The 288358-nt window shown below is 43.7% G+C and overlaps 3 protein-coding genes and 1 pseudogene across 4 annotated transcripts; all 4 read left to right on the top strand.

Moving 5' to 3' along the window:
- Positions 1–9474: 9474 nt before the first annotated feature.
- On the top strand, positions 9475–197584 carry LOC141148395 (interferon-induced very large GTPase 1-like). 2 transcript variants are annotated; one of them, XM_073635858.1, is made up of 4 exons: positions 9475–9566; positions 9881–9929; positions 120778–121065; positions 190477–197584. In XM_073635858.1, exons 1-4 carry the CDS (start codon positions 9504–9506, stop codon positions 195183–195185), a joined length of 5109 nt encoding a protein of 1702 aa, XP_073491959.1. In that variant the 5' UTR covers positions 9475–9503; the 3' UTR covers positions 195186–197584. The 2 variants fall into 2 exon arrangements, 1 of the variants encoding a protein (XP_073491959.1); XR_012245200.1 differs by lacking the exons at positions 120778–121065; positions 190477–197584 and adding exons at positions 27362–27491; positions 27582–28275 and having other exon boundaries at positions 9493–9566.
- A 17425-nt stretch (positions 197585–215009) lies between these two features.
- On the top strand, positions 215010–222924 carry LOC141148396 (up-regulator of cell proliferation-like). The gene has a single exon (XM_073635859.1). The coding sequence runs from the start codon at positions 215864–215866 to the stop codon at positions 220517–220519; it is 4656 nt and encodes a 1551-aa protein (XP_073491960.1). The 5' UTR covers positions 215010–215863; the 3' UTR covers positions 220520–222924.
- Positions 222925–239505: 16581 nt separating this feature from the next.
- On the top strand, positions 239506–246578 carry LOC141148397 (up-regulator of cell proliferation-like). Its single transcript, XM_073635861.1, has one exon. It carries the CDS (start codon positions 239506–239508, stop codon positions 244159–244161), a length of 4656 nt encoding a protein of 1551 aa, XP_073491962.1. The 3' UTR covers positions 244162–246578.
- A 37862-nt stretch (positions 246579–284440) lies between these two features.
- LOC141147559 (inner nuclear membrane protein Man1 pseudogene) lies at positions 284441–286616 on the top strand (annotated as a pseudogene).
- The last annotated feature ends 1742 nt before the right edge of the window (positions 286617–288358 follow it).

Below are 288358 nucleotides of genomic sequence, written 5' to 3' on the forward strand. Positions count from 1 at the left end.
CTGCAGTTATGTGTGTTTAGTATTTTGTAAGTGACAGTGATCGATCGATACTGCACTTGGGTGGGCTGGACTGGGCTGGGCGGAGGGGCAAAACACAGGTGCTAGCAGGTATCTGGGCTGATCCCGCTAACACTGCATTTTTGGGAACCCTAAACTGCTGGGGACGCTAGTATAGATCTGATCAGATATTGATCTGTTCAGATACTATACCTCTAAGGGAGGTGTATGCTGCGTGTGTGGGTGTTAGCGGTACTGGCACTAACCTGACGCTGCCTGGGGCGACGCAGACCCTATCTGGCCCTAAAACCTTACTTATATCACCGCTGGGCGATCAGGGGGTTAAACCTTTATTAGGTAATAAACGGTGGGTGCCCTGACACTATAAAAAACAAACTAACTAACCAGCGTGACCCGTAACAGTTATACGGTGATCACTGGTGAAAGGGTTAACTAGGGGGGCAAACCTTTATTAGGTATTATATGGGGGTACCTGACGCTATAAAAAGTTGACGGCGAACCTAAATACTTACCTGCCTAACTAGCGTCACCTGTAATACAGCAATCAGAAAAACGATTGCTTAGTGACACTGGCGATGGGGGGTTATCACGGGGTTAAACCTTTATTATGGGGGGTTAGGGGGGTACCCTAGACCTAAAAGGGAGCTAACACTAACTGCCCTAACAGTTATTGCATTCACAAATGACACCAATGCAATAATCAATAAAATAATAAAAAAAAAAAAAAATGCTATTGGTGTCACTGTGACAGGGGAGTGCAGGGGGGTGATCGGGGAGTGAAAAGTGTGCCTGCGTGTTCTACTGTATGTGTAGTGTTGGTGCAACTCATATAGGTCTTCTCTCTTCGGCACCGGAACGCAAAGGACCAACACGAGGAGAGATTACATCACTTCCGCTGCTCCTGTTTACATTACAGGAGCAGAGGAAGCTTTCTATTCGTCGGGAGCGATCGCGAGAGGGTGGCCATGAATCAATGGCCTCCCCCTCATCACCAATCACTCCTGAAGATATTCCAACCTCCGCAGGCACGGGGGGGGGGGGGGGCCCTGCCCACGGGCAGGTAGAGACATACAGGTAAGCTAATATGCCTGCCCGTGCCATTCTGCCGATGTACATCGTCATTCGTCGGTCGGCAACTGGTTAAGGAACCTTCGATCCACATGTAGTGGGATTGTTGGGAACTGCAGAACACCAGCTATGGAGATCTGCCACTTTGGACTCTGCTGTGTATGGACTCTTGCCTGTGCAGGTACGCTAGGACAGCCACAAGCCTGAGTTAGGGATTAGTTTAGGGAAAAGGCTGTGCACTTTGTTTTTGGAACTGTCATGCTGAGAGTTTCCAGCAGTGGGGGTGCGGGCGCCACCCCCTTATCAATTCCAATTCCAATATTCCAATGGGGTGTGTTTTTTTTTATTAGAGCCTGAGGCTCTAATAGGCTTCATAAAAGGGTGGGCACAGAGCACTGCCCACTCAGTTGTGTTCCAATAGCGAATGAATATTCACTATTGCTCCCGGAGCAAACAGGAAGCGGGTCTTGAAACCTGTCACCCAATTGGCTGAAAGGACAGGCAATCCTATTGGACGCCTAGGAGGAGACACATTGCGGAAGCTGCCATGATGCAGAAGAGGAGAAAATGACACAGGAGCCGCTGCCTGCCCGCAACCTATGGGTAAGTGCTGACCAACTGACCTAGAGCGGATAAGGGGTTCCGCCGGCCAACCGGGGGATTGGTTGTCCCCCCCCCCACCGGACGCCACTGGTTTCCAGTAAAGCTTTTGAAACTTTGTCCTAGCCTGGTCTGGAGTTACTTAAAGGGGTGCATGGTGGCAATGGCATATGGAAGAACAGGGCCTGTAATGCACACACACGAGGTGAAGTGGTGACATGTTGTTGCTAAGAGGAGGGTGATATGACAGCCAGACTGCAGGAGAGCTGTAGTGGCAGGGGTCTCATGTATAGTGAGGGGAATGGTTCATAGCCTATCTCCCGAGTGGTTGGTGCCCCAGCAACTGGGTCCAGATCTGTGTGGTGGAAATCCTAGGGACTTAGCTGTATGGTATAGAAGAAAAAAGAGTTAATTATGAGGGCGCAAATGTGCTAGTGCCTGACAGGACCTCATTCTGTCACTGAAAAGACACAAACCAGTACAGCGCACTACAAGGTCCAGCCCAACAGACAGCAGTTTATGGTATCACCATGAAGAGGACAAAGGTTCATCCCAACACACTGCAGCTTGCCAGGTAAAGATCTGGGAAGATCCAGGGACCTCAAGCAACAAACAAATGGCAGAGCGAGATCCTCATTAGAATGATAAAGTAATCTATTCCATAAAAACAAATACATTTTTTTCTTCAAATCGTCGTAATCAGCATAGATGGCAGATGAAGAACACCACAGGGTTGTACGCAGTGTGATGGATGAAGAAACTGCAAGGCTGTCAAAGTATGAGCCTGTCCTTATTCCTCTAGCCGGCATCAGGAAAATAAGATCATGACAGCTGTTGGAAAGCCCGGCATTCCTCAGCGTTCTCCACAAGCACAGTCTATCTTGTGGCAACCCCTTTGTGTTAGTGAGAAGTGGGGAATTGGGGAATGATGCCAGACCCGCCAGAGCTCTCCATCCCCACTCTGAGCACTGCAGAGGGAGGGACCGAGATTCCCTGCTGACCTCAGCCAGGAGAGAGGCGGAGAGCTCCGGTGGGTCACGTGATTGCCCAGCATCACAGCAAATAAGGTATTCATCAAAATCCTTTTACACAAAGACACACACTGGATTTTACATTGTCATGTAACAAAGCGGATGACATGATTTTAGTAATGTTATGCACTCCCCAGCTGACAGGGAAGGAGGGGGAGAGAGGAACATAAACTGACCACAGTGGTCAGGGCTCAGCAGCCATGATTATTGTGGTCAGTACACAGAGGGGGGACACAGGAACTGGCAGGATCAGCCAGGTTTTTAGAACATAGAGAGGGGTTACAAACACTTGGGGTTATTCATAAAAGATATCCAGGGAAACCATATGTCCTGGAAATGAGAGTATCGGCCACGTAGCTGCACTGATAGCTCTTCCATTCCAATAAGGTTATTTCATTCAATTATCCATTCTGTTATTGAGGGTATACACTGGGATTTTCAATGTCTCGGAATTACTGCCCTGGCAGCCACTAAAAAGAAATATTCTCCTTCTTAATCTTTGAAACATGTTCTGGGAACATGGATAATAGTGCTTTTTGGGGGCTTAGGGGCCCTGTGTCTGAGGCACAGGCATTATATTATTTAAAAACATTATCCCCGAATAACCGCAAATCAGGGCAATTCAACTATATGTGTTGTATGGTGCCCACAAGGGATAAACATCACCAGCATTGGTCTGATATATTTGGGAATATTTTATGTAATATCAAAGGACATATCCAAGGACAGCGATGCCATCTCGTATTAACTTGGACATTTTTGATGTTTCACTTTACATATTTGAAAAAATAAAAATAAAAACCACTGCTCTTAGCCAAATGGAATAAAAAAAAATCATTTTTACATTGGTACATACTCCCCAGGGCCGTTCCCACATCATGCTATTTTTTGACACCTCCTTGCCTGTTTATCTTGAAGTATGCAAGTAAAGGCGCAGAGAACTGGAAATGACAATAATAACAACAAAAACAAAGGCAGGGAAATGGGGAAAAAAACTGAAATCTTCCCAGTCTCACAATAAATTCAATAAATAATTAGTGTCCACATGTACACGTCCATAGAGAGAAATGTATCGCATTAATACATATGGGGCATGATCTCACAGTCATAGACATATAAGGGGTACAAGGATCCAAAGAATGGTAGGTCCACAAGCAGGGCTGCCTTCATCAAGAAGCGAAACCACATTCCAATCCTAAGGAGAAACAGAAGAGAGAGGCGCCTCTGGGTGTAGACTAAAAACAAGTTTATTTATAAAAGGATAATGATGATCAAACTCACATGTTGAAGGTCATCAGTAAGGCATAAAATAGTGAGCAGATACTGAAGAGGACATCATCCATCAGAAATTCAAGTCAGTCAAAACAGCTCCTGGCCCCTTCATCAGGCTCTGATGAAGGGGCGCGGCTGTCACGTCACCACAGCCCGTACGCCCTGCAACGCGTCGCTCGATCCATGACGTCATCACTCCTCGCCGGATGTTTACATTCTTCCACGCTCTCCGCCTAGTACTGTGACCTGTCACCGCTGCGGCCGGCCATACATCTCAGCGGTACCTCTCCTCACACACAGGCAGAGCCCCCAGCCAGGAGCTGTTTTGACTGACTTGAATTTCTGATGGATGATGTCCTCTTCAGTATCTGCTCACTATTTTATGCCTTACTGATGACCTTCAACAAGTGAGTTTGATCATCATTATCCTTTTATAAATAAACTTGTTTTTAGTCTACACCCAGAGGCGCCTCTCTCTTCTGTTCCTGTTTATCTTGAAAATTGGCATTTTTTAATTTCATAGATTCTATACCTGTCAATTTCAATGGGGTTTGGGTGTGGCATGTTTGATGTTCCCTGAACCCTGCTGGAACCGAATCCAGGGCAGTCCAGCTCATCCTTACTCTGAATGCCAGAATGAAATCATCTTACATTAATTTAAATACACACCCGTCCCTGTTTTGCCTCTCCTGCCCGCAAGAGGCGTGGCCGGTGGTCATCGCAACCGCCGGCCAAGAGCATCGGCACCCCCGCAGTGCAGCGGGTGTGCGTGCCTCCAGTGGCGTGCGCGCGTCTGCTATTCCACTTAAAGGAGCCGATGTACATCTACGACGGCTCGCAGGATCGTGCCGACCTGCCGCAGTATAATGACGGTGGCTGGTCGGCAAGCGGTTAAAAAAAAAAAGAGATTACATTGCCACAGTGTAAATTCAGCCTGAGGATACATCTAATATATATATTTTTAAAATATAATTTTTGAAGTAATTATAGGAGAGAAGTGAAAGTAAAAGGGATTCTCCTTTCTGGGAATGGTCAGGTTTCCAGTAAATGCCTCATACCTGCTATCAGTTACTGTATAACCTTTATAACTCTCAGCCATATGTCAGGGGAGTGGATATCTGTGCTGGGTCATTGCCATGTTCTAGACTAAAAGGCAAGACGTTCTCAAAAAATGGCAAAGGAAGCTGGGCAACGTCCTGGAGAACATGTACCAAAGCAAAAAACATTTTTTTCAAATTCCGTTTGGTGGGGAGCAGCAATTTTAATGATTATCACTGTATAAGCAATAGTTTTAGCTGTCATGAATGGGTTAACGTTCATGAACAGTTTGCTTATGGATGTGATCTGTGAGTGGCTACAGTTAATCACATGGTACAGGTAGCCAGGTACCATTTGATTGCTGTGGGTCAATCACAGATCACAACCATAAGCAAACTGTTCATGAATAGAAATCCATTCATGACAGTTTGTTTACATTGGTATCAAGTGATCGTTATGACCAATCATAGCAATAATACTTGGTAACTGGTAATTGTGATCGGCTATGTCCATTGGACAGAGTGGCCACAGGAGCGGCACGCTGCATGCTGGGACCTAACCTGGAACAGGCTGCATCATGTACACGTATGTGATCTAGCCTTCCCGCATCACTCGCCCAAAGTAAATGTAATGTGGGTGGTCCAGAAGTGGATAAACTGCTGGTAAATGACAGCTCCCAGCTTCTTATTTTTGTTTCTAAACAAAGTAGTTGGGTATTCCCATCATCTATACTAGACCCTTTTCTGAGGATGCAGCCTGGCATGCCAGGAAATGTGTCCCTGCATTCCTGAACCATACCAGACCACATGTCCTTAACATGAGGGGGTACCTTGCCGAGTTGGGATTCCACTGGAAAAGTACCTTGTCCCCATGTTGATGAGGACAAGGCCCTCTTACCCTCAACCCTGGCCTAATGATAATAAGAGTGTAGGGCAGAGGGACTTATTGGCATCTACAGTAAGGGAAAAAAGTATTTTCTCCCCTGCTGATTTTGTATGTTTGCCCACTGACAAAGAAATAATCAGTCTATAATTTTAATGGTAGGTTTATTTTAACAGTGGGAGACAGAATAACAACAAAAATATCCAGAAAAAAACGCATTTCAAAAAAGTTATAAATTTCCCTTCCACAGGCGGTGGTCTCAGCGGGGAGCATTGATAGCTTCAAGAAACTATTAGATAAGCACCTGAATGACCGCAACATACAGGGATATACAATGTAATACTGACACATAATCACACACATAGGTTGGACTTGATGGACTTGTGTCTTTTTTCAACCTCACCTACTATGTAACTATGTAACTATATGTAACTATGTAACTATGTAACTATGATTTGCATTTTATTGAGTGAAATAAGTATTTGATCCCCTATCAATCAGCAAGATTTCTGGCTCCCAGGTGTCTTCTATACAGGTAATGAGCTGAGATTAGGAGCACTCTCTTAGGAGCAGTGCTCATAATCTCAGCTTGTTACCTGTATAAAAGACACCTGTCCATAGAAGCAACCAATCAATCAGATTCCAATCTCTCCACCATGGCCAAGATCAAAGAGCGGTCCAAGGATGTCTGGGACCAGACTGTAGACCTACACAAGGATGGAACAGGCTATAAATCAATCGCTTGGTGAGAGGGTGACAACAGTTGGTGCAATTATTTGCAAATAGAAGAAACATAAAAATAACTGTCAATCCCCCTCTGTCTGGGGCTCCATGCAGGATCTCACCTTCTGGAGTTTCAATGATCATGAGAACAGTGAGGAATCAGCCCAGAACTACACGGGAGAATCTTGTCAATGATCTCAAGGCAGCTGGGACTCTAGTCACCAAGAAAACTATTGGTAACACACTACGCCGTGAAGGACTGAAATCCTGCAGCGCCTGCAAGGTCCCTCTGCTCAAGAAAGCCCATGTACAGGAGTGTCTGAAGTTTGCTAATAAACATCTGAATGATTCAGAGGAGAACTGGGTGAAAGTGTTGTGGTCAGATGAGACCAAAATTGAGCTCTTCAACTCAACTCGCCGTGTTTGGAGGAGGAGGAATGCTGCCTATTGCCCCAAGAACACCATCCCCACCGTCAAACATGGAGGTGGAAACCTTATGCTTTGGGGATGTTTTTCTGCTAAGGGGACAGGACAACTTCACTGCATCAAAAAAAAAAATTTCAGCAATGTTAATCCAATGTCTATCATGTTGTGCAGCAGTGTTAATTTTGACGTCAAATTTCAATTTCAATTTAGTTATAAGCTTTTGACTAAAATTCTATTTTAGTTTTAGTCGTATTTTACTCATCTGAATTGTTTTTGTTTTAGCCGATTAAAATCTCAAGTAAATTTAAGTCGACTAAAATCTAATGGGTTTAGTTACACTACAGACACAGATTTAGCCGTTGTGATATATAACGCCTTTATAAATAAAACCAAGTTTCATAAAAAACAATAATATTGCTTTTTGACAAGCAGAAGTACAACTTAAAAAAAAAATATATATATATATATATATATATATATATATATATATATATATATATATATATAAAAAGTTAAACTTTACTGGCTGCAATGCCATTCAATAAATATCAATAAAAAAAATAAGAAAAGCCTTTTTCTTATTTTATTTTTCTTTTAGCAGCTTAGTAGATGCCCCCCTACATATTCTTATGTGGTAGTGCAATGTTCATTTTGATGTCAAATTTCAATTTAGTTTTAGTCATAGTCTTTTGATTAAAATGGCATTTTAGTTTTAGTCATATTTTAGTCATCTTAATTGATTTAGTTTTAGTCAACTAAAATAGTATTGATTTAGTCGAATAAAATATTTTAGTCGACAAAAATAACACTGTTCTGCAGTGATGCAAATCCTCATCAAACATGATGAATGATGCCTGCTGACTTGTCAAAAGAAAAAACCCATCGACAGGCGGCACTGATGGGCACGGATTGGCACTGATAGGTGGCACGGATGGGTACCGATAGGTGGGCACTGATAGGTGGCACTGATGACACTGATGGGTGGCATTGCTAGCCATCACTGATCTGGCATTATATATGAATGGTGCCAGTCAGTGCCCATTTGTGGGCACTGATTGGCATATATAGGGAAGGTGCATGGCATCCCTGTTTGCCATAGGGGACGTACCTGGCCATCCACATGTTAGGGACTTCCCTTGTGGTCCTAGCAGCATCCCTGGTGGTCCTGGGTGGGCATCCGCAGGGGGGGCTGCACTGATAAACAATCAGCACAGAACCCCTATCAGGAGAGCCGTCGATCGGCTCTCCTCTACTCGTGTCTGTTAGATGTGAGTGAGGAAAAGTCGATCAACGGTTCTTCCTGTTTACATCGTGATCAGCCGTGATTGGACTTGGCTGATCAAGTGGTAAAGAGCCTCCGTCAGAGGCTCTTTACCGAGATCGGTGTAGTGGTGTGTCAGACTGACACATCACACCACCGATCGCCGCTATGTGCGCCCCCACGGCCGCGCAGCGGCAGTTATCCTGCTGGACGTCATATGACACCCAGTCAGGATAGCTGAACCACTTCCCAGCTGTCATTCTGCTATAGGCCGGCCTGGAAGTGGTTAACCACTTGCCTACTGGGCACTTAAACCCCCTGCCTGCCCAGACCAGCTTTCAGTCGCACTTTGAATGACAATTGCGTGGTCATGCAACAGTTTAGCCAAATTAAATTTTTATCAATTTTTTCACATAAATAGAGCTTTCTTTTGGTGGTATTTAAATCACTGCTGTGTTTTTTTATTTTTTGCTAGAAAAAAGACCGACAATTCAAAAAAAAAATTTTGATAGTTTGTTATAAAATTTTGAAAACAAGCAATTTTTCTTCTTCCTTGATGTGCACTGATGAGGCTGCACTGATGGGCACTGAGAGGTGGCACTAATGGATAGAACTGATGGGCACTGATGGTTGGCACTGATGGGTGGCACTGATGGTTGGCACTGATGGGTGGCACTGATGGGCACTGGTAGGTGACATTGATAGGCAGCATTGATCGGTGGCACCGATGATGAGGCACTGATGGGCATTGATAGATGGCACTGCTCAGCAAAGGTAGGTGGCGCTGTGAGCACTGGTAGGTGGCACTGGTGGGTACTGATAGGTGGCACTGGTGGGCACAGATAAGGCAGAGGCGGCTCTGTGTGAAGGACCGATGTCCCTCTGACAGAAGCCAGTGATTGGCTTTTTATCAGTCTTCTGTTTACATCACGGGCAGGAGGTGGTTAAATGGTCAGGCTTTCCAGGGCGCATAGCCAAGGGGGCGTTTACTTGGGCCCCTTGGCTGCATAGGCTGTTTACTGGAAAAGGTAATCTTATACTTAAAAACTTCTTATCTTAGACAGAGCTATTAGAAAAGGTAAGGACAATGCTTACTATGGGTCAATAAAACAAAGGTAAAATTTTTACTGTTTTTGTGTCAGTCTATATAAACCTAAGCCCTGAAGAAATGCCACACTTATTTCATGTACCAAGTGCAAAACTACACAGAATGTAGTCCGACTGAATCTCAAAGCTGCTGTAACAGGGTAAGAACCATGATGATCTTTCCACTGATTACCTTAAAGATGCTTTTTTGTTTAATTGCTGTGTATTTGTATTCACATTGTATTTTCTGCGATACTCTTGATGATCTGAAGTACAGTTTTTACTAAAATTAGTTTGCAATCATAAAGTAGTATTGCAGTGCTGACTTGCTAAATGTCAATTCTGTAGGGCAAATCATTAGGATCAGAGGACGGTCTTGTAAAATTTTTGGATACTTTTGATACTTGACTCCATATTAATGCATTATTTTATTGATTATGCATTATTAAATAATTTGTCGCTTTTTACTTTTCAGCTATATATCAAGTACAAGAGGATGGCATCAGAAAATTGCATTGTGATAGGTAATTACTTGTAATACTCATATCATCTCTTCTGTTTTTTACAACATTCATGGTCCCTCGTAGTTTCTAGGATAGACGTGTGGTGTAGAGTCCTTATATTTTTTCTGCACAGTTATGTACAGGTGTGTACTTGGCTCAGCACTCTGTTTAACCATTTGAGCCCCAGAGGGTTTTACCCCCTTTATGACCAGGCCATTTTGTGATACGGCACTGCTTTTCTTTAACTGACAATTGAACAGTCGTGCGACGCTGTACCCAAATAAAATTGATGTTCTTTTTTCCTCACAAATAGAGATTTCTTTTGGTGGTATTTGATCACCTCTGCAGTTTTTATTTTTTGCGCTATAAAAAAAAGAGTGACAATTTAAAAAAAGATAATAGGAACACAAAGTGGATATGACGCTGTTCTACTGCTAACACATAGTGGTATAAAAATATATAGGGTGCTTCCTTTAAAAAATCCTAGAGACTAAAAAGATATTACACTGTGTATTAATAGGTATTACCAAAGTGTATCAATTATGTAATTGTCAAATAAACCAAACCAAAAATTACTAGTGCACTGACCTTATACGTTAAAGCTAAAATCAAACAAAGTGAGTGATTCCTGATACTAAAAGTCAGTATATCCGTTGAGTTAAAGGATAAACACTAAACAAAATTGTGGCACATGCTAAGACAATCTAAGGTTACATAGTTACATAGTTACATAGTAGGTGAGGTTGAAAAAAGACACAAGTCCATCAAGTCCAACCTATGTGTGTGATTATGTGTCAGTATTACATTACATATCCCTGTATATTGCGGTCATTCAGGTGATTATCTAATAGTTTCTTGAAGCTATCAATGCTCCCCGCTGAGACCACCGCCTGCGGAAGGGAATTCCACATCCTTGCCGCTCTTACAGTAAAGAACCCTCTACGTAGTTTAAGGTTAAACCTCTTTTCTTCTAATTGTAATGAGTGGCCACGAGTCTTATTAAACTCTCTTCTGCGAAAAAGTTTTATCCCTATTGTGGGGTCACCAGTACAGTATTTGTAAATTGAAATCATATCCCCTCTCAAGCGTCTCTTCTCCAGAGAGAATAAGTTCAGTGCTCGCAACCTTTCCTCATAACTAAGATCCTCCAGACCCTTTATTAGCTTTGTAGCCCTTCTTTTTACTCGCTCCATTTCCAGTACGTCCCTCCTGAGGACTGGTGCCCAGAACTGGACAGCATACTCCAGGTGCGGGCGGACCAGAGTCTTGTAGACCGGGAGAATTATCATTTTATCTCTGCAGTTGATCCCCCTTTTAATGCATGCCAATATTCTGTTTGCTTTATTAGCATCAGGTTGGCATTGCATGCCATTGCTGAGCCTATCATCCACTAGGACCCCCAAGTCCTTTTCCATCCTAGATTCCCCCAGAGGTTCTCCCCCCAGTGTATAGATTGCATTCATATTTTTGACACCCAAATGCATTATTTTACATTTTTCTACATTGAACCTCATTTGCCATGTAGTCGCCCACCCCATTAATTTGTTCAGGTCTTTTTGCAAGATTTCCACATCCTGCGGAGAAGTTATTGCCCTGCTTAGCTTAGTATCGTCTGCAAATACAGAGATGGAACTGTTTATCCCATCCTCCAGGTCGTTTATGAACAAATTAAATAGGATTGGTCCCAGCACAGAACCCTGGGGGACCCCACTACCCACCCCTGACCATTCTGAGTACTCCCCATTTATCACCACCCTCTGAACACGCCCTTGTAGCCAGTTTTCAATCCATGTACTCACCCTATGGTCCATGCCAACGCACCTTATTTTGTACAGTAAACGTTTATGGGGAACTGTGTCAAATGCTTTTGCAAAATCCAGATACACCACGTCTACGGGCCTTCCTTTATCTAGATGGCAACTAACCTCCTCATAGAAGGTTAATAGATTGGTTTGGCAAGAATGATTCTTCATGAATCCATGCTGATTACTGCTAATGATATCATTCTTATTACTAAAATCTTGTATATAGTCCCTTATCATCCCCTCCAAGAGTTTACATACTATTGATGTTAGGCTAACTGGTCTGTAATTCCCAGGGATGTTTTTTGGGCCCTTTTTAAATATTGGTGCTACATTGGCTTTTCTCCAATCAGCTGGTACCATTCCAGTCAATAGACTGTCTGTAAAAATTAGGAACAACGGTCTGGCAATCACCTGACTGAGTTCCCCAAGTACCCTCGGATGCAAGCCATCTGGTCCCGGTGATTTATTAATGTTAAGTTTCTCAAGTCTAATTTTAATTCCGTCCTCTGTTAACCATGTAGGTGCTTCCTGTGTTGTGTCATGAGGATAAACACTGCAGTTTTGGTTACTGAAGCCCCCCGATTCACTCGTGAAGACTGAGGAGAAGAATAAATTCAATACCTCTGCCATCTCCCCATCCTTTGTAACCAGATGTCCTTCCTCATTCTTTATGGGGCCAATATGGTCTGTCCTCCCTTTTTTACTGTTTACATACTTAAAGAATTTCTTGGGATTTTTTTTGCTCTCCTCCGCTATGTGTCTTTCATGTTCTATCTTAGCCATCCTAATTGCACCCTTACATTTCTTATTGCATTCTTTATAAATTCTGAATGCTGAGGATGATCCCTCAACCTTGTATTTTTTGAAGGCCTTCTCCTTTGCTTTTATATGCATTTTTACATTGGAGTTAAGCCATCCAGGATGTTTGTTCGCTCTTTTAAATTTATTACCCAATGGGATACATTGGCTAATGCCCTTATTTAATATGCTCTTAAAGCAAACCCATCTCTCCTCTGTATTCTTTGTTCCTAATATTTTATCCCAATTTATGCCTTTTAGCAAGGTTTGTAGTTTAGGGAAGTTGGCTCTTTTGAAATTCAGTGTCTTTGGTGCAAGGTGCAATTGCAATAAATATGCTTACATGAAACTTTCCCAAGTGCTAATTATTAAAAACCACCAAACAAGCAGATTTGCATTTCTATAGTGTCCATTATAAATAAAACAAGTGAAAAAGCATCAAAAGTAAAAATAAAAAACTAAAAATTGAAAAAAAGAAAAATTTAAATAATGATGATATTGAATTTTAAATTATAAAGTGCTCTTGTGTCCGTGAAGGAAATCCTCTTTTTAGTCAGATGGACTCTTCAGTGAGTGAACACACTGTGCATATCTTAATTTGTGTTCCTATTGCAGCTGCACTCACCAGATTCTTCTACCCCTCCTGGGGTTAAAAACATCCACAGTATGCGCCATTGTGTAGCAATAATGAAAGAAGACCGACCTTAGTGCTGGCAATGAGGAGATTCCATTATATATTGTACACCATGGAAGAGAGAGAGAGAGAGCCCAAATAGCGTGATACTGTTTCAAACTATTTTATTAACAATCGCATGGAAAGGTACTCGCATATGGTAGCATTAACAAAAGCATTTGTTGCTGACACCAATGTTTGTGACAGGAAATGATGCAAGGATATATGCTGACTCCGCCCTACCCGTTTCATCACTCTGACGTCATCTGGAGCGACGTCACTCTGACGTCGCTCCAGATGACGTGAGTGACAAAACGCGTAGGGCAGGGGCGTGGCTTGGCGCGCAGTGGGGATGGCAGCTTAACTCCAGAGCTCCGCCAGACATTAGGCCCAAGCACGTCTTTTCTGCACTCAGCACAGAGGATGAGCAGACAAACCAAACACCCTCATCACACCCGATCACGGAGATCCATGGCCTCAAGCGCTGGGAGGGATATTTCTGATATCTTCAGGAACCAGGCCGCGGCTCTGAAAGACACGGAGGGGGGCAAGATGGCGCCGGTGCACGCGGACGATGAATACAGTGAGGACTCTCAGTCGGCAGCAGAGGAGTACGGTAGGAGAAGCTCACGAGCGGGGCACCCCCTCACATATGAGGACATGTCAGGCTTCGCAGCCGACATAAAGGCCTCATTTTCTGCTGCGATCACAGATCTCAAAACCAGCCTATTAGTACTACAAGAAAAGATGGCCGCTGAAGAAACAGCAGGGAAGCAGAGGGACACTAGAATCCATAGACTGGATAAAGTTACTTCCTCCCATGCACGCCATTTCATAGAAATGAATAGGCATTTAGAGGATCTCGACAACAGGTCGACGCAATAATATAAGAGTCCGCGGAATCCCTGAATTGGTTTTAACTGATCAAATCCCCTCAGTCTTGCAGAGAGTTTTCAACAGCCTATTAGAAAAGCCTGAAGACACAGAAATCGAGTTCGTGCGGGCGCATAGAGCCCTGAGAGCCAGGGGCCCAGACACTTTACCCCCACGAGACATAATCTGCTGCTTGCAAAGCTTTGCACTCAAGGAGGAAATAATGTTTAAAGCCCGCAGGAATGACCAAATCATTTTTAATGGAGAATGCATTAAACTATTTCAAGATCTATCTCAGATCACCTTGAAAAACCGCAGGGCCTTGCGACCTCTACTGGATAAACTGAGGGAGAAAGAGATCAGATACACTTGGCGCTTTCCCTTCGCCCTATTGGTCACTTCTGATGGTAGACAACATACGCTTCGCACGCCAGAAGACCTCCCGGATTTTTGTGATGCACTCCAACTTGGAGTAGTTGAGCTACCGGACTGGTACCAAGAGTTTATTATCACTCCCCAAGTTCGGAGCCCTCTACGCTCTCCTCTTAATACACCCGAAAAACAGCATACAAAGAAACAGAAGCACTTTCGTTCTGACCCACAGTCAAGTGGCACACCGCGCAGCCGCGCACATCCTGATGGAAGCATGATGGAAGAACGAGCATAACAGCATCAGCCTTTCCGACACATAGCTATAACTGTGAAAATCATATCCACCACCGTTCCATGGACAGCCCCTAAAACAAGCGGCTTGGTTTATTTTTGAGAATTTTTACTTCTTTTTTTCTCTCTTTTTCATGTTTTATTTTTGCCTCGAACCCGGACGTTAACGGACCCGACCTGAGCTGAGTTACCCACACATCCCATGGTCATGTATGGTCCTCGGTTAAGTATAACCATCTCAACATACATAACATATCTGAATGCACAGATAAGGGGGTTTTTTTTTTTTTTTTTTTTTCTTTCCTTTTTTGGAGCGGACTTCCTGCTACAGCCATAATTACAGAAAAAAGCTGTATAACTAACCCTTAATCTGCAAGTCATAACTGCTTCACAGGGTGGCTAGAGGAATGAGCCTACTGATAGCTGACTGTTATTACAGAGTTCTCTTTTTTTTTTTTTTTATTATTGTTGTTTAACTTGTTTTATAGTGCAGATTAGACCTTTTAGCACTTTAAATGAGACTATTAGGCCGTAGTCTGGCCAGGCTTGGTTCACCTACTGTTGAACAACACCTACCTTCCACAGACTATTCGGATATCCGCGATACAGGTGGATGGGTGTTTGCTCTCAGAGGTCCCCCTCGCTGGGTGCCTTCCCCAAACCCACAATAGTGTGCATGGTGGGTATCGATTGTGCCCATTGATCCACACTAAATTTGATCCTCCAGGGCATACTGCTTTGCCCGAGGAGGAAGTACCTAGATCTTCTCCAATCTTACTTCTCTAAACTAATTTCTTACTCCCTCTCTTACCCCTCTCTGGGATAACCATTCCACATATATATACCGAGACAGAACGTTAAATACCTCAGACAGCAGATATTTCTCTGTTGTCCGCATATTCCTCATTATACGGTATATAATTCCACTTTGCATTATTTTCTTTTTTTTTATTTGTTGTCGTTATTGTACATAATCTCAGTAAGTCTAAATTTAATTAATTTAATTTAAGTTAACCTAATCCTGTTTTTTTTTTTTTTCTTTGTTTTTTGTCTGATTATACTCCCCACTGAGCAGGGTACAGGGGATTTTTGGGCCGTCTCTCTCTGGTTCCTCACCATGGCTTACTCAGGTTTAGGACGCAATCCTACAATCATCTCACACAACGTAAGGGGCTTGAACATCCCTGAAAAGAGATCCTCTCTCCTTAGAGAACTGAAGAAAGGTAGGCCCAGTTTTGTTTTCCTCCAGGAAACACACTTCCAAACAAATCATATACCAAATCTAACGGATAGATATTTCACAGAGGCACATCATGCCACACACAATACTTCTAAATCCAAAGGGGTTTCAATTCTAATCAGCAAAGACGCAAAATTTGACATAACAGATAAACTAGTGGATCCAGAAGGAAGATTCATCTTCCTGAACAGATCATGTCACGGAAACATCATAACTCTAGCTAACGTATACTTTCCGAACTCAGGGCAAATCATATTTTGTCAGAAAATGGTTGCAGCACTGACAAATTTCCTTGCGGGGAAAGTGATCCTGGGAGGGGACTTTAATGTTCCTCTTAACCCTTCTGAAGATACTTCCACTGGGAAAACATATCTCACATATAAAATTCTCAAAAAAATTAAAAGCTTAATAAATTCCTTATCACTGATCGACTCATGGCGGTTTTTACACCCAGAGGATCGAGATTACACCTTTTACTCGATACCACATAACCGACATGCGAGAATAGACTTCTTGTTCATCTCACAAAAGGGACCTTGACACTTTAAGCGCGGCGCATATAGGCATACAATCCATCTCGGACCATGCCCCAATAGCCATCACGCTGAACATATTGGAACCCATCGTGAAATCCAACACATGGAGATTAAATTCGTCACTTTTAACGGATCCATCCTTACTACCAAAAATGACGTCATCATTAAGAGAATACTTTACACTTAACGCTACCCCAACAGCAGACCCCTTAATGGTCTGGCAGGCACACAAATGTTATATCAGAGGGGAACTAATCCGAATGGGCGCACGAAGAAAAAAAGAAACTGAGTTGGAAATAAATAAACTGACGAACAAAATACGTGACTTAGAAACTCAACATAAACAATCACTTACTACCCAATCAGCGACATTATTATTAGAAACAAGAAAGTCACTCAAAGACATACTAGAAACTAAATCCAAGAGATTTCTCTTCTTCAAAAAAAAGATTTACTACGAACAGGGGGACAAGACGGGAAAAATCCTAGCACGAGCACTGAGAGGCCAAATTTCCCAACACTCAATTTTAGGCATCCAAAATAAAAAAGGTAAAATAGAAAGAGCAACGAATAAAATCGCACAACAATTTCATGAATTCTACTCAGAGTTATACAACTTCCCACCCCAACATAAACCCAACAACATGGTGAGAGATAGGGACATGGCCATAAAAAATTACCTGAGAGAATCCAATCTGCCAATCCTAGCTATAGAAGACATCGCACAATTAGAGAAACAAATAGAACCTCCAGAAATTCAGAAAGCTATCAAAGAGTTGAAAACAGGAAAGAGTCCAGGCCCAGATGGCTTTAGTGCCATTTATTACAAAACGTTTTTAGACATCTTGACTTCCCCTTTAACAAACGCATTGAACTCATTATCTAACCAGAGATCCGTCCCACACGACTTCCTGACAGCACACATAACAGTACTAGCTAAAGAAGGCAAAGATCCAATACACTGCGCTAGCTATCGCCCGATCTCCCTACTAAACCTTGACGTCAAGTTATTAGCCAAAATTATCGCCAATAGAATGAAGCCTCTATTACATGATATAATAGGACCAGACCAAGTGGGCTTTGTCCCTAACAGGGAAGCTAAAGACAATGTGACGAAATCATTGGATCTGATTTATGCAGCCCGTCAGCGAAAGATCGAGGGCTTTCTCTTGTCTACCGACGCCGAGAAGGCCTTCGATCGAGTAGCTTGGGATTATATGATGGGGACTTGTGAACACATAGGACTAGGTCCACATATGCTGACATGGATCTCGGCTTTGTACCAAAACCCCTCAGCTAAAATTAAAATTAATGGCACACTATCAGAGAGTGTTAACATAAAAAATGGGACTAGACAGGGGTGTCCACTGTCCCCTCTGCTCTTTATCATATCATTGGAACCGTTCATAAGACATATTTTAATGAATAACTCCATTAGAGGCTTCAGTCTAAATACCAGAGAATACAAAGTTGCTGCCTACGCAGATGATCTTTTATTTTTTTTGACAGACCCGCACATTTCCATCCCTTCATTGCTGAAAGAGTTTTCCACATATGGCTACGTTTCCAACCTTAAAATCAATTTCTCAAAATCTGAAGCCATGAACATCACTCTGCCGACAGATGTACTAAATAGGGCTCAGAGCAACAGCCCCTTTAAATGGGAAAACAATGCAATCAAATATCTGGGCACCTGGTTAACACCTAAACTCTCCTCAGTATATGAACGGAATTTCCCACCTATCCTTAAAACTATCGAAAAAGACTTACAAAATTGGCACACATCCTACTTTTCATGGTTCGGCAGGGCAGCCATTTGCAAGATGACTGTCCTTCCGAAAATTTTATACCTACTACGCACCTTACCTGTCAAAATCCCCCATAGTTTCTTCAAAAAATTACACGCTATACAAATGAGATTCATTTGGGCCCATAAACCGCCCCGCATTAAAGCCTCACTCCTTACCAGACCCAAAAGGCTGGGAGGCCTGGGGATACCTGACTTTAAGAGATATTACCATGCCTCTCATCTCGCCCGTATCATTGACTGGCATTGCCACTCCAAAAATAAGGACTGGGTCACCATAGAAAACGATATGTGCTCATACCCACTTAGATTCCTACCATGGGCATCAAAAATAACAGACCCCCTCATTGTAAAGATTCATCCACTTATTGGTACCTCCCTGGACATTTTCCACATACTGGCAAAACAGTCTAAATTCTCTTCCCCGCTAAGCCCGCTCACACCACTAAAAGATAACTCAGACTTTCCACCGGGCGTGGGCAACCACCTTCTGACATCAACAGATACCAAAATGCCTATACTGGCAGGGCAATGCTTCACAAAAAAGAAAATAAAGGATCTCTCCCAATTTAGGAGCGATAACAAAACACCTCACATCCCCATGTGGACATACTTCCAGATACGCAGCTTTGTCAATTCCGCTATACACAGGAACAATTTCACAAGAGATCTCACCGAGTTTGAACAATTATGTCTGAAAGGGGGGACAGTGGAAAAATCTACCTCCCTTTCTTATGCTTTAATACAGGATTTGCAACCTGATGACACGGACAGGTTCAGAGAGAGATGGTCTAGGGAACTGAATATACAATTCACTGACAAACAGTGGGAGGCTGCTTGTATACTGGCCCATAAAGGCTCGATAAGTACACGGATGCAGGAGACGGCTTATAAGATCTTAACTCACTGGTATGCCACCCCTGATAAACTACATAAATGGTTCCCTCAAACTACAGAAATATGCTGGAGATGCAATAAAGACAGGGGTACGTTGTTACATGTGTGGTGGGAATGCGACCTGATCCAAGTTTTTTGGGCCGAGGTGAGGAAGGTTATCCTACAGATCACGGAGACCAAACTGAAGCTAGATGCGGCATGTTGCTTGCTCCATATAACCAATCTTTCATTTAAAAAATATAAAACTTCTCTATCCAAGCACTTGATTAATGCAGCCAATTCACTTATTCCACTTTATTGGAAATCCACCCACACTCCTACACTCAAAGATTGGCTAAATAGAGTCGCCTATATCTGCGAGATGGAAGACACAGCAGCACAATCCTCCGAAATAACGGAGAAATATCATAAAACTTGGTCTCCGTGGTTTGTCTTTAAATACTCCCAGGTCTTTGAAAAACTAATGAGATGAGTAGAAGGTCTTAACACATTCTGTATGATTTGATGTATAACAAACCCATGGACCTACACTTAAAGATTCAAAACTTGATATGGTTCTGCGTACGACCGAACGGTACTAAATACCATGGATTGTTTATTTTGGGTCCTCTCTTATAATCGATCCCTAGGTACCCTCCTTCGGTGGTTTAATAAACCCCTTTCCCCCTTTTTTTTTTTTTTTTTAATTTTATTTATCCACATTTCCCATTTTTCTCTAGTATTTTCTGTAATTTTTCTCCTTTCACTTATCATATCCTCTCCTTTAATAAGACCTAGAGTACATTTTTGTAAAATTGGTAAACCATACAGCAATTATCGAGCTCTCTATAGAGACAGGACTTGAAACATGATTTTGGGCCCGCTTTACGTCATGCCTGTGACATCACTAGAAGTCATAATTGAGAAACTGGCCTCTCTATATGTTTGCAAACCATTGTTATTGTTACTCAAGATAACATAACTGTACTTATCTGAATTAACCGCTGTATTGTACTTTATAATACATTGTCAACTTTTGTTATGCAGAAATGTATGTATCCCAGTTTAATACTTTAATAAACTTTTATGTGAAGAAAACGCGTAGGGCAGAGTCAGCATACGTCCTTGCATGGGAAAAAAAATCCCAATAAGCGAATATTGATTGGTTTGTACAAAAGGTATGGCATCTACAAACTATGGGATGTTTTTATGGAATTTTAACTTAATACATTTTTTTACTAGTAATGGCAGTGATCAGCGTTTTGTTTTTTGTTTTTTTTAGAGGGACTGCAACATTGCGGTGGACAAATTGGACACCTAACTGACACGTTTGACACTTTGTTGGGGACCAGTGACACTAATACAGTGATCAGTGCTAACAATATGCATGGTTACTGTACTAATGATACTGGCAGGGAAGGGGTTAACATCAGGTTCGATCAAAGGGTTAAATGTGTTCCTAGGAGGTGCTTGCTAACTGTGGGGGAGGTTTCTCTGACTGGGGAAAGACAGAGATCTGTGTTCCTACTCAGCAGGACCACAATATCTCCATCTTCTCCCCTGTCAGAACGGTGATTTGCCTTGTTTAGATAGGCAGATTGATGTTCTGCCTCTCTCGGGAATGATCGGGGTGGCCGGCGGACCTGGGGTCTGCCAGACCTGCTGATTAGCATTCCCAGTGTCCAGTCAGTGAGTGATTGAGCCTCCGGCGGTTTTTGTAACTATAATGAACTGCCTTGTTTTTAAAGTTAGGTCCGCTGACTTTTCAGGCCCATTAACCCTCTCAGCTCCGGAAGGTTTTGCCCCCGTCATGACCAGGGCATTTTTAGCTATTCAACACTGCACTACTTTATGTGAATTATAATGCGCTACCTCAAATAATAAAAAATTAATGAAATAACTAGGAACCGCTGCTACTAATGTTTGTGCAAAGGTTTACATAAAACAGGTATTCAGATAGCTGCACTACCCGGGGACGTACTAAACTGTATATTGGGATGATGGGATGATTGGCTGCAATGCTCAGCACTCTCACTAGGTGTCAGTATACTTTTTACACACATATATATATATGAAAATGACTCTGTTACTCAGAACTGTGTTACTAATGTTTCTTCCTATTTCAGCAGTGGGAGGGGAGTCTGGGCATACACTGTGTGTGAGCTGATTGGAGGAAAGGCGCACACCCCAACTCCACATAGGCAGAGAAATGAAGAAACTTGCAGAGCTGCAGTCTGAATAGACCAGCTCTCTGCTAATCTATCTCTAAGCTCACTCCCCATCACAAATTTCCATCTCATGTGTTGAAGAGCTTGTCAGACCTTATCATGCCGATAACAGAGGAGCAGAGCAGCAGAAAGACACGGGACTTAGGGCTTTGGAGAGAGATAAGTAAACACTATAGATATATATAGTATGTGACCAGGTCAGATTTCATCAATGGGGTTTACAACCACTTTAACTGCTTGCCGACCACCGGCTGCCAATTGAGGGCAGGCAGCGCGGCTCTCGTTGGGGGCGGGCGTCATATGACAGCCTTGCATTCCCGGTCCACCAGGGGACGTGCGCGCGCCGCCGACCGCAATCGCGCGCGCCCGCCGTGTCACTGGGCACCCGGTGCACGTGCCCGGCGGCCGCGATGTCTGCCGGGCACCCGCGATTGCCCGGTAACACAGCAGGACTGTGGATCTGTGTGTGTAAACACACAGATCCACATCCTGTCAGGTGAGAGGAGACCGATGGTGTGTTCCCAGTACAGAGGACAGTAGAGTACACTCCCTAGAAACATAATTTACCCCTTCCTTGCCCCCTAGTGTTAACCCCTTCCCTGCCAGTCACATTTATACAGTAATCAATGCATTTTCATAGCACTGATCGCTGTATAAATGTGAATGGTCCCAAAAATGTGTCAAAAGTGTCCGATCTGTCCGCCGCAATATCGCAGTCACAATAAAAAAAAATTGCAGATCGCCGCCATTACTACTAAAAAAAAAAAATAAATAAAAATGCTATAAATCTATCCCCTATTTTGTAGATGCTATAACTTTTGCGCAAACCAATCAATATACGCTTATTGCGATTATTTTTTTTTTACCCCAAATATGTAAAAGAATACATATCGGCCTTAACTGAAAAAAAAATGTTTTAAAGAAAAAAAAATTGGATATTTATTATAACAAAAAGTAAAAAATTAGTTTTTTTTTCAAACTTGTCACTCTTCTTTTGTTTATAGCGCAGAAAATAAAAACCCCATTGGCGATCAAATACCACCAAAAGAAAGCTCTATTTGTGGGGAAAAAATTATAACAATTTCATCTGGGTACAGTGTTGTATGACCGCGCAGTTGTCATTCAAAATGTGACAGCACTGAAAGCTGAAAAATGGCTTGGGCAGGAAGGGGGTGAAAGTGCCCTGTATTGAGGTGGTTAACTGTTCACTTTTTGATATATATGCAGCTGTAGAATAGAATCATAGTAAATTAACAGAAATAATGGAAAAATTACTCAGTAAATTTCTAGGATTAGATTACTGATTTCATACTGTACATGTGTATGTAAAGCAATACATTTTGACGGTTTTATTAGCAACCTCGATAACAATGTTTTAAAATGAAGATTATAGGCTATTTTAAAGCATGGGTGGAAAAGCATGGATACACATCCCATGTAACATATTTGACTTTTTCTTGAAAAGAAAGTGGGTATAATTATTTTTCTACAAGGGGATTATATGGGGGGAATATCATTGTTACACATCCTACATTTGGCCGGTTTGTGATAGGATAATGGGTATAAATATTGTTCTTCATGGGGATTATCCACTTGCCAACCACCCCATAGCAGATTTATTGCTACAGGACAGTCGATCTGTGCAGAATCACATACACACACACACACACATATATATATATATATATATGTAGCACTGACCCCCGAAGGAGCTGCTGGTAATTGATTGGGCCTGTACTCTGCTATCCTTACCCCCTATAAATTGGCTTAATCCCCTTGACACAGCTTTGGTGCAGTGTTGGTGTGAAGCTCAATAATAAAAGACGGTTGAATAGTCGCAAATTATTTTCACTTTATCTGTGTTGTTGCCTGGGTATAAATGAACAAGCCTCACAACAGATTGTATTAAACCAAAAGGTAAATTTAGTAGAACAGGTTTAATCATTAACACAAGGACAACAATTGGTATACAATAATGAGACAAGTAGTTGTGAATGGCTATCACCTGAGAGCTACCTGTATTGCTCCTGCAGGCGTGACTCCAAGTGGGACTAATGCTCAGGCAACAACCTCAGCACTGGGCACCTTCCCACTTTCAGCACACTGCGTAGACACTATGAGATCAGCAATGCGACGCACAGTATTTGGCAAGAATGATATACCACAATATAATTAACTCAATGTTCCTCCTACAGTCTCTAGTAGGTAATAGCAACACTGTAAGGCCTTAAAATAAGGAATATAGTCTCTGGTCTTCTTTCTTCTGTCTTCTGCTAGCTATTTTGTAACAGTACCTATAATCCACAGAATTTCCAATCAATAAAGCAGTGTAGAATAATATAAAGCAGTAACTTCAATTGTACAAAGTATCTGTGAACTCCTTCCCTGGGAATGTACCTCCTGCGGCAGTCACTTAGTAATGAAATCAGGCTTGAGGCCTATGCACATGTAACTCTATTGAACTGAACTGTTCCATGGGACTACCAGTCCCAGCAACACTATGCAATCAGTCTAATGCCCCATACACACGGTCGGATTTTCCGATGGAAAATGTCCGATCGGAGCGTGTTGTCGGAAATTCCGACCGTGTGTGGGCTCCATTGGACATTTTCCATCGGATTTTCCGACACACAAAGTTGGACAGCAGGAGATAAAATTTTACGACAACAAAATCGCGTCAATTCCGACCGTGTGTGGCCTGTTCCGACGCACAAAGTGCCACGCATGCTCAGAAGAAATTCCGAGACGGGACAGCTCATTCTGGTAAACTTAGCGTTCGCAATGGATACAGCACTTTCGTCACGCTGCAATGTTAAAAATGGTTTAATACAGCGCACTCTCTTCTTCTTTATAATGTGACAAGAATTAAGTAGTTTTGCTGCTCATATTCACACACACTTCTCACAAACTTCTTTCGTTACTATTTATCGGGATTCCCTCAATATATTTTGATTTCTCACATCTGACAACATATTTTTGTATATTTTTTATATATTTTTGGGCTTTAATGTAGATTCTTTTTTTGTGTTTCTATTTTATTTTTTTTATTTTTGCGATTTTGATTTGTACTCCCGAAAATGTTTGAGTGTGTTTTTTGTGACAAGTTCCCACAACACCATTGATATGTTGTTCTATTTAATCTGTAGGAGATTGTTTGGTGTTGTTGTCTCTTGTTAATTTCACATTTTATGTTAGAAATGTACCTGAATCGTCACCAACAAACTGTCCTTTTTGGATGAAAACACACACAGGAGAGTAGAATTTCCCCAAAAAATGTATTAAGGGCTCACAACTATAAACAAAGAGGGAGACAACGCTGGAGAAACTGCAGAAGTGGGTGAAGCCTTGTACCCCCAGGGCAGACATCAATTATTTAAAAGCCAAATTGGTGGCCTGAGGAGTCCTTATCTAAGGGAGGGCAGTGTGGTCCAGAAGTCCCAGAGATCCGGAAAGCAACAGATGACATCTATGTCCCCAGGCTGTGGTCATACGAGAGACTGCATCTTCTGTCAGACCAGACTGAACCCAGGGCCATCACTCTTTGGTCTTCTTTCCACGCCTCCTTCCACGTGGTGGCTCTGGTGGTGGAGTTGTGGCAGCAGGAGGAGGAGGAGGATCGTCCATCTCAATGACATCCGTCTTGGGTGTTAGTTCCCCACTCACCCCCTTACGTAGGACTTTATAAATAAGGTCCTCAGAGAGCCTGCGTTGGCCCTCCTGCATGCCCTGCAATTTGGTGGCAGCCATGCAGGCAAAGGCCTCTTCAGGAGTTGGTCAGGCTCTGAGGGAAGCAGAAGCCTCCTGGATCAGCCTGAATGCTGAATCCTGCACGGGACTCAGAGTCGTCTTCCTGGCTCGTTTATGTGGCAGGCGGAGGGGAGGGACCTGAGACTCAGTCAGGCTGCAACTTGTCCCAGGCTTCTCCTGGCTGACACTTAGCCCCGCCTCCTCCTGGCTGCCACTAATCCCCGCCTCCTCCTGACTGCCACATTCCACAACCTCCTCCTGGCTGAGGTCTTCCTGTGTATGAAAAAGGGACATAGTTTTATTTTTTTTTCATCAATCACACACAATTTTCACCTCCTGACTGCTGCAAATTGAATGTTAACAAATATAACTGACTATCATTCTGAGCCCAGCATTTTTCATTCTTGTCCCAATTTTGGGTGCCCACTACTGTCTATTGATATGTAAAACACTTTTTTCAATCAGCAATTAGTGATCAATAATAAAATCTAGTAAACTTCATTTATTTATTGACCAGAAATCTGTAGAAGAATGCTATACCTGACTCCAGCTGGGCTCCTCCACTTCTTCCTGGCTGGAAGTCCCAGGTTGGACATCGGAAGCCTCAGCTGGGGTGGAAGGAAGCGTGGAAGGAAGAGTGGAGAGGGATTCCCTGACTTCAGTGGGGTCTGACAGAAATCGCAGTCTCTCATAGTACCACAGTCTGGGGACATAAACGTCATCTGCTGCTGCTCCGGATCTCTGGGAATCTGTGACCTTCTTGCGCTCCCTAAGATAAGTGCTCCTCAGGCCACCAATTTTGTTTTTTAAATAAGGGATGGTTGCTGTGGGGACCACCGGCTTCACCAACTCCAGCAGTTTCTCCAGCGCTGCCTGCCTCTTCTGTTTGTGGTTATAGTGGGGGTGTCTCACTTGCCACAGACAGGGCAGCTCCCTGTATTTGTCTATGAACAGGGGCAGGAAATTGTGGTCGTTGAACCCATCCATTTTCTCTGCAAGACACAACACAAGACAAACCCTAATGTAAGGCCAAACTCCCCTAATCTTGTTACAATATAGGCTTCCATTTCGAAGCAGTATAGGCCCAAGTTTAGATCTTACCTTCGTTATCACGATTGGCATCTCCGATGCTCCCTCCTCCGCTCACAGATCGTACGTAAGACGCACGTGTGTTATGCTTTATACACACTGCGCATGCGTATAACTCCACCCGCCCCTGACGTTCTTTCTAGTCTATTCCTCGCCCCTTTTCGTTCGGCGCAGTGGGGGAAGAGCACATGGTGGATAGACAGCATGATCATGATAATTGGAGCAACGAGGAGGAGGAGGAGGAGGAAAGGCCGGAGCCTGAAACGTCCCGATCCAGAAGGAGATTTAAGGACTCAAATATGTCTTTTGGGGAGATGTTGGAAACGGTGGACATCCTGAAGAAGGCCGACTATGATGGAAAGTATGGGCCTTACCCCAACCCCAATGTCCGAAAGGCCAAGATCATGGCGAAAGTGGTCAGGAGTCTGCACCGGAAATTCGGGGTACGGCGATCGAAAGATCAGCTCAGGAAGCGGTGGTTGGACCTGAAATTATGAGAACGTGAGCAGTACAGAAAGATCCGGAGAGTGCTGCAAAAAAGTAAGTAGTTGTGCTGTGTTCCTATTCTTTATGTTTATTACGTTCGTGCTGCTCCATGTGCTTTTAGGAACTGTTGTACAGTTTAAAATGGCAACTTTCATGTTCATGGGCACATTATTCGTTCGGATCAAACATTTTTCGTTCCAAATATAAAATACCATTGTTTAGCCCATATGCATTTGGCCACCATTTTGACGCCCTATACTTGTCTTCAAAGAATTGGGTTGTGTAGATGACTTTGTTACTAGAATGAAATGCAAACTAGATTCTGTGTAAGGAGAGGACACTCAGCAGCTGTTTTCACATCTGGACACTGGAGCACTAGTGTGGGACACAAAAACGCCATTTTTATTAGGGGGGCCACACAGGTGCTCCAGTGTATACTATAGGGGGGGCTACATCTGTGAAGCTCACACTAAACAGGTAAAGTATTGCAGGTTGACAAAGGGCATTCAACAAATTACAACTTGGAACTCTGCTAAAATTGACAATTGTACCCCACTTCCAAGCAATGTTTCCTATTTATAGTTCTGACATTAAATATCTGTGTGCTAATTATACCATTTTGTTTCACATAGGGGAGAAAAGACTCGGAGGACACCCCTCATCCGAGGAGACCAGAGCCCCCCCCTCTGGAAGAAGGGGAAATCCCCCCAACACAAGCTGAGCAGGAGGAAGAAGACGTGGTGGAACTAGTCACCACAACAGGTGAGTGTCTGTGACCACAGGCTCAGATAAGAGATGGATGGCGGCATTTTTTTTAAACCAAATTTATTTTGGGGTTCCTCTCTTTTTTAGGTGATCGTGAGGTTGTGGATGAAGATCCTTTCACATCTGAAAGTGCCCAGATCCTGATCGGGGAGATCATGAGGTGTAATTTACAATTGGAAATCATCAAGCAAAACATCAATGATGTTATTCCAAAATATAAAAACATCATTGATGTTTTGGGGCGAGTTTAAAACCCCTCCAAATCACTTTCTTCTTTTGTGTGCTACAATGTGCTAAATGTTTTTGTGATTTTTCCCAAAGCCAAATTTAGAGGATGCACACAGTGTGCCAACATGTGCTATCTGCCATCACGGGAGATCAATGGACACGTTTTGGGGGTGCAACCCCTTCCTCAATAATAAAGTAGGGGTGAGGAAGGGATTGCTCCCCCAAAACACATCCCTTGATCCCCCGTGATGGCAGGTAGCACATGTTGACATTGGGAAATTTGTGTGCATCTTCCAAATTTGGCTTTGGTGATTTCCCACCATCTGAACGCAATATCAAACACAGTTCCTAAATACTCATGTCTGATATTGCCTTCAAGTTCTACCAAATGTGAACTTTGTAAGATCAAGATTTGTGTCTTTCTTGTTGGTTTTACACAGGCCTGTTTTCTATAAAATGGACATTTTGATTTTGGATAATGCCACCACAAAAATTGGTATACAACAAACATGTTGGTTTGTGTGAAAAACCTTTGGTAAATGCACATGTGATTGTGCAGGTATTAAAAAGATTGTTAATCAAGAATGTGTGGATTATTGTCTCAACGCTACAACACTTTTGGGGTGATGTAATTGTTGTTTGATGAGAAAATGGGGGTTATTTCCTAAGGGCAAATACACTTTGCACTACAAGTGCAGTTTCAGTGCAGTTCCAAGTGCACTTGTAGTGAAATGTGTTTTTGCATTTAGTAAATAACAGCCAACAGTGCTTTGTATAAGGTTACACAATCACGCCATTTTCTGCACTCCAAACATTTCTGTCAGGGTCAGCTAAAACAAACACAAGCAGTAAATGTCCACAAAGATTTATTTATTTTTTTTATTATAAAAAGGCTTCACAGATTGTCTGGCATATTGATGGCCCCCCTACCCGCAAAGAACTCCTGGTATCATAACCGGACATCACGGGCACTCAGGGAGGGCAAGCCAGGACGGCCGCTTTCAAGCGCCGTCAGTGTGGTTTGATGTATCATTCCGGCCTCAGGCCCAGCTGAGACAGCATAGTTGGCCGAATGTTTCCTTAAAAAGTTATGGAGAACACAGCACGCAAGTATTATATGGTTCAGTTTATACTCCGCCATATGAATGGGTGTCATAAATAGGCGGAACCGGCTGGCCAGCATTCCAAATGTGTTCTCCACCACTCTTCGGGCTCTGGCCAGCCGGTAATTAAAAACCCTCTGTTCCGGGGTGAGGGTACTCATCGGCAATGGCCGCATCAGGTGGTCCCCCAGCGCAAACGCTTCATCAGCAACGAACACGAATGGGAGTCCTTCCACATTGTCCTCTGGAGCTGGCAAGTCCAAGCTGCCATTCTGGAGACGCCTGTAAAACTCCGTCTGGGCGATGACTCCACCATCGGACATCCGGCCATTCTTCCCCACGTCCACATACAAGAAGTCGTAATTAGCTGACACCACCGCCAACATCACTATACTATTGAACCCCTTGTAATTATAATAGTACGACCCCGAGTTGGGTGGTGGGACGATGTGGATGTGTTTCCCATCAATTGCCCCTCCGCAGTTAGGAAAGTCCCACCGCTCGGCAAAGTGGGAGGCCACAGTCTGCCATTCCTGTGGCGTGGAAGGAAACTGTTGAGGAAAAAACAATAAACATTACTATTTTTACTCTGAAACATGGCAAGCAGATTAGACACAAATATTATGGGGCAACCTCCAGATAGCATTTATTAAGGGGAATTTAACAACACCAAAGTATAAGGTACACCTATCATATCCCCCCCCCCTCTTATGGGCCATTTCTAACATTATAGTGGGTGTGTGGAAATCTTGGACAGGTAACCCTCTTCACTTCTTTGAGAGATGAATGCCTAAATAATGGGGATTACTTGGAACAGCCCCTCCTATTACACTATTGGCAGCCCACTGGACATGTAAGAAGTGTCTGAATACAAAGATATAAATACACACTGTACACATTTGAGGATATTTGGACATTCTGCTATTACCTATCAAGATAATAATAGGATATAAAAACTTTAAACAGTACCATTGGAAAGTATACAGGCAGGCCCTTGCACTACATGCTTTGGGTAATTCATCCATAAATCTGACCAGTAAAGAGGTGGGTATAGTGTGTATGGGTTTGGCAAAGTCAGCAGATAGATGATTGAGGATAGATAGAGAATTGGGATCAGCTGACTTAGCAGTTGGGGGAGGGAGGGTTACTAAAAATTATTTGGGGACACCACAAAAAAAAAAGCCTCTGGCACTCTGCCTGAATTTAAAGAAAAAATAACATTTCCAAACATTTTAGGGGGTGTTTGGGGTAAAGCACTACTATGGAGCTGATAAAATACATTGTTAAGTGACTACATGAGGTGAATATAGGCAGGAGACACCATGCTGGGGAGGTTAGTGAAGGGCAAATATGTATGAAGGACATAAAATAATAATGACATAAAAATCCAGCATGCATGAGGACAAAGGGGACATTCACAGCATATTACAATCATGGTAATTAGGGAATGAGGAAAGAAATACAAGATATTATCAAACATTCAATACAATAAAATGTGATATTAAAGGATAAAAATCTTACCTTCATATACTCCTTCTGCAGGACCTGTATGATGGCAGAACAGGTCTCTGGGATAATGATCCCCAGAGCCTGGGGGGAGATGCCTGTCGAGAACTTCAAGTCCTGCAGACTTCTCCCTGTGGCCAAATACCGCAAGGTAGCGACCAACCTCTGCTCCGGAGTGATGGCTTGCCTCATGCAGGTATCCTGCCTGCTGATATAGGGGGTCAGCGAAGCCAACAGACGGTGAAACATGGGGTCCGTCATCCTGAGAAAGTTCCTGAAATCATAAGGATTATTCTCACGGATCTCACGGAGCAAAGGCATATGAGAGAACTGGTCACGCTGAAGCAACCAATTCTTGGTCCATGAACTCCTCCCCACCCTGTTCATGGACTGGACTTGTGTCAAGGTCAGGACCCCAACACCAAGCCCCCACACAGCACGAACTCTACGAGGAGTACGCATACGAAACATGGCTAGAAAACGGTCGGCTGCTCAGAACGAAGTAACAGAACGCACTGAAGAACAGCAAGGCCTGTGAAGAGCGACCTGAAAAACAGTAACGAACGAACAAGAATACAATGACTACCTAAAGTCACGCGGAACTTGCTACACGCACTGAAGAGCAGATACAAACCCACAAGCACAAACTGAACGGCAGAAAACGATCTGAAAGCCAAGAGTCTGAAAAAGCGCGAATCGTCTTTCACCAAACTTTTACTAACACGAGATTAGCAAAAGGAGCCCAAAGGGTGCCGCGCTTGGTTCTGAACCGGCCTTTTCTAGTCTCGTCGTACGTGGTGTACGTGACCGCGTGGTTGGCGATCGGAAATTCCGACAACTTTGTGCGACCGTGTGTAGGCAAAACAAGTTTGAGCCAACATCCGTCGGAAAAAATCCTAGGATTTTGTTGTCGGAATGTCCGAACAAAGTCAGACCGTGTGTACGCCCTATAAGTGTGTGAAATGCAGTACAAAGTTCTGGACATCAGCCCTCTCACCACACTAAGTCCAGACAGATGGATGCCTCCGCTCCACAAGGTCTCAGTCTATTTGCTGCGGCCACGCTGTCACACTGCTCCGTTTCACAGACGACCGGGAGTCCTCGGTTACCTCCTTCAAGGGTCTCTGAAACTATCACACTGCTGCTCCAGCACGCTGTGATGTAAGGCAGGATCAAAGACTGCTGTTCCAATCCGCACAATGTAGGCCGCAGTGCTGTGGGACACACACACACCCACAGGTCCCTGCTGGCAGGCCATGCATCCCAGAAACAAGAGAGAGAAAATGGCCACGCGGGGCCTTTTATTGCCTACCCAGCATGCAGTTCTGTCACTCAGTGTTCATGGGTAGGTCACTTGGCATTGTGGGTAGGTAAGTTCTTGTATAATGTAAACAAACAGTCACTTCCTGTAACATTTCTCCATGTTCTTGAAATAGAAAAATAAATTAAGTCCATTTCACGTTTTGGCCTTTAGATGGTGCCAAATACCAATATATAACATTGTCTATCGCTTTTGCATTATATGTCATTAGAAAGCAAAAATATCAGCGCCACATATATATATATGAAACATATATAGTTACATAGTTACATAGTAGGTGAGGTTGAAAAAAAGACACAAGTCCATCAAGTCCAACCTATGTGTGTGATTATGTGTCAGTATTTCATTACATATCCCTGTATGTTGTGGTCATTCAGGTGATTATCTAATAGTTTGTTGAAGCTATCAATGCTCCCCGCTGAGACCACCGCCTGTGGAAGGGAATTCCACATCCTTGCCGCTCTTACAGTAAAGAACCCTCTACGTAGTTTAAGGTTAAACCTCTTTTCTTCTAATTGTAATGAGTGGCCACGAGTCTTATTAAAGTCTTATTTTCTGCGAAAAAGTTTTATCCCTAATGTGGGGTCACCAGTACAGTATTTGTAAATTGAAATCATATCCCCTCTCAAGTGTCTCTTCTCCAGAGAGAATAAGTTCAGAGCTCGCAACCTTTCCTCATAACTAAGATCCTCCAGACCCTTTATTAGCTTTGTTGCCCTTCTTTATACTCGCTCCATTTCCAGTACATCCCTCCTGAGGACTGGTGCCCAGAACTGAACAGCATACTCCAGGTGCGGCCGGACCAGAGTCTTGTAGAGCGGGAGAATTATCGTTTTATCTCTGGAGTTGATCCCCCTTTTAATGCATGCCAATATTCTGTTTGCTTTATTAGCAGCAGCTTGGCATTGCATGCCATTGCTGAGCCTATCATCTACTAGGACCCCCAGGTCCTTTTGCATCCTAGATTCCCCCAGAGGTTCTCCCCCCAGTGTATAGATTGCATTCATATTTTTGCCACCCAAATGCATTATTTTGCATTTTTCTACATTGAACCTCATTTGCCATGTAGTCGCCCACCCCATTAATTTGTTCAGGTCTTTTTGCAAGATTTCCACATCCTGCGGAGAAGTTATTGCCCTGCTTAGCTTAGTATCGTCTGCAAATACAGAGATTGAACTGTTTATCCCATCCTCCAGGTCGTTTATGAACAAATTAAATAGGATTGGTCCCAGCACAGAACCCTGGGGAACCCCACTACCCACCCCTGACCATTCTGAGTACTCCCCATTTATCACCACCCTCTGAACACGCCCTTGTAGCCAGTTTTCAATCCATGTACTCACCCTATGGTGCATGCCAACGCACCTTATTTTGTACAGTAAACGTTTATGGGGAACTGTGTCAAATGCTTTTGCAAAATCCAGATACACCACGTCTACGGGCCTTCCTTTATCTAGATGGCAACTCACCTCCTCATAGAAGGTTAATAGATTGGTTTGGCAAGAACGATTCTTCATGAATCCATGCTGATTACTGCTAATGATATCATTCTTATTACTAAATTCTTGTATATAGTCCCTTATCATCCCCTCCAAGAGTTTACATACTATTGATGTTAGGCTAACTGGTCTGTAATTCCCAGGGATGTTTTTTGGGCCCTTTTTAAATATTGGTGCTACATTGGCTTTTCTCCAATCAGCTGGTACCATTCCAGTCAATAGACTGTCTGTAAAAATTAGGAACAACGGTCTGGCAATCACCTGACTGAGTTCCCTAAGTACCCTCGGATGCAAGCCATCTGGTCCCGGTGATTTATTAATGTTAAGTTTCTCAAGTCTAATTTTAATTCCGTCGTCTGTTAACCATGTAGGTGCTTCCTGTGTTGTGTCATGAGGATAAACACTGCAGTTTTGGTTACTGAAGCCCCCCGATTCACTCGTGAATACTGAGGAGAAGAATAAATTCAATACCTTTGCCATCTCCCCATCCTTTGTAACCATATATATATATGAAAAATTAGGGTGGGTTACTTCAAATGTTCCTCCAATTCTCAATGTAGAGATCAGTGTCAAGGTGGACTCCCAATATTCCACCAATATCCAATAGAAAAAATTACGGGACATGTTCTCCAATGCAAAATATATTTATATCAAATGCTCTTCAAGGCATAAAACCATTGTATGCCTTGAAGAGCATTTGATATAAATATATTTTGCATTGGAGAACCTGTCCCGTCGTATATATATATATATATATATATATATATATATATATATATATATATATATATATATTAACCTCAGTGTCTATAAGGCCTAATTGCACTGCTCAGGGCTCAGAAAAAATGAATTTCTCCCCAAAAAATATATACTTGTACACATATATATATATAAATGTATATGACACAAGTATATGTACATAAAAGCAGCTGCTAAATAAAACTAAAAAATATGCACGTAAGTAAAAAATGTCCTTAGTCCATATAGACAAAGTTCCAATACTCAAAGCAGCACTGCAATCAAATAAATAAAGTATGACCAGCATCCACATGTAAAAATATATGAGAAAATCAGTAGTATGTTGATAGGTGATGAGACAGTTCAATTGATAGGTGAAGGATTCTACTTAATGATTGATGGGCATATACCATCCACACCACGTGAAACACACTCCCCTTGGGGTTCACACTCACCAAAGGGATGTAATTCAAAAGCCTTGAACACACCAGGTGTCTCCCGTTTGGTCGGATTATCTCAAACAGCCCAGGATGGTTTAGTCATGTAAAAAAAGGCTCTACGGGGGGGGGCATGGCTTGGACATGAGACGGTGAGGACGCTTCTCATGCGAGCTCCGGCGTCGGCACCTTCTACATCAGCCTTTAACAGCACTTTCTAACACTTCCACATGGATGGCAAGTATGGGGAAGAGAACAGGCCTCAGCCTAAAAAGGGGACCCCCAAAAACACTATTAAGCGATTCCTCACCACGGAATCGGAGGATCCCGCTGAAGCAGACGGACTAGGCCACTCACCACGTGGATCGGGGGTAAGCTCCGCCTCTCGTCACAGGCTGGAATCCAAGCGCCGCTCTCCAGTGTCCTCAGGAGGCTCAGACAAAGTGGGAAGCCCGATCAGACACACGGGAGTGGCGGAATTAATGAGTGGCCTGACCTAGCCTCTATGCTGCATGGCCTGGAGAGGGTGATCAAAAAAGAGTTATCAGGGGTGAGAGCGGACCTAGCTCAAGTATTAGAGCGTGTAGAGGAGACTGAACAGCGCCTCGATGGACACGCAGCAGCCATTAGGGATTTACAAACCTCCACCCGCAACCTTAACCTGGCGCACAGAATGGCTTTATACAAGATCGAGGATCAAGAAAATCGTAACAGGAGAAACAACATTCGCATTAGGGGGTTGCCGGAGGCAACAGGGATGATGACCTAACAGCCTCCGTTAGAGGAATCTTCAACAGCCTCCTGGGAAACCCTGCAGACCACCCCTTGAAGCTAGACAGGGTCCACAGAGCACTCCGTCCTCGTAACATGGCTTCTGATACCCCTAGAGATATCATCTGCAGAGTGCACTATTTTGAGGAAAAGGAACTCATAATGCGCAAAGCAAGAGAAGCAGCTACACTGGAATTCGACAGAGTTAATATGTGCAAAATGATTCTGCGCTGCTCACAAAAGAAACAAAAAGCAGCTAACACAACCAACAAAGTATATATGGGGAGAAACAGCAAAAAAGCGTAGCGCTAAACAATATCACAAACGACAATAGATTGGTCGGTATGCAGTGAAGGGGATCACCTATGCATAAAACTATTCATAAGTAGGTAGTCCTGATATGGATGTTATGACTAAAAAATGACAGTAGTTTGTCCTTATGTAGACATATTATAGACAGGTAATTCCAGCGTCCCAAAAATGCAGATCAGCTCACTCCCACCGAGAGAAGGAAAGGCTTACCAGATGAGATGGACCCAGCAGGGCATACGCCGAATTGGGTCAGATAAGGCATGGGTGGTAAGTGGCTGTGGAGGCCTGTGGTCTCACGGATTGCTGGATTCCTCCAAGTAGCACCCGGGTCCTGAAAGGTGTGGGGAGTCACAAGGGTGTAGATGGTCCTGTGGATCCTAGAAGGGATGGGGTATTCCGTGGATGGATCCCTCAAAACAGCATTCCATGGATTAGGTGATGATGTTGTTTATGGAGAAAAGAAAGGAAGGGCCACATAGTGTGAATCCGAATACGAAAATTTTTATTTAAAATGAAAGGATATACACTCACGTATAAATCCAAGATATAAAACAGCGCTGTGACAAAGTGGCGACAGTGGGGTCCTACCCGACGCGTTTTGTCCTAAAAGACGTCATCTGGGGGGTTACCCCCACTGTAACCACGCTAATATATATAGGGGATGCATCAGTAATCATGGGAATCAGCTCCACATTGAAAAAAAACTTCACTTCCGGTGTCGGCCAAAATGGCCGTCCGGCGTGCGTTCCAGGCATGCGTGTCACACCTCACTTCCGGGTTAGAAGGTGGACCGGAAGTGGGGGAACGATTTGAAGCAAAAAGAAAAAAGAGAGATAAAACTACATGGATTATGTCCTGTCAGACAAAGTCTGGCAGGAAGCCTTGTATTTTACAAAGTAAATAGGTGCAGCGTAGTGAGCGCAGAACGGGAAAAACTCCCGATACTGCGCGTGCGCAGTATGTGTACGCAAGGAGGGGAAATGTCTCCAGTGTATGAACGTAGACAAGGAAGTGACGTAGCTGGGAGGAGAATAGGTAAAATAGGCACCGCAAAGGCGCTGTGGTTGACCATGCGCAGTGAGGACAGAGAGATACTTAGAAAGTGATACGATCACGCTGTCAGCGGACGTGATGGCATGCGCAGTGAAGACAAAGGGGTACTTAAGGAAAAAAATTCTAATGCAATCACGCTGTAAGCGGACGTGGAAACAGTGCAGAGACTGGCTGATATTGTGCATGTGTGCTAAAGGGATGTGAAACCTAAAAACAAGTGCAAAAATGAAATAAACAAGCTGCGCAAATAGGCATGAAATCATAAAAATGTGCATATCGCACCAGGTAAACACACTGGTAAATTGATAAAAAAGAACCAGTACAAAAAGGGAATAGTGGAGCGGGCTTCCATGAGGCAGTATATAAAGCAGTATGCCCATATGTATAAATACAAATAACCAATACATTAATGTACAAAATAATATGGAAATGCGTATAAGGCACTTCCTATAAAAATAAAATAAAAGCACACTAAAGTGCAACATTGGTATGTATGAGGCATAAAAACAAGTTAAAATATGTATGGATAAGCCCAACCAAGGCCAAAAATGAATAGAACAGAAACAAAAAACAAAAAACGGTACCCAATAAGGGGAAACAGAAAGGAGAGAGTTTGTTGTTTAGAGGTGGGTGTCAGGCTCTGTTAATGAAAGCGTTGACATCCAACTCCACGTTGATACCTGACGGAAAAAGGGTACGGAGCTCATGGATCCAAAAAGTTTCCAATCGTGATACACCTCTGGTCATGGCCCCACAACTCCACGGGGGAACATATCGATCTATCACTATAAATTGTGTACCCGCGAACACCCGATTGTGATGTAACTTGTAATGTCGGGGAACTGTGTGCTTAGTATCACCGCTCTTAATCAAAGCAATATGCTCCGCTACTCTTATAGAAAAAGAGCGGATGGTGCGGCCAACATATTGCTTACCACAATGGCATGTGATTAAGTAAACAATGTAGCTGGTGGTGCAAGTACAGAAGCGTTTGATGGAATATCATCTCTGTGTGACTGATGAAGTAAATGATATAGTTTTCCTTCCTATGCCAGAATTATGTCGACATACAGTACATCTTCTACATGACTAGAAACCCTCCATTTCATAAAAAAGTGGTTGGTGTACAGGAGGATTGATGATGTTGGGGGCAATTTTGCTTTGTATAGTGGGGGCACCCCTAAAAATGACTTTAGCCCTGTCAGGCAAGACAGTGTTCAAAACCCGGTCATTCTTGAGGATGTCCCAATGTTTGGACATGATAGCCTTAACATGTTTGTATTGGTTAGAAAAGGCGGTCAGAAGAGACCACTTGAAGATCTCACTCTGCTCTTTTTTGGGCTTCTCAACGAGGAGTGACTCCCTATTAGTCTCAAGGGCACGCTGAAACTCCCGATCTATGAGTTGGGGGTCATAGTTCTTATCTAGCAATTTCGCCTTCAAAAAGAGCAGATTGTGTTTTGAAGGCCTCAGTGCTGGAACAATTTCTTCGTAATCTGAGAAATTGGCTTTTTGGAACTGAATCTAACCAGGACCGGTGATGGCAACTGTCTGGAGGAATGAAACTATTCCGGTCCGTGGTTTTAAAGTGAGTCTGAAAATGAAAAAGGCCATTACAGATCTCAATGTCTAGATCCAAAAAGTTAATTTTTTGTTTACTAGCTGTATATGTCAGGGAGATGCCACGATCGTTGGTGTTTAGATGTTCAAAAAATTGATCCAACGATTCGGCACTACCCTTCCATAGGAGGAGGATGTCGTCAATGTACCGCGCCCACATGGTTAGGGAAGGATCCCTATTGGTATAGACAACATCCTCTTCCCATTTGGCCATAAACAAATTGGCGAGGCTAGGGGCAAATTTGGCGCCCATAGCCACGCCACGCAGCTGATGGTAGTATTGCTGGTCAAACCAGAAATAACTTCGCTTAGTGGCGAACTCCAATAATTCCATAATGAAAGAGCACTGGAAGGATGCAATACTAGGATCTCTCTCAAGGAAGTATCGGACAGCCTCCAGGCCCTTGTCTTGGGGTATGCAGGTATACAGGGAAGCCACATCAGCAGTAGCAATGATGTGGTCACCCTGTAATTCTAAATTTTAAAGCATACGTATGGTGGCCCCTGTATCCTTCAAGTAAGAAGGCATACGCCTTACAAGTGGCTGTAAATAAAAGTCAATATACCGGCCTATGCGTGAAGTAACAGAGTCTATGCCACTCACGATAGGCCGGCCTGGGGGTTGAACTGGGTTCTTATGCACCTTTGGTAAGTAATATATAGTTGGAACCCTAGGTGCCAAGGAGAGAGAGTTTTTGGTGCCCTTGGCACCTAGGGTTCCAACTATATATTACTTACCAAAGGTGCATAAGAACCCAGTTCAACCCCCAGGCCGGCCTATCGTGAGTGGCATAGACTCTGTTACTTCACGCATAGGCTGGTATATTGACTTTTATTTACAGCCACTTGTAAGGCGTATGCCTTCTTACTTGAAGGATACAGGGGCCACCATACGTATGCTTGAAAATTTAGAATTACAGGGTGACCACATCATTGCTACTGCTGATGTGGCTTCCCTGTATACCTGCATACCCCAAGACAAGGGCCTGGAGGCTGTCCGATACTTCCTTGAGAGAGATCCTAGTATTGCATCCTTCCAGTGCTCTTTCATTATGGAATTATTGGAGTTCGCCACTAAGCGAAGTTATTTCTGGTTTGACCAGCAATACTACCATCAGCTGCGTGGCGTGGCTATGGGCGCCAAATTTGCCCCTAGCCTCGCCAATTTGTTTATGGCCAAATGGGAAGAGGATGTCGTCTATACCAATAGGGATCCTTCCCTAACCGTGTGGGCGCGGTACATTGACGACATCCTCCTCCTATGGAAGGGTAGTGCCGAATCGTTGGATCAATTTTTTGAACATCTAAACACCAACGATCGTGGCATCTCCCTGACATATACAGCTAGTAAACAAAAAATTAACTTTTTGGATCTAGACATTGAGATCCGTAATGGCCTTTTTCATTTTCAGACTCACTTTAAAACCACGGACCGGAATAGTTTCATTCCTCCAGACAGTTGCCATCACCGGTCCTGGTTAGATTCAGTTCCAAAAAGCCAATTTCTCAGATTACGAAGAAATTGTTCCAGCACTGAGGCCTTCAAAACACAATCTGCTCTTTTGAAGGCGAAATTGCTAGATAAGAACTATGACCCCCAACTCATAGATCGGGAGTTTCAGCGTGCCCTTGAGACTAATAGGGAGTCACTCCTCGTTGAGAAGCCCAAAAAAGAGCAGAGTGAGATCTTCAAGTGGTCTCTTCTGACCGCCTTTTCTAACCAATACAAACATGTTAAGGCTATCATGTCCAAACATTGGGACATCCTCAAGAATGACCGGGTTTTGAACACTGTCTTGCCTGACAGGGCTAAAGTCATTTTTAGGGGTGCCCCCACTATACAAAGCAAAATTGCCCCCAACATCATCAATCCTCCTGTACACCAACCACTTTTTTATGAAATGGAGGGTTTCTACTCATGTAGAAGATGTACTGTATGTCGACGTAATTCTGGCATAGGAAGGAAAACTATATCGTTTACATCATCAGTCACACAGAGACGATATTCCATCAAACGCTTCTGTACTTGCACCACCAGCTACATCGTTTACTTAATCACATGCCATTGTGGTAAGCAATATGTTGGCCGCACCATCCGCTCTTTTTCTATAAGAGTAGCGGAGCATATTGCTTTGATTAAGAGCGGTGATACTAAGCACACAGTTCCCCGACATTACAAGTTACATCACAATCGGGTGTTCGCGGGTACACAATTTATAGTCTCCTATCTCCTATCCAACTGTACATCCCTACTGAACTGGCTTTGCTGAGTCTGCTATTAATATTTTTGGTAATTGTCTCCTATCTCCTATCCAACTGTACATCCCTACTGAACTGGCTTTGCTGAGTCTGCTATTAATATTTTTGGTAATTGTCTCCTATCTCCTATCCAACTGTACATCCCTACTGAACTGGCTTTGCTGAGTCTGCTATTAATATTTTTGGTAATTGTCTCCTGCTGCCATATCTTTAAACTTCCATATTTACTGCTAGCTCTATAACAAACACACTGCAATAGCAATATTACTGGTGATTGATTCTCAACTCCATGTGGCTTGAGTGATCAAGAGAGGTAATTAGCTTTACGACCCTAGCCTGTGTCTGGCCTGGCCCTGGCCATCTCCTCCCCATATTCAGGTGTCTCACATCAGACCCAATAATGACCAACTGAGAAATGCATCCCAGCTTAGGCTGTCTATAAATTTATGGCAGCTTATGGGGTGGCGCAGACAGGGGCATGGCGCAGACATCATGGCTCTTTCCTGAGTGGCTCTGTCACGAGTGATGCGCAGTTTCACCGACGCAGTTTAACGAAAGCAGGATAACTAAAGCTGCATGAACAACAGGAACTCTGCTCCACTCTGCAAGACGACAAGCAAACCAACTTTGAAATTTATTTTATATTAGGTTAGTTTCCCACTCTCTAGCCACTAACATGCTCCTTATTCTCTTCCTTCTCACATTGGTGTCTTCTATCCTCAAATTATCTTTACTCTACCCCTCCTCTCTTCCCTGCAGCATGCACATATCACCCTCACTCCTACCCTCTCCCTACTATGGCACCCATCATCTCCTGCATTTGCTGCACCCACATGCTGACATAAACTCCAGGGCCACTAGACACGTGCGCTCATGCACATCCCACTCCCACCTTGCCTTCCTCACCCTCCTCCTTCTCCTAGTCTCAGGTGATATTTCTCCTAATCCTGGTCCGCCATTTTCCAAATGCAAGCCACATATCCAATACCCCTCCCCCTCTGGCAACCACCGCAATCCACTCAGTTTAATTTCTATCCCCCTACTTCCTCAAAGCACCCCACCAATCTCATGTGCCCTGTGGAACGCCCGCTCCATCTGTAACAAGCTAACATCTGTACATGACCTCTTCATCTCTCATGGCTTGAACATACTGGCCATAACAGAAACCTGGCTGCAAAATTTTGACTCAGCTTCTCCTGCTGCCCTCTCCCATGGTGGTCTCCATTGGACTCACTCCTCCAGACCCAACAGACAGAAAGGAGGTGGAGTTGGCTTCCTTCTGTCCCCACAAAGCACCTTCCAAGTCCTTACTGTCCCTCCCTCTCTATCCCTCTCTTCTTTCGAGATGCACTGTATTCGTCTGTTTTCTCCCGTTTCTCTGAGGATTGCAGCAATTTATAGGCCTCCAGGACCGGTATCGCACTTCATTGATGACTTTGCTGCCTGGCTACCCTACTTTCTCTCCTCTGAAATACCCACCATTATTCTTGGTGACTTTAACATTCCTGTCAATGTCAACAGCCCAACTACAGCTAAACTTCTCAACTTAACCTCATCTTTTGACCTAACCCAATGGACACATACTTCCACTCACTCCAATGGTAATACCCTTGACCTTGTATTCTCCCATCTCTGCAACCCTGGCAACCTCACCAACACCCCCTTTCCTCTATCTGATCACAACCTCATTACTTTCACTGTATCCTTGCCTCCAACCACCCATCCCTCCAAGCAGCAAACAATTACTTGTAGAAACCTTCGCCACTTTAACCCTTCTCTTCTCTATTCTGCTACTGACAACCTATATGACATAATCTCTCCCCTGTCCTGCCCTGGCCACTTCTGTCTACAACAGTTCACTCTCATCATCACTAGATGCACTTGCTCCCCTAACCACACGCAGAATTAGGCCCCGACCGTTACAACCCTGGCAAACTGACAACACTAGAAATCTCAAGAGACATTGCCGTGCTCTTGAACGACTGTGGCGTAAAACCAAATGCCTGCAAGATTTCACCCTATATAAATCTGCCCTTCTAAAATACAATTCATGCCTCCATGCTGCCAAACAAGCCTACTTTGTCTCTCTTATTAATTCCTTGTCATCGAGTCCCCGTCGGCTCTTCTCAACCTTTAACTCTCTGCTTCGTCCACCACCCCCTCTACCCACTAACTCACTCACTGCCCAAGAGATTGCCAATCACTTCAAAGAAAAGATCAATGCAATTCGTGAGGACATCTCCACTGTGCGTACATCTTCCCCACCCATCATACCTTGCCCAGCAGCACATTCAACCCTCTCCTCTTTTGAATTGGCTACTACGGAAGAGGTTACAAAAATTTTCTCGAATGCCCACCTAACCAATTGTCCCTTGGATCCTGTTCCCTCACAACTACTACGGTCACCCTCTTCTTCTATCCTATGCTCCCTCACCCACATCTTCAATCTCTCCCTTTCTAGTGGCATTTTCCCCTCCCCTCTAAAACATGCACAGATCACTCCCATTCTTAAAAAGCCCTCACTGGACCCTACCGACCTGAACAACTTAAGACCCATCTCATTACTCCCATTCACCTCTAAACTTCTAGAACGCTTAGTCTACAACCGTCTTAGCTCCTACCTCAATGAAAATAACCTTCTTGACCCCTTACAGTCTGGCTTTCGCTCGCAGCACTCCACGGAAACTACCTTACTAAAACTCACTAACGATTTACTAACTGCTAAAACCAACAGCCAGTACTCCATACTCCTACTACTTGACCTCTCTGCGGCCTTTGATACTGTTGACCACCCGCTCCTTCTCAATAAACTACATTCCCTTGGCCTCCGAGATTCTGCTCTATCCTGGTTCTCTGGCTATTTATCACAGCGCTCTTTCAGTGTCACTTACAACTCGGTCTCCTCCTCTCCATTGCCCCTTTCTGTGGGGGTCCCCCAAGGCTCGGTTCTTGGACCCCTTCTCTTCTCTATCTACACCACCTCCCTTGGTCACCTAATAACTGCCCACGGCTTCCAATACCACTTATACGCTGATGACACCCAAATCTATCTCTCTACTCCTCACCTCACTCCTTCAGTCTCCTCTCGCATTACTAACTTACTAACTGACATATCAGCATGGATGTCGCACCACTTCCTTAAACTAAATCTCTCTAAAACTGAGCTATTAATATTCCCCCCCGCCCGTGCCCCCCTCCATGACTTTTCCATCAAAATCAACAATGCAACCATCAGTCCCTCCCCTCACGCCAGGGTACTAGGTGTAATCCTAGACTCCGACTTGTCATTTCAGCCTCAAATCCAATCATTGTCAAAAGTTTGTAGAATTCACCTCCGTAACATCTCTAAAATTCGCCCTTTTTTAACAAATGAAACCACCAAGCTCCTCATTCACTCCCTTGTTATCTCTCGCCTTGACTATTGCAACTCCCTTCTCATTGGCCTACCGCTCCATAGGCTATCCCCTCTTCAGTCTATCATGAATGCTGCTGCCGGACTTATCCACCTTACCAACCGCTCAGTGTCTGCCAACCCTCTACTTCAATCCCTACACTGGCTCCCAATCACCCAGCGAATTAAATTCAAAATTCTAACCACAACATACAAAGCCATTCACAACTCTGCCCCAAGCTACATCACTAATCTTGTCTCCAAATATCACCCAAATCGTCCTCTCCGCTCTTCTCAAGACCTCCTGCTTTCAAGCTCTCTCATCTCCTCCTCCCATGCTCTTCTCCAGGATTTCTCCAGAGCCTCTCCCATCCTCTGGAACTCGCTACCTCCATCTATCCGGCTATCCCCTACTCTTGCTACCTTCAGGCAATCCCTGAAAACTCATCTCTTCAGGAAAGCCTATCACGTCTCCAACTAATCTCCTACCACTTCCACCAGCTCATTCCCCACAGTTACAACCTTTTGTACCACCTGCCCCACCCTATTAGATTGTAAGCTCTTCTGAGCAGGGCCCTCTTAATCCTATTGTATTGTATTGTATTATATTATAACTGTATTGTCTCCCTTTTATATTGTAAAGCGCTGCGTAAACTGTTGGCGCTATATAAATCCTGAATAATAATAATAATAATAATAATAATATAGTGATAGACCGATATGTTCCCCCGTGGAGGGGTGGGGCCATGACCAGAGGTGTATCACGATTGGAAACTTTTTGGATCCATGAGCTCCGTACCCTTTTTCCGTCAGGTATCAACGTGGAGTTGGATGTCAACGCTTTCATTAACAGAGCCTGACACACACCTCTAAACAACAAACTCTCTCCTTTCTGTTTCCCCTTATTGGGTACCGTTTTTTGTTTTTTGTTTCTGTTCTATTCATTTTTGGCCTTGGTTGGGCTTATCCATACATATTTTAACTTGTTTTTATGCCTCATACATACCAATGTTGCACTTTAGTGTGCTTTTATTTTATTTTTATAGGAAGTGCCTTATACGCATTTCCATATTATTTTGTACATTAATGTATTGGTTATTTGTATTTATACATATGGGCATACTGCTTTATATACTGCCTCATGGAAGCCCGCTCCACTATTCCCTTTTTGTACTGGTTCTTTTTTATCAATTTACCAGTGTGTTTACCTGGTGCGATATGCACATTTTTATGATTTCATGCCTATTTGCGCAGCTTGTTTATTTCATTTTTGCACTTGTTTTTAGGTTTCACATCCCTTTAGCACACATGCACAATATCAGCCAGTCTCTGCACTGTTTCCACGTCCGCTTACAGCGTGATTGCATTAGCATTTTTTTCCTTACGTACCCCTTTGTCTTCACTGCGCATGCCATCACGTCCGCTGACAGCGTGATCGTATCACTTTCTAAGTATCTCTCTGTCCTCACTGCGCATGGTCAACCACAGCGCCTTTGCGGCGCCTATTTTACCTATTCTCCTCCCAGCTACGTCACTTCCTTGTCTACGTTCATACACTGGAGACATTTCCCCTCCTTGCGTACACATACTGCGCACGCGCAGTATCGGGAGTTTTTCCCGTTCTGCGCTCACTACGCTGCACCTATTTACTTTGTAAAATACAAGGCTTCCTGCCAGACTTTGTCTGACAGGACATAATCCATGTAGTTTTATCTCTCTTTTTTTTTTTTGCTTCAAATCGTTCCCCCACTTCCGGTCCACCTTCTAACCCGGAAGTGAGGTGTGACACGCATGCCTGGAACGCACGCCGGACGGCCATTTTGGCCGACACCGGAAGTGAAGTTTTTTTTCAATGTGGAGCTGATTCCCATGATTACTGATGCATCCCCTATATATATTAGCGTGGCTACAGTGGGGGTAACCCCCCAGATGACGTCTTTTAGGACAAAACGCGTCGGGTAGGACCCCACTGTCGCCACTTTGTCACAGCGCTGTTTTATATCTTGGATTTATACGTGAGTGTATATCCTTTCATTTTAAATAAAAATTTTCGTATTCGGATTCACACTATGTGGCCCTTCCTTTCTTTTCTCCATAAACAACATCATCACCTAATCCATGGAATGCTGTTTTGAGGGATCCATCCACGGAATACCCCATCCCTTCTAGGATCCACAGGACCATCTACACCCTTGTGACTCCCCACACCTTTCAGGACCCGGGTGCTACTTGGAGGAATCCAGCAATCCGTGAGACCACAGGCATCCACAGCCACTTACCACCCAAGCCTTATCTGACCCAATTCGGCGTATGCCCTGCTGGGTCCATCTCATCTGGTAAGCAATTCGACAGAGTTACCCTGTCCTTTTTTCCTGATCTCGCCAGGGAAAGGTTGGAAAGACTTAGAGCACTCAAACCCCTCACAGAAAAATTGAGAGTAGCATCAATCAACTACCGATGGGGGTTCCCGGCCGCGCTTATAGCACACAGGGATGGTAAAACTGCTATCTTCCGGTTCCCAGAAGATTTGGATGCATTCTGCATGGATCTCAACATAGACCCCCCAGAACTTCCCGGCTGGCAAGACACCATTCCCGCACTCCCTGCATCTTCAGAAGTTAAGTGGCAGAAAGTTTCCAGAAACCGACGATCTACCTCATCGGGTGCTTCTCCTCAACTGGGCTGAACATGCTGATATGCGGTTCATTACTCAGCCTAATGATCGGTAATGTTGACAAATTCCCTTGAGTTCCAATAACCGGATACCCAATTTTTATGTTCCTGCTTTTCTCTTTTTTGTTTTTTGGGCTTATCCGCAGATTATTTTTGATTTTTATTTTCATGGACTGGTTAAATGTGAAAGAGATTTCAGGCAAGCTGTTCGATCTCACCCAGGTTGGGAACTATTTCAGGTCTACAGTTAAAGTTATGGTTCACACTGTTAAACTTATATGCTATTTCATGTGTCGGCGCCGGATCGCGCAGATGACGTTTGTCGAATTTTGACATGCGTGGTCTGGGTCCTACGTTGGCTTCGCTCCCCAATGCGGGGGGGCGGGGATCCCGGTGTTCCACATCGTCTCCCCCTCCAAGGGGTGGATGTTCTGGGTGGCCGGGTTTCTCGTCTTCCCGCAAGTTGCACCGCAAGGCTTTGCGTGCACAAAAGAAATGTGTACATAGATGTTCTTCTTGTAATTTTCTTCTTGATCTCTCTTTCCCTTTTCTCTCCCTTTTCTATTGCTATCCCTCCCTTTTTCACCAGCCTGGCAGCATACATGTAGAGGTTGAGAATCCTAAAAGAATCCAATGGCCACGATTAAGTTAATTTCCCCTAACATACGCGGGCTACATGCCCCTGGTAAGAGGCACTCACTGTATAGAGAACTTAATCGCTTACATGGAGACATTATATTCCTCCAGGAAACCCATCTCATGCACACAACCTCAGTTAAGCTCTATGCCCACCATTATCCAACATGGTACTATAGCCTCTCTGATGTCACGAAAGCAAAAGGAGTGGCCATTGGATTCCGGACGGGATCCTCTTATATTTTGGAGGATACTCTTGCAGACCCACTAGGCAGATATTTGTTCTTGAAGGGCAGTCTGGGTAACTTACCATGTACTTTAGCCACGGTTTACGCCCCTAATCAGGGACAAGCAAGCTTCTAGGCTTCCACTCTAACAAAACTAAGGGATTTTTCACACGGATGCATTATAGTAGCAGGAGATTTTAACGCTCCCTTGGAACCCTCCCTAGATACCTCCCAAGGTAGATCTAGTATTTCTCATAAACGTCTTACATTTTTACGAAAACAACTACATGAATCACAAATTATAGATGTGTGGAGGATAATGCATCCGCGTGAAAAAGACTATACGCACTACTCGCACCTTCACAATTCTCATTTGAGAATAGATTATTTTCTTATAAACCATCACCATTTGGAGTCGGTCACTAACTCTCACATTGAAACTGCAACGATCTCTGATCATGCCCCAATTAGTATGCAACTACATATTCGGTCCCTACCAAATAAAACTGCAAATTGCAGATTGAATGATTCACTCATTTCTGAAGAGGTGGATAGAGTAGAAGTGGAGAGAGGCCTATCTGAATATTTCTGAGAGAACACATCCCCAGATATAAACCCGTGAGCTCTTTGGGAGGCCCATAAGGCCTATATTAGGGGAAAGTTGATTGAATTAGGCTCTAGGAAAAAAAAAGAAAGAACACATACACAATCTCAACTTATTAAAGATATAAGTTCCCTCGAGAAAAATCATAAACTCTCTAATTCCCCACAAATTTTACACTCTCTCACACAGAAAAGAGAAGAATTGAAAGCACTATTCCACACAGAAAATACAGCCAGAATGTGTATAATATCACAACACTTCTACGAATAGGGTAACAAACCTAGTCGCTTGCTAGCCCGCTCACTACAACAGAAGAAATCAGCTTCCTATATATCTAAAATAAAAACGTCAGCAGATGTCTTGCTTCACAAAACGAGCGAAATTGCGAAAGAATTTTGCTCCTTTTATCAACAACTTTATAATGTTGGCAAAGGCATAACTGAAGACACATCTAGAGATACACTTGTCAAAAACTACCTCACACAGGCCAAATTACCTAAACTTCCTACTCAGGTGGTCGAGGCACTGGAGGGGGGGTTTTCTTCTGCGGAGCTTGAGAAAGCATTGAAATCTATGGCTAATGGTAAAGCTCCAGGCCCTGATGGTCTCACAGTCGCATACTACCGTGCATTTTCAGGGACTTTGCTCCCACATCTGACATCGTATGCTGACTCGATCTCCGTGGGGGGGGCCTTCCATCCAGGGACTCTCCACGCCCATATTACAGTTCTCCCCAAACCAGGGAAGGACCCGAGCCTTTGCGGCAGCTACAGGCCAATTTCCCTGTTGAACTTAGATGCTAAAATATATGCAAAAGCCATTGCACTCCGTCTGTTGCCCCTACTCCCTCAATGGGTAACGAAGGATCAAACGGGATTTATCCCAGGTAGGGAAGCAAGGGATAATTCTCTTAGAACACTATCCCTGATTTCCTATGTGCGACGGAGCTCCCAGCCCACCCTCCTCTTATCTACTGATGCTGAAAAAGCGTTTGACAGGGTGGACTGGGAGTTCCTGATGACAACGTTATCGCATCTGGGATTGGGACCACACATGTTAGCCAGAATTTCAGCTTTATACCAATCTCCCTCTGCGCAACTACGAACTAATGGTACATTGAGTAAATCCTTCTCCCTATACAATGGCACCCGTCAGGGCTGTCCTCTCTCGCCGATACTATTCGCCCTTTCCCTAGAACTGTTTTTAGCTACGATCCGCAACGATCCCAACATCCATGGCATAAAAATAGGCTCAACGGAGCATAAATATGCAGCATACGCAGACGATATTTTATTTTATGTTCAACAGCCCCTTATTAGTCTCCCAAATCTTATGGAAGCTTTTAACAAATTCGGAACCTTAGCTAACTTTAAAGTTACCATATCCAAATCAGAAATCTTAAATGTGTCTATCCCTCATAACATGGCTGCAACACTAAAACAATCCTTTCCTTTTAGCTGGCAGCCCTATTCACTAAAATACCTAGGAATACAACTGACATCTAACCCATCCTCGCTATTTCGTAGAAATTATATACCACTATTGAATTCTATAAAATCAGACCTACAAAGGTGGACCCAACTAGCTCATACATGGCTAGGTCGAATTAGCATAGTGAAGATGAATGTGTTGCCCAGACTGCTCTTTATGTTCCAGATGATACCATATAAAATTCCACCTGGGTTTTTTAAACTAGTACAATCTATGATCTGTAAGTATGTTTGGAACCGCAGACGGCCCAGACTCGCTTATAAATTTTTTATTAAACATAAGCGTGAGGGAGGTTTAGCGATTCCAGACTTTAAGAGTTATTATCTTGCAATTATATTAAACCAGATATCAGACTGGAAATACCATAGGAACTCCAAACTTTAGGTGCAATTAAAAATTGAATTAAGTGGCACAATACCGTTCTCTTTAATCTGGATACCAAACAGATTTCGTAAGCTAGCAAGTACAACCTCGCCACTCACAGAATCAACCCTAGCAGCATGGGACTCGATGTGCAAATCACAAAAATGGCGCTACAATTCCCCACTCATGCCACTTTCCGGTCATGATTATTTTCCCCCTGGAAATATGGATTCGGGGTTTAGCAGCTGGATATCGGAATCTCCGCTTTTATTACATCAAGTGACCACAGATGCAGGAATCCTCCCCATTACCCGCCTGATAACAACGACCCCAATTTCATTCATGGACTATTGGAAGTATCACCAATTATCACTATTTGTCAAATCCCTCCCGCTGCCTTTACGATCTGAAACAGAGCTGAACCCAATAGAGTGCTTGCTAGCGGGGGAACAGCCACCAGAGAAACCCATCTCATTCTTTTATCAAGCTATACTGTCTTTATCCCCGTCAACACAACTGCCTTTTCTCCACAAATGGGAACAAGAATTTCAAAGACCATTAACGGACATTCAACGCACCACTATACTATAGCTTTCTCATATTTCCTCAATATCCTCAAGAGCAGCAGAAGCAAATATAAACTCTTGACAAGATGGCACTATACTCCTGCAGCACTCCATAGAACTTTCCCAACCAAATCAGATCTCTGTTGGAGAGGTTGTAGGGAAAAAGGGACTCATGCCCATATCTGGGGGGGTGCCCCCTAATCAAACCATATTGGTCCAACATTTTTCTCTGGATAAAAAAAATACAGGGAAGTGAAGTTGTCAATGATCCGTGGGTAATACTATTTCATTACACAAATGAACCAACGGGAGCATATAAAAAATCTAATACACCCCATCTCCTAAACATGGCCAAAATGCGTATACAAAAATATTGGAAACTACAAATTATCCCCACGTTGCGCCAATGGCTAAACGAGGTTGATCGTATCTATCACATGGAAAGCAGCACGCTCACATTACGAAATAAATCCGAATTTGCTAATAAAATATGGTCCTGTTGGTTCGCATTTAAGTTCTCAGCAGAGTATGCAGAAATAATGTCTCAATAGAGAATGTAGTTGAAAATACCTAGAATTACTGAAGGAATTCTGCTAAGGCTGGAAGCTACCCTTTTTGTCTTCCCCCCCTCTCTCTCCCCCTACGCTCATTTTCTCTTCTACCCCCTCTTTTTTCTGCTTTCCTTTTCACTGTCCACTTCACTTTGAGTACAGTATGTGGTAAGAAATTTATCCTAATTGGAATAGGTACTATGGATGCCTTGTACTAAATATAAGGTATGATGATACCCCAATATTGGAGAGTACACAGAAGTTAGAAGTAATGATCGGCCTTATATTAGAGGGGGGGGGGTTTATAAAAAAAAAAGAAAAAAGAAATTCAAGAACATATGTATGATGGGTTATGTTATAAATAAGACAACACTTTCTTGGTATTTGTTTATTTGTTTATTGGGGTTTAAGTACCTTACCCCCATATTTGTATATCAATACTGTACAATGTTCAAATAATATTCAATAAAAACTTATTGAACAAAAAAAAAAGGCTCCACATAGCATGATACCATTTTAAAAAGTTTATTCAAGACTACCACCCCCTTAAAACCACACTTAAAGGGGTTGTAAAGGTAAAAATATTTTGATATATATCTGATCTATATATGCTGCATAGATCGTTAATCTACATATTTTTACATCCAAAATTTATATTAAACCTGTTTTCTGGGTGTCTATTTTCGGCACTTCCTCCTTTGCAGTCTTTCGATTCCCATAGCTTCCGGTTGTTGGAGCGCGCTCCCTGACGCTATGTCATAAGTTAATGGGAACTACAATTCCCTTTGTGCTTAGCGACATCGTGCATGCAAGCCTTCAGTATAACAACCTTCGGTGCAGATACCTCTCAGCATCCACGCCCATTCCCGCCTCCCCAGAACGCCCATATTATGAAAAAAGTTTTTCCAAACTGACAGCGAGTAGAAAAAGAGCAGAAGTTTAGATTGTGCAAGGAATAAAGGAACGATTAGAGGTGTATTTCGATAAGACTGGTCGGACAGAGTTCTAAGGAGTTCTGGACACTTTCATTTCTAAAAAAGGGGCAGAGTAAAGGCAGAGTTCTGCTGATGAGAGCCTGATTTTAATAAAATGGCATGGGAGGCGGAGCTACAAGATCTTAGTCACGCCCATGGCTCCCGTGCCTCCCGTGTTGCGCACACGCAAGGTAAACCCCAGTCAGAACGGCTCTGCTGTTGGGGCAAACTTCTAGGACAAGAACAGGAAGTGGCAAAAACAGACACCAAAAAAAAGCACTTCCAAACGAAAATGAAGGAAAAGGTAAGTAAACACTCAGTACACTACCTTAAAAGAACAGGATTACAAAAAAAACAAAAAAAAATGAACCTTTAGTATCACTTTAAACAACATAAATTGTAACAGGCATTTGGCTGCCATTTGCCATCCACCATATCCACAAAAGTGAGTACACCCCTCACATTTTTGTAAATATTTTATTATATCTTTTCATGTGACAACACTGAAGCAGGGTTCACATATGAGCCGCATGGGCTCACAGCAGGGACCTGATGCTTACTGGTTCACCCGTTCAGGTCCAATTTCAGCCTGAATTTGGATCCGAAATGGACCAAAAGACGTTTTTGTGCAAAACGCACTGGACCAGCTGTGGAGATATGTGAACTGGCTCCATAGAGAGCCACCACAATCTCCTGCTATTGTGATTTGCAATGGCGTGAGCCCAGCCTGAAGAAATTACTTTGCTACAATGTAAAGTAGCGAGTGTACAGCTTGTATAACAGTGTAAATTTGCTGTCCCCTCAAAATAACGCAACACACAGCCATTAATGTCTAAACCGCTGGCAACAAAAGTGAGTACAACCCTAAGTGAAAATGTCCGAATTGGGCCCAAAGTGTCAATATTTTGTGTGGCCTTCATTATTTTCCAGCAGTGCCTTAACCTTCTTGGCATGGAGTAACCAGGTTGCCACTGGAGTCCTCTTCCATTCCTCCATGATGACATCACAGAGCTGGTGGATGTTAGAGACCTTGCACTCCTCCACCGTCTGGAGACATGCTTGGCCAGTCCATCACCTTTACCCTCAGCTTCTTTAGCAAGGCAGTGGTTATCTTGGAGGTGTGTTTGGGGTCGTTATCATGTTGGAATACTGCCCTGCGGCCAAATTTCCGAATGGAGGGGATCATGCTCTGCTTCAGTATGTCACAGTACATGTTGGCATTCATGGTTCCCTCAATGAACTGTAGCTCCCCAGTGCCGGCAGCACTCATGCAGCCCCAGATCTTGACACTCCCACCACCATGCTTGACTGTAGGCAAGACACCCTTGTCTTTGTACTCCTCACCTGGTTGCCACCACACACGATTGACACCATCTGAACCAAATAAGTTTATCTTGGTTTGATCAGACCACAGGACGTGGTTTCAGTAATCCATGTCCTTGTCTGCTTGTCTTCAGCAAACTGTTTGTGGGCTTTCTTGTGCATCATCTTTAGGAGAGGCTTCCTTCTGGGACGACAGCCATGCAGACCAATTTGATGCAGTGTGCAGCGTATGGTCTGAGCACTGACAGGCTGACCCCCCTATCCCTTCAACCTCTGTAGTAATGCTGGCATCACTCATACGTCTATTTTCCAAAGACAACCTCTGTATATGACGCTGAGCACGTGCACTCAACTTCTTTGGTTGAACTTGGCAAGGCCTGTTCTGAGTGGAACCTGTCCTTTTAAACTGCTGTGTGGACTAGGCCATCCATGCTGCAGCTCCATCTCAGGGTCTTGCCAATCTTCTTATAGCCTAGGCCATCCTAATGTAGAGCAACAATTCTTTTTTTTCAGATCCTCAGAGAGTTCTTTGCCATGAGGTGCCATGTTGAACTTTCAGTGACCAGTATGAGAGTGAGAGTGATAACACCACATTTAACACACCTTCTCCCCATTCACACCTGAGACCTTGTAACATTAATGAGTAACACTCACTACTTTACATTGTAGCAACGTGTCATTTCTTCAGTGTTGTCACATGAAAAGATATAATAAACTATTTACAAAAATGTGAGGGGTGTACTCACTTTTGTGAGATACTGTATATACACATGATTCTGCACCGCTGCATAGGGGGAGCTGATTAGTCACAGCAGAAGCTGATCAGGATGTCCACCACCCACCAATCGTTGAGGAGAGAGGCTAGACGGAGCTCTGCATATGTAAACAAGGCAGAGCTCCATCCTGTCAGCAGAGATGTGATGAATACTTTGCAGGTAAAGAAAATCCATCACATCCCTTAGTGAAAGCAGCTCACATAGTACAGAAAAACATTGTTTAGGCACACATTTAACCCTATGATCGCCCTAGATGTTTAACCCCTTCCCAGTCAGTGCTATTAGTACAGTGACAGTGCATATTTTTAGCACTGATCACTGTATTAGTGTCACTGGTTTCCACAAAGTGTCAGATTGATCAAAGCAATATTGCAGCCCTGATTGCCATAATTACTAGTATAAAAAAAAAAATCCAGTATATATACCATAGTTTGTAGACACTATAACTTTTGTGCAAACCAATCAATACAGTATAAGCTTATTGAGATTTTTCTGTACCAAAAATATGTAGCAGAGTACACATTGGCCCAAATTTATAAAGAAATTAGATTTTTTTATTATATATGTTTTATAAAAAGTAAAAAATATTGTTTTCTGGAGGGCAAGTGGTGACTAATGGAATATCATAGTTACACTTAACAAGGAATATATTGAATATATTTCTGATATGAATTTGCATATAATAATTTTGCATATAATAAAATAATGCAATTTTTTTTTAAATTTTGGTTCGGGGTTTCCCTTAATATTCATACCAGACCCAAAGGGCCTGGTAATGGACTGGAGGGATCACATGCCGTTTATTTCAATGACTTTTATCTGTATTGCTGAGACCCAACAATTCATTATAGCCGAGAGTACTTTTAAATGACTTGTTTCCTTTAGAAATGTCATTTTGTGCAGGAACTGTTCTACACATGGGAAACATTCACCCCTTTACAGGCATACTATAGACACCCCCCAGGTTACGAAATTTAAAGGAATATTTCACTTTTATTGTTTCACTTTAAGCATTATTAAAATTACTGCTCCCGAAAAAATGTCAGTTTTTAAAAATTTTTTTTTGCATTGGTACATGTCCCCTGGGGCAGGACCCGGGTCCCCAAACACTTTTTATGACAATGCCATGCATATTAGCCTTAAAATTAGCACTTTTGATTTCTCCCATAGACTTTTAAAAGGCGTTTTGCGGCTTTCGAATTTGCCACGAACACCCCAAATTGTTCGCTATTCGGCGAACAGGCAAACACCCGATGTTCAAGTCGAACTTATGTTCAACTCGAACATGGGCTCATCCCTATCCAGGAGTATGTCCAGAAGAGAAGTTTTGAAGTGCATGTCTCTAGATGGGCATATTCTACAAACAAAACAAATTGCTTATTGGGTATGGAGTAGATGGTAAGGGACTAAGTTATAGCTTTGTACTATCTGGGGATAGGAGAGGGGCCTACCTGAGGAGGTATCAAATAACTGTGCAAAATTAGTTAAACCTTGCGAGGCCCATGTGGAGAAAGCAGCATATTGCTGCGCCTGTGGGAACAGAAGGTGTCTGAGGATAGGAAGATGTCAGGAGAGAATCAGAGATGTTCCCAATTTCTTCCTGATATCCCTCCAGGCCATAACTGTGTCCCGTATTAATAAGTTCTGTTTTAAAAAGTGAGGGAGATATCTGATCCCAAAGTGGAGCAGGGTAGGCAGGCCATGAGGGCTTACTATCTGAGATTCCAACTTATAATTGGGATATCTTGAGGTTTGTGTTATCCAGTCTAAACCCCCTCTCAAGAGAAAGGACAGATTGTAAATTTGAATGTTTGACTGGTTGGCTCCCCCTCCATACACCCCAGACGACGTCAGAGTGTGACGAAACGCACGTCGGGAGAAGCTGACGTGCTGACATTCCACATGTGCCGTCTGCAGGATGGGTGATTGTTCTAGCCGGCCGGCTGATTTTATGCTGCTTTGATTCTACTACACTGTAAGTGTGTTTTATCTTTCTAAATAAACGGTAGTTACCAGGATTACGCTATGGTGTTTCCCTTTCTTTTCCTGGTGTACCTCTGAATGGGAACCATCCCTTTACTCTGGAGTTGTATTTACATCCCTCCGTGGTGTGACCGATCCCCTGTTGCCTTGTGGAGCAGTTTTTTCCAACCATTCCATCCAGTTAAAGGCCCGACCGGGTTAAGGTCGCAAGCTCATTTGGGCTTGCCTTATGGTAAGCGCGCATTTCTTACTGAACTATCACGGTGGTGCGGTGGTGGAAGTATTTACATAACATATATTCATAGAAGATCCTCAAAACACTATTATGGACTAATTTCACTTTATTAATGCCTATCAGTGTTGGTTTATTAATTTATGGGTATACACATTTTTTATGTTAACATTTTTTATGTCTTAACCACTTCAGCCCCGGAAGGATTTACCCCCTTCCTGACCAGAGCACTTTTTACAATTCGGCACTGCGTCGCTTTAACTGCTAATTGCGCGGTCATGCAATGCTGTACCCAAACGAAATTTGCGTCCTTTTCTTCCCACAAATAGAGCTTTCTTTTGATGGTATTTGATCACCTCTGCCGTTTTTATTTTTTGCGCTATAAACGGAAAAAGACTGAAAATTTTGAAAAAAAATGATATTTTCTACTTTTTGTTATAAAAAAAATCCAATAAACTAAATTTTAGTCATACATTTAGGCCAAAATGTATTCGGCCACATGTCTTTGGTAAAAAAAATGTCAATAAGCGTATATTTAATGGTTTGCGCAAAAGTTATAGCGTCTACAAACTAGGGTACATTTTCTGGAATTTACACAGCTTTTAGTTTATGACTGCCTATGTCATTTCTTGAGGTGCTAAAATGGCAGGGCGGTACAAACCCCCCCCCCCAAATGACCCCATTTTGGAAAGTAGACACCCCAAGGAAATTGCTGAGAGGCATGTTGAGCCCATTGAATATTTATTTTTTTTGTCCCAAGTGATTGAATAATGACAAAAAAAAAAAAAAAAAAAAAAATTTACAAAAAGTTGTCACTAAATGATATATTGCTCACATAGGCCATGGGCATATGTGGAATTGCACCCCAAAATACATTCAGCTGCTTCTCCTGAGTACGGGGATACCACATGTGTGGCACTTTTTGGGAGCCTAGCCGCGTACGGGGCCCCGAAAACCCAGCACCACCTTCAGGATTTCTAAGGGCATACATTTTTGATTTCACTCCTCACTACCTATCACAGTTTTGAAGGCCATAAAATGCCAAGATGGCACAACCCCCCCCCAAATGACCCCATTTTGGAAAGTAGATACCCCAAGCTATTTGCTGAGAGGCATGGTGAGTATTTTGCAGCTCTCATTTGTTTTTGAAAATGAAGAAAGACCAGAAAAAAAATTTTTTTTTTCTTTTTTCAATTTTCAAAACCTTGTGACAAAAAGTGAGGTCTGCAAAATACTCACTATACCTCTCAGCAAATAGCTTGGGGTGTCTACTTTCCAAAATGGGGTCATTTGGGGGGGTTTTGTGCCACCTGGGCTTTCCATGGCCTCCGAAACTGTGATAGGCAGTGAAGAGTGAAATCAAAAATTTACGGCCTTAGAAAGCCTGAAGGCGGTTCTTGGTTTTCGGGGTCCCGTACGCGGCTAGGCTCCCAAAAAGTCCCACACATGTGGTATCCCCGTACTCAGGAGAAGCAACAGAATTTATTTTGGGGTGTAATTTCACAAATCCCCATGGCATGTTTGAGCAATATAACATTTAGTGACAACTTTGTGCAAAAAAAAAAAAAAAAAAAAAAAATTTGTCTCTTTCCCGCAACTTGTGTCACAATATAAAATATTCCATGGACTCGACATGCCTCTCAGCAAATAGCTTGGGGTGTCTACTTTCCAAAATGGGGTCATTTGGGGGGGTTTGAACTGTCCTGGCATTTTATGCACAACATTTAGAAGCTTACGTCACACATCACCCACTCTTCTAACCACTTGAAGACAAAGCCCTTTCTGACACTTTTTGATTACATGAAAAAATTATTTTTTTTTGCAAGAAAATTACTTTGAACCCCCAAACATTATATATTATTTTAAAGCAAATGCCCTACAGATTAAAATGGTGGGTGTTTCATTTTTTTTTTTCACACAGTAATTGCGCAGCGATTTTTCAAACGCATTTTTTGTGGAAAAAACACACTTTTTTAAATTTTAATGCACTAAAACACACTATATTGCCCAAATGTTTGATGAAATAAAAAAGATGATCCTAGGCCGAGTACATGGATACCAAACATGACATGCTTTACAATTGCGCACAAACGTGCAGTGGCAACAAAATTAATACATTTTTAAAAGCCTTTAAAAGCCTTTACAGGTTACCACTTTAGATTTACAGAGGAGGTCTACTGCTAAAATTACTGCCCTCGATCTGACCTTCGCGGTGATACCTCACATGCATGGTGCAATTGCTGTTTACATTTGACACCAGACCGACGCTTGCGTTCGCCTTAGCGTGAGAGCAGGGGGGACAGGGGTGCTTTTTTTTTTTTTTTTTTTCTTTATTATTTTTTTGCTTTTTTATCTTATTTTTAAACTGTTCCTTTCATATTTTTTTTTAAATCATTTTTATTGTTATCTCAGGGAATGTAAATATCCCCTATGATAGCAATAGGTAGTGACAGGTACTCTTTTTTGAAAAAATTGGGGTCTATTAGACCCTAGATTTCTCCTCTGCCCTCAAAGCATCTGACCACACCAAGATCGGTGTGATAAAATGCTTTCCCAATTTCCCAATGGCGCTGTTTACATCCGGCGAAATCTAAGTCCTAAAATGCTCGTAGCTTCCGGTTTCTTAGGCCATAGAGATGTTTGGAGCCACTCTGGTCTCTGATCAGCTCTATGGTCAGCTGGCTGAATCACCGGCTGCATTCTCAGGTTCCCTGTTGAGACAGGAGAGCCAGAGAAAAACACAGAAGACGGTGGGGGGGGGGCATTCCCTCCCACTGCTTGTAAAAGCAGTCTAGAGGCTAATTAGCCGCTAGGATTGCTTTTACATGAAAGCCGACCGCTGGCTGAAAAGAATGATACCAAGATGATACCTAAACCTGCAGGCATCATTCTGGTATAACCACTCAAAGTCGTGAATGGCGTACCTGAAGACAAAAAAATGGTTAACAATAAAGCACAGTAAACGGTAAAGTATAAAAAATTGCATACCTGAAAAGCAAACTTGATAAAACATAATAACAATAAAACATTGCAGAATAGAATACAGTAAAAAAGAGCAGAACACCAGAGAGAGAATAGAGAGAGAGAGAACAATAAAACGACAACTATTTTTTTTTATTTTTGTTTGTGTTTTTTTTTTTTACACTTTTTTTTTTGTAACTGTAACTTTTATACCTGTAACCGGTTCCAGGTTCGGGTCTCTCAAAATGTGATGGCATCTTGGGAGACCCTGTGAAAGTGTGCCTAGTCTGTGCAATGCTGTACCCTACGCTAATACTCAACTAGTGAATGGTAGCGTTCAAAACATTCACCAATGCAAAGACCAGGATTATCAGGACAGGAGGGACAATAATAGCGGGTGTCACGCCTATATCCGCGTTTGCTGCAGACACATCTTTTTTGGGGGGGTTCGTTGGGTAGGGGTACTCGGGAGGACATAAATAAAATGCCTCTCATGCAGCCGACTGCATTTGGTTGGGGATGTGAATGGGGGAAATACGGGCGCTGCAGAAGTGGTGGGTTCCCAATTAGGATTGGCGAATGCAGCAGGAAGGGCACTATGGGCACGACGGGCCTGTGTTTGTCTTCTTGGTGGCAGCGGGACACTACTTGTGCTTGCCACCTCACCAGCTTGAACTGCACTTATGGGACTCGCCACGTCACCAAGTGTTACTGCAGTGCTGGTATGACTACGACCGGGGTGTACTAGGCCGCTGGCGCTTGCCAGTTCACCAAAACGCTACAAAAAAAAGTGACAGTGATCGATCGATACTGCACTTGGGTGGGCTGGGCTGGGCCGGGCGGAGGGGCAAAACGCAGGTGCTAGCAGGTATCTGGGCTGATCCCACTAACACTGCGTTTTTGGGAACCCTAAACTGCTGGGGACGCTAGTATAGATCTGATCGGATCAGATATTGATCCGATCAGATACTATACCACTAAGGGAAGTGTACGGTGCGTGCGTGGGTGTTAGTGGTACTGGCGCTAATCTGACGCTGCTTGGGGCTGGTGCTTGCCAGTTCACCAAAATGCTACCAAAAAAACTGTTAGCGATCGCAGGGATCAGGCCTGACTCTGCGAACGCTGCAGTTATGCGTTTAGTGTTTTGTAAGTGACAGTGATCGATCGATACTGCACTTGGGTGGGCTGGGCGGAGGGGCAAAACGCAGGTGCTAGCAGGTATCTGGGCTGATCCCGCTAACACTGCGTTTTTGGGAACCCTAAACTGCTGGGGACGCTAGTATAGATCTGATCGGATCAGATATTGATGCGTTCAGATACTATACCACTAAGGGAGGGGTACGGTGCGTGTACGGTGCGTGCGTGGGTGTTCGCGGTACTGGCGCTAATCTGACGCTGCTTGGGGCGACGCATATCACCGCCGGGCGATCAGGGGGCTAAACCTTTATTCGGTAATAAACGGCGGGTGCCCTGACACTATAAAAAATAAACAAACTAACCAGCGTCACCCGTAACAGTTATACGGTGATCAGTGGTGAAAGGGTTAACTAGGGGGCAATCAAGGGGTTAAAACATTTATTAGGTAGTATATGGGGGTCCCTGTCGCTATAAAACGCTGACAGCGAACCTAAATATTTACGTTCCTAACTAGCGTCACCAGCGACACTAATACAGCGATCAGAAAAATGATCGCTTAGTGACACTGGTGACAGGGGGTGATCAAGGGGTTAAAACTTTATTAGGGGGGGTTAGGGGGGTACCCTAGACCTACAGGGGGCTAACACTAACTGTCCTACCACTGCTAACTGTCACAAACTGACACTATGCAGTAATCAGGAAAAAAACAAAACAAAACAAAAAAACCTGCTTGGTGTCAGTTTGTGACGGGGGGGGGGGTGATTGGGGGGGGATCGGGGGGCGATCGGGGGGGATCGGGGGTGTTTAGTGTGCCTGGCATGTTCTACTGTGTTGTGTGTGTGTGTTGTGCACTTACATGTCTTCTCTCCTCGGTGCTGGAACGGAAACTGGCCAGCCGAGGAGAGATGACATCACATCCTCTGCCTCTGTGTACTATACAGAGGCAGGGGATGTTTCTCATTGGCTGGGAGCGATCGCGAGGGGGGGGCCACGATCGGATGGCCTCCCCCTCATCTCTGATCGCTCCTAGACAAATGCCGACCGCCGCTGGCACCGGGGGGGGTCCGATCGGACCCCCCGCCCGCGGGAAGGCAATCACGTACCAGGTACGTGATTTTGCCTGCCCGTGCCGCTCTGCTCACGTATATATGTGTGAGGCGGTCGGCAAGTGGTTAATTTTTAAAGTCAATTTTCGATGTATTAATACTCACTCTTGAGATATTAGCGCTGCTACTTTTGTTATTATTTATGTTGGATAGATATAGCTTTTGGATAGAGATCCGGGGTCGATTACCCTGCCAAATGAAAGTGGATAAGGCTTTCTGGATTTTTTGGAGATGCTTATGTTTTAATAGCAGGGGAATAGTTTGGAGGGAGTATAGGAGTTTCGGGAAGCTGACCATCTTGAATAGGTACATCTGCCAAACAGTGGGAGAGGGAGACCAGACCAACTTTCAAATGACGCTGTTATTTTAGATAGGACGAGGAGATAGTTAAGTTGATAGAGGGAGGAGGTCACTGTACCTATTTTGATCCCCAAGTATGTAATGTGGTTTTTGGCGACTGGGAAGATTGAACTGGGGGCTTGCTTGGAATAAGGGTAATATTTCACTCTTGGAGAAGTTAATTCTCTATCCCGAACACTCCTGGAACCAAGTAAAAACCTCTTGAATATGCAACATGTCTGTTTGTGGAAAACAAATGAACAAATATCTGCGCTAACTAAAAAAGAGCAACAAAAGCAGCTAGCATAGTTTGTAGATTTCATCAAACATAAAAGTATGAAAGTCCAAATGCAGCACTTAAATGAAATAAATATCCAAATAAATGTGATAGTCCATGAAAATCAATCAGCAGTAAAGATGACATGAAACCTCCACCAGACTTCAGTGTGCAAAGGAAAAGCACACCACACCCATGTGCTATCAATCTGCTTACCAGAAAGATATGAAAAATAGGCGATGTAATCATATGATGCAAAGGGTCAACAGCAAATCCAAATAGCAAAACTCCATCATGGGCAGGCACAGCATGGAAACAGTCAGGTCACCACATATCAGAAGACTCAGGATTCGCATTAAAGATGGATAGATTGGTGCAGTCATCAACAGGAACAAACCAGTAAGAAGAAAGCAACAATAGTGAAGCCCGTAAGGTAAAACACTTGTAGTTTATTGTAGTCTACTTACAGGTATGAAGTAAAAATCATCACAAAACAGGAACAATCCGCGGCTCTTAGCGTACTTGCATCTGCCAACCTGACATGTTTCATCCTATGTGGATATCATCAGAGGCGTGGCCAATGATGCAAGCAAGCTCAAATATATAGTACACATCATAAGTCATGCTGACCTCTGATAGGGCAGCATGACACATACAGCAGCTGTTTTCATTAACAGATTCCGGCCGCGCCTGCGCACTACGGCCGTGCTGTCATTCAACCAGGAAGTGAAAAGACAGCTATAATTGGCCGCACATGCGCAGTGCGGCCGTGCATTCCAGCAAAACAGAAAGACAGAACCAGCCAGCACATCCATTCATTATAATGGGCGGGACAACATGAATAGCGCCGTCCTTGCTGATTGGTGTAAACGACCCGACCGCACATGCGCGGTATGGTCGTACTAACCAGGAGTCATAAACTATAAACAAGGAAGAAGAAAAAACCCAAAATAGACCGCACCTGCGCAATTGAGCTGTGCGGATCAAGGAACAGCAGTCTGAACCAGCCTCAATGCATTCTCACCTGTGATGGGCGGAACAGAGTCACCACCAACCGAAAGGGGAAACATTCAGGGGCTGCACATATGCCATATCAACATCCAGAGGGTGAATAACACCCGGACCGTAAGTGAAATAGCTAAGGCACATTAGTGTATAATTTCTGCAGACATATAACCATAAGATGATTAATCAAAGGCTATTCTACATCACCATTTAAAAACCTGCATGGACCAACACATTAAAAATATAGAATATAAAAGAGCTATATCCGATATTGAGGAGAAAAAATAGGAGGTTCCCAACCAAATACAGCGATGTTATTAGCCCCTAAAAAATATATGTACACATACCCAATGTAAATGTGATAAACATATACTAACAAAAAATATGCACAAAAAGATATATTAGAATATAAAAAATATAGAATAAAAAATGTGTAAAATAATAGCAATATAAATGTGGACACTGCCCCCTAGTGTCAAAAACATATATATAAAAAAATATATATATTCATAAAAAATTAGCTATTATTAATAAAACAATTCACATCCCAATCAACATTCATGCCAAAAGGGGTGTAGCACTTTAGGTCGTATATCCAGCGGGTCTCAAGTTTAGAGATTTCCCGTTTGGCCAGTGTGGGTTGAACCTATCAATGGCCACAAAGGTCGTTCCCATGGGATTCTGATTATGACACTCCAAGTAGTGTCGGGAAACAGTGTGTTTCGGGAATCCCTTCTTAATATTGGTTATATGCTCATTTACCCTAACATGCATAACCCGTGTCGTACGGCCCACATATTGCATGCCGCAAGGGCAAATCAATAAGTATACCACGTTAAGCGAGGTACAGATAATGAAGGTGTTAACGTCAAAAACTCTACCTGTGGCATGAGATTTAAACTGGAATATTTTCCTGGTCTTATTCTTATTGATAGCACAAACGTTACAACAGCAGCAGGGGTGATAGCCTTTAGATTTTTGGAAAAAAGACACTCTATTAGGGGCATCTAGAAAGTTAGGTGCTACTTGGAGTTTAAGGGGGGGAACACCTTTGAATATAACTTGTGGCCGATCAGGAAGTACTGGACCCAAAAATTTATCAATTTTGAGAACTCCCCAATGTTTAGTTAAAATCTTTTTAATATCAGAGTGTTGCTGAGAGTAAGTCGTGACCATTGAAAAATTATAATCAATCTCTCTTGACAAGGATTTTTCTTTAATCTGTAGGATCGAAGCTCCATCTGTAGCCCCCACTTCATTGATAACTGTACTCAGATCATTAGAAGAATACCCTTTTTCCATGAATCTTCCTTTCAAAGTAGCAGCCTGTATAAAAAAGTCTTCTTTAAGAGTACAATTCCGCCGTAAGCGGGGAAATCGGCTTCTGGGTACCGATTTGAGCCACGAAGGGTGGTGACAGCTGCCCTGCCCAATATAGCGTTCCTATCAGTACTCTTGAAGAAGGTGGACATGTTAAATGCACCATCTTTTTTTTTTTGAAAATTCTTTTTTATTCATTTTTTAGGCATACAAATAACAACAGGCCACATTTGCGGCCGACAACCACCGACTAGAACACAGTTGCCGGTGGACATTTACATACAAAAACACAGACATAAATTGAGAACTCCCCCCTCCCTACCCCCCCAAACAACAAAGCTTTTGCCCAGATACATACTGTCCAAGTTGGCCTCCAGACTGGAGGAAGGCACTAGGAGACACCGCACCCTCGCTGTCTAACAACTTGGGTCATGATGCTTGATACCGTCAAAAAACGTGACCCGACTCCCCCCCCAGCACCAAGGATCTCATATGAATAAAAATAACTCTCCCCCCTACAAGTGACCAGTTATCTTAGTGCAGAATTATCAATATTTCTCCTGTATGTCGGTCATATACATCCTCCTTTGTGGCCTCATACACCAATATCAATAGCTATGGGTTATCTGTAATTAGTCTGACACCGTATCCACCGATGCCATCCAACCACCCCACACCTTGTCAAATTTGGTCAGTGCTCCCCTACTCAAATAAGTGGCTTTATAAAATGGTATTGCCTTGTTAACCAATGCCTTCCAGGACTCTAGGGTTGGGGCTGAGGAACTCTTCCAGGAGAGAATGATCCTCTTTTTGGCATAGAACAACAATAGGGTAAGAAGAGTTCTAATAGCCCTGGTAGTAGCTAGGGGCTCTACCAGATGCAGCAGGCATACCTCAACCGTCATGGGAATCGAAATAGAAGTGACCGACCTTATGCAGCCTGCTACATCCTGCCAGTATGCTCTGACCTGACCTGTAAGCATTCCCAAAATATATGCATAAAATTCGCTAGTGGCGTGGAACACCTCCAGCAAAGGGAATGCTGATTCCCAAACATCCTAGCAAGTCTAGCTGGGGTCAGATAAATCCTGTGCAGGAATTTAAAGTGAATTAGTCTGTCCCTAGTGGAGACCAGAGTCTGCATTGCAATTCCCCATATATCATCCCAGTCATCCCTATCCAACCCCGAGGTTGCCGCCTCCCACACTTGTCTGCAGGGTTCCAACAGTTTTGTTGTTTCCTGAAAGAGATCTCTGTATATGCTGGAAACTGGTTTAGACAACGAGTCACTGCGAGTCAGCAGTTCTAAATCACTGGGCTCAGGGTCAAGAGGTTCTCCTCCAAATTGGGATTGAAAGGCATGCCTTAATTGAATGTACTGAAAAAAATGCGAGTTTGGTAGTTCATAACGTGATTTCAACATGTCAAAGGACATTATGGTGCCATTCGCTACAATGTGCTTTAGTGTCTTAATTCCGTATTTTGTCCATACTATCGGATCCGGGTAGTCAAAGAAGTGCGGCAGAGTAGGATTCCTCCACAAGGGGAGATTTGGAGAGTCATGGACCATGCCCTAATTACAGAGCGCATGGAGGGCGTCAGAGGGTAGGGGGCCCGTAAACCCCTATATACCAAGTGGGATAGTGCTTCATATGAACCCACACATGCCGCCTCCAACGACACCGCAGCGTCATCCAAAGGCGTGGTCAACCAACGGTGCGCCACCGTTAATTGGCCGGCTAAAAAATATTTTTGGAAATTTGGTACCGCTAGGCCTCCCTCCCCCCACGGCTGCTGCAAAATGGTCAGTTTAATGCGGGGGACTCCTCCCTGCCACAGAAATGAAGAGATCATACTGTCTATTGACCTGAAGACTGTTTTTGGGATCCACACCGGAGAATTTCTAAGGGTATACAGGAGTAAAGGTAGTATTTTCATTTTGAGTAGATTTATCTTCCCAATAAGTGATAATGGAAGATTTTTCCAGGGAATGTAATTTTTTAGAGATGATGTCTAATAATGGGGACACATTAAGACTGATGAATTCCGTCACCGAATTCGTAATTTGAAGACCCAGGTATTTAATTTGTGTTACCCATTGCAAGGGATTTTTTGGGTCTGCCTGTCTATTTGCCCGGTGGGAACGTAGCGGAAGTATCTTGGATTTATTCCAGTTGACCCGGAGCCCAGAAACCCCAGTAAAGCGCTCCAGTAGCACCAGTGCAGCCTGTAGAGAAGGTCCAGTATCTCTAATGAAAAGGACTAGGTCATCTGCGTAAAGGGCTGTAGTCTCGGTAAGGGTGCCCACTCTAATACCCTGAATTTGAGAGGAGGAGCGCAGTGCGATCGCCAGAGGTTCCATGACCAACGCAAATAAGCCTGGTGACAATGGGCACCCTTGTCTCGTGCCTCTGGATACTGGAAAATTGTCAGACACCCCTCCATTTAGGCGGAGTGCTGCCACCGGCTGCTCATAGAGCATTGATATCCATTTGAGGAATATAGGACCAAATCCCATGCGTTGGAGTACCTGAGTCATATATCCCCAATCTATGGAGTCAAATGCCTTTTCCAGATCGAAAAACACCAGAGCCCCTCCAGAAGATATTTCCTCATCTATTTGCGTGTGCGTGTACACTCTGCGGATGTTAATGTCAGTGGCTTTTTTGGGCATAAACCCTGTCTGATCTGGTGATATCAAGTCCTCTAGAATCTTCATTAATCTATTGGCAATCATTTTGGTCAAAATTTTGAGGTCCATGTTTAACAGTGCTATGGGCCTGTAGGAGGAGCATTGAAGAAGGTCTTTATCAGGCTTGGGAAGTAACACCACATGAGCCTCGTACAACGAGGGTGGCAGTCTCCCTACTTCTAAGCATTCTCCATAAAGTTGCAAGAGTCTGGGAGACAACAGGTCCATATAAGTTTTGTACCATTCCGCTGGTATCCCATCCGGACCCGGAGCCTTACCATTGGGGAAGGAGGCAACGGCCAAAGCCAATTCCTTAGGAGTAAAAGGGGCTTCCAACTCCGCTGCCACCTCCCCCGGCAGCTCCGGGATCCGAAGGGAGCCCAACAGGTCCACCAGCACTTGATCATCATATTTGGGTATAGCAGTATATAACTCTGAGTAGTACGACACAAAAGCCTGCATAATACCCTCTCCATCTCTCACTAGATTACCTCCCGCTGAATAAATGCAAGGGATAGCTGTATGTGTTCGGGTATCTGCCGCCAAGTAGGCCAACAGCTTCCCATTTTTATCACCTTTTTCAAATAGTTCCTCAGCCCTTCTCTTAAATGTACATTGTGTATGAGTTTGAAAATGAACCAACAAGGCCCTTCTGGCCAACTGTAACTCCGCTAGAGTGGAGGAGGAGGGCGCATCAGCATGGAGCTTCGCACAGCGTAGCTCACGGGCCTGAAGCATTTCTGACTCTGAATTTTTCTCCACCCTAGCGGCTTTAATGGCACCTATATATACCCCACGGGTGGATGCCTTGAACGCATCCCAGACCGTGAGCCCATCTGTTGAACCCTCATTGTTGTCCCAGTAGTCCTGTATGTGTGGGGAAACCAATGCCTCAACCGAGGGCTCACTCACCCACCCTGAGTGCAGCCTCCAACTCCTACGACTATTGCCTGTGGATCGGCTCAACATTACCTGTAAGGGGGTATGATCAGAAAGCCCCCCCGCCAGGTAAACCGCCTCCGCAATCTGTGGTAGCAGTGCTGAATTGGCAAAAGCCAGATCAAGACGGGATGAGGAGGCACTGACGTGGGAAAGGTAAGAATAACTGCGCTCACCAGGATGTTTCCACCTCCACACCTCCTCCAACGCCGCCGTGTCTGCCCAGTGGCCTAGTTCTAGATTGCGCACCCGGTTCGGGTTAGAGGTGTCCAGCCCATAGTCTAGGATGTTGTTAAAATCGCCCGCCACTAGCACTTTTAATGGGCCAAAGGTGGCAATCTTCTCTAAAACCAGGTATAGAACCTCATTTTTGAAGGGGGGTGGAACATATACATTCGCTATTGCCAATAACTGAGATTCAATGGCAAGGACCACAATTGCATATCTCCCATAGGGATCTGTTATTACATGTTCTATAGCACATACTAAATTCTTATGTATTAAAATGGCCACTCCCCTGGCATAAGAGGAGTGCGTAGAATGTATGGCTCTCTGTACCCAGTTCCTGTTCAGGGATAAAATTTTGTTACCCTCTAGGTGGGTTTCCTGCAGGAGGATAATATGTGGATTCAGGGATTTGAGGTACTGGAGGACCAATGAACGTTTAAATTTGGAGTTTAATCCGCGGACATTCCACGAAATTATTTTGAGGTCACTCATAAAGTGAAGCTAGGTATTGGATAGGGACAGGAGTTGTCCTGTAAACTTGGGAGGTCTGTGGGGAGGGACCCGGGCACAGAGAGCAGCAAAGCACCACAGCACTACGAATGGACAGCATATATCTTAATAGGCAATTTACACCCTCATGTGATCGCACCAGTGAGGTGGGCCACCGAGGGAAGCTTAAAAAACAGTTATTCTTTCCCAACAAAAAACATAAAAGAGAAAAAAATAAAAAAGGACTTGCAAAAAATAATAAAAAAAGAAAAGTCACAGAAAAAAACATTCTAAGAACCCAACTCCCTGTTTGCTCCAGGCGAACAGAACCAAAAAAAGAACAAAACCGCCGGAGAAACTTTATTCCCATCAACTTGGTGAGCAAAAGGTGGAACGTTCCAAGAGTCTATCCACTCAAAAAAGGGGGTTCGGGAAGACTTGTAGGTAGTGCAAACATTTAGAACAGTACCTGAAGCTCCTGCAGTGCACGGATGACAAGTTCCAGAGATTGTCCTCCATTGCAGACCACTAGGGGGATAAAAAAAAAAAAGGGGGGGGGGATCTTTTTTGGGGGACAACAGGATTCCAAAAGGGTGCCGCATCAGCAGGAACCACCACTCCCAGTATTAGTACCCCATGAGGGTAAATATCTTCTGGGCCCGATCCACATGTTTCCGTTAGACAGGTTCCGCCACCAGATCCTAGCATTAGGCGATGGCATCCAGCCACTCAGCCGCCTCCGCAGGGGATTCGAAGAATTTTGCAGCTCCGCGATGAAGTACTTTTAGACGCCTAGGATACAGCATGTTATAAATCAGACCATTCTCCCTCAGGCATCTGCGGATATCTGTAAAGGAGCGTCTTTTCTTTTGCAGTTCTGGCGAGAAATCAGGATACAAATGGATGACAGCATTTTCATGTTTCAATTCAGGGTGCTTGCGGGCTTCCGCCAGGATCAAATCTCTATCCCTGAAATTCAGCAGGCGCACAAGAAACGCACGTGGCCACGCTCCCGCCGGTCTCCGGCCCGTGGGTACCCTATGCGCCCGCTCCACGACATAGACAGGAGATAGATGCTGCAGGCCCAGGAGCTTTTTGAAAAAGGCCTCCGCAAACTCCACAGGGTTGGTGTCCTCCTCACCCTCCGGGAGCCCCACCACCCTGACATTGTTGCGCCTGAGGCGGTTTTCTGCATCTTCTGAACGGGCCATTAGAGTTTTGACTTGCTGCTGCAGCTCCACCACCGAATGTGCCGTGGAAGCTGCCACGTCTTCCACTGTAGAAATGCGCTGCTCAGTTTCTGTTAAACGGCCTCTAATTTTGTCCATATCCTGTCTTATCAGCCCACATTCGATCGTCAGGGTATCTATTTTCCCCTCCACGGATGATTTACTATCTGCAATGGCCGCCAGTATCATTGCGGTGGACCCCTCACCCAGTCGCTCCGACGTTTCCTCCATGACCGGGTGCCCCTCTTGGCACGAGGCCCCGAGTGCCGCCATCCAAGTGTCTGTCTGTACCGCTACAGAGGCCGGAGAGGATGGTGCTATAGGCAAGGCAGCCGTTGCACGTGTGTTTGGTGGCGAGATTCGGGAGATGGAATTAGCTGCCTTCTTTGCCGATTGCCGTTTCCCGGTCATCGGAAGGACCGGGGGAGCCCCCCAGACCGGAGGAAGGTATTTGCTGAGCAGAGTTGCTGAAAATGCACCAGGATGGAGATAGATTAGAGTCACAGGTGCCAAGGGGACAGGAGAGCCCCAGGCTGTCGCCCGGGTGTATCAAGATGGCTGCCTCCTACCAGGCCGGATCCCCAATCTCCCTCCTTTGGCGTTTAGTAAAAATGTCACAATGAGGCCAGCAGGCAACAGTCAGCCAGCTGTGAGGTCCCGATGGCTGTGGTTAGGGAAACAAGGGCTCAAGGTGGCCGGAGGGTCCCTTAGAGTCCGCCGAGGCCTTCACTGGGTGAAGCAAGATGGCCGCCGAGCACTAGGCCGGAGCCCCGGCCCGTCCCACAGGCAGCTGCAGGGCGAGTGAGCGCCGCAATGGTGGCCCGGATGATGCGGCCGGCAGCAGCTGTAGGAAACTGACCTTGAGATGTGCAGGGGGGGCCAGGATCACTTGCTTGGGGTGTCTCCGGGTGCACCAAGATGGCCGCCGCTCCGGAATGCAGGCCGGAGCCGCGATCCGTCCCTCAGGCAGCTGCAAGGTGAGAAGGAAACGCCGTAGTGGTGGCCCCGGGCGGTCGGGCGGCTGCAGCAGGAGAAGATTGGGTCCAGGACAATCAGGGAGGCCAGGAGATCCCGCTGGGGCCGCTGCCGGGTGAGGCAAGATGGCCGCCGCTCCGGGAGCTAGGCCGGAGCCGCGGTCTGTCCCCCAGGCAGCTGCAGGTAAGAGAAGCGCTGTGCTGGCGACTCCAGGCAGCGCTCCAACAAGCTGGGAGGCTATGAAGGCTGCAAGGCAGGTCCGCTGGAGTCCGAAACAAAGGATAAAAAATCAGGATGGCAGGAGCTAATCACCCACGCTTCTATTCAGCCCAACATCCGGCCACGCCCCCCCAAAATGCACCATCTTTGACTTGTATAGTTAAGTCCAAAAAATTAATCTTGCCAGTGCTACTCTCAAACTGTAAAACAATACCCAATGGATTATCATTGAGTTGATGCATGAAGGTGGTAAGTGACATCATGTCGCCATTCCACAGGAGGAGGATGTCGTCTATATATCTACCCCATAAGATCAATTCCAATCGTCTGTTGGAATAGACGACATCCTCCTCCCATTTGGCCATGAACAAATTGGCCATGCTAGGTGCAAATTTTGCACCCATGGCAACACCTCTGTTCTGGAGGTAATGAACCCCTCCAAACCAGAAATAGTTATGGGTCATAGCATATCTCAATAGATCCAGGATAAAATCCCGTTGGGCAGGGATCAGTACGGCATCTCTATTTAAAAACAGTTCCACCGCTTCTAACCCGTCTAAATGGGAAATAATAGTGTAGAGGGATGCCACGTCGGCGGTGGCCATAATGTATCCCTCTTTCCACTCTAAATTTTCAAAAGTGCGAACCACTTGTGCAGAATCTTTAATATACGAAGGGGTACCAGATACCAAGGGTTGTAAAAAACCATCGATATATTTACCGATTCTAGAGGTAATAGAGTCCAACCCACTTATAATAGGCTTCCCGGGGGGTTAACCAGACTTTTATGTACCTTCAGCAAAAAATATATAATTGGTTTTCTAGGTGCCAGTGGGATTAAGAAATCCCTTTCCTTCTTATTAAGCAACTTGTTACGAAAACCTACGTCAATAAGCCCAGGGAGTTCCTTTTTATATTTAAAGATAGGATCATGGCTTAATGGTATATAAGTATCAGAGTCGGACAAGATTCTATTCATTTCTGAAACGTATGAACTCTTGTCCATCACTACTATTCCTCCCCCCTTATCCGCGGGCCATATAATGATGTCATTCCTCTGTTTTAAAGATTCTAATCCTTCATGGAATCTCATATCTTTATAATACTTCCTTATCTTTAACTTATCCAAATCTTTTAAGACTAATTCCTTAAACACGGATATAGAGAGTGGCATAAACCCTGGCGGGTTAAAAAGAGAGGCATTACTAAGGCCAGAGTGTCTTACTCCATCCGTCTCTTTAAGAGAGGTGGTAGTAGTTTGGGATAAAAAATATCTTTTAATACTGACCTTTCTGATGTATTTTTGTACATCTATAAAGGCTCCAAATTTGCTCAGGGGTTTATCCGGGGCAAATTTGAGTCCATGGTCAAGGACAAATTTCTCATTCTCTGTGAGTGTGCTACTGCTGAGATTAAAAATCCCAGCATCTCTTACACTCTTCGACTTTTTCGATCGGTTCCTCCTCCCCCCTCTGGTCCCTCTCTTGGTTCGCCCCCCTCTTGTTTTTCTGTGGGGCCTTGGGAAAAAAAGGGGAAGTGGAGGTAGATGGGCCAGAGTGGTGCGGGGGACCTTGATTATAGTACTGGGGTCTTCTCGGGGGATAGTATCCAGGACTGTCCCAGCCTGATCGTCCATACTCCTGATATGCATTACCCGGAGTAGAAACAGACGGGTGTTGGACAATATATCTATTGTCATAACCACGATCATTATATTCTCTATAACCATCATGGTGTTCTTTTAGGGGTGCATAGCGATTACACACAGGGATGTCCTCCACTTGTGCATATGATGGATGGTCATATTGTGCATAATCACTATTACCCTGTTTTTTTGGATGTACTCCCTTATATTGAGGGTTCCTATAAGGAAGGGTTTTTTTGTTGTTTACAACCCTCCTCCAACCCCCTTTGGGAGTATGGGCGTTATTAGTTTCTCTATTGTTGCCCTGAACTGTAGGAAAGACAGAGGGTTTTGCTCTTGTGGCTGGCTGTGGGTCTGATGTAAAGATCAGAATTTCATTTTGAGTGGAAGAGCAGAAAACGGGAGAGGGGGTTGAGAGTGAGATTGAATAGCAGGGGTGAAAGGCAGCATCCCGGTTGTGTGCCCTTATGGAGACGGATATTGTTGGAGATAAGACCTACTGCAATGACATTCACAGATGGGGCAGAGTACATGGCAATGATGAGGTGGAGAAAAGGGCCTGTAAAGCCGAATTTCAAAAGGACCATCCTCAACCAGTGACAGTGTCGAATTCCTTTTCGGCATCTAGAGTGACAATGGCAGTATCTTCGGATGGGTGGGTCCTTGCATGCTCCAAGACGGTGAGGACTTTTTGTATGTTAGAAGTAGTGGAACATCCTGTGAAGGGTGGATGAGAGATGGCATAATTAAAGCTAGTCTATTTGCCATTATTTTGGCTAACTTTGGAATATTGGGTGGTAGGATCCAGGCTCTGTGGGGTCATTCCCTTTTTTGGGGATTTGTTTAATATGGGCTTGATAGCCTGAGGGGAGGTAGGGATTTCCGTTGAGTACAGTGTAGCTGTTGGGGCCCAAAGCTTTGACGGCTGTTAAAGATTTGATCGCGCTACTGACTCATCTTTTGAGATCGGAGCGTTGAGTTGAGCGAGATGCGTGTCGTCAATTGTGGAGAGTGGGACTTTGTCTAGGAAAGCCTGCGCTGGGGCCTCGTCGATGTGATTGGGGCCGTAGAGGTTTGCGCAAAAATTTTCTAAGCTCGCACTGATGTCTTTGGGTGAGGTGGCAAGTTTGCCTAGGTTGTCTTTCAGAGTGGCAATATGAGTAGCATTCTGTTGGCCCTTGCATAAATGCGCCAGAATTGTTCCTGCTTTATTGCCGAACTTGTGGTATTGTAGATCTAGAAGGGACTGGTGCATTTTTTCCTGTACCTCAGCCTACATGTCGAACCGACTTTTGGCGACTTGCCATGACTCTCTGCTTTCAGGAGAGTTGTGTTGTGAAAGTAGTGATTGGGCTGTACGTAAGGCTTTGCTTGCCTTATAAATATTCCCTGGTGACTTTTTTTGTAGGCCGAGGAATAGGAAACAATCTTGCCCCTCAGCACAGCTTTTGCAGCTTCCCATAATAAGTTGGGGTTGTCACAGCTTAGAGTTGTTAGCTGCGTAGTCTGGCCAAATGTCCTGGGTGACCTCTTGAAGGGCCTGATCGTGTGCCAAATAGGATGGGAAGTGCCAGATCTTATCTGAATTCTGAAAAATTAATCCAGACAAATCCACCGTGATTGGGGCATGGTCCAAGATGGCGTGTTCTAGAAGTGTAGTGTTAGTGAAAGTGTAGTTAATTCTAATCAGAGGGGGGAGAAAAAGGTGTATTCGCTCCCATCTGGGTGTGACAGTCTCCAGAGATCGACCAAACTAAGACCCTCCCTTAAGTGCAATAGAGGAGAAGGGGATCAAGAAAAAGAAGTAGCCGGCAACTCCATAACATCAAGCATATTTATTGTAAAGCCTTCACAATGAGTACAGTCAGCAGCAGACTAGTTTTGGCTATAAGCCTTGTTCACAGCACACATATATGTTGAAAAGCATGAACATTTATACATAAGAGACTATCACATGACTACTACTCCTCTCCAATCAACAATATGTTCGATTGAAATCAGGTGATTGGTTACAAATTGTCAACAGATGTGAAAATGACAAGTGAGAAGCAAAGAGTCTAGCTATGAGGCTGGGTTTAGGCTGGGTTCTAAGGGGAACCCTCCTATGCCGAAAAAACGGCATGGGGTTCCCCCCAAAATCCATACCAGACCCTTATGCGAGCACGCAGCCCGGCCGGTCAGGAAAGGGGGTGGGGACGAGCGAGCGCCCCCCTCCTGAACCGTACCAGGCGTGGGTGCTTTGAGGCAGCGGGGGCGCCCTGCAGCCCCCCCACCCCAAAGCACCTTGTCCCCATGTTGATGAGGACAAGGGCCTCTTCCCGACAACCCTGGCCGTTGGTTGTCGGGGTCTGGGGGTGGGGGGCTTATCAGAATCCGGGAGTCCCCTTTAATAAGGGGGCCCTCAGATCCCGGCCCCCCATCCTATGTGAATGAGTATGGGGTACATCGTACCCCTACCCATTCACCTGGGGGAAAAGTGTCAATAAAAAAACACGCTAGACCGGTTTTTAAAGTAATTTATTAGGCAGCTCCGGGGGTCTTCTTCTGACTTGGGGGGCCTTTTCCGACTTCTCTGCGCTCTCCGGCCTCTTCTCCATGCTCTCTGGCCTCTTCTGCCAGGCTCCTCCGCTATCTTCTTCCAGCTCTTTTTCCAGCATAGACCTGGTCTTCTCCATTGTCGTCTTCTTCCCTCTTCTGTTCTTCCGATGTTGATGCGGCGCTCTCTCCTGCTGCAATGCCGTGTGCACGGTGCGCAACGATTTATATAGCATGATGGGGCATGATGGGGTGGTGACGTCATAAGGGGCAGGGTCATCGGATGACATCACGCCCCTTGCCTATATAAATCGTTGTGAACCGCGCACACGGCATTACAGCAGGAGAGAGCGTCGTGTCAACATCGGAAGAACAGAAGAGGGAAGAAGACGACGACAGAGAATACCGGGCCAACGCTAGTAAAAGAGCTGGAAGAAGACAGCGAAGGAGCTCGGCAGAAAAGGCCGGGGAGCGCAGAGAAGAGACCGGAGAGCACGGAGATGAGGCCCGAGAGTGCGGAGAAGTTGGAAGAGGCCCCCCAAGTCGGAAGAAGACCCCCAGAGCTGCCTAATAAATTACTTTAAAAACCTGTCTAGAGTGTTTTTTTATTGACACTTTTTTTCCCCCCAGGTGACTGGGTAGGGGTACGATGTACCCCATACTCATTCACATAGGGTGGGAGGCCGGGATCTGGGGCGACTTCAATGATAGTCAATGGGCTGAAGTAGGATCAAAGTCGAACCAAAGTAGTACAGGGAGCATTTTTAAAGTCGGGCCGACTTGTGTTGGACCAGTTAAGATCGGCTCCCATAGGGAAACATTGATTTTCACACATCATACGACATGAGCTCCCAATGTCGGAGCGCTTGTCGTACCAGTGCGAACCCAGCCTAATACAGCAAATGAGTAGGGATGACCTCGATGTTTGGGTCGAACATAAGTTCAAATCGAACATCGAGTGTTTGCTGAGGAGCGAACATTATGGGGCGTTTGCGGAAAATTTGAGTGCCACGGAACGCCCCATAATGCACTGTGAGGTCGCAGTATATTGCTGTATGATGATTGGCCAGAGCATGTACCTGACCTGCATGCTTTGGCCAATCACAGCACACTCTGCTAAGAGCACCTTTGGCCAATCATGGCTCAGGGGGACTAAGTGTTGTTGGCGTGGACAGAGAGATAGCTTGAGTTAGATGATAGATTAAGCAGGCAGATTATTAGGTTTGTGGTAGTGTATTTGAGATATATATATATATATATATATATATATCAACTGTATATACATATATATTAGGGTTTTCCCGATACCGATACTAGTATCGGTACCGATACCGAGCATTTTCCCAAGTACTTGTTCTCGGGCAAATGCTCCCGATGCTTCCCCCGATACCTAGAAGACAGCTGTGATCGGCGCGTGGGGGAGTTACAAGCTTCTCCCCCAGCGGCTTTCAGCGGCTTTAGTGACATACAGCGGTGATCGGTCACCACTGACTGTCACTGCATCCTCCTCCATGCCCCCTCCGTTCCGCCGTTCCCCTCTCCTTCTCTGTCCCCCTCCGCTGTCCCCTCCATTCTGCTATCCCCCTCTTCTTCTCTGTCCTCTCCATTCTGCTGTGCCTCTCCGCTGTCCCCCTCCGTTCCGCCGTTCCCCTCTCCTTTTCTGTCGCCCTCCGCTGTCCTCTCCGTTCTGCTATCCCCCTCTCCTTCTCTGTCCCCTCCGTTCTGCTGTGCCTCTCCGCTGTCCCCCTCCGTTCCGCCGTTCCCCTCTCCTTCTCTGTCCCCCTCCGCTGTTGCCTCCTTTCTGCTGTGCCTCTCCGCTGTCCCCCTCCGTTCCGCCTTTCCCCTCTCCTTCTCTGTCCCCCTCCGCTGTCCCCCTCCGTTCCGCCGCCCCCCTCCTCCTTCCTTTGTGAATGGACAGAGTCAGCTGACTCTGTCTATTCACATAACTGAAACATTGTAATCTCCTGTGATGATGTGTCAGTTTATGAATGGAGAGGAGCCGCTGTCTTCTCTCCATTCATTCTCAGTGCAGCTGAGGCTGCAGAGAAAGGGACTGGGGAATCTCTATCCTCGGTCTCTTTCTCTGTCTCAAGGGGGAGATATCAGAGGTCTGTTAAGACCCCGATATCTCACCAAAGCCCCCCAACAGGGCTGATTAAAAAAAAACAAAAAAAAAAAACACATATTGCAATAAAAAAAAATTATTGTAAAAAATAAAAATTGTAAATAATAAAAAAAAAAAACACACACATACACCATTCACCCCCCCCCCCCCAAAAAAAAAGAAAGCACTGTTAAAAAAAAGACCAAAAAAACTGTCACGTGTAAAAAAAAAGTATCGGTAATCGGTATCGGTGAGTACTTGAAAAAAAGTATTGGTACTTGTACTCGGTTCTAAAAAAAGTGGTATCGGGACAACCCTAATATATATATAGTCAGTCTAATTATATATATATATATATATATATATATATATATATATATATATATATATATACATATACACACACACATATACATATACACACTCTGCATTTAGCATAGACTATATATTCAGTGTTTACTCAATATTCAGTCAGTGCAGGCAGTGTATTAATATATACAGTGGGGAGGGAAAGTATTCCGACCTCCTTACATTTTTCACTCTTTGTTATATTGCAGCCATTTGATAAAATCATTTAAGTTCATTTTTTCCTCATTAATGTACACACAGCACCTCATATTGACAGAAAAACACAGAATTGTTGACATTTTTGCAGATTTATTAAAAAAGAAAAACTGAAATATCACATGGTCCTAAGTATTCAGACCTTTTGCTGTGACACTCATATTTAACTCAGGTGCTGTCCATTTATTCTGATCATCTTTGAGATGGTTCTACACCTTCATTTGAGTCCAGCTGTGTTTGATTATACTGATTGGACTTGATTAGGAAAGCCACACACCTGTCTATACAAGACAGCTCACAGTGCATGTCAGAGCAAATGAGAATCATGAGGTCAAAGGAACTGCCTGAAGAGCTCAGAGACAGAATTGTGGCAAGGCACAGATCTGGCCAGGGTTACAAAAAAAATTTCTGCTGCACTTAAGGTTCCTAAGAGCACAGTGGCCTCCATAGTCCTTAAATGGAAGACGTTTGGGATGACCAGAAACCTTCCTAGAGCTGGCCGTCCGGCCAAACTGAGCTATCGGGGGAGAAGAGCCTTGGTGAGAGAGGTAAAGAAAAACCCAAAGATCACTGTGGCTGAGCTCCAGAGATGCAGTCGGGAGATGGGAGAAAGTTGTAGAAAGTCAACCATCACTGCAGCCCTCCACCGGTCGGGGCTTTATGGCAGAGTGGCCTGACGAAAGCCTCTCCTCAGTGCAAGACACAGGAAAGCCCGCATGGAGTTTGCTAAAAAACACCTGAAGGACTCCAAGATGGTGAGAAATAAGATTCTCTAGTCTGATGAGACCAAGATAGAACTTTTTGGCCTTAATTCTAAGCGGTATGTGTGGAGAAAACCAGGCACTGCTCATCACCTGGCCAATACAGTCCCAACAGTGAAGCATGGTGGTGGCAGCATCATGCTGCGGGGGTGCTTTTCAGCTGCAGGGACAGGACAACTGGCTGCAATTGAGGGAAAGATGAATGCGGCCAAGTGCAGGGATATCCTGGATGAAAACCTTCTCCAGAGTGCTCAGGACCTCAGACTGGGTCGAAGGTTTACCTTCTAACAAGACAATGACCCTAAGCACACAGCTCAAATAACGAAGGAGTGGCTTCACAACAACTCCGTGACTGTTCTTGAATGGCCTTGCCAGAACCCTGACTTAAACCCAATTGAGCATCTCTGGAGAGACCTAAAAATTGCTGTCCACCAACGTTTACCATTCAACCTGATAGAACTGGAGAGGATCTGCAAGGAGGAATGGCAGAGGATCCCCAAATCCAGGTGTGAAAAACTTGTTGCATCTTTCCCAAAAAGACTCATGGCTGTATTAGATCAAAAGAGTGCTTCTACTAAATACTGAGCAATGGGTCTGAATACTTAGGACCATGTGATATTTCAGTTTTTCTTTTTTAATAAATCTGCAAAAATGTCAACAATTCTGTGTTTTTCTGTCAATATGGGGTGCTGTGTGTACATTAATGAGGAAAAAAATGAACTTAAATGATTTTAGCAAATGGCCGCAATATAACAAAGAGTGAAAAATTTAAGGGGGTCAGAATACTTTTCGTCCCCACTGTGTATGTGTATATATATATATATATATATATATATATATATATATATACTCTGCATTGAGTGTAGCCTATATCCACAGTGCATTCTATGGTGTACTTTTTCTAATACACTTCAGGCGGTGTACACAGTATCAATACAGTGCAGCCGTAATACAGTTTCTACTACTTTTCTTGTGGTGTACACAGTATCTAGTACAGCGTGTACAGTTTCTACTACACTTCTGGTGGTGTACACAGTATACAATACAGTGCAGTTGTTGTACAGGTGCTAATACAGTGCAGGTGGTGTAAACAGTATCTAAAACAGTGTGTACAGTTTCTAATACATTTCAGGCGGTTAACACAGTATCTAATACAGTGTAGTGTGGTGTTGCAAAACAAAAAATACATCATGTCCGGAAGGCCACCAAGGAGAGGCAGACGCTCACAGACCACTACAAGAGGGCAAGGGTCTACTGTCAACAGTGGTGGTCATGGACATGGTGCATCCGCTGCAGGTTGCCGTGGGACACGCTTGTCCTTTTTTTCTGCTGCTGGCCATGTTATTTAGCCAGATGAGCCACAGTGTCTGGTATTTTGCCCCCATGTGTGGCTGGTGGGGAGCGCTCCGGGAGGGTGGATGTGGCCATAGCGGAGGGGCCGTGTAGCACAAACCTGTCCATGCCTGCTAGCAGGGCCGCCATCAGGGGGGTACAGCCCATACACTTGTAAGGGGCCCCGGCGTCTGGACGGGCCCGGCCAACTGGCAGGGATGTGAGAAGGCAGGGGCGGGTGCAGAGGAGCTCCGTGGATGCTCATGTATGTGTGCGAATCAGCAGGCTGCTGCTCTGTCATGAGCTGACATCGAGCTCTTTGCTGCCACCTCTGGCCATTTCCTGCATATGCACCCCACTGCATGTGGAAACAAGAGCTGAGACTAGGACCACCTTACTGAACATGCCCTATAAATTAGAGGAACTATGAACTACTGCATTTTAAATACAGTCAGAGCAGAACAATAACTCACCATTCATGTCCTGAGATGTATCACAGGGACCTTCTGGTCCGGTCCAACTGAGACACCTTTGTACAGCAGCATTGTCAGTCTGGTGGGAGGGGGGGTGTTAGATGTACTAGCAGATTTAAATACACTAACATATTGAAGCCAGACTCCAGCTAACAACTAAGCAGGGGCAGCAAACTGTTTTTTTTTTCCTTTTGGGATAAAGGTTTTACATAACTACAAGCTGATCATGGTAAGCACCCCTGTCTGTGGAAAGTGGTTTCACTGTTTTCCACTTACCAGTTCTTAGATGTGATGGCTGCATTAGTCTTCTGTTTAGGCTTTAGTTCCTTTCGTTTCACATAATGATCCTGTCAGTAAGCTCCTGATGACGTGTATAACACGAAATGCATAGAGACTACATGTCTTCTCTCCACTGATGTCATATCTGGACTTGCTGGTTCCCTAGCTCGCTGTTTTGGAACGCACGCTGCGGTTGATTCTACAGTGTGCTTATTGATCCTAAGCCATACATGTTGGTGCTAACTTACAGCACACTCTATTGTAAATGCAAATTACCCTGGTTTTTTGTCTAATTTCACTGCTGTCAAACGTGTCTGCGCGATGATTGTCATATCTTTCTACTTCTGAGCTATTGCTGATTTCCATTAGAGTGAAGGAATAGTTTTTTACCATTATTGTTGAATGAGGAAAATCCTAAACTCACCTAATTTTTGGTATAACGGTCCGGTAAGTGTGCATTTTATGCGTAAAATATGGTGGAGCAAACTTCAAAGTATTTGTTGCCCTGAATCACGGTGATTGGACTTTTTTATTTTCTTTTTTTTATTCTTTTTTTTTTTCTTTGTGTGAAGCCATATTGAAAAATCACATCTTGATTGTTCACAGACATTTATTATATAATTTATTTTTTTCAGTTATGTTTGTTGTTGTCATGAATTGTTCACATTATTAATTGATGGAGATTCACTATGAAGTATTTATTCACCACTTATTATACATTTTTCTCTATTTGTCTATGGTTGTACTTTGCTCACTATTATTAGATTAAGGTTTTTATGAGATAGCGCCACACCTTTCTTATTTATTCATCCTGCCAGTAAGTCTGTTGTTTTTCAAAAGAACACATTCTCTAACTGCTACATATGCAAGAGAACGTGTTCTTTTGAAAAACAACAGACTTACTGACAGGATCATTATGTGAAACTAAAGGAACTAAAGCCTAAGCAGAAGACTAATGCAGCCATCACATCTAAGAACTGGTAAGCTACAATATAATAAATGTTTACATTTGGGTTTAACACCACTTTTAAATTCAATCAACCTTACTAATTTAAGCCAACAAGATTTTTTTTTCAACTTAATGGAAGGTAAATTCACTAGCTATAATGGGGATCAGATATTAAAAAATAATTTGTTATTCAAAGAAAGACTTAAATACAGTAGGAAGTAAACCATGTAAATTTTGGTGACTTAAAAGCATAAATCCTGGGCACCACGACAATAAAGTGCAGCACCCTCACATAAATTGTGTGCTTACCAGATGGCAAGCTAAGGAAGGCTTGTGGCTATAGCCCAGCCAAGGCCTTTATCCAGAGAGTGATTTAGGAAACAGCTCATGAATAGACTCCTTCCAACCACAGAGGCAGGGCACTGGTCCCAATATTCTTATATGGATAAAAATGGACTGTGTATTCAATGGACATGGATATCAAACAACCAGAGTGACCCAAAAAGAAAAAAAGCTTGCCATAGTGTAAAAACCAACAATAACTTTATTTTAAAAGTGCTAATGCACTTACATTGGGAGCAGATAAAAAAGCATTGAATAGAAAAGCCGGCCGGCTTTCACGAACACCCGTCCTTCCAGGATCAAACAACGCAGTGAGGACAGCACGTCCCATCTCGCTAAAACTACTCTGTTTACAACAGTAAAGCAGGGTACACACTATAAGAAAATTGGTAGAAAAAAAACACTGATCATTCGGTGTTTGCATAGCATGTACACAACTTAACTGTGCTGTCTAGAGCAGCCTTTTTCAAACAGGGTGCCTTGAGGTTTCTTCAGCGAGCCTTGGCAAAATGCCTAAACATTGCCAAGAATTGTATACAAGCCGGCAGGTGGATGAAGCCTGCCTTTTAGTTACACAAAGCCACAGGTTTTCATTGTGCACCATCATAATCTTTCAGACGCTGGCATCCTAATAATAACTAGTGATGTCATCGGTGCAGATAAGAAGGGTGTTGATCGCCTGCACAGCATCTTTGTTTGAACTTCCCCTCTCTGTAAACACTGGGGTCACATTAGCTGAGTGATGGAGAGAAATGAAGGGAGAGGAGAAACATTGGAATACTAGTCGGTACCAGTGTGCAAGAGTGTATTTGCTTTGTAAGAATAAATCACCTCTAATGTTGGCTGTCCTACATGTGTCGATGCTGCCGCATTATTTAAAACTATTAGATTCCTTTTTTTTTAATTTTAGAATGGGGTGCCTTAAGACTGTCCATAATTTTAAATGGCGACTAAAAAAGGATTGAAAAACACTGAGGCTTGTCCCTGCAGAACTGACATCTGTGGTGGGCTGTAATTTATAAGTAGGACTGCATGGGATGTAATGCCGCATACACACGGTCGGAGTTTCCTACGGAAAATGTTCCATGGGAGCTTGTTGCTGGAAACTCCAACCGTGTGTAGGCTCCATCGGACATTTTTTGTCAGGATTTCCGACAAACAAAACTTGAGAGCTGGTTCTCAAATTTTATGACAACAAAATCCGTTGTCGTAATTTCCAATCGTGTGTACACAATTCCGACGCACAAAATTCCATGCATGCTCAGAATCAAGCAGAAGAGCCGCACTGGCTATTGAACTTGACGTTCAGCATTTCCGACAACATTTGTGTGACCGTGTGTATGCAAGACAAGTTTGAGCCAACATCCGTTGGAAATAAATCCAGGATTTTGTTGTCGGAATGTCCAATCGTGTGTACGCGGCATAAGTCAGCATTATCAAAATCATTTGGAGTATGCCAGTCCATATTACTGACAAGTATACTCATATAGGGTATGCTAAAAGAATATGTAAACCCAACATTTCATATTCCTGATATGTGCCTGCTATACCATGTACTTTGTATTGATCCTACGTGTGAGATCCCTGGTGTTCCTGCCAGTTCCTTTGCTTTCCTATTACAAACTGGCCATACTAGGCATGAACACACAGCCCAGTCAGTTCTCTAGTAGGGATAAGCCGAACACCCCCCCCCATTCGGTTCGCACCAGAACATGCGAACAGGCAAAAAATTTGTTCAAACACACGAACACCGTTAAAGTCTATGGGACAGGAACATGAATAATCAAAAGTGCTAATTTTAAAGGCTTATATGCAAGTTATTGTCATAAAAAGTGTTTTGAGGGAGATGGGCGGAGCCTAGCGGAGCAGACATGCATTGTTAGAGTTCCGCACCGCTGAGGAGAGAAGAGAAGGACAAAGCGGAGCCTGCAGCCTCAAAAGGTATCCATTTGAACCTTTTTGCCCCAGGGAACAAACTGTGAAAGTTTGGGCAGGAAATATGGTACTGGGAGGAAACCGTGGCAGAAATAAAAATCACCTCACAAAGAGCTCACAGGCACTCACTGCAACTAAAGCAGCTCCAGTCACCTCACAATATACAGCATCAGGGCGCTCTCAGAGACAGAAAATGTCACAGCAAGACTCTCCATTTGAGTCAGATACAGAACAAATCCTCTCACAAACTTCTCCACAAGCCTCCTCAGCATCCCCAGTAATATTATTACAATTTGAAAAGATGCTTCATAAGGCTTTAAAACAAACCTCAGACCAAATAACAAACAGCCTAACCAAAGAAATAAGAGAGCTGGGAAACCGCACCGCAGCCCTAGAAATAAAAATGGATGAAATTGAAATTACAACCCAAGTAAATATAACAAAATTGGAACAATTAAAAGAAGAGAATTTAATACTTAAAACTAAGCTCGAAGATTACGAAAATAGAGCCAGACGTTCAAACTTGCGCATAAGGGGAATACCTGAAACTGTGACAGACCTGCAATCTACTATTACTGCTCTATTACAAGAACTAAAGCCAGATATCCCTATTGAACGTTTAGAACTGGACAGAGTACACAGAGCCCTCACAGCCAAAAAGAAAGATGGACCCCCACGTGATATAATCACAAAATTTCATTATTACAGAACGAAAGAACAAATACTAATTGCTGCAAGAGAAAAAAAGGAACTTAATTTTAAAGGACACAATTATCAAATTTTTGCTGACCTATCCCAACTTACTATTACTAAAAGACGTTCCATGAAACCCCAACTAATGGAACTGTAACGCCACAACATTATGTATCAATGGGGCTTCCCCTTTTCAGTCAGATTTAACTACCAAGGTACAATTTACAGAAGCAGATCAGCAGATGAACTACAACAAACCCTTTTAAAATTAAATCTGACAGAACCCACAAGCAGCAACTCTCCCACACGCAGAAGAATGGCATCATCTTCACCTTCAGGCAGCACTCAGAAAATTTCAGAACAAAATGGGAATCATCATTCTCACAAAAGAGGCCGTTATGCCACATCATCCATGGACCAAGAAGATTCAATGAACTGACATCCTAATTCCTGATATCTCTTCATTTATTATACTAAGAGATGGTTCTCTATAAAAAAAACTGTATTTATAACTGAATGTAACTGCATTCTGATAGTCATACACTGTGTGGGATCATGTTACAGTCCAGTTATATTTCTTATTACTTCTGATTCATATAGCCTTAGAATATATAAGTGAAATAAGGAAATTCTTGTTCAGTTATATATTATCAGATAATAACAATAGATTTATTACTTTTTAGGACAAATATGTTCAATAATCCAGAAGTAATGGAAGCTTTTTCTTTCTTTTCTTAAAACAAATATATTATTACCTAACTAGTTCCTAGAATTATGTTTTTGTTTATTCTAATCTGAAGCAATACAACCTCAATTTTATGAGTTAACATATCTAAACAGTTACATATGAATAAAATATGTAATTGTTTACTCTAAAAGGGTTAAAATCCCAAAATAATTCAAACTATCTTCATCAATACCAAAGTTATTAACAGTACCTTTCTAACTGAATTATTTAGCCTAGGGCAAGACTAACCATATACAACCACCCTGGAATAAATAATTTCAACAAAAACTATATTCTGCACTCCAATTAATGAAACATCATTTTGATGTCTTTTGACATAGCACTTCTCTCCTGTAAGCGGAAAATCCGTGTACCCCCATTAGCCCTCCTCATTCTCCCAACCATATTATGTGGGAGTGTGACGAAGGCACTTATTCCCCTGAGAGAGATATTTATTCTCTTTCACTGGTAAATTGTGAGTACTTGCAAAAAATAATTTATACAATGTATCATCTAATCTCATATGTTTTTTGTTTACTCTTTACTCCAGAATTCACTGGTTTCTTTTCTATCTATTCATCTCTTCAGTCCACACAGGTTGATCTGCGCAGTCAGCTCTGCATAACAAAAAGTAAGTCAAAACTATTTGATCTGTTGCCATGGCACCACTGAATATACTTTCCCTGAATGTTCAGGGAATAAATGTCCCTCAAAAAAGGACCAAAGCCTTCCGTACTTTCCATAACAAGAAGGCTCACATAGTATGCCTCCAAGAAACACACTTCACCAAAGATTCTACTCCAAAATATATTTCTCCTTTTTATCAACAAATTTACACGGCTTCTGCCTGTACCAAGCAAAGGGAAACTCTAATTGCATTTCACCGATCCACACCATTCACCTTATCATCAGAAATTAAAGACCCAGAAGGAAGATACATGATACTCATGGGTTATAAAATGAATACAGCAATCACGGTGATTTCCTACTACGCTCCTAACAAACAACCTACACCATTCCTCTCACATATATTACAAGTGATTAATACACACAAAATAGGAACAGTGATAATGTGTGGGGATTCGAACCAGGTCCTCCTCCCATTTCTAGATAAATCACCTTTTACACCATCCAAAATAACCTCTAGATTACCTTTTTCTCAACTTCTTTCCAAATAAAATCTGGTAGATTCGTGGAGAGAAAGTAACCCAATGAAAAAGAAATTCACTTATTTCTCGCACCATCATCAAACCTTCACCAGAATAGATCATATTTTTCTAACAATAGGAATGATACCAGAAATTATTGCATCAGATATAATTCCGATTCCGTGGTCTGACCATAATGCAGTATACACTACTATAGCCTCAGCCATACCAAAAGCGCATGACCCAACGTGGTACTTACCGGACATAATGCTCAAACACCCACTACATCAGATGGCCATTGAACAAGCTTTAAGGGAATACATATCAATTAATATTACAACAGACATCTCCCCAATAACACTGTGGGAAGCTCATAAGCCTGTCTTGCGTGGTACAATACAAAGACAAATGGCACTATTTAAACGGGAACGCAAAAATCTAGCAAAAAAACTAGAACTCAATTTTAATGCAGCCTACATATCATTTCAAGATAATCCATCTCAGAGTACAAAATCTCTTCTGGAAAAATCTAGATTGGAATACGATCTATTTCTCACTGAGTCAGTTGATAAATCCCTCAAACGCTCCAAACACAATTTCTACATGAATACAAACAAACCAGGTACATATTTGGCTCGGGCATTAAATTCAACTAACAAATCTTTCAAACCAATACGTTTGAAATTATCAAAAAATGTTTACACTTGTAATCCAGTTAAAATAGTTCATAAATTTCACTCACATCTCGCAACTTTATACAAGACAAACAATGAATTTAATCCTACAGAGGCTGAATCCTTCTTCTCAAAATAACCTTACCTGAGTTATCTCAGAATCAAAAAAGCAGTTTGGATGAGCCTATAACTATAGATGAAGTTGCTAACGCCATAAAAGACCTAAAACTTAACAAAAGACCAGACCCAGACGGCTACTCGGCTTTATACTATAAAACATTCTCAGAAATACTCTCTCCCATTCTCACTGAAACTTTTAACAAACTTCTAGATGGACATTCTTTTCAGCAAGAAACACTAATGGCAATTGTTTGTATGATCCCAAAACCCCTTTCTGATGATACTTCCTGTGTAAATTATCGGCCTATCTCTCTGTTAAACCTCAATATTAAATTATTAGCAAAAATAATAGCAAAACGCCTCAATAGCATTATAGGAAAATTAATACATAGAGATCAAGTAGGCTTCATGCCAAATAGACAGGCAGGCGATAATATACGCAGGGCAGTGTTATTGGCACATATTGCTAAAAAACGGAAAATCCCTTTATGTTTTCTATCTCTCGATATTAAGAGGGCATTTGACACAGTATCCTGGCAATATATGCAATATTCATTACAAAAATGGGGTTTTGGACCCCACTTTTTAACATGGATCAAAGCATTATATAATAAACCCAAAGCCTATATAAAATATGCTGGATACGAATCTGAAGCCTTTAATATCGAAAGAGGTACCCGACAGGGTTGCCCATTATCTCCCTTATTATTTGCCCTTATACTCGAACCCATGGCCCAATACATCAGAACAAACCAAACTATAACTGGCATTGAAGTAGGAGGTATTACACACAAATTATGTATATTTGCAGACGATATATTACTTTTTCTATCATCACCACAGGTCTCTGGTCCTAACTTAATACCAGCTCTTGATGGATTTGCAGCCCTATCCGGCCTTATGATTAATCCTAAGAAATGCCTAGTGCTTAATATTTCACTAACAAACATGGAATTGATCCTGGCTAGGGCTGCACTCCCATTCACATGGGCAGAAAAATCAATCCCATATCTTGGAATTCATTTAACAGCATCTCATTCTGACTTATTCTCAACCAATTATCCTCCTGTATTAAGACAGATCACAACAAATCACTAATAAAACAATGGTCGCAACTTCCTTTATCCTGGATAGGGAAGATTAATGCAATCAAAATGACTATTCTACCCAAATTGCTTTATCTATTCAGAGTCCTCCCTATTCCAATTCCTTCCTAATTTTTGAGAATAGTACAAAAAAGAGCAACTTAGTTTATATGGGGCTCTTCTAAACCACGTATACCTATACACACACTACATCTTCCCAAAAATAAAGGAGGCATGGGATACCCTAATTTTACTAACTACTACAGAGCAGCACATTTGGCCAGTCTGTCCAAATACCATGCAAAACAGGAAATCCCATTATGGGTATTTATAGAGGCTTCAGAAAATGACCCTCTATTAATATCAAATTTATTATGGCTTGATCCTAAAGACCGCTTTAAAATTCATAATCCCATAACTAAACACTTCTTATCTCTCTGGGATAAACTAAAAACCAAATATCAGTTACAATCTCCACACAATCCTCTCCTTTCTTTTATCAGAAATCCGGCCTTTTATCCGGCATGGATCTACCCAAATTCTTTTAAAGCTTGGACAACATCAGGCATTCAGACACTAAATGACTTCATAGCATCTAAATCATTCCTTTCATTCCCATTGCTTAGAGAAAAATATGATCTACCAAACTCTGAGATATTTAGATATCTCCAAATCAAAAATTTCTATACACCATTCCTAAAGGGGGATACACCATTATCCCAATTATCCATTTTTGAATCAATCTGTACAAAAGATCCATTTGCTAAAGGTACAATTTCATCACTTTATAATCAATTATATGGAGTAGCAAATCTTAATAGACCCTCTTACGTTCAGAGGTGGGAGGAGGACCTGGGACGAACTTTAGAAGACACGGACTGGTCTAACATATGGCTCACATATAAGTCATCTTCACCCAACATCTTAGCACTGGAGACAAATTATAAAGTCCTAACTTGCTGGTACCTTGTACCCGCTAGAGTGGCAAAATATTCACCTAATACCTCAGCTCTTTGTTTTCGAGGATGCCCAGAAATAGGCACATATTTACACATATGGTGGACGTGCCCAGTAATCCAAACCTTCTGGAGGGAAGTCTTCGTGATTGCATCTAAAATATTTTAAAAAATAATACAACCAGATCCATATTTAACTTTACTTAATCTAAAACCGGAATGGTTAACACTCTCTCAATTCAAACTTATGATCCAACTAATAACGGCTGCAAAACAAACAGTGGCCAAGGCATGGAAATCTCCTACATTGGTACTAGCAGAAACAATTCACAGAATGAATAATACAATGTCCCATGCTAAGATGGTAGCCATCGATCAAAATCAAATTCCAAAATTTGAAAAACTTTGGCATCCTTGGATAAGACAACAGTTCCTGTCAGACTTCAATGACTCTGTCCTGTTGCCATGGTAACAGATTAAATGACTTACAGAGACACCCATTCTAAGGCTTCAAAGAGAACTAAAAAGAATAATAAACTGACGAGCGGGACAACCATGTGGACCATACCTCTACCTTTCAACCCTTTTTCTTCTTTCTCTTTCCTTTTCTCCACCTTACGATTAAAGCTCATTATCAGAATTTATTTGACCTATATACACTCTACTTGTAAACAATATGTATAGTAGGTATAAATCATCTAAATACCTACAAAAGTAACTAAGGAAATGATATATATCTTTAATTTAGGTTTACGTGAACCCAATGTTTAATATTTGAAATTTCATGATATTTACCTATATAAACCCTACTGTAAAACAATGAGCTTACTTTATAGATCCTTGTAAACTTACTTTATGTATCTTTATAACATTGTATACTCAATAAACTTCTTTTGACAAGGAAAAAGTGTTTGGGGACCTGGGTCCTGCCCCAGGGGACATGCATCAATACAAAAAAAAGTTTTAAAAACGTCCGTTTTTTCGGGAGCAGTGATTTTAATAATGCTTAAAGTGAAACAATAAAAGTGTAATATTCCTTTAAATTTCGTACCTGGGGGGTGTCTATTGTATGCCTGTAAAGGGGCGCATGTTTCCCGTGTTTAGAACAGTCTGACAGCAAAATGACATTTCAAAGGAAAAAAGTGGCTATTAATAAATTGCCTGTCCGACAATACACATAAAAATTCATTGATAAAAACAGCATGGGATTTCCCCACAGGGGAACCCCACGCCAAAATTTAAAAAAAATGGCATGGGGTCCCCCCAAAAATCCATACCAGACCCTTATCCGAGCACGCAACCTGGCAGGCCGTAGGAAAAGAGGGGGGATGAGAGAGTGCCCCCCCCTCCTGAACCGTACCAGGCCACATGCACTCAACATTAGGAGGGTACTTTGAGGTAGCCCCCAAAGCACCTTGTCCCCATGTTGATGAGGACAAGGGCCTCATCCCCACAACCCTTGGCCAGTGGTTGTGGGGGTCTGCAGGTGGGGGGCTTATCGGAATCTGGAAGCCCCTTTAACAAGGGGACCCCAGATCCCCCCTTGTGTGAAATGGTAATGGGGTACAAAAGTACTCCTACCATTTCACAAAAAAAGTGTCAAAAATGTTAAAAATGACAAGAGACAGTTTTTGACAATTCCTTTATTTAAAGTCTTCTTTCCATCTTCTTCGGGTCTTCTTCCATCTTCCTTCCTTCTTCCTTCGGTTTCTTCCTCCATCTTCTTCTTCTTCCTCTGGTTCTTCCTCTGATTCTCTGCTTCTTGCTCCGGTGTTCTCGTCCGGCATCTTCCTCCACGGCGTCTTCTTCCCCGCTTCGTTCTTGGGCCGCTCCGCATCCATGGGAGGCACCCGTTGTGTGACGCTTCTCTTCTTCTGACACTTCTTATATAAAGGAGGGTGGGGGGGGGCGTGTCTGGATGAGCAACAGAGAGGACGTGTGGAAGCTGAGCTCCATCTAGAGCACAGGAATCCACAGCCATCCTAGCTCATTTCAAGCTTTTAAAGCTTCATCTCAATACTAAAAGACTGGCTTCCTTCTGCTGGTGTCCCCGCGAGATACTGATTGAACTTGCTGCAATCTTTGGTTCTTGGCCTGCAGTCAGACCTGAGCCCTGTGCTTTGCCGCCATCTTGGGGCCTGCTGTGTGACCGAAGCCTGCCGCTCTCCTCTCCCGCGGACCGGAAGATAAGAGAGACTTTTTTTCCTGGCTACTAGGTCAGGTCGCCATCGGCTGACACAGAGGGCTCGTGTGACGGCGCAATACTGCCTGGGGACCCCTTCTTCCTCCGCTGGCTTCCGTTAACCAGACGCCATCTTGCGGCCTGCCGGTCCGGCCTCTGCATCACAGGGACACAGTGAGTAACATGCCATCCGCATATTCCTTCCTCTGCCGGCTCCATTAATAGTGCCCACAGACTATCATACCAGCGGGGCTCCAAATTTTGTGCCTTACAGAGGCGTTCTAGGCCTATAAGAAGCGGCTCTCACCCGGTCGGATACGGCCGTCAGGAAAGTCCGCGGCTTCGGCCTGCTCCTGGAGGTCGGCGGCCATCTTGGTGCTCCAAATACTCCCCTTACCAATCTGTTCCACTGTCTGCCTCACCAAAGCTCTCTTAAAGCACTCATTCATCAGCAGGATCCCCCCTTTAGTGCTGGGACATACACCTTTTGCTGTGACCTCGAATTTGGGTCCTTGCAGAGCCTTTTGAGCCACTACCGCTAGGAAAGTCCGTGGTTCCGGCCTACTTCTGGAAGCCGGCGGCCATCTTTGTGCTCCCAGTACTCCCTAACTCATTCCCAGCTGAAACATTACCTGCACAGCTTCTGTTCCTATCAATTTTAATCAAGATAATTCTCCTTGCTCCTCTCTGTGGCTGTTGAAGTGAATTTATTGCTATCTGCATACTATCTACATGGGAATCCCTCTACATGATAACAATATTTTGATGTATGCATGATATTGATGAGATGTGAGTAAGAAGTGCCCTTTACAGCTATCTGCCATATAGTTCCAGCTATGCCCACCAAAACACCTAAACTCCGGTCTGCCCCAGTTAAACATCCAGGTAAGAGATCACTGTCCATTCCAGTTTCTACAGGTTCCATTCAGCAATACTTGGCCAAAGCACGTGGCGACCAGGCCCGAACCTCAAGAACAAGCGCCTCTCCATCATCCCATGCTGCCTCGGTGAGGGAGAGCTCTCCGGCCTCCTCCTATTGCTCGGACCTTATGGACGACCCTGGATCTCCCGCGGGTTCCGAAATGACTACACTCATGAGCGGTCTCAAAAAAGAACTTGCAGGTATGTTTCACAGTTTGGAGAAATCCATTAAAAAAGAAATAACTACTGTTAGATCTGATATGTCACATATCTTGGTCAGAGTGCAGGAAACGGAGCAACGGCAGGACACACAAGCCTTAGCCATTAAAAAATTGCAGGACACTGTTACCCAGCTGGCATTTGCCCATCGGGCCTCTTTGTATAAGCTCGAAGACCTTGAGAACCGTAACCGTAGAAATAATATACGTGTCAGAGTTCTGCCGGAAGCAACTGGAGATAATGATCTTGAACCTTCTATAAAAGGCATTTTTAATACCATCCTGGGTAACCCTGTCACTGAACCGTTGCGCTTCGACCGTGTGCACCGTGCCCTAAGACCCTGCTAACTCAGACCAGCCCAGGGATGTTATCTGTCGCTTGCATTACTTTGAAGATAAAAATGCTATCATGATGAAGATGCGGTGCTTGCCTAACATTGACTTTGACAGGGCAGTCATCACCATATATCCAGATCTCTCCAAGGATACTTTGGACCGTCGCAGAGCCCTAAAGCCGCTCCTCGATCACCTACGCTCTGACAGGATCACATACAGATGGGGCTTCCCTGCCTGCCTGATTGCCACAAAAAATGGCTGCTCCCATACACTAAGATTTCCTGAGGAACTCCCAACTTTCTTGCAGGATCTTCATCTTTCGTCCACGGTGCTCCCAGGCTGGCAGGATCCAATCCCCAAATTCTCATGCCCAGTGGATCCTCTTTGGAGAAAAACCCCCTCAAAGAAAAGACGTACTTCTCTCCCAGGCTCTGCACAAAAACATGGTTGAAATATATATTCTTTCATCCATACTAATGTCATTAATGTGAACAATCTTTCTCCTACAGGGTTTTTTCTACAGAGTCAGGTTTTGGCCGCAGTTTTTTCTACTCTTGTCTGACTATACATGGCCAAAGCTGACTTACCATTAAGCTGACCAATGTTCAATTTTTTCCGATTGCTTTTGTTATTTGGTTCACGTTCCAGTTTGGTCTACATCTGTGTTACCTTGTAGGATACATAATGTTAACAATGATCCTGGTTCTACATTAGGGATGAGCCGAACACCCCCCGGTTCGGTTTGCACCAGAACCTACGAACGGACCGAAAGTTCGCACGAATGTTAGAACCCCATTGACGTCTAAGGGACTCGAACGTTCGAAATCAAAAGTGCTCATTTTAAAGACCAATTTGCATGGTATTGTCCTAAAAAGGGTTTGATTCATTTTTATGAAGGTCAGTCGATCGACTGAGTCGGTGGACAGACGCACCCTGTGATCGGTTACCACGCCTCCAGCAGCACTGAATGTGCGTTCCGAAAGAACGCTGGATGCAGGACAGGCCAGTAGCTCAATTGCATACTGTGCAAGCTCTGGCCAGTGATCCATCCTCAAGACCCAGTAACCCAGAGGATTTTCGGTGGGAAAGGTGTCCAAGTCTGATCTTGCCCCTAGGTATTCCTGCACCATGTAAAACAGACGCTGGCGATGGTTGCTGGAACCGATCATACCTTGGGGCTGTGGACCAAAAAATTGTCTGAACGCATCGGTCAGACGGCCACCTTCTCCACCGATCCTTCTTTGACTGACCGAAGCCTCAGCAACACGTTGTCCAGAAACAGGAGTTTGTAACCTCCCAGTCTCTGGGAACACGTTGCACAGACCTTTCTGCAAGGCCTCCCGAAGATGTTTCATCCTCTGCTCCCTCTGCGATGGCAAGATAAGGTCCGCAACCTTACCCTTGTAACGTGGATCAAGGAGGGTTGCCAGCCAGTATTGGTCCTTCTCCTTGATACCACGAATACGAGGATCCTTACGCAGGCTTTGCAGGATCAGGGAGGCCATGCAGCGTAGGTTTGCTGAGGCATTCGGTCCGGAGTCCTCTGGGTCACTAAGGACAACATGGTCCGCAGCCACCTCCTCCCAGCCACGTACAAGTCCATGTGTTTCTTGGGACTGATCCCTTAAAGACTGCTGCTGATGCTGAGTGCCAGGCTCCACCTCCATACTGACACAATCTTCCTCCTCCTCCTCCTCCTCCTCCTCCTCCTCCTCGTCCTCTTCCTGTGTGATCGGCGGGCACGCAGGAACACTGTCTGGATAAAGGGGGCCTTGAGAGCTAAGGAAGTCCTCCTCTTCCTGCCTCTGTTCTGCCTCAAGTGCCCTGTCCATTATTCCGCGCAGCGTGTGCTCCAACAGGTGGACAAGGGGGACAGTGTCACTGATGCATGCACTGTCACTGCTCACCATCCTCGTGGTCTCCTCAAATGGTGACAGGACAGTGCATGCATCCCTGATCATGGCCCACTGGCGTGGGGAAAAAAAAACAAGCTCCCCTGACCCTGTCCTGGTGCCATAGTCGCACAGGTACTCATTGATGGCCCTCTGCTGCGTGTGCAGCCGCTGCAGCATGGCCAACGTTGAGTTCCACCTGGTGGGCATGTCACAGATTAGGCGGTTCTTGGGCAGGTTAAACTCCTTTTGGAGGTCCGTCAGCCGAGCACTGGCATTATATGACCGGCGGAAATGCACACAGACTTTCCTGGCCTGCCTCAGGACATCCTTTAAGCCCGGGTCCCTGCCCAAGAACCGCTGCACCACCAAGTTAAGGACGTGAGCCAAACAGGGCACATGGGTCATTTGTCCCTGTCAGAGCGCAGAGAGGAGGTTGGTGCCATTGTCGCAAACCACCATTCCTGCCTTAAGTTGGCGTGGCGTCAACCACCTCTGAACCTGCCCCTGCAGAGCTGACAGAACCTCTGCCCCAGTGTGGCTCCTGTCCCCCAAGCACACCAGCTCAAGCACCGCATGGCATCTTTTGGCCTGCGTACTTGCGTAGCCCCTTGAACGACTACGGAGCACCGCTGGTTCCGAGGAAGAGGCCATGGAGGAAGAAGAAGAGGAGGGGGTGGAGGAGAGAGGTGTGTCATAATCATTAGCATTTTGGAGGCGTGGTGGCGGAACAACCTCCAACACTACTGCACCTTGTCCTGGATCCTTCCCAGCTGCCAGCAGAGTCACCCAATGCGCCGTGAAACTTAGGTAACGTCCCTGTCCATGCCTGCTGGAAAATGAGTCAGCGGTGATATGCACCTTACCGCTGACCGCCCAGTCCAGCGAGGCATGGACATTGTATCCAACATGCCGGTAGAGAGCCGGAATCGCCTTCCGTAAGAAAAAGTGGCGTTTGGGTACCTGCCACTGAGGAACCGCACATTCCACAAACTCACGGAAGGGGGCAGAGTCTACCAACTGAAAAGGCAGCAGTTGAAGTGCTAGCAATTTTGCCAAGCTAGCATTCAACCGTGGATGGCTGGGAGCAAACTTCTTTCGGCAGTGCAGCAGCTGGGGCAGGGAAATTTGCCTGGTACAATCTGACGTCGGTGTACCAAAAGCAGATTGCCCACAAGTACTTGGCTGTGACACACCTAATTCTACACCTTCATTCCTCTCAGTGCAGGTCTCAGAGAGGACTGAAGGTCTAGTGGGGTTGGAGATCTCAGCTGATGAGGAGCAAGGAGAGGTCCTCTTTGTTCTTTGGTGTGGGTCTTTTAGATACGCTTGCCAACGAACTGCATGGCAGGTCAACATATGTCTGGTCAAGCATGTGGTACCCAAGCGGGAGATGTTTTGGCCACGTGAGATACGCTTGAGACATATGTTGCAAATAGCAGCGGTGCGATCTGATGCACTCGTCTCAAAAAAGGCCTACACCAAAGAACTTTTTGAATAACGTGCAGAGACTGCAGCGCCCTGCACATGTGGAGCTTTGGGGTGTGATGCAGTCAATGTGCTGCCCTTAGGCTGGCCCCTGGAGGGCATCCTGCCTCGTTGGTGATGTGCCGCCTCCTCCTACTCCTCCTCCTCTCTCCTATCAGGCATCCACGTTGAGTCAGTGACCTCATCATCCCCTCCCTCCTCATCACTGGAGCAAACCTGGCAGTATGCTGCAGCAGGAGGAGCATGACTGCCAGATTGCTGTCCTTCTTGGGCACCCCCTCTGTCCGTGCTCATGTTACTGCCTTCATCGAGCTCAGTATCATCATCAGAGCCTTCCAAACGCTGGGCATCCTCCTGGAGCATGTACCCAACACTGTGGTCAAACAGTTCGAGGGACTCCTCAGGAGGACATGGTGGGGCTAGGGAAGGAGTCACTGATGACATTGAGCCGAGGGAAGAGGCCGCTGCTTTGCCAGACAAAGTACCCTGGGCATGGGTGAGAGAGGATGAGGAGGATGAGGATGGCTTGGTCATCCACTCGACCAAGTCTTCCGCATGTTGCGGCTCAACATGGCCAGCTGCCGAAAAAAAGGCCAAGCGTGTCCCATGGCCACGTGCTGATGAGGATGCACCGTCTCCACGACCAGCACTAGACACAGAGCCTGCTTGCCCTCTCTTATTGGCTTGTGACTGTCTGCCTCTCCTTCTTGGCCTTCCAGACATACTAATGGCCTGTAGCTGCACTAAGCTGGGATATATATATATATATATATATATATATATATATATGTACTGATACTGCAGCTAGCAAAATCAACTGCCTGCCTGTAGTATGAGAACCTTCTACAGGTAGCTTTAGCTGAACACTGTGAGGTGGACGCACCCCACTAACTTGTAGGTTTAGCTGAACACTGTGAGCAGGACGCACTGCACTAACTGTAAATAGTCTAGCTGCCTGACTGTGGTACTAATAGGATCAAAAGAACACCAGCAATTTTCTTCAGGTAGCTTTATATACTGTAACAAGACAAGCCTGCCTGTCAGTAGGAAGATAACAGGAACGGATCTAGCTGAACACTGTGAGCAGGACGCACTGCACTAACTGTAAATAGTCTAGCTGCCTGACTGTGGTACTAATAGGATCAAAAGAACACCAGCAATTTTCTTCAGGTAGCTGTATTTACTGTAACAAGACAAGCCTGCCTGTCAGTAAGAAGATAACAGAAACGGATCTAGCTGAACACTGTGAGCAGGACGCACCCCACTAGCTTGTAGGTTTAGCTGAACACTGTGAGGTGGACGCACCCCACTAACTTGTAGGTTTAGCTGAACACTGTGAGCAGGACGCACCCCACTAACTTGTAGGTTTAGCTGAACACTGTGAGCAGGACGCACCCCACTAACTTGTAGGTTTAGCTGAACACTGTGAGCAGGACGCACCCCACTAACTTGTAGGTTTAGCAGAACACTGTGAGCAGGACGCACTGCACTAATTGTAAATAGTCTAGCTGCCTGACTGTGGTACTAATAGGATCAAAAGAACACCAGCAATTTTCTTCAGGTAGCTTTATATACTGTAACAAGACAAGCCTGCCTGTCAGCAGGAAGATAACAGGAACGGATCTAGCTGAACACTGTGAGCAGGACGCACTGCACTAAATGTAAATAGTCTAGCTGCCTGACTGTGGTACTAATAGGATCAAAAGAACACCAGTAATTTTCTTCAGGTAGCTTTATATACTGTAACAAGACAAGCCTGCCTGTCAGTAGGAAGATAACAGGAACGGATCTAGCTGAACACTGTGAGCAGGACGCACTGCACTAAATGTAAATAGTCTAGAAGATAACAGGAACGGATCTAGCTAAACTGAATACAGTGTATATATATATATATATATATATATATATATATATATATATATATATATATATATATATATGCAACACCTGGGATGCATATATATACACAATACACTTTAAGTGCAGCTAACTGACTGTCCTGCCTAATCTAGCTAACTCAAATGAAATGACACTGTCTCTCTCTATTTCTCAGCACACCGGAACACACTGCACAGGGCCGCCGTGCAGGCGGCCTTATATAATGTGGGGCGTGTACTAAATCCCCTGAGCCATAATTGGCCAAAGCCTCCTTGGCTTTGGCCAATTACGGCTCTCTGTTAAGGCGGCGCTGTGATTGGCCAAGCATGCGGGTCATAGTGCATGCTTGGCCAATCATCAGCAAGCAATGCACTGCGATGCCGCAGTGAATTATGGGCCGTGACGCGCCACAGGAATTTGGCGCGAACGGCCCATATCGTTCGCAATTCGGCGAACGACCGAACAGCCGATGTTCGAGTCGAACATGGGTTCGACTCGAACACGAAGCTCATCCCTATTCTACATATATAATTTTCATATTTCTAACTGGAACTAATTATTTACTTATAGTTATAAGTTATTCATTTTTACAGGCCGTGTGCTGTCGGGGCACACTTCCCTCACTCCCCCTTCCCTACAGCGTAACTCCGTCCCCATCTCCTTCTGGGGTTGGCGAGTGTGAACGGCCTTAAAGTTGTCCTATTCAATCCCTGTTCAGGGATTGGGATGGCCTCTCGCTCTCTCTTTCCCCAATGGGACCACTGCAGATTTCTGCGTGTTATTCATCTGTTTCCCACAAGTTCTTTAATTCACGCATGTACTTTCTGTATATGCTTATCTTCTTACTTCTTTCTTCATCACTCTGTCCAAATAACCTCTCCCTCTCCTTCCCCCCCACTCCCCCCTCCCTGCTGGCATGCATGGCAAGATAGGCTGAAGGACCACATTTTATTTTAACAATGGCTATGTTAAAGATTATATCCTACAATGTCAGGGGTCTTAATGTCGCTGCTAAGCGACATCAAATATTTTGTGAACTAAAACAAGCCACATGTTCCATTGCCTTTCTTCAGGAAACGCATCTAACCCACACAACACCTGTTAAATTAACATCACCCAACTTTCCGCAGTGGTACTATAGCCTATCGGACACCAATAAAGCTAAAAGGAGTAGCCATTGGATTTTGCAGAAATGTATCCTTTAGGCTATCTGATATGCTAGCGGATGATCATGGTCGCTTTCTTTTCCTTAGGGGATTCATAGGTAACACTCAATGCACTCTTGCAAATGTATAGTGTCCAAACCATAATCATCCTGCTTTTCTCTCACAAATCCTAATTAAACTGTCACACTTCGCTAAGGGACTTACTATCCTAGCGGGAGACATAAACATGCCATTGGACCCAACTATTGATACATCCCAAGGCCGTTCTAATATCTCTTTCAAACGACTGAAATTTGTTAAAAAAAAGGCTTCTGAACCTTCAATTAATGGATGTCTGGCGCCTTCTCCATCCCAAGAAGAAGGATTTTTCACATTTTTCCACAACACACCAATACTACTCCAGAATAGACAATATATTCTTAGATCATTTTCATCTCCCCTTTTACAATCTACTCACATAGGCACCGCATCTGTTCCAGACCATGCACCTGTGTCAATGACGTTGACCATGTCTTCCTTACCACTGCATACTACCAACTGGAAACTTAATGACTCCCTTCTCTCTAATGAAGCTGAGGTTTCCATGTTAGGCTCTCATTTATCGGAATACTTTAAGGAAAACAAACCCTCTGACACCTCTCCCTCCACCGTTTGGGAAGCTCATAAGGCTACTATTAGAGGCCGACTCATTGAACTTGGTGCAAGGACAAAAAGGGAACATGGTCAACAAATTAACCAGGTTTTACAACAGATAGCGGTTCTTGACAAACAACATGAACTCTCTCTGCATATTGAGCACCTCCAATCCCTCACACTTAAACGAGAGGAATTAAAATCTCTCCTTAACTTAGACACCAAGAGAAAATTCCAACGCCTGTCACAGAAATTTTATGAATGGGAGAACAAACCAAGTAAATTATTAGCTAGATCATTAAAGACTAAACAGTCGCAATCATTTATTCCCAAAATCAAACTTTCAACAGGTGAGCTGGCTCATGCAACTCCAGACATTGCTAAAGCCTTTAGAGAGTATTATGCGGACCTTTATAAAATTAAAAACAACTTGTCCTCTCTACCTCAAAAAGAGAGAAGAAACCGCATGCTTTCCTACTTGAAAGAAGCCAATCTTCCTAAATTGCCCATATCTGTCCTTAAAGAAATGGAGGAGGACTTCTCGGTTGGGGAATTTCAGGCAGCATTGAAGTCCTCCCCATCCGGTAAAGCTCCTGGACCTGACGGGTTCACTATTTTATATTACAAAACATTCAGTGACATTTTGCTTCCTCCCCTCTCTGCGTATGCAAATTCTATCTCTCTTCACTCTTCAGGACTACGCCCAGAATCACTTTCAACTCATATCACTGTCATTCCTAAACCTGATAAGGACCCCACCCTATGTAACAGTTTCAGGCCAATATCATTAATAAACGTTGACATTAAATTATTTGCCAAAGTAATGGCAAATTGCCTACTCCCCCTATTACCCAGTTGGATCTCGGCAGACCAATCAGGTTTCATACCCAATAGAGAAGCAAAAGACAATTCCCTTCGTGCAATCTCCCTAATCCAATATGTTCAGAGATGCGCCCAGCCCACCCTACTCCTTTCCACCGATGGAGAAAAAGCTTTTGATAGGGTGGACTGGGAATATCTTAAGATGACCTTACGACACTTTGGTCTGGGTCCTAAAATGTTTCATTGTATCTCATCCCTTTACTCTAATCCCTCAGCACAAATTAGAATTAATGGAACGTTAAGTGACCCCTTTGTCTTACATAATGGAACTAGGCAGGGCTGCCCCCTCTCCCCTCTTATTTTTGCTATTACTTTAGAACCCTTTTTAGCTACAATTAGGAATAATGTTAATATCAAAGGCATACAAATAGGTAACAGATCCCATAAATACGCAGCCTATGCCGATGATGTACTATTCTTTATTCAACAGCCACATATTTCGATTCCCTACTTGATGTCTGCATTTTCCACGTTTCACTCAATTTCTAACTTCAAAATAAACGTATCCAAATCCGAAATTTTAAACATTAATATCCCCAAGTTTGAGGCTCTCACTCTCAAACCACCTTTTCCCTTCAAATGGGAACCAAAATGCATGGAATACCTAGGTATTTATCTTACTTCTAGTCTCCAATACCTTTTTTGAAACAATTATACCCCCTTGCTAAATAAGATTAGAGATGACCTACGAAAATGGTCTAGCCTATCACACACTTGGTTGGGGAAAGTAAATATCATTAAAATGAATATATTACCTCGCATTCTCTTTATCTTACAAATGCTCCCATTGGGTGTACCAGTGGGGTTTTCTACTATTTTACAAACCATGAGTTCCCAATTTATTTGGAAGAACAGCCACTCCAGAATATCCAGAGGGTTATTGTTTCGCTCCAAATGCTCAGGAGGTCTGGCACTTCCTAATTTTAAAGCATATTATCAAGCGGCTGTTCTGGTCAGACTGGCTGATTGGAAATATGCTCTTAACTCGAAATTATGGGTACAAATTGAATATTTTTTATGTGGCATAGATCTCTCAATAGCTCCTTGGATACCCCGTTCTTACAGGATCCTTGCTCGAACTACCTCGGTTCTTACCATATCCTCTTTAGATATCTGGGACGCCATACACAAAAAATTTTCATGGAATTATGATTCCCCCCTATTACCTCTCCTCAACCATAAATATTTTCTACCAGGTCTACTTGACCCAGGCTTTAAATCATGGAGGTCGGAAGAGCCTCTCTTACTACATCATATTCTCAGTGGCAATGTACTTACACCATTACATATGATCCTCGCTCCTAAACCTGCCACGTTTCTAGATAAATGGAGATACCACCAACTACAACACTTCTTAAGCTCCCTTCCTAATCCGCTTAGGGGTATAAGTGATTTAAATGATATAGAAGTAATATTTCACCCAAAAGACCCTCCTCTACATGGTATTTCTCTATTTTACAAAGCTCTTATTGCTCTCCAAAATCCCGACTTTCCACCTTTCCTAGCTAAATGGGAAACTGATCTGGATTCCTCCCTTACTGACAACCAAAAGGATAAGATCTTACAATTAGCCCATACTTCATCCCTAGCCTCAAAAATGTTAGAGAACAAAGAAATGTGTGAGAAGTGGGATTTTAAAGGTACACCTAGTGTAAGAAAGTGTACTATCAATTAAAAATTATACCAAATATTTATTAATACAATTTTACAAAGAAGAACAGTAAAAATGTGAAAACAGTTTTACATTCATAGTCAAAGGTAAACATCCTCAACCTAATATTGACAAATGAAGGGAAAGAACTGTAGTCACAAAAAAGTCTGATCATAACCACGTCCACAAATTTTCAACATGTTTCGCCGGGGAGGCTTCATCAGGAAAATGGATGAGGCTTTTCAATTATTCAATAACAGTATTCATGATAAAATCAACCTTAGATGCTTAAAGAAGAAAACAAAAAAGTAAATGCATAGAAAAAATACATGAAACATTAGTATTTATACAACTTGAAAGCTCTTTAACTTGTGCAACCATGACTCCACCAAAACCCACTTCCCTAACAAAAACAAAAAGTTGCAAAAATTGCAAAATAGCAAAAATTGCACCAGCCCCCCCCCAAAAAAACCACACACACACACACACCCAACCCCAGCCCAGGCTTACACCCTCCCCCCTCCCAAATGCTCCCAACCAGCACATCCCATACGTCAACTCCCTACCTCTGTAAAGAGTTCTGGGGAAGTCGCAGGACCCGAAGTGTCAAGTGAGAGGAGAGGGGAGGAGGGGTACCCCCAGATTTGACTCCCCCCTGTAGTCCAGAAAAATGCCCTTATCACCCGTAGGGAGGGATGTGTGTTCTTATAGATGAAGACCATCACAGGCAGAGAAAATGGTTACAATGTCTGTAACATATATCATAGATAGTAAAGATATGCTCACATTACGGGTGAGGGGAGAAAGAATCCACAGCAAAAACTAAACAGTGGACCATACTCACCGACACACCAGGATATGGGGAAATATTTATATTAGGAGCTCATGAGGACTAATGGCATGATGTCGATTGTAAAAAGGCACCTATACGGAAGGGGATAGAACTACTCCATAGTTTCGGAAAGAACATATATAAAGATACATGTATATTAGGGTTTTATATAACAAAAAGCATATATATATGTATAAACTGCCTCTTTAAATCTTCAGGAGCACCTGCTCGCCTTAAAAGAATATCACACCGTTGTGTGGAAAGCTGAAAAGCTACGTCACGTTTCTATTGGTGCTACTGAAGAGACACCCAAAGAAGATGGATCACAAAGGGTAATCACTTCCTATATTACAAAAAGAAGTAAAAAACAAATAAGGCACCAAGGGTAGTGCTTAGTTTTCAGATGAGTATATCGCAAAGTGCTGGACCTACTGACGGTCAATGTAAGTTTTACCTGGTGCCGGCGTCCATGTTTAGCATGAGCTCCCAAACTGCTAACAAGCATCTAGATGTGTGGGGTTTAAATATCCCTCCCCATGGCGCCAAAATGCTGCGTATGTCATCACGCTGCACCGGCGCCAAGCGGACGCAAAGGGGAAGTTCCAGGTCCCTGGACTGAATACCTGGAACCGGAAACAGCAGACCGGAAGTAGATACTGCTTCCGGTTGCCAACAACAGCACTATGACTTCCATTGGAGACAGTGCTGAACCAAGAGAGTGGGAACACTTGGACAGATGGTATGGTGGCTATACGGTTAGCCGGGATGCCATGGGCTATGAGGAGACCTCGAGGCGGGCGTGTACCGTGTTGGCACCCCCCCAGAGGGAAAGAGCCCGAGGGGGATGTGTGCCCAACCTAGTACACACCCTTGGGCGTCCATACGGGAATCAAATGGCACTGGACTGGGGAGGTAAAAACGAGGGAAAACCAAAGCCCGGGGGAGGGAAAAAAAAAAGGGAAGGAACCACAAAGTTTGGATGTGGTCATGACTGCACATTACAATAATTCATTTATAATAATGCACAACTAATGCATCCACGTATGGAAGATTGCACTGATATACACATCATTATGATCAACTACATATGTATTATTATTCCTCTTTTCGAAAGATATATTATTTCTAGTAAAGGCAACCCTGGTCCAGACAGCTATCCCGGAATTGGCTGCAATAAGAATAAACGTCTGGCAACCCCATGATGTTCAAACATGGTGAATGTTGCCAAAGCGGGGGAGAAAGAGAGGATAGAACAGGGGAGGGGGAAGAGGAAAGGAGGGGGAAAAAAAAAAAGGGGGGGGAGAGGAGGGGGGGGAAGAAAAAAAGAGCCACGCCTAGCAATTATATCCTGGTCTATGTGGTCAGATGCAATTATATCCTGGTCCAGAAATCACCTTTAAACGCTCTCGATCTTTGAGAGATACTTTGGTGAGTAGCCACCATCGTAATCAGACCACGTTAAAGTCTAAATCACCAGGCACCTACCCATGTGGCAGGTGCAACTATTGTCCCTTCATTTTAGAAGGGAACAATGTCACTTTTCCCAATAATAACATCTGGACCCCCAAATATAGAACCAACTGCCAATCGGTTGGTTCTGTATACTTAATGAAGTGTCGCTGCGGGGCATTTTACGTGGGAAAAACAAAGCGCCCACTTTTCTGTAGAATCAGGGATCATGTGTCCCTTATATCCAAACATAGGATGGAAACACCCATTAGCTGTCATGTAGGGCTATACCACAATTTTGATTTAAAAGCCATAGGCTTCTTCAGTCTCGAACATATTCCGGAGCATGAACGAGGCGGTGATATAGACAATAAACTTCTCCAATTGGAGACGAGATGAATCTACTATTTACAGGCTACTCAGTCCCCTGGCCTCAATGAGGGGATTAGCTATAAGCCTTTTCTATAAACACCACCCCTCACTGAGCTTTGCCACTCATGTCCTTTTGGGAGAATGCGCCCTGTTTTTGAGTGATCCATCTGACCACATAGACCAGGATATAATTGCTAGGCGTGGCTCTTTTTTTTTTCCCCCCTCCCCTTCCCCCCCCTCTTTTTTCCCCCTCCTTTCCTCTTCCCCCTCCCCTGTTCTATCCTCTCTTTCTCCCCCACTTTGGCAACATTCACCATGTTTGAACATCATGGGGTTGCCAGACGTCTATTCTTATCGCAGCCAATTCCGGGATAGCTGTCTGGACCAAGGTTGCCTTTACTAGAAATAATATATCTTTCGAAAAGAGGAATAATAATACATATGTAGTTGATCATAATGATGTGCATATCAGTGCAATCTTCCATATGTGGATGGAGATTAGGAGTGCATTATTATAAATGAATTATTGTAATGTGCAGTCATGACCACATCCAAACTTTGTGGTTCCTTCCTTTTTTTTTTTTTTTTACCCCCCCCGGCTTTGGTTTTCCCTCGTTTTTACCTCCCCAGTCCAGTGCCATTTGATTCCCGTATGGACGCCCAAGGGTGTGTACTAGGTTGGGCACACATCCCCCTCGGGCTCTTTCCCTCTGGGGGGGTGCCAACACGGTACACCTTGAGGTCTCCTCATGGCCCATGGCATCCCGGCTAACCGTATAGCCACCAAACCATCTGTCCAAGTGTTCCCACTCTCTTGCTTCAGCACTGTCTCCAATGGATGTCATAGTGCTGTTGTTGGCAATCGGAAGCAGTATCTACTTCCGGTCTGCTGTTTCCGGTTCCGGGTATTCAGTCCAGGGACCTGGAACTTCCCCTTTGCGTCCGCTTGGCGCCGGTGCAGCGTGATGACATACGCAGCATTTTGGCGCCATGGGGAGGGATATTTAAACCCCACACATCTAGATGCTTGTTAGCAGTTTGGGAGCTCATGCTAAACATGGACGCCGGCACCAGGTAAAACTTACATTGACCGTCAGTAGGTCTAGCACTTTGCGATATACTCATCTGAAAACTAAGCACTACCCTTGGTGCCTTATTTGTTTTTTACTTTTTTTTGTAATATAGGAAGTGATTACCCTTTGCGATCCATCTTCTTTGGGTGTCTCTTCAGTAGCACCAATAGAAACGTGACGTAGCTTTTCAGCTTTCCACACAACGGTGTGATATTCTTTTAATATGAGCAGGTGCTCCTGAAGATTTAAAGACGCAGTTTATACATATATATATGCTTTTTGTTATATAAAACCCTAATATAGGTACATGTATCTTTATATATGTTCTTTCAGAAACTATGGAGTAGTTCTATCCCCTTTCCGCATAGGTGCCTTTTTACAATCGACATCGTGCCATTAGTCCTCATGAGCTCCTAATATAAATATTTCCCCATATCCTGGCATGTCGGTGAGTATGGTCCACTGTTTAGTTTTTGCTGTGGATTCTTTCTCCCCTCCCCTGAGCGTATCTTTACTATCTATGATATATGTTACAGATATTGTAATCATTTTTTCTGCCTGTGATGGTCTTCATCTATAAGAACACACATCCCTCCCTATGGGTGATCAGGCATTTTTCTGGACTACAGGGGGGAGTCAAATCTGGGGGTACCCCTCCTCCCCTCTCCTCTCACTTGACACTTCGGGTCCTGCGACTTCCCCGGAACTCTTTACAGAGGTAGGGAGTTGACGTAGGGGATGTGCTGGTTGGGAGCATGTGGGAGGGGGGAGGGTGTAAGCCTGGGCTGGGGTTGTGTGTGTGTGTGTGTGTTTTTTTTTTGGGGGGGGGGGCTGGTGCAATTTTTGCTATTTTGCAATTTTTGCAACGTTTTGCTTTTGTTTTTGAAGGGGCTTTTGGTGGAGTCATGGTTGCACAAGTTAAAGAGCTTTCAAGTTGTATAAATACTAATGTTTCATGTATTTTTTCTATGCATTTACTTTTTTGTTTTCTTCTTTAAACATCTAAGGTTGATTTTATCATGAATACTGTTATTGAATAATTGAAAAGCCTCGTCCATTTTCCTGATGAAGCCTCCCTGGCGAAACATGTTGAAAATTTGTGGACGTGGTTATGATCAGACTTTTTGGTGACTACAGTTCTTTCCCTTCATTTGTCAATATTAGGTTGAGGATGTTTACCTTTGACTATGAATGTAAAACTGTTTTCACATTTTTACTATTCTTCTTTGTAAAATTGTATTAATAAATATTTGGTATAATTTTTAATTGATAGTACTCTTTCTTACACTAGGTGTACCTTTAAAATCCCACTTCTCACACATTTCTTTGTTTTACTATTAACAGGGATGATGGTACATATAAAATGTTTCTAGTATTATTGGAAATACTGATCTCTACCCATTTAGCTCATCAAAAATGTCAGAGGTCAACTATAAATTGCTCACTAGGTGGCATTACACCCCAGCTAGATTACACCAAATGTTCCCCGCCAGTTCCCTATTGTGCTGGAGGAACTGTGGGAACAAAGCTACTCATGCGCACATATGGTGATTTTGCCCACTTATTCGTTCATATTGGGATGTCATTCGCGATCTGATTGTCCAGATTTCTGATGTCAATATACCCAACGACCCATGGACTATCCTTTTCCATGCTACAAAAACTCCCATAAGTTTGTATAAACGTTCAATCATTCCTCATCTCCTGAACACACTGCCAAAGCCTTAATTCCCACTGTATGGGGCCAACCAACAACCCCTTCTATAAAAGTTTGGCTACAAATGGTTGACAACGTACACCTTATGGAGAGTATTACCCACAATATTAGAGGTACCTCCAAGAAACATTCTCTAATCTGGGATTCTTGAATAAAATTTCAGTCCACCTCCTCATATAAGGACCTTATAACACAAACCCCTTAAATCTGTCAATTAAACTTAGCCATTTAACATATAACTTCTAATAATTCACCCCTCTTTTCAATGTATTGCCAGCAACCCCCCCTCCCCTCCTTTTAAGGTCTCTTCTTTTTTTTTTTTTTTTTTTTTTCCAAATAACATTTTTATTATTATTTCGTTTTTGCAGTACATTATGCATTAACAAGTGGTGAATGTCGCAGTATTACAAAAGTGCAGATTTTCTGTATAGAGTGCTAGTATTCAATTGCTATGTTCCAACATTTAAACTTTGCAAAGTGCCAACTGAGCGTCATCTTCTGTCATTTAATATGTCTATTGGAAAGTTTATAACTTTAACGTGGTTGCAGAATCACAACCTAGTTCTCTGTAACTTATAAAAATCACATGTGTACATGGTATAGAAGAGTAGAAGGGGATAGTAGGAAAAGAGGAAAATAGAAGGGGGGGTATAGTAGGTATATCAACGGTGGTGTTACCTGGTCATGGTGGGTCCTCCCGGAGGTGCCATAGCTCCCAGACCCTGTTATGTGCTTCCAGTCTATCTTGTAGCCTGGCTGTCATCTTCTTCATCATCTCTATATCCTTTATTCTAGCATATAGATCCTCAGCAGAGGGGGGGAGGAACGTTTCCAATGTAGTGCTATAAGGCATCTTGCCGCCGTTAGTATGTGGCGAACCAATTTTTTATATGGAGTGGGAAGTTTAAGTGGCGATAGGCCTAATAGGAAGAATTTTGGGGACGCCTGGACTTGTGTGTCCAAGAGGCGTGCTAGTAATTGTTCGACTGTGGACCAGTAGGGAGTTAACAGTGGGCAGCTCCAGTATATATGTATGAAGGTGCCCCTTGCTCCCTGACATCTCCAACATCTATCGGAGCTATTGGGGAAGATGGTGTGGAGAACCTCTGGGGTCATGTACCACAGCAGGAGGATTTTATAGGAATTTTCTTTATATAGAGAACATAGTGAGCTCTTTGCTGTTTGATTCCATATGATCTGCCATTGTGAAATGGGGAGTTCCTCACCGAGGATCCCCTCCCATTTAGTCATGTACAGGTGTTTACCCTGGCCATCCTCAGAGAAGATGTTCAGGATCTTGTATATGCTCGATATAAGGCCCTTCTGGTTGTTACCTGCCAAGATAGTAGTTTCAAACGGTGATGGTGGTGATTAATGTAGGGTGGAAGTTATGGTGAGTGCATAGTGCCGGATTTGTAAATACCCGTAAAATGCCTGTCTAGGGAGATCATGTTTTTTTTGTAATTCGGCAAACGGCAATAGTTTCCTAGTCCTGGGGTCCACCAGGTCTCCAAAGTGGAATAAATTCCGGGACGTCCAGGGATGTGACATTTGGTAAGTTAGACTATCTGGCACTTTGGGGTTACAGATGAAAGAGGTCAGAAGCGATTTATCTGATGAAAGATCATGTTTGGGGGCCAGAGTACGCCACGTCCGTCTCAAATGGGACATGGGACCCAGCATACGTTCAGGGGCTACGTCTGCATTCGCACTCCACAACAGATTATTTGGATGTATGGGAGCAAGCCATCATTTTTCAATTTCTGTCCATTTGTTGTAAGATTTGTGGGTGTACCATGAGGCTATTGCTCGTAATTGTGCTGCGTAATAATATTTAGTAATATTAGGGAATGCTAGTCCTCCCTCATTGCGCAACGCCATCAGCACCGATCTCGGAACCCTGTGTCTTTTGTAATTCCATGTATAATGCAGTAGGTCAGATTGGAGTTTTTTCAGTTGGGAGATCGGAATTGGGATGGGTAGTGTTTGGAAGAGGTATAGAAGCCTCGGGAGGATATTCATTTTTATTGAAGCTATTCGGCCTAGTAGTGAGATGTGGTGTTTTTTCCATTGAATCAGTGAGGATCTTATGGATCGGAACAGTGGTGGAAAATTTTCTTGGTAGAGCGTATTAAATTTAGGTGTGATACATGTACCCAGATACTTCAGGGAATTCGTCTTCCATGTGAATGGAAAATTGGATTTTAAGAGTGAGACCTCCGTGGGAGGGATATTGATGGGAAGGGCCTCTGATTTTGATGCGTTTATCTTATACCCTGAGAGAGCACGAAATCGATCTAGTTCTGTTTGCAAAATCGGGAGAGTAATGTGAGGTTGAGTTAATGTGAGTATGATATTGTCCGCGAAGAGGAAGATTTTAAACTCCCTTCCTCTAACCGATATTCCCCGTATATCCGGATTACTCCTAATGGATGCGGCAAGGGGTTCAACGCATAGTGCAAATAGCAGGGGCGAAAGTGGGCACCCCTGCCTGGTCCCATTTGCTACTGAAAATACCGGGGATAGTGCAAAGGGAGTCCTGACTTGGGATGACGGGCAGGTGTATAAATGTCTGATGGCTTGTAGGAAGGGGCCCTGAAATCCCATGAATTTTAAGGTGGCAAAAAGAAAAGGCCATTCCAGGCGATCAAACGCTTTTTCTGCGTCTAAGCTTAGCAGCAGGGCTGCTTGGTGCTCTCTGTTCGCCACTTCCACTAGATCTATAACCTTTCTGGTATTGTCGCCGGCCTGTCGCATTGGGACGAACCCCACCTGGTCTTTATGGACCAGGGAGGGGAGAATCTGGTTTAGGCGGTTGGAGAGTAGTTTGGTGAAAATTTTAAGGTCAGAGTTCAGTAATGCAATGGGTCTGTAACTTGCGCAGAGGGAAGGGTCTTTATTCGGCTTAGGGATTAAAGTTATAAAAGAGCGTTGCATATCTGGAGGTATGGTGGCATCGTGAAGAAAGGTGTGGAAGACCTTGCGCATATGTGGAAGCAGTATGGGGAGAAACTTCTTGTAGTATTCGTATGGGAATCCGTCTGGTCCCGGGGCTTTATGAGATGGAAGGGACTTAATGGTCATCTCTATTTCCTCATCTGTAATCTGAGTGTTCAATGTCAGCAGGTCAGAGGGTGTTAAGTGGGGAATTCCACTGCGTTCCAGGTATGCTCGCATTTTATGGGATATGTCTGGTGAGGGGGGATTACTAGGTATATCTGGGTTATTGTATAGATGTTTATAGAAGTCCGCAAAGACATTAGCAATCTCTTTGGGATGGGAGACTATGTGCCCCGATGTGTTTTTGATCTGATGTGGCGTTTGCATGTGAAATTTGTCACGTAATTTGTTAGCTAATAGGGAGTGTGCCTTGTTTCCCTTGTCGTAGAATACTTGCTTCAATCTTGTCAGTGCTTTTTCTACCAGGCCTAGGGTGAAGTCCTTTAAAATTGAGCGAAGTCTAACAACCTTCCGAAGGATGGGTATAGAGGGGGTGATTTGGAGTTTACGTTCGGCCAACCTAAGATCCTGTTCAGTTTTTGTCTTTGTAGCTAGGGAGTCTTTTTTCATAGCGGAGGATAAGGCTATACATTTTCCGCGTATGACCACCTTATGGGCTTCCCAGAGGGTGGATGGCGATATGTCCGGAGTGGTATTTTCTATGAAGTAATGTTTTAGGGTGGTATGTAGTTCAACTTGGGAGGGGAGATGTTGAAGAAGAAATGTGTTAAGCCTCCAGTTATAGGATTTACGGATGGGGTTATCTAGTTCTAGTTCTAGTAGAATAGGGGCGTGGTCTGACCACGAGATAGGGAGTATTTGGGCTGTTCGTGTAAGTTTAAGTGTATGATTGTTAACAAAGAAGTAGTCTATGCAGGAGTGTGTGCGGTGGGGGGCGGAATAAAATGTGTACTGCCGATCACCCGGGTGAAGGACCCTCCAGGCATCAAAGAGCGCATATCGTCTGGAGATTTGTCGAAACAATCTAGAGTCTCGGAGGACACCTGGTGGAGACACCCTGGGGCCCACCACCTGACGATCAACAGCTGCTGATTGAGTGAGATTAAAATCTCCCCCCACCACCAAAACCCCGGGGTCTGATTTAAAGATGCGTGTGTATACTTTAGAGAGAAAATTATATTGTTTAGTGTTAGGTGCGTATATAGCACACAGCGTAATAGGTTGTGTATGCCAGTGTCCGTGTAGAATAATAAAGTGGCCTCCAGGATCAGAATAATGGCTCGCGCAGGTGAAGGGGATACCCTTTTTGAGTAGTATGGCCACTCCTGCTTTTTTTTGAGTACTAGATGAGAGATACACCTGTGGAAAATATCTGGAAGCGAATGCGAACGAGCCCTCTTTATTGAAATGTGTCTCTTGTACTAGTATAATATCAGCTCCCGACTGTCTGAACTCCCGAAGTGCCAGATGCCTTTTTCTGTTAGAGTTCAGGCCATGGACATTTAAGGATAGTAACTTTGCCATCTGTTTACATGTGGACAGGTGTATGTCTGCTTACCCAGTGATGATGCACCAGGGTCTGAGGTCAAAAACCCGGAGCCGGCACCCCCCGGGAGGAGACCAGGACCATTCACCCGCACCGCTGTATGAGCTGGGTTCCTACAAAAAGGGAAAGAGAGGGAAAAGAGTTGGGGAAGAAAAAGATGATTAAGTAAAGCCAAGTGGAGACAAAATGCACACATTATCAAACTGTAAATGGCCAACAGGCCTAGGTAACACGGAGTTCCAAGTGTCCGCCCGCCGCCAGCCCGATTGGGGTGGCAGAGAGGGGTCACACGGGGATCCGCAGCCAATAAGGCGGTATAAAACACTTATATAAATCCCTGAACTAAAAATCAGGAGGGGGGGGTGGAAAGTGAACGGTAGAGCGTCTACTCTTTCGGAGCCCGATCTTAGCAGGCCTTAGTAGCAGTGTAAACTGTGGTTTAGTGGCAATTTGGGGGGTACTGAACTAGCATGTCTGACCAATCTTAGAGTCCCGAGCAGGTAAAGTCATTATGACAATGTAGTCATATTCTGTAGAAAGGAGTGTGAACTATATTAAGACAATAATACTGATCAGTTCCTGTGTTTGGCAGGCTTGCGTGGTGCTTCTGGGTTTCGGGGCCGGTTAGAAGAGGGTATTTTCTGCCAAACTGTAGGCGGTGATGGGGGGGTGGCCACTAAGTCCCATTCGGGTAGCTGTGGGGGTTGAATCTCCAGGGTGTTGCAGAAGACTCGGAGGTCTTCCGGGTATCTCAACACAGCAGAAGTTCCCTGTTGTTTTGCAGTGAGAGTAAAGGGGAAACCCCATCTGTAAGGAATTGCTTTGGATTGCAGTATTTGCAATAAAGGTTGCAGTAGTCTGCGCTTTTGCAGTGTGATCCAAGACAGATCAGGGTACAGCTGTATTTGTGCTCCTTCAAAGACGATTTTACGTGCGATACGAGCTTGTCTCATGATAGACTCTTTGAGAGGGTAGGAGGTGATTCTGCATATAACATCTCTTGGTTTCGATGCAGGTCCTTTGGGTCGCAGAGCCCGGTGAGCTCTGTCCATTTCTATGTGTTTCGCGGGGGGTTCGCCCAATAAATTGTTAAAGATGGATTGCAGGGTAGTTTGCAGATCTTCGTTGCCTTCTGGTTCTGGGATCCCTCTCACTCGGATATTGTTGCGGCGCCCCCTATTGTCCAAGTCCTCTATGTGCCTTTGCATTTCTCTGAGGAGTAAGCGGTGTTCTGCTCCTTGCAACTGTGTTCTGTGGACTGCTATTTTGGTTTCTTGGATCTCTTCTTCCGCTCATTTCCACTCTGTCCGCTAGGTGTTTGAGTCCCGTTTGGATGACCTGGATTTCTGTGCGGCAGGTTGATTTTACATCCTCTATGAGTTGTTTAAAGTCCTCTTTGGTGGGCATTGCCTGGAAATATGTGTGCCATGGAGATGGCATATGTTGGTCTTGTATAGGGCCCAGATGATGGCTTGGCGGGGTCGGAGCTGGGGGTGGAGAGCGTGGGCTAAGCGATCCTGCTTCAGATGATCGGTGTGACCCGGGTGCTGGGGGTTCCCACGGCTCAGACCACATCAAGGCCTGTGGTAGCTGGGGGGTCTCTCATGATGAGTGTCCGTTGAGGAGCATGGAGGGGTGCTGGCTTTTTGTGCATACGTGGGGTTAATGGGGGGCAGCCTTTTAGAGACGCTAGTGTCCCTGGATCTAGAGAGTCTTTGCGTCTTAGGTGGGGGGGAGGATGCTGCCATGGCCCACAGTGTCCCATCCTCCTCTCCCTGCACATGATGCAGCTCCACTGGGGGGTGAGCAGGGCCTGGTAGCGGAGGAAAGTCCTGGGATAGAGCCGAGGGTGTTGGGGACAGAGATTGCTGTTCCTGGAGGTAGGGGTCTGAGGTCGCCCTCAGCAGCCTCGGAAATGCCGCTGAGCACTGGTTATAGTGCTGTGCTCGGATGGCTGCGGCGCTCGTGCCTGCCAGGCCTGGGGATCAGGGAGGGTGGATGGACTCACCGCTCCTGTGTGTGTGGCTGAAGTTGCTGGATCTGTCGCCGCTGGAGAGGGATCCGTAAGGCATCGCTGCTGTGTGAGCTGTGGCGGCTGCTCGCGTGGAGACATCTGTCCTCCATGTGCCTGTGTGATCGGCGCCATCTTGTCTCCTCCGGCCGGAGCACCTTCCGATTGCAGGAAGAAGGCACGGAGGTCTGCGGAGGTCCCCGGAGGGGGTTGGGATGTGCCCCTGTGTTTTGAGGATCGAGTGGTCCGCGATTTGCCCATGTGGGAGTTGTTGTTTGTCCCCCAAAGTGCCTATGTTGCTGCGGGCTGCTGGAGCTACGGGATCAAGCGTCCATCGAGGTCAGCTTCCGGTCACGCCCCCCACCGTCTCTTCTTTTACCTTTTCTTCTCTTCTTTTATCTCATCTATTCTCTTTCCTATCATCTCTTTTTTCCTACTCATTCTTTGTTGTTCTCTCTTATTCTTTATTCTCCTTAAACCAAAGCAATATTTTTTCTCAATTACGTTTGGAATAAAGTGCTCACACAGTAATGCCCCGTACACACGGTCGGATTTTCCGATGGAAAATGTCCGATCGGAGCGTGTTGTCGGAAATTCCGACCGTGTGTGGGCTCCGTCGGACATTTTCCATCGGATTTTCCGACACACATATAAGCCTTTAAATTGAGCACTTTTGATTTCTCCCATAGACTTTTAAAGGGTAGCAAAGAGAGGACACAAAGAAGAGGGAAGGAAATGCTGCTCACCCCTGGTAGTGAAAACAAAAAAAGGAAGAGGATTTCCCCAGGGTGGGGTTTTTCGGCAGCAGAGTAAAATTATTGAACCAATATTATATAAAAATTATTATATTTTATTTTACAAAAAATGATGTAACTCAAAAGTTAAAAAATGAGCTCTAGTGTAGAGTGTTTGCAAACCTTGTAGGATCAGATACACATTATACAGACATATTTCCATAACAACATTATACAAATATTGTCAACATCAGAAAATAAAACCCCTTTTGATGAACACACGCCCACAGCAAGGATATATATAGTTTAAGAGATCCTACACTTGTAGTCCCTCTACTTGGTTGGTCAGATATTTCTGCAGCTCCTACACTGTAAGTACACTCTCTTGCAATGTGCTTCTGCACCGCTCTAGCCCTATATAACTATGATCGGTTAACTATACTGATTATGTACTTATAATTTTTTACAAATTTTTATAATATTATCTTCCTTTTTTTTTCTTTATACATATATTTTTAGACTTGTCGACTCGGTTCGGATATTTATCCACTGAGCCTGACACAACTTGCGGCCAATCCCGGGCTAGGTCACAATTTAGTCTGATCATATAGGGCGATACGGTGCAGCCTCATATTTGCTTTTACACCTCTTGAGGTAAACACTTAAGATTATTTTGTGACTTTCATGTCTGGTTCTATTGTGGGCACTCTTTTTTCACTGTAGTCACATTTCTTGTTTTTGCGCGTTTGGTTTTTGCTTGCTTCCCAGTATGTGCAGCATATACTGCACGTACCATTTTTTTCACCCTCACAGCTTGGAGTACTCACAATCACCTACACACTATGTTCTTCTCATTCTACTTTAAACCATTTTATTTTAAGGAGCTGGTGTACACCACTTGGACTTTTCATTTTACTCGACTTTTTAACTAATTGGTTATTTTAACCATTCGTACGCACTCCTTTCTTCACTCATTACTTTTTCTCACTCATGCACAGTGGGGCAAAAAAGTATTTAGTCAGACACCAATTGTGCAAGTTCTCTCACTTAAAAAGATGAGAGAGGCCTGTAATTGTCATCATTGGTATACCTCAACTATGAGAGGCAAAATGTGGAAACAAATCCAGACAATCACATTGTCTGATTTTGAAAGAGTTTATTTGCAAATTATGATGGAAAATAAGTATTTTGTCAATATCAAAAGTTCATCTCAATACTTTGTTATATATCCTTTGTTGGCAATGACAAAGGTCAAACGTTTTCTGTAATGCCCTGTACACACGGTCGGATTTTCCGACTGAAAATGTGTGATGGGACCTTGTTGTCGGAAATTCTGACCGTGTGTAGGCTCCATCACACATTTTCCATCGGATTTTCCGACACACAAAGTTTGAGAGCAGGATATAAAATTTTCCGACAACAAAATCCGTTGTCAGAAATTCCGATCGTGTGTACACAAATCCAACGGACAAAGTGCCACGCAAGCTCAGAATAAATAAAGAGATGAAAGCTATTGGCCACTGCCCGGTTTATAGTCCCGACGTACATGTTTTACGTCACCGCGTTCAGAATGATCGGATTTTCCAACAACTTTGTGTGACCGTGTGTATGCAAGACAATTTTGAGCCAACATCCGTCAGAAAAAATCCTAGGATTTTGTTGTGGGAATGTCCGAACAAAGTCAGACCATGTGTACGGGGCATAAGTCTTCACAAGGTTGTGACACACTGTTGCTGGTATGTTGGCCCATTCCTCCATGCAGATCTCCTCTAGAGCAGTGATGTTTTGGGGCTGTCCCTGGGCAACACGGACTTTCAACTCCCTCCAAAGGTTTTCTATGGGGTTGAGATCTGGAGACTGGCTAGGTCACTCCAGGACCTTGAAATGCTTCTTACGAAGCCACTCCTTCATTGCCCGGGCGGTGTGTGTGGGATCATTGTCATGCTGAAAGACCCAGCCATGTTTCATCTTCAATGCCCTTGCTGATGGGAGGAGGTTTGCACTCAAAATCTCACGATACATGGCCCCATTCATTCTTTCATGTACACGGATCAGTCATCCTGTTCCCTTTGCAGAGAAACAGCCTCAAAGCATGATGTTGCCACCCCCATGCTTCACAGTAGGTATGGTGTTCTTTGGTTGCAACTCAGCATTCTCTCTCCTCCAAATATGACGAGTTGTGTTTCTACCAAACAGTTCTACTTTGGTTTCATCTGACCATATGACAATCCTCTTCTGGATCATCTAAATGCTCTCTAGTAAACCTCTGACAGGCCCGGACATGTACTGGCTTAAGCAGGGGACACGTCTGGCACTGCAGGATCTGAGTCCCTGGCGGCGTAGTGTGTTATGGTGATGGTAGCCTTTGTTACGTTGGTCCCAGCTCTCTGCAGGTCATTCGCTAGGTCCCCCCGTGTGGTTCTGGGATTTTTGCTCACCATCTTTGTGATCATTTTGACCCCACGGGGTGAGATCTTGCGTGGAGCCCCAGATCGAGGGAGATTATCAGTGGTCTTGTGTGTCTTCCATTTTCTAATTATTGCTCCCACAGTTGATTTCTTCACACCAAGCTGCTTGCCTATTGCAGATTCAGTTTTCCCAGCCTGGTGCAGGTCTACAATGTTGTTTCTGGTGTCCCTCGACAGCTCTTTGGTCTTCACCATAGTGGAGTTTGGAGTGTGACTGTTTGAGGTTGTGGACAGGTGTCTTTTATACTAATAACAAGTTCAAATAGGTGCCATTAATACAGGTAATAAGTGGAGAACAGAGGAGCCTCTTAAAGAAGAAGATACAGGTCTGTGAGAGCCATAAATCTTGCTTGTTTGTAGGTGACCAAATACTTATTTTCCACCATAATTTGCAAATAAATTCTTTCAAAAATCAGACAATGTGATTGTCTGGGTTTGTTTCCACATTTTGTTTCTCATAGTTGAGGTATACCTATGATGACAATTACAGGCCTCTCTCGTCTTTTTAAGTGGGAGAACTTGCACAATTGGTGGCTGACTAAATAATTTTTTGCCCCACTGTATATACTTAACACTTTGAGGCCACAGTCTGCATATAGGGTATGCATGCAGATGGGTGCCTCTCACTTGACTACCTAATTAAGGAAATATTTCTTGATACAATCTTTCTGATATACATTATGGGTGTGTCTCTTAGTGTGTTTTTGGGCTTTCGCTGCAGGTGTGGCCTGCTCCCCAACCGATCGTCTGGCCAGATGGGGTGCAATTTTTAGTGTGACTTCTCGTAAGCCACATCGTTGGACTCTTGCTCTGGTGCTGGTGGCCGTGCCAGTGGAGGTGTTTTTGTGACCCCTCGGGGAGAGAGAATAGGCACTTCTTTTAAAAGCGGACCCTCATATAGGAAGCCCTTTGTTCTTAGGACACGCACTATTGGGTAATTATATCATATAGGAGTACTGCACATTATTCTTACTATGCGTAATTAAGTCTTTACATGTGTACCTCTTTTATATATTCCTTAACCACTTCCCTACCCGCCCATAGTCATATGACGTCCACAGATGGGATCTCCCATCCTGGGTGGACGTCATATGACGTCCTGGGATTCCCGGACGTCTAGGGGGCGGGCGCGCGCGCGCCGCGTTCCTCGGGACCCGGTGCGTGTGCCCGGCGGCCGCGATGTCCGCCGGGCACCCGCGATTGCCCATTAACCGGGCCGGCATGTGGATCTGTGTGTGTAAACACACAGATCCACAACCTGTCAGCTCTGAGGAGAGCGATCTGTGTTCCCAGAACGGAGGAACACTGATCGGTCTCCTCCCCTAGTGCGTCCCCTCCCCCTTCAGTTAGAATCATTCCCTAGGAAACATATTAACCCCTCCCCGCCCCCTAGTGGTTAACCCCTTCACTGCCTGTCACATTTACACTGTAATCAATGCAATTTTATAGCATTGATCGCTGTAAAAAAGTGTTTGGTCCCAAAAATGTGTCAAAAGTGTCCGATCTGTCCGCCATAATGTCGCAGTCACCAAAAAAAAAATCGCGATCGCCGCTAAAAAAATAAAAAAATATATTTTTTTTAAAAATCCCATAAATCTATCCCGTATTTTGTAGACGTTATAACTTTTGCGCAAACAAATCAATATACGCTTATTGCAATTTTTTTTTACCAAAAATATGTACAAGAATAGGTATCAGCCGAAACTGAGGAAAAAATGTGTTTTTAAAAAAAAAAATTGGGATATTTATTATAGCAAAAAGTAAAAAATATTGTGTTTTTTTCAAAATTGTCGCTCTTCTTTTGTTTATAGCGCAAAAAATAAAAACCGCAGAGGCGATCAAATACCACCGTACACACCACAGTACAACGTCGCACGACCGCGCAATTGACGTTTAAAGTGCGACAGCGCTGAAAACTAAAAATTGGCCTGGCAAGGAAGGGGGTGAAATTGCCCGGTATTGAACCGGTTAAACAGACTGACCTCTGAAGAAGACCCTGGATATATAGGTTGAAAAGCGTCAGATTTTATTTTCTGATGTTGACAATATTTGTATAATGTTGTTATGGAAATATGTCTGTATAATGTGTGTCTGATCCTACAAGGCTTGTAAACACTCTACACTAGAGCTCATTTTTTAACTTTTGTGTTACATCATTTTTTGTAAAATAAAATATAATAATTTTGATATAATATTGGTTCAATAATTTTACTCTGCTGCCGAAAAACCCCACCCTGGGGTAATCCTCTTCCTTTTTTTTTTTTTTTAGACTTTTAAAGGGTGTCCTGCGGCTTTCGAATTTGTCGCGAACACCCCAAATTTTTCCCTGTTCGGCGAACTGGCGAACAGCCGATGTTCAAGTCGAACATGAGTTCGACTCGAACTCGAAGCTATTCTCTAGCTATACTAAAAACTCAGCCTGTTCTCCTCCGATGATTAGACTTCTGCTGACACCCTCCCCACACAGCCATTCACTGGGAAGATCAGTGTATCGATGTTTCTCCTCCCCTAGCTCTTATACAGCTGAAAACGGAGGGAATGTGATCACTTTTAAAAAAACTGACAAAAGGCCATAAAAACAATGCATGGACATGCACAAAACACGAGGTACAACTAACACATTTTGGGGGTGCACCCCCTTCCTCAGAGCTAGCTAAGCTCTGAGGAAGGGGGTGCACCCCTAAAATGCGTTAGCTGTACCTCATGTTCTGTGTATGTCCATACATTGTTTTTATGGCCTTTTGTCAGTTGCATTTTGTGAGGACCCACTTTTATATAAAACATTTTTATTATTAAATTATCTTTGGTAATGCACTAGGTGTGCGTGCCTTCCATTTCTGTTTCTCTTGCAATTCCATTCAATGGTAATGTATGGATTTTCTATTTATTGTACAGTATGTATTTCATATATGGAATGTAAAATACATGTGCATACTTAATAGACAGGCTGAAAGGACTTGGTGACTGATGGCAAACACTATATGGTATTCCTTTTCAGGTGATGTAGCCAAACAATTAGACATCATAGATTCCGGCGATATGAAAAACCTGCGTGACCTGGAGCCTTCCAGTCTTGCAACTCCTCAGGCCCGTAATGTAGCAGGCCCGGAACTGGAATCCCACAGCTTTGTCACTCCTCCGGTGCATAAAGATCAGGTCAAGGAAACTGGAGAGAGAACAGATCAGCTAACAGATGGCTTTTTACAAAATGAAGAGCCAAACTGTAAGAAGATTCCTGACGATCAGACCAAGCCTTCATCCTGTGATACATCTCAGGACTTGGATGGTGAGTTACCTTTCCGCTCCGACTCTACTTAAAATCATCATAGTTTCTAATTTTCTCTAACTTAAAAGGCATTTTCAGTTAAAAAGTAGAAGTTGGGAGAAATGACTCCATTAATTATTAACAAGCATTTCAATTACCTCTGATTGTGTCATGCGTCCAGTAAACGGTATAGTACTCCAGCCACTTAAAACATTGTTTGGGTCAATGGTGGGCCTTAGAAAGGGGGAATATAACCTTCACACTCTTATATGGTTGACAGTTACATTTTTACTTTTGATCTAATAAGCATACATGGGTAGGGATGAGATTTGGACTTGGGTCAACTATGAATTCAAGCTGAACCCAATTTGTTCACAATTTCCTGAATACGCAAAATAACTGGCCATATTTGGCCGGTTTGCCTGACTTCTGAATCTTATGGGGCGTACACACGGTCGGTCTTTTCGTCTACAAAAGTCCAACGGACGCCGATGGACTAAAGCTGGCTGGTAATCCGATCGTGTGTGGGCTTCTTTGGACTTTCAGCGGACTTTTTCAGCCTCAAATCCGACGGACTTTAGATTTGAAACATGCTTCAAATCTTTACGTCGTAACTACGCCGGACCCCGAAATCCGCTCGTTTGTGTGCTAGTCCGACGGACAAAAACCCACGCTAGGGCAGCTATTGGCTACTGGCTATGAACTTCCTTATTTTAGTCCGGTGTACGTCATCACGTACGAATCCGTCGGACTTTTGTGTGGTCGTGTGTAGGCAAGTCCGTTCGTTAGAAAGTCTGCTGCAAGTCCGCCGAAAGTCCGCCGGAAGTCTGTCGGACAGGCTGTCGGACTTTTGTAGACGAAAAGTCCAACCGTGTGTACGCGGCATTAGACTGCTTCAACCAGAAGTAATCTATTTTGTTGTGGTAGCTGGTTGTCATCTCCCACACAGAGTATTTATTCCTGCTGAAGTGTATGGGAGCTTAATCTACAGTGTCAGCCGCACAGCGTCATTGTTTGTTATAAGGCAGGAAGAGATACAGAAGCCATAAGTATCTAGCTTTTGGAATGCAATATGGATTCCAATCATGGCTTTGTAAGGCTTGTCAGCAGGACTAAATCCTCTGTCTGCATCATAACAACCAATGAAGCTGTGTGTTCAAGTATCTTCATGTTTCAGGCTGTATTTGCAGATCCTTCTGTGAACCGAACACAGGCCAATTCGCTCACCGCTATACTTGAGAAATTTTCAAAACCAATGGGCCTGAGAATGATGATAGAAGAAAAGGTAGAGTAAGGGGCAGCACTAACATTGGCAGCACCAAAACCTATTAAACAGTTGCAGCATGCATTGAAATATTGCCAATTGTGGCACACCACAATTAATTGAAGTGGTGCAAAATAGTGGTGAAGGAAAAAATGTTCTGGCATCAATATGATAAATATCTTTTCAGCTGTGGTGAGCTGTAGTTCAGTGAGTGCGACTGCATCTGATGTAATGTACAGTAAGTGGGCATTATTAAAATCATTTGGTCCTGATAATTGAAAAAATCTGTTAAACAACACAAAGTGAAAGATGGGCTTTGACAATTCCCATAATTATGACAGAGCTGAGCAGAAGATATCCATTCAAAAGGAGAGGAATACTGCTCATCTCTCAAGTGTAAAACGTATAGAGCAGCCGTCACTAAATGGCAGCCCGCCACTCAGCAGTCATTGGTTGCGCATCCCAGCAACCAATGACAATGCGTGTGCGTCCCGCTCCCTGCTGACTATCTCGTGGCTCCTGACCTCACTCCCTGCCGGCTGTGAGTTATGGTGTGATGTCATATGGGCGACCCGCCCCCTTCAGCAAGATTCCCAGTGCAGCTCCCGCCCACTGTAGCTTGCTACCTTTGCCAGCTCCCGCTCCCTGCCTGCCCTCAATGTATGGTGGGTGTGTATTTCATTGATATTTACATGGGCACGCTGATGGGCCCACTTTCTGTTAAGGGGCTCACCGATGGGCACAATTGATGTAAAGGGGCACACTGATGGGGACACCTGATGTGAAAGGAACAACTGATGTGATGGGCACACCTGATGTAAGGAGGCACTCTGATGACGACACCTAATATAAGGGGATACTCTGATGAGGACACTATGTAAGGAGGCACTGTGATGGGGGAACCTTATATAATGGAGAATTCTGAAGGGCACAAATAATGTAAGGTTGCACACTGATGGGAGACACAAGATGTAAGTGGCCTTCCGTTGCAGAAACCTGATGTAAGTGGGCACTGTGATGGGAATATATGATGTAAGGTGGCACTCTGATGGGAACACATTACTTAACCACTTACCGACCGCCGCACGACTATATACGTCCTGACTTTGAAGAGGGATATCCCGGTAATGGCAGCAGCCGCTGCCACAACCGAGCCATCCATCTCTTCAGGTGGAGATTCGGTTAACGATAATGGTGGTCTCTGCGGCAGATTCGCCGCAAGATCACCGTTATTGGCGGCGGGAGAGGGCCCCTCCTCTCGCGCCCTCCGCCACTTACTGGAGCCGCCGGCAGTGGCGGAGGTGATCGGGACCTGTCCGTGGCTGGGTAAGGAGACAAGTGAGGCTAAGATGGCCCCCACCCGTCTCCATACCATAGCAGAGCGGAAGCGACGTCAAAACGTCACTTCTGCCCATACGTCTTAAAGGCACATTTTTCTGTTGTAATTTTTTTCAAATGACAATTTTTTTTTTTCCTTTTATTGCATTTAAGTCCAAATATGAGATCTGAGGACTTTTTGACCCCAGATCTCATATTTAAGAGGACCTTTCATGCTTTTTTCTATTACAAGGAATGTTTACATTCCTTGTAATAGGAATAAAAGTGACCCATTTTTTTCTTTAAAAACAGTGTAAAAATAAATAAAGTAAAATAAAATAAATAAGAAAAAAAAAAATATATTTTTAAAGCACCCCGTCTCATTGAGCTCGCGCGCAGAAGTGAACACATTTGTGAGTAGGGCCCGCATATGAAAACGGTGGTCAAACCACACATGTGAGGTATCACCACGATCGTTAGAGTGAGAGCAATAATTATAGCCCTAGACCTCCTCTGTAACTCAAAACATGCAACCTGTAGAATTTTTTAAACGTTGCCTATGGAGATTTTTAAGGGTAAAAGTTTGCGCCCGCTCGTGGAATGGCGTCAGTTTTGAACTGTAACATGTTGGGTATCAATTTACTCAGGGTAACATTATCTTTCACGATACAAAAAAAAATGGGCTAACTTTACTGTTGTCTTATTTTTTTATTCAAAAAAGTTAATTTTTTCAAAAAAAGTGTGCTTGTAAGACTGCTGCGTAAATACGGTGTGACAAAAAGTATTGCAATGACTGCCATTTTATTCTCTGGGGTGTTAGAGAACAAAATGTATAGTGTTTGGGGGTTCTAAGTAATTTTCTAGCAAAAAAACGTGTTTTTAACTTGTAAACACCGAGTCTGAAAAAAAGGCCCGGTCCTAAAGTGGTTAAGGGGGCACTCTGATGGGGATACCCAATGTAATAAATTACTCTGGTACAGGCACCAGATGGCTTGCACCCGAGGGTACTTAGGGAACTCAGTCAAGTAATTGCCAGACCATTGTTCCTAATTTTTACTGACAGTCTACTGACTGGAATAGTACCAGCTGATTGGAGAAAAGCCAATGTAACACCAATATTTAAAAAGAGCACAAAATACATCCCTGGGAATTACAGACCAGTTAGATTAACATCAATAGTATGTAAGCTCTTGGAGGGGATGATAAGGGACTATATACAAGATTTTAGTAATGAGAACGGTATCATTAGCAGTAATCAGCATGGATTCATGAAGAATCGTTCTTGACAAACCAATCTAATAACCTTCTATGAGGAGGTGAGTTGCCATCTAGATAAAGGAAGGCCCGTAGACGTGGTGTATCTGGATTTTGCAAAAGCATTTGACACAGTTCCCCATAAACGTTTACTGTACAAAATAAGGTCCGTTGGCATGGACCATAGGGTGAGTACATGGATTGAAAACTGGCTACAAGGGTGAGTTCAGAGGGTGGTGATAAATGGGGAGTACTCGGAATGGTCAGGGGTGGGTAGTGGGGTTCCCCAGTGTTCTGTGCTGGGACCAATCCTATTTAATTTGTTCATAAACTACCTGGAGGATGGGATAAACAGTTCAATCTCTGTATTTGTGGACGATACTAAGCTAAGCAGGGCAATAACTTCTCCGCAGGATGTGGAAACCTTGCAAAAAGATATGAACAAATGAATGGGGTGGGCAACTACATGGCAGATGAGGTTCAATGTAGAAAAATGTAAAATAATGCATTTGGGTGGCAAAAATATGAATGGGGGGAGAACGTCTGGGGGAATCTAGGATGGAAAAGGACCTGGAGGTCCTAGTAGATGATAGGCTCAGCAATGGCATGCAATGCCAAGCTTCTGCTAACAAAGTAAACAGAATATTGGCATGCATTAAAAAGGGGATTAACCAGCAAACAATCCCATACAAAGACACTAACTCGCTGGAACCGATGGGTCCTTTGGTACTCAAAAAAGAATTAACGATTGAAGTAAGGTTTAACAATTGAATGCCCTGTCTCTCTACTCGCCTTTCACTTGAAGCTCCCCCCCCCCCCCTTCCCTTATTCCACCTTGCCCCTCCTTCCTCTTGCACCCCTCCCCTCCTTACCCCACCCCTCCTTCTATCATTCCAGGTCAACTGTTCTACCCTATGTTTATAATCGCTTTGTTAACGATTTTTTCTTTCTCATAGAACGTTATTCATAAAATCGCTATTCAGACTATACTTACAATATCTAGTCTGTAAACTTACATTTACATGTTCATGTTCCTGTTCCTTACTATGACTTCATAACCTGTAATATGTAAAACTCAATAAAAATTTATTGGAAAAAAAAAGGGGGATTAACTCCAGAGATAAAACGATAATTCTCCCGCTCTACAAGACTCTGGTCCGGCCGCACCTGGAGTATGCTGTCCAGTTCTGGGCACCAGTCCTCAGGAGGGATGTACTGGAAATGGAGCGAGTACAAAGAAGGGCAACAAAGCTAATAAAGGGTCTGGAGGATAATAGTTAAGAGGAAAGGTTGTGAGCACTGAACTTATTCTCTCTGGAGAAGAGACGCTTGAGAGGGGATATGATTTCAATATACAAATACCGGACTGGTGACCCACAATAGGGATAAAACTTTTTCGCAGAAGAGAGTTTAACAAGACTCGTGGCCACTCATTTGAATTAGAAGAAAAGAGGTTTAACCTTAAACTACGTAGAGGGTTCTTTACTGTAAGAGCGGCAAGGATGTGGAATTCCTCTCCACAGGCGGTGGTCTTAGCGGGGAGCATCGATAGTTTCAATAAACTATTAGATAAGCACCTGAATGACCGCAAAATACAGGGATATACAATGTAATACTGACATATAAACACACATAGGTTGGACTTGATGGACTTGTGTCTTTTTTTCAACCTCACCTACTATGTAACTATGTAACTATAGACAAAGGAAAGAAAAACCTGCTCCAGGTGTCTGTTTCTTGCAATCTCCTCCCTCTTCAGGTGTGGGTGCGGCTCGATATGCACCATATGCAGAGAAAATTAAACAAAAGTCCCTACAGCCGCACTCCAAAAAATAGTAATTCCTTTATTAATATAAATCCATACAGCAGGGATAAAAATTGCTAACGTGTTTCAAACCATCAAAACAGGTGCTTATTCATAGCTAAATTTTAATATGCTAACACTAATATATATATATAGACACTTAAGCAGACACAACTAGAAATTGGCTCAATTAGAAGTCGTATACACCCACAACAATTTTTGTTGAAGTGGATCAGCTGGGTTTCTTCTCTGTGTAGACATCAACCATGACTCCTTTAGAAAAAGAAATAATGCAATAAAGAAAACATATGTATCATTGTATCATGAGCCTGATGTTTAAACAGAAATGAGCACATTACACAATAAAAACCTAAGCTGGCGGAAAACATCCCACCTGGAAAAGTCATTTTAAAACCAAAAGGTTGTTTTAAAACTTGTGATGAAATGTGAACACATCTATGTGTATATGTATATGTATATATGATATAATAAAATATCCTTTGAGTTCAATGACAAAGGACCTTATGCATACCTCATGAGAGTTCTCAAACTATATATGTGCATATGAAATGAAAAAAGATTTATGAAATATATATGACTCTCATACAGGGGCATTGCTAGGTGTCAAAAAGACTAGGGGCTTCAGCCCGAAGGCCGATGGTGGCACCATGGGGGGATCCGGGGTGGTCGTGTCGCGGGTGTTTTTGGCTGGGTGGTGGGGTTGTGTGGTGGGGGGTAAGCTAACTTGCTGGTTGCTGCCTGGCTTACCAGTGCTGCCCATAAATGATGGGCACTAAACTCACCTAACTGACACACTGACCATTACACTGACCTCACCTACCTGACATACATACACTGACGGACAGTAGAGACATACATACACTGACCTCACCTTACCTACCTGACATACATACACTGACGGACAGTCAGTGGCGGAACTACCGCCATAGCGACACACGCGGCCGCTATGGGGCCCGCAGCTGTTAGGGGCCCCGCCGGACCGGTGACAGGCGGCTCCGCGGGTGACAGCGGGCGGCTTTGCGGACCCGCGGGTGAGAGCGGGCGGCTCCGCAGGTCCGCGGTGAGCGCGCGCGGCTCCGAGGGCTGTCAGGCGGGGAGTCAGCTGGGCGGCTCGGCTCGTGTGACTGTGTGAGCAGGCTGGCCAATCAGGGTGCTGGCAGCCGGGGGTGCATAGAGATGACATCATCTCTCACCGCCCGGCGCCCTCCCTGCATCCCTGCAGTGCAGTTCCCCCTCACTGTGCAGGCAGCCTCGGGAAGCAGAGAGATGACCTTATCTCTCTGCTGCCTGACTGGGACACAGCATGAAAGTGACACAGGCAGCAAGTGACAATCCGTAATGTGTGACAGGTGAAGTGGCAAGTGACAATCCGTAATGTGTGGCAAGTGACAATCCGGGACGTGGCAAGTGACAATCTGTAACATGTGGCAGGCGACGTGGCAAGTGACAATCCGTAATGTGTGGCAGGTGACGTGGCAAGTGACAATCCGTAATGTGTGGCAGGTGACGTGGCAAGTGACAATCTGTAACATGTGGCAGGCGACGTGGCAAGTGACAATCCGTAATGTGTGGCAAGTGACAATCCGTAATGTGTGGCAGGTGACGTGGCAAGTGACAATCCATAACGTGGCAGGCGACGTGGCAAGTGACAATACGTAATGTGTGGCAAGTGACAATCCGGAAAGTGGCAAGTGACAATCCGTAATGTGTGGCAGGTGACGTGGCAAGTGACAATCTAATGTGTGGCAAGTGACAATCTGGGACGTGGCAAGTGACAATCAGTAATGTGTGGCAGGTGACGTGGCAAGTGACAATCCGGGACGTGGCAAGTGGACAATCGGCAATGTGTGACAAGTGACAATCTGCATCTGGTGGCAGGCGACGTGGCAAGTGGACAATCCGCAACGTGTGGCGGGTGATGTGACAAGTGACATTCCGTGACAAGTTGCATCTGGTGGCAGGCGACGGTGGCAAGTGACACGCTCAGGGCTCCCACTGATTCTGCATTATGGTGAGTTGAACTATTTCATTTTATATAACAGAACAGAAATTGGTTAGAAGGCATGGAGGTCAGCAATGTGTGTCCTTTAGGGGCTGCATACAGTATACTGCATACTTTGTTGTTCAAAATTAATATAAGCTGTTGCCTGGGTACTGTGCCACATGGGTGCGGTAATCTGTTGTTCAATGGCATTAGTTATTTTTTTGTGGAGGGGGCGGTTTGCAATGGGGGGGCGGTTTGCAGGGGGGGGGCGGTTTGCAGGGGCGGGGGGCCCATACAACATTTTGCTATGGGGCCCTGTGATTTCTAGTTACGCCCCTGCGGACAGTAGAGACATACATACACTGACCTCACCTTACCTACCTGACATACATACACTGACGGACAGTAGAGACATACATACACTGACCTCACCTTACCTACCTGACATACATACACTACACTGACCTGGCTAACTGACCTCCCCTTCGACGAGTATTATATAAACCTATGTTTAAGTCAGTAGTAATCTTATGCAGGGAGCAAAATAGAATATATGCTTGGGCATTGCGCACATTCATCCCCTTTGTGCAATGCACACACCAAAACACATTGGCAGAAGAGTAAATTCAGACTATCAACTTGTCTCAAGTAAAAAAAAAAAAAAAAGCTTACAAAATTTCTTAATAAGTTGTATTTTTATTATACTTAAAACAAAGTTATCAACATCCAATACAAACAGCTGCAGGTTACACACATCAATTCACTACTTAAAAGTGCAAGGTACTCACTGATGTGAAATACACATCTGTTTAAATATAAAATTCCAAAACTACCCATAAAATGCAGCTTACACACATCTATTCGCTACTAGAAGGGATACTACAAGTAATCGACAACAAAACTAGCTCAATCAGTTTGTGTATAGACCATACACCTTTAGTTTCTCTGCCATTTAGGCGTTTAATCACTTTTGTTTCTGTCCATGGAATGGATGCAGATGAGGCAGCCCTAGTTAAACCTCGTCCCCAGGATGTGACTGACAACTCACACAGCCATGAAAAAAGGGTTTAATTTTCCCATAAGAATTTGCTCACTGTAGAGGTTTTTAATCTCCTCTGAGTCCTCTGTGAATTGAACCTTAAGCACATAACATACAGGAGGTGGCTCCTACAGGCAAATTACAGTGCATGAATCAGATGATAAATTGTAAACACAAAACAGAGTGCAAAATATGGTGGTGCAGCTGTGCATGGTAGCCAATCAGCTTCCAACTTCAGCTTGTTCAGTTCAGCTTTCACAATACCACCTGGAAGCTGATTGGTTACTATGCACAGATGCACCACATTTCGCACTCTCTAGTTTTAGAAAATCAACCCCAAAGTACAGTAAAGGAATTCTAAACATTGGATGTCTCTTGACAGTAAAATTTTAGGGAGGCAGTGTGAGTCACTGACACAAGGCATGACTAGGCTCAGTCAGGCCGAAAGACAAAAAAAAAAAAATGTGTTATTTAACTGCTAAATGGCAGAGAATTGAGCCGTGAGACTGCATGTAGGATTGCAGGGGCATGATTAATACACCAAAACTGCTTCATTAAGCTAAAGTTATTTTGGTGCCTATAGTATATTTTTAAATATTGTAGAATGATCCCACTTTTAGGCCTGATTCACACCTATGCATTTTTAGTGCTTTTTGCATATTTGCACTACAGAGTGTGCTCCATTGGAAACAATGTTAAATGGACTGTAGTGCAAATCTGCAAAATGCAAAAAAGCACTAAAAATGCATAGGTGTGAACCAGGCCCAAGGGTCATAGAGGTAGACTGAAAGGAGAAAATACCCTAAACATGGCATGGACATGGCCATGTTTAGGTTATTCTCTCATTCCGATTCCAGTCAACCTCAATGAACCCATGCTGCATTGGTGTCTTAGGCAATATTTAAGACACATGATGTGTTATACAACACTCATTTAACACATAACGGGTTTATTCAATAAATGCCAAACTATAGCAAAGAGCAAAATGCAGGTAAAAATAGCTAATATAGTGAAATTATCAAACTCGCCTTGTAGCCATAGCTTGGCAGTTTTTGGTTGATCTTTGCCTTTTTGATTCTGGTTCACTAGAATTTTGAGTTTAGTGAAAAAAACAACCAAAAAAGTACAAGGTACTGACTGATGTGAAATAAACATCAGTTTAAAATCTTGAAGTCCAAAACTATCCATAAAAGGCAGTTTACACACGTCCATTCACTACTAAAAAGGGATACTATAGGTAAGAGGCAACAAAATTAGCTTAATCCATTTGTGTATAGACCACCCCACCCATACACCTTTAGTTTCTCTGCCATTTAGGCGTTGAAACACTTTTGTTTCTGTCCTTTGAATGGATGCAGGCAGCCCTAGTTACACCTCCCCTGGATGTGACTGACAAAGCCATGAAAAAAAAAAGGGTTTAATTTTCCCATCAGAATTTGCTCACTGTAGAGGTTTTTAATCTCCTCTGTAAATTTAACCTTAAGCACATACGATACGGGAGGTGTCTCCTAAAGGCAAATTACAGTGCAGGAGATAACTTTGAGGCTGGGTTCACACTGGTGCGACACGACAGCCGTCCTACTTTGGATCCGACTTTGCCCTGCGACATGAAGCCGGCATGTGTCCGACTTTCAATGAACTGGGATCCGACTTGGATCCCCGCCAATGCCCGGCACTGTGTTTGGTATGAATCTTTAGGGGGAACTCTGCGCCAAATTTTAAATAAAAAACCGGCATTGGTTCCCCCTCCAAGAGCATACCAGGCCCTTGGGTCTGGTATGGGTCTGGTATGGACCTTAAGGGGAACACCCTACTACGCCGAAAAAACAGCGTGTGGGTCCCCTCAATCCATACCAGACCCTTATCCGAGCACGCAGCCCGGCCGGACAGGAATGGGGTGGGGACGAGCGAGCGCCCCCCCCTCCTGAACCGTACCAGGCCGCATGCCCTCAACATGGGGTTGGTGCCTTGGGGGAGAGGGGCACGCTGCGGGCCCCCCCCACCCCAAAGCACCTTGTCCCCATGTTGATGAGGACAAGGGCCTCTTCCCGACAACCCTGGCCGTTGGTTGTCGGGGTCTGCGGGTGGAGGGCTTATCGGAATCCGGGAGCCCCCTTTAATAAGGGGGCCCCCAGATCCCGGCCCCCCACCCTATGTGAATGAGTATGGGGTACATGGTAACCGTACCCATTCACCTAGGGAAAGTGTCAATAAAAAAAGAAACACAGTACACAGTACTCAAGATTAATTTATTGGGCAGCTCCGTTATATCTTCTTCCGACTTCGGGGGGGAGGGGGTGTCTTCTTCCGACTTCTCCCGGTGTTCCGCCTCTTCTCCCAGGCCCCGCCGCTATCTTCTTCCAGCTCTATTGCCAGCAAGGGGCCCAGTCTGCTGCCGCTGTCTTGTCGCCGCTGTCTCGCTGCTTCTCCTCTTCATCTCTTCTTCCAATGTTGACACGACGCTCTCTCCGGCTAGAATGCTCTCTGTGCGCTCTGCTCTGACTTATATAGGCGGTGACCCCGCCCCCTTATGCCGTCACAGTCCCTGGGCATGCTGGGACTGTGACGGCATAAGGGGGCGTGGTCATCGGGTGATGACCACGCCCCCTATAACGTCACAGTCCCAGCATGCCCAGGGACTGTGACGGCATAAGGGGGCGGGGTCACCGCCTATATAAGTCAGAGCGGAGCGCCCAGAGTGCATTCCAGCCCCAGAGAGCGTCGTGTCAACATCAGGAGAAGAGGGCAGAAGGCAGAAGATTGAAGACCGGGCTCCTCCGCTTTAGCAAAAGAGCGGCAAAAGAGCAGAAAATAGCGGAGGAGCCCAGCAGAAGATCCGGAGAGCGCGGAGAAGAACCGGAGAGACCCCCGAAGTCGGAAGAAGACCCCTGGAACTGTCTAATAAATTACTTTAAAAATCTGTGTAGTGTTTATTTTTTAATTGACACTTTTTCCCTAGGTGAATGGGTAGGGGTACAATGTACCCCATACTCATTCACATAGGGTGGGGGGCCGGGATCTGGGGGCCCCCTTATTAAAGGGGGCTCCCGGATTCCGATAAGCCCCCTGCCTGCAGACCCCGACAACCAACGGCCAGGGTTGTCGGGAAGCAGACCCTTGTCCTCATCAACATGGGGACAAGGTGCTTTGGGGTGGGGGGGCCGCAGCGCGCCCCCTCTCCCCTAAGGCACCAACCCCCCTATGTTGAGGGCATGCGGCCTGGTACGGTTCAGGAGGGGGGGGCGCTCGCTCGTCCCCACCCCCATTCCTGGCCGGCCGGGCTGCGTGCTCGGATAAGGGTCTGGTATGGATTGGGGGGACCCCCACGCCGTTTTTTCGGCGTAGGGGGTTCCCCTCAAGGTCCATACCAGACCTAAGGGCCTGGTATGCTCTTGGGGGAGAACCCATGCCGGTTTTTTATTTAAACTTTGGCGCGGAGTTCCCCCTCAAGATCATCTGAGCACAAGTCGCGTGCCGAAGTCGGATCATGCAAGACGGCGATCCGACTTTGATCCGACTTCAATGATAGTCAATAGGCTGAAGTAGGATCAAAGTCGGATCAAAGTAGTACAGGGAGCATTTCTAAAGTCGAAATGACTTGTGTCGGACCAGTTAGGACGGCTCCCATAGGGAAACGTTGGATTTCACACGTCATGCGACATGAGCTCCCAATGTCGGAGCGTTTGTCGGACCAGTGTGAACTCAGCCTGAAACACCAAATAGTAGAGTGAAAAATCTGGTGCAGCTGTGCACGGTAGCCAATCAGCTTCTAACTTCAGCTTGTTAAGTTCAGCTTTCACAATACCACCTGGAAGCTGATTGATTACTATGCACAGATGCACCACATTTCGCACTCTCTAGTTTTAGAAAATCAACCCCAATGTACAGTAAAGGAAGTCTAAACATTAGATGTCTCTTGACAGCAACATTTTAAGGAGGCTGTGTTAGTCACACAAGGAAGGGTTATGACTAGGCTGAAAAACAAAAACATAAAAAAAATTCAGTGATTTAACAGCTAAATGGCAGAGAATTGAGCAGTGAGACAGATTGCAGGGGCATGATTAATACACAAAAATGGTTCATTAAGCTAAAGTTATTTTGGTGCCTATAGACTATAGTATAGATAGAACTATCCCACTTTCAGGGTCAGACTCATAGAGATATACTGGAAGGAGAGAATACCCTAAACATGGCATGGGTATAATATAGACTCCTCAAGGATAGTTATGAAAAAGTTGCCATCATCCCTATACAGTATAAAGTAGGAACCTCAAAAACGGGGATTTTTAAGGCAACAAAAAGCGAAAATATTTAAAATTTAGATAAATTTATTGATACAAAATTAGTATTAAAGTAAAAAGTAAATAAATCACATGAACAAATACATTAGAAAAAGGACAATAAGATATATTACAAATGTGGCAAAGAAATTCCAACGCGTTTCAAAATAATTAAATTTCTTCTTCAGGGATAAACCTTGCCATCATCTGGAAGGCATAAAGGTAACATGAGTATATGTATATACATATTTACAGTACCAAAAAACAATAATGTGAAAAGAAAAAAAAAAAAAAAAAAAGTGCTTACAGTAATCATGATCGACCCAACGAATTCTCAGTATAGCGACCCCAAGCATCCCCCCATCCGGTTAGTGAAACGTCTTTAATCGTGCAGAAGAGCCCCCAGATATAAAGATCCAAGGAGAGACGCCAAATTCCCCCAAGTGAAAAAACACCTGGGGGGGAGGAGAGTATATGTGCAATCTGGAAAATATATATAAATACGTGTAAATTTATGTATCCTCTATGTAAAACAATCACATCTGCGAAGATCAAAACCAACCTTCTATAAAAAATGATTTGAAATATCTTCAAGTATAAGGAGTTTATTTTCCATGTGTAAACAAGAAGGAAAGTTTTCCTTCCTAGAAAAGAAAATAATAAAATGTATCAATTAATATAGAAAGATCTCTCCTTCTCCAAATTGTATCCACAGTGTAATATGGGTAGAGTATGTCATTCAAAGAGAAAGACAAGATGGTAAGAATTAAAGCTTACTGAGTATAGAGTCCACATGCAGGTCCAAAAAGGACAGAGATCAGTTCCAGATTGCAGCACCAACCCACAGACTGTCCGTTCTCCTCAAAGGGTAGCAGAGAAATGACGCTGGCGGCTCAGGGGCTCCCGGCCTTCTCCTTAAGAGTCAGTGCGCATGTGACGTTTAACAAACGCGGGACAGTGACGTCACTCCGTCAGAGCGGAAGCGGCGTCACTTCCCCCGCTCCATTAGTTGATTCATAGAGAGAAAAACAAGCCGATCCTCCGCCCTGCCCCTCCCGGAAGTCATCAATGACCGGAAGGGTGCTGTGGAGGAGACATGCATTGCAGATACTAATAAAAAAAAAAAAAAAAAAAAAAAAACCACTCACGTGTCCAGAAATAGAGGCAGGCTGTTACTCACGCTCCGCTCATCACTAGATTTCCAAAGAATGGAGATACATGTAAGGACAGGGGCGGGACAATACTGCTGCACAAAAAATCTGCAGCAGATTCCAGGGGGTGCGGGAACATCCTCGATCAGATCCACATGTGTATGGGAGCATGTCAAAAGCAGCTCCCAAACCATTGCGGATCGAGCGGAAATATTTATTGTGCAATAAATACCCTGGTCTCAAAAAGATAAAAATTATATAAATAAAAAAAAAATAAATAAATAAATAAATAAAAATAAAATTGTAATAATGAAGAATAATGTAAGTATGAATGATGCATAAAGGTCAATCACTAAAGAATTATTGAATGTAACTGGACAAGTGGGAAAGAGAAAATATACCACATGTCCAGTACTAGGGCAGAGACTCATTCATAGGAGGAAAAGAAACCCTCAAAGGGGAGAAATATCCTCCATGGGAGAATAAAGGCCCCCGACACAGAGAACTCCATTAAAAGCCAAACAGTGGCATCCAAAGGGGCGCCCTTGGATGGCAATGGAAAGAAAGGGGGCCCTTAGACCAAGGTCAGGGCCCCCCCCACTGTGCCGGGTGCACGATGTGACCACATTCCCGAATGGGGAGAGGAGGGGCCGCCATCTAGGGAAAACTGTCTCATCATGAAAACCGAAGCAGAAACATTTGTCAAAACAAAAAACAGAAACATAAGAGATAAAGTCATGGACGAAAGAGGGGAGGGCAGGACAAAAAGCTCTCCCCACCAGTCCATGAGTCATTAATATGTGAAAAACAACAGTAGAATATTTATAAGTCATATATATATATCAAAAAAACCCCCAATAGACATTTATCATTCCGTATATTAATCCTTGGGCTGCATGAGTGTGGAAATAAAGAGATCAGAGATAGGGAAATGGAGAAAAGGGAGAAAGAGGTTCAAGCCATAGAGCTAACAAAAGAGGCAGAGAGGATTAAATTCAGTCTGTTTTGCCAGAGCTAAAGCCTTCAAGAAAAGGTCTGAAACTTTCTGCCTCGTTTAGGCCTGGCGGGGTAGTGGCATCAAGATGTCTAATCCAACGCATTTCGCGTTGCAGAAGAGTCTTATTCCAGTCACCCCCTCGCAGGGGAACATGGACACGATCAACCACCGTGAAATTAACAGATGGCATCCTGTATCCATGTCCCCTGGCTACATGTCTGCCGAGGGGGACATACAAGTTTCCAATTTGCATACTCAGCAAATGTTTGCTGACACGCTGTCTGAATTCTTGTCGGGTTTTGCCGATGTAAAAGGCCCCGCATTGACATTGCACCATATAGACAACCCCTTGGGTCTGGCAATTAGCAAAGTGTTTTAGTTGAAACTGCTCCCCATTAGGTAGCAAAAATGAGGTCCTCTTCCTTATCACACTGCAGAAAGAGCAGTTACCACATGGAAAGGTCCCCCATGTTTTGCAAGGGTCCCTTCTTTGGTTCCCCTTATATTCACTTTGAGTGAGTAGATCGGCTAGAGAACCTGCCTTCCGGAAAGTGATTTGAGGTTTTGAGGTTAGCAGACTTCCTAGGATTGGGTCATCGGTCAAAATTGGCCAGTATTTCGTGAGAATTTTTCTTATGGTGCTGTGCTCGTTAGAATAGCGTAAGATGATCCTTGTGGTGTCATCAGATTTGCGGACTTTGGTCCCAAAGATTAAATTGTGTCTATCCAGAATTTTGACACGATTAAAGGCTTTTTTCAAAGAAGACTTGGTATATCCCCTTGAAAGTAATCTTTTACTGAGCTTGTCCGCCTCACTCTGGAAAGTTTCCATTGTGGTACAATTACGCTTCAATCTCAGGAACTGACTAAAGGGTATTGATTTTTTCAACGGTTCCGGATGGAAACTGTCAGCGTGCAAAAGGGTATTGCCGGCAGTCTCCTTCCTAAACAGTGTGCTGGCTACTTGCCCATTTTTGTTCTTGTAAATGGTAACATCTAAAAAGTTGATTTGTTGGCGGTCATAGGACATAGTGAAAAATAGATTCATATTGTTCTGATTCATTGCTTTAAGACAATTTTTCAAAGTATCCTCTGGGCCGTTCCATATCAGGAAAATGTCGTCTATGTATCTTTTCCGTAAGACAACGTGTTCTGTAAACATGGTTAGCTCATCGCTGGTCAAAAAACCTTTTTCCCACTCCCCCAGGTACAGGTTTGCATAGGAGGGGGCACAACAGGTCCCCATAGCAACCCCCTGTACCTGGAGGTAGTGGGAACCTCCAAATAGAAACACATTGTGTCGGAGGATGAAATCGAGCATTTCCAGGATGAATTGGTTAAATTTCCATTCGGTGGTAGCCCTTTGGCCTAGAACACGGCCCACCACAGCTACCCCCAAGTCATGTGGTATACTATTGTAAAGTGACTCAACGTCTATAGTCACTAAAAATGATGATTCTGGAATTGTAAGGTCATCCAAAATCTGTAATAAATGGATGGTATCCTTGGTGTAGGATGCCAATTCCAGAACATGAGGTCTGAGATGTTGGTCAATGACCTGACTGATGCTTTCTGATATACTACCATTACCTGATATAATTGGGCGACCCGGAGGATTGTGTAAATCTTTATGCACTTTGGGGAGTGCATACATGGTGGGAATGCGAGGATGTTTAGTGCGTATGAATTCTAATAACTCGCCAGTGATTGCTCCTATTGAAAAAGCCTCATCAACTAGTCGATAGAACTCTTGATTGAATCTATCGACTAGGGACGCTGAGATCCTTCGATAGCATTTACGATTATTGAGGATCTTCAAACACATCTCCTCATATTTAGAGTTGTCCATTAATACGATGTTGCCGCCCTTATCAGATCCCTTGATTGTTATATCTAAGTTGTTTTTCAAAGAATGTAAAGCACCTTGTTGCTCATGGGTCAAGTTTCTGATGGATTTGTCTTTGTTTAATAATTCGATTTCTTTAGACGTTTGTTTAACAAATAAGGCCAGGGCCGGATTCTGGCTAAGTGCTGGAAATCTATGCGATTTCCTCTTAAAACGTTTATGTTGTTTTGAAACATCAGTTTTTTCCTCTTCGCTGTCATCACTTTCCCAGGCATCTAGCCAATTTGACTCAGTTCCCTCATTCTCCTGTAACAGTCGATTTAGGTCTCGAAGGGCCCTAAAATCCGCTGCTTTAAGATTTGGTGCAATTGTTTCTTCCCCTTTCTTGGTTTTGGTGTACATACTTTTGAAAAGTAGTTTTCTTGCAAACATGAAAATATCTTTCACCACCTCAAAGTTATCAAGGCTTCTACTGGGACAAAAAGAGAGTCCCAGAGAAAGAACCTCCTTCTCGGCCTCAGTCAAAATGTGTGAGGATAAATTGATAATATTTAGCCTCTCCTCTACACACTCGGAGTCGGTGTCGAATCCTGCTCCTTGTGTGTGGCTAGGGCCTGTGTTAAAGTCATCTTGTCTAAAAAAGTATCCAACTGAGTTTGATTTTTTGGAATAGCTCCTAAATCTTTAGTGATTTTACTTGCTTTGCTTTTCCCGGAGCTAGATGTCTTACTATTCTCCATGGGTCTTGATGTAGTTTCGCCTTTACTTCCCCGTAGGGTATGTGGGGTATCTATATTCTTTTTCTTATGGATTTGTTGTAATTCACCCTCCATTTCTTGAGTTTTAGCAAAGGGACCTTTTCTCTTCCTCACAAAACGATCTGTGAGAGAAGAAGCTGAGGAAGAAGCATTGGAGTTGGTATCTGAACTGTAATCACTTTTTTCCCCTTTGTTTTTAGAGGATTTTTTGGTGGTTTTATTTCTGAAATCTTTGTTTTGGTGCCATCTATAAGCTCTATTTTCCCTAAATGCGTTTTTATCTCTCCAGAATTTTTTGTCTTTTTTCTGGAGGATAACTTTGCTAGAGTTTTTAAGATGTTCCCTCAGTTTTTCTTCGAGGGTTAAATAGTCTTCATGTGTTTTCAGGGGAGTTAAACGAGCATAGAGAGCATCGATTTCAGTGTCAAGATTATTCAATTGTAATCTATATTCATCCTGCAATAACATCATAAGATTCCTAGAGCAATCATTTAGTTTGGATTCCCAGTTTTTCTTTAAATTATCAGATATATGATCCACCATAGGGAAGATTTGGATCCTTAAACCTATTGGATTAATGTTTTCTTGAATATACCGCTCAAAGGATTGTATGTGCCAATGTAAGGCACATTTCTTTTCCAAAGCTTTAGTAAGACTATGGAAAAGTGAAATCAAGTCAGTTTTAACTTGTTCTTTAAGTTGATAATTACTTTGGATAGTGGACATGAGGTCCTCCCAATTCTCACCCAAAAGATCACCCATCCTGAATAGCCACGCAGAGAAAACAGTGAAGATAAATAGTTATGATATTTGGTCAAAACAATAACTAAAGACCAAAAGGTGAAAAACCAGAAACCGGAAGTCACTCCCTTAACCAAGGGCCATCCCCAGAATTTCACAACAAATAATATATAAGATGGTCTAAGTGTGGGGTTCACAACTAAGAGAGAGTCTGAAATTTGAGGATGTGGGTGTATTATCCACCCCAAGAATATAGAAATAATATAGACTCCTCAAGGATAGTTATGAAAAAGTTGCCATCATCCCTATACAGTATAAAGTAGGAACCTCAAAAACGGGGATTTTTAAGGCAACAAAAAGCGAAAATATTTAAAATTTAGATAAATTTATTGATACAAAATTAGTATTAAAGTAAAAAGTAAATAAATCACATGAACAAATACATTAGAAAAAGGACAATAAGATATATTACAAATGTGGCAAAGAAATTCCAACGCGTTTCAAAATAATTAAATTTCTTCTTCAGGGATAAACCTTGCCATCATCTGGAAGGCATAAAGGTAACATGAGTATATGTATATACATATTTACAGTACCAAAAAACAATAATGTGAAAAGAAAAAAAAAAAAAAAAAAAAAAAAAAAAAGTGCTTACAGTAATCATGATCGACCCAACGAATTCTCAGTATAGCGACCCCAAGCATCCCCCCATCCGGTTAGTGAAACGTCTTTAATCGTGCAGAAGAGCCCCCAGATATAAAGATCCAAGGAGAGACGCCAAATTCCCCCAAGTGAAAAAACACCTGGGGGGGAGGAGAGTATATGTGCAATCTGGAAAATATATATAAATACGTGTAAATTTATGTATCCTCTATGTAAAACAATCACATCTGCGAAGATCAAAACCAACCTTCTATAAAAAATGATTTGAAATATCTTCAAGTATAAGGAGTTTATTTTCCATGTGTAAACAAGAAGGAAAGTTTTCCTTCCTAGAAAAGAAAATAATAAAATGTATCAATTAATATAGAAAGATCTCTCCTTCTCCAAATTGTATCCACAGTGTAATATGGGTAGAGTATGTCATTCAAAGAGAAAGACAAGATGGTAAGAATTAAAGCTTACTGAGTATAGAGTCCACATGCAGGTCCAAAAAGGACAGAGATCAGTTCCAGATTGCAGCACCAACCCACAGACTGTCCGTTCTCCTCAAAGGGTAGCAGAGAAATGATGCTGGCGGCTCAGGGGCTCCCGGCCTTCTCCTTAAGAGTCAGTGCGCATGTGACGTTTAACAAACGCGGGACAGTGACGTCACTCCGTCAGAGCGGAAGCGGCGTCACTTCCCCCGCTCCATTAGTTGATTCATAGAGAGAAAAACAAGCCGATCCTCCGCCCTGCCCCTCCCGGAAGTCATCAATGACCGGAAGGGTGCTGTGGAGGAGACATGCATTGCAGATACTAATAAAAAAAAAAAAAAAAAAAAAAAAAGAACACTCACGTGTCCAGAAATAGAGGCAGGCTGTTACTCACGCTCCGCTCATCACTAGATTTCCAAAGAATGGAGATACATGTAAGGACAGGGGCGGGACAATACTGCTGCACAAAAAATCTGCAGCAGATTCCAGGGGGTGCGGGAACATCCTCGATCAGATCCACATGTGTATGGGAGCATGTCAAAAGCAGCTCCCAAACCATTGCGGATCGAGCGGAAATATTTATTGTGCAATAAATACCCTGGTCTCAAAAAGATAAAAATTATATAAATAAAAAAAAAAATAAATAAATAAATAAATAAATAAATAAAAATAAAATTGTAATAATGAAGAATAATGTAAGTATGAATGATGCATAAAGGTCAATCACTAAAGAATTATTGAATGTAACTGGACAAGTGGGAAAGAGAAAATATACCACATGTCCAGTACTAGGGCAGAGACTCATTCATAGGAGGAAAAGAAACCCTCAAAGGGGAGAAATATCCTCCATGGGAGAATAAAGGCCCCCGACACAGAGAACTCCATTAAAAGCCAAACAGTGGCATCCAAAGGGGCGCCCTTGGATGGCAATGGAAAGAAAGGGGGCCCTTAGACCAAGGTCAGGGCCCCCCCCACTGTGCCGGGTGCACGATGTGACCACATTCCCGAATGGGGAGAGGAGGGGCCGCCATCTAGGGAAAACTGTCTCATCATGAAAACCGAAGCAGAAACATTTGTCAAAACAAAAAACAGAAACATAAGAGATAAAGTCATGGACGAAAGAGGGGAGGGCAGGACAAAAAGCTCTCCCCACCAGTCCATGAGTCATTAATATGTGAAAAACAACAGTAGAATATTTATAAGTCATATATATATATCAAAAAAACCCCCAATAGACATTTATCATTCCGTATATTAATCCTTGGGCTGCATGAGTGTGGAAATAAAGAGATCAGAGATAGGGAAATGGAGAAAAGGGAGAAAGAGGTTCAAGCCATAGAGCTAACAAAAGAGGCAGAGAGGATTAAATTCAGTCTGTTTTGCCAGAGCTAAAGCCTTCAAGAAAAGGTCTGAAACTTTCTGCCTCGTTTAGGCCTGGCGGGGTAGTGGCATCAAGATGTCTAATCCAACGCATTTCGCGTTGCAGAAGAGTCTTATTCCAGTCACCCCCTCGCAGGGGAACATGGACACGATCAACCACCGTGAAATTAACAGATGGCATCCTGTATCCATGTCCCCTGGCTACATGTCTGCCGAGGGGGACATACAAGTTTCCAATTTGCATACTCAGCAAATGTTTGCTGACACGCTGTCTGAATTCTTGTCGGGTTTTGCCGATGTAAAAGGCCCCGCATTGACATTGCACCATATAGACAACCCCTTGGGTCTGGCAATTAGCAAAGTGTTTTAGTTGAAACTGCTCCCCATTAGGTAGCAAAAATGAGGTCCTCTTCCTTATCACACTGCAGAAAGAGCAGTTACCACATGGAAAGGTCCCCCATGTTTTGCAAGGGTCCCTTCTTTGGTTCCCCTTATATTCACTTTGAGTGAGTAGATCGGCTAGAGAACCTGCCTTCCGTTGGATTAGACATCTTGATGCCACTACCCCGCCAGGCCTAAACGAGGCAGAAAGTTTCAGACCTTTTCTTGAAGGCTTTAGCTCTGGCAAAACAGACAGAATTTAATCCTCTCTGCCTCTTTTGTTAGCTCTATGGCTTGAACCTCTTTCTCCCTTTTCTCCATTTCCCTATCTCTGATCTCTTTATTTCCACACTCATGCAGCCCAAGGATTAATATACGGAATGATAAATGTCTATTGGGGGTTTTTTTGATATATATATATGACTTATAAATATTCTACTGTTGTTTTTCACATATTAATGACTCATGGACTGGTGGGGAGAGCTTTTTGTCCTGCCCTCCCCTCTTTCGTCCATGACTTTATCTCTTATGTTTCTGTTTTTTGTTTTGACAAATGTTTCTGCTTCGGTTTTCATGATGAGACAGTTTTCCCTAGATGGCGGCCCCTCCTCTCCCCATTCGGGAATGTGGTCACATCGTGCACCCGGCACAGTGGGGGGGGGCCCTGACCTTGGTCTAAGGGCCCCCTTTCTTTCCATTGCCATCCAAGGGCGCCCCTTTGGATGCCACTGTTTGGCTTTTAATGGAGTTCTCTGTGTCGGGGGCCTTTATTCTCCCATGGAGGATATTTCTCCCCTTTGAGGGTTTCTTTTCCTCCTATGAATGAGTCTCTGCCCTAGTACTGGACATGTGGTATATTTTCTCTTTCCCACTTGTCCAGTTACATTCAATAATTCTTTAGTGATTGACCTTTATGCATCATTCATACTTACATTATTCTTCATTATTACAATTTTATTTTTATTTATTTATTTATTTATTTATTTTTATTTTTTTTTTTTATTTATATAATTTTTATCTTTTTGAGACCAGGGTATTTATTGCACAATAAATATTTCCGCTCGATCCGCAATGGTTTGGGAGCTGCTTTTGACATGCTCCCATACACATGTGGATCTGATCGAGGATGTTCCCGCACCCCCTGGAATCTGCTGCAGATTTTTTGTGCAGCAGTATTGTCCCGCCCCTGTCCTTACATGTATCTCCATTCTTTGGAAATCTAGTGATGAGCGGAGCGTGAGTAACAGCCTGCCTCTATTTCTGGACACGTGAGTGTTCTTTTTTTTTTTTTTTTTTTTTTTTTTTATTAGTATCTGCAATGCATGTCTCCTCCACAGCACCCTTCCGGTCATTGATGACTTCCGGGAGGGGCAGGGCGGAGGATCGGCTTGTTTTTCTCTCTATGAATCAACTAATGGAGCGGGGGAAGTGACGCCGCTTCCGCTCTGACGGAGTGACGTCACTGTCCCGCGTTTGTTAAACGTCACATGCGCACTGACTCTTAAGGAGAAGGCCGGGAGCCCCTGAGCCGCCAGCGTCATTTCTCTGCTACCCTTTGAGGAGAACGGACAGTCTGTGGGTTGGTGCTGCAATCTGGAACTGATCTCTGTCCTTTTTGGACCTGCATGTGGACTCTATACTCAGTAAGCTTTAATTCTTACCATCTTGTCTTTCTCTTTGAATGACATACTCTACCCATATTACACTGTGGATACAATTTGGAGAAGGAGAGATCTTTCTATATTAATTGATACATTTTATTATTTTCTTTTCTAGGAAGGAAAACTTTCCTTCTTGTTTACACATGGAAAATAAACTCCTTATACTTGAAGATATTTCAAATCATTTTTTATAGAAGGTTGGTTTTGATCTTCGCAGATGTGATTGTTTTACATAGAGGATACATAAATTTACACGTATTTATATATATTTTCCAGATTGCACATATACTCTCCTCCCCCCCAGGTGTTTTTTCACTTGGGGGAATTTGGCGTCTCTCCTTGGATCTTTATATCTGGGGGCTCTTCTGCACGATTAAAGACGTTTCACTAACCGGATGGGGGGATGCTTGGGGTCGCTATACTGAGAATTCGTTGGGTCGATCATGATTACTGTAAGCACTTTTTTTTTTTTTTCTTTTCACATTATTGTTTTTTGGTACTGTAAATATGTATATACATATACTCATGTTACCTTTATGCCTTCCAGATGATGGCAAGGTTTATCCCTGAAGAAGAAATTTAATTATTTTGAAACGCGTTGGAATTTCTTTGCCACATTTGTAATATATCTTATTGTCCTTTTTCTAATGTATTTGTTCATGTGATTTATTTACTTTTTACTTTAATACTAATTTTGTATCAATAAATTTATCTAAATTTTAAATATTTTCGCTTTTTGTTGCCTTAAAAATCCCCGTTTTTGAGGTTCCTACTTTAAACATGGCATGGGTTTCTTTGTCGATATTTAAGACACTTGTTATAACACTCATTTAACACATAACAGTGGTTTATTCAATAAACTCCAAACGATAGTAAAGATCAAAATGCTAAATGGAGGTAAAAATAACCAATATGGAGAAATTCTCCAAAATTGACTGTAGTAGTACTAGTAGTATCCATAGCTTGATCTTTGCCATTTGTATTTTGGTTCACTACAATTTGGAGTTTCTTGAAAAACAAAACAAACAAAAAAAAAAAGTGCAAGGTTCTTCATGAGTTGAAAATACACCAGTTTAAAACTTTAAATAAAAGTGCAAACAATTTGTTTTAGTAAAACTACAAATATTACAACTCGTTAACCATATAGTAAACAATCTGTACTGTAAGGCCCCTTTCACACTGGAGCAGTTTTCAGGCGGTGTTGCGCTAAAAATACCGCCTGAAAACCGCCCCTAAACAGCCTCCGCTGTTTGTTCAGTGTGAAAGCCCGAGGGCTTTCACACTGAAGCAGTGCGCAGGCAGGGCAGTGAAAAAAGTCCTGCAAACCGCTTCTTTGGAGCGGGGAAGGAGCGGTGTATTCACCGCTCCTTCCCCGCTCCTGCCCATTGAAATCAATGGGACAGCGCGGCTATACCGCGGCAATACCGCGGCTATAGCCGCGCTGTACGAGGGATTTTAACCCTTTTTCGGCCGCCAGCGGGGGGTAAAACCGCACCGCTAGCGGCCGAATACAGCTGCAAGAACGACGGTACAGCAGCGCTAAAAATAGCGCTGTTGTACCGCCGATGCCCCCACCGCCCCAGTGTGAAAGGGGCCTAAAGTGCCATAATTTTTAAACTGTAGTATAGTATTACAATATTCCATTTTTAGTAACTAATTTTTGATGTCTGAGTAAGACAGAGAAGAGATTGTCTACACAAGTGACACGCCAGAGAATCTTTTGAAGATTTTCTATTATTGGATCTGCCCTTAGAACATTTCCTGGGATTTTGTGAACTGAAAGATTTGTTAGCACTTGTGTGTGGTTGAACATTGCTTGCACAGATACAAAGTTGCTGCCTTCTTTTATCCCTTCCTTGCTTTGTCTGCTACTATGGCATACATTCTCGATTAAATTCACTAACAATTGTACTTGTTCAGACATTGTCTTACTGTAGGAAATAATTTTGCAATAAAGGGGTACATATAGCATCTCACAAGAGTACACCCCTCACATTTTTGTAAATCTTTTATTCTATCTTTTCATCTGACAACACTGAAGAAATGTCAGTTTGCTACAATTTGTGAGTGTACAGCTTGTATAACAGTGTAAATTTGCTGTCCCCTCAAAATAAATCAACACAGCCATTAATGTCTAAACTGCTGGCAAGAGTATACCCCCCAAATTGGGGGGTAAATTGGGCCCAATTAGCCATTTTCCCTCCCAGTTTCATGTGATTTGTTAGTCGCTAGTGTTACAACAAGGTCTCAGGTGTGAAACTTGGTGTTATCGCTCTGATACTGGAAGATCTAAATACATGCCACAGTGGCACCTCATGGGAAAGAACTGAGGATCTCTATAAAGATGGCTTTGGCTCCAAGATTGCCAATAACCTGAAACTGAGCCGAAGCATGGTGGCCAAGAACATACAGCGGTTTAGCAGGACAGGTTAAACTCAGATCAGGCCTCGCCAATGGTCGACCAAAGAAGTTGAGTCAGAGTGCACGTTCTCAGCGTCATATCCAAGGGTTGTCTTTGGGAAATAGACTTATGAGTTTAAAGGTGATGGACTGGCCAAGCATATCTCCAGACCTAAACCAGATTGAGCATCGTTGGGGCATCCTCAAACTGCAAGTGGAGGAGCGGAAGTTATCAAACATTCAACAGCTCCGTGATGTCGTCATGGAGGAGTGGAAGAGCCAGAGGACTCCAGTAGCAACCTTGAAGCTCCAGTGAACTCCCATGCACAAGAGGGTTAAAGCAGTGCGAGAAATTGGTGACCACACAAAATATTAAGACTTTGGACCCAATGTTGACATTTGCACTTAGGGGTAAACTCATTTTTGTTGCCAGCGGTTTAGACATTAATGGCTGTGTGTTGAGTTATTTTGAGGGGACAGCAAATTTACACTGTTATACAAGCCGTACACTCACTACTTTTACTTTCAATTGTAGAAAAGTGTAATTTCTTCAGTGTTGTCACATAAAAAGCTATAAAAAAATATTTACAAAAATGTGATGTGTATGGGTACTTATTTTGTGAGATACTGTACATAGCATCCCAAACAGCCAACCACCATTAACTGTTATTCTTGAACTACCCTACCCCTACTATAGGTATAGTTTAGAATATTAGTTTCAGGAGCGAATTCAATTTACTGAGGCAGCTGAAGTGCTTGTAATGGTTAATCTCTTGAGAGAACCAAGGTATGCCTTCGTGATCGTTTGTTACCAAAATGATCAAATACACATTCATCAGACACCGATTCCAAAACGCCCTTTTCAATGGAAAGAACTGCAAGATGATGAAGCCTTGCTTGCCCCATTGTACCTCTGAGCCATGTGTGAAGACGTCTCAAAGCACTAAATGATCTTTCGCAAGAGCAGCTGCTCACAGGAATTGTTAGGACAATTTGCATGATTTTTGGAAACATTAAAGGATCCAAAAGTTTGCAAATGTGCTGTACTGTTAATACCACACCTTCCTGTTTTTTGCGTTCAAAGAAGTTTTTAGCAACAACTACTTCTTCATAGTGCAGATCAATTTTGTAATGTTGTGCAAGTGCCTTTATGTCTTCTGACAGAAAAGATGAAGAAATTGGGTTGCATGCCTCAATGCCCTTGACCAAATTGTCTTTAATGCTTGAGAAACGATAGTTTCTTCTTGTTTATAAAAAGTATACACCCACTATTCACTACAGGCTGCAGCAGTCGTTGCAAGCGTGCGCTGGCAACATCACACTGGAAAATTGAAAATCGCTTGACACATTTATTATCTACCAAAACATGGCCCACACTATTTCAGGTCCTTGAGCTCTCAAAGGCGGATATAAATTTTGTGATATGTAGGCATTCATTCTCTAAGGCCTAATTCAAACCTGCTATGATTACAGTTTTCATATGGCAGGTGCATTTTGCACTTTTAAATACATGCTTGTTTTGATCCATTTAATTCTATGTAACCAAAAACCAGAAAAAAAGTCTATGGCGGCCTGGCCCTTTCCATAAAATGCACAGATGTCAACTACTATAGGAGATCATGTTAAAAAGGGGTTCCCATGTAAAAAATAAAAATTTAAAGTCAGCAGCTACAAATACTGCAGTTGCTGACTTTTAATAATCGGACATTTACCTGTCCCAGGGTCCAGCAATGCGGGGGATCTCCCCCTCCATTCGGCGGCGCCGGCATTGTAACTGTCAGCGCCTGGCTGTGGCTTTACAGCTGGGCACCCACTGCGCATGCGCGAGCGGCGGTACGCACCGTAATTGGCCGCGCAGATTGACAAGAGGGAGGGGCAGAGCTGAGGACTTCCGGCGCCGAGGTGAAGTGACGTCAAGAGCCCAGGCACTGAAGGAGGCAGACTACGAGGGACCCCCTAGCAACAGGCATTTAGAGGTGAGTAAAAAAAAATTTTTATTTTTTTTTGGCACATTCATGATTTTTTTTCTTCTTATTCTGGAACACCACTTTAAATGGATTGTAGTGTGCTTTTGCAAAAATGAAAACACAACAAAAAATGCATAGGTGTGAACAAGGCCTGAGTGTTCAGCTGATGCTCCAATTCCAAGAAGCAGAATTCTACTGCTCTGCTCATGAAGACAGTGAGTATAAGGCTGGATTATTCACACCTATGCATTTATAGTGCTTTTTGAAGATTTGCATTACAGTCTATTTACCAAGGTTTCCTATGGAGCACGTTGTGTAGTGCAAATATGCAAAAAGCACTAAAAAGTGGTTATGTAGATTATGTAATTCAGTGATCATTTAAATGTGTACTCTAAACATAACCAGTATAGGGTTATTATGATGCTAAAGCACTAGTGATGCAGAACCTTGGCACCCCAGATGTTTTGGAACTACATTTCCCATGATGCGCATATTCTGCAGTGTATTCAAGCATCGTGGGAAATGTCGTTCCAAAACATCTGGGGGGCCAAGGGTAAAAATCACTGTCCTACAGTGAGCCAGTTTAAATAAATGAGGTGTCAGTTGAAACTTATGAATTGTTAGAAACTTTTCTACTGGTCAACACCATGACCTCACATGACAGATTTTTACATTAATAAACCCTTCTGACAGACAGTCTCCATGCTCCAGATTACTTTTATGGAAAAACTTTAAATCTTTATGGCAAGACTATTGAAAATTGCAAATGAAGTGTCATTTTTTGGAAAATATATTTTTTATTTAGAATTTTTTGTCTACTTACCTGTTGTCGTAGGGGGGTTTTGCCTCTTTGGTGTCTCTTCCATTCAGTCTCTGCCTTACCAGTGCCCATCAAGTCAGCCTGACCAACTTCTAATGAAGGGAAAGCAGAAAGCTGTCAACAGCTGCATTGTAAATGGCCAAAAACATTATGCAATATACAAATCACATACAGGGTTGGGAGGTTTTTAATTCTCCTAGATGACAAATACATTTTATTATAGCCTAAACTAATCAGTGGCATTGGCAAGGTATTGATAGCATCAGCAATTTATTATCTGACTGTAACATGAATCATGTTAAAACATAACAGGCAGCAGGGCAGGGCCTCAAAATATTAATAGTATAAATATAAAAGTGAATGCGCTAGGCTAGCAGTAAGTAGTGCTAACAGTGGTTGCTCTAAACTATATGAAACCTCAACTAGGCATTTACAATTGAAATATGGTCCCACTGGCACTCCCACCACCATGCTTGCTCGACTCAAATTATTATGTACCACCTGCACCATACATGATCCGACAGGTCACAGAGGAGAAAAAGGCAAAGAAAGAGAGAAAGAGAAGAGAGAAAGAGGAGAGAGAAAGAGGAGGAGAGAGAAAGAGGAGGAGAGAGAAAGAGGAGGAGAGAAGACAAGGAGAGAGAAGACAAGGAGAGAGAGATTTTTACCTGTTTTGTTGTTGCATATTCAAATGCATTGTTGACATGCGTTTCGGTGCCATTCCAAAAAAAACTTTAATGTTGATGGTATGTTGCACTCAAAATACTATTAGAAAAAGATAAAAGCAATATACAGTATAAAAATCTTTTTTCTGGTTGTCAGCATTTTACAAGAGTAAATTGTGATTAATACATACAAAATGTCGCTTGCCAAGTTGTCCCCATTTCCTTTGTGGAATTATATATTGAAGTATATTTTATATCTATTAAATGGGTAAGGCAAGGTTACCGTATTATGACTGTAATGAAATCTATCTAAGGTAGGTAATGTTCTAATTTCTTTCAGGCTGTCTTAAACCAACATTCTATTTTACAAATTATAATAAACACAGTCTGTGATTTAAATTATACTATAGGATTCTGTTTTAAAATCAATGTGATCAGACATCAAGCCAGCATTTTCTCCATTTCTCCATTGAAGTATATATTATATTAAATGGGTAAGGGTAATCTAGGTAGCCAGTAGGTAATGTTCTAATTTATTTCAGACTATAAAGACTTTTTACAAAATTATTTTAATAAACAGTCTGTGAATGTGATTTAAATTAGACTATAGGATTTTATTTTATCATCAATGTGATCAGACATAACATATATAAGCATTTTCTCCATGCATGCATTTGCATATAGTTACCTGTAGTGCGCTACTGCGCCCCCCATCTCATGAAGCTTGATGAGTTGATTGATGACCAGTGACCACACACACAGTCCACCACTGGCAGCACTGGGTATGATTGATTTGATGATGACTTGTTGAGACTGAGACTAGTCCAAACAGGGCCTGCTGCGGAGGCCGCCTACTGTACTACTACTGATACTCAAGTGCGCGGCTTTTCCACCCGACAAGGCCGCAGGCGCAGTCAGTGAGTGCAACTCACATTCAGTTCACTGTTCTCACAGTTCTGGTCCTTGAAGTCAAGTGCGTGGTGTGGCGTGGGCATATATAGGCCTGAGCAGTGCAGACTAATAACCACCAGTGCCACTGGCTGCCTCGACTCGGTCAACTTAGGCCCTCGCCTCGCCTCTCACCTCCACTCCTCAGCTCAGTCTGTCAGGCTCAGGCTCAGCAGTCAGGTCAGGTCGTCAGTGTCACCTTGTTTGGCCTGTCCTGGCCTGCAGTGGTCACACGCTGGCTCAGCCTGGCTGGCGGATGCCTTCTGAGTCGTTTCTTGACATTAGGCACTACTAATAGGTACTACACTAGACATATTCCATCGATTAACCAAACAATATGACATCTCCACCCCACCGAGCCTGCTGACACCTTTACAAAACAACCCGGATTTCATACCGGGTATAGGGAACCATTTCCTAGGTCCCCCTGACTCAAGCAAACCACTTCTGGCTATGCAATGTTTCGACAACATGGCATTCAAGAAGCTTAGGGAAATTAGGGTGGAAAAAAACACACCAGACTTACTACTGTGGACCTATTTTCAAGCTTGCAGTTACCTTACCCATGCCTCCAGGAAAAATAACTTTTGTAGACAGACGACCGAGTTGGAGTCAGTGTGCCTGGCGGGTGAACCCCTACCAAAAGCTACCTCAGATTCTTATGTGTGGATCCGAGATCAAGGTGGACCCAGTGGAGACTGATTCAGAGAGAGCTGGTCGGAGGAACTTGGAATACAAATCTCAGATAAACAATGGCAACAGGCTTGTATACTTAATAAAATAAAAAAACCCAAGCAGAGGGTTAACGCTGCGCTAGAACAGTGTATATTGATAAGTAAATCGTAAAAGCTGCCAGCACTAAAAGTCCAATACTAAACTCCAAAACACCAAAAAACAAAATAAGTGCAGCGCTGAAACTAAATATGAATTGTAAATCATACTAAAAATAACCATACAAAAGTGATTGATCCACCAAAAATAAAATATAAAAAACACAGAACAGGTCTCCCATAGAGGACAGAGACAGATGTCTCACCATATGTCACATGTGAGAAATTATAAAAAATAAACAAGTGATATATTAAGTCCCAATTATAAATATTGCAGAAAATCAAAAAAGTCCATGAATAAAGTGAGTAGATGATCAGAGTGCATATAATCAGGAGAGGTGTGACACAGGTGAATCCAGCATCCAAAGTGACTTGCACCCAAGTGAGGTATGAGGCTCCTTACCAGCTCAGGATGACCACCATGACAGTGGTCTCCCCAGGCATTTGGGAAATTATCAGGTCACCCACAAACCTATGCCGATCTTTCCAGTAGTAAATGTGGAACTCAGAAGACAAAATCAAGAAAAAGCTCCCATAGCGTAAAATTGCAAAACAGTGTGATTTATTAAGCTAAAAGATTGCACTTACAAGAATCTTCCTTCAAAAACAGCGTGTAACCGAACATAACGATCGCGGCGTCTCCACGAGCTTCCGCCTGCTTACTGTGTATGTCCCATCAATCACAGAGAAAACGTAATGACGTCAGCGTCACAGGCTCCTCCCTACGCGTTTCGTCACGATAGGACGTCGTCTGGGGATTGGCCAAGTGACGCGGTCATCACGTTTATGGTTTAAATAGTCCCGCAGCGCCATATTGACTACTGGCTACTAGGACCAAGGAGATGGGAACAAAACAAGCGCCGCCATATTGACTTCTGGCAGCCTATGTAAGCCAAATAGGGAACATACAAGTAAGAAGAGGTATAGAAATTCCACCATCTAGTGGTAGCCAGTAATAATACCTATGACGAATATTTGTAAAAGAGGGAAAGCAAAAAGTGGAATAGAGTTCTCGCCATCTAGTGGACAAAAACCATACCACTTATAAGCCGATGGGTCATACACACCAGCAGGCTGAAACCTCATGGACAACACATGGTCATACCGCAAGAAATATATTTACACATTGCATAAAGACAGTTATGATAGTTACACTTCTAGAATAATACAGAATCACTATAAAAATATATGATCATTAAAAACATTACAAAAATTGTAAAAATTACAAAAAAGAAATAAAAACAAAAGTCAGATAAAGGAATGGGATAAAATTAGAATTATTGATAAAACAATTTATGTCCCAGTCAACATTAAGGCCTAGGGGTACATAGGATTTCATCAAAAAAATCCATTTCGTTTCACACCTAGATATGGCTCTCACTTTATTAACACCCCTCCAGTGGGGCTGGAGCTTATCCAAAGCAACAAACAAGGTCCCCTTAAGCTGTTTATTATGGTATTTCGCATAATGTCTAGAAAGGTTATGTTTACTAAAGCCACGTTTAATGTTCCCTATATGCTCAGATAGGCGTACCTGCAGGGCTCTCTTGGTACGCCCTATATACTGTTTGGAGCATGGACACTGGATCATATTAACTACACACTCCGTCGAGCATGTAATAAAGGACTCTATATTATACGATTTGTTGGTTTGGGTAGATTGAAAAGATTCACACCTGCGTCCTCTAAAAAAGTTAATATGGCATATTTCACACTTCCTGCAGGGGTAAAAACCCTTCATGCTTTGGAAAAAGGAGATGGTTTTGGGGGGATTAACAACATTGGGGGCTATCCTATGGCGCAAGGAGGGTGCTCCTCTGAAAATAACCACAGGATGGTCAGGGAGAACTGGACCCAACACTTTATCATTCTTCAGCAGGTTCCAATATCTCTTAAAGATCTTACTGACTGAGAAATGCTGGTTGGAATATCCTGTCACTAGGGAACAAGCAAATTTATTAGTATCTCCCTGGTTGATCCTACTGGGTCCTTGAAGCATAGTGTCCCTGTTCATATTGCCAACACTGATAATGGTTTCATTAATCTCCCTCTCATCATATCCCTTATCCAGAAATCTCACTTTAAGGATCTGGGCCTGTTGCTGATAATCTGATAAGTTGGTACAATTACGCCTAATCCGCTGGAACTGCCCCTTAGGAACTGCAGTAAGCCAAGAGGCATGATGACAACTATTGAGCGGAATATAGGCATTACGGTCGGTTTCTTTGAAGTGAGTAGTTGTAATCAATTTACCATCCTTGACACAAATATTAAGGTCTAGGAAATGAATTTGAGTGTGGCTAGTCTCATACTGCAAGGAGATCCCTCTGTCATTTGAATTGAGCTTATGGAAAAAAGCCTCAAGAGAAGGTAAATCGCCCTCCCACAAGAGAAGGACATCGTCGATGTACCTTCTCCAGAGGCGTAGCTCTTTAGGGGGATTAGCATCAATTTCTTCACTTTCCCAACGGGCCATGAAGAGGTTCGCTAGGCTGGGCGCGAACTTTGCCCCCATAGCCACACCAACTGTCTGCAGAAAAAAATCCCCCCCAAACCAAAAATAATTATGACTGGTAGCAAAAGTCAAAAGAGAGGGGGTTTTTAGGCTTGTATACTTACCCACAAATGTTCTCTTAGTACCAGAATGCAGGAAACAGCATATAAGTTGCTCACCCACTGGTACGCAACACCAGTGAAATCACATGCCTGGTTCCTGCAAACCTCTGACACCTGCTGGCGGTGCCAATCTGATAAAGGCACCCTCCTTCACATTTAGTGGCAACTTCCAGTACTTTCTCTATTCTGGTTCAAGCTTAGAGATAATATCTCCCAGATCACGGAGACAAAGCTGAAACTTGATGCTGCTTTTTGTCTGCTCCATGTCACAGATTTCTCATTCAAGAAATATAAAAATTCCCTGTCTAAACATTTACTGAACACAGCCAAATCCCTCATTCCACTTTTCTGGAACTCCACCTGTGTTCCAACTATTCAGGAATGGCTGTGTAAAATCGAAGGTGTCCATACCTCCCAACTTTTGAACTTCAGAATGAGGGACAAATGAGGGATTAAGTGAGCTGCAAAATGTGGGTGTGGCCAACATCCTAATGGTGGGAGGGGCTTAAGGGGGTAGTTAAACAAAACTCAGCTCTCTCACCTCTCACAAATGCCCCCCAGCTCTCTCACCAATGCCTCCACCAATGCCCCCACCCTAGCTTTCTCAGCACCCCACCCAGTTCTCTCACCAATGCTCCCGCCAGCTCTCTCACCAATGCCCCCTCCTCTCTTAGTAATACCCCCCAGCTCTCTCACCAATTCCCCCCTCCTCTCTTAGTAATACCCCCACAGCTTTCTCACCAACTCCCCCCTCCTCTCTTACTAATGCCCCCCCAGCTCTCTCTCTCTCTCTCTCTCTCTCTCTCTCTCTCTCTCTCTCTATATATATATATATATAATTTATTTATTTTTTCAAAAATAGAATGCACTCCACTGACCCTTAGACTGACTTACCGAATTCCTACAATGACCACTACGCTAACCTACCTGATTCCTATACTGACCCTTACACTGACCTACCTGATTCCTATACTGACCCTTACACTGACCTACCTGATTCCTACAATGACCACTACACTAACCTACCCGATTCCTACAATGACCACTACACTAACCTACCCGATTCCTACAATGACCACTACACTGTCCTACCTGATTCCTACAATGACCACTACACTGTCCTACCTGATTCCTACAATGAACACTACACTAACCTACCTTATTCCTATACTGACCACTACACAGACCTACCTGATTCCTACAATGACCACTACACTGACCTACCTGATTCCTATACTGACCATTACACTACCCTACCTGTCCACTATACTGACCAACCTGATCTCTACACTGACCATTGCACTTACCTACCTGATTCCTACCCCTCCATTGGGGGGTATGTCACATTCTCATCTCTGAGGGGCTCATGCTGGGACTTGCAGTCTTTCACTTTTTGGGGTGTCACATCCCCCAAAAATTAAGGGCTACAAGTTCCAACATGAACTCCTCAGCTCTAAGAATGTAACTCCCTCCAAAATTGAAGGACTACAAGTCCCAGCATGAACCTGTGAGATCTAGGGGTGTATCTCCCTTATATCTCACTGGTTCATGCTGGAACCCGTAGTCCTTCATTAGGAGGATGGGATCAGTTGCAGTGGTGAGGGTGGATGAGTGGCAGTGCTGGGGGGGGATAGGTTCAGGGGCAGAGCTTGGGGGATCCCTAACTCTCACTTTCTGTCACCTGTTAGTCAGTGGTTGGTTCCCCTGCCTGCATGCAAGAGAGGGGAGGAGTGGGAGAGGGGTGTGAGAATGGGGTGGAAGAGGAGGTGTGAAAGAGAGGGGGGAGAGAAAGAGGGGGGGCGGGAGAGGGAGTGAAAGAGAGGGGGGTGGGTGAGAGATGGGGGTGGATGAGTGAGAGAGATGGGGGTGGGTTAGAGAGAGAGGGGGTTCTGTGAGAGAGAGGGGGTGGGTGAGAGATAGGGGGTTCGGTGAGAGATAGGGGGTTTGGTTAGAGAGAAAGGGTGGGTGAGAGATAGGGGGTTCGGTGAGAGAGGGGGGTGGGTGAGAGAGAGGGGGAGGGTGAGAGAGAGGGGGAGGGTGAGAGAGAGGGGGTGGGTGAGAGAAGGGGGTTTAGTGAGAGAGAGGGGGTTTCGGTGAGAGAGCGGGTTTCGGTGAGAGAGAGGGTGTTCGGTGAGAGAGAGATAGGGATTTTGGTGAGAGAGAGGGGGCTGGGTGAGAGAGAGGGGGTTCAGTGAGAGAGAGGGGGTTCGGTGAGAGAGAGGGGGTTCGGTGAGAGAGAGGGGGGTGGGTGAGAGAGAGGGGGTTTGGTGAGAGAGAGGGGGTTCAGTGAGAGATAGAGCGTTCGGTGAGAGAGAGGGGGTTCGGTGAGAGAGAGGGGGTTCGGTGAGAGAGAGCTAGGGATTTGGGTAAGAGAGAGGGGGGTGGGTGAGAAAGTAGGGGGTGGGTGAGAGAGTAGGGGGTTCAGTGAGAGAGAGGGGGTTCAGTGAGAGAGAGGGGGTTCAGTGAGAGAGAGGGGGTTCAGTGAGAGAGAGGGGGTTTCGTGAGAGAGAGGGGGTTCGGTGAGAGAGAGATAGGGATTTTGGTGAGAGAGAGGCGGGTGGGTGAGAGAGAGGGGGGTGAGTGAGAGAGAGGGGGTTCGGTGAGAGTGAGGGGGTTCAGTGAGAGAGAGGGGGTTTCGGTGAGAGAGAGGGTGTTCGGTGAGAGAGAGATAGGGATTTTGGTGAGAGAGAGGGGGTGGGTGAGAGAGAGGGGGTTCAGTGAGAGAGAGGGGGTTCGGTGAGAGAGGGGGTTTGGTGAGAGAGAAGGGGGTGGGTGAGACAGAGGGGGTTTGGTGAGAGAGAGGGGGTTCAGTGAGAGATAGGGGGTTCAGTGAGAGATAGGGGGTGGGTGAGAGAGAGAGGGTTCGGTGAGAGAGAGGGGGTTCGGTGAGAGAGAGGGGGTTCGGTGAGAGAGAGATAGGGATTTGGGTGAGAGAGAGGGGGGTGTGTGAGAAAGTAGGGGGTGGGTGAGAGAATAGGGGGTTCAGTGAGAGAGGGGGGGTTCTTTGGTAAGAGAGAGGGGGGTGGGTGAGAGAGAGGGGGGTGAGGGTGGATGAGTGGTGGGGGGGATAGGTTCAGAGGCAGAGCTTGGGGGATCCCTAACTCTCACTTTCTGTCACCTGCTAGTCAGTGGTTGGTTCCCCCTGCCTGCATGCAAGAGAGGGGAGGAGTGGGAGAGGGGTGTGAGAATAAGGTGGAAGAGGAGGTGTGAAAGAGAGGGGTGAGAGAAAGAGGGGAGGCGGGAGAGGGAGTGAAAGAGAGGGGGGTGGGTGAGAGATGGGGGGTGGATGAGTGAGAGAGATGGGGTGGGTTAGAGAGAGAGGGGGTGAGAGAGAGAGGGGGTTCGGTGAGAGAGAGGGGGTGGGTGAGAGATAGGGGGTTCGGTGAGAGAGAGGGGGTTTGGTTAGAGAGAAAGGGTGGGTGAGAAATGGGGGGTTCGGTGAGAGAGGGGGGTGGGTGAGAGAGAGGGGGAGGGTGAGAGAGAGCGGGGAGGGTGAGAGAGGGGGGTTCAGTGAGAGAGAGGGGGTTCAGTGAGAGAGAGGGGGTTTCGGTGAGAGAGGGGGTTTTGGTGAGAGAAAGGGTGTTCGGTGAGAGTGAGATAGGGATTTTGGTGAGAGAGAGGGGGGTGGGTGAGAGAGAGGGGGGTGGGTGGGAGAGAGGGGGTTTGGTGAGAGAGGGGGTTTGGTGAGAGAGAGGGGGGTGGGTGAGAGAGAGGGGGGTGGGTGAGAGAGAGGGGGTTTGGTGAGAGAGAGGGGGTTTGGTGAGAGAGAGGGGGTTCAGTGAGAGATAGGGGGTTCAGTGAGAGATAGGGGGTGGGTGAGAGAGAGAGGGGGTTCGGTGAGAGAGAGGGGGTTCGGTGAGAGAGAGGGGGTTCGGTGAGAGAGAGCTAGGGATTTGGGTGAGAGAGAGGGGGTGGGTGAGAAAGTAGGGGGTAGGTGAGAGAGTAGGGGGTTCAGTGAGAGAGAGCAGGTTCAGTGAGAGAGAGGGGGTTCAGTGAGAGAGAGGGGGTTTCGTGGGAGAGAGGGGGTTCGGTGAGAGAGAGATAGGGATTTTGTGAGAGAGAGGGGGGTTGGTGAGAGAGAGGGGGGTGAGTGAGAGAGAGGGGGGTGAGTGAGAGAGAGGGGGTTCGGTGAGAGAAAGGGGGTTCGGTGAGAGGGGGTTCGGTGAGAGAGAGGGGGTTCAGTGAGAGAGAGGGGGTTCGGTGAGAAAGGGATAGGGATTTTGGTGAGAGAGGGGGGTGGGTGAGAAGGGGGGTGAGTGAGAGAGAGGGGGGTGAGTGAGAGAGAGGGGGTTCGGTGAGAGAGAGGGGGTTCAGTGAGAGATAGGGGGTTTGGTGAGAGATAGGGGGTTCGGTGAGAGAGAGAGGGTGGGTGAGAGATAGGGGGTGGGTGAGAGATAGGGGGTTCAGTGAGAGAGGGGGTTCGGTGAGAGAGAGGGGGTTCGGTGAGAGTGAGATAGGGATTTGTGTGAGAGAGAGGGGGTGGGTGAGAGAGAGGGGGGTGAGTGAGAGAGAGGGATGGGTGAGAGATAGGGGGTTCGGTGAGAAAGGGGTCCGGTGAGAGAGGGGGTTCGCTGAGAGAGAGATAGGGATTTTGGTGAGAGAGAGGGGGTTTGGTGAGAGAGAGGGGGTTTGGTGAGAGAGAGGGGGTTCGGTGAGAGATAGGGGGTTCAGTGAGAGATAGGGGGTGGGTGAGAGAGAGAGGGTTCGGTGAGAGAGAGGGGGTTCGGTGAGAGAGAGGGAGGTGGGTGAGAGAGAGGGGGGTGGGTGAGAGAGAGGGGGGTGAGTGAGAGAGAGGAGGTTCGGTGAGAGAGAGGGGGTTCGGTGAGAGGGGGTTCAGTGAGAGAGAGGGGGTTCAGTGAGAGAGGGGGTTCAATGAGAGAGAGGGGGTTTCGTGAGAGAGAGGGGGTTCGGTGAGAAAGAGATAGGGATTTTGGTGAGAGAGGGGGGGTGGGTGAGAGAGGGGGTGAGTGAGAGAGAGGGGTGAGTGAGAGAGAGGGGGTTTGGTGAGAGATAGGGGGTTTGGTGAGAGATAGGGGGTTTGGTGAGAGAGAGGGGGTGGGTGAGAGATAGGGGGTGGGTGAGAGATAGGGGGTTCAGTGAAAGAGGGGGTTCGGTGAGAGAGAGATAGGGATTTGGGTGAGAGAGAGGGGGGTGGGTGAGAGAGAGGGGGGTGAGTGAGAGAGAGAGAGGGATGGGTGAGAGATAGGGGGTTCGGTGAGAAAGGGGGTCCGGTGAGAGAGGGGGTTCGGTGAGAGAGAGGGTGTTCGGTGAGAGTGAGATAGGGATTTTGGTGAAAGAGAGGGGGGTGGGTGAGAGAGAGGGGGTTCAGTGAGAGAGAGGGGGTTTGGTGAGAGAGAGGGGGGTGGGTGAGAGAGAGGGGGGTGGGTGAGAGAGAGGGGGTTTGGTGAGAGAGAGGGGGGTTCAGTGAGAGATAGGGGGTTCAGTGAGAGATAGGGGGTGGGTGAGAGAGAGAGGGGGTTCGGTGAGAGAGAGGGGGTTCGGTGAGAGAGATAGGGTTCGGTGAGAGAGAGCTAGGGATTTGGGTGAGAGAGAGGGGGGTGGGTGAGAAAGTAGGTGGTAGGTGAGAGAGTAGGGGGTTCAGTGAGAGAGAGGGGGTTCAGTGAGAGAGAGGGGGTTCAGTGAGAGAGAGGGTTCAGTGAGAGAGAGGGGGTTCAGTGAGAGAGAGGGGGTTTCGTGAGAGAGAGGGGGTTCGGTGAGAGAGAGATAGGGATTTTGTGAGAGAGAGGGGGGTGAGTGAGAGAGAGGGGGTTTGGTGAGAGAGAGGGGGTTCAGTGAGAGATAGGGGGTTCAGTGAGAGATAGGGGGTGGGTGAGAGAGAGAGGGTTCGGTGAGAGAGAGGGGGTTCGGTGAGAGAGAGGGGGTTCGGTGAGAGAGAGATAGGGATTTGGGTGAGAGAGAGGGGGGTGGGTGAGAAAGTAGGGGGTGGGTGACAGAGTAGGGGGTTCAGTGAGAGAGAGGGGGTTCTTTGGTGAGAGAGAGGGGGGTGGGTGAGAGAGAGGGGGGTGAGTGAGAGAGAGGAGGTTCGGTGAGAGAGAGGGGGTTCGGTGAGAGGGGGTTCAGTGAGAGAGAGGGGGTTCAGTGAGAGAGGGGGTTCAATGAGAGAGAGGGGGTTTTGTGAGAGAGAGGGGGTTCGGTGAGAAAGAGATAGGGATTTTGGTGAGAGAGGGGGAGTGAGTGAGAGAGAGGTCGGTGAGTGAGAGAGAGGGGGGTCGGTGAGAGAGAGGGGGGTCGGTGAGAGAGAGGGGGTTTGGTGAGAGATAGGGGGTTTGGTGAGAGAGAGGGGGTGGGTGAGAGATAGGGGGTGGGTGAGAGATAGGGGGTTCAGTGAAAGAGGGGGTTCGGTGAGAGAGAGATAGGGATTTTGGTGAGAGAGAGGGGGTGGGTGAGAGAGAGGGGAGTGGGTGAGAGAGGGGTGGGTGAGAGAGGGGTGGGTGAGAGAGAGGGGGTTCAGTGAGAGAGAGGGGGTTTCGTGAGAGAGAGGGGGTTCGATGAGAGAGGGATAGGGATTTTGGTGAGAGAGAGGGGGGTTGGTGAGAGAGAGGGGGGTGGGTGAGAGAGAGGGGGGTGAGTGAGAGAGAGGGGGTTCGGTGAGAGAGAGGGGGTTCGGTGAGAGGGGGTTCGGTGAGAGAGAGGGGGTTCGGTGAGAGAGAGGGGGTTCAGTGAGAGAGAGGGGGTTCGGTGAGAAAGAGATAGGGATTTTGGTGAGAGAGGGGAGGTGGGTGAGAGAGAGGGGGGTGAGTGAGAGAGAGGGGGGTTTGGTGAGAGAGAGGGGGTTTGGTGAGAGAGAGGATGTTCGGTGAGAGAGAGGGAGTTCGGTGAGAGAGAGGGGGTTCAGTGAGAGATAGGGGGTTCGGTGAGAGAGAGGGGGTGGGTGAGAGATGGGGGGTGGGTGAGAGAGAGGGGGTTCAGTGAGAGAGAGATAGGGATTTGGGTGAGAGAGAGGCAGTGGGTGAGAGAGAGGGGGGTGAGTGAGAGAGAGGGATGGGTGAGAGATAGGGGGTTCGGTGAGAAAGGGGGTCCAGTGAGAGAGGGGGTTCGGTGAGAGAGAGATAGGGATTTTGGTGAGAGAGAGGGGGTTTGGTGAGAGAGAGGGGGTTTGGTGAGAGAGGTGGTTCGGTGAGAGATAGGGGGTTCAGTGAGAGAGAGGGGGTTCGGTGAGAGAGAGGGGGTTCGGTGAGAGAGAGGGGGTTCGGTGAGAGAGAGATAGGGATTTGGGTGAGAGAGAGGGGGGTGGGTGAGAGAGTAGGGGGTTCAGTGAGAGAGAGGGGGTTCTTTGGTGAGAGAGAGGGGGGTGGGTGAGAGAGAGGGGGTGAGTGAGAGAGAGGGGGGTGAGAGAGAGGAGGTTCGGTGAGAGAGAGAGGGGGTTCGGTGAGAGGGGGTTCAGTGAGAGAGAGTGGGTTCAGTGAGAGAGAGGGGGTTCAATGAGAGAGAGGGGGTTTCGTGAGAGAGAGGGGGTTCGGTGAGAAAGAGATAGGGATTTTGGTGAGAGAGGGGGGGTGGGTGAGAGAGGGGGGGTGGGTTAGAGAGAGGGGGGTGAGCGAGAGAGAGGGGGTGAGTGAGAGAGAGGGGGGTGAGTGAGAGAGAGGGGGGTGAGTGTGAGAGAGGGGGTTCGGTGAGAGAGAGGGGGTTTGGTGAGAGATGGGGGGTTTGATGAGAGAGAGGGGGTGGGTGAAAGATAGGGGGTGGGTGAGAGATAGGGGGTTCAGTGAAAGAGGGGGTTCGGTGAGAGAGAGATAGGGATTTGGGTGAGAGAGGGGGGTGGGTGAGAGAGAGGGGGGTGAGTGAGAGAGAGAGGGGTGGGTGAGAGATAGGGGGTTCGGTGAGAAAGGGGGTCCGGTGAGAGAGGGGGTTCGGTGAGAGAGTGGGGGTTCGGTGAGAGAGAGATAGGAATTTTGGTGAGAGAGAGGGGAGTGGGTGAGAGAGAGGGGAGTGGGTGAGAGAGAGAGGGGTGGGTGAGAGAGGGGTGGGTGAGAGAGAGGGGGTTCGGTGAGAGAGAGGGGGTTCGGTGAGAGAGAGGGGGTTCGGTGAGAGATAGGGGGTTCAGTGAGAGATAGGGGGTTCGGTGAGAGAGAGGGGGTTCGGTGAGAGAGAGATAGGGATTTGGGTTAGAGAGGGGGGTGGGTGAGAGAGTAGGGGGTGGGTGAGAGAGAGGGGTTTCGGTGAGAGAGAGGGGGTGGGCGAGAGAGAGGGGGTTTGGTGAGAGAGAGGGGGTGGGTGAGAGATAGGGGGTTCGGTGAGAGAGAGATAGGGATTTGGGTGAGAGAGAGGGGGGTGGGTGAGAGAGAGGGGTGAGTGAGAGAGAGGGGTGAGTGAGAGAGAGGGGTGGGTGAGAGAGGGGGTTCGGTGAGAGATAGGGGGTGGGTGGGAGAGAGGGGGTTCAGTGAGAGATAGGGGGTGGGTGATAGATAGGGGGTTCGGAGAGAGAGGGGGTGGGTGAGAGAGAGGGGGTGGGTGAGAGATAAGGGGTTCGGTGAGAGAGAGGGAGGTGGGTGATAAATAGGAGCTGAGTGAGAGAGAGGGGGGTGGGTGAGAGGGGGTGGGTGAGGTGAGAGAGAGGGGGTTCGGTGAGAGATAGGGGGTGGGTGAGAGATAGGGGGTTCAGTGAGATATGGATTCAATAATCCACACGTTGAGATCAAAAATGTTTTGCTGATGGTGGGTAGTGCTATATAAGGGATTATTAGCTTGGACAGCTCGTCTATGCTCTCCAAACCTTGCACGTAAAGTCCGGATAGTTCTACCAACATACAACAGCCCACATGGGCAAGATATGCAGTATATCACATTAGTAGAACAATTGAAAAAGGATTTTAGAGTGAAGTTTTTTCCATTAGCCACAAAGGTTTTTCTACCATGTGTAACATGGGCACAGGTGAGGCATAAAGCTTTTTTACAACGATGCATTCCCACTAGTGGGATAAGGGTGAGTTATCTTAATGTGGTGGATTTGTTTTTACTCTGGATTTTACTAGGAGCAATTTTTGCCCTGACGTTAGGAGCCCTACGGTAAGCAAATTTGGGCACCGTGGGTAAAGAAGATGATAGATGGGGATCCTGAGTCAAAATTGACCAGCGTTTTTTGATAATATGTTCCATTTTTTTGTAACTCGCACGAAACTGCGTGACGAATCTAGTTATGAGTTCAGAGTTCTGTGTCTTAGAAATAGGTAAATTATCTGTATGAAAAAGTGAGGCAGCTTCACTGATGGTCGGGTAACCCTTATCAATGAACTTGTTTTGGAGGATGGTACATTGGGAACTATAATCATCTAGTCTTGTACAGTGTTTCCTTAGGCGATGAAATTGACTTTTGGGTATATTGTTAACTAACCTAGTTTGATGGCAACTGGCGTAGTGTAAGAAAGAGTTCCCGGCCGTAGGTTTGGTGTAGTTTTTTGTGGCAATCAGATTGTTGATATGAAATAATTCCAAATCCAAAAAACAAATGAATTCCGGATCCATAACCGAAGTGAAAGATAACCCAAAAGAATTGTTATTACAAAAATTGATGAAATCATGAACTGAACTAGGAGGGCCATCCCAAATGATGATGTCATCGATGTAGCGACCGTAGAAGACCAGGTGTGTCGAAAAGGGGTTGTTGGCCCAGACACACCTTGTCTCCCACAGTCCCATGGTCAAATTTGCATAACTCGGTGCAAAATTTGCTCCCATGGCCCTACCCTGTTTTTGTAGATAAAACTGGCCATCAAAGGTAAAATAGTTATGTTCTAGGCAGAACATAACTCTTGGTGGCTGAGATCATGAAGTCTACCTGTAGTGAATTCAGGGTGGGGTTGGTGTCAAGATAGTGTGCTACTGCCTGAAGTCCTACTTTGTGGGGTATGGATGTATAGAGGGAGCACACGTCTAGAGATACCCATAGATAGGTTGGCTCCCATCTGTAGGGTTGCAGTAGATCAATCAAATGGGTCCCATCTCTAATATAGGATGGAAGTGACTGAGCAAGTGGTTGCAAAAACTGGTCTATGTACAATGAATAGCTGGTGGTAATACTATTCATAGATGCCACTATGGGACGGCCTGGTGGATTGGTACTGTTTTTATGAATTTTGGGTAAATGGTATAAATAAGGAACTTGAAAGAAAGGTTTTTGAAAAAAAGCGGCCTCAGATTTATTTAATACACCTTGGGCCAATGCCTGAGATATTATAGCGTTGGACTCCTCAGTGAATTTAGGTAATGGATCAGATCTCAGTTCTTCATAAGTACTTGTGTCAGAGAGGAGGCCATAGGTCTCTTTAAGATAGTCTTATTTATTTTGTAACACTATCCCTCCTCCCTTATCTGCGGGTTTGAGTATAATCTCAGAGTTGGAACTAAGAGATTTGAGAGCTTTAAATTCTTGGTTGTTGGTGGAGTAATGGGACCTGGAAGATTCTGAAAGGCAAAGGTCTGAGAGATCCTTATAAACTACTTGATAAAAGGTAGCTAAGTAGGGGCCTTTTGATTGGGTAGGATTAAAAACAGATTTGGGTCTGAAGGAAGTATGCTTGATAGGTGGGGAGGAGTAAGGATATTGCGACCAAGCTGTCAAGTCATTGTCTTCATCAGTATTCCATAACTCACAAAGGTCTAGGAATGCTTGATGGTCAGCTGATGTCTCTGGAGAATGATATGAATCACTCAGAGCAATGGTAGCTTGAGTGGTGTTTTTCTTATCTTTCATATTATAGTGTCTTTTTAAGGTGAGGTCACAAATTAATTTGTTTAGGTCTTTAAATATGGTGTTGGGAAATGAGTTGGGAAAAATAGTGGGAGCTAAATTGAGGCCTCTAGATAGCAAAGAATTTTCATAATCATTGAGTTGGTATGAAGATAGGTTGAAAATTTTTACAGTTTCCGCACTTTTTCTGGACGAGATGTCTCTAGATTTGTGGTTTCCCCCTCGCCTGCCTCTTCTACGTTTTTTCTTTTTAATTTGGATGGAATTGGGCTGGGTGAGGGGATCTGAACTAAAAAAGAAGTAGGAATATTCAAAGAAGAACTACCAAAGGTCACTATGTGTCTATCAGGGGTACTACTGGTATAGGTGGAATCTGCACAATGGGGTACTGATGGAATGGTGGGGCATACAGATGGTACATCAGTAACTGTGGGTATATAAAAGTAAGAACTAGATCCTAGAGGGGCCGTGAGCTCAGACTGGATGGAAACATGCGAAAGGGAAGTGGATTTAGGTGCTGGGGTTATATCACATGACTGAATGGAACAAGCGATCAGAGGTGGAGTGGAGATGGAAAGAGACTCAGTGACTAATGGAACAGATGGCTGAGGGACATGGGATGTGGATCTAGGTGCCAAGGCCATCTCGCATGACAGAGTAGAGCAAGTGACCAGAGGTGGAATGGAGGTGGAGGGGGGCTCGGTATCTGATGAATAGGGATGAGCCGAACACCCCCCTGTTCGGTTCGCACCAGAACATGCGAACAGGAAAAAAGTTTGTTCGAACACGCGAACACCGTTAAAGTCTATGGGACACGAACATGAATAATGAAAAGTGCTAATTTTAAAGGCTTATATGCAAGTTATTGTCATAAAAAGTGTTTGGGGACCTGGGTCCTGCCCCAGGGGAAATGGATCAATGCAAAAAAAAGTTTTAAAAATGGCCGTTTTTTCAGGAGCAGTGATTTTAATAATGCTTAACGTCAAACAATAAAAGTGTAATATCCCTTTAAATTTCGTAGCTGGGGGGTGTCTATAGTATGCCTGTAAAGGGGCGCATTTTTTCCCATGTTTAGAATAGTCTGACAGCAAAATTACATTTCAAAGGAAAAAAAGTCATTTAAAACTACTCGCGGCTATTAATGAATTGCCTGTCCGACAATACACATAAAAGTTCATTGATAAAAACGGCATGGGAATTCCCCACAGGGGAACCCCGAACCAAAATTAAGAAAAAAAAATGACGTGGGGGTCCCCCTAAATTCCATACCAGGCCCTTATCCGAGCACGCAACCTGGCAGGCCGCAGGAAAAGAGTGGGGGACGAGAGAGGCCCCCCCTCCTGAACCGTACCAGGCCATATGCCCTCAACATTGGGAGGGTGCTTTGGGGTAGCCCCCCAAAACACCTTGTCCCCATGTTGATGAGGACAAGGGCCTCATCCCCACAACCCTGGCCGGTGGTTGTGGGGGTCTGCGGGCGGGGGGCTTATCGGAGTCTGGAAGCCCCCTTTAACAAGGGGGCCCCCAGATCTCGGCCCCCCCGTGTGAAATGGTAAGGGGGTACAAAAGTACCATTTCACTAAAAAACTGTCAAAGATGTTAAAAATTACAAGAGACAGTTTTTGACAATTCCTTTATTTAAATGCTTCTTCTTTCTTCTTTCTTCCTTCATCTTCTTCTTCTTCTGGTTCTTCCGGCTCTTCTGGTTCTTCCTCCGGTGTTCTCGTCCAGCATCTCCTCCGCGGCGTCGTCTATCATCTTCTTATCCTCGGGCCACTCCGCACCCATGGCATGGGGGGAGGCTCCCGCTCTTCTCTTCATCTTCTTCTCTTCTTCTCTTCTTCTCTTCTTCATCTTCTTCTCTGGGCAGCTCCGCATCCATGCTGGCATGTGTGAAGCGTCTCCTCTTCTGACGGTTCTTAAATAATGGGGGGGGCACCCGATGACCCCACCCCCCTCTGATGCACAGTGACTTGACGGGACTTCACTGTGACGTCACGGGGAATGCCACAGGGAAGTCCCATCATGTCCCGTGCGTCAGAGGGGGCGGGGTCACCGGGTGGCCCCGCCTCCCATTATTTAAGAACCATCAGAAGAGGAGATGCATCACACAGCGGGAGCCTCCCACCATGCCAGCATGGGTGCGGAGCGGCCTGGAGAAGAAGATGAACAAGAGAAGAAGAGAAGAAGATGAAGAGAAGAGCAGGAGCCTCCCCCCATGCCATGGGTGCGGAGCGGCCCGAGGAGAAAAAGATAGAAGACGCCGCGGAGGAGATGCTGGACGAGAAAACCGGAGGAAGAACCAGAAGAGCCAGAAGAACCAGAAGAAGAAGAAGAAGATGAAGGAAGATAGAAGAAAGAAGAAGCATTTAAATAAAGGAATTGTCAAAAACTGTCTCTTGTCATTTTTAACATTTTTGACAGTTTTTTAGTGAAATGGTAGGGGTACTTTTGTACCCCCTTACCATTTCACACAGGGGGGGCGGGATCTGGGGGTCCCCTTGTTAAAGGGGGCTTCCAGATTCCGATAAGCCCCCCGCCCGCAGACCCCCACAACCACCGGCCAGGGTTGTGGGGATGAGGCCCTTGTCCTCATCAACATGGGGACAAGGTGTTTTGGGGGCTACCCCAAAGCACCCTCCCAATGTTGAGGGCATGTGGCCTGGTATGGTTCAGGAGGGGGGGCACTCTCTCGTCCCCCCCTCTTTTCCTGCGGCCTGCCAGGTTGCGTGCTCGGATAAGGGTCTGGTATGGATTTTTGGGGGGACCCCACGCCGTTTTTTAAAAAAAATTTGGTGCGGGGTTCCCCTTAAAATCCATATCAGACCTGAAGGGTCTGGTATGGAATTTAGGGGGACCCCCACGTCATTTTTTTAAAAATTTTGGCTGGGGTTCCCCTTAATATCCATACCAGACCTGAAGGGCCTGGTATGGAATTTAGGGGGATCCCAACGTCATTTTTTTTTGTTTCGGGGTTCCCCTATGGGGAATTCCCATGCCGTTTTTATCAATGAACTTTTATGTGTATTGTCGGACCGGCAATGCAATAGCCGCGAGTAGTTTTAAATGACTTTTTATCCTTTGAAATGTAATTTTGCTGTCAGACTGTTCTAAATACGGGAAACATGCGCCCCTTTACAGGCATACTATAGACACCCCCCAGCTACGAAATTTAAAGGAATATTACACTTTTATTGTTTGACTTTAAGCATTATTAAAATCACTGCTCCTGAAAAAACGGCCGCTTTTAAAACTTTTTTTGCATTGATCCATGTCCCCTGGGGCAGGACCCAGGTCCCCAAACACTTTTTATGACAATAACTTGCATATAAGCCTTTAAAATTAGCACTTTTGATTTCTCCCATAGACTTTTAAAGGGTGTTCCGCAGCATACGAATTTGCCGCGAACACCCCAAATTGTTTGCTGTTCGGCTCGAACTCGAACTCGAAGCTCGAAGCTCATCCCTACTTATGAAACAAAGGGCTGGAAATGGGACGGGGAAGGGGTGGGGTGAGTGTCTTTTCTTTTCCAATTGAAGACTCTCTTATGAGTGTAATCTTCATGGTCTCTAAATTTACCTAATTTATTTTCAATCATGGAATTCTCACTTTTTTTAGTATTGCTTTTAAAGGTTTTTAGCCATTCCATAGGTAGATGTGGGTGAATGGACAATAATTCTTTAACATGCTTTTCTATTTTTTGGCGTAAGAACTGATAGCGTCTATCTCTATGAGTAATCAAGAGCTGTATCCACTTCTGGGTACAGTACTCCGCCACATCCTCCCACTCTGTGTGAGGATCTCTGTCCAAAAAGGAACACCCCTTGAGTACCGAGTCCTCGCGGGGAAATTTTAGATTTAAAATATTGTTTCTAAAAGAAGCCATCCCACCACTGTAAATTGGCCGAAGTGGTGATGTCTTCTATACGTTTCATTCTGGTGCATGCGTCCCTGTATTTGGAGTTTGACCATGTACGAGGGTGGAGGGAGGGTGAGAACACATGTGGTGGAAAGATAGTGTATAATTCATCCAACAGTACATATTTGAATTTTTCCAAATGCTCAATGATATCCATATTAGAAAAACAGGGAGATGTTTAGAAAAAGAGCATACATATACGTATATCTATACATCAATGATCAATAAAGAAGACATAAAATAGTAAGGTATGAGAAAGAATGGAAAAAACAAGGAAAAAAGGGGATCTCTTGTTTACAGATGAAAGATCGGTCTGCAGCACATTTAACAAGCTTCAAAAGGTCAAAATAGAAAAAAGGGGAGAAATGGCGCAAAAACCAACCAAACATGGAGAGCAATAGAAATTATATGTACATAATAATGACTGACTATGACTTTCGGTGGTAGTAAAAAAACTTGTGGTGTCAAACCATAATATATATATACGTACATATATATATATTGTGGTGGCGTGATACCCCACCAGTATTTGGACGCAGGATTCTCAACCAGGCAGGTTGAGGGGCTCCAGTTTATTTGCTTATTTGGGAGGAAACTGGCTTCTCAGTTTCCTCATTGTTTACTAAAGTCCACTTTTGGGACCTGGAGCCCGGGGATTTTGTAGCGATCCGGGTGGGATGAAATCCCCAGTCCTGGGTCCAGGTTTTGAGATCCACCAGCATACTGACTGGTCAGGTGTGTGTTGGGCTATTTGTAGACACCTGACCATAGTTCTGGGCTCTACCCTCCCGAGAAGTCCAGGCAAGCAAGGGGGAATTGTGCATGTCTGCACAGGTTTGTCTGTCAGAGCAGACAGAGGGTCCAAGCCTGTGGGCTGGAAAACAGTGCTGAGGTACTGGGTGTACAGGAACTCTGTTATAGAGCCAAGAGGGCTGAAGCATAAGTCTGAGTAGCAGTGCTGCTAAAGAGAGCCAGGTGGCTTGGTATTTTTGATTCAACTTACGATGTTGCTGTGGAAAGCTGAAACCCCTGTGTGGGCAACTCTTCTGTTATCGGAAATTTTCTTTCTTTAATAAAAGTGGGCCTACAAGCCTTTAAAACTGCATATCTGGTGTGGACTCAGCTCACTGGTAAGCCCTACCCTTAGGCTGGGTTCACACTGGTCCGACAAACGCTCCGACATTGGGAGCTCATGTCGCATGACGTGTGAAATATAATGTTTCCCTACAGGAGCCGTCCTAACTGGTCCGACACAAGTCGTTCCGACTTTAGAAATGCTCCCTGTACTACTTTGGTCCGACTTTGATCCTACTTCAGCCTATTGACTATCATTGAAGTCGGATCAAAGTCGGATCGCCGTCTTGCATGATCCGACTTCGGCACGCGACTTGTGCTCAGATGACCTTGAGGGGGAACTCCGCGACAAATTTTAAATAAAAAACCGGCATGGGTTCCCCCTCCAAGAGCATACCAGGCCCTTAGGTCTGGTATGGACCTTAAGGGGAACCCCCTACGCTGAAAAAACGGCGTGAGGGGTCCCCTCCAATCCATACCAGACCCTTATCTGAGCACGCAGCCCGGCCGGACAGGAATGGGGGTGGGGACGAGCGAGCGCCCCCCCCTCCTGAACCGTACCAGGCCGCATTCCCTCAACATGGGGGTTGGTGCCTTGGGGGAGAGGGGCGCGCTGCGGCCCCCCCCCCACACAACACCTTGTCCCCATGTTGATGAGGACAAGGGCCTCTTCCCAACAACGCTGGCCGTTGGTTGTCGGGGTCTGCGGGCGGGGGGCTTATCGGAATCCGGGAGCCCCCTTTAATAAGGGGGCCCCCAGATCCCGGCCCCCCACCCTATGTGAATGAGTATGGGGTACATCGTACCCCTACCCATTCACCTAGGGAAAGTCTCAATTAAAAATAAAAACACTACACAGATTTTTAAAGTAATTTATTAGACAGCTCCGGGGGTCTTCTTCCGACTTCGGGGGTCTCTCCGGTTCTTCTCCGCGCTCTCTGGGTCTTCTGCCGGGCTCCTCCGCTATCTTCTGCTCTTTTGCCGCTCTTTTGCTATAGCGGAGGAGCCCGGTCTGCTGCCTTCTTCTCTTCGGGGGTCTCTCCGGTTCTTCTCCGCGCTCTCCGGATCTTCTGCCGGGCTCCTCCGTTATTTTCTGCTCTTTTGCCGCTCTTTTGCTATAGCGAAGGAGCCCGGTCTTCAATCTTCTGCCTTCTGCCCTCTTCTCCTGATGTTGACACGATGCTCTCTGGGGCTGGAATGCACTCTGGGCGCTCCACTCTGACTTATATAGGCGGTGACCACGCCCCCTTATGCCGTCACAGTCCTTGGGCATGCTGGGACTGTGACGTTTTAGGGGAGTGGTCATCACCCGATGACCACGCCCCCTTATGCCGTCACAGTCCCAGCATGCCCAGGGACTGTGACGGCATAAGGGGGCGGGGTCACCGCCTATATAAGTCAGAGCAGAGCGCACAGAGAGCATTCCAGATGGAGAGAGCGTCGTGTCAACATCGGAAGAAGAGAAGAAGCGGCGAGACAGCGGCGACAAGACAGCGGCAGCAGACCGGGCCCCTCGCTGGCAATAGAGCTGGAAGAGGATAGCGGCGGGGCCCGGGAGAAGAGGCGGAACACCGGGAGAAGTCGGAAGAAGACACCCCCTCCCTCCGAAGTCGGAAGAAGATCCCGGAGCTGCCCAATAAATCAATCTTGAAACCTGTGTACTGTTTTTTTTTTATTGACACTTCCCTAGGTGAATGGGTAGGGGTACCATGTACCCCATACTCATTCACATAGGGTGGGGGGCTGGGATCTGGGGGCCCCCTTGTTAAAGGGGGCTCCCGGATTCCGATAAGCCCCCCGCCCGCAGACCCCGACAACCAACGGCCAGGGTTGTCGGGAAGAGGCCCTTGTCCTCATCAACATGGGGACAAGGTGCTTTGGGGTGGGGGGGCCCGCAGCGCGTCCCTCTCCTCCAAGGCACCAACCCCCCCATGTTGAGGGCATGCGGCCTGGTACGGTTCAGGAGGGGGGGCAGCTCGCTCGTCCCCACCCCATTCCTGTCCGGCCGGGCTGCGTGCTCGGATAAGGGTCTGGTATGGATTGGGGGGAACCCTCACGCCGTTTTTTCGGCGTAGGGGGTTCCCCTTAAGGTCCATACCAGACCCAAGGGCCTGGTATGCTCTTGGAGGGGGAATCCATGCCAGTTTTTTATTTAAAATTTGGCGCGGAGTTCCCCCTAAAGATTCATACCAAACACAGTGCCGGGCATTGGCGGGGATCCAAGTCGGATCCCTGTTCATTGAAAGTCGGACACATGCCGGCTTCATGTCGCAGGGCAAAGTCGGATCCAAAGTAGGACGGCTGTCGTGTCGCACCAGTGTGAATCCAGCCTTAAGCTAAAATAACCCCCAATGTTACAAGTGGTGCTCAAATGCGGGCACAGCTGAAGATCCTCGCATATACCAGTGAACTATTGCCAGAAACTGCCTGTGCTCTGCAGTGTGTGCAGCAGGTGGTGTACCTGGAAGATAGAGGCCCCTTAAAGAGACAGTGCTCCTGTTGTTGCTCTGTGCAGTGGAGTGACTGCGAATATGGAGAGTCCACCAGTGTTTGAATCCGCAGTGGATTGGTGCAAGCGGCACCTAGCAGCACTGAACCAAGCTAAAGAGGAAAGCAAGCCATCCCTCAGTGCAAGGAGAGAGCGGCTGGATGTTCATACCTGGAAGAGGGGTGTTGTTGCCCCTGACAACGCTCGTGCAAGTATGCCAGAACGCTGTTTGCGGTGCAGCGAGTGGGGGCATGCTGTCTCCAAGTGCTTTTTGTCACAGCTTCCAGTACAAAGTGACATGGCCAGACAAAGGTCTGCAACAGTGTTTGGGCAGCTTGATTTGAGTGCCAGGAGAGACCAACAGCCTGACTGGAAGTTGGAGAGGTATGTGGTTGCCCATAGCAACGGCGGTGATGTCAAGTCTGCAGACCACATGAGAAAAGTATTGCCTGCAGAGAGTCGTGGCAAGTTGAAAGCCAAAATGCATCAAAGAGTTTGGGAGATTCAGCAAAGCTCTGCTGGGAGAGTGAGGTTTCCCATGGCGACAGGAGAAGGATTGCCAATGGAAAGGAGGAGCTACAGGGCATATGTAGCTAAGCATCCACCTAAAGATGCGTATGCATTTCAAAATTACCAGGAGGAAGGTTACCTGAAAAAAAATCATCCAGTACCATGCCTGTAATATGAACATCTGGGGCACAACATTTTTTTTTGCCCTAGGTTATGGGATACCGCTGGAGATAATATTGCTGAGCAAAAGTTTTGTCTGCAGGCCCAAATTCCTGTGCAAATATGTTTGCAGTCACCCCTAGCCACAAGGAGTTTCCTGTTATGCCTGCAGGGGGTGGTAAACAATGGGAGATGCCTGCTGTAGTTTCATCCCGTGGCCACCAGGGGGATTTGGCCAGTAGAAGTGCAGCAGAGGCCTGGTTCATAAGACAACGTACTCAAATGAAGATGGTGACCCCCAACTACTGCGGTGGGTAAGACTGACTTTAATGAAGTGATGGCTGGAACTGCTAATTTCATGTATAAAAGGACTGGTTATGAGACTATCCATGATGATGTGAGAGTGACCCTAGTTAGTGGGGCCACTGAATGTGCGTTTGAGAATGACTTTTCCCTACCCAGTGGGAATGCAGGGGTTAAAGTCCAAACAGAACCTGTGTTGATGACTAAAAGTGTTGTGTCTAATGACTGTCAGTCTCAAGTTGGCAGTGGGCTAGGACAGCCTGCAAAAGCTAAAAGTGCTGTAAGTGTTACTGTTAATGAAAAGTTTGCTGCTGTTGGGAAAACCCCAGGTTCTTTCAGAGCAAAAGTTGTCACAAATGGGCCGTTGCCTGTAGCAACGGGTGGTAAGATAGCACAGTTGTCCCCAGAAATCTCTAGGGAACTTCATGTATTGGAGTCGGAGGTTGCCCTGGACAACTGCGATGTCACTCTGGTGGGACGGAGTGGAACTGTACCGTGTAATGGTAATATGTTAGTGCAAGCTGCTAGTACTAAAAATGTGCAGGTAAATGGTAGGTTAACACAACCTGTGAAAAATGCAAAGGTGTGTGAGGTTTATGAAGCACCAGCAGAGCAAGGTGGTGAATATGGTGTATTGCAGCCTACTATGCTAAAACACATATTGCCACAATCTGACATAATTTACAATGACTTTTGTAATGAGTCTGCAACTAAGACCGTCTGTTATGTGTCTCCTTGGGCGGATGGATCAGTGCTGAGGACATAGGAGTGCGCAGCCTAATGCATTAGGGTGTGCACACTTAAGCTCAAACACACATGCATGTGTATGTATCTACATATATATGACCCCGGCACATTGATCTCCCTGCTGGCACGGTGAAAGAGAAAAGGATAAACACTTCTCTTATGGCAGAGCCGGTAAGAGGGAGATCTTTCCCATGTTCTAGTTGCTACACAGAACGATAACACTAATGCGCATGGGGGGGATAAGGGTGTGCCTGGGCACACCCGGCACACCCTGTGCGCACGCCTATGGCTGAGGAGTACCGCTGCAGGGTACAACAGATTGGGATAGTTGGGGTAAAAATCTAATCTCCCTGATAGATATGCTTTTATGCACAAAAATAAGGTGGACACTGTTTTTGCTGTGCCAGTAGGAGGGACTGCAGAACAGCTTGTACCTGAGAGCACGGTGGCTGCTGCAGGGGCTAACCCTCATGAGCAGGATGAACCAAATAAGGGCGAGCGCACAGCAGAGACATTGTCCATGACCCACAAAACTGAGGTTGACATGGAGTGTCAAAGTGACGTCACTGGTAATGTTCTGGAGCAGTTCATTGATGCTGAGCCTGAAAATGTGCGTGTGAGTCCAGCACCTGGCAGCGTTTTGGGTGAGCACCAGGCTGTGGTTACCCCCAGCTGGGAGGATATTCGTTTGAAAGTCGCAACTTCTCAAGTCTCAGCGAATGAGTCTGTCTGCATTCCCAGTTTAATAACAGTCCCCAGGAAGGACTTGGGTCTGGGATTAAGGGTCTGGTCTGTAACCAAAGCATTAAAAGAGATACTTGAACTTTGGGATGTACAGCCAATCTATAGTAGTGTGTCTCCTCCACAGTCTGACGGTCTGGTACTGCGGAGTACCACTAGGTGGAACACTGAATGGCAGACTGTACAGAACAAAGAAGAACAGCACAGAAATGGTTTATTCCTGAATTTGTTACTTTTGTTAAATGTTGCCACTGCGTATGCTGCTGGATTATGTCCGGAAGATATAATATATGAGAGAGAATTTAGAGAAATGGAAAATGTGCCCAAAATGTCGGTGGTTTCACCTCCTAACAGCCAGGTGGAAAGCATTTCTGCTGCTATGCTTAAAAATGTAGTGCCACAATCTTTTTTTAACCAAAGTGATATCTGCAATGTGTCTGTTGCTGAAATACACTGTCCCTCTGGGTCTCCTTGTGCAGTAGGAACGGTACTGCGTGGTACCTCTGGGAACACAAAGATAAAAGACTGGGACAGGTGGGCAAAATGCCTGTTAGGTTTGTTGGAAAAGGCCTCTGTTGGTAAAAGTGGAGCAGACATGATTTCTGCGGTGCCAGATGAAGGACCTGCAGAGCAACTTATATGCAAGGGTTCACTTGCTACTGCAGATGCTGCTCATGAGATGGAAAGTAATGCCCCGTACACACGGTCAGACATTGATAGGACATTCCGACAACAAAATCCTAGGATTTTTTCCGACGGATGTTGGCTCAAACTTGTCTTGCATACACACGGTCACACAAAGTTGTCGGAAAATCCGATCATTCTGAATGCGGTGACATAAAACACGTACGTCGGGACTATAAACGGTGCAGTAGCCAATAGCTTTCATTTCTTTATTTTTTTTCTGAGCATGCATGGCACTTTGTGCGTCGGATTTGTGTACACACGATCGGAAATTCCGACAACGGATTTTGTTGTCGGAAAATTTTATAGCCTGCTCTCAAACTTTGTGTGTCGGAAAATCCGATGGAAAATGTGTGACGGAGCCCACACATGGTCGGAATTTCCGACAAGGTCCTATCACACATTTTCCGTTGGAAAATCTGACCGTGTGTACGGGGCATAAGGGGATACACACAGAAGAGGTAAAAGGTACAGCAGAATTAGGCCCCCTACAGGTTCAGGAGGGTAGTTCTGGGGACGATTTCCTCAGCTTACGGCAGACTTTGCCCGGCGGACTTTTCAACGGATTTTATGACGGACTTTCTGAATGAACGGACTTGCCTACACACAATCCACCAAAGTCCGTCGAATTCGTACGTGATGACGTACGACCGGACTAAAACAAGGAAGTTCATAGCCAGTAGCCAATAGCTGCCCTAGCGTGGCTTTTTGTCCGTCGAACTAGCATACAGACGACCGGACTTTTTGACCGGACTCAATTTCGACAGATTGATTTAAAACGTTTCAAATCTAAGTCCATCCAACTTTTAAGAAAACAAAGTCCACTGGAGCCCACACACATCGAATTGTCCAACGAAATCCCTTTCGCCGGGCAAAGTCTGCCGTAAAGTCCGCTCGTGTGTACGCGGCATAAGGTCTGAAGGTTAGTGATGAAACTGACAAAATTAAGCATGCAGCGTACATGAGGAAACAAGTGACGCTAAGTTTGGACAGTAAGAGGGTGCCCGTACATAGAGCACAGAGAGGGACCAGGGTCACCCCAATAAAAGAGCCCCCACTTATCACAAAACCAGTGTTAAAAAATGTGGTTCCTTCTAAATTAGATAAAGAGAAAAGGGGTGGTCTAGTGGAAATTGAGGGTGCACTTTATAACCTTAATGGTGTTGGACCCTTAAAGTGGAAGTAAACCCTCCTATCGTTTTCAGCCAAGGAAGCTGCCATCTTTGCCTCTGTTGAATCTACAACTGCCATGATGCTGCACATGTGATCAGTTATGACACCAGCCATTGGATGGCTTGACAGTTTGGTTGAGAGCACAACCAATGGGAGTGTTACATTTCCGGCACGTGCCGGAAATGAAACAGTTTTATGGATGGGTTTACTTCCGCTTTAAAACTCAGAAATCAACCTCATGTGCAAAAAGGTACCAAGATTGGTAAAAGGACTAGTGTAGACCCAAGAGAAGTGGGAAGACATCGCTTTTGGAAACGCACTCGTAAAAAGGCATGGGAGTGTCTTTGTAGAGCCCGAGTAGATGTAGAAGGGGGACATGGAGAAAGTCACCTGATTGGACCAGATTTGGCCCATGTGATTGGTAGTGTGCATGGTCATGCCAAGGTGAGGAGGTTGTCCTCGTGTGTTCCGCCCTCTGGGTCGAAACAAGGGGGGGAGATATGTGGTGGTGTGAGGGGCTCCAGTTTATTTGCTTAGTTGGGAAGAAACTGGCTTTTCAGTTTCCTCATTGTTTACTAAGTCCTGGGTCCAGGTTTTGAGATCCACCAGTCTACTGACTGGTCAGGTGTGTGTTGGGCTATTTGTAGACACCTGACCATAGTTCTGGGCTCCACCCTCCCGAGGAGTCCAGGCAAGCAAGGGAGAAGTGTGCATGTCTGCACAGGTTTGTCTGTCAGAGCAGACAGAGGGTCCAAGCCTGTGGGCTGCAAAAGGAAGCTGGAAAAGAGTGCTAAGGTACTGGGTGTACAGGAAATCTGTTATAGAGCTGAGAGGGCTGAAGCATAAGTCCGAGTAGCAGTGCTGCTAAAGAGAGCCAGGTGGCTTGGTATTTTTGATTCAACTTACATTGTTGCTGTGGAAAGCTGAAACCCCTGTGTGGGCAACTCTTCTGTTATCGGACATTTTCTTTCTTTAATAAAAGTGAGCCTACAAGCCTTTAAAACTGCATATCTGGCGTGGACTCAGCTCACTGGTAAGCTCTACCCATATATATATATATATATATATATATATATATATATATATATATATATATATATATATATATATATATATATATATATATATATATGTATACATCCGCATTTTCCTAAAGATCTAATAGGCTAATAGGTATTGTCCATTATATAGAGGCTGACGCCGGTTGCTAAGCAACAGGGTCAGCGTCCTTCACATCCCTGGGACCCCCTTACTGTGAACAGCTACGGACTATCTACATGTGTATACATGCCTAACTCTTATTGAGTATTTGTGAGTAGCCCTTTGGCCACCTTTTTTTACATTTATCCATTAAAGTTGCATTTGATACTGCACTTAGATTGGCGCACCTTGTCTCTTTTTCATATTGCCTTTCAGAGTTATTGCTTCTACTCTCAAGGGAGCTGCCACTGGTGCTTATCGTCATTTTTATTGAACGTCTCATTGAACTTTTAATTGTCATTTGGGACTCTCTTTTTTTATATATATATATATATATATATATATATATATATATATATATATATATATATATAAATCTCTACCTCTCATCTTTCCTAACTATGTGTGTGTGTATATATATATATATATATATATATATATATATATATATATATATATATAATATTATGGTTTGACACCAAGTTTTTTTACTACCACCGATGGTCATAGTCGTTATTATGTACATATAATTTCTATTGCTCTCCATGTTTGGTTGGTTTTTGCGTCATTTCGCCCCTTTTTTCTGCAAGACAAGTTTGAGCCAACATCCATCAGAAAAAAATCCATGGTTTTGTTGTCATAATGTCCGATCATCTGTACGTGGCATTAGACTTTGGTGGACTCTCCATACTCGCAGTCACCTGTGCACTCATTGGACCAGTGTTGCTAGGGACAACACCAGCCCTCCTTCTTCTTGGCAAACTCTGTTCAGGCATGTATGGCGCTCGTTCGGGTGGCAACAACCTCTCCAGCCACAGAGCTCTATATATCATCTCAGCCATCCTTGCTTCTTTTAGGAGCTTTGACCGCCCCATACTCAGTCACTCCAGAATAACTTTGCACAGTTCAGCAACAAATTTGAGCACTGTCTCTTTAAGGCTAGTTACCTTTCTCTTGCAGATTCTCCTCACCTGCACACCCAGATTATGCAGTCTCATGCATCAAAACACAGTTCATATAACAGATGGACTTACTTGATTGTAGGGATCTCAGATTGTGCCCAAAGCACTTCTCCACCACATGTAAAGGACTAGCGTCAAATGTAGAGCTATAAGGACACCACCACTCGCTGGTTCTTCTTTTTAAGCGCTTTGTTTGCCCATTTTTAATAAAAGCAAGTTCAGCAAACAAACAGGTTTCCCTCGCAGGGGTTTTCAGTATTCCTTTTTCCATCAACAAAATGACATTCAGCCTAGATGGCTCTCACTTGCAGCACTGCTGCTCTGGCCTTACACTCCAGGCCCTTGTCTGTCTCGTACAGACTGTTTCACCAACCACCTTGGTGCATATAGCTAGCAGCCTCTTGCTGCACTGGCTCCCACGTGGAGCCCTCCTGACTCCTGGTACTCAGACTTCCTATCTGCCGGGGTGGAGCCCAGAACCATGGTCAGGTTACTATCAAAAGCCGAGCACACACCTGACCAATCAGTATGCTGACTGTTCTCAAAATCAGGACCCAGGACTAGGGATTTCTTCCCACCGGGATCCCTCAGAAACCCCTGAGCTCCAGTTCCCAAAGTGGACTTGCAAAACACTGAGGAAACTGAAAGACCAGTTTCCTCTTCATGTTACAAGCTCCCTGGAGCCCCTCAACCCAGTTGAGAATTCTGGGTCACAACCTCCTTCTAGACCCTGGCAGGGCAACGCTCTGCCACAATAAAGTAGCTGAAGTAATAAAACCATATAAAGGCTGCCAACCTACCAGACCAAGACAGCTCCGTCCTCGTTAGATCCTGCAGTTTAGAGTGGAGAGTATTTAAGAAGGGTAAGTAGTTTGCTGCAACCAGTAGATCAACGTCAGAAGTTAGTGCAATTCCTAGGTATTTAATGACATTATCTTGCCATGAATAAGGGAAGGACTGTTTTAGTTTGTTTTATAGGGTTGGGAACTTTTATGCCCAGTACACACGGTCGGACATTGATCGGACATTCCGACAACAAAATCCATGGATTTTTTCCAACGGATGTTGGCTCAAAATTGTCTTACATACACACGGCCACACAAAGTTGTTGGAAAATCTGATCGTTCTGAACGCAGTGACGTAAAACACGTATGTCGGGACTATAAACGGGGCAGTAGCCAATAGCTTTCGTCTCTTAATTTATTCTGAGCATGCGTGGCACTTTGTGCGTCGGATTTGTGTACACACGATCGGAATTTCTGGCAACGGATCTTGTTGTCGGAAAATTTTATAGCCTGCTCTCAAACTTTGTGTGTCGGAAATTCCTATGGAAAATGTGTGATGGAGCCTACACACGGTCGGAATTTCCGACAACAAGGTCCTATCACACATTTTCCATCGGAAAATCCTATCATGTGTACAGGGCATTAGAATTATATAATATATAATATGGATTCATTCACTTTATAGTAGGACATGCTATTAAACAATTTCAAGGTCGAATGCACCGAAGCCAGGTAAGTTTCAACATTGGTTAGCATCAGAATTATATCATCTGCGAAAAGGCTAATGACATGATTAGAGTTATGAATTTGAAATCGTGAAATCTGTGGATGGGATCATATGTAGGATGCTGCTGGTTCCATCAATAGATTCAAAATTAAGGGTGAGAGGGGGCATCCCTGATGTGTACCGTTAGTAATTGAGAATGGTGTTGAAAGCATTCCTGATGAGTAAACCTGGGCTGAGGGATTTGAATAGAGCGCCAATATAGCTGTGAATATTTGGCCTGAGAATCCAAAGGCTGACAGAACATGAGCCAGATAATCCCAATGGATTCTATCAAATGCCTGCCCTGCGTCCAGTGCAAGGAGCAGAAAAAGAGTTCTTTGCAATTTTTGCCATGTTAATTATATTGATCAGTTGTCTGGGGTCCCTTGGTAAAGCCCGGACTGATCTTGGTGTATGAGGAGAGGTAGTATGTCAATCAGATCATTGTTTGAGAGGAAAATGGGTCTAAAATTCTGGGGTGATGTGGGGTCCTTTCCTGGCTTGGGTAATGTTATGATCATAGTTTTAAACATTTCAGGCGGGAAGGGGCGAAAAGGCAGCTGCTGCATTGTAAATTTTTACCATGTCAGGTAGTAAAATATTTTTAAATGACTTATAGTATTCCCCTTTAAATCCGTCACGACCTGGTGATTTATTGCTTGGTAATGAATCTATAACCCTCTGAATTTCAAGTGACGTAAATGGGGAGTTTAGTGTTAAGAGTTGCTCTTGATAAATTTGTGGAAGTTTAAATTTGTGTAGGAACGCTTGAAATAAATCCTCCTTCGGCTGTATGGTGTTGGGATCTTTATTTAAGTTGTACAGTGAGCTGTAATACTAGCTAAACATATCAGCTATTGCTTGTGGGTGGTATATTTTGGTTTTGGTAGATGAATGGTAAAAAAAAAGGGGATCTTAGTTTTTAGCCTCTGGCCCTTTAACTTATATGCTAACAATTTCCCTGCTCGGTCACCCTGGGCATAATATGTCATATTCAGTCTGTTATGCCGTGTACACACGGCTGGACTTTTCATCGGACTGAACTCTGAAGGACTTTTCGACGGAGTTCCGACGGAGTTCTGCCGAAACGGACTTGCCTACACATGATCACACCAAAGTCTGACCGTATAGTACGCGGTGATGTACACCAGGTCCGACGAGACTATAAAACGGAAGTTCAATAGCTCGTGCGCCAGCCTTTGGGCTCCTTCTGCTAATTTCGTGTTTACCTCATGTTAGTAGAAGTTTGAGAGACGATTCACGCTTTTCAGATTGTTTAACTGTTGTTCAGTTTGTGCTTGTGAGGTTTGTATCTGCTTTTCAGTGCGTGTAGTCAGTTCCCATTGGTTTATTCAGTGTGTTCTTGTCCGCTCATTGCTGATTTTCAGCTCGCTTCTCACAGGCCTTGCTGTTCTTCAGTGCGTTCTGTTAAGTTCGTTCTGACCAGCCAACCATTTTGAAGCCATGTTGCATGTACGTACTCATCGTAGAGTTCCTGCTTTGCTTGGGCTTGGTGTTGTAGTTCATTCTTCAACCCAAGCCCAGTCCATGAACAGGGTGGGGAGAAGTTCATGGACCAAGAATTGGTTGCTCCAGCGTGACCAATTCTCTCACATGCCTTTGTTTCGTGAGATCCGTGAGAATAATCCTGATGATTTCAGGAACTTTCACAGGATGATGGACCCCGTTTTTCACAGTTTGTTGGCTTTGCTGACCCCTTATATCAGCAGGCAGGATACCTGCATGAGGCAAGCCATCACTCTGGAGCAGAGGCTAGTCACCACATTGTGTTGCTTGGCGACTGGGAGAAGTTTGCAGGACCTCAAGTTCTCGACAGGCATCTCCCCCCTGGCTCTGGGGATCATTATCCCAGAGACTTGTTCTGCCATCATTCAGGTCCTGCAGAAGGACTATATTAAGGTAAGATTTATTCTTTAACATCACATTTTATTGTATTTAATGTATGCTAATGTATTGTATTTCTTTCCTCAATCCCTAATGATTGCAATATGCTGTGAATGTCCCCCTTTGTCTTCATGCATGCTGTAATCTTTTAATGCTCCTTTTTTGTCCTTCATGCATATTTGCCTTCACGAACCTCCCCAGGATGCTATGCTGGGCCCATGTCCACCTAGTCTAGTCAGTTAACAATGTATTTTGTCAGCTCCATTGTAGTGCTTTAGCCTAAACACCCCCTAAAAATGTGTCCAAATGGTCTGTGTGTCCTTAAATTAATTTAGAAACCCCCCCTCTTAAATTTTATCAATGGGCCATCAGAGGGGGTGAGGAATCTGATAAGTGGGCCTTATATTTTAGACTTTAAATAATACTTAAAATAAATGTTATACTGATGTTGGGCAAGAATGTTTTTTGTGTAATGTGCTTGCAATGTTATGTGCAAAAGTACTTATATTTTTTTTCTTGTTTGACTCCCCAGTTTCCTTCAACGCCACAGGAATGGCAGACTGTGGCATCCCATTTTGCCACCAGTTGGAACCTTCCCGACTGTGAAGGGGCTATAGATGGGAAGCAAGTCCACATCGTGCCGCCACCCCATTCGGGGCCATACTATTTTAACTATAAGGGGTTTCATAGTATCGTGTTAATGGCGGTGGTGTCGGCACAATATGAATTTCTGTATGTGGACGTGGGGAAGAATTGTCGGATGGAGGAGTCTTTGCCCAGACAGAGTTCTACCAGCGTCCCCAGAGTGGTGGCCTGGGATTGCCACCTGATGCGTATAACGTGAAAGGACTTCCCTTTTGTCTTAATTGCAGATGAAGCTTTCGGTCTGGGCGAGCACCTGATGCGGCCATTCCCCCAAAGGACCCTCACCCTGGAGAGGACGGTTTTTAACTACCGGCTGGCCAGAGCGAGAAGAGTTGTGGAGAATGCCTTTGGGATAATGGCCAGCCGGTTCCGCCTGTTTCTGACCGCAATCCATATGGCAGAATACAAACTTAATCATATCGTCCTAACATGCTTTATCCTGCACAATTTTTTAAGAAAAAATTCAAGAAATTATCTTGCATCAGTTGGGCCTGAGGCTGGAATTCTTCCAGGGAATCCTCTGACGGGCCTGGATACTGGCCGTACTGGCTTGGCCCCCCCAAAGTGCCCGTGAAATTTGGGATAAATATGTTAATTTTTTTACGGGTAGGGGGGCCATTGCAATGCCAGACAATGTCTAATTTTTATGAATAAAAAAAATGATCAGATAAAATCTAGAAATGTATTTATTGCTTGCTTTTCTTTTTGGCTGTCTCCTACGTATTCCTAGTGCACTTGTAGTGCCAAGTGTATTTTCCTTTAGTAAAAAAGCCCCATTGTCACTGTAAACACCAAATAACTTACAAAACTGGTATTGAGCATTAAAAGAAGCCACACATTGTTGATTAGCAAACTCTTTATTCTGTGCACATTCACATGTGCATTTATAAAAATGTATTTTAAAATATATATTTATTTTTTAACAACTTTTTTTTTTTTTTTTTTGGTTTTAAAAACCTCCTTTCTTCTTTTTTTTTTTTTTTTTTTTTTTTTTTTTTTACAAACAGGCATTTTTCAAACATAACATATACACAACTCTGGAACTTACAAAGTTCAACATTGAAAAATTGAAGGCAATATCCGACATTATAGTGTCAAAAATGTGTCTATTGCCTTCATCAGATGGGGTGATGTCACCCCTGTAAAAGCCAAATTTTGAAGATGCACACAAATTGGGATTCCAAATGGGTAATGTCAACATGTGCTATCTCCCATCATGGGGGATCAATGGACGTGTTTTGTGGGTGCTTTCCCTTCCTCTCACCTACTAGCGTTATGAGGAAGGGGTTGCACCCACAAAACGCGTACATTGAGATCCCCTGATGGCAGATAGCACATGTTGACACACCGTGTGCATCTTCATGACAAGTACTTACTTTTTTGAAGCACTTTCTTTATTCTTCTGTACTGATCCGGCTCCCTCAGTTTAAGGTTTCCTCAATTGGTCTTTGGAGAGTCGTACCCCAAAATTCTGCTGCAGGGTCCTCACAACTTTGGACATGATTTTGGCCTTGCGCAAATTCGGATGGGTTTACGGTCCATGCTTCCCATCATAATCCTTCCTCTGCAAGATGTCCAGCATCTCCAGCATCTCTTCAAAGGCCATATTGGAGGCCTTAAATCTCTTCTTCCCGGATCGGGACGTTTCGGGCTCCGGGCTTTCCTCGTTACTGGAGTAATTAACACAAATCGGCTGTGTCTCCGCCATGTTGCTCCTACTGCGCACCGTAAAGAGAAGAGGCGGGAAATATTCATGAAAAAGAACACCAGGGGCATGCGACGCAGGCGGAGTTTCACAGAGGGAATAGGAGCGGAAGTTGCGAGTGACCGAAAAAAACTAATTTTTATACAAATTTTCGAACATCAGTGGCCTATACTGCTTATAGATTGAGGCCTATATTGGGATAAGAATATGAGAGTTTGGGCTAACATTAGTGTTTTTATCTTGTGTATTGTCTTACAGAAAAAATTAATAATAAGTTTAAGGACCCTGAATTCATGTCACAATTTATTGACAAGTACAGGGAGATGAGGAATCTGTGGGAGGTCAAGCACAGTGCATATTACAACAAACCAGTAAGGAAGGCAATGCTGGAAAGACTTCTGGCATTTGTGCAGACTTTGATCTCAGAAGCAACCTTGGAGATTTTGGAATGTAAAATTGGGATCTTGAGGAATATGTATAGGAGGGAGCATAACAAGATCCATAATTCCCTGAGATCAGGAGCATCAGCAGATGATGTGTATGTACCCAAGCTGTGGTACTTCGAAAAACTTCATTTTCTTGACGACCAGACTGAAGCCAGGGAATCGCTTTCGACCCTTCCCTCCACCCTTCCCTGCAGCCTTCGCTCCACCCTTCCCTCCACCCCAGCAGAGGCTGATGAGGAACAACCTGGGCCTTCCATCCTGGAAGAAGTGGATGCGCCAGCTTGAGCCAGGTATATTATTTTTATACATATTAAGTGTCTTAATATTAATTATGTTAACTAGATGTTATAATTTATTAACTATTAATGATTTTATCTGAAAAATGATGTATACATATTAATTGACAGTAGTGGCCAAAAATGTTTTTCACCAGCTTGAAAAAAATGCTGGGGTCAGTATGATACTCTTTTATATGTATTAACATTGAATTTGCAAGTCATGAGCTGAAAATTGTGTGTAATTGATGAATCAAAAACTAAAACTATGTCCCTTTTTTATACACAGGATGAGCTCAGCCAGGAGGAAGTTCTGGAAAGTGGCAGACAGGAGGAGGCCAGGCCCAGTGTCAGCCAGGAGGTGGCCGGGCCCAGTAGGAGCCTCACCCAATCGCAGGTGCCTCCCCTCCGCCTTCATACAAAAAGGCCCAGGAAGGGGACGGTGACAGAGGAGGCATCACTGTGCCTCATTAGAGAAGCTACAAATGTCCTAAGGAGCCCCCCCAAAGCTGAAGAGGTCTATGGCTGCTATATAGCCAGCAGGTTGCTCGAATTGGAGAAGGGCCAACTCCTCCTCTGTGAAAGAATTATTTCTGATGCCCTTCACAAGGGGCTGAGGGGCGAGTTAACTGCCAACAGCCAAATATATGAGCAAGCCCCTACTCCTCCTACCACAAGTCCACCACCAGAGCCACAGCCTCCAAGGAAGGCTGCAGGGAAGGCTACAGGTAAGGGTGCAGGGCAGCGTGGAGGGAAGGCTTCAGCCAAGAGAAGAAAGCGATGACCTGGCTTCAGTCTGGTCTGACAGAAGACGCAGGCTGGTGTAGTACCACAGCCTGGAGACATATATGTCATCTGCTGCTGGTCTTGATCTCTGGGATTCCTGGACCAGATTGTGCTCCCTATTATATGGACTCCTCAAGATCTCAATTTTCGTTTTCACAGACTCGATGTGTGCCCTGGGGCCAAAAGACTTCACAAATTCCTAAAGTTTCTCCAGCATTGCCTTCATCTTTATTTTGTTAACCAGAATAAATGGATATTTTATTAGAAAACATTTGCCTATGTGTTTTTATTCAAATGCATTTCTAAAAGACAATGTCAAATTAACAAGGGACACCAACCTCCTTGAGGTTCCAAAAAACACAAAAATATAATGTTATTGTGGCAACTTGAAACCAAAGAAAACATAAAAAAAAGGTTATTGTGGTAACTTGACACATAAAAAAAAACATTAAAAAAAGGTTATTGTGGTAACTTGACACACAAAAAAACAAAAATAAAATATAATGTTATTGTGGTAACTTGACACACAAAAAATAAAACATTAATAATTTTATTGTGTTAACTTGACACACAAAGAAATAAAACATTAATAATGTTATTGTGTTAACTTGACTAACAAAAAAATAAAACATTATTAATGTTATTGTGGTAACTTGACACACATAAAAAAAATATATGGAGATCACTAGAAAATAATTTTTAAATAATCATAAAAAAAGATCTTGATGAAATCCAAAATAATAAAAGATGACTCCAAAAAAATATTTAAAAACATTATGGAGATCGGGCTTTTAAAAAATACAATATCATTCATGAGATCAGGAGAAATAATCCAGAAATCTGTTTGTGAGAACTCTGTGTGAATATGAGCAGCAAAACAACTTCGTTCTTCTAGCATTATAAAGAAGACCATAATGCGCTGCATTTAAACGATCACAGAATTTGCAGCATGAGGAATGTGCTAGCTCCAATAAGAACTCTAGTTTTACCAAACCGAGCGCTTCAGTCTCGTACTTGCTTCAGAGCATGCCTCGTTTTTGGTCCATCGGAACAGCATACAGACGAGCGGATTTCTCCATAGCAACTGGTTTCGGCGGAGTTCCGGAACAAAGATTTGAAACCTGTTCAATTTCTAAAGTCCATCTGATTTTTCGACAGCAAAAATCTGATGAAGCCCACACACGATCGAATTGTCCGGCGGATTCTTTTCGTCAGACCTTTGCTGTCAAAAAGTCCGCCCTTGTGTACACGGCATTAGTTGCTTTTTCAAAGTCACCTAGCAGAAGAGAGCATAGAGTATGGCGTAAATGAAATCATTTTTGGGAGAGGTCTGGTAACTGTTTGTTTATTTTGAGTATCTATGATGGCGATCTCCTCAATGAGGTTGTTTATATGTTTCTGCCTCTGCCTCTTTGCCTCTTATGAACACCTTATGGGCATTCCATAGTACAAAGGGATTGTCCACTGAGGACTGGTCAGTTTTATAAAACTCTATGAGATATTTTTCCAGTTCAGCCTTATGTTTTGTTTGTTGTAGACTCTAGATATAAGGGTGGATTGGAATGATAAAGAGTCTTAAATTGTCAGTAGTATCAAAGTGGTCAGACCACGTGATGGTATTAATAGATGTAGCAGTAGCTTTTGTCAAGAGCCATTTGTCCAGCAGAAATAAGTCTCTGCAAATAAGACCGATGAGAGTTTGAAAAAAAGGTTAAGCCTCTTTCGCTGGCATCGTAGAGGTCATGTAGTTGAATGTAAAGTTTAAGAGATAGAGTTTGCCATCCACGAGCAGCTGTAGAATCCATGGTCAGGTCCGGGGTGACATTAAAATCCCCACATAGGAGCAGACCTCCTTGTTGGAATTTGTGTATGGACTTTAATAGTTTGTTGAAAAAACGTATTTGGTGTACGTTGGGTGCATACACATTTACTATTGTGAGTGTCATAGATTTGATGTCACAAGTCAATATCAGATATCTGCCTTGGAAATCTTTAAATTCTTTGTGTAAAGTTTACTGTGTCCCTTATGGCTATCAAGAACTCTTTTTTTGAGTCCACGTTAGCAGAGAAGACATAGGGGAATTTCACATGTCTACATTTAGGTGGTGCAGTGTTACTGAAATTATAAAACAAAGAACAATCAGCGAAGACTAAATAGTAATGATAAATACAAGCTAAGCACTAAAGGAATTCACCAACCTCAAAAAACAATCATAAAACAAAATAAGTGCAGCGCAACAAAAGAAACTAAGAAATAAATATAAAATTAATGAAAAGTCCATATGATCAAAACTGGGATTCAATTCCTCTTGATGCAGGCAGGTCAATCACTTTTCATAATGCATCGGATGTGGTAAAAATAATCATGAGTGCGCTTACCAGACAGGGTGGACCCCTTAATTACAGGGGGTCAGACAAGGCTCAGTATGCCACTGGTGGACAGCTACGCTGGATCTCCTTTGCAGGGAATGGTCATCGGTAGTCCAGGGTAAATCCGTGCCTTAGAAGCAGGGTGGAAAACAGCAATCCCCCAAGAAAAAAGAAAAAACTCTAAGAGCGATCCAAATGGAAATCCTTCCAAGTAGGAAGTATTAAATGTAAATGGTATCTGTAAAAAAAGCGCTTCAGCAGCGCAGCAATAGATAAAAGAATCTCGTGTTCCGTAGAATTAGTCTGTTCGCGTCTGAACAGCTGTTAGCATGAGATGGCAGCGGGGGACGTCGGCCGTGAAGCTCCGCCCCCGACCGTCTGGCCGTGGAAGTAAGCAAAATGGCACCGCCGGGCCTCACATCCCGACTGCTCTGGAGGTCGGGATGTGAGGCCCGGCGGTGCCATTTTGCTTACTCCCACGCTGCTGCTGAGGCTTCATGTCCTGTTTCCTCTTCTTGGACATAATCGTGTGTCTGGGGTGAAGTCCACGGGTGTTTGCTGTGTGATCCGGTGTCCTGGAGTGTTGCTGCGGGCCGTTCTGTCTTCTGCACAACTGGAGCAGCTCCTTCAAGCATCCATCACGGTCCATGGCAAGCTCTGCCCCCAGTTGATTGCAATTTAAATGGAAGAAATGGAAATTGGATTGTATATAATTTCTCTACCTGTGCAAAGGTTATTATATATTTATAGGGGCTGCACGTTGTGAAGGGGATACCTTATGTGTGTGAAAATTTCTGATGAACTGCGCACCCTATATACGCATACATTTTTAAATGAAACCATAACAATATTGTGAGCAACCACTAGATGTCTCCAGTGGATAAACATAAATTAACGTGAAATCTTTTAGGCCCCTTTCACACGGGACGGATCCGTGTTGATCCGCCCCGTGAACATCCGCTGCTCAGCGGGGATCGCTCCGCTTTCCCCAGCTGAGCTGGCGGATGACAGGGTGGGACCCGCACACTGTACAGGGACCGCCCTGTCAGATCTCCGCTCTCCCCTATCAGTCCGTGTTCCTCCGATCCGCTCTGCAGACGGATAGAAAAATAGGATTTTCTTCCGTCCGCAGAATCGGACGAGAACGGAGCCGGACGACATCGGGTGTTTGCGGATGTACATCCGCTGACACCCGCTATCCCATAGGGATGCATGTATGTCCGTATTTCATCCGAAAACGGATGGATGAAATACGGACATACTGTCCGCATGTGTGAAAGGGGCCTTACAATATTCACTCTAAAGTGCATAAGTGCAAACAGTGCTTTGGGAGTCTGTCTACCGAATCGTTGCAGCCTCCATTGAGACCATCCACTGTATGTAACTCCTGTAATGGAAGTCATGTAGTTCCGGTGAGTAGGCTGTGTGACAGATGTTGGTGGAGGAAGACCCATAGTCACTTTGTCACTGGATAAGGCAACTTATGCACCATTGGAAGTCCTTTGATGGAAGTTCATGGACACTACACTTTTATATGATTGATTTTTTGGACACTTTATTTTTTCTTTTCATACCCATTGGAGATATCTGGGGGTAGCCACATGTATTTGTTTGCACTTATGCACTTTAGAGTGAATATTGTAAAAGATTTCACATGTTAATTTATGTCTATCCACTGGAGACATCTAGTGGTTGCTCACGATATTGTTATTTTTGCATTTAAAGTTGATGTGTGTGTATATAGGGTGCGCGGTTGATCACAAATGATTTAGCAAGTGAATATAACATTAACATATAACATTAAACATTTCTTTTTTACAGAACTCTATACCAACAAGACTAAAAAGACTACTTTTCATCAGCTTGCAGAAAAAATGTCAAAGATTTCAAAATTGACTCTGAGGGATATCCTGAGCGTTGGTTTAGAGAACGTGCATGGCAAACCACCTAAAACTGTAGAGGATCTTCCCTTGAATTACTTGAGGAAACTCATGGCCCTAAATAGGACTGCAAGAGTAATTCTTCTTGAGAAAGATCAGTCTACTGGTGTTGATGTATACGATAATGATGATGATGATGACAACCTAATTAATGATGATTTAGTTCCAGATGATGATTCATCTAGTTCTGTTCACCCCCTGGATGTCCTGTGTGTCCTCCTGCATTGCTCAGACAGTTTTCTCCAACAAGAGATTGTAACCAAATTGTCCATGTGTCAGTTTGCTGTCCCTCTGCTGCTCCCTGCTGGTGACGGGTCATACTGCACCCTCATGGTTTGGGCAATGAGGGACATAGTGAAGAAATGGAGACCTCAGTCATTAGTGCACAGTAAAGGCTTTAGAGAAGAAAATGTGGTGAATACTTCCATGCCAATCGTGTCTTGTGTCAGATTAGGAAAAAACAAATTATCCAAATCTAAAATCCTTAACCAAGTTCTTAATCCAGATCAGCAACATAATAACTTCTTCATACATGACAATATGAATGGAGGAAACATTAAGAGGGAAATATCTGATGGACTGGTAGAAGTTTCCTGGTATTTTCCCTGTGGTAAGTCTGATGTTTTCCCAGAACCCATCGCAGTGACCAACCTACGAGGAGACCTGGAGGCCAACTGGGACCAGTTCAAGTTTCTGACTAGAATTTCATCAGCTGTGTTTATATTTATTGCGGATATTTCTGAGAGGGAATTCAGACTTTTATCATCCTGCCCAACCACTGACACCCAGTATTACTTCATTGTTACTCAAAGTTCTAAAGAAACACTGAAGTACCTTCAAGAATTAATGCCAGTGCTAAAGTTCAAAAAAAAAAATGTGATAAAACATGCAGTCATGACAAATGAGGCAGCATTTGTAAAAAAACTACAAAGCAATATTATAGATTTCTTTAAAAGTAAGCTAAAAGAAAATACAATGAGAGACCTTGAAAAAGAAACTCATGGATTGAGCATCCAAGTGGATGAGAATATTTCTGAATGTCAGAAGGCCAGGGAACATGCCAGGAAAATTACAGAAGAAATAACAAATGTGTCTGACTACAAAAAGAACACTATGAAGTTACAGGGAGATCTCTGGAGACAGTTATCTAAACTAGAAAAGGAACTTTGCAGAATGACAAAGCAAGATGGTAAAGACACACAACAATATCAAGATGAACTGATAAAGAAACGCATTTCACTACATGAGGAACAATATAACCATGATCTGCCCCATGGTTTAATGCTCTTTATTGATGCAATCACTCATTTGTCTGAGACTGAGAAACAATATTTTCTGAAATGGATGAAATTTGAACTTGATTCAATTGCTAGAAGTCACCTTTCTAATCTACAAGCTAAATACAAAGAAAAATGTAACAATGCCCTAATTAATAATCAAGAGCTCAAACAGATAGACCAGAAAATCTCTGACAGTTCTTTAGGAATTGAACATTTTCTACGTGAGATGGGACAGTTTTATGAAGCTGAGTGTTCCATGTTTAAAGAAAGAAAAATAGATAAAAGACAATTTACTAGATTGCCAGGAATTGCTGCTGATCTTTTGTTGGATGGTTTCCCATTGGAGCTGATAGATGGAGATGCCTCCAACATTCCTCTATGGTGGATAACTGATGTTCTAAATGAGCTGAACACCAAAACAGGGGGAAAATGCAGAATGAGAGTGATCACTGTACTAGGGGTGCAGAGTACGGGGAAATCCACTCTTCTCAACACCATGTTTGGTCTGCAGTTCCCGGTGGCCAGTGGACGATGCACACGAGGAGCCTTCATGACTCTTATTAATGTGAAAGAGAACTTCCAGGAGGAGCTGGGCTGTGACTTCATCCTGATCATTGACACTGAGGGGCTGAAAGCTCCAGAGTTGGCTTCCTTGGAGGGCAGTTATGAACATGACAATGAACTGGCCACACTAGTGGTTGGGTTGAGTGATATCACCATCATCAATATGGCCATGGAAAATACAACAGAAATGAAGGATATTTTACAGATTGTGGTCCATGCTTTTCTTAGAATGAAAGAAATAGGAAAGAGACCCAACTGCCAGTTTGTACATCAGAATGTGAGTGATGTGTCCGCTCATGACAAGAACATGAGAGACAGGAAGAAACTTCTGGAACAACTGAATGAAATGACAAAAGTAGCTGCAGAGATGGAAAATAAAAGTGAAATCAAAACTTTCAGTGATGTGATGGATTACAATCTGGAGAAAGACAACTGGTACATTCCTGGGCTCTGGCTTGGGGTCCCTCCAATGGCTCCAGTAAATTCTGGGTACAGTGAACATGTGTCTGAACTGAAAAAGTATTTATTAGAATTAATGACAAACAAAGAATCTCTGCACAGGCCTTTAACTATTCCTGAATTTATAACATGGATAGAAAGTTTATGGAAAGCTGTAAAACATGAGAAATTCATCTTCAGTTTCAGGAACAGCCTGGTGGCAGAAGCTTATAATAAACTATCTATAGAATACTCACAGTGGGAATGGGAGTTCCGAAAAGCTGTCCATGATTGGCTGATCCGTACAGAGACAAACATTAAGAATCAGACTGCAGAGAGTCTAAGTGATGAACTGTGTTTGGAATTTAAGAATGAGCTCAACAATTTGTTGATTAGTAATGAAAGTAAAGTATTGGAATTGCTGGAAAACTACTTTGACAATAAAAATGAAAATGTTCATCTAATAGAACGATACAAACAAGATTTTATTCTGAGCACAACATCCCTGAAGGACCAACTAAAAAGGAATTCTCTTGTGAAGTTGGATGAGGCTGTCTCAATTCAGAAAGGGAAATTCAAGATTCAGAATATGCAAAATAATACCCAGAAATTGATTGAGGACAAAATCACAGATCTCCTCAAGAGGTGCCGAGAGAAGAAAAAAAAGCTGAACAATGAAGAGTTAAAGAGAGAATTTGAGTTGATGTGGGAGAAGACACTGACTGATCTACAGATAGAGAAATTAAAAACACGCATTGTCAGTAGATCTATGTTCCAGCAGCTAATGAATGACATGAGCAATAAAGGATCAGCTGTAAATGAACGCTTACTGGGTGTGATGGACTTGGCAGATATCACACAGACTGATTTCAAGATGGATAAGAAATATATTGAGAGGGGTTGGATTACAAAACTGACAGATACATTTAGGTACAGAAATGAGCATTTTGACAAAATAAATGGTTTTGCTCGTTCTCTTATAGATAACTGTAACAAATATATCAGAGAGAAGGTGGAAACTGGAGAGGACTATTGTGACAACTATTGCCAGGAATTACTTCATATGATTACAACAGAGATTTCTAAACAGTCCAGAAATCTTCATTTGTCCACAGAGTTTGAAGTGGATATCAAGCTTCACATTCTTAGAAAAGCTTCCAGAGAGTTTCAAGAGATGCATGAGAAATTCATTAGAGAGAACGATCCAAAAGTGCGTTTGGAGAAACTAAAGCCTGGATATTTAGAAACATTTATCAGCATATTTCAAGAGAAAGATATTTGTCAGACTAAAGCCAAAGAATTCTGTGAGCGATGTCTAAAACCAGCAATGATGGATCATGTTTTCCGCCATCTTGGGCAGGAAATAGTGGATGACATAGAAGGTAGTCCAGACAACAAGACATTCAGCAGTAGAACATTCTTTCAAGAGTTTTTAATGAAGGAGCTGCTGAAAGAAATGTCCTTCCAGAAATATGTCATCTATATGGGTTACTATGAGAAATATACAAAAGCCTGGATACTAAATTACATTGAAACATATGCAAAGCCCCAAATCCTAAAACCATTACAAGAAAACCTGCTCTCTTCACTGGACAAAAAGATAAATGGAGCTCTTACTGAAGACAACTCTGTTAAAAGATCGACAGTCTCAGATTTTCTGAAAAGTGTATGTGAGATACTAAAGGAAGAATTGGTGATCCCACAGAATGAGATGCAAGCGGTCACTTTCCAGAACACGGCTGATGTTGGACAATTTTCATCTGACATTCAGCTCTTCCTCCGAGATACAGAAACAAAAGTCTTATCAGAGCTGCAATCTATGGATATAAAGTCTGTACTCTCCAAGGTGACGGTGAAGCCTCAGGATGAATTGTTCAGGAAGGTTGTTGGCTGTGGGAAGCAATGTCCATTCTGTAAAGTCCCCTGTGAGGCCGGAGGTGATGAACACAAGGAGCACTTTGCTACTATCCACAGACCCAAAGGACTGGGGGGATACAAATGGATTGATACTAGAATCTTAATCACTGATATATGTAGTACATCTGTTGTATCTAATGGCAGATTTCGATGTTCAGCCACAGAAGGCAAATGGCACCCATACAAAGAGTATCGTACCATTTATCCAGATTGGGCCATCCAACCAGATCCCAGCATCGAGTCCTCAGATTACTGGAAGTATATTTTTGTGAAGTTTAATAAGGAGTTTGCTAAAGAATACAATGCAAAACCAGCAGAAATACCAGATGGCTGGAAATCTGTCACAAAAGAAAAAGCTCTGCAAAGCTTAAAGAAAATGTTCAATAGCTAAACAGAGAAGACAAATCAACAAACAACATGTAATTCCTCATCCAACTTATTATCTGCAAATCATTTTATTGTTATTAAAAATAATCTTTTCATTGATTTTCTCTAATTGGAGAAACATTTAAAATATTTTCCTCACAATTATGGTCACAGTAATCAGGGTGTGAACAGAATGTCTGATAATCTTCATTCCCCCGATGATATAATGGGCTCATTACTTCTCTCAGAAGATTCCAGAACATTCTAATTCATAGTACAGATGATTGTTGTGTCCATTGACTATGACATTCCTAGCACTGCACTGGGAATGTTAACCACTTCAGCCCTGGAAGATTTTACCCCCTTCCTGACCAGAGTATATTTTGTCATTCAGCACTGCGTCATTTTAACTGACAATTGCGCGGTCGTGCGACGTTGTATCCAAACAAAATTGATGCCCTTTTTTCCCCCACAAATAGAGCTTTCTTTTGGTGGTATTTGATCACCTCTGCGGTTTTTATTTTTTGCGCTGTAAATAAAAAAAGAGTGACAATTTTGAAAAAAACACAATATTTTGTATTTTTTTCTATAATAAATATCCCACATTTTTTTCAAAAAAACAATTTTTTTTCCTCAGTTTAGGCCGATATGTATTCTTCTACAAATTTTTGGTAAAAAAAAACGCAATAAGCGTATATTGATTGGTTTGCGCAAAAGTTATAGTGTCTACAAAATAGGGGATAGATTTATGGCATTTTTATTATTAATTTTTTTTTTTTACTATTAATGGCGGCGATCTTAGATTTTTTTTTTTATTGTGACTGCGACATTATGGCGGACACATCGGACAATTTTTGACACTATTTTGGGACCGTTGGCAGTAATACAGCGATCAGAGCTACAAATAGCCATTGATTACTGTATAAATGACACTGGCAGGGAAGGAGTTAAACACCAGGGGGCGATCAAGGGGTTAAGTGTGTCCTGGGAAGTGATACACAGGGGGGATGAACAGATGAAAGCAGTGCATGTGCTAGAACCAATCCCTCTGCAGTACAGCCGGAGGGAGGGAGAGGAGGGAGGAGCTCACAGCACTGCAGGGGGAGGCAGAAAAGGATCGCTGTCTGCAATAAGGCAGTACAGCCGGCCCTCTTGCTCAGCAGGTTCCCGGGCCCCCCTTTTGAACTAATGGGGCCGGGGTCCAGTACAGGAGGGATGGCTGTACTGCCTTATCAGCAGCCCTTGTCATTGGGCCATTTCCTGTGCTGGACATTTTATTTTATTCAAAATACTGGATTTGGCCACTAGAAGGTGCTAAATATTTTCTATCATAATTAGTGCCATCTAGTGGCCAAATACAGTGTTTTCCATTTTAAATCAATGGAAATATTAATCCAGCACATGAAATAGCCTAATAATAATTGTTTGTTTTGCCCCATTCACACAGAATGAATGTACATGAACTTTCCTGAGAAAACTGCTGTTTGTGTATTTTGTAACCCTAAGTTTTTTTTTTAAATAAAAATGATTTTCGGTGTGTATATTCCATGTATAACCACATTGTATAGTCCTGATAATCTCAGTGATGAATTCTTCCTATTCTTACTTCATGTATAATTTGGATAAATGAATCCTTTCTCATCATCTTTTATTTTGTTATATTTCGGGATGATTATTTGGGTGTCAGGAATGATGATCGGAGGGTAAAGGGTTAGGGGTGAGTAAGGAAGTAAATGGTTCCATTAGATTATATTGTCTGTATAAAGCTGACCTATCATCAGATATACTTTTTATGTTAAGTGTATGATTGGTAATATTTAACCCTTCCAGGTATTCATTACCTCTCCCAGAGATCACAGAACTCCCCTGACAATGTCTTCATCTCCTTGTCTCTTCAGACAGCGCCACCTTTGTTCAGGCATCACCCAGGGTCACCATCTACTGCCAGGGCTGAGATGTCGGCTCGGGGATGACAAAGTCAAATAAATCATTGTGCCTGTGCAGTTCTTGGCTGTGTTCAGTAATCCTGACACAAATCAGCCTCTGCTGCAGCCTCTCACCTTATGACTTGCTGTAATTTTATCATGTTGTGGTCCGATCACTGGGGGGAGGGGAGACTGAGGAAATGCTTCCTCCTGCCCGCAGCAGACTGATGACATCATCTAAGCCTAGGCAAAGTTTCAAATGGATTTCAAGGATGAAGATGGGTTTTTAACGATAAAATGTGGAACTTTAAAATATAATGATGATGTTTACAGTGATATGTCAGTAATTCAGTCATCCAGCCTTATAAAGTTACTGAAATGATTGAGGATTGGGGTTTAGGCATTAGATTACTGTCTCAATTTTGGTGTGATAGCAAATTTTTGTCAATTGATTGTAATCAGAGGTGATGAGAACAAAAATAAACACTTTCTATACACAGCTTGTGGTCTTGTGTTATATTTGAACCTCTTGCAGACCGGCCATTGTACATGTATGACCAGTCCCCTCCCCTATCATGTCATAATACCCTCTGAGAGCTCCTGTGCATGGGCAGTCCTGTGATTGGACACAGCAGACCATAGGCAAAAGGTACAGAGCCAATGAGAGTGCCTCTGTGCCATGTGGTTGCTGTGATCAATCATTCTATCACAGAAAGTAAAAAAAAAAGGCTGCAGTGAGCAGTCATGTGTCACTTATTGGCTGGTTATCAGGAAGCTCTTGTACACCAATCGAAAAGAAATCTACCTTCACTGTCATTCACCTCTCTACAGTACATCAGATCCATCCTGTCTTTGATCTGATCTGTATATTGTAGTAGAACTATTAGAAAAACTTTTTTTTTATTTTGGATAGAGTAAGATTGGGTTAAAATCCCATTGAGATTTTCCTTCACTTCCTGTCCCATAACCAAACAGGAAGTGAGAGCAAAGCCTTCTAAAATGAGTAAATCCCTAGTAGTCACCGGGGTTATTAGAACTAATGTCTTCATTGGAAGATTTTCCTGCTATTCCTGTCCTGCAGACAACCCAAAATTTCAGATTTTCTTTTACTTTCACTTACAGTGAAAATAGTAAACAGGAGTAATAGAGAGGAATCTTCCCAATAGGTACAAAGACAACAATAACAACCTGATAGGTGAGCCAATCCCTCTCCATTCTATTCAAAACAAAAAAAAGTTTATAGTTTTTTGATTATACTTTAACCCCTCACCTCCCTTATCCTGAACATCTGTACATTAACCCCTTCACCTCCTCCTCCCTCTATAAACAGTGGGGACGGAAGGTACTCAGACCCCCTTAAATTTTTCACTCTTTGTTATATTGCAGCCATTTTCTAAAATCATTTAAGTTCATTTTTTCCTCATTAATGTACACACAGCACCCCATATTGACAGAAAAACACAGAATTGTTGACATTTTTGCAGATTTATTAAAAAAGAAAAACTGAAATATCACATGGTCCTAAGTATTCAGACCCTTTGCTCAGTATTTAGTAGAAGCCCCTTTTGATGAGTCTTTTTGGGAAAGATGCAATAAGTTTTTCACACCTAGATTTGGGGATCCTCTGCCATTCCTCCTTGCAGATCCTCTCCAGTTCTGTCAGGTTGGATGGTAAACGTTGGTGGACGGCCATTTTTAGGTCTCTCCAGAGATGCTCAATTGGGTTTAAGTCAGGGCTCTGGCTGGGCTATTCAAGAACAGTCACTGAGTTGTTGTGAAGCCACTCCTTCGTTATTTTAGCTGTGTGCTTAAGGTCATTGTCTTGTTGTAAGGTAAACCTTCAGCCCAGTCTGAGGTCCTGAGCACTCTGGAGAAGGTTTTCTTCCAGGATATCCCTGTACTTGACATTCATCTTTCCCTCGATTGCAACCAGTTGTCCTGTCCCTGCAGCTAAACACCCCCACAGCATGATGCTGCCACCACCATGCTTCACTGTTGGGACTGTATTGGACAGGTGATGAGCAGTGCCTGGTTTTCTCCACACATACCGCTTAGAAATAAGGCCAAAAAGTTCTATCTTGGTCTCATCAGACCAGAGAATCTTATTTCTCACCATCTTGGAGTCCTTCAGGTGTTTTTTAGCAAACTCCATGCGGACTTTCATGTGTCTTGCACTGAGGAGAAGCTTCCGTTGGCCCACTCTGCCATAAAGCCCCGACTGGTGGGGGGCTGCAGTGATGGTTGACTTTCTACAACTTTCTCCCATCTCCCGACTGCATCTCTGGAGCTCAGCCACAGTGATCTTTGGGTTCTTCCTTACCTCTCTCACCAAGGCTCTTCTCCCCCGATAGCTCAGTTTGGCTGGACGGCCAACTCTAGGAAGGGTTCTGGTCGTCCCAAACGTCTTCCATTTAAGGATTATGGAGGCACTGTGCTATTAGAAACCTTGAGTGCAGCAGAAATTTTTTTGTAACCTTGGCCAGATCTGTGCCTTGCCACAATTCTGTCTCTGAGCTCTTCAGGCAGATCCTTTGACCTCATGATTCTCATTTGCTCTGACATGCACTGTGAGCTGTAAGGTCTTATATAGATAGGTTTGTGGCTTTCCTAATCAAGTCCAATCAGTATAATCAAACACAGCTGGACTCAAATGAGGGTGTAGAACCATCTCAAGGATGATCAGAAGAAATGGACAGCACCTGAGTTATATATATGAGTGTCACAGCAAAGGGTCTGAATACTTAGGACCATGTGATATTTCAGTTTTTCTTTTTTAATAAATCTGCAAAAACGTCAACAAATCTGTGTTTTTCTGTCAATATGGGGTGCTGTGTGTACATTAATGAGGAAAAAATGAACTTAAATGATTTTAGCAAATGGCTGCAATATAGCAAAGAGTGAAAAATTTAAGGGGGTCTGAATACTTTCCATCCCCACTGTATATACGTGATTCTTCACTTCTGGGTAGCGGCGGCTTGTTTCCACTGATTGTACACAGTGGGAGTTGATCAGCAGGTCTTCCGGCACCCGACAATCATTCTGTACAGAGGCAGAACGGAAGTCTGTCTATGTAAACAAGGCAGATCACCGTTTTGTCAGAGCGGAAGGCATGGATCCTGTGTTCCTGCAAAGCAGGGACATGGATCCATGCTTTCTCAGTAAAAGCACCTCCCCCACAGTTAGAAAACACAGGCTAGGCACACATTTAACCCTTTGCTTGCCCCTGATGTTAACCCCTTCCCAGCCAGTGTCATAAGTACAGTGACAGTGCATATGTTTAGCACTGATCACACTATTAGTATCACTGGTCCCCAAAAAAGTGTCAAAAGTGTCAGATTTGTCTGCCGCAATGTCGCAGTCCCACTATAATACACTAATCACCGCCAATACTAGTGAAAATAAATAAAAATTCCATAAATCTATCCCATAGTTTGTAGAACTCTATAACTTTTGCGCAAACCAATCAATATCAATATACGCTTATTGGGATTTTTTTTTACTAAAAATATGTAGCAGAATACATATTGGTCTAAACTGATGAAGAAATTAGATTTTTTTTTTTTCAGTTTTTTGATTGGGTATGTTTTATAGCAGAAAATTTAAATTTTTTTTTTTTTTTACAAAATTGTCCGTAATTTTTTTGTTTATAGCGCAAAAAATAGAAAAGGCTGATGTGATCACATACCACTAAAAGAAAGCTCTATTGGTAGGAAAAAAGGACATAACTTTTATTTGGGTACAGCGTCGCACCACCACGCAAATTTCAGTTAACCACTTGACGACCGCCTCACGCCGATGTACGTCGGCAAAGTGGCACGGACAGGCAAAATCACGTACAGTGTACGTGATTTGCCTTCCGCGGGTGGGGGGTCCGATCGGACCCCCCCCGGTGCCCGAGGCGGTTGTCCTTTGTGCCCCGGCGATCGGTGGTGAGGGGGAGACCATCCGTTCATGGCCCCCCCCTCGCGATCGCCGCCGGCCAATCGAATCATTCCTTTGCTGCTGTATGCTAAACAGCAGCAAAGGAAATGATGTCATCTCCCCTCGGGTCGGTAATTTCCGTTCCGGCCCGAGGAGAGAAGACATCAATGTGAGTGCACCAACACACACACACACAGTAGAACATGCCAGGCACACAAAACACCCCGATCACCCCCCCGATCCCCCCCCAATCACCCCCCCCCCCCCCTGTCACAAACTGACACCAGCAGTTTTTTTTTTTTTCTGATTACTGCATTGGTGTCAGTTTGTGACAGTTAGTGTTGGGACAGTGAGTATTACCCCCCTTTAGGTCTAGGGTACCCCCCTAACCCCCCCTAATAAAGTTTTAACCCCTTGATCACCCCCTGTCACCAGTGTCACTAAGCGATCATTTTTCTGATCGCTGTATTAGTGTCGCTGGTGACGCTAGTTAGGGACATAAATATTTAGGTTCGCCGTCAGCGTTTTATAGCGTCAGGGACCCCCATATACTACCTAATAAATGTTTTAACCCCTTGATTGCCCCCTAGTTAACCCTTTCACCACTGATCACCGTATAACCGTTACGGTTGACGCTGGTTAGTTCGTTTATTTTTTATAGTGTCAGGGCACCCGCCGTTTATTACCGAATAAAGGTTTAGCCCCCTGATCGCCCGGCGGTGATATGCGTCACCCCAGGCAGCGTCAGGTTAGCGCCAGTACCGCTAACACTGACGCACGCAGCATACGCCTCCCTTAGTGGTATAGTATCTGAACGCATCAATATCTGATCTGATCAGATCTATACTAGCGTCCCCAGCAGTTTAGGGTTCCCAAAAATGCAGTGTTAGCGGGATCAGCCCAGATACCTGCTAGCACCTGCGTTTTGCCCCTCCGCCCGGCCCAGCCCAGCCCACCCAAGTGCAGTATCGATCGATCACTGTCACTTACAAAAGACTAAACGCATAACTGCAGCGTTCGCAGAGTCAGGCCTGATCCCTGCGATCGCTAACAGTTTTTTTGGTAGTATTTTGGTGAACTGGCAAGCACCAGCCCCAGGCAGCGTCAGGTTAGCGCCAGTACCGCTAACACCCACGCACGCAGCATACGCCTCCCTTAGTGGTATAGTATCTGAACGGATCAATATCTGATCCGATCAGATCTATACTAGTGTCCCCAGCAGTTTAGGGTTCCCAAAAACGCAGTGTTAGCGGAATCAGCCCAGATACCTGCTAGCACCTGCGTTTTGCCCCTCCGCCCGGCCCAGCCCACCCAAGTGCAGTATCGATCGATCACTGACACTTACAAAACACTAAATGCATAACTGCAGCGTTCACAGAGTCAGGCCTGATCCCTGCGATCGCTAACAGTTTTTTTGGTAGTATTTTGGTGAACTGGCAAGCACCAGCCCCAGGCAGCGTCAGGTTAGCGCCAGTACCACTAACACCCACGCACGCACTGTACACCACCCTTAGTGGTATAGTATCTGAACGGATCAATATCTGATCCGATCAGATCTATACTAGCATCCCCAGCAGTTTAGGGTTCTCACAAACGCAGTGTTAGTGGGATCAGCCCAGATACCTGCTAGCACCTGCGTTTTGCCCCTCCGCCCGGCCCAGCCCAGCCCACCCAAGTGCAGTATCGATCGATCACTGTCACTTACAAAAGACTAAAACGCATAACTGCAGCGTTCGCAGAGTCAGGCCTGATCCCTGCGATCGCTAACAGATTTTTTGGTAGCGTTTTGGTGAACTGGCAAGCGCCAGCGGCCTAGTACACCCCGGTCGTAGTCAAACCAGCACTGCAGTAACACTTGGTGACGTGACGAGTCCCATAAGTGCAGTTCAAGCTGGTGAGGTGGCAAGCACAAGTAGTGTCCCGCTGCCACCAGAAAGACAAACACAGGCCCGTTGTGCCCATAGTGCCCTTCCTGCTGCATTCGCCAATCCTAATTGGGAACCCACCACTTCTGCAGCGCCCGTACTTCCCCCATTCACATCCCCAACCAAATGCAGTCGGCTGCATGAGAGGCATTTTCTTTATGTCCTCCCGAGTACCCCTACCCAGCGAACGCCCCCAAAAAAGATATTGTGTCTGCAGCTAGCGCGGATATAGGCGTGACACCCGCTATTATTGTCCCTCCTGTCCTGACAATCCTGGTCTTTGCATTGGTGAATGTTTTGAACGCTACCATACACTAGTTGAGTATTAGTGTAGGGTACAGCATTGCACAGACTAGGCACACTTTCACAGGGTCTCCCAAGATGCCATCGCATTTTGAGAGACCCGAACCTGGAACCGGTTACAGTTATAAAAGTTAGTTACAAAAAAAGTGTAAAAAAAAAAAAAAAATATATATATATATATATATATATATATATATATATATATATATATATATATATATATATATATAAAATAAAAAAAAATAGTTGTCGTTTTATTGTTCTCTCTCTCTCTATTCTCTCTATTGTTCTGCTCTTTTTTACTGTATTCTATTCTGCAATGTTTTATTGTTATTATGCTTTATCATGTTTGCTTTTCAGGTATGCAATTTTTTATACTTTACCGTTTACTGTGCTTTATTGTTAACCATTTTTTTGTCTTCAGGTACGCCATTCACAACTTTGAGTGGTTATACCAGAATGATGCCTGCAGGTTTAGGTATCATCTTGGTATCATTCTTTTCAGCCAGCGGTCGGCTTTCATGTAAAAGCAATCCTAGCGGCTAATTAGCCTCTAGACTGCTTTTACAAGCCGTGGGAGGGAATGCCCCCCCCCCCACCGTCTTCCGTGTTTTTCTCTGGCTCTCCTGTCTCAACAGGGAACCTGAGAATGCAGCCAGTGATTCAGCCAGCTGACCATAGAGCTGATCAGAGACCAGAGTGGCTCCAAACATCTCTATGGCCTAAGAAACCGGAAGCTACGAGCATTTTATGACTTAGATTTCGCTGGATGTAAATAGCGCCATTGGGAAATTGGGGAAGCATTTTATCACACCGATCTTGGTGTGGTCAGATACTTTGAGGGCAGAGGAGAGATCTAGGGTCTAATAGACCCCAATTTTTTCAAAAAAGAGTACCTGTCACTACCTATTGCTATCATAGGGGATATTTACATTCCCCGAGATAACAATAAAAATGATTAAAAAAAAATAAAAATGAAAGGAACAGTTTAAAAATAAGATAAAAAAGCAAAAAAATAATAAAGAAAAAAAAAAAAAAAAAAAAAAAAAAGCACCCCTGTCGCCCCCTGCTCTCGCACTAAGGCGAACGCAAGCGGCAGTCTGGCGTCAAATGTAAACAGCAATTGCACCATGCATGTGAGGTATCACCGCGAAGGTTAGATCGAGGGCAGTAATTTTTGCAGTAGACCTCCTCTGTAAATCTAAAGTGGTAACCTGTAAAGGCTTTTAAAGGCTTTTAAAAATGTATTTATTTTGTTGCCACTGCACGTTTGTGCGCAATTGTAAAGCATGTCATGTTTGGTATCCATGTACTCGGCCTAAGATCATCTTTTTTATTTCATCAAACATTTGGGCAATATAGTGTGTTTTAGTGCATTAAAATTTAAAAAAGTGTGTTTTTTCCCCAAAAAATGCGTTTGAAAAATCGCTGCGCAAATACTGTGTGAAAAAAAAAAATGAAACACCCACCATTTTAATCTGTAGGGCATTTGCTTTAAAAAAATATATAATGTTTGGGGGTTCAAAGTAATTTTCTTGCAAAAAAAAAAAAACTTTTTCATGTAAACAATAAGTGTCAGAAAGGGCTTTGTCTTCAAGTGGTTAGAAGAGTGGGTGATGTGTGACATAAGCTTCTAAATGTTGTGCATAAAATGCCAGGACAGTTCAAAACCCCCCCAAATGACCCCATTTTGGAAAGTAGACACACCAAGCTATTTGCTGAGAGGCATGTCGAGTCCATGGAATATTTTATATTGCGACACAAGTTGCGGGAAAGAGACAATTTTTTTTTTTTTTTGCACAAAATTGTCACTAAATGATATATTGCTCAAACATGCTATGGGAATATGTGAAATTATACCCCAAAATACATTCTGCTGCTTCTCCTGAGTACGGGGATACCACATGTGTGAGACTTTTTGGGAGCCTAGCCGCGTACGGAACCCCGAAAACCAAGCACCGCCTTCAGGCTTTCTAAGGGCGTGAATTTTTGATTTCTCTCTTGACTGCTTATCACAGTTTCGGAGACCATGGAATGCCCAGGTGGCACAAACCCCCCCCCAAATGACCCCATTTTGGAAAGTAGACACCCCAAGCTATTTGATGAGAGGTATAGTGAGTATTTTGCAGACCTCACTTTTTGTCACAAAGTTTTGAAAATTGAAAAAAGAAAAAAAAAAAAGTTTTTTCTTGTCTTTCTTCATTTTCAAAAACAAATGAGAGCTGCAAAATACTCACCATGCCTCTCAGCAAATAGCTTGGGGTGTCTACTTTCCAAAATGGGGTCATTTGGGGGGGTTTTGTGCCACCTGGGCATTCCATGGCCTCCGAAACTGTGATAGGCAGTGAAGAGTGAAATCAAAAATTTTCACCCTTAGAAATCCTGAAGGCGGTGATTGGTTTTCGGGGTCCCGTACACGGCTAGGCTCCCAAAAAGCCCCACACATGTGGTATCCCCGTACTCAGGAGAAGTAGCTAAATGTATTTTGGGGTGCAATTCCACATATGCCCATGGCCTGTGTGAGCAATATATCATTTAGTGACAACTTTGTGCAAAAAAAAAAAAAAAAAATGTGTCACTTTCCCGCAACTTGTGTCAAAATATAAAATATTCCATGGACTCAATATGCCTCTCTGGAAATAGCTTGGGGTGTCTACTTTCCAAAATGGGGTCATTTGGGGGGGTTTTGTGCCACCTGGGCATTCCATGGCCTCCGAAACTGTGATAGGCAGTAAAGAGTGAAATCATAAATTTACGCCCTTAGAAATCCTGAAGGCGGTGATTGGATTTCGGGGCCCCGTACGCGGCTAGGCTCCCAAAAAGTCCCACACATGTGGTATCCCCATATTCAGGAGAAGCAGCAGAATGTATTTTGGGGTGCAATTCCACATAGGCCCATGGCCTGTGTGAGCAATATATCATTTAGTGACAACTTTTTGTAAATATTTTTTTTTTTTTTTTTTTTTGTCATTATTCAATCACTTGGGACAAAAAAAATAAATATTCAATGGGTTCAACATGCCTATCAGCAATTTCCTTGGGGTGTCTACTTTCTAAAATGGGGTCATTTGGGGGGGGTTTGTACTGCCCTGCCATTTTAGCACCTCAAGAAATGACATAGGCAGTCATAAACTAAAAGCTGTGTAAATTACAGAAAATGTACCCTAGTTTGTAGACGCTATAACTTTTGCGCAAACCAATAAATATACGCTTATTGACATTTTTTTTACCAAAGACATGTGGCCGAATACATTTTGGCCTAAATGTATGACTAAAATTGAGTTTATTGGATTTTTTTTATAACAAAAAGTAGAAAATATCATTTTTTTTCAAAATTTCCGGTCTTTTTCCATTTATAGCGCAAAAAATAAAAACCGCAGAGGTGATCAAATACCATCAAAAGAAAGCTCTATTTGTGGGAAGAAAAGGACGCAAATTTCGTTTGGGTACAGCATTGCATGACTGCGCAATTAGCAGTTAAAGCGACGCAGTGCTAAATTGGAAAAAGACCTCTGGTCCTTAGGCAGCATAATGGTCCGGGGCTCAAGTGGTTAAAGTAACGCAGTACCACATAGCAAAAAATGGTCTGGTCATGAAGGGGGGTAAATCTTCCGGAGGTCAAGTGGTTAAAGTGGTTCTAAAGTCAAACAGTTTTTTTTTATCTTAATGCATTCCCTGCATTAGAATAAAAAATTAACTTTTTTTTTTTTAATGTAAAAAAGCTTGAGATGCAGTTTGTCACACAAAACAAGAACTTTGTGTGACAAACTCTGCATATCAAGCCTTTTTATGTAACAGTTATATACTGTTGGGGGTGTCATGTATCTATGTGAAAATACAGCAGCCATTATCTACAGCTTCTGCCCAGCAAGTTCTTTCTGATGCTTCTATTGGCTCTCTCTCCTCTGCCCTCTGATTGGATCTGCACTGTGGGAGGGAGGAGAGGGGTGGGGATTATACAGAGCTGCTCCCGGTCACACAGCAGTCAGGCTGGAGGAGAAGTTGCCGGATTCTCCAGGTTCCCTTTATAACTTCTTCCTCTTTCCTCACACAATGGGACTATTTAAAGTGAATGGACAAGGGCGAGCCTCCGTAGTGTTAAACCATAAATGTATTAGATATAAACAGTGAAAATTGCACTTAAATAAACGTGTAATGGAGCTTTAAAAATCTGCCTGTCCGGGACACCCTGCGTTCTACACACCGAAGAATACAAAACCTGAAGTGACACAAGTGGCTCTTTTTTTGGCGTTTTTGGGAGCGATTTGTAAGCTGAAAAAAAATCTAAAAGCTCCTCACTGCTGCTAAAGGCTGCCACAAAAATGTTATTATGAGCGTTTTTCATCCAGCGTTTTTGTGGCATTTTTTAGCTTGTAGTGTGCATGGAGCCATAAGCCTCCTACACACGATCAGATTGTTGGGCAACAGAGCCTCAGACTTTTTTCTGAAGGGCATGTGCCTGGATCTTGTCTTGCATACTAACGGCACACAATTGTCGGCCAACAAACACGAACATAGTGACGTACTACGAGGAATTTCAGCTCTTGAGCGCCACCCTTTGGGCACCTTCTGATAATGTCGTGTTTGGTGAGCATTGATTCCGAGCATGCGTGTTTGTACTTCGGACTTTTATGTGACGGACTTGTGTACAGACGATACGAAAATCTGACAACAGAACATTGTCTGCCGAAAATTAGAAAATTTACTAGCCTGTCATCCAACATTTGTTGGCCGAAAGTTGGACAATGATGGAGCGTACTAATGGTCGGATTTTCTGCCAACAGCCTGTCATCCCACAATTCCCTGCCGAGAATCAGGAGGCTTTAGGCTGGATGGAGGCCTGTGTGTTTTTCCTCCTGATGGGTTTTTCATTGAAATCAATGTAAGCTCATCAATGAGCCACCATCGTGTTGCAATGCACATTTTATTGGGTGTCATATCATAACACATGTCAGCGTGCGTTGACGCACGTCATGATGAATCTACATGGGATATGACACATCGACATTAATATGCATCTTCACACATGCATTTGGATCCGGTTTGCTGTTAACAGAAAGCACATCAAGCAAAAATGCAAAGAGGTGAGTCCCGCCTGATTGGTCAAACCAACAGTAGTAGTAGAAATATTTTGGTTCAGGTCACACCATTCCATCGCGCAACGTGTGTGTTACCGCAACGCGTGGCGGTGCTTGTTACTTGCATAAGTGCGATGTGGATTGTGAACTCACCTTGCTGATGCACATGTGTTGTATCATTCATGTGTTTGTGGCTTTCATAACCTGTTTTGCATTATTCTACAGTGTATGCATGATCGTTGCCATGGAATTGTACACCCCATTAACACCCATCATACCATAAGAACATACCTACAATATAAAATAAACACAAAACAAGGATTGTGCAAAAGCTTAGGCCGCTGCCCCTTTATTGGGTTTAAAACAATTTTTATTATGAAATGAACTTTGACCTTTAATACCAAACAGAATCTCTGTTAACCATTAACAGACCAACATGCTTAGTCACTAAGACTTCCTCGTTACTGGAGTAATTAACACAAATCGGCTGTGTCTCCGCCATGTTGCTCCTACTGCGCACCAAAAAGAGAAGAGGCGGGAAATATTCGTGAAAAAGAACACCAGGGGCATGCGACACAGGCGGAGTTTCGCGGAGGGAATAGGAGCAGAAGTTGCGAGTGACCGAAAAAAACTAATTTTTATACAAATTTTCGAACATCAGTGGCCTATACTGCTTATAGATTGAGGCCTATATTGGGATAAGAATATGAGAGTTTGGGCTAACATTAGTGTTTTTATCTTGTGTATTGTCTTACAGAAAAAAATAATAATAAGTTTAAGGACCCTGAATTCATGTCACAATTTATTGACAAGTACAGGGAGATGAGGAATCTGTGGGAGGTCAAGCACAGTGCATATTACAACAAACCAGTAAGGAAGGCAATGCTGGAAAGACTTCTGGCATTTGTGCAGACTTTGATCTCAGAAGCAACCTTGGAGATTTTGGAATGTAAAATTGGGATCTTGAGGAATATGTATAGAAGGGAGCATAACAAGATCCATAATTCCCTGAGATCAGGAGCATCAGCAGATGATGTGTATGTACCCAAGCTATGGTACTTCGAAAAACTTCATTTTCTTGACGACCAGACTGAAGCCAGGGAATCGCTTTCGACCCTTCCCTCCACCCTTCCCTGCAGCCTTCGCTCCACCCTTCCCTCCACCCCAGCAGAGGCTGATGAGGAACAACCTGGGCCTTCCATCCTGGAAGAAGTGGATGCGCCAGCTTGAGCCAGGTATATTATTTTTATACATATTAAGTGTCCTAATATTAATTATGTTAACTAGATGTTATAATTTATTAACTATTAATGATTTTATCTGAAAAATGATGTATACATATCAATTGACAGTAGTGGCCAAAAATGTTTTTCACCAGCTTGAAAAAAATGCTGGGGTCAGTATGATACTCTTTTATATGTATTAACATTGAATTTGCAAGTCATGAGCTGAAAATTGTGTGTAATTGATGAATCAAAAACTAAAACTATGTCCCTTTTTTATACACAGGATGAGCTCAGCCAGGAGGAAGTTCTGGAAAGTGGCAGACAGGAGGAGGCCGGGCCCAGTGTCAGCCAGGAGGTGGCCGGGCCCAGTAGGAGCCTCACCAAATCGCAGGTGCCTCCCCTCCGCCTTCATACAAAAAGGCCCAGGAAGGGGACGGTGACAGAGGAGGCATCACTGTGCCTCATTAGAGAAGCTACAAATGTCCTAAGGAGCCCCCCCAAAGCTGAAGAGGTCTATGGCTGCTATATAGCCAACAGGTTGCTCGAATTGGAGAAGGGCCAACTCCTCCTCTGTGAAAGAATTATTTCTGATGCCCTTCACAAGGGGCTGAGGGGCGAGTTAACTGCCAACAGCCAAATATATGAGCAAGCCCCTACTCCTCCTACCACAAGTCCACCACCAGAGCCACAGCCTCCAAGGAAGGCTGCAGGGAAGGCTACAGGTAAGGGTGCAGGGCAGCGTGGAGGGAAGGCTTCAGCCAAGAGAAGAAAGCGATGACCTGGCTTCAGTCTGGTCTGACAGAAGACGCAGGCTGGTGTAGTACCACAGCCTGGAGACATATATGTCATCTGCTGCTGGTCTTGATCTCTGGGATTCCTGGACCAGATTGTGCTCCCTATTATATGGACTCCTCAAGATCTCAATTTTCGTTTTCACAGACTCGATGTGTGCCCTGGGGCCAAAAGACTTCACAAATTCCTAAAGTTTCTCCAGCATTGCCTTCATCTTTATTTTGTTAACCAGAATAAATGGATATTTTATGAAAACATTTGCCTATGTGTTTTTATTCAAATGCATTTCTAAAAGACAATGTCAAATTAACAAGGGACACCAACCTCCTTGAGGTTCCAAAAAACACAAAAATATAATGTTATTGTGGCAACTTGAAACCAAAGAAAACATAAAAAAAAAGATTATTGTGGTAACTTGACACATAAAAAAAAACATTAAAAAAAGGTTATTGTGGTAACTTGACACACAAAAAAACAAAAATAAAATATAATGTTATTGTGGTAACTTGACACACAAAAAAATAAAACATTAATAATTTTATTGTGTTAACTTGACACACAAAGAAATAAAACATTAATAATGTTATTGTGTTAACTTGACTAACAAAAAAATAAAACATTATTAATGTTATTGTGGTAACTTGACACACATAAAAAAAATATATGGAGATCACTAGAAAATAATTTTTAAATAATCATAAAAAAAGATCTTGATGAAATCCAAAATAATAAAAGATGACTCCAAAAAAATATTTAAAAACATTATGGAGATCGGGCTTTTAAAAAATACAATATCATTCATGAGATCAGGAGAAATAATCCAGAAATCTGTTTGTGAGAACTCTGTGTGAATATGAGCAGCAAAACAACTTCGTTCTTCTAGCATTATAAAGAAGACCATAATGCGCTGCATTTAAACGATCACAGAATTTGCAGCATGAGGAATGTGCTAGCTCCAATAAGAACTCTAGTTTTACCAAACCGAGCGCTTCAGTCTCGTACTTGCTTCAGAGCATGCCTCGTTTTTGGTCCGTCGGAACAGCATACAGACGAGCGGATTTCTCCATAGCAACTGGTTTCGGCGGAGTTCCGGAACAAAGATTTGAAACATGTTCAATTTCTAAAGTCCATCTGATTTTTCGACAGCAAAAATCTGATGAAGCCCACACACGATCGAATTGTCCGGCGGATTCTTTTCGTCAGACCTTTGCTGTCAAAAAGTCCGCCCTTGTGTACACGGCATTAGTTGCTTTTTCAAAGTCACCTAGCAGAAGAGAGCATAGAGTATGGCGTAAATGAAATCATTTTTGGGAGAGGTCTGGTAACTGTTTGTTTATTTTGAGTATCTATGATGGCGATCTCCTCAATGAGGTTGTTTATATGTTTCTGCCTCTGCCTCTTTGCCTCTTATGAACACCTTATGGGCATTCCATAGTACAAAGGGATTGTCCACTGAGGACTGGTCAGTTTTATAAAACTCTATGAGATATTTTTCCAGTTCAGCCTTATATTTTGTTTGTTGTAGACTCTAGATATAAGGGTGGATTGGAATGATGAAGAGTCTTAAATTGTCAGTAGTATCAAAGTGGTCAGACCACGTGATGGTATTAATAGATGTAGCAGTAGCTTTTGTCAAGAGCCATTTGTCCAGCAGAAATAAGTCTCTGCAAATAAGACCGATGAGAGTTTGAAAAAAAGGTTAAGCCTCTTTCGCTGGCATCGTAGAGGTCATGTAGTTGAATGTAAAGTTTAAGAGATAGAGTTTGCCATCCACGAGCAGCTGTAGAATCCATGGTCAGGTCCGGGGTGACATTAAAATCCCCACATAGGAGCAGACCTCCTTGTTGGAATTTGTGTATGGACTTTAATAGTTTGTTGAAAAAACGTATTTGGTGTACGTTGGGTGCATACACATTTACTATTGTGAGTGTCATAGATTTGATGTCACAAGTCAATATCAGATATCTGCCTTGGAAATCTTTAAATTCTTTGTGTAAAGTTTACTGTGTCCCTTATGGCTATCAAGAACTCTTTTTTTGAGTCCACGTTAGCAGAGAAGACATAGGGGAATTTCACATGTGTACATTTAGGTGGTGCAGTGTTACTGAAATTATAAAACAAAGAACAATCAGCGAAGACTAAATAGTAATGATAAATACAAGCTAAGCACTAAAGGAATTCACCAACCTCAAAAAACAATCATAAAACAAAATAAGTGCAGCGCAACAAAAGAAACTAAGAAATAAATATAAAATTAATGAAAAGTCCATATGATCAAAACTGGGATTCAATTCCTCTTGATGCAGGCAGGTCAATCACTTTTCATAATGCATCGGATGTGGTAAAAATAATCATGAGTGCGCTTACCAGACAGGGTGGACCCCTTAATTACAGGGGGTCAGACAAGGCTCAGTATGCCACTGGTGGACAGCTACGCTGGATCTCCTTTGCAGGGAATGGTCATCGGTAGTCCAGGGTAAATCCGTGCCTTAGAAGCAGGGTGGAAAACAGCAATCCCCCAAGAAAAAAGAAAAAACTCTAAGAGCGATCCAAATGGAAATCCTTCCAAGTAGGAAGTATTAAATGTAAATGGTATCTGTAAAAAAAGTGCTTCAGCAGCGCAGCAATAGATAAAAGAATCTCGTGTTCCGTAGAATTAGTCTGTTCGCGTCTGAACAGCTGTTAGCATGAGATGGCAGCGGGGGACGTCGGCCGTGAAGCTCCGCCCCCGACCGCTCTGGCCGTGGAAGTAAGCAAAATGGCACCGCCGGGCCTCACATCCCGACTGCTCTGGAGGTCGGGATGTGAGGCCCGGCGGTGCCATTTTGCTTACTCCCACGCTGCTGCTGAAGCTTCATGTCCTGTTTCCTCTTCTTGGACATAATCGTGTGTCTGGGGTGAAGTCCACGGGTGTTTGCTGTGTGATCCGGTGTCCTGGAGTGTTGCTGCGGGCCGTTCTGTCTTCTGCACAACTGGAGCAGCTCCTTCAAGCATCCATCACGGTCCATGGCAAGCTCTGCCCCCAGTTGATTGCAATTTAAATGGAAGAAATGGAAATTGGATTGTATATAATTTCTCTACCTGTGCAAAGGTTATTATATATTTATAGGGGCTGCACGTTGTGAAGGGGATACCTTATGTGTGTGAAAATTTCTGATGAACTGCGCACCCTATATACGCATACATTTTTAAATGAAACCATAACAATATTGTGAGCAACCACTAGATGTTTCCAGTGGATAAACATAAATTAACGTGAAATCTTTTAGGCCCCTTTCACACGGGACGGATCCGTGTTGATCCGCCCCGTGAACATCCGCTGCTCAGCGGGGATCGCTCCGCTTTCCCCAGCTGAGCTGGCGGATGACAGGGTGGGACCCGCACACTGTACAGGGACCGCCCTGTCAGATCTCCGCTCTCCCCTATCAGTCCGTGTTCCTCCGATCCGCTCTGCAGACGGATAGAAAAATAGGATTTTCTTCCGTCCGCAGAATCGGACGAGAACGGAGCCGGACGACATCGGGTGTTTGCGGATGTACATCCGCTGACACCCGCTATCCCATAGGGATGCATGTATGTCCGTATTTCATCCGAAAACGGATGGATGAAATACGGACATACTGTCCGCATGTGTGAAAGGGGCCTTACAATATTCACTCTAAAGTGCATAAGTGCAAACAGTGCTTTGGGAGTCTGTCTACCGAATCGTTGCAGCCTCCATTGAGACCATCCACTGTATGTAACTCCTGTAATGGAAGTCATGTAGTTCCGGTGAGTAGGCTGTGTGACAGATGTTGGTGGAGGAAGACCCATAGTCACTTTGTCACTGGATAAGGCAACTTATGCACCATTGGAAGTCCTTTGATGGAAGTTCATGGACACTACACTTTTATATGATTGATTTTTTGGACACTTTATTTTTTCTTTTCATACCCATTGGAGATATCTGGGGGTAGCCACATGTATTTGTTTGCACTTATGCACTTTAGAGTGAATATTGTAAAAGATTTCACATGTTAATTTATGTCTATCCACTGGAGACATCTAGTGGTTGCTCACGATTAGAGGTCGACCGATATATCGGCCGGCCGATATATCGGCCGATATTTGGCGTTTTTTACTTAATCGGCATCGGCCGATTGTGCTGATAAAAAAGGCCGATTATAACTTCAGCCGTGACTTGCAAATGACTTCTGTAATAGAAGTTAATGCAAGTTTCCCTAAGTTATCTGTGGAGAGGATTCTCCCCTCCTCTGGGCAGCCTGCCAAGTCTGATAAGAAGATACATTTGTATCTCTTTCAGGTTCTTTTTATCAATAGACTGAACTCCGCGTGTAGAAGTTTTCAGTTTAACCATTTAAAGACTAAATCTTTTCTGACACTTGTTGCTTACAAGTAAAAATTCTGTATTTTCTGCTAGAAAATCACTTAGAACCCCCAAACATTATATATATTTTTTTAGCAGAGACCCTAGGGAATAAAATGGTGATTGTTGCAATATTTTATGTCACACGGTATTTGCGCAGCGGTCTTTCAAACGCAATTTAAAAAAAAAAAATACAGTAATGAATTAAAAAAAAAAAATAAGCAGTAAAGTTAGCCCATTTTTTTTCGTCCAAAAGTTTTGATTACCTGTTTTTGTGTATTTATTATTTAAGATAGTTTTTTTTTTTTTTTTTATGGTTTTTTTTCTAAATTATACATACAAGTGAACTGATTGAAGGTTTGTTTTGTTTAATGTTTAAATGAAAAAAAATTTCTGTATTACTTAAGGCTGCTTTCACACTGGAGCGGGCAGGCGTTGATGGTAAAACGCTGCTAGTTTTAGCGGCGCTTTACCGTCATTTTAGAGGCGCTATTCGGCTGCTAGCGGGGCGCTTATAACCCAGCTAGCGGCCGAGGAAGGGGTTAAATGCGCCCCTGAAGCGCCGCTGCCAAAACGCTTTGCAGGCGCTTCGGCAGCGGTGCGCATTCATTTCAATGGGCAGGAGTGGTGGAGCAGCAGTATACACCGCTCCAAAGATGCCGTTTGCAGGACTTTTTTTTACATCCTGCCAGCGCATCGCCTCAGTGTGAAAGCACTCGGGATATCACACTGAGACTGCAGGGGAGCCGTTTTACAGGCACTTTACAGGTGCTATTTTTAGCCCAAAAGCGCCTGAAAAACGCCCCAGTGTGAAAGGGGTCTAACTGTTAGATTTTATGAGATGAAGGGAAAAAAGAAAGGAAAAAAAAAATCGGCCAAATATATCGGCCCAAAAAAATCGGCATCACATATCGGCCATCGGCCACCGCGATTTCTAAATATCGGCATCGGCATCGGCCAGAGAAAAACCCATATCGGTCGACCTCTACTCACGATATTGTTATTTTTGCATTTAAAGTTGATGTGTGTGTATATAGGGTGCGCGGTTGATCACAAATGATTTAGCAAGTGAATATAACATTAACATATAACATTAAACATTTCTTTTTTACAGAACTCTATACCAACAAGACTAAAAAGACTACTTTTCATCAGCTTGCAGAAAAAATGTCAAAGATTTCAAAATTGACTCTGAGGGATATCCTGAGCGTTGGTTTAGAGAACGTGCATGGCAAACCACCTAAAACTGTAGAGGATCTTCCCTTGAATTACTTGAGGAAACTCATGGCCCTAAATAGGACTGCAAGAGTAATTCTTCTTGAGAAAGATCAGTCTACTGGTGTTGATGTATACGATAATGATGATGATGATGACAACCTAATTAATGATGATTTAGTTCCAGATGATGATTCATCTAGTTCTGTTCACCCCCTGGATGTCCTGTGTGTCCTCCTGCATTGCTCAGACAGTTTTCTCCAACAAGAGATTGTAACCAAATTGTCCATGTGCCAGTTTGCTGTCCCTCTGCTGCTCCCTGCTGGTGACGGGTCATACTGCACCCTCATGGTTTGGGCAATGAGGGACATAGTGAAGAAATGGAGACCTCAGTCATTAGTGCACAGTAAAGGCTTTAGAGAAGAAAATGTGGTGAATACTTCCATGCCAATCGTGTCTTGTGTCAGATTAGGAAAAAACAAATTATCCAAATCTAAAATCCTTAACCAAGTTCTTAATCCAGATCAGCAACATAATAACTTCTTCATACATGACAATATGAATGGAGGAAACATTAAGAGGGAAATATCTGATGGACTGGTAGAAGTTTCCTGGTATTTTCCCTGTGGTAAGTCTGATGTTTTCCCAGAACCCATCGCAGTGACCAACCTACGAGGAGACCTGGAGGCCAACTGGGACCAGTTCAAGTTTCTGACTAGAATTTCATCAGCTGTGTTTATATTTATTGCGGATATTTCTGAGAGGGAATTCAGACTTTTATCATCCTGCCCAACCACTGACACCCAGTATTACTTCATTGTTACTCAAAGTTCTAAAGAAACACTGAAGTACCTTCAAGAATTAATGCCAGTGCTAAAGTTCAAAAAAAAAAATGTGATAAAACATGCAGTCATGACAAATGAGGCAGCATTTGTAAAAAAACTACAAAGCAATATTATAGATTTCTTTAAAAGTAAGCTAAAAGAAAATACAATGAGAGACCTTGAAAAAGAAACTCATGGATTGAGCATCCAAGTGGATGAGAATATTTCTGAATGTCAGAAGGCCAGGGAACATGCCAGGAAAATTACAGAAGAAATAACAAATGTGTCTGACTACAAAAAGAACACTATGAAGTTACAGGGAGATCTCTGGAGACAGTTATCTAAACTAGAAAAGGAACTTTGCAGAATGACAAAGCAAGATGGTAAAGACACACAACAATATCAAGATGAACTGATAAAGAAACGCATTTCACTACATGAGGAACAATATAACCATGATCTGCCCCATGGTTTAATGCTCTTTATTGATGCAATCACTCATTTGTCTGAGACTGAGAAACAATATTTTCTGAAATGGATGAAATTTGAACTTGATTCAATTGCTAGAAGTCACCTTTCTAATCTACAAGCTAAATACAAAGAAAAATGTAACAATGCCCTAATTAATAATCAAGAGCTCAAACAGATAGACCAGAAAATCTCTGACAGTTCTTTAGGAATTGAACATTTTCTACGTGAGATGGGACAGTTTTATGAAGCTGAGTGTTCCATGTTTAAAGAAAGAAAAATAGATAAAAGACAATTTACTAGATTGCCAGGAATTGCTGCTGATCTTTTGTTGGATGGTTTCCCATTGGAGCTGATAGATGGAGATGCCTCCAACATTCCTCTATGGTGGATAACTGATGTTCTAAATGAGCTGAACACCAAAACAGGGGGAAAATGCAGAATGAGAGTGATCACTGTACTAGGGGTGCAGAGTACGGGGAAATCCACTCTTCTCAACACCATGTTTGGTCTGCAGTTCCCGGTGGCCAGTGGACGATGCACACGAGGAGCCTTCATGACTCTTATTAATGTGAAAGAGAACTTCCAGGAGGAGCTGGGCTGTGACTTCATCCTGATCATTGACACTGAGGGGCTGAAAGCTCCAGAGTTGGCTTCCTTGGAGGGCAGTTATGAACATGACAATGAACTGGCCACACTAGTGGTTGGGTTGAGTGATATCACCATCATCAATATGGCCATGGAAAATACAACAGAAATGAAGGATATTTTACAGATTGTGGTCCATGCTTTTCTTAGAATGAAAGAAATAGGAAAGAGACCCAACTGCCAGTTTGTACATCAGAATGTGAGCGATGTGTCCGCTCATGACAAGAACATGAGAGACAGGAAGAAACTTCTGGAACAACTGAATGAAATGACAAAAGTAGCTGCAGAGATGGAAAATAAAAGTGAAATCAAAACTTTCAGTGATGTGATGGATTACAATCTGGAGAAAGACAACTGGTACATTCCTGGGCTCTGGCTTGGGGTCCCTCCAATGGCTCCAGTAAATTCTGGGTACAGTGAACATGTGTCTGAACTGAAAAAGTATTTATTAGAATTAATGACAAACAAAGAATCTCTGCACAGGCCTTTAACTATTCCTGAATTTATAACATGGATAGAAAGTTTATGGAAAGCTGTAAAACATGAGAAATTCATCTTCAGTTTCAGGAACAGCCTGGTGGCAGAAGCTTATAATAACCTGTCTATAGAATACTCACAGTGGGAATGGGAGTTCCGAAAAGCTGTCCATGATTGGCTGATCCGTACAGAGACAAACATTAAGAATCAGACTGCAGAGAGTCTAAGTGATGAACTGTGTTTGGAATTTAAGAATGAGCTCAACAATTTGTTGATTAGTAATGAAAGTAAAGTATTGGAATTGCTGGAAAACTACTTTGACAATAAAAATGAAAATGTTCATCTAATAGAACGATACAAACAAGATTTTATTCTGAGCACAACATCCCTGAAGGACCAACTAAAAAGGAGTTCTCTTGTGAAGTTGGATGAGGCTGTCTCAATTCAGAAAGGGAAATTCAAGATTCAGAATATGCAAAATAATACCCAGAAATTGATTGAGGACAAAATCACAGATCTCCTCAAGAGGTGCCGAGAGAAGAAAAAAAAGCTGAACAATGAAGAGTTAAAGAGAGAATTTGAGTTGATGTGGGAGAAGACACTGACTGATCTACAGATAGAGAAATTAAAAACGCACATTGTCAGTAGATCTATGTTCCAGCAGCTAATGAATGACATGAGCAATAAAGGATCAGCTGTAAATGAACGCTTACTGGGTGTGATGGACTTGGCAGATATCACACAGACTGATTTCAAGATGGATAAGAAATATATTGAGAGGGGTTGGATTACAAAACTGACAGATACATTTAGGTACAGAAATGAGCATTTTGACAAAATAAATGGTTTTGCTCGTTCTCTTATAGATAACTGTAACAAATATATCAGAGAGAAGGTGGAAACTGGAGAGGACTATTGTGACAACTATTGCCAGGAATTACTTCATATGATTACAACAGAGATTTCTAAACAGTCCAGAAATCTTCATTTGTCCTCATGGTTTGAAGTGGATATCAAGCTTCACATTCTTAGAAAAGCTTCCAGAGAGTTTCAAGAGATGCATGAGAAATTCATTAGAGAGAACGATCCAAAAGTGCGTTTGGAGAAACTAAAGCCTGGATATTTAGAAACATTTATCAGCATATTTCAAGAGAAAGATATTTGTCAGACTAAAGCCAAAGAATTCTGTGAGCGATGTCTAAAACCAGCAATGATGGATCATGTTTTCCGTCATCTTGGGCAGGAAATAGTGGATGACATAGAAGGTAGTCCAGACAACAAGACATTCAGCAGTAGAACATTCTTTCAAGAGTTTTTAATGAAGGAGCTGCTGAAAGAAATGTCCTTCCAGAAATATGTCATCTATATGGGTTACTATGAGAAATATACAAAAGCCTGGATACTAAATTACATTGAAACATATGCAAAGCCCCAAATCCTAAAACCATTACAAGAAAACCTGCTCTCTTTACTGGACAAAAAGATTAGAGGAGCTCTTACTGAAGACAACTCTGTTAAAAGATCGACAGTCTCAGATTTTCTGAAAAGTGTATGTGAGATACTAAAGGAAGAATTAGTGATCCCACAGAATGAGATGCAAGCGGTCACTTTCCAGAACACGGCTGATGTTGGACAATTTTTATTTGACATTCAGCTCTTCCTCCGAGATACAGAAACAAAAGTCTTATCAGAGCTGCAATCTATGGATATAAAGTCTGTACTCTCCAGGGTGACGGTGAAGCCTCAGGATGAATTGTTCAGGAAGGTTGTTGGCTGTGGGAAGCAATGTCCATTCTGTAAAGTCCCCTGTGAGGCCGGAGGTGATGAACACAAGGAGCACTTTGCTACCATCCACAGACCCAAAGGACTGGGAAGATACAAATGGATTGATACTAGAATCTTAATCACTGATATATGTAGTACATCTGTTGTATCTAATGGCAGATTTCGATGTTCAGCCACAGAAGGCAAATGGCACCCATACAAAGAGTATCGTACCATTTATCCAGATTGGGCCATCCAACCAGATCCCAGCATCGAGTCCTCAGATTACTGGAAGTATATTTTTGTGAAGTTTAATAAGGAGTTTGCTAAAGAATACAATGCAAAACCAGCAGAAATACCAGATGGCTGGAAATCCATCACAAAAGAAAATGCTCTCCAAAGCTTAAAGAAAATGTTCAATAGCTAAACAGAGAAGACAAATCAACAAACAACATGTAATTCCTCATCCAACTTATTATCTGCAAATCATTTTATTGTTATTAAAAATAATCTTTTCATTGATTTTCTCTAATTGGAGAAACATTTAAAATATTTTCCTCACAGTTATGGTCACAGTAATCAGGGTGTGAACAGAATGTCTGATAATCCTCATTCCCCCGATGATATAATGGGCTCATTACTTCTCTCAGAAGATTCCAGAACATTCTAATTCATAGTACAGATGATTGTTGTGTCCATTGACTATGACATTTCTAGCACTGCACTGGGAATGTTAACCACTTCAGCCCTGGAAGATTTTACCCCCTTCCTGACCAGAGTATATTTTGTGATTCAGCACTGCGTCATTTTAACTGACAATTGCGCGGTCGTGCGACGTTGTATCCAAACAAAATTGATGCCCTTTTTTCCCCCACAAATAGAGCTTTCTTTTGGTGGTATTTGATCACCTCTGCGGTTTTTATTTTTTGCGCTGTAAATAAAAAAAGAGTGACAATTTTGAAAAAAACACAATATTTTGTATTTTTTTCTATAATAAATATCCCACATTTTTTTCAAAAAAACAAACAATTTTTTTTCCTCAGTTTAGGCCGATATGTATTCTTCTACAAATTTTTGGTAAAAAAAAACGCAATAAGCGTATATTGATTGGTTTGCGCAAAAGTTATAGTGTCTACAAAATAGGGGATAGATTTATGGCATTTTTATTATTAATTTTTTTTTTTTACTATTAATGGCGGCGATCTTAGATTTTTTTTTTTATTGTGACTGCGACATTATGGCGGACACATCGGACAATTTTTGACACTATTTTGGGACCGTTGGCAGTAATACAGCGATCAGAGCTACAAATAGCCATTGATTACTGTATAAATGACACTGGCAGGGAAGGAGTTAAACACCAGGGGGCGATCAAGGGGTTAAGTGTGTCCTGGGAAGTGATACACAGGGGGGATGAACAGATGAAAGCAGTGCATGTGCTAGAACCAATCCCTCTGCAGTACAGCCGGAGGGAGGGAGGGAGAGGAGGAGGAGCTCACAGCACTGCAGGGGGAGGCAGAAAAGGATCAGTGTCTGCAATAAGGCAGTACAGCCGGCCCTCTTGCTCAGCAGGTTCCCGGGCCCCCCTTTTGAACTAATGGGGCCGGGGTCCAGTACAGGAGGGCTGGCTGTACTGCCTTATCAGCAGCCCTTGTCATTGGGCCATTTCCTGTGCTGGACATTTTATTTTATTCAAAATACTGGATTTGGCCACTAGAAGGTGCTAAATATTTTCTATCATAATTAGTGCCATCTAGTGGCCAAATACAGTGTTTTCCATTTTAAATCAATGGAAATATTAATCCAGCACATGAAATAGCCTAATAATAATTGTTTGTTTTGCCCCATTCACACAGAATGAATGTACATGAACTTTCCTGAGAAAACTGCTGTTTGTGTATTTTGTAACCCTAAGTTTTTTTTTTAAATAAAAATGATTTTCGGTGTGTATATTCCATGTATAACCACATTGTATAGTCCTGATAATCTCAGTGATGAATTCTTCCTATTCTTACTTCATGTATAATTTGGATAAATGAATCCTTTCTCATCATCTTTTATTTTGTTATATTTCGGGATGATTATTTGGGTGTCAGGAATGATGATCGGAGGGTAAAGGGTTAGGGGTGAGTAAGGAAGTAAATGGTTCCATTAGATTATATTGTCTGTATAAAGCTGACCTATCATCAGATATACTTTTTATGTTAAGTGTATGATTGGTAATATTTAACCCTTCCAGGTATTCATTACCTCTCCCAGAGATCACAGAACTCCCCTGACAATGTCTTCATCTCCTTGTCTCTTCAGACAGCGCCACCTTTGTTCAGGCATCACCCAGGGTCACCATCTACTGCCAGGGCTGAGATGTCGGCTCGGGGATGACAAAGTCAAATAAATCATTGTGCCTGTGCAGTTCTTGGCTGTGTTCAGTAATCCTGACACAAATCAGCCTCTGCTGCAGCCTCTCACCTTATGACTTGCTGTAATTTTATCATGTTGTGGTCCGATCACTGGGGGAGGGGAGACTGAGGAAATGCTTCCTCCTGCCCGCAGCAGACTGATGACATCATCTAAGCCTAGGCAAAGTTTCAAATGGATTTCAAGGATGAAGATGGGTTTTTAACGATAAAATGTGGAACTTTAAAATATAATGATGATGTTTACAGTGATATGTCAGTAATTCAGTCATCCAGCCTTATAAAGTTACTGAAATGATTGAGGATTGGGGTTTAGGCATTAGATTACTGTCTCAATTTTGGTGTGATAGCAAGTTTTTGTCAATTGATTGTAATCAGAGGTGATGAGAACAAAAATAAACACTTTCTATACACAGCTTGTGGTCTTGTGTTATATTTGAACCTCTTGCAGACCGGCCATTGTACATGTATGACCAGTTCCCTCCCCTATCATGTCATAATACCCTCTGAGAGCTCCTGTGCATGGGCAGTCCTGTGATTGGACACAGCAGACCATAGGCAAAAGGTACAGAGCCAATGAGAGTGCCTCTGTGCCATGTGGTTGCTGTGATCAATCATTCCATCACAGAAAGTAAAAAAAAAAGGCTGCAGTGAGCAGCCATGTGTCACTTATTGGCTGGTTATCAGGAAGCTCTTGTACACCAATCGAAAAGAAATCTACCTTCACTGTCATTCACCTCTCTACAGTACATCAGATCCATCCTGTCTTTGATCTGATCTGTATATTGTAGTAGAACTATTAGAAAAACTTTTTTTTTATTTTGGATAGAGTAAGATTGGGTTAAAATCCCATTGAGATTTTCCTTCACTTCCTGTCCCATAACCAAACAGGAAGTGAGAGCAAAGCCTTCTAAAATGAGTAAATCCCTAGTAGTCACCGGGGTTATTAGAACTAATGTCTTCATTGGAAGATTTTCCTGCTATTCCTGTCCTGCAGACAACCCAAAATTTCAGATTTTCTTTTACTTTCACTTACAGTGAAAATGGTAAACAGGAGTAATAGAGAGGAATCTTCCCAATAGGTACAAAGACAACAATAACAACCTGATAGGTGAGCCAATCCCTCTCCATTCTATTCAAAACAAAAAAAAGTTTATAGTTTTTTGATTATACTTTAACCCCTCACCTCCCTTATCCTGAACATCTGTACATTAACCCCTTCACCTCCTCCTCCCTCTATGTACAGTGGGGACGGAAGGTACTCAGACCCCCTTAAATTTTTCACTCTTTGTTATATTGCAGCCATTTTCTAAAATCATTTAAGTTCATTTTTTCCTCATTAATGTACACACAGCACCCCATATTGACAGAAAAACACAGAATTGTTGACATTTTTGCAGATTTATTAAAAAAGAAAAACTGAAATATCACATGGTCCTAAGTATTCAGACCCTTTGCTCAGTATTTAGTAGAAGCCCCTTTTGATGAGTCTTTTTGGGAAAGATGCAATAAGTTTTTCACACCTAGATTTGGGGATCCTCTGCCATTCCTCCTTGCAGATCCTCTCCAGTTCTGTCAGGTTGGATGGTAAACATTGGTGGACAGCCATTTTTAGGTCTCTCCAGAGATGCTCAATTGGGTTTAAGTCAGGGCTCTGGCTGGGCCATTCAAGAACAATCACTGAGTTGTTGTGAAGCCACTCCTTCGTTATTTTAGCTGTGTGCTTAGGGTCATTGTCTTGTTGTAAGGTAAACCTTCAGCCCAGTCTGAGGTCCTGAGCACTCTGGAGAAGGTTTTCTTCCAGGATATCCCTGTACTTGACATTCATCTTTCCCTCGATTGCAACCAGTTGTCCTGTCCCTGCAGCTAAAAAACACCCCCACAGCATGATGCTGCCACCACCATGCTTCACTGTTGGGACTGTATTGGACAGGTGATGAGCAGTGCCTGGTTTTCTCTACACATACCGCTTAGAAATAAGGCCAAAAAGTTCTATCTTGGTCTCATCAGACCAGAGAATCTTATTTCTCACCATCTTGGAGTCCTTCAGGTGTTTTTTAGCAAACTCCATGCGGACTTTCATGTGTCTTGCACTGAGGAGAAGCTTCCGTTGGCCCACTCTGCCATAAAGCCCCGACTGGTGGGGGGCTGCAGTGATGGTTGACTTTCTACAACTTTCTCCCATCTCCCGACTGCATCTCTGGAGCTCAGCCACAGTGATCTTTGGGTTCTTCCTTACCTCTCTCACCAAGGCTCTTCTCCCCCGATAGCTCAGTTTGGCTGGACGGCCAACTCTAGGAAGGGTTCTGGTCGTCCCAAACGTCTTCCATTTAAGGATTATGGAGGCACTGTGCTCTTAGAAACCTTGAGTGCAGCAGAAATTTTTTTGTAACCTTGGCCAGATCTGTGCCTTGCCACAATTCTGTCTCTGAGCTCTTCAGGCAGATCCTTTGACCTCATGATTCTCATTTGCTCTGACATGCACTGTGAGTTGTAAGGTCTTATATAGACAGGTGTGTGGCTTTCCTAATCAAGTCCAATCAGTATAATCAAACACAGCTGGACTCAAATGAGGGTGTAGAACCATCTCAAGGATGATCAGAAGAAATGGACAGCACCTGAGTTATATATATGAGTGTCACAGCAAAGGGTCTGAATACTTAGGACCATGTGATATTTCAGTTTTTCTTTTTTAATAAATCTGCAAAAACGTCAACAAATCTGTGTTTTTCTGTCAATATGGGGTGCTGTGTGTACATTAATGAGGAAAAAATGAACTTAAATGATTTTAGCAAATGGCTGCAATATAACAAAGAGTGAAAAATTTAAGGGGGTCTGAATACTTTCCATCCCCACTGTATATACGTGATTCTTCACTTCTGGGTAGCGGCGGCTTGTTTCCACTGATTGTACACAGTGGGAGTTGATCAGCAGGTCTTCCGGCACCCGACAATCATTCTGTACAGAGGCAGAACGGAAGTCTGTCTATGTAAACAAGGCAGATCACCGTTTTGTCAGAGCGGAAGGCATGGATCCTGTGTTCCTGCAAAGCAGGGACATGGATCCATGCTTTCTCAGTAAAAGCACCTCCCCCACAGTTAGAAAACACAGGCTAGGCACACATTTAACCCTTTGCTTGCCCCTGATGTTAACCCCTTCCCAGCCAGTGTCATAAGTACAGTGACAGTGCATATGTTTAGCACTGATCACACTATTAGTATCACTGGTCCCCAAAAAAGTGTCAAAAGTGTCAGATTTGTCTGCCGCAATGTCGCAGTCCCACTATAATACACTAATCACCGCCAATACTAGTGAAAATAAATAAAAATTCCATAAATCTATCCCATAGTTTGTAGAACTCTATAACTTTTGCGCAAACCAATCAATATCAATATACGCTTATTGGGATTTTTTTTTACTAAAAATATGTAGCAGAATACATATTGGTCTAAACTGATGAAGAAATTAGATTTTTTTTTTTTCAGTTTTTTGATTGGGTATGTTTTATAGCAGAAAATTTAAATTTTTTTTTTTTTTTACAAAATTGTCCGTAATTTTTTTGTTTATAGCGCAAAAAATAGAAAAGGCTGATGTGATCACATACCACTAAAAGAAAGCTCTATTGGTAGGAAAAAAGGACATAACTTTTATTTGGGTACAGCGTCGCACCACCACGCAAATTTCAGTTAACCACTTGACGACCGCCTCACGCCGATGTACGTCGGCAAAGTGGCACGGACAGGCAAAATCACGTACAGTGTACGTGATTTGCCTTCCGCGGGTGGGGGGTCCGATCGGACCCCCCCCGGTGCCCGAGGCGGTCGTCCTTTGTGCCCCGGCGATCGGTGGTGAGGGGGAGACCATCCGTTCGTGGCCCCCCCCTCGCGATCGCCGCCGGCCAATCGAATCATTCCTTTGCTGCTGTATGCTAAACAGCAGCAAAGGAAATGATGTCATCTCCCCTCGGGTCGGTAATTTCCGTTCCGGCCCGAGGAGAGAAGACATCAATGTGAGTGCACCAACACACACACAGTAGAACATGCCAGGCACATAAAACACCCCGATCCCCCCCCCGATCGCCCCCCGATCCCCCCCCAATCACCCCCCCCCCCCTGTCACAAACTGACACCAGCAGTTTTTTTTTTTTTTCTGATTACTGCATTGGTGTCAGTTTGTGACAGTTAGTGTTGGGACAGTGAGTATTACCCCCCTTTAGGTCTAGGGTACCCCCCTAACCCCCCCTAATAAAGTTTTAACCCCTTGATCACCCCCTGTCACCAGTGTCACTAAGCGATCATTTTTCTGATCGCTGTATTAGTGTCGCTGGTGACGCTAGTTAGGGACATAAATATTTAGGTTCGCCGTCAGCGTTTTATAGCGTCAGGGACCCCCATATACTACCGAATAAATGTTTTAACCCCTTGATTGCCCCCTAGTTAACCCTTTCACCACTGATCACCGTATAACCGTTACGGTTGACGCTGGTTAGTTCGTTTATTTTTTATAGTGTCAGGGCACCCGCCGTTTATTACCGAATAAAGGTTTAGCCCCCTGATTGCCCGGCGGTGATATGCGTCACCCCAGGCAGCGTCAGGTTAGCGCCAGTACCGCTAACACTGACGCACGCAGCATGCGCCTCCCTTAGTGGTATAGTATCTGAACGCATCAATATCTGATCCGATCAGATCTATACTAGCGTCCCCAGCAGTTTAGGGTTCCCAAAAATGCAGTGTTAGCGGGATCAGCCCAGATACCTGCTAGCACCTGCGTTTTGCCCCTCCGCCCGGCCCAGCCCACCCAAGTGCAGTATCGATCGATCACTGACACTTACAAAACACTAAATGCATAACTGCAGCGTTCACAGAGTCAGGCCTGATCCCTGCGATCGCTAACAGTTTTTTTGGTAGCATTTTGGTGAACTGGCAAGCACCAGCCCCAGGCAGCGTCAGGTTAGCGCCAGTACCGCTAACACCCACGCACGCACTGTACACCACCCTTAGTGGTATAGTATCTGAACGGATCAATATCTGATCCGATCAGATCTATACTAGCATCCCCAGCAGTTTAGGGTTCTCACAAACGCAGTGTTAGTGGGATCAGCCCAGATACCTGCTAGCACCTGCGTTTTGCCCCTCCGCCCGGCCCAGCCCAGCCCACCCAAGTGCAGTATCGATCGATCACTGTCACTTACAAAAGACTAAAACGCATAACTGCAGCGTTCGCAGAGTCAGGCCTGATCCCTGCGATCGCTAACAGATTTTTTGGTAGCGTTTTGGTGAACTGGCAAGCGCCAGCGGCCTAGTACACCCCGGTCGTAGTCAAACCAGCACTGCAGTAACACTTGGTGACGTGGCGAGTCCCATAAGTGCAGTTCAAGCTGGTGAGGTGGCAAGCACAAGTAGTGTCCCGCTGCCACCAGAAAGACAAACACAGGCCCGTCGTGCCCATAGTGCCCTTCCTACTGCATTCGCCAATCCTAATTGGGAACCCACCACTTCTGCAGCGCCCGTACTTCCCCCATTCACATCCCCAACCAAATGCAGTCGGCTGCATGAGAGGCATTTTCTTTATGTCCTCCCGAGTACCCCTACCCAGCGAACGCCCCCAAAAAAGATATTGTGTCTGCAGCAAGCGCGGATATAGGCGTGACACCCGCTATTATTGGCCCACCTGTCCTGACAATCCTGGTCTTTGCATTGGTGAATGTTTTGAACGCTACCATACACTAGTTGAGTATTAGTGTAGGGTACAGCATTGCACAGACTAGGCACACTTTCACAGGGTCTCCCAAGATGCCATCGCATTTTGAGAGACCCGAACCTGGAACCGGTTACAGTTATAAAAGTTAGTTACAAAAAAAGTGTAAAAAAAAAAAAAAAAAAAAATATATATATATATATATATATATATATATATATATAAAATAAAAAAAAATAGTTGTCGTTTTATTGTTCTCTCTCTCTCTATTCTCTCTATTGTTCTGCTCTTTTTTACTGTATTCTATTCTGCAATGTTTTATTGTTATTATGCTTTATCATGTTTGCTTTTCAGGTATGCAATTTTTTATACTTTACCGTTTACTGTGCTTTATTGTTAACCATTTTTTTGTCTTCAGGTACGCCATTCACAACTTTGAGTGGTTATACCAGAATGATGCCTGCAGGTTTAGGTATCATCTTGGTATCATTCTTTTCAGCCAGCGGTCGGCTTTCATGTAAAAGCAATCCTAGCGGCTAATTAGCCTCTAGACTGCTTTTACAAGCCGTGGGAGGGAATGCCCCCCCCCCCCACCGTCTTCCGTGTTTTTCTCTGGCTCTCCTGTCTCAACAGGGAACCTGAGAATGCAGCCAGTGATTCAGCCAGCTGACCATAGAGCTGATCAGAGACCAGAGTGGCTCCAAACATCTCTATGGCCTAAGAAACCGGAAGCTACGAGCATTTTATGACTTAGATTTCGCTGGATGTAAATAGCGCCATTGGGAAATTGGGGAAGCATTTTATCACACCGATCTTGGTGTGGTCAGATACTTTGAGGGCAGAGGAGAGATCTAGGGTCTAATAGACCCCAATTTTTTCAAAAAAGAGTACCTGTCACTACCTATTGCTATCATAGGGGATATTTACATTCCCCGAGATAACAATAAAAATGATTAAAAAAAAATAAAAATGAAAGGAACAGTTTAAAAATAAGATAAAAAAGCAAAAAAATAATAAAGAAAAAAAAAAAAAAAAAAAAAAAAAAAGCACCCCTGTCGCCCCCTGCTCTCGCACTAAGGCGAACGCAAGCGGCGGTCTGGCGTCAAATGTAAACAGCAATTGCACCATGCATGTGAGGTATCACCGCGAAGGTTAGATCGAGGGCAGTAATTTTTGCAGTAGACCTCCTCTGTAAATCTAAAGTGGTAACCTGTAAAGGCTTTTAAAGGCTTTTAAAAATGTATTTATTTTGTTGCCACTGCACGTTTGTGCGCAATTGTAAAGCATGTCATGTTTGGTATCCATGTACTCGGCCTAAGATCATCTTTTTTATTTCATCAAACATTTGGGCAATATAGTGTGTTTTAGTGCATTAAAATTTAAAAAAGTGTGTTTTTTCCCCAAAAAATGCGTTTGAAAAATCGCTGCGCAAATACTGTGTGAAAAAAAAAAATGAAACACCCACCATTTTAATCTGTAGGGCATTTGCTTTAAAAAAATATATAATGTTTGGGGGTTCAAAGTAATTTTCTTGCAAAAAAAAAAAAATTTTTTCATGTAAACAATAAGTGTCAGAAAGGGCTTTGTCTTCAAGTGGTTAGAAGAGTGGGTGATGTGTGACATAAGCTTCTAAATGTTGTGCATAAAATGCCAGGACAGTTCAAAACCCCCCCAAATGACCCCATTTTGGAAAGTAGACACCCCAAGCTATTTGCTGAGAGGCATGTCGAGTCCATGGAATATTTTATATTGCGACACAAGTTGCGGGAAAGAGACAATTTTTTTTTTTTTTTGCACAAAATTGTCACTAAATGATATATTGCTCAAACATGCTATGGGAATATGTGAAATTATACCCCAAAATACATTCTGCTGCTTCTCCTGAGTACGGGGATACCACATGTGTGAGACTTTTTGGGAGCCTAGCCGCGTACGGAACCCCGAAAACCAAGCACCGCCTTCAGGCTTTCTAAGGGCGTGAATTTTTGATTTCTCTCTTGACTGCTTATCACAGTTTCGGAGACCATGGAATGCCCAGGTGGCACAAACCCCCCCCCAAATGACCCCATTTTGGAAAGTAGACACCCCAAGCTATTTGATGAGAGGTATAGTGAGTATTTTGCAGACCTCACTTTTTGTCACAAAGTTTTGAAAATTGAAAAAAGAAAAAAAAAAAAAGTTTTTTCTTGTCTTTCTTCATTTTCAAAAACAAATGAGAGCTGCAAAATACTCACCATGCCTCTCAGCAAATAGCTTGGGGTGTCTACTTTCCAAAATGGGGTCATTTGGGGGGGTTTTGTGCCACCTGGGCATTCCATGGCCTCCGAAACTGTGATAGGCAGTGAAGAGTGAAATCAAAAATTTTCACCCTTAGAAATCCTGAAGGCGGTGATTGGTTTTCGGGGTCCCGTACACGGCTAGGCTCCCAAAAAGTCCCACACATGTGGTATCCCCGTACTCAGGAGAAGTAGCTAAATGTATTTTGGGGTGCAATTCCACATATGCCCATGGCCTGTGTGAGCAATATATCATTTAGTGACAACTTTGTGCAAAAAAAAAAATGTGTCACTTTCCCGCAACTTGTGTCAAAATATAAAATATTCCATGGACTCAATATGCCTCTCTGGAAATAGCTTGGGGTGTCTACTTTCCAAAATGGGGTCATTTGGGGGGGTTTTGTGCCACCTGGGCATTCCATGGCCTCCGAAACTGTGATAGGCAGTAAAGAGTGAAATCATAAATTTACGCCGTTAGAAATCCTGAAGGCGGTGATTGGATTTCGGGGCCCCGTACGCGGCTAGGCTCCCAAAAAGTCCCACACATGTGGTATCCCCATATTCAGGAGAAGCAGCAGAATGTATTTTGGGGTGCAATTCCACATAGGCCCATGGCCTGTGTGAGCAATATATCATTTAGTGACAACTTTTTGTAAATATTTTTTTTTTTTTTTATCATTATTCAATCACTTGGGACAAAAAAAATAAATATTCAATGGGTTCAACATGCCTCTCAGCAATTTCCTTGGGGTGTCTACTTTCCAAAATGGGGTCATTTGGGGGGGTTTGTACTGCCCTGCCATTTTAGCACCTCAAGAAATGACATAGGCAGTCATAAACTAAAAGCTGTGTAAATTACAGAAAATGTACCCTAGTTTGTAGACGCTATAACTTTTGCGCAAACCAATAAATATACGCTTATTGACATTTTTTTTACCAAAAACATGTGGCCGAATACATTTTGGCCTAAATGTATGACTAAAATTGAGTTTATTGGATTTTTTTTATAACAAAAAGTAGAAAATATCATTTTTTTTCAAAATTTTCGGTCTTTTTCCATTTATAGCGCAAAAAATAAAAACCGCAGAGGTGATCAAATACCATCAAAAGAAAGCTCTATTTGTGGGAAGAAAAGGACGCAAATTTCGTTTGGGTACAGCATTGCATGACTGCGCAATTAGCAGTTAAAGCGACGCAGTGCCAAATTGGAAAAAGACCTCTGGTCCTTAGGCAGCATAATGGTCCGGGGCTCAAGTGGTTAAAGTAACGCAGTACCACATAGCAAAAAATGGTCTGGTCATGAAGGGGGGTAAATCTTCCGGAGGTCAAGTGGTTAAAGTGGTTCTAAAGTCAAACAGTTTTTTTTTATCTTAATGCATTCCCTGCATTAGAATAAAAAATTAACTTTTTTTTTTTTAATGTAAAAAAGCTTGAGATGCAGTTTGTCACACAAAACAAGAACTTTGTGTGACAAACTCTGCATATCAAGCCTTTTTATGTAACAGTTATATACTGTTGGGGGTGTCATGTATCTATGTGAAAATACAGCAGCCATTATCTACAGCTTCTGCCCAGCAAGTTCTTTCTGATGCTTCTATTGGCTCTCTCTCCTCTGCCCTCTGATTGGATCTGCACTATGGGAGGGAGGAGAGGGGTGGGGATTATACAGAGCTGCTCCCGGTCACACAGCAGTCAGGCTGGAGGAGAAGTTGCCGGATTCTCCAGGTTCCCTTTATAACTTCTTCCTCTTTCCTCACACAATGGGACTATTTAAAGTGAATGGACAAGGGCGAGCCTCCGTAGTGTTAAACCATAAATGTATTAGATATAAACAGTGAAAATTGCACTTAAATAAACATGTAATGGAGCTTTAAAAATCTGCCTGTCCGGGACACCCTGCGTTCTACACACCGAAGAATACAAAACCTGAAGTGACACAAGTGGCTCTTTTTTTGGCGTTTTTGGGAGCGATTTGTAAGCTGAAAAAAATCTAAAAGCTCCTCACTGCTGCTAAAGGCTGCCACAAAAATGTTATTATGAGCGTTTTTCATCCAGCGTTTTTCTGGCATTTTTTAGCTTGTAGTGTGCATGGAGCCATAAGCCTCCTACACACGATCAGATTGTTGGGCAACAGAGCCTCAGACTTTTTTCTGAAGGGCATGTGCCTGGATCTTGTCTTGCATACTAACGGCACACAATTGTCGGCCAACAAACACGAAAATAGTGACGTACTACGAGGAATTTCAGCTCTTGAGCGCCACCCTTTGGGCACCTTCTGATAATGTCGTGTTTGGTGAGCATTGATTCCGAGCATGCGTGTTTGTACTTCGGACTTTTGTGTGACGGACTTGTGTACAGACGATACAAAAATCTGACAACAGAACATTGTCTGCCGAAAATTAGAAAATTTACTAGCCTGCCATCCAACATTTGTTGGCCGAAAGTTGGACAATGATGGAGCGTACTAATGGTCGGATTTTCTGCCAACAGCCTGTCATCCCACAATTCCCTGCCGAGAATCAGGAGGCTTTAGGCTGGATGGAGGTCTGTGAGTTTTTCCTCCTGATGGGTTTTTCATTGAAATCAATGTAAGCTCATCAATGAGCCACCATCGTGTTGCAATGCACATTTTATTGGGTGTCATATCATAACACATGTCAGCGTGCGTTGACGCACGTGATGATGAATCTACATGGGATATGACACATCGACATTAATATGCATCTTCACACATGCATTTGAATCCGGTTTGCTGTTAACAGAAAGCACATCAAGCAAAAATGCAAAGAGGTGAGTCCCGCCTGATTGGTCAAACCAACAGTAGTAGTAGAAATATTTTGGTTCAGGTCACACCATTCCATCGCACAACGTGTGTGTTACCGCAACGCTTGGCGGTGCTTGTTACTTGCATAAGTGCGATGTGGATTGTGAACTCACCTTGCTGATGCACATGTGTTGTATCATTCATGTGTTTGTGGCTTTCATAACCTGTTTTGCATTATTCTACAGTGTATGCATGATCGTTGCCATGGAATTGTACACCCCATTAACACCCATCATACCATAAGAACATACCTACAATATAAAATAAACACAAAACAAGGATTGTGCAAAAGCTTAGGCCGCTGCCCCTTTATTGGGTTTAAAACAATTTTTATTATGAAATGAACTTTGACCTTTAATACCAAACAGAATCTCTGTTAACCATTAACAGACCAACATGCTTAGTCACTAAGACTTCCTCGTTACTGGAGTAATTAACACAAATCGGCTGTGTCTCCGCCATGTTGCTCCTACTGCGCACCAAAAAGAGAAGAGGCGGGAAATATTCGTGAAAAAGAACACCAGGGGCATGCGACACAGGCGGAGTTTCGCGGAGGGAATAGGAGCGGAAGTTGCGAGTGACCGAAAAAAACTAATTTTTATACAAATTTTCGAACATCAGTGGCCTATACTGCTTATAGATTGAGGCCTATATTGGGATAAGAATATGAGAGTTTGGGCTAACATTAGTGTTTTTATCTTGTGTATTGTCTTACAGAAAAAAATAATAATAAGTTTAAGGACCCTGAATTCATGTCACAATTTATTGACAAGTACAGGGAGATGAGGAATCTGTGGGAGGTCAAGCACAGTGCATATTACAACAAACCAGTAAGGAAGGCAATGCTGGAAAGACTTCTGGCATTTGTGCAGACTTTGATCTCAGAAGCAACCTTGGAGATTTTGGAATGTAAAATTGGGATCTTGAGGAATATGTATAGAAGGGAGCATAACAAGATCCATAATTCCCTGAGATCAGGAGCATCAGCAGATGATGTGTATGTACCCAAGCTGTGGTACTTTGAAAAACGTCATTTTCTTGACGACCAGACTGAAGCCAGGGAATCGCTTTCGACCCTTCCCTCCACCCTTCCCTGCAGCCTTCGCTCCACCCTTCCCTCCACCCCAGCAGAGGCTGATGAGGAACAACCTGGGCCTTCCATCCTGGAAGAAGTGGATGCGCCAGCTTGAGCCAGGTATATTATTTTTATACATATTAAGTGTCCTAATATTAATTATGTTAACTAGATGTTATAATTTATTAACTATTAATGATTTTATCTGAAAAATGATGTATACATATCAATTGACAGTAGTGGCCAAAAATGTTTTTCACCAGCTTGAAAAAAATGCTGGGGTCAGTATGATACTCTTTTATATGTATTAACATTGAATTTGCAAGTCATGAGCTGAAAATTGTGTGTAATTGATGAATCAAAAACTAAAACTATGTCCCTTTTTTATACACAGGATGAGCTCAGCCAGGAGGAAGTTCTGGAAAGTGGCAGACAGGAGGAGGCCGGGCCCAGTGTCAGCCAGGAGGTGGCCGGGCCCAGTAGGAGCCTCACCAAATCGCAGGTGCCTTCCCTCCGCCTTCATACAAAAAGGCCCAGGAAGGGGACGGTGACAGAGGGGGCATCACTGTGCCTCATTAGAGAAGCTACAAATGTCCTAAGGAGCCCCCCCAAAGCTGAAGAGGTCTATGGCTGCTATATAGCCAGCAGGTTGCTCGAATTGGAGAAGGGCCAACTCCTCTGTGAAAGAATTATTTCTGATGCCCTTCACAAGGGGCTGAGGGGCGAGTTAACTGCCAACAGCCAAATATATGAGCAAGCCCCTACTCCTCCTACCACAAGTCCACCACCAGAGCCACAGCCTCCAAGGAAGGCTGCAGGGAAGGCTACAGGTAAGGGTGCAGGGCAGCGTGGAGGGAAGGCTTCAGCCAAGAGAAGAAAGCGATGACCTGGCTTCAGTCTGGTCTGACAGAAGACTCAGGCTGGTGTAGTACCACAGCCTGGAGACATATATGTCATCTGCTGCTGGTCTTGATCTCTGGGATTCCTGGACCAGATTGTGCTCCCTATTATATGGACTCCTCAAGATCTCAATTTTCGTTTTCACAGACTCGATGTGTGCCCTGGGGCCAAAAGACTTCACAAATTCCTAAAGTTTCTCCAGCATTGCCTTCATCTTTATTTTGTTAACCAGAATAAATGGATATTTTATGAAAACATGTATTTTTATTCAAATGCATTTCTAAAAGACAATGTCAAATTAACAAGGGACACCAACCTCTTTGAGGTTCCAAAAAACACAAAAATATAATGTTATTGTGGCAACTTGAAACCAAAGAAAACATAAAAAAAAAAGGTTATTGTGGTAACTTGACACATAAAAAAAAACATTAAAAAAAGGTTATTGTGGTAACTTGACACACAAAAAAACAAAAATAAAATATAATGTTATTGTGGTAACTTGACACACAAAAAAATAAAACATTAATAATTTTATTGTGTTAACTTGACACACAAAGAAATAAAACATTAATAATGTTATTGTGTTAACTTGACTAACAAAAAAATAAAACATTATTAATGTTATTGTGGTAACTTGACACACATAAAAAAAATATATGGAGATCACTAGAAAATAATTTTTAAATAATCATAAAAAAAGATCTTGATGAAATCCAAAATAATAAAAGATGACTCCAAAAAAATATTTAAAAACATTATGGAGATCGGGCTTTTAAAAAATACAATATCATTCATGAGATCAGGAGAAATAATCCAGAAATCTGTTTGTGAGAACTCTGTGTGAATATGAGCAGCAAAACAACTTCGTTCTTCTAGCATTATAAAGAAGACCATAATGCGCTGCATTTAAACGATCACAGAATTTGCAGCATGAGGAATGTGCTAGCTCCAATAAGAACTCTAGTTTTACCAAACCGAGCGCTTCAGTCTCGTACTTGCTTCAGAGCATGCCTCGTTTTTGGTCCATCGGAACAGCATACAGACGAGCGGATTTCTCCATAGCAACTGGTTTCGGCGGAGTTCCGGAACAAAGATTTGAAACGTGTTCAATTTCTAAAGTCCATCTGATTTTTCGACAGCAAAAATCTGATGAAGCCCACACACGATCGAATTGTCCGGCGGATTCTTTTCGTCAGACCTTTGCTGTCAAAAAGTCCGCCCTTGTGTACACGGCATTAGTTGCTTTTTCAAAGTCACCTAGCAGAAGAGAGCATAGAGTATGGCGTAAATGAAATCATTTTTGGGAGAGGTCTGGTAACTGTTTGTTTATTTTGAGTATCTATGATGGCGATCTCCTCAATGAGGTTGTTTATATGTTTCTGCCTCTGCCTCTTTGCCTCTTATGAACACCTTATGGGCATTCCATAGTACAAAGGGATTGTCCACTGAGGACTGGTTAGTTTTATAAAACTCTATGAGATATTTTTCCAGTTCAGCCTTATATTTTGTTTGTTGTAGACTCTAGATATAAGGGTGGATTGGAATGATGAAGAGTCTTAAATTGTCAGTAGTATCAAAGTGGTCAGACCACGTGATGGTATTAATAGATGTAGCAGTAGCTTTTGTCAAGAGCCATTTGTCCAGCAGAAATAAGTCTCTGCAAATAAGACCGATGAGAGTTTGAAAAAAAGGTTAAGCCTCTTTCGCTGGCATCGTAGAGGTCATGTAGTTGAATGTAAAGTTTAAGAGATAGAGTTTGCCATCCACGAGCAGCTGTAGAATCCATGGTCAGGTCCGGGGTGACATTAAAATCCCCACATAGGAGCAGACCTCCTTGTTGGAATTTGTGTATGGACTTTAATAGTTTGTTGAAAAAACGTATTTGGTGTACGTTGGGTGCATACACATTTACTATTGTGAGTGTCATAGATTTGATGTCACAAGTCAATATCAGATATCTGCCTTGGAAATCTTTAAATTCTTTGTGTAAAGTTTACTGTGTCCCTTATGGCTATCAAGAACTCTTTTTTTGAGTCCACGTTAGCAGAGAAGACATAGGGGAATTTCACGTGTACATTTAGGTGGTGCAGTGTTACTGAAATTATAAAACAAAGAACAATCAGCGAAGACTAAATAGTAATGATAAATACAAGCTAAGCACTAAAGGAATTCACCAACCTCAAAAAACAATCATAAAACAAAATAAGTGCAGCGCAACAAAAGAAACTAAGAAATAAATATAAAATTAATGAAAAGTCCATATGATCAAAACTGGGATTCAATTCCTCTTGATGCAGGCAGGTCAATCACTTTTCATAATGCATCGGATGTGGTAAAAATAATCATGAGTGCGCTTACCAGACAGGGTGGACCCCTTAATTACAGGGGGTCAGACAAGCCTCAGTATGCCACTGGTGGACAGCTACGCTGGATCTCCTTTGCAGGGAATGGTCATCGGTAGTCCAGGGTAAATCCGTGCCTTAGAAGCAGGGTGGAAAACAGCAATCCCCCAAGAAAAAAGAAAAAACTCTAAGAGCGATCCAAATGGAAATCCTTCCAAGTAGGAAGTATTAAATGTAAATGGTATCTGTAAAAAAAAGCGCTTCAGCAGCGCAGCAATAGATAAAAGACTCTCGTGTTCAGTAGAATTAGTCTGTTCGCGTCCGAACAGCTGTTAGCATGAGATGGCAGCGGGGGACGTCGGCCGTGAAGCTCCGCCCCCGACCGCTCTGGCCGTGGAAGTAAGCAAAATGGCACCGCCGGGCCTCACATCCCGACTGCTCTGGAGGTCGGGATGTGAGGCCCGGCGGTGCCATTTTGCTTACTCCCACGCTGCTGCTGAAGCTTCATGTCCTGTTTCCTCTTCTTGGACATAATCGTGTGTCTGGGGTGAAGTCTACGGGTGTTTGCTGTGTGATCCGGTGTCCTGGAGTGTTGCTGCGGGCCGTTCTGTCTTCTGCACAACTGGAGCAGCTCCTTCAAGCATCCATCACGGTCCATGGCAAGCTCTGCCCCCAGTTGATTGCAATTTAAATGGAAGAAATGGAAATTGGATTGTATATAATTTCTCTACCTGTGCAAAGGTTATTATATATTTATAGGGGCTGCACGTTGTGAAGGGGATACCTTATGTGTGTGAAAATTTCTGATGAACTGCGCACCCTATATACGCATACATTTTAAATGAAACCATAACAATATTGTGAGCAACCACTAGATGTCTCCAGTGGATAAACATAAATTAACGTGAAATCTTTTAGGCCCCTTTCACACGGGACGGATCCGTGTTGATCCGCCCCGTGAACATCCGCTGCTCAGCGGGGATCGCTCCGCTTTCCCCAGCTGAGCTGGCGGATGACAGGGCGGGACCCGCACACTGTACAGGGACCGCCCTGTCAGATCTCCGCTCTCCCCTATCAGTCCGTGTTCCTCCGATCCGCTCTGCAGACGGATAGAAAAATAGGATTTTCTTCCGTCCGCAGAATCGGACGAGAACGGAGCCGGACGACATCGGGTGTTTGCGGATGTACATCCGCTGACACCCGCTATCCCATAGGGATGCATGTATGTCCGTATTTCATCCGAAAACGGATGGATGAAATACGGACATACTGTCCGCATGTGTGAAAGGGGCCTTACAATATTCACTCTAAAGTGCATAAGTGCAAACAGTGCTTTGGGAGTCTGTCTACCGAATCGTTGCAGCCTCCATTGAGACCATCCACTGTATGTAACTCCTGTAATGGAAGTCATGTAGTTCCGGTGAGTAGGCTGTGTGACAGATGTTGGTGGAGGAAGACCCATAGTCACTTTGTCACTGGATAAGGCAACTTATGCACCATTGGAATTCCTTTGATGGAAGTTCATGGACACTACACTTTTATATGATTGATTTTTTGGACACTTTATTTTTTCTTTTCATACCCATTGGAGATATCTGGGGGTAGCCACATGTATTTGTTTGCACTTATGCACTTTAGAGTGAATATTGTAAAAGATTTCACATGTTAATTTATGTCTATCCACTGGAGACATCTAGTGGTTGCTCACGATATTGTTATTTTTGCATTTAAAGTTGATGTGTGTGTATATAGGGTGCGCGGTTGATCACAAATGATTTAGCAAGTGAATATAACATTAACATATAACATTAAACATTTCTTTTTTACAGAACTCTATACCAGCAAGACTAAAAAGACTACTTTTCATCAGCTTGCAGAAAAAATGTCAAAGATTTCAAAATTGACTCTGAGGGATATCCTGAGCATTGGTTTAGAGAACGTGCATGGCAAACCACCTAAAACTGTAGAGGATCTTCCCTTGAATTACTTGAAGAAACTCATGGCCCTAAATAGGACTGCAAGAGTAATTCTTCTTGAGAAAGATCAGTCTACTGGTGTTGATGTATACGATAATGATGATGATGATGACAACCTAATTAATGATGATTTAGTTCCAGATGATGATTCATCTAGTTCTGTTCACCCCCTGGATGTCCTGTGTGTCCTCCTGCATTGCTCAGACAGGTTTCTTCAACAAGAGATTGTAACCAAATTGTCAATGTGCCAGTTTGCTGTCCCTCTGCTGCTCCCTGCTGGTGACGGGTCATACTGCACCCTCATGGTTTGGGCAATGAGGGACATAGTGAAGAAATGGAGACCTCAGTCATTAGTGCACAGTAAAGGCTTTAGAGAAGAAAATGTGGTGAATACTTCCATGCCAATCGTGTCTTGTGTCAGATTAGGAAAAAACAAATTATCCAAATCTAAAATCCTTAACCAAGTTCTTAATCCAGATCAGCAACATAATAACTTCTTCATACATGGCAATATGAATGGAGGAAACATTAAGAGGGAAATATCTGATGGACTGGTAGAAGTTTCCTGGTATTTTCCCTGTGGTAAGTCTGATGTTTTCCCAGAACCCATTGCAGTGACCAACCTACGAGGAGACCTGGAGGCCAACTGGGACCAGTTCAAGTTTCTGACTAGAATTTCATCAGCTGTGTTTATATTTATTGCGGATATTTCTGAGAGGGAATTCAGACTTTTATCATCCTGCCCAACCACTGACACCCAGTATTACTTCATTGTTACTCAAAGTTCTAAAGAAACACTGAAGTACCTTCAAGAATTAATGCCAGTGCTAAAGTTCAAAAAAAAAAATGTGATAAAACATGCAGTCATGACAAATGAGGCAGCATTTGTAAAAAAACTACAAAGCAATATTATAGATTTCTTTAAAAGTAAGCTAAAAGAAAATACAATGAGAGACCTTGAAAAAGAAACTCATGGATTGAGCATCCAAGTGGATGAGAATATTTCTGAATGTCAGAAGGCCAGGGACCATGCCAGGAAAATTACAGAAGAAATAACAAATGTGTCTGACTACAAAAAGAACACTATGAAGTTACAGGGAGATCTCTGGAGACAGTTATCTGAAGTGGAAAAGGAACTTTGCAGAATGACAAAGCAAGATGGTAAAGACACACAACATTATCAAGATGAACTGATAAAGAAACGCATTTCACTACATGAGGAACAATATAACCATGATCTGCCCCATGGTTTAATGCTCTTTATTGATGCAATCACCCATTTGTCTGAGACTGAGAAACAATATTTTCTGAAATGGATGAAATTTGAACTTGATTCAATTGCTAGAAGTCACCTTTCTAATCTACAAGCTAAATACAAAGAAAAATGTAACAATGCCCTAATTAATAATCAAGAGCTCAAACAGATAGACCAGAAAATCTCTGACAGTTCTTTAGGCATTGAACATTTTCTACGTGAGATGGGCCAGTTTTATGAAGCTGAGTGTTCCATGTTTAAAGAAAGAAAAATAGATAAAAGACAATTTACTAGATTGCCAGGAATTGCTGCTGATCTCTTGCTGGATGGTTTCCCATTGGAGCTGATAGATGGAGATGCCTCCAACATTCCTCTATGGTGGATAACTGATGTTCTAAATGAGCTGAACACCAAAACAGGGGGAAAATGCAGAATGAGAGTAATCACTGTACTAGGGGTGCAGAGTACGGGGAAATCCACTCTTCTCAACACCATGTTTGGTCTGCAGTTCCCAGTGGCCAGTGGACGATGCACACGAGGAGCCTTCATGACTCTTATTAATGTGAAAGAGAACTTCCAGGAGGAGCTGGGCTGTGACTTCATCCTGATCATTGACACTGAGGGGTTGAAAGCTCCAGAGTTGGCTTCCTTGGAGGGCAGTTATGAACATGACAATGAACTGGCCACACTAGTGGTTGGGTTGAGTGATATCACCATCATCAATATGGCCATGGAAAATACAACAGAAATGAAGGATATTTTACAAATTGTGGTCCATGCTTTTCTTAGAATGAAAGAAGTAGGAAAGAGACCCAACTGCCAGTTTGTACATCAGAATGTGAGTGATGTGTCCGCTCATGACAAGAACATGAGAGACAGGAAGAAACTTCTGGAACAACTGAATGAAATGACAAAAGTAGCTGCAGAGATGGAAAATAAAAGTGAAATCAAAACTTTCAGTGATGTAATGAATTACAATCTGGAGAAAGACAACTGGTACATTCCTGGGCTCTGGCTCGGGGTCCCTCCAATGGCTCCAGTAAATTCTGGGTACAGTGAACATGTGTCTGAACTGAAAAAGTATTTATTAGAATTAATGACAAACAAAGAATCTCTGCACAGGCCTTTAACTATTCCTGAATTTATAACATGGATAGAAAGTTTATGGAAAGCTGTAAAACATGAGAAATTCATCTTCAGTTTTAGGAACAGTCTGGTGGCTGAAGCTTATAATAACCTGTCTATAAAATACTCACAGTGGGAATGGGAGTTCCGAAAAGCTGTCCATGATTGGCTGATCCGTGCAGAGACAAACATTAAGAATCAGACTGCAGAGAGTCTAAGTGATGAACTGTGTTTGGAATTTAAGAATGAGCTCAACAATTTGTTGATTAGTAATGAAAGTAAAGTATTGGAATTGCTGGAAAACTACTTTGACAATAAAAATGAAAATGTTCATCTAATAGAACGATACAAACAAGATTTTATTCTGAGCACAACATCCCTGAAGGATCAACTAAAAAGGAATTCTCTTGTGAAGTTGGATGAGGCTGTCTCAATTCAGAAAGGGAAATTCAAGATTCAGAATATGCAAAATAATACCCAGAAATTGATTGAGGACAAAATCACAGATCTCCTCAAGAGGTGCCGAGAGAAGAAAAAAAAGCTGAACAATGAAGAGTTAAAGAGAGAATTTGAGTTGATGTGGGAGAAGACACTGACTGATCTACAGATAGAGGAATTAAAAACACACAATGTCAGTAGATCTATGTTCCAGCAGCTAATGAATGACATGAGCAATAAAGGATCAGCTGTAAATGAACACTTACTGGGTGTGATGGACTTGGCAGATATCACACAGACTGATTTCAAGATGGATAAGAAATATATTGAGAGGGGTTGGATTACAAAACTGACAGATACCTTTAGGTCCAAAAATGAGCATTTTGACAAAATAAATGATTTTGCTCATTCTCTTATAGATTACTGTAAAAAATATATCAGAGGTAAGGTGGAAACTGGAGAGGACTATTGTGACAACTATTGCCAGGAATTACTTCATATGATTACAACAGAGATTTCTAAACAGTCCAGAAATCTTCATTTGTCCACAGAGTTTGAAGTGGATATCAAGCTTCACATTCTTAGAAAAGCTTCCAGAGAGTTTCAAGAGATGCATGAGAAATTCATTAGAGAGAATGATCCAAAAGTGCGTTTGGAGAAACTAAAGCCTGGATATTTAGAAACATTTATCAGCATATTTCAAGAGAAAGATATTTGTCAGACTAAAGCCAAAGAATTCTGTGAGCGATGCCTAAAACCAGCAATGATGGATCATGTTTTCCGCCATCTTGGGCAGGAAATAGTGGATGACATAGAAGGTAGTCCAGACAACAAGACATTCAGCAGTAGAACATTCTTTCAAGAGTTTTTAATGAAGGAGCTGCTGAAAGAAATGTCCTTCCAGAAATATGTCATCTATATGGGTTACTATGAGAAATATACAAAAGCCTGGATACTAAATTACATTGAAACATATGCAAAGCCCCAAATCCTAAAACCATTACAAGAAAACCTGCTCTCTTCACTGGACAAAAAGATAAATGGAGCTCTTACTGAGGACAACTCTCTTAAAAGATCGACAGTCTCAGATTTTCTGAAAAGTGTATGTGTGATACTAAAGGAAGAATTAGTGATCCCACAGAATGAGATGCAAGCGGTCACTTTCCAGAACACGGCTGATGTTGGACAATTTTCATCTGACATTCAGCTCTTCCTCCGAGATACAGAAACAGAAGTCTTATCAGAGCTGCAATCTATGGATATAAAGTCTGTACTCTCCAGGGTGACGGTGAAGCCTCAGGATGAATTGTTCAGGAAGGTTGTTGGCTGTGGGAAGCAATGTCCATTCTGTAAAGTCCCCTGTGAGGCCGGAGGTAATGAACACAAGGAGCACTTTGCTACCATCCACAGACCGCAAGGATTGGGAAGATACAGACGGAGTCATACTGAAATCTTAGTCACTAATATATGTAGTACATCTGTTGTATCTGATCGCACATTTCAATGTTCAGCCACAGAAGGGAAATGGCACCCATACAAAGAGTATCGTACCATTTATCCAGATTGGGCCATACAACCAGATCCCAGCATCGAGTCCTCAGATTACTGGAAATATATTTTTGTGATGTATAATAAGAAGTTTGCTGAAGAATACAAAGCAAAACCAGCAGAAATACCAGATGGCTGGAAATCCATCACAGAAGAAAAAGCTCTGCAAAGCTTAAAGAAAATGTTCAATAGCTAAAAAGAGAAGACAAACCAACAAACAACATGTAATTCTTCATCCAACTTATTATCTGCAAATCATTTTATTCTTTTCAAAAATAACCTTTTCATTGATTTTCTCTATTTGGAGAAACATTTAAAATATTTTCCTCACAATTATGGCCCCAGTAATCAGGGTGTGAACAGAATGTCTGATAATCCTCATTCCCCCGATGATATAATGGGCTCATTACTTCTCTCAGAAGATTCCAGAACATTCTAATTCATAGTACAGATGATTGTTGTGTCCATTGACTATGACATTCTTAGCACTGCACTGGGAATATTAACCACTTCAGCCCCGGGAAGATTTTACCCCCTTCCCGACCAGAGTATATTTTGCGATTCAGCACTGCGTCATTTTAACTGACGTGCGACGTTGTATCCAAACAAAATTGACGTCCTTTTTTCCCCCACAAATAGAGCTTTCTTTTGGTGGTATTTGATCACCTCTGCGGTTTTAATTTTTTGCGCTATAAATAAAAAAAGGGTGACAATTTTGAAAAAAACACAATATTTTGTACTTTTTGCTATGATAAATATCCCAAATTTTTTAAAAAAAACTATTTTTTTTCCTCAGTTTAGGCCGATATGTATTCTTCTACATATTTTTGGTAAAAAAAAACCAAAAAAACGCAATAAGCGTATATTGATTGGTTTGCGCAAAAGTTATAGTGTCTACAAAATAGGGGATAGATTTATGGCATTTTTATTAATTTTTTTTTTTTTTTTTTACTAGTATTGGCGGTGATCTGCGATTTTTTTTTTTTTTTTTTTTTATCGTGACTGCGACATTATGGCGGACACATCGGACAATTTTGACACTATTTTGGGACCGTTGGCATTTTATACAGCGATCAGAGCTACAAATAGCCATTGATTACTGTATAAATAACACTGGCAGGGATGGGGGTTAAACACTAGGGGGCGATCAAGGGGTTAAGTGTGTCCTAGGAAGTGATACACGGAGGGGCCTGAACAGATGAAAGCAGTGCATGTGCTAGAACCAATCCCCCTGCAGTACAGCCGGAGGGAGGGAGAGGAGGAGGAGCTCACAGCACCGCAGGGGGAGGCAGAAAAGGATCAGTGTCTGCAATAAGGCAGTACAGCCGGCCCTCTTGCTCAGCAGGTTCCCGGGCCCCCCTTTTGAACTGATGGGGCCGGGGTCCAGTACAGGAGGGCTGTACTGCCTTATCAGCAGCCCTTGTCATTGGGCCATTTCCTGTGCTGGACATTTTATTTTATTCAAAATACTGGATTTGGCCACTAGAAGGTGCTAAATATTTTCTCTCATAATTAGTGCCATCTAGTGGCCAAATACAGTGTTTTCCATTTTAAATCAATGGAAATATTAATCCAGCACATGAAATAGCCTAATAATAATTGTTTGTTTTGCCCCATTCACACAGAATGAATGGACATGAACTTTCCTAAGAAAACTTCTATGTGCATTTTGTAACCCTAAGTTTTTTTTTTTTTTTTTTTTTTTTAAATAAAAATGATTTTCGGTGTGTATATTCCATGTATAACCACATTGTATAGTCCTGATAATCTCAGTGATGTATTCTTCCTATTCTTACTTCATGTATAATTTGGATAAATGAATCCTTTCTCATCATCTTTTATTTTGTTATATTTCGGGATGATTATTTGGGTGTCGGGAATGATGATCGGGGGGTAAAGGGTTAGGGGTGGGTAAGGAAGTAAATGGTTCCATTAGATTATATTGTCTGTATAAAGCTGACCTATCATCAGATATACTTTTTATGTTAAGTGTATGATTGGTAATATTTACCCCTTCCAGGTAGTCATTACCTCTCCCAGAGATCACAGAACTCCCCTGACAATATCTTCATCTCCTTTTCACTTCAGACAGCGCCATCTTTGTTCAGGCATCACCCAGGGTCACCATCTACTGCCAGGGCTGAGATGTCGGCTCAGGGATGACAAAGTCAAATAAATCATTGTGCCTGTGCAGTTCTTGGCTGTGTTCACTAATCCTGACACAAATCGGCCTCTACTGCAGCCTCTCACCTTATGACTTGCTGCAATTTTATCATGTTGTGGTCCTATCACTGGGGGAGGGGAGACTGAGGAAATGCTGCCTCCTGCCTGCAGCAGACTGATGACATCATCTAAGCCTAGGCAAAGTTTCAAACAGATTTCAAGGATGAAGATGGGTTTTTAATGATAAAATGTGGAACTTTAAAATATAATGATGATGTTTACAGTGATATGTCAGTAATTCAGTCATCCAGCCTTATAAAGTTACTGAAATGATTGAGGATTGGGGTTTAGCCATTAGATTACTGTCTCAATTTTGGTGTGATAGCAAATTTTTGTCAATTGATTGTAATCAGAGGTGATGAGAACAAAAATAAACACTTTCTATACACAGCTTATGGTCTTGTGTTATATTTGAACCTCTTGCAGACCGGCCATTGTACATGTATGACCAGTCCCCTCCCCTATCATGTCATAATACCCTCTGAGAGCTCCTGTGCATTGGCAGACCTGTGATTGGACACAGCAGACCATAGGCAAAAGGTACAGAGCCAATGAGAGTGCCTCTGTGCCATGTGGTTGCTGTGATCAATCATTCCATCACAGAAAGTAAAAAAAAAAAGGCTGCAGTGAGCAGTCAGGTGTCACTTATTGGCTGGTTATCAGGAAGCTCTTGTACACCGATCGAAAAGAAATCTACCTTCACTGTCATTCACCCCTCTACAGTACATCAGATCCATCCTGTCTTTGATCTGATCTGTGTATTGAAGTAGAACTATTAGAAAACCTTTTTTTTTTCATTTTGGATAGAGTAAGATTGGGTTAAAATCCCATTGAGATTTTCCTTCGCTTCCTGTCCCATAACCAAACAGGAAGTGAGAGCAAAGCCTTCTAAAATTAGTTAATCCCTAGTAGTCACCGGGGCTATCAGAATGAGTGTCTCCATCGGAAGATTTCCCTGATATTCCTGTCCTGCAGACAACCCAAAATTTCAGATTTTCTTTTACTTTCACTTTCAGTGAAAATGGTAAACAGGAGTAATAGAGAGGAATCTTCCCAATAGGTACAAAGACAACAATAACAACCTGATAGGTGAGCCAATCCCTCTCCATTCTATTCAAAACAAAAAAAAGTTTATAGTTTTTTTGATTATACTTTAACCCCTCACCTCCCTTATCCTGAACATCTGTACATTAACCCCTTCACCTCCTCCTCCCTCTATAAACAGTGGGGACGGAAAGTATTCAGACCCCCTTAAATTTTTCTCTCTTTGTTATATGGCAGCCATTTGCTAAAATCATTTAAGTTCATTTTTTTCCTCATTAATGTACACACAGCACCCCATATTGACAGAAAAACACAGAACATTTTTTCAGATTTATTAAAGAAAAACCACATGGTCCTAAGCATTCAGACCCTTTGCTCAGTATTTAGTAGAAGCACCCTTTTGATCTAATACAGCCATGAGTCTTTTTGGGAAAGATGCAACAAGTTTTTCACACCTAGATTTGGGGATCCTCTGCCATTCCTCCTTGCAGATCCTCTCCAGTTCTGTCAGGTTGGATGGTAAACATTGGTGGACAGACATTTTTAGGTCTCTCCAGAGATGCTCAATTGGGTTTAAGTCAGGACTCTGGCTGGGCCATTCAATAACAGTCACAGAGTTGTTGTGAAGCCACTCCTTCGTTATTTTAGCTGTGTGCTTAGGGTCATTGTCTTGTTGGAAGGTAAACCTTTGGCCCAGTCTGAGGTCCTGAGCACTCTGGAGAAGGTTTTTGTCCAGGATATCCCTGTACTTGGCTGCATTCATCTTTCCCTCAATTGCAACCAGTCATCCTGTCCCTGCAGCTGAAAAACACCCCCACCATGCTTCACTGTTGGGACTGTATTGGACAGGTGATGAGCAGTGCCTGGTTTTCTCCACACATACCGCTTAGAAATAAGGCCAAAAAGTTCTATCTTGGTCTCATGAGACCAGAGAATCTTATTTCTCACCATCTTGGAGTCCTTCAGGTGTTTTTTAGCAAACTCCATGCGGGCTTTCATGTGTCTTGCACTGAGGAGAGGCTTCCGTTGGGCCACTCTGCCATAAAGCCCCGACTGGTGGAGGGCTGCAGTGATGGTTGACTTTCTACAACTTTCTCCCATCTCCCGACTGCATCTCTGGAGCTCAGCCACAGTGATCTTTGGGTTCTTCTTTATCTCTCTCACCAAGGCTCTTCTCCCCCGATAGCTCAGTTTGGCCGGACGGCAAGCTCTAGGAAGGGTTCTGGTCGTCCCAAACATCTTCCATTTAAGGATTATTGAGGCCACTGTGCTCTTAGGAACCTTAAGTGCAGCAGACTTTTTTTGTAACTTTTTCAGATCTGTGCCTTGCCACAATTCTGTCTCTGAGCTCTTTAGGCAGTTCCTTTGACCTCATGATTCTCATTTGCTCTGACATGCACTGTGAGCTGTAAGGTCTTATATAGACAGGTGTGTGGCTTTCCTAATCAAGTCCAATCAGTATAATCAAACACAGCTGGACTCAAATGAAGGTATAGAACCATTTCAAGGATGATCAGAAGAAATGGACAGCACCTGAGTTAAATATATGAGTGTCACAGCAAAGGGTCTGAATACTTAGGACCATGTGATATTTCAGTTTTTCTTTTTTAATAAATCTGCAAGAATGTCAACAATTCTGTGTTTTTCTGTCAATATGGGGTGCTGTGTGTACATTAATGAGTAAAAAAATGAACTTAAATGATTTTAGCAAATGGCTGCAATACTGATGGGCACCGATAGGCTGCACTGATGAACCCCTGATAGGCTGCATTGATGGACACTGATAAGTCAGCACTGATGGGCACTAATAGGCGGCACTGATAGGTGGCATTGGTGGGCACTGAGAGGTGGCACTGATGGTTGGCACTGAAGGGCATTTATAGGTGGCACTGAAGGGCACTAATAGGTGGCACTGATGGGTGGCAGTGATGGGCACTGATGGGTGGCAGTGATAGGCGACACTGATAGGCAGCACTGCTAGGTGGCACTGATGAGGCACTGATTGCTGGCACTTACTTACTGTGGGTACTGATTGGTGGGCACTGTGGGCACTGATTAGTGGCACTGGCAGGCAATACTGGTGGGCACATGAGGCTCTTCCTCTTCGGGACCGATGTCCCTGCAAACAGAAGCCGGTGATCGGCTTTTTTTCTCCTCACGCTGTCAGCGTGAGAAGAAAAAACAAAGATTACCTATCCTCTGTTTACATCATGTGATCAGCTGTCATTGGCGTGGTAAGGGGCCGGGATCGGAATCGGAATCCAGCTAGCACAAAATAAGCCACCCCCTGTCCATAATTAAGCACATCATCCAGCATGCTACAAAATTACAGATGGGACAAACACCCCCCGGTCCAGGGGGACAAAGAGCCTAACATGGGCAAAAGTTAGACAACAAATACCATTGCAGTCTATGGGAACTGACTTGTTAATTTTGCTAGTCCCCACTTGGCTGGCTTCTATTCTAGTTAATGGCCTTAAATTGGGTATGGGGGCCCAGGGCCCACCCTAAGGGGCAATTATCAATGTCACCAATTTGGACAACCCCCAAAAAAAAACAAGGAGAAGTGCCTTTGAAAATGCAAAATTGATGAAAAGCTAGTAACTTGGGGGGGGGGGGCTTACTCTGCCTGAAAAAAGGTGCATCTGTAGCATGTATCCAAAATGCTGCTGTAAAAGATGTACGGTTTTAGAGAAAAGTTAAAAATCTACATTGCAGCTGCAAGATTAAAAAAAAAAAAGAAGTAGCCTGCGCCCCCCCCCAACCCCCCCCCCCCCCCCCAGTACATACAACGTCATTTGGGTCTGTTAAGGCTTAAAAGGAGAACCCCGGGTGAAAAATCCCACCCAAACTAAAGTAAAAAAATATTGTGCCCCTCCCACACACTAACAAACCCCATAGCCAAACACACAGCAAGCCAGCCCATTAAAGGGGGTGGATGCTTGGGGGCAGGAGGGGCTTGGGCACCCCAAAAGTCAACCAGCTTGTTCCCATATTCAGGGGGACAAGGGCCTCTTCCACACAACCCTAGGCTGGGGTTGTGGGGGGCTGCAGACAGGGAGCTTTACAGAATGTGGAAAGCCCCTTTAAACTAGTGGGTAGAAGGTGCTTTGTGGTTGGTATTGGGCTGAGCCCAACATGCCCCAAAGGCAGCCACCTATGTTGAGTGGATGTGGCCTTGTATGGTTCAGGAGGGGTTGAGCGATCAATCTTCTTACCCCTCTCCTAGCTGGCCCTGTTGTATGCTCTGAAAAAGGATGTGGTTTGTATTGGTGAAGGCAGCTCACAGCCTTTGGATAATGGAATGGAGTGGGGAGTTCCCCTTTAAAAGCAAAAGTTAGCCAAAAGAAATCATAAGCATTAGAAGGGGGAGACGAGAGCATTGTAGAATGGAGTGTGGAGTTCCCCTTCAAAAGCTAGCGCAAGGAAATCATATGCATTAGAGGGGGAAGGTTAAATGCCCTTTTAGGAGGAGCTAGAGGAGCGAGAGTCTTTTTACCTAATTTTAAAAAGGTGCATGTCACATGTTGGCAACATAACATGCCAACATGACCTGTGTGCAAATATATTTAAAAAGAATACATAAAGGTGAACCAGCGTAAAAAATAAAAATTGACAAGTTTAGAGGTGCACCCGTTCAACCCACGCAATTGCATTTACGTTGCTTGACATTTACTAAGATTTTGGCTGTGCAGTGAACAAATGCATTTGGACGAGTGCAAGAGCCGCTTGCGCAGTGCTTACATTGATCTTGCGCAGTTCTAAACGTACTTGCAGGCACAGTAGGCTTGCTCTGAAAAAGTTACTTTCTCATTCTATTTTGGGCATATTTGTTACTTGGGCAGTTGTTACTAAACTTCCTCACATCACCTCACATCACCCCATAATATTGGCACCTCCATCTTCTGTTAATATTGAATTGAAGATGCCGTGCACCATGTCCATAGTGGCGCACACATATCATTCTCCCGTGCGCCAAGATCGCTATAGCAAGTGGGGATTAGCACTCTGTTACCGGCACTAATGTTTCATAAATATGAAAATGTGCATTGCGCCTCGCTGTGCGCTTCAACTCATGGCGCACGGCTTTCGTAAATCAGCCCCAAAGGGTGCCTGTGTGATCATTGACAAGCTGAAGGCTGGTTTCAGGACACTGAAAGGTCCAGTTTACCTTCAAAAGTGGAGGCTGGTGGTCAAAATTTTGCCTATGAATATGAAACTTGATGGTGCTGGAGGGAGGAAGATCATGGGGCATAAAGTCCCCAAAGAGCACAATGCAATGCAAATAGATAAGGATGTGGATTTCACTACCCAGACTGCCATGCGCCTAAGCCAGGAGAGCTTATCCCCCTCCCTCCTGGATGATGAGGCTGCAATGAACACTGGGAAATGTAGTCCACGAGGAACACTGTACAAAGCAAATTAATAGCTGTATGACTTTAATACCCAGGATTCCCGGCACATAGGGAAGGAGGGGGACAGAACTTTTCCCAGGCAAATTAGTAGAGATTACAGGAGTGCCACGCAGGGAGAGAAAGAGGGTAGACCTGTGCTGTCTGGGTCTGTGCTCCACTAAGAGTGAGGGAGAGAACTGGTATAGTGGAGTCGGAGCTACTGAGGACCGGACCAGAGCTGGAGAGACCTATTGCTTACGCTAGTGAAAGACTGAGCCTTGTGAGGACCTGATTGTAAAGACTGAGACTTCTGGGACAACTGATCACCAAACATACTGGACCTGATCCGTTGCATACTGGGAGTGGGGAGTAGAACTACCAAGCTTAACCCTTTACTGTCCACAGTTATTGTCAACTGAAACTTCCCCTTACTTAACAGCTCATCAGCCATCCTTTGTGTACAGTCTTAAAGGAACAGCAACATATACACCATCTACAGAAGGGCCCCAACAAAAGCCAGCCAACATTAACAGTTATGCCCACGTACACACGATTGGACATTCCGACAACAAAACCGTGGATTTTTTTCTGATGGATGTTGGCTCAAACTTGTCTTGCATACACACGGTCACACAAATGTTCTCGGAAATTCCGAACGTCAAGAACGCGGTGATGTACAAGATGTACGACGAGCCGAAAAAAATTAAGTTCAAATGGCAGTGCGGCTCTTCTGCTTGATTCCGAGCATGCGTGGAATTTTGTGCGGCAGAATTGTGTACACACGGTCAGAATTTCCGACAACAAGTTTTGTTGTCGAAAAATTTGAGAACCAACTCTCAAATTTTTGTTGTCGGAAATTCCGACAGCAAATGTCCTACACACGGTCGGAATTTCCGACAACAAGCTCACATCAAACATTTGTTGTCGGAAATTCCGACCGTGTGTACATGGCATTAGGCACCAGGTACTTTGCAGTCACCTCTAGGGGTACCCGTTTGTTAGGAACGTGTACACCCACCCTCTAAAGGGCTGTATGTGCAGAAGGTAGGGTAGCAATTGCTAAGAGTTCCTATGAGATTTCTTTTATGCCATTCATCCTTTCACAGTTGCTGCTATTCTTACTAATACTGTGTGGACTAGTGTAATAGGGGTTAGCCTTATTGTGGTGTAAGTTAATGGCCGTAGGTGAGGCTAACCTGCCTTTCAGTTAATCCAATATAATATATATTGTCCTGTTTATTTGTTGTATGCATTGCATTTGCTTACTCCTCATTAATACATTCATCTTATCAATTCTCAAGTTGTGGTCTTTTTTCTGTGTACTATCATAGAGTGGCAAAATATTAACGCTTAAGCTACAGAGGGGTGAGTAATCAGATTTGTCGGTGGGGATCGAGTGGTTTTAAGAGTCGAGGCAGAGAACAGAGGACCCATCAAACCAAGCAGCTCCTAGTGCTACACTGTTATGAAACCCATTCCCATTTTTTTATGTATATTTGGGATTATAGCAAAGGTACAGGCATAACATTATATAGAACAGCTTTTCGGAAGCAGCTGAGAAGCAACTATAACATACACAGAGCCAAATTTACAATATAACTTGATGCATCATTGATACGTTGTCACTTAAGACACATAGACTGAGGCAGGAGATAGCTTGCACCAGTATTTATGATGATCAAAGGGGGCAGAAATTTGAGGAGCGAGGGAAGCTACCAATGGCATTAGATAGGGGTGGTCCCATCAGGGCGCACAAAGGGGGGCAAGATGGGGGGAAGGTGGGGTAAGAAAAAAAGAGGAGGGTGGGAAAAAAGAAGATAAAGAGGGAGAGAATGAAAAATTTAATTTTTTTGTGGATTATGTATCAGGGGGATAATCCATTTGGTTTATACCTCCACAGAAGGTGAACTAGGTGGCAGGGGCATCTTATCAGTACAATCTAGGTAAGGCAGACTCGTTCAGGCATTACATGAGGAATTGTAGGTCACACATCCTGTCCTAATACGGTCCAGGAGAATTCAGCAACTCCTGATAGGCTGACAATCCATCCACATTCTCTAGATCAGTGATCTCCAAACTGCTCCCCGCGGGCCGGATGTGGCCTCTTCGCTTACCTTTATCCGGCCCTTGGGGCACTGTTCATACCACTGATATGAGGCACTTATCCTTCCACTATCACCAACAAAGAGGCATCATTCCTCCCACTGACAGCCACATTGGGGAATTATTTCTTCTGTAGACACCAATGATGGGGCATTATTGCTTCCACTGAAACCAATGATGGGACACCATTCCTCCTGTAGACACCAATGATTGGGCACTATTCCTTCCACTGACACCAATGATGAGGCACTATTCCTTCAACTGACACCAATGATTTGGCACTATTCCTTCCACTGACACAAATGATGGGGCACTATTCCTCCTCCTACTGACCACAGATGCTATGTAATTTTTACTCCCATTGACCATCAAGCCTGAGACATGGTTTATTCCCACTGATGTTGGGGCATTTTCTACTCTCGCTGGCTACAGTGCGGCTCCCTAATGTCTGAAGGACAGTAAACTGTATCTTTGTTTAGAAAGTTTGGAGACACCCTTTCTAAATTCTGATACCGCAATTAATCGACTCACAAGCTTCGAAACGATTTGAAAAAAAAAAAAGATCCTCATACTAGGGGTATAATATCGCTATTATACTCCAAGATACTGGTGCAACCCAACTTAGAAAAACCTTCTTATGTACAGAAATGGGAGATGGACCTGGAGCGAACATTGGAAAATGCAGATTGGAATCGAATTTGGTTGTTAACAAAGGCAATCTCCCCAATATTTTGACGGTTGAGGCAAACTACAAAGTATTAACCAGATGGTACCTTGTACCAGTCAGAATGGCTAAACACACACAGAATTTTTCAGCACAATGTTTCTGTGCTTGTTCGGATCTAGGCACATACTTTCACACCTGGTGGATATGCCCTGAAGCACAAACCTTTTGGAAGGAAATATTTAGCATGGCGTCTAAATTGTTTAAAAGTGAAATTCCTGTTGATCCTGTAATGGCTCTTCTTAATTTAAAGCCGGAATTCTTAACACACTACCAATTTAATCTGCTGGTTCAACTTTTTACAGCAGCCAAACACTTGCAAAAGCCTGGAGAACTCTGAAATTGGTGATTAACGAAGCAGTGAATAGAATGAACAATACTATGTCTCATGCTAAATTGATAGCTCTTGAAACGAACACGATTCCTAAATTTAAAAAAATATGGCAACCTTGGATAGACAACTTCTTATCCCCAACATTTGATATACAAGTACTACTGCCATGGTAATTGATTAAGAAGATATCATCCTGAATATATCCATTTCAGAAATAGTGGTGGCTCTCGGCTCAATTCCGCTGATTCTTTTTCCTCTTCTTCACTCCTTTTTCTCTCTTCCTCTTCCTTTTTCTCTCCCTTCTTCCTTTCTTTCTTTATGCTCATACTCACATGTCATTATATAACAAATATACAAGTTGTTTCTGCTTAATTAGATTTACAAAGATCACATTTAATTCTATAAGATCCTTGATTACCGAATTCTTTATGATACTTTTGTTTTATCAGTTAAGGATTTATTATTAACTTACCATCTATCTCCTTAATGAATTCAGATAATGATATTAATACTTTTTGGATTTATGTGAGTGAACTTCATCATCTTGATTGTATAAGCATTTCTTTATCTAACTTGTATGTTATCTGTATACACAATAAAAACTTTTGACAAAGAAAGTTTGGAGACCCCTGCTCTAGGTTAACACTTAGTCCTATTCCCTGTGCTGAGTTTATCTACGCTCCTGCTGAGTGCTCCTAATTTCTGGTCTCACACTAACAATCGGGAACAGAACAATCTTCCTTTAGCAGATTATAACTCAAAACACCCAACTATACCCTTAACCATTCCCACGGTGGGAGAGATGGTAACCCACCCCCTCCATTCCCCTTGCCTATTACCCTACAACTATACCACCTTCCCCACCCTCTCTTTTCGCTAATCCCCCCTATCTCTAACTACCCCACTTCCCCCTCTCAATCCACCCTTGGATCCTGCTCAGCTCTTTGTAATTCAGAAACCTAACCCCTTATTAGGACTTAAACTTCTTATGACAAACAAATCTTTTTCATGACACCCCAGCCTAGCTGGACAAAATCACAATCCACACAACTACCACCCTGCTATGCTTAACAAACTGACCCATATTCTTAATACATTTGCTCAAACATTATGGATAATAACTGTTGTAATATGTTGACCGATTTATGTATAATGTTGTATTGGAGTGCCATGTTGACCAGAAATTCGGTTGAGTTGTCCAAGCCAACTGAATTTTAACATATCAAGGGGACAGCTGAAGACCCTTTGATGTGTTAATCTTATGCAAGTCTACCTAGGTGTGTGAGGTATGGCCTGTTAACCTAATTGAACATTTCAAAGGGTACATTGTTTAAAGGACCATAGAAGAAGTATTTATTGATGGTAATTAGACTTGAGGGGGTAACAATAAGATCAAAGAGTATTTTGGGTTAACCTAGCAGAAACTCCCTCCTAGTGTACTAGTATTTCAGAGAGGACATTCAAGCTGGCATGCAGTCAGTCTTGTCTGTGTGACTATGAAGGTGTAGATCTAGGAAAAATGGGACTCTAAGTGTCACGTACCTGGTAGATAGAGCCCGGAATGCAGGGAACAGCCTCTCGTATACCTCAGACTCGGGAACCCCTGGTAGTGATGACAGGAGCTCGGGAGTGCGAAGGGGCACAAGTGCCTGACTGGAAGGCTGGAGCAGAGGACTGGATCTGGTAGTCAGCGGGAAGGTGTCCTTTTCCGGCAATCTATGATTGATTCCACTTCAAATTCCTCCTCACCGTCGATGAGTACAGGTTCAGGAGGACCCGTGTTACGGAAGGGATCTGGAACTGAAGGTTTAAGAAGGGCCACATGAAAGACTGGATGAATACGAAATGACTCCGGTAATTTTAATTCATAGGCCACATCGTTGATCTTCCTTACCACTGGGAAGGGACCCACAAACTTAGGGCCCAGTTTCTTGGAAGGGCATGCCAACTTCAGATTCAGGGTAGACAGTCAGACATGATCTCCTATCTTCAGATTAAGCTCCCCTCTCCTCTTTTTATCAAATGTCGCCTTGTTTCGTTCCTGAGTTTTTGACATGGTCTCTTGGAGTAGCCTGTTGCTAGCACTGAAAAAACTCAAGGTTTCCTGGACAGCTGGTACCGAACACTCCGGAACGTTGTTGGACAAAAACAAGGGATGAAAACCAAATGGAGACTGATTAGTTGCAGAGTGAACAGAATTTTCTGTAGGTAAACTCAGCCAGAGGTAATAGGGGAACCCAGTCATCTTGGGAAAAACAGGAATAGCACCGTACGTATTGTTCCAAGGTCTGGTTAGTTCATTCAGTCTGACCATTAGTCTGAGGATGGTAAACAGAAGAGGAGGAGAGGTCAATCTCCAGGGATCCACAAAGAGCTCTCCAGAACTTGGAGGTAAATTGCACCCCTCGATCAGATACAATATTTGCAGGTATACCATGGAGCCTTACAATTTCTTTAATAAAGATCCCCACAGTCTCTGAAGCAGAGGGGGTACCCTTCATGGGCAAGAAGTGGGCCATCTTGGAAAGTCTGTCAACCACTACGAAAATAGTGGTGTAGCCCTCGGATAGTGGTAATTCAACGATAAAATCCATGGAGATCATCCTCCATGGTCTTTCTGGAACAGGAAGAGGTCTTAGCAACCCCCAAGTCTTGGTCTTGCTGCCCTTGTTTTGGATGCAGGTAATGCATGATTCCACATAGTGTTTACAATCCTCCCCCAGCTGAGGCCACCAGAATGTGCGTTGGAGCAGTTCGGAGGTCTTGTGCATTCTGAAGTGGCCAGCTAATTTGTGATCATGGCAGGATTTGAGAACAGCAACTCGTGTTTGTTGGGGCACAAAGATTTTATCCTTGTGCCATAGTAATTTGTCTCTGGACTGTAGAGGGACATCTGCTGGAAGGGGAGTTGTTGAAGATGCCTGTCTGATTTAGGACAGCAGATCTCCCTGAAGCATCAGAAAGTTCCTAGGAGCAAGAATGGTGTCTGGGGAAGAAGGAACTTCAGGCTCACTGAACATCCGGGACAGCGCATCAGGTTTGGTATTTTTTGATCCCAGTCTGTAAGTGATGTGAAAAGTGAACCTGGCGAAGTAAAGTGCCCATCTGGCCTGGCGTGGTTTCAATCTTTTGGCAACCTTCAGGTACTCCAGGTTCTTGTGGTCAGGGTACACCAGAATAGGGTGGGCTGCTCCCTCCAGGAGATAGTGCCATTCCTCAAGTGCGGCCTTGATTGCTAGTAGCTCCCTGTCCCCAACATCATAATTCCTCTCAGGTTCAGTTAACCTGCGGGAGAAGAACGCCACTGGGTGCAATAAAGCCTTGGAGCCCTGTCTCTGCGAAAGTACCGCTCCTACTGCTATCTCGGAAGCATCTACCTCCAATATGTAGGGTAAAGCTGGATTGGGGTGCTTCAGGACGGAGGCTGACACAAATTGGTCTTTCAAGGAAGTAAAAGCAGCTTGAGCCTCAGGAGACCATTGGAACCGGGTGCCTTGCCGAGTCAGTCTTGTGATGGGAGTGATGATGGAAGAAAATCCCTTGATGAATTTATGATAGAAGTTTGCAAATCCCACAAAGCACTGTACTCCTTCTTGTCCGTCGGGGCCGGTCAATCCAAGATGGCAGAGACCTTCTGTGGATCCATCTTGATACCATCTATGGAGATGATCAGACCCAGAAACTGAATGCTTTGGCGTTCAAATTCGCACTTCTCGGGTTTGGCGTACAGGCCATGTTGGAGGAGCCTGGCTAGAGCTTTCTTGACATGCTCTTGGTGGATAGACAGGGAGGAAGAGAAGATCAGGATGTCATCCAGATATACTATGACGAATAGATCAAGGTAGTCTCTAAAAATATCATTCATGAAGTGCTGGAAAGTGGCAGGAGCATTACATAACCCAAAGGGCATCACCAGTGTCCGAAGCGGGTGCGGAAGGCAGTCTTCCATTCATCCCCGCTCCGGATCCGGACTGTTGTATGCTCCCCGAAGATCAAGTTTGGTGAATATAGCTGCACTTCCCAGCCTCTGAAACAGTTCGGGTACCAAGGGTAAGGGGTACCGGTTTTTGATTGTAATTTTATTAAGGTCCCAGTAATCTACGCAAGGGCGTAGGGAATGGTCTTTTTTCTCCACGAAGAAGATTCCTGCTCCAGCTGGAGAGGTGGAAGGCCATATGAACCCCTTTTCCAGATTCTCATCAATGTAACTTTTAAGCGTACCAAGCTCCAGCCGGAGAGGTGGAAGGCCATATGAACCCCTTTTCCAGATTCTCATCAATGTAATTTTTAAGCGTACCAAGCTACAGTTCAGTTAAGGGAAAAATTCACCCAAAGGGGACCTCTGCCGCGGGAAGAAGTTCAATTGGGCAGTCGTAGGGTCTGTGTGGGGGAAGTGTCTCTGCCCCTTTCCGACTGAACACATCCAGGAAATCACGGTACGCTTCTGGAACGGTTTGGCAGGTTTCAGCATCGGTCTCCAGACAAAGCAGGGAAGATGGAATGGTAGTAGATCCCTGTAGGCAATGCTGACAGCAGTAGGGAGAGGGAAAACTGATGTTTCCAGTAGACCAGTCAATTCGTTGGTTGTGAGCTTTGAGCCAGGGCATGCCCAGTATGCTGGGAAACAGGGGTGACTCAATGATGTCAAGACGGAGTAGTTCCTGGTGGTTGCCGGAAATGATGGTGTCTAAAGGAACTGTCTCTTGTGTTACAGGCCCAGATTTAATAGCCGATCCGTCGGCCAGGTGTACAGGCAGTCCCTGTGCTCTGGGTCGTAGAGGGATCTGGAACTTGTGAGCAAAAGATAAGTCCATAAATCCGCTACAGGCTCCGGAATCAATTATAGCGGTTGCCCGGATGTTCCCTCCTGGAAGCTGCAGAGAAATGGGAACAGCCAGGTGAGTGGTATTGTTAAACACAGCAGATAAAGAGGTAGAAGAGAAGGTAGTGTGCTTACAGGTCTTTGCAGGACAAGTCCTCACGTAGTCTCCAAATTCCCCGCAATAAAGGCAGAGGTTGTTAGCCCACCAGCAATGTCGTTCCTCAGGGGTGAGTGAAGGACGGATCAGGCCAAGTTGCATCGGTTCAGAGGTATCAGTAGGGGTGTGTGCGGGAGGATTTGGCACATGTGGTAACATCCACACCGGGTGAGAGGGACCAGTTGCATGTTCTGCCCTGCGTTCCCTTAGGCGTCTGTCAATTTGGATCGACAGGTTGATGAGGCCTTCAAGTGCGGCCGGAATGCCCACCCGGGCTAATTCATCTTTTAATGGTTCAGAAAGTCCCATGCGAAACTGGTAGCGTAGGGCGGCGTCGTTCCAGTTTGTGCCGGAACTCCAACGTCTGAATTCAGATGCATAGTCCTCCACCGCCCTACAGCCCTGCTGAAGTGAGAACAGTGCTGCTTCCGCGGTAACTGCCTGTTGTGGATCTTCATATAGGAGAGCCATGGCTTGGAAGAAGGTATCCAAGCGGTCGAGGCAACTATTCTTCTGCTCCAGAAGACGATGGGCCCATGCCTGGGGTTCGCCCAGTAGGAGGGAAATGACAAACCCCACTTTAGCGGTTTCTAAGGAAAAAGTTCTGGGCTGTAAAGCGAAGAAAAGTTCACAGGCATTACGGAATGCCCTAAATTTGCTGCGGTCCCCGGAGAACCTTTCTGGTGTGGGTACTTTAGGTTCAGGAGGTAACATGACCACTAAGGGAGCAGTAGGTGGACCTGGAGCTGAGGTGGAGAGAACTTGGACACGCTCTTCTAGTTGCTTATAACCGTCTTGTAAGTCTTTGACAGCTTGCGTGAGTCCGGCTAGATGGCGGCATAAGTCCTCCATGGGCGACATCCCCTGCGTAGGCTCGGACATGGCTGTCCGGTATTGTCACGTACCTGGTAGGTAGAGCCCAGAATGCAGGGAACGGCCTCTCGTATACCTCCGACTCGGGAACCCCTGGTAGTGATGACAGGAGCTCGGGAGTGCGAAGGGGCACAAGTGCCTGACTGGAAGGCTGGAGCAGAGGACTGGATCTGGTAGTCAGCAGGAAGGTGTCCTTTAGTCCAACAGCAGGATGCAGACAGCAGGGAGGTGACTTGTAGTCTAGCAGCAAGATGTAGCCAGCAGGGAGGTGTCTTGTAGTCCAGCAGCAGGATGTAGACAGCAGGGAGGTGTCTTGTAGTCCAGCAGCAGGATGTAGACAGCGGGGAGGTGTCTTGTAGTCCAGCAGCAGGATGTAGACAGCGGGGAGGTGTCTTGTAGTCCAGCAGCAGGATGTAGACAGCAGGGAGGTGTCTTGTAGTCCAGCAGCAGGATGTAGACAGCAGGGTACAGGCAGGCCGGGTCAAACACAGGCAGGCAGATCAGGTACAGAAGGTAAATCCAGGAGAATAGTCAAAGTCCAAAGCCAAGATAAGGGCAGGCAGCAAACAGGGTAGTCAACAGTCCAACAGGTATCAGATACCAAATACAGGGTAACAAGGCAGTAGGGGTCTTCAGGAACGCTGTAGACCGGACAGCAAGGCAGCAAAGGAACAGTCCCCTTTAAATAGCACATCTTGGCGCCAAGTGCTGTCACAGGGAGCGCGCGCGTGCACCCACGCCGCTATTGGCGCTATTGCACATGCGCGTGCGCCGGATTGCGCTTCTGTGCACAGGCACTCTTTTACACTTCAAATTGCTGGAACGCTTGCGAGAAGGCTTTTCCTGACACTAAGTTATATTTACTTTGTTGGATTTTTGTCATCTGTGGACTTTGGACTTTGTTCTTTACAGCATTCCATTTTTATTGAAAATTTTAAATTTACATAACAAAAAAAGGAGAAAAAAAGAAGACAACATATACATACATATAAATACCACATTACAGTAATATATAAAACATAAAACAAAGATATACCAACACACTGAAGGGGTCTCTGAAAAGAGAAGAGAAAAAAAAAAATCATAAACAAACAAGGGAGAGAGACAACCCCTGATCATACTCCAGACCCGTGATGGCGGACCCCGGGACCCCAGACACTCCCCTATCCTCCCCACACTCAAGGGAGGCATGGTCCCAAAACATCCCCTACACCAAGTTCCGCCACCACCGCCCAAGACCATATATCCCTAAACCCTAATAGGGATATCCCTGCCTTATTTTCTTTCATCCATTTAGAAAAATAAAATATATAATTTCCTACTCCCTTTCTTCAACTCCCACAGTAATATTAGCTATAATCACACAAAACACACACACAGACACAACACAAAAAAAGTAAATGAAGAGAAAAAAAAAAAAAAAGTCAATAAAGTGCAAGTCTCTGGAAGAATTGGGTTGCTGCGGAAGAGTACTTACATCATCTTTATAATAACTACTAATTAATTATCTACCCACTATATACTATATCACTACAATAACTTCTAAGTCAGCTTCTAAACAACCAACCCTAGTCTGATAAGGACCTGAAATAGTCTAGATACCCAATTCCTAGACATTAAAGCGGGAGTCCCACAAATTTTTTTTTTTAAAAGTCAGCAGCTACAAATACTGCAGCTGCTGACTTTTAAAATAAGGACACTCACCTGTCCCAGGGTCCAGAGATGTCGGTGCCCAAGGCCGAACCGTCCCTCGGTCCTCGGATGCTGCCGCCGCCATCTTCGGTAAGGGAATCAGGAAATGAAGCCTTGCACATGCGCGAGTCATGCTGCGCAATCCGAATGGTCCCTGCTGTCTCTGGGACCCGTGTGTGTCCCAGCAGACAGCGCGGGGGGATGGGAAGAGGCGTAGACTCCTGCGGGAGTCTATGCCCGGAAGTGGGTGCAAATACCTGTAGGTATCTGCACCCCCCTCCCCCCTGAAAGGTGCCAAATGTGACACCGGAGGGGGGGGTTCCGAAAAGCGGAGGTTCAATTTTTGTGTGAATCTCCGCTTTCATTCCAATAAGCAGAAACCGTTGGAAATCAACAAGTTCCTGATCTATTTGAAATAAGTTACCTTGCTGCTACTTCATTACTAGGTTAAATCAGGATGTTAATTGAGTCAGAGTTATAAATGTTAATGAAACTTGTTTTATACCATTCATCCTGAGTTATTTGTTTCTGTAAGACATTCTACTGTGCTTGTTTCTGTTTATTTACAATAAAAACCTCCATGAAAGAAAAAAAAAGAAAAACAAATTTGGAGCTACTCTGATTGGTTCCTGATTATGTGACCACTACAACAGCCAGTCATAGTGATCACATGAGCCAAGAGCCACACTGACAGGAGCAACCAGTAGGTTGAAGCTGTTAAATAGCGATGTACAATCAGTAAAAACTCATTTTTAAATGAATTGAAAAATGTAAAAATATATGCTGTTAAAATGTACAATGTTTAAAAAAAAATGTTACTTTGATTATTTAGAATAAAATAAGCTGATAATAAAATATCTTGCCAAATAAAAGGCTCATATGTCTGAACAAACACGTATTGAGGTAAGCAAATTTGGCTCCTCAGAAGGTTAAAACAGAACATTAAGCCATTTGCACCAGCATGTTGATGACAGGTCTGTTATGTTTCCTCAGGATCTGGTAGACCTTGTCCTTGTCATCATAACCCCAGTATCTGATATAGCGGTAGAGTTCCCTCATCTGCTCCTGGGAGGTGGGCTTATTGCATACAGTGTCATATTGTTCATCAGTAAGAAGATCCAGTGAGCGGAGTTCCTCTAGAATTGGTTTTACCAGAGAGATTGCACGGATCAGAGCTGGGCGATGTTTATCCACAAAGTGCTCCTTGGATGCAGAAAAATCTTCAGCACCACCTAAAATTAGATATTATTTATGTGTATTAAACAACACGGACACATTTAATAGACACATTTTTATGTTACAAAAATCTACAACTCTTCAATGATCAAATCTGATCAGCACTGACAAATGAAATACCCTCATATATGTTATTTATATGCTATTTAAAGTGGTTGTAAAGGCTGAAAGTATGCATGAAAGTAAAAAAAAAACCTTCCGTGTGCTGTGCCCCCCACAGCCTGCCCAATACTCACCTAAGCTCCCTCTCGACCAGGTGATATGCACAAGAGCCTTGGCTGTCCCGGGACTCTCTCTCCTCATGGGCTGAGACAGCAGCATGAGCCATTGGCTCCCACTGCTGTCAATCACAGCCAGTGAGCCAATGAGGAGAGAGTGTGGGGCGGGGCTGAGCCATGACTCTGTGTGTTATGGATGCATAGAGCAGGGCTCGGGAACAAGCATGCACCAGTGCCCCCAGAGCAAGTCGCTTGCTATTGGAGACATTGGTCAAGGGGGAGGAGGCAGGAGCACAGAAGAGGGACCCGAGAAGAGGAGGACCTGGGCTGCTCTGTGCAAAACAAACTGCACAGACCAGGCAAGTATAACATATTTGTTCTTTTAAAAAAAAAAAAAAAAGAATCTTTAAAGCGATTATAAACCACGGCTGTGTGGCTTGTCCAAAAAAAAAAAAAAACACCTACAAGGCAATGGCACAATGTGTTAGTATGCATACGGATACTAGCACATTATGAAATACTCACCTTGGAACAAAGCCCTCCAGCACTGTACTGTCACCACTGACATGTTCCCCCCATCTTTTTTCCAGTTGCGTGTGCTCTGGCTGCGTGATTGGCCAGAGACACGGTTACTTCACTCACACGCATGCACGTGGGGTCCCTTGGTTTCAGCACGAAGCTATGAAGGTACGCCGGACCTTCAGAGCGTATGTGCCGGTGATGTCACTGGCTGCATGCAGCGTGAATATCGCCCAAACGGTGCAAATTTAGGAGATATTGATTTTACCTATAGGTAGCCGCATGGGCTTACCTGTAGGTAAAAATTACCAAGCAAGATTTACTACTGTTTTAATACCACTTTAAGAAAGAAAAGTGTAGTCTTTAGCAATATCAGCATTGCCCTACAACTTGTGCACCTCACTGCCAGTCCTCTATGAATTTGGATGTTACAGATCAAAAATTAGCAACATTTTGATGCCCCACCCCCGTGACCTCTCTTTGTGGTACCTGGCGGTTTCAGCTGTGACAAAACTATCACTGATCTTAACATAAAGAATGCTTTAGGCTCCATTCACACCAATGCGTTTTTTTCATGCTTTTTTGCAGAAACGTAGGACATTATTGTTAACATGGGTTCCTATGGAACACGTTTACATGAGTGCATTTTTATGCCTCTAGGTTTTTGGAAAGGGGTCAGGGACTCTTTTTTTTAAACGTAAAACAGTGCTTTTTTGGTTCAATAGATTTCAAGCTGCAAAAAATCATGCAGTGTGTTTTTTACCACTATTTTGTCACGATTTTCATTTTTAAATCTGCCTGACAACAAATTTTCCCCTCAAAAAAAGCATAAATGCAAATCGAGGCAAAATCACAGTAAAGAATGCAAAATGTACTGCAGAAACACTCAAAAGCAACATGCATGTGTATGGAGCCTTAAAGGGGTTCTAAAGGCTTGTTCTTTATTTTTTTTAAATAAACATATCATAATTACCCCCAGCTCATGCAGCTCATTTTACACAGAGTGGCCCCGAACCTGCTCTTCTGGGGTCCCTCGGCGGCTCCTCCCCGCATCAGATAACCCCGTAGGAGAAGTGCTCTTATGGGGGGTTGCGTCCATAGACACGAATGCCGGACTTGGCCCCGCCCCCGGCGCCCGCATCATTGGATTTGCTTGACAGCAGCAGGAGCCAATGGCTGCACTGCTATCAATCTATCCAATCAAATTAGGGACCCCATGGGAAGAGGGACAGTGCGTCCCTGCCGAGGGAAATATGGGGCTCAGGTAAGTAAAAATGGGGGGCTGGGGGGCCAGTGACTGCGAGGTTTTTTTTCACCTTAATGCATCCTATGTGTCTATGGATGCAAATGCTGGACTCGGGAGCGAGCCCGCAAGGTAACCCCCCGTAAGAGCACTCCTCCTAGGGGGTTATCTGATGCGGGGAGGAGCCGCCGAGGGACCCCAGAAGAGCAGGTTCGGGGCCACTCTGTGTAAAATGAGCTGCATAGTGGGGGTAATTATGATATGTTTATTTTAAACAAGGGTTTACAACCCCTTTAATCAAGGAAAGGCATCAGGAAATCTATCAGCATGGTCATTACAATACTAGGGACCAGTGCTGAGAATAGACATTGGGGTATATTTACTAAAACTTATGCAGTCAGAATCTAGTGCAGCTTTGCATGTTAGCCAATCAAATTCTAACTTCATGTAGACAAGAAGAGAGGTGACAGCACTTCTAACATTGAAACTCAATATCTATTGAAGCAGACCACTGCTGCAAAAATTAAAAGCCAGCAGCTACACATACTGCAGCTGCTGGCATTTAATAATCGGACACTTACCTGTCCTGGAGTCCAGCGATGTCGGCATTGCAGCTGAGGTTTCCATTAGCTGTTGGGTGCTGTCGCCACCATTGCAGGTTAGGGAACCCGGCAGTGTAGCCTTACGGCTTCACGCAAGGAACCCTACTGCCCATGCGCGAGGCTCCGCTCCTCTCTTCTACTCGTCCGGCGACAGGGGGAGGAGGAGGGAGCCGAGTGGTGATGTCAATATCCGCAGCTGTGGCTCCCGGAAGTGGGAAGTGTCCCCCCTCCACCTGAAAGGTGCCAATTGTGGGGTAAGGAGACAAACGAGCGTAAGTTCCACTTTTGAGTGAAACTCCACTTTAAAACCATGGACGAGGGATTTCAAAATTACTCATACATTTTATGAGAATCTATCTTTTTTTCCTTCAAGGTTGGTCTCTCCACTCAAGAACATGATCATTATAATATCCACAATAGGATGTCGCTGCTACTTATCATCAACATCTTAATATATGTCGCAGCTTAAATTTCTTTCTCTGAACACCAACAGGCTTAACAGTCCTCATAAAAGAAAAGTTCTCTGGACTGATGCTATCAAACTTCAGAGTGATATCATATGTGTACAAGAGTCACATTTGCGAAAGATAAAGCACCTAAGTTTTCGCATCCTCTTTTCCCACATATCTTCTGCTCTAACAACCTCAAAAAGAAGAAAGGTGTTCTAACGGCAATCAAAAGGACAGTCTCATTCCACCTTTTGGACTCAGTAATAGACGACCATGGTCGGTATATAATTCTAGTTGCTATTATAGACAATGTTACTTACACAATAGCCAACATTTATGCTCCTAACAAGCATCAACAAAACTTCATCCATAAGCTGTTGAGAAAGGTACGGAAAATACAGAAAGGACATATCATCTACGGAGATTTTATTGCCCCGATGGATCCTTTATCTATTACGACAGGCCAACAAGGCCTAACGTCAACCCTTTGGAAGAATAATACATTTCTATTCTCTCAAGAGAGATACGTGTCTGCAAAGAAGAACAAATTGACAGAATTCTTTGATTTTAATGATAATGGCTCTACATCCACTACAAATTTGTGGTGTGTACACAAAGCCTTTATTAGGGGTATCCTCATCCAGATGGCATCTAGGGATAAAAGAGAAAGGCTAAAATTTGTTGATACCCTTTTAAAAGATATATCTAATCCTGAAAAGGAACATAAGCAATCGCCAGAAAATTCTAACTTATTACAAAAACTCAATAAAAGGAATGAGCTTAGGACAACTTAACTAACCATGACAAATACCTCAAACGACTGAAATTGAATTATTACTCCCAAAATAATAGGGCAGGCAAATTGATGGCTTCTGTACTATGTCACCGCCAAAGAACACAAAAAATTGATAGACTAATTCATCATAAATCTGGGAAAGCATTATTAAACCCACAAGAAATAGCAGATGCTTTCTCAGATTATTATGGAGATTTATACAACTTAAAAAATGACAAGGATACTATCCAACCAACGTTAAAAGACATTACTGTATTCTTAGACAAAGTGAACTTACCCAAAATTGACTCTAATACACTTGATGCACTAAATCAACCCATATCGTTAATGGAAACCCAGAAAGTTATAAAAGACCTTCCGCTGTATAAATCTCCAGGTAATGACGGTCTATCCAACGAATATTACAAAACATTAATTAATATTTTAGCTCCGCACTTAACAAACCTGTTTAATTGCATAGCTACAGCCAAATGTTGCCCGAAAGAACTATTAGAAGAGGTAATAATTACTCTTCTGAAATCTGGCAAAGACTTGACATCTCTCACCCATTATATTTTCTTTGGTAATTGAACCCTTAGCGGAAACCATTAGGTCCAATGAAAATATTTTAGGAATAAAGATAGGCGATAGAATACATAAAATTGGGCTATTTGCCAATGACATCATTCTATCTTTAACTAGTCCCAACAAATCCCTCCATGTGGTACAATCAATAATTAACGCCTTTAGTACAAGATGAACAATAGGAAAAGCTTTGCCCTACCTCTGAATATATCTAACGATACCTCTACCATCCTCAAAGAAAAATATAATTATAATTGGGATGCATCTTCGTTCACCTATCTAGGTATCAACCTTACATTTCCCGCAAAAAAACTATATGCAGCTAATTTTCCTAAGTTATTAGACTAGATTTCTAAAGGTTTTCAAAATATAAAACAAACGCACCCATCCTGGATAGACAAAATTGCAGCATTTAAAATGCAAACCCTACCCAAGATACTCTACCTTTTTAAAGCCATACCTATTCCAATAACTTCAAGCTTTTTCAAGATTCGAAATACTAAATTGAGAAACCTGGTCTGGAATAACAAAAAAACCAAGGGTAGCTTTCTCTATTTTAACATCTTCTAAAAAAAAAGGGGGTATGAACTTACCTGATATGCATAAATACTACTACGCAACACTTTTGGATCAAATGAAATACTGGTTCTTCCCAAATGACGATAAGCTGTGGTTTTCCATTGAAAGAGAAATCACCAAGGGAAATGATTTATTTGCCCTGTCAGTGGCTTACATGATATTCCCTAAGTTTCTTGTCTCAAACTTCCATGCTCTAGGGCATTTACAAAAGAAACCTATACCACTGAGAACCCTTGACTACTGTACAGGCCGACTCTCGATGAACAAATGGATTGCTGTGGGCTTTAACTTTTACGTACACCTTCCCTCAGGATACAAAGCCACGATTGATGATAAGTTAAATAAGCTTAACCATCTGCAAAGCTTTAATCCACATCAAGATTTTGAAATTCCATCTTTAATTTGGTCACACCTCACCAACAAACCTGTAAAACACAAAAGTATAGCTTTCTTCTATAAAGTTTTTTCTCAGTATCCTAAATATGAGAAAAACCCTAATATGTATAAATGGGAAAAAGATTTAGCACAATCCTTTTCGGACGAATGTTGGTACAATGCTATGAGAATAAACCAAACTGCAACATCCTGCTTAGAGCATTGGGACAACTCCCAGAAAATATTGAATAGATGGTACCTAACTTCTTACAAATTAGCTAAAATATATCCATCTACATCACCACTATGCTGGCGTTATACGGATCAAGTTGGTTCCTTATTCCACAATTTATGGAGTTGTAAAAATCTGACCAGTTTCTGGAACTCGATATCCACCTTTATTGCCTCTCTCACAGGCAACTTGATAAAACTATCACCTGCTATGGCCTTTTTAGGTATCAACCTTGACACTTTCCCATTTCAATACAGAATATTAGTGGCGAATATTCTTATAGCGGCTAGACTTACCATAACGAAAATGTGGAAATCAATTGAGGCCTCTAACCTGTGTGATGTCATTCTTAGAATCAACACCCAGGCGTACTATGAATTACTGTTAGCACTAAAAAATTATGACGTAATTCACTTTACATCCTAAAGCATCTACAGTACTAAAAGACTTGTCCGCTCAGTCTTAACTACCACTAGGTAGCCTGTTGGTATCACTTATTCCTTGTAGAGACTTATGCTGCTTTCATTTCCTGATTGGTTTGACTCGCTAGAATACATTGATTTACTAGATGACATCCTGTTCTCTCTTTTGTTTATTCAAGTTAGAATAGACCTGTTCACAGTTTGCTCCACTAGGGGTGAATAGGTTTATTCTTGGAGGTTTACTAGCTAGAAACTGAATTTAAAGATATGAATTTGAAGGATTATTCACGATTATTATACTGACTTAATGTATTTATCAAAAATGCATTCGCTATACTATGTAACTGTAATGGTGTGAAACCTGTTATACTTTTCTTAATGTCTTTATATGTTATTTTATGGTCTGATAACTAAATAAAAAATTGAATGTTAAAAAAAAAAAAACATGGATGAGACATGCACAGCACAGCTCTAGGAGCAACAGCAAATGTGTTTCACACAACTGTGTTTAATCATTGCCGATTGCTATAGGGACTAAGAACACAGAGCTGCAGGTGAAACCAATTAGGAGATGGGATCAACATTATCCCAAGAAATGCTACTTCCTTGGCCAGTTCTTTATCCCCTAGCTTTTTTCGTTCCACTTCCAGACTTATTACTACTTGGTTACATTTTAAGGGGAACTATAAGTGTGGAGGTAGCGAGTGTCCCTGTTGTCATGTTCTATGCAGAGAAATAGTTACATAGAGTGTTAATTATATGTAGCAAGGTCCCAGGCCCCCTTCGGTCCAATGGGAACCTCCAGGGCCAGAGATAGCTGATATCCCTCTGTATATGGTGGGTTGGGAGGCATAGTGGGTGCGAGGTAGATAAAGTCATTGGGCGACAGACACTTCTTGAATGCAAAAGAGATTTTTATTTTGCTTAACAAACTTTCCTGTCGCATCTTCATGGCAGCATACACTTTGGGGTTGTGACTCCACCCCCACAACCTGATAGGACTGAATAGCTATAAATTGTAAGAGAGGACCCCACCGCAGTATTCTCCTTTTTTTCCTCACCTGTCCAGGACCAAATGGCTCAGCACCCCTTACCGCTCTCGCCCCAGCCAGGTTCAAGCCTCTCCTGGGTGGAAGTCCTTGTCTATACAGTCTCTGAATGAGCTAGATGGAAGGAACCCCACTCTGGTGGTCTCAGGGGTATTTGGCATTACACAAGCCTTAAACAGGCTTAGTTTATCAGAAGCGGCCTTCGTTTTCATTCCTACACCCTGTTTCTTTCTTTCTTTCGCGGGTCCTCTGAGCCCTGAAGTTCCACAGCAGCTAGTTACCTTCAGCAAAATGGCGCCTAAACGTTCAGATGTATTTGTGAATGCACAGGTGGTAGAGATGCCGCTGGGAGCTTGTTATGCCAGTCTCCAAGATAGCGCCAGTCTCCTCGCCGCGCAAGTGCGCATGCAGTGACGTCATTTCCGCTGTGACGGCGGTAGATTTAAAAAGCCTGCACATTCCCCTTTTCATATACAGTGTCAGGAGAGTGCACACCTGCACTTTAGTCTCCTCATGATTTTTGCTATCGGCTCCTCTTCTGCCTGCAACCTCCTTATACTGCTCTTCTCCACTAAGGTAAGCAGATCTCTCTTCTGGAGCTATTCTTGGATACTAACTTACTATCTGCATGTGACCTGCTATCACCATAGACTTTCAGGTGGAGGTTTTCTATCACTCCTCATGGAAGCCTCTGTCCCAGCAGATCATCCAAAGCCTAATAGGTAAGGGGACGGATTGGTAAGTAGTGAAGATATAGAAAAAGAGAGCCTGCCACTAATGCTGCCTTATTAGACAGCCCTATCGGGTCTACAAGGTCATCAAACTCAAGACGCAAAGAACAATCACACAGAAGGAGCCGCTCAGGTCATAGACGAAGCTGCTCAGATCACAGAAGAAGCCCCTCGGGCCACAGAGGGAGTCACTCAAGTCGCAGAAGAAGCCACTCAAAATCATCCTCACAGCATCATCACTCCTACCATAGGAGATTCTCTTCACACAGGCCATCATTGCCCAGCCATCGTTCCCGTCCAACCGCAAATTCCTGCTGGGTCTGCGGCGCAGATTGGCCTGCCATACGTGCTTCGAGGAAGCTACTAGGAAAAAGAGACAGAGATGGAGAAGAAGAAGATGAAGAAGAAGATGGAGGAAGAAGAACACCGAAAGAACACAAGCAGAAAGAAGATGGAAGAAGAAGCCGAAAGAAGAAGAAATTAATAAAGGACTTGCCAAAAACCGTCTCTTGTGTTTTTTAACCTTTTTGATACAAATGGTAGGCCATTACCAATTCACACGGGGGGGCGGGATCTGGGGATCCAGATTCCGATAAGCCCCCGCCCGCAGACCCCCACAACCATCGGCCAAGGGTTGTGGGGATGAGGCCCTTCTCCTCATCAACATGGGGACAAGGTGCTTTGGGGGGCTACCTTAAAGCACCCTCCCAATGTTGAGGGCATGTGGCCTGATATGGTTCAGATGGGGGCGCTCTCTCGTCCCCCCTCTTTTCCTGCAGCCTGCCAGGTTGCATGCTCGGATAAGGGTCTGGTATGGACTTTTGGGGGGACCCCACGCCATTTTTTTAAAAATTTTGGCACGGAGTTCCCCTTCAGGTCTGGTATGGATTTTGAGGGGGACCCCCACGCCATTTTTTTTCAATTTTGACGTGGGGTTTCCCTTAATATCCATACCAGACGTGAAGGGCCTCGTATGGATTTTTGGGGGACCCCGACGCCATTTTTTTAAATTTTGGTTTGGGGTTCCCCTGTGGGGAAATCTCATGCCGTTTTTATCAATGAACTTTTATGTGTATTGTCGGACCGACAATTCATTAATAGCCGCGAGTAGTTTTAAATGACTTTTTTTCCTTTGAAATGTAATTTTGCTGTCAGACTGTTCTAAGCACGGGAAACATGCGCCCCTTTACAAGCATACCATAGACACCCCCCCGGTACGAAATTTAAAGGAAGAATTATTAAAATCACTGCTCTCGAAAAAACTGATGTTTTTAAAAATTATTTTTGCATTGATACATGTCCCCTGGGGCAGGACCCAGGTCCCCAAACACTTTTTATGACAATAACTTGCATATAAGTCTTTAAAAGTAGCACTTTTGATTATTCATGTTTGTGTCCCATAGACTTTAACGGTATTCGTGTGTTCAAACAAATTTTTTGCCTGTTCGCAAGTTCTGCTGCGAACCGAACCGGGGGGGTGTTCGGCTCATCCCTACTTTACACTGATGGAACCATTTGTAAAATCTGTGAAGGAAGCAATCAGATGGGAGGAGCCTAAAGAAGCTCCACGAAAAATGAAAAAATACTTTCTAAATCTGAAAAAAGGACCCAGAAGAATTTCCATTCATTGATGAATTTGAAGATCTGATCAAAGAAGAGTGGCAAAAACCAGAGAAAAAGACCAGTCTTAACAATAGACTAGAAAAACTATACCCAATTAAAGAACCTAACTTGAATCAGATAGTGTCAGCTCCAGTTGTAGACGTATCGCTAATGCGTTTGGCCAGGCACGTAACAGTATCTATCGAGGATGCAGTAACATTCTGAGATGTGTTGGACCGGAAAATCGATCTTGATTTAAAAAGAGCTTATTCAGCCGAAGGTGGCGCTTGTAGACCAGCCATTGCATTAGCAGTGATAGGAAAGGCCATTCCCAGCTGGACATCCAATATTAAAAAGTTAATTCTAGAAGAGGCAGAACAAGAAAAGGTAATCACAGCCTTTCAGGAACTTAGTCCCGCCAGAGATTTTGTTGCGGAGGCTTCAGTGGATACAATCAGATCTTCAAGAGCATTGCTGGCTTCCGTAACCACCAGAAGAGCCCTATGGCTTAAGCCCTGGGCAGCGAATGCTGCTTCGAAGACCAACTGGTGTAAAATTCCATACGACGGAACAAACCTTTTTGGGGCAAAATTGGACACAGCCATATCAAAAGTTACCGGTGGAAAATCAGGGCTTATTCACTCAGACAGGAGATTAAATTAACAAAAGCCACCACCATTCAGACGTAATCTTCCAGAAAGATATAAGGAGGCAAAGTCCTAAAGACCCAGGAAGTAGTATTGGAGAAACCGGATCAAACCCCAGACATCCTTCTTAAAAAAGTTCCAAAAACCAAAACCTTCCGCCACAGGAGACCAACAAAAGTCTTTTTGAAGGTGCGCCCGTCCAGCTTGCTTTGGTAGGAGCCAGGCTCAAGAAATTCACGCAGGTTTGGGCGGAAAGCATAAAAGATCCTTGGGCGGTGGCCACCATACAATTTAGTCACAGGTGGAAATTCCACCTGTGACCAAACCGAATTCCAAGGGACCAGTTTCATGCAACCAGGTTACCAGCATCGCGAGAAAAGAGAATGCTATTAGTAAAATACGTCCTGAATCTACTTCAGAAACGGGCAATAGTGGAAGTACCATTGCTCCAGAGAGGAAAAGGCTTCTACTCCCCACTATTTTTGGTAAAGAAAAAGACGGAGGATTTGCTTCCAGTATTAGACCTGAAAAATCTCAACAAGAGAATTCTGGTAGAAGCATTCAAGATGGAAAGTCTACAGTCAATCCTTTGTGCGATAAATCTAGGAGATTGGATGCTATCCATCGATTTGTCAGACGCATATCTTCACATCCCCATACATGTTACGTTTCATAAGTTCCTTCGGTTTACGGTAAACCATTAGCATTTTCAATTCCAAAGTCTACCATTAGCAATTTCCACCGCCCCCCGAACATTCACAATAGTCCTGTTACCGGTGATAGCCTTCCTGAGGGAGAGGGGTCTAAGAGTCCATCACTACCTGGATGACATCCTCCTACTATCAGACAGCCAGAAATTCCTTATTCATCATCGAAAGACGCTGATTTCCACTCTGCAGTGTTTTGGTTGGCTGATAAATTGGGGAAAGAGCAATCTCTAACCCACACAAAGAATGATCTTCCTGGGAGCAGAGCTGGACACTCGGTTGAACACAATAGAACTTCCTCAAGAGAAGATAGCCCCTTTAACCCAAGAAAAACAGAAACTGTTACTAGCAGTGGCGCTACCGGCCAGAGCGTGCCTCAGTGCTCTGGGGTCAATGTTGGCAACCATCCCAATGGTTCAATGGGCACAGTGGCACACAAGGGCATTTCAGAACTCATTTCTGAGAAAGTGGGATGGAGTGTCGATGCCTCAACCAATTCTTATCTCTAAAGAAGTCAAACGGTCAATATGGTGGTGGACTCGGGTACACAATCTAAAGAAATTCAGGCACATAGTTCCCCCTCTATAGGAAGTTGTCACATCAGATACTAGCATGGAGGGATGGGGAGCGCACTACCAATACCAGGCAGTTTAGGGCCGTTGGCTGTTCAAGACTTGGGATGTTGTCTCAAACATACTAGAGATGAGAGCAGCCCTTTTAGCTTTCAGCTCCTTCCTGAGAGGGAAAGGGGTGTTACTACGTATGGACAAAAAAGTGGCAGTAGCCTACGTCAACAGACAGGGGGCACCAGAAGTCGTTCCCTGATGGAAGAAGTTCATCCCATCCTTGAATGGGCGCAATTGAATCTAACAGACCTGAGAGCAGTGTACGTTCCAGGAGTCCAGAATCAACTAGCCGATGACCTAAGCAGAAAATTCCTATCTCAGTGACCAAGGAGTGGTCACTGAGCCATCAAGCCTTCTCCCTCATAACTCAAACCTGGGGTATGGTGGACATAGATCTAGTAGAAACACCAGCGAACCCGAAGTGCCTGAGATCTTTCAAGAGCCCCCTTCCTATTGGCAGAAGAGATAGACTGCCTGCAGCACCCTTGGAACTTCTGGCTGGGTTACATCTTCCCTCCAACACCTCTCATAGCAAGGTTCCTGCTCAGGCACAAAAGGTCATCAGTGTTAGCAGTGATCCCCTTTTGGCCAAGAAAGCCATGGTTTACAACTCTTCTCCAGCTGAGCATAGAGAACCCATTGCCTCTTCCGATAACAGCAGACTTACTCTCCCAAAGCAAATTTCTTCATCTGGCACTAGAGAAACTACATCTGATGGCATGAAGACTGAAAGGTCTAGAACGGGGTTGTTCTCAAAAAGTGGTGGAAACACTACTCCAAGCCAGGAAGGCCACTACCAAGAGTACTTACAGAAGGATTTGGGAAAATTTCATCTGGTTTGTACAACAACAATCTTGGAACACATCTTCACCAGAAGTATCACAGATCCTCGAATTCCTCCAGTCAGGTCTGGAAAAAGGCCTTGGATCAAATACCCTAAACGTACAAGTTTCAGCACTATCGGCTATGGCTGGAATAAAATAGGCCCAGGACCCTCTCATCATACAGTTCCAAAAAGCCTGTCTAAAGCTAAGACCTCCCAGGAAACCTACCTTCCCAGCATGGGACCTATCAATAGTGTTGGAAGCATTATCTCAGGAACCCTTTTTTCCACTTAAAACCATCTCCCTATGGGACCTAACGCTTAAAGTCACATTCCTCATTGCCATAACATCAGCAAAAAGAGTTTCGGAAATGCAAGCATTACTGGCAAAAGAGCCCTACTTAATCTTCTATCCAGACAGAGTGGTCCTAAGACCCTTTCATTCCAAAAGTAGCCTCCTCTTTCCACTTTAACCAAGAGATAAGCCTTCCAGCCCTTCTTACAGATCAGGGCGATCTGCACCTGCTGGATGTAAAAGGCAACATTTCAACATACTTCAGGGCAACTGGCCCATTCAGGAAAACAGATAATCTTTTTGTTAAATCTCATGACTTCAGGAAGGGGCAGGCGGGCCTCCTCTCGGACCATTGCCTTGTGGTTGGTGAAGGTCATCAAGAAAACCTATTTGTTGCGACAGATGCAAATACCTGAGGGCTTAAAGGCTCACTCCACGGGGCAGTGGCAACTTCATTGGCAGCTTACTGCAGGGTATCCTCGGAGACTATATGGAGAGCTGCTACCTGGTCATCTAGGAACACCTTTATGAAACATTACAAAGTGTATTCTGCACAGTTGACGACTGTGGATTTCGGAGGGTCAATCATTCAGGCCAATACCTCAATTGCTTGTTAAATAAAATATTTTTTGCTTATACCCATCCAGTTTGCGAGTTATTTCCTAAGTGTATGCTTCCATGATGCGACAGGAAAATTGTATGCTCACCTTTCCATAATTTTCCTTTCCTGTCGCATCTTCATGGCAACATACAGATGCCCACCCTTCTAAGGTGATAGATACAGAGAATACAGCGGTGGGGTTCTCTCTTACAATTTATAGCTATTCAGTCTTATCAGGTTGTGGGGGCGGAGTCACAACCCCAAAGTGTATGCTGCCATGAAGTTGCGACGGTAAACAAAAATTACGGAAAGGCGAGTATACAATTTTCAGTTTTTGGAGGAAAGAGGGCTAGGGCCAGGACACCCTTGGGTAGTTGCAAATTCAATTGGCAGACTCCGAGACTTCAATAGGAGGACAGCCATGCATCCAGCAAGACGCCACATCTGCACGTGCAGGAATGCTGTTTCCTATGGCAACAGCCTTTAACAGTTCCTAACACAAAGCGTAACAGTACCTTTCACTTCTACTACAATCTCTCCTTATAGTCCTTCAACCCACTGAGCTCCTGGTCTCTCACTAGACCCTCTGATTCACTGCCACTGATTCCCTTGAGCTCCTCCAATCTTCACAGTGGTATCTTCCTCAAGCGTCACCCCTACCTCTCAAGCTTTGCCCCACTGGCCTACTCGGTCCCTGGCTTGACACACACGGCTGCTCTGCAAGCGTCAACTCCGCTGGCTGGGTCCCTGGCTTGGCACCTGCTGATGTTTCCCTATTCTTCACCATCCCCGGTTGATGAGAATACTGCTCTGGTATTTGCTTCAGTTACTCAATGTGGTCCCTGGTAATAGGGTGTTTGGTTCCTTAGTGGCGACAGCTTCCCTTCTATCTCTGACCACGACAGGTTCTCCAGCCAGCAGAACCATCACTTCTGGTTGGGCTGAAAGCCGCAATCCCAACCCTGCACTGCTCTCTTGTTTCTGGATAGGCCCTTAGACAGCCTAGCAGCCAGATGTGCCTGGGATAGGCCCAATATCCGACCTAGCAGCCCGGGCAATACAACACACATTCACCCAGACAGCCATCCAGGTGGCACAGAACTCAGATCACCTGACTTCACCCAAATATATAGGCTCTCCCAGCAGGCCAAGGGATCCAAGAAAACCCCTGCTCATTGGTTGAGATACCCCACATACCCATAACTTGACCTTGCGTTGTCCTTCTCGTATCTAGTACCACCAAGTGCCCAGCAACAGTCAACCAGGACAGTTATTCCTGGCAAGTAAATTTGTGAGGAGCAACCCTGCCTAAACTCTAGGGTGCTACACATAAGGTATTCAACTTGAAACACTTTTATAATTGAAATACCAATTATGTAATCTATGTGACTACATGTAAATCCTGCCAATATCCAATATGTAGGACATACTACAAGGCGCCTAAAACCCCTTTCACACTGGGGTGGTGGAGGCGGTAGCGGTAAAGTGATGCTAGTTTTAGTGGCGCTTTACCGTCGTTTTAGCAGCTTTTTTTGTCCGCTAGTGGGGTGCTTTTAACCCCCGCTAGCAGTCGAAGAAGGGGTTAGTGTATACACCGCTAATAAACCACCCCAAAGATGCTGCTTGCAGGACTTTTGCGAACGTCCTGCCAGTGCAGCGCCCCAGTGTGGAAGCACACAGTCTTTCACACTGTAGTGACAGGAGAGGCACTTTACAGGCGCCATTTTTAGCGCTAAAACGTCTGTAAAGCACCTCAGTGTGAAAGTGGCCTAAGTGATAGATTCCGAGAGCATCTCAATGATATTAGACTTAACAAATCAGCCAATGTGGTTAAACATCAAATAAATAATTATGTATGCGCTAGAAAAATATAATAATAACACGTGATAAAAAATATAAATAAAATAAAATAAAATAAATAAAATAGAAATAGAATCACAAGTAAATGCAATATTGTAAAATCTATAAATCTCAGTAATAAAATATTCAATCTTAGATGCTATAAGCAATAATCAGTGCCAATCGCTTGTGAGAAAAATGAATAAAATACATAACTAAATAAATATGATGTACAAACAACGGCATGCTTCAGTGCTCTCCAGTGACCCCCAATTGCTCATGCGCTTACCTCTGAGCGTGTGACACAGTGGTTAAACAGTGTCCAAACACGCATTGGAGTCACTCCTGGGCTCATATAACGTCTGCTGGTAATGATCTCCACCTCGCTCAGATAAACATCAATGGTGACATGTATAAGAAAGAAGGAGACTGTCCCGGGCTCCACGGCACTCAGTCCTCCACTCCATATTGATGTTTATCTGAGCGAGGTGGAGATCATTACCAGCAGACCTTATATGAGCCCAGGAGTGGCTCCAATGCGTGTTTGGACACTGTTTAAAGCGGAACTCCGCCCAAATTTTTTTTTTTTAAAGTCAGCAGCTTCAAATACTGCAGCTGCTGACTTTTAAAACATGGACACTTACCTGTCCAGGGCACCCGCGATGTCGGCACCCGAGGCCGAACCGTCTCTCGGTCCTCGGGTGCTGCCGCCTCCATCTTCAGTAAGGGAATCAGGAAGTGAAGCTGTGCGGCTTCACTTCCCGGTTCCCTACTGCGCATGAGCGAGTCGCGCAGCACAATACGGATGGTCCCTGCTGTCTCCGGGACCCGTGTGTTTCCCAGCAGGCAGCAGGGAGGGAGCAGGAAGTGGCGTAAATAACCGCAGATTCTGCGGCTATCTATGCCGGAAGTGGGTACAGATACCTGTAATATACAGGTATCTGCACCCCCCTCCCCCTGAAAGGTGCCAACTGTGACACCGGAGGGGGGGAGGAAGCCGATGAGTGGAAGTTCCACTTTTGGGTGGAACTTCACTTTAACCACTGTGTCACATGCTCAGAGGTGAGCACATGAGCAATTGGGGGTCACTGGAGAGCACTGAAGCATGCCGTTGTTTGTACATCATATAGGTAGAGCATGAGGAATGCCTATTTAATTGGACACTATATTTTTGCACTTTATAATTATTTATATTTTTCATTAACCGATTTGAACTGAGTTATTGGACACTTCATTATTATACAAAATATCACTTGGACTTTCCACATTTTGCATGTTGCATGTTTATTTATATATTTATTTAGTTATGTATTTTATTCATTTTTCTCACAAGCGATTGGCACTGATTATTGCTTATAGCATCTAAGATTGAATATTTTATTACTGAGATTTATAGATTTTACAATATTGCATTTACTTGTGATTCTATTTCTATTTTATTTATTTTATTTTATTTTATTTATATTTTTTATCACGTGTTATTATTATATTTTTCTAGCGCATACACAATTATTTATTTGATTTTGTCACATACACGATATGAAACGTGGTTAGTGTGTGCAGCTGGTTTGGATATTGGAATTCATTTTATAGGCATTAATCCATCTGTGGCTCACAAGATTTTTGTGCAATTAATAAGGTTAAACATTACAATAGACATCATGGTGGCAATATGGACCTTGCATTGGTACAAATCATAGAGAAAGTTAAACTCCCTGTCAGGGGGGGGATCTTTTCAGGTTGCTGTGCAGGAAGGAGGTGTTTTGGATTTTTCATTTACAGACCCGAGTCCGGGTGGGTTAAATTTCGAATGGGATGTTTCCCATTATCATGAGTGACATTGCACCTCCCTCTTGCTCAGGGTCCTTGTCTTGGGGTTTTCTTTACCTCTTTATTGCTTCCTCATCCTTATATGTAGAGAAGCCCCCTTTTATCCATGTAAGTTTATATACAAATAATTTAGTTTTAACTTTGGATATTGGGTATAGGGGGTCATCCGCCTGTGAAGTACGACTTTGGAACTCTAGGGCTTGTATGCACATGTCTGACTAATGTTTATGGGTATTATTTTTTTGATTTTTATCTTGAATTTTGTCTGACACTTTTTTTATGCGGAATGCAATCCCATTAGTTCCTCTTCAGTATTTTACAGTGGTTTGTCTCTACTTTCATTTTGATCATTTTTATCCTTTTTCTTTTGGATATGATAATGAAGAGAGATATACACCTTATCCTGATTTAAATCTCTTTTGAGGGTTAAAATGTTAGTGTATAGGAAAGATAAGGGGCGTTGTACTGGGAGAGTGTATGATTTTTTTAATCATGGTATGTCTTCTTTTTCTTTTCGTTCTTTACTGTATGAAATATATTTATTTTATTCCTTCACTACATTTTCCAGAACAAAGTTTTTGTTATATCACCTACCAGTGTGGGTTCTTGATACAACTTCGCTGAGACCTCATGATGAGGGGAGGGGGAGGAAGGGGTGGCTTTGTGCCTCTCTTCTTTCACCTCTTTCGTCTGCTAGTCTCCAGTACCCACACTTGAGGTTTTCTACCTAGTCCGGGAATTTATCTGTTAAAAAGAACAAAAAAATAGCTGGACCTCCGCACTTCGTTGCAACACCTTTATTGAAGACAATTAAAATCCATATAGTCACAAAGATCACAGAGGTACAGGAACAAAGTGGCTAACGTATTTCACCCCACTGGTGGGTGCTTATTCATAGCTATGAGCTATGAATAAGCACCCACCAGTGGTGTGAAACGCATTAGCCACTTCGTTCCTGTACCTCTGTGATCTTTGTGACTATATGGATTTTAATTGTCTTCAATAAAGGTTTTGTAACGGGGGGGGGGGCGCATGCACAGTGTCTAGCAGGCCCGATATGTTCTGCTAGAGCTCTGCCCCATGAGCAATTAGAAGCTGCAGCTCACCTGTAGCCCACTGGATGGCACACCATCCGCCAACTCCCGAGGCTCCGGTGCGTGGATCAGATCATCTGCCATGGTGCTAGGAGGCACCCGCACTAAGCACAAGAAACGCCTCTATAATAGACGCACTGGCCCGGGCCACAGCTAAGATGACTCCGTCACCTTCTCCCTCTAATAGTACAGCGTGCTCTCACAAGCAGATGCCGCCGCTGACACAGCCAGACTCCCAGGATGAGTCTGATAACGAACTCCCCCTCTCCTCTAAAGCTGCAGCAAAGCAATCCACCCCCTCAGCACTCCTAAAGCAGATAGAATGTATGCTCCCCATAAAGTGTTGAAACAAACCTCAGAGTACATTACTAATAGTCTCACTAAGGAGATAAAAGAGCTGGGCACCCACACTGCAGTGCTGTAGGTGAGAGGGGATGAGATGGAGAACACAGCACAGGACTATATGGCTGAACTCGAGAACATCAAAGAAGAAAACATAACTCTACAAACAAGACTTGAAGATTACGAAAACAGAGCTAGGCACTCTAATTTGCATATAAGAGGCATCCCTGAAACCATTATTGACTTACAAAATACCATGACTGCCCTGTTCCAGGAACTCCAGCCAGCTATTCCGATAGAACCCCTGGAGATGGACAGAGTGCACAGAGCGCTGACTCCAAAGAAACCTGATGGACCTCCACGCGACATCATTGCAAAGTTCCACTACTACCGCACCAAAGAACAACTCTTGATCGCGGCCTGAGAAAAGGGTGCCCTTAACTTTCAAGGACATAACTATCAGCTATTTGCAGATCTATCCCAGCTGACCATCACCAAACATCGAGCTATGAAGCCCCAGCTCCTGAAATTACACACCACATCACTTACCAATGGGTTTCCCGTTCGCAGTTCGCTTTATCTACCAAGGTTCCAAATACAGCTGTAGATCACCAGAGGAACTGCAACACACCCTGCAAGAACTACACCTTGTGGAAACCCCTTCCAACGCCTGCACAGCCAGCAGAAGGTCAGCCTCAACATTCCCACTCAAACCACCATCACCCTTCGGTAAACATGGAGGCCAGACCATGCACAAGAGAGGACGCTACAGCTCTCCAAACCAAGATCATGAGGATTCCATGGACTGATGTCTGCCTCCACCACCAAATGCATCTTCACCCCCACATCGTGGGTTTGGCATTTCAATGGTCGCCACACAACTTCAGACGACCAACTCCACGCGAATACCTTATGCAACTCTGTTTAAATCCTGTTTCAATTATACTTGACAACTCTCAATTATACTTGACAAACGTATTAGCCCTACTGTTCCTCCTTCATTACACCGCCTATATCAGGGCCAGTATAACTTTGGAAGGTTTTTGTTCCCTCTCCTGATTTTTTACTTGCCCCCTCCCTCCCAACCCCTAATAGAGACTGTTTCTAACCAACCTTAATTGCTGCCACTGTCAACCTCCCCTGCCAACTATTGCACCATGCATTCGAAGTTATACAGCCTAGTCCTGTTCAATGGTCTACAGGTTATGAGCCTACACATCTTCCTAATAACTCACTATACCGGCTCTATCCCTCGTTTGGATGATCCTTGTGCCCCCAACCTACTCCCCTCACTCGCCCACTCTTAATATGTGGACAAGCGACGGTGGCTACGTCACCCGAGTGGGAACCTGCTCCCATCTCACGGCTTCATTTGACATTACCTGTTATTTTTATGTACTGTACTACTTTGTTCACCATGCTTTCTGCTTACTTCCTACTCTAGCCACTTTCTGGGCCCCCTTCTTATTCTGCAAGTCCGCGCGGACCGCCTAGCCCTGCCAGCGCATCACACTCACTGGTAAGTCTCACTTCCAAATACAGCTACTATGGCCCCCTTAAATGCTATATCCCTGAACGTTCAGAGCCTCAATGAGCCTCAAAAGCGAACCAAAGCATCCCGCTCTTTTAACTCTTTGAAGGACCACATAGTATGCCTCCAGGAAACGCACCTCACAGCACCAAAATTCTTTAGTTCCTTTTACCCACAAACCTACACGGCCTCAGCTACAACAAAGCAGCATGGAACACTTTTAGCCTTTCACTGATCTACCCCATTCATCCCCAAAACCGAAATTAAAGTCCCGGAAGACCGCTGCCTAATCTTAACAGGGCACATAATGGATTTGGCTATTACCGTTGTCTCGTACGATGCCCCTAATAAACAGCCCACCTCCTTTCTTTCCCACCTTATGCAAGTGGTCCTTACACACAAGATGGGTACAGTTATCATATGCGGTGACTAACCAGGTCCTCCTCCCATTCCTAGACAAATCCCCTTACTATGCACCCCACAGTCCTACGAAACTAACCTTCTCTTAGCTCCTTACCCGGCACAGCCTTGTCAACACCTGGCATGAAATCAACCCAGTCAGAAGGAGATATACTTTCTACTCTCATCCACACAAAACATTCTCGCGTATCGAACACATTCTAGTCAATACCGGCATGATACCTGAGATCCTCAACTATAATACCTATAACCTGGTCGGATCACAGTGCGGTTCTCACCTCCTTCGCCTCACCCATCCTTAAAGCACACAACACCACTTGGTGCCTCCCAGACTCCATGCTGAAATACCTGTCCCATCGACTCGACATCGAATGCGCCCTAAAAGACTACCTAGCTCTAAATACTACCCCTGATATCTCCCCACTCATGCTCTGGGAAGCACATAAACCGGTCCTTCGAGGTGCATTCCAACAACAATCTGCCTCATTCAATCGTGAATGCACTGGCATGTAAATTAGAGGCCGACTTCCAAGCCTCCTACTAAGCATTCAACCTCGACCCCACCCCTACCGCAAAAACCAACTTAGACAAAGCCCACCTGGAATACAATCTATTCCTTACCGAATCGGCTGATAAATCCCTACGCCGCTCTAGACACACAGACTATATGAAATCCAACAAACCCTCAGTGGGCGCGTGTGGAGGGGGGCCCCCGGGAGCCCAGGCGAATGGTCAAAATGGCGGACGCTCAGTTAACGGACGAAGAGCTCGTCTATGAGTTAAGGCGTTCGGGGATGACGCCGGGGCCAGTCACGGATAGCACCAGGCCAGTCTACCTGAAGAGACTGAAGAAGCTGCGTGAGGAGCAGAGGAGCCGGGCAAGGAAGACGCGGGTGACTAACAACAACCAGCCAGCGGAAAGCTGGGAGAGCGGGGGAGCCCGCCCGCTCGCCGGGGAGGTGACGCACAGGAGAAGCGGGCGACATTCCTCTCACACAGAGGCCGGGAAGTCTCAGGGTGCTGCTCGGCTTTAGCTCAGATGAGTCGGACGCGGATATCGACGGGGTAGGAGCCCGGCCCAGTGGGACTGTGTGGAGGCGCTAGACGAGCGGAAGGCGCCTATGTGGTGGGGGGCGAGCAGGCCACAATACCGCCACCCCTCCTCCTCGGAGGAGGATGAGGCAAGGAAGAGCCGGGCGGTGAACGGCAGCTGCCTCTCCTACTGCCGGGACTATTTGGACTCGGAGGAGGAGGAGGCGGCGGCTAAGGACGAGGCACTGAGCAGGCGGAGTATGACCAGATAGGCCCAGGATAACGGCATGGAGCCTCCCGACACAGCAGCCTGGGACAGGGAGGAGTGTCTGCCAAGTGTCTGACAGACATCGTGCCGCCGCCAGGAAGTCTCCAGACAAGAGCAACAATCACCTGAGCTACAGCCACGATGGCGGTTCCTCATCCTGGCTCTACACAGCCAGCAACAGCATTCCCGGCCGGCTTCCCTACACAACCACACCGGGCCGAATCACACCTACTTCAGCAAGGAGAAGCCTCTGCCTGAGCCTGAGGAGGAGCTGCTGCAACAGTTCAGGAGTGCCGAGGTCTCCCCCACAGGAGGCTTCAGTGGTCATTACCTGTCCATGTTCCTGCTCACTGCGGCCTGCCTCTTCTTCTTCTTCCTGGGACTCACCTACCTGAGGATGCAAGGCACAGGCCCTACTGAGGGGGAGAGCATACAAAGTCCTGATGGCTTTCCTGGTTATACACAGAAAAATCTGCTGATGAACACTCTTCATAAACTTCATGACAAATTAGCAAAGACCGCAGGAGATTATATCTGTGGTGATGCAGAATTTGGTTGTATTTCTGTCCAGGAGGCAGCTGAATATTTACAAGGTCTAGGTCAAGAATATATCGGTGAGTTTAACAACTCTTTGAGCTGGATTTTACAGTCTGGGAAAGATGTTGGAATAAAGTGTTCTGGAGACTTCGAAGATGATCACTTAAATTTCACCAGTGTAAAGTACTTGGAATCTACACGCCCACAGATGTCCTTTCTATGTCACATTCGACGTGCAGTTATTAATGTAGCCTACAGGCTGTCACTTTTACCTCTAGGCATTGCTGCCGTCTGGGCTGTTCTTCGATATATGAAATATCGTGGGGCAAAAGAGGAGGAAGAAACTAAACTAATGTATGACCTGGTCATAAAAATTATAGATGTTTTGAAAAGTCATGGTGAAGCTTGTCAAGAAAACAAAGATCTTGATCCATACACACCAATCCCACATGTGAGAGACTCGTTGATACCAGCTTGTGACCGGAAAAAAATTAAAAAGGCTTGGGAACGGGCTGTTGAATTCCTGGCTTTAAATGAGTCTCGTATACATACTGAAACACAGAAAATAGCAGGAACAGATTTCCTTGTATGGAAATGGATTCAGCCTTCTTCATGTGACAAAATTTCAACCATGCCTTCTAAAGTATGGCAAGCACAAGCTTTCCATCTGGATAAAAGAAATTCTCCTCCAAATAGCTTGACCCCCTGTTTAAAAATATGCTTGATCCAGTCATGGAAATTGGTGCTCATTGGCATTTGGCAATTCAAGAAGCAATTTTGGAAAAATGTAGTGATAATGATAGTTCACATTGCGGTAGATAAAAATTCCAGAGAGGGATGTGTTTATCTCCAGACTATGCAGGGAAAGCTTTCAAGGCACTACATGGATCCTGGTTTGATGGAAAGTTGGTCACTGTAAAATACCTGCAATTATACCGATATCACCATCGATTTCCACAATCTATTACATGCAACACTCCCTGAAGCCATTAAACAAACACATGAACTCTATGTCACAGTTAAATCTTCGGACTGGCAAAATAAATTATCAGTCATTATGAAGAACATTTAACCCATTGACTGTTATGTGCAGCAGGGGTGGGGGTCCTGACTTGCATCTGTCTTCCTTTTTCTTTTTTTTTTCTCTTCATTCCCCCTTCAATCTTCATCAGTATATCACACTTCCAGAAAAAGTTCAAGTTTGTTTGAAAAAGAGTATGCATCTAAAGGACAATACAGATGGACAAAAAAGTGTTAACAGTGGTGTACAATGTCTTTATAGATAAATGATTTAAAAAAAAAAAACCTTTTCAAATGTTCATACATTGTGAACTAGATTACTGTTTTCTTTAAAATGAAAAGTGGATAATTAATTGAATTCCTATGGGATCCTGCACACTGTTTTTGTCATGCATAAATATACCCTAATATAATTGTACATTTGAGGCTGACTTCTGCTGCTGTAGATAGTGATTTTGTTACAACTGAAGTGCAGGGGCTATCTGGCTTTTTCATGAGGCAGGAAATGGACAATATACTGGTCTTTTTTGTATTTAAAATGTAAGTAATGATGGTGGTCAAGTCTTCTGCAAATGTCTGCTTCAATGCAGTAAATAAGCTTCCTATTTTATTCATAATGTTATTTTATATAATAAATTGGCTGCACCATCTCATTAAGGTCAAATGGCCAATTACCTTTAAAAGTATTAGATAAAACTTTAAATATCTTTGATAGGTTTTATTTAAAATGTCTGACTTGGTTTCTTGTGAGGTCTGATACCAATTATAAAGATTAAAATTATTGTGAGCAATAAATAAGCAATTGGCAGATGCTGGACAGTGAAATCCAACAAACCAGATCCCCTGCTAGCACGTACGCCTAAAGCCGTAAATAAACCCACTAAACCTATTCGACTCAAGCTATCCAACAACATCATCACTAGTAACCCAGTAAAGATTGTACTCAAATTTCAAACTCATCTAGCATCCCTATATTCCGCAGGAATGGAATTCTGTTCATCTGAAGCGGACACCCTATTCTCCTGTTTGAATCTCCTTACGCTATCCCAACCTGAACAAGACCAACTCGATGACACCATTACGCCCAAAGAAGTCTCCACAGCAATTAAGAAGCTGAAACTGAATAAAAGACCAGGCCCAGATGGATACTCAGCCATCTACTACCGCACCTTCTCAGAGATCCTCTCGCCCGTCCTCACCAAAGCTTTTATTGTAATACTCAAAAGCCACAGTGAGTGTCTGTATGATCCCCAAACCCCATTCTGACGACACCTCTTGTGCAAATTATCATCCAATATCCCTTTTAAACATCAATATTAAACTCCTAGCCAAAATCCTGGCCACTGGACTAAACAGAATTATCGGCCGACTTATTTAGCGTGATCAGACCGGCTTTATACCAGTTTGCCAAGCTAGTGACAATGTACGTAGGGCTGTTTTCTTAGCACATGCAGCTAGAACACGCCATATTCCCGCATGCTTCCTCTCACTCGATATCCGGAAAGCATTTGATTCAATATCCTTCTTTATCTACACTACACCCTACTGAAGTGGGGATTCGGTCCCCACTTTTTACAATGGATTACCGCATTATATGTGTAACGGAAGTTCACACACTCTGCTTGAGTGCTTTCGTCGTATACCGCTTCCTCCCAGTCTGAATATAGATATCAGATATTCCAAGCGCTGACAACAACAAACAAGGCAATACTCGTTTGGTTGCTCAACATGAACTGTTTATTAGAACAAGAATACAGTCTTATGTACAGTTGAAAAGGAGGTTCCCCCCCTCCTGCTC

Source organism: Aquarana catesbeiana, linkage group LG06 (genome assembly GCF_042186555.1).
Source record: "Aquarana catesbeiana isolate 2022-GZ linkage group LG06, ASM4218655v1, whole genome shotgun sequence".
In the NCBI taxonomy this organism is placed as follows: Eukaryota; Metazoa; Chordata; class Amphibia; order Anura; family Ranidae; genus Aquarana; species Aquarana catesbeiana.

Bases quoted from the DNA above. Each gene is read 5' to 3' on its own strand.
- LOC141148395 (XM_073635858.1), top strand. From the start codon at position 9,504: ATGTACCAAGTGCAAAACTACACAGAATGTAGTCCGACTGAATCTCAA. The intron at 9,567-9,880 runs GTAAGAACCATG...TTTACTTTTCAG, and splicing joins CTCAAAGCTGCTGTAACAGG to CTATATATCAAGTACAAGAG. The intron at 121,066-190,476 runs GTGAGTTACCTT...TCTTTTTTACAG, and splicing joins TACATCTCAGGACTTGGATG to AACTCTATACCAACAAGACT.
- LOC141148396 (XM_073635859.1), top strand. From the start codon at position 215,864: ATGTCAAAGATTTCAAAATTGACTCTGAGGGATATCCTGAGCGTTGGT.
- LOC141148397 (XM_073635861.1), top strand. From the start codon at position 239,506: ATGTCAAAGATTTCAAAATTGACTCTGAGGGATATCCTGAGCATTGGT.